At 49.6% G+C, this 286,052-nt stretch overlaps 4 protein-coding genes across 9 annotated transcripts; 2 read left to right on the top strand and 2 right to left on the bottom strand.

Annotated features, from left to right (window-relative positions):
• Positions 1-68,448: 68,448 nt before the first annotated feature.
• Positions 68,449-103,043, bottom strand: BANF2 (BANF family member 2). Its single transcript, XM_059039130.2, has 3 exons — positions 102,983-103,043; positions 79,025-79,153; positions 68,449-70,588 (listed from the first exon to the last, which is right to left on the bottom strand). Exons 2-3 carry the CDS (start codon positions 79,148-79,150, stop codon positions 70,442-70,444), a joined length of 273 nt encoding a protein of 90 aa, XP_058895113.1. The 5' UTR covers positions 79,151-79,153; positions 102,983-103,043; the 3' UTR covers positions 68,449-70,441.
• A 16,488-nt stretch (positions 103,044-119,531) lies between these two features.
• RRBP1 (ribosome binding protein 1) lies at positions 119,532-178,216 on the top strand. 2 transcript variants are annotated; one of them, XM_059039123.2, is made up of 24 exons: positions 119,532-119,814; positions 140,815-142,843; positions 154,468-154,616; positions 155,916-156,038; positions 160,408-160,560; positions 161,251-161,369; positions 163,322-163,475; positions 165,043-165,181; positions 166,941-167,110; positions 167,226-167,260; positions 169,715-169,805; positions 170,367-170,459; positions 172,171-172,263; positions 172,347-172,427; positions 172,540-172,629; positions 173,065-173,157; positions 173,514-173,585; positions 174,031-174,126; positions 174,578-174,661; positions 176,026-176,133; positions 176,663-176,746; positions 176,904-177,002; positions 177,317-177,460; positions 177,644-178,216. In XM_059039123.2, exons 2-24 carry the CDS (start codon positions 140,836-140,838, stop codon positions 177,683-177,685), a joined length of 4,320 nt encoding a protein of 1,439 aa, XP_058895106.1. In that variant the 5' UTR covers positions 119,532-119,814; positions 140,815-140,835; the 3' UTR covers positions 177,686-178,216. The 2 variants fall into 2 exon arrangements, with proteins under 2 accessions (XP_058895106.1, XP_066870287.1); XM_067014186.1 differs by lacking the exon at positions 176,026-176,133 and having other exon boundaries at positions 119,550-119,814.
• A 3,696-nt stretch (positions 178,217-181,912) lies between these two features.
• On the bottom strand, positions 181,913-219,611 carry DSTN (destrin, actin depolymerizing factor). Of its 2 annotated transcripts, XR_010836668.1 has the most exons (6): positions 219,333-219,611; positions 218,679-219,022; positions 187,689-187,996; positions 185,081-185,157; positions 182,911-183,078; positions 181,913-182,106 (listed from the first exon to the last, which is right to left on the bottom strand). XR_010836668.1 is itself a non-coding variant. In XM_059039129.2 (5 exons), exons 2-5 carry the CDS (start codon positions 218,679-218,681, stop codon positions 182,969-182,971), a joined length of 498 nt encoding a protein of 165 aa, XP_058895112.1. In that variant the 5' UTR covers positions 218,682-219,022; positions 219,333-219,611; the 3' UTR covers positions 181,913-182,968. The 2 variants fall into 2 exon arrangements, 1 of the variants encoding a protein (XP_058895112.1); XM_059039129.2 differs by having other exon boundaries at positions 181,913-183,078.
• On the top strand, positions 218,919-285,478 carry BFSP1 (beaded filament structural protein 1). Of its 4 annotated transcripts, none has more exons than XM_067014183.1 (8): positions 218,919-219,122; positions 253,187-253,247; positions 264,501-264,596; positions 267,013-267,105; positions 270,659-270,766; positions 279,319-279,539; positions 282,051-282,136; positions 284,235-285,478. In XM_067014183.1, exons 2-8 carry the CDS (start codon positions 253,227-253,229, stop codon positions 285,320-285,322), a joined length of 1,713 nt encoding a protein of 570 aa, XP_066870284.1. In that variant the 5' UTR covers positions 218,919-219,122; positions 253,187-253,226; the 3' UTR covers positions 285,323-285,478. The 4 variants fall into 4 exon arrangements, with proteins under 4 accessions (XP_066870284.1, XP_058892349.1, XP_066870285.1 ...); XM_059036366.2 differs by lacking the exon at positions 218,919-219,122 and adding an exon at positions 247,776-248,241; XM_067014184.1 differs by lacking the exon at positions 218,919-219,122 and adding an exon at positions 249,089-249,113.
• The last annotated feature ends 574 nt before the right edge of the window (positions 285,479-286,052 follow it).

The following is a 286,052-nucleotide window of genomic DNA, read 5'->3' as shown; positions in this document are numbered from 1 at the left end:
AAAATTTCATTCTTTTTAATGGCTGGGTAATATTCCATTGTGTGTGTGTGTGTGTGTGTGTGTGTGTGTGTGTGTGTGTGTTTGTATAAACCATATCTTCTTCATCCATTCATATATTGATGGGCACTTAGGTTGCTTCCTTATTTTAGCTATTGTAAATAATGCTGCAATGAACATAGCGGTGCATATATCAAATATCTCAAATCAAATAATATTTCAAATTAGTATTTTGTTTTCTTTAGGTAAATAGCCAGCAGTGGAATTGCTGGATCATAGTGTAATTCTATTTTTGACTTTTTGAGGAACCTCCATATGTTTTCTAAAGTGGCTTCACCAACAATGCACGAGGGTTCCCTTTTCTCCACATCGTCACCAGCATTTGTTATTTGTGGTCTTTTTGATGCTTGCCGTTCTGACAGGTGCGAGGTGGCATCTCACTGCGGTTTTGATTTGCATTTCTCTGATGATTAGTGATGTTGAGCATCTTTTCATGTGTCTATTTTGGGGTGAGGAGTAAGCTGTGGATCCAGCTTTATTTTTCCTAGATGACCGCCCAGCTGTCCCAATGAATCAGGATCTTGTGAAGGATCCCTCTTTTCTCCATGGATATAAATTATGAAACTGCTTTCTTTGGCACGTATTTAGCGGGGAGGCTGAGGGGAGGTGGGCGGCAGGTGCTGCCTTAGTCTCAGCCCCATTTTCTTGAGTAGCTCTCCTCAGGATCCAAACTTGCAAATTCCACTCAGGGAGGCAGAAACCCTGCAGTTCATGAGGCTTCTCTCCTCTCCTTGGGGGGCGGCTTCTCAGCCCCACCTTCCCTGCCTTCCCCGTGGGGTCACTGAGTGCTCCTTCCACGTGCCCCTGCGCTTCCCGCCCTCTGCAGCCACAGCGGCTGGAGGGGCCCCAGGGATACGGTCTCCTCCATTGCTCGGTACTTCCGGTGCTGGCCAGGTCGGTCCCGCGGAGGCCGTCTGAGCCCAGCTCTGGGGGCTACCATGTCCACGTCTGCTCTGTGCTCATCCTCTGCTCTGAGGCTTGAGACGCTTCACCTCGCTTCATCTTCAGAGCATACCTCTTGGTGGATCCTCACCTGCCCGGTTTAGGGATGAAGGTGATGAGGCTTGGAGAAACTGAGCCACTTCAGGATCTGAACCTGAATCAGAATACCTAGGGTGCTGTCATCAGAAATCTGCCCACCCTGGGCCTCACAGGTGCTCCAGACAGCCCTGAGAGCCTGGGCTCAAGCTCAAGACCTGTCCCCAGCGCCCCCAGTTCTCCACACCGCGTTGGAGCTCAGGGTTCCCCACCGCAGGCGCTGCCCAGCCAGCCAGGACTCCCTGGGGGCCCGCTGCACCAGCAAAACGCTCTCTTCAGATGCTCACCAGGGCCAACTCACTGCTGGGCAACCGTGGACAGTAATGAGTTTTATTTCTCATTATCTCCAGTTTTACCGTAAACGCAGCGTGGTGGCCAGTCCACACTGGATGCGTGGTGAACCGACCAGCACCTGCAGGTGGAGGGAGGGGCGTCACTGGGTCCAATGGACCCAAGTCACCAGCCATTCCCCTGCCTCCCTCCTGCAGCCACAGTGCTGGGAGCTTCCATGGTCACACTCACTCTTTAAAGGCCACATGGGTAATTTTCTTTTGCTAAATCTGAGCTTATTCAAAGAAAAATGACTTGGGCTTGGCCTGTGAAAAAGGTCAGGTCATTACACTGTTGGAAATGCCTACATGCTTGAAAAGAACTGGGAAGTTTCTGAAGGTATAGCTTCCTCAGCCCCTTCACCGTGAGGTGTTTCACCTGTTTTGTGGAGTCAGCGTGTTTTTAAAAGGGCACATGGAAGCAGGAGCGTTTTAACTGGTTATGTTACTTGCAGAGGGGATAGGTCAGCTGGCTGCCACAGTCCAGGGGAGGGATTCGTGTTTGACTAAAATATGAAAAGTTCCAACATTCATTCTGAAATCTGCCAACACTCATTTTTTTTTCCTTTCACAGGCAATCGTTTAAAAAGTATTTTTATTTTATGTTAATTTTCCCCTGACTTTTCATTTGAAAAATTTTAAGCCACAGAAATCTGCAAGAATAATAACTGTTAAATTCACCAACAATCAACATTTTGCCACATTTGCTTTATCTCTCTATAGAAACATAGACATTGCCCCCCCCCAAATCAGTAATATTTGCTTCCTCCCTCCCTCCCTCCCTCCCTCCCTCCCTCCCTCCGTCCCTTCCTTCCTTCCTTCCTTCCTTCCCTCTGTGCCTCCCTCCTTCCTTCCTTTCTTTCTGCTGGACTATTTGAGACTAAGTTACAGATGTCCTGACATTTTGCTCAGATATGTCTGCATATCTATTCTGAGATGGTGAACATTCTCCTTCATAAGCACAAAACCATTATCTCACCCAATGAATTTTATATGGATACACATCAGGTCTCTCTCTATGGCCTATATGCAGATTTTGCCAGTTATCCTAATCCTGGCCTCTCCCTTTTGATCTAGGACCCAACCAAGGCCCATTGCCACCCCCCGCTGTTGGGTCTCCTCAACCTCCTCTCATCTGGAACCTTCTCCCACCTGCCTTGTCTTTCGAGACACTGATATTTTAAAGTGTTCAGGTTGTTCGTTTGGCAGAATTCTCCCCAATTTGGATTTGACGGATTGCTCCTTATGAAGAGATTCAGGTTACGATTTTTTATTTTGGCAGGATCGATCTTAATTTTTATTTTACTTTGGAATAGCTGATGTGCTCACATGAAATAAAATCCAGAAGATATAGGAGAATCCATACTCAACAATCTCCCTCCTTCCCCTGTCCCTTCCTGGAGGCAAACCACGTTCCAGATTTCTGTGTCTCCTCAGAGATAACACAGGGCAATGTCTGATGATGCCTCCCACACCTCTACCTGGGCAGTTCAGTGGGTGTCTGTCTGTCTGTCTGTCTGTGTTGCTCACTTGCCTAGAAATCTCGGAAGGCCCTCCAAGATGCTTACATGGCCCACGGGAGCTGGTGCCCTGGCCCTGCCCCTCTCTGCTCACCTCGCTCCACTCTCTTGCCTGGAGGGGCCCTGTCACAATGGCCTCCCTTCCAAGTGAGACAGGCTGGGACCTGGGACCCTCTACCTGATTGCTTGCATCCGGACAAACGTCTCCTCCAGTAACAGATACAAAGAACCTATAAGGGACAAAACTATAAGGGACTGTAAGTTTCTTAAACTACATAAGAGAATGTAAGGGACCACACATGTGCAGTCTGGGCAATTATAAGCAATAAGATACAAAAAGGCCACAGAGCAACTTCCACTTCTGAGGTGCCGGGAGCAAAGGCAGGGTCCTGGGTATGCCGCTTGCACACACGGCACCACGGGGGGGCGGGGCACCTAAGCCACGCCTCCGGCCTGACCCACCAAGCCGCCCACACCCTCATCCCATGTAAGGAACTAGACCCCCTCCTCGGGGACGAGCAAAGGCAACTGTTACTTGTTTCTCTCCCTCGTGGTGCAGCACGAGTCCCAGTAAAGCCTGCCTGAACTTCTGGTCTGGCCTCTTACCAGTTTCTAGCCGAGTCGGTCGCACAAGGAGACTCCCCTGCCTGCCACAGGCCCTGGGACCTGCTGTTCCTCCTCGGGGACACTGCTGGTCCTCTTCACCTACCCGCTTCTCGTCACCCTGCATGGCCTGTCCACCAGCCCTTCCTCCAGGCAGCCATCCCCAGTCCCGGGCAGGGTTACGTCCCAGTAAGGGCCCCTCGGGACACCCTGTTCTGTCTTTGCTCCAGGAGTGGGGAACCAGCTGTAACTCCGGACACCAGGAGCTGCATGTGCTGTAACAGGCTTTCAGGAAACGTTTGTGTGGAGTGGCTGTGCTGCAGGAGGCATCCGAGCCAGGGCTGGGGGCCAAGTGGAGGGACCCCCAGGTCCGGGTGCTTGAGAAGTTTCTCTGTGGTGCTTCAGCAGCAACAGGCCGTACCCAGGGCCCTGATAAAGAAGCCACGTGTCCCAGCGGTGGGCAGTGGTCGGCAATGGGTCCAGCGGAGGTGGGCCCGCAGGTCACCGGCTCCTGCGCCGCCGGACCTGAGGCTTGGCATTGGCCTTGGACCTGGCACTGGATCAGGAACCAGGGACCCCACCAAACAGGGAGGAAGACCTGGGGTCCTGGGGTCAAGAGAGGCCGGGGACTTGGGCTCGGCTGAGTGTTCTGGAGGATTATTAGACCGATACGAAGGGTCAGGAGGTGTCACGCGGGGTCCCAGCTCCTCACGGCTGGGAGCCATGGCAGACAGCGTGTGCCGGCCTCTCACAGAAGGGCAAGGCCAGTCCCAGCCAGGTAATGAAAGTCTCCCTCCAACGCCTGGAGCCCACTGAGGCCACAGGAGGCATAAAATGTGACCTTTGACCCCGAGTGTTCCTAGGAAAGGTTAAAGGAGGAGCTGAATTACCTCTGCAGATAAAGAGGGTTCACATGTTCAACTTGAGGCCAGAGGGAAGGTGAAGTTTACGAACAGCACCCCAACTCTCCCTACCCACTTCTCATTTGATGAGGAGCAGGATGGAAGCTGGCAAACCTCGGATGCACGACTCCTTGGGAAAATAGGTTCATAGAGAAAAGAAAATCCTAACGGGGTAATAGTGCATGGAGGTGGTTTTTTTTGTTTTGCTTTTTTAGGTTTTTCTGTGACTTTCAATTTTTTCCTACAATAATGCCAGCTATTTTATAGTTTTTCAATAAAAACCACAAGCCTTTTCAAAGATTCTGTACACACTCCCTGAGAGTACTGGTTCGAACCCTTGATTGCACATTGGAATCTCTTAGGGAGCTTTAAAAATACTGATGCCGGGTCCCACCCCAAAGTGATTCAGATGTAATTATTTGGGGCTGTGGCCTGCCCAGGTGGTTATAAAGTACAGCCAAGTTGAGAGCCACTGCCCTGAAAGGAGTATACACTGGAGAGGTCAAATGAAACACATATTTATCAAGCATCCATATCCAGGGAGTCCATGTTTAGTTGTGTGAGCTGTGCACTGAGTAACTCCAGGGGTACCGTATACACAGCCTATAGTGTAAATGGGGCCTCCCTGGAGTTATGCAAGGTGGCAGCCTTGCAGATATGGCTGTGTAATGTATATATTCATAGATATATAATTTAAACACTGATTGCATTTATTAACTACAACCCTCCAGGGGGGGGGCAAAGTGACTTCCACTAAAATGTACAAAGCATTTTCTAGAAGACTTAGTTTGTGTCATCTGGGACTTTAAAATCTGAAGGCCAGGATACCAGTAAAAAATCAAGAACCAAGGGGATCGCATCAGTCTGGGACCATGGGTTGGCACTGCACTCAGAAGACTGAAAGGACAGGCCCGAAAGGGCTGGGACTGTGCAGAAACACAAGCGCAGGTGGGAAGTCGCCAAAAGACAGTCCGTCAAGGTGTGGCCGGTGGGAGCACTGCTGGGGCGAGGGGAACGGGCACGTGAGGGTCTTCAGCCATGAAGCTTTTTTGTCTCCACCCGTTGGGATGACCACGATTCTTGGCCACTTCCTCACACTCAGAGATGAGATCTAATTCCCTGCTCTTAAGTTTGGGCTGGGCTTTGACTTCTTTGCGTAAATAGAACACAGTGTGAGTGATGATATGCAAGTACCAAGGCTGCAGAGACCTGTAGCTTTTGCCTTTGCTTCCTGAATTGTTCCTTCTTGGAACCTAATCACCATTCTGTGAGGAAGCTCATGCAGCTGATTGGAGAGACACACACCACACACACACACACACACACACACACACACACACACCACACACCACACACACCACACACAAACATACACAACATGCACACATACCATACACCACACACACACCACACACACAAACATATCGCACACATACACTAAACACACAGATACACACACACACCACACACACAAATATACACCACATGCACACATACCATACACACCACACACACACACACACCACACACACACACACACCATACACCATACACACACCACATACATACACACACCACACACACACACCACACAAACATACACCATACACACACCACATACATACACACACCACACACACACACCACACAAACATACACCATACACACACCACATGCACACACACACATACACACACACACACACACACACACACACACACACACAAACGGAGGGACAGAGGCTTCTGGTCAGCAGCTCCCCTGAGCTCCCAGCCAGAACCACCTGGTCAATTCACAGAATCGTGAGAAATAATACATTTTTATTGTTTTGAGTCACCACATTTTGGTTTTGTTGTGACACAGAATTGGGTGGTAGAAGCAGGGCCGTTTCTGCTCTGCAGGTGGGAGTGAGCCAGCCTCTGGAGGGATACAGGGTTTGACTGGCTCTGGGGCCTTGTAGGGATAGAGATAAGGGCAGATAAAAAGCAAGGTTTTTATATTTCATTTTTATTATTTACTTATTTGGCTGCACTGCACGGCATGTGGGATCTTAGTTCCCCGACCAGGGATCGAACCCTTGCTCCCTGCAGTGGAAGCATGGAGTCTTAACCACTGGACCACCAGGGAAGTCCCCCCCGACAAAAAAGGCAAGGTTTCTAAAAATATATTTATATTTATCAAAGCAATGTATTATGTGGCAATGACTCAGATATGTCAGAAATGCTTAAAACGAAAGCAGCTGCATCTCATCTGTCGTACTTGCCCACCTGTCCCAGTCCCCAGAGACAGCATCTTTTGGAAGTTCCAGTTTATGTTTTTCCTCCAGACTCCAGATCACAAACTTATACCTCCCTTCCTCAATTACCATTGTTAGACAATAGCTATTCACCCCACGATAGTTAAGATGGGGATTCAGCTCCCTACCCCCAATGTGTCAACTTTCGATGACTATTGTTGGTTTCACCTCCTATTCCAACACCAGTTGCCGATGTAGCTCTCGATTTCCAACTTTGTAGGATAAGGATATTGGCACCCTCTCCTGTTCTTCTGCTCTTCACCTCCCTTCTGTAGCTCATATTTGGGCTCTACTTGGACCACTCCATAGCACCGCATTGTTTAACTGAGGGTGCAGTGACTTCCTGGAGGAACATCCATGAATTCCTCAAAATTAGGTGCAGAATGGTGTGTGAGTTCATTCCATTTCCCCGGGGAGAGTTCAGAACTTCCATCAAATTCTTGAAGGGATAAAATCCAAAGGTGGAGTATTGGGTCCTACACTGGTTGTCTCCCATCTGCCCCCAGACCCACCCTCACCTTCCCCCACCTCCCCACCCCCTCCCCCGTGCCCTAGGGGCTGACACAGAGCATCAGTAGTTCTCACGCACTTGACGTCTGTCTGGGTTCAGCCAGTGGGAGCCCTGGCAGGGGTCAGAGGGGCAGGGGGAGCAAGGAGGTCACAGCTCCCTCTCAGCAGGGCCATCTTGGGCTGGCTGTGTCTCGCTGAAGGACGCTGCACCACACGGCCACTCTCTCCCGGGGCGTCCCGCATACGGGTGATAGCAGCCTGATTGCTCCCAGCCCCTGGTCACTGCCTTGCCCCTCTGGTGCCACCCCACCCCACCCACGCTGCTGTATATTGTCCCTTTGGAACCTGCCTTGAATTTTCCTAACCTGACGGTGGCATTTATTTCCTGTTGGGACTCTGTTCTTGATCAGTTTCCTCAGACACAAACCTTGAGTCTGTGGTCCTGTGCTCTTGGCAAAGGGAGAAGTCGAACTGTGATGCTGTCTCCAGGGGGGTCTGAGCTGACCCTATGGGAGATCTGAATCTGGGAGGCCTTTATTGTTATCCCAAACCCAGGCAAGGGGCCAGGCCTTTACCCACACCCCCAAATGACCAGCCATTAGATGCCGGGAGGGGGTGCAACCTTAGGCCAAGTGGATGCCTTCAAGTGAGGGCAATTCCCGGAAAGGGCCTGCCAGCAATGGGTACCAGCCCTCCCTGGGGCAATGAGAACCTGTTGTCCAAAGGGGATGGGGGAGCGCACGGTGGACCCCACTGCACACCTGACCCTGGTCTGGCCTTCTAGACTGGGGCGTTTGTCCCCTGCGGCCCCGTTGCTAGCCCTGTCTGGCTAATAGTAGTTGCTCAGTAAATGCTTGTTGAATGAGAGAGTTGAGTAACAAGCTTCTTTGATATTTTAAAATTCATAACTGCAGAGCTCCTGTGTACCACTATTGTTTTTCTTCTTAACTATTTGTTTTGAAATACTTCCACAGAAAACTTATAAAAACAGAGCCAAAAAGTCATCAGATTGCCTAATTGTTAACATTTTGCACTGTCCTCTCTCCATATACATAAAAAACATATATAGTATATATGTGTCATATACATGTGCACATATAACACTCATGCTGCTATTAACTTCTTTTGTGTTATTTATTTATTTAAATTTTATTATTTATTTATTTATTTTTGGCTGCGTTGGGTCTTCGTTGCTGCACGCGGGCTTTCTTTAGTGGCGGCGAGCCGGGGCTACTCTTCGTTGCGGTGCGCGGGCTTCTCACTGCGGTGGCTTCTCTTGTTGTGGAGCACCGGCTCTAGGCACGTGGGCTTCAGTAGCTGTGGCACGTGGGTCTAGAGCGCAGGCTCAGTAGTTGTGGTGCACAGGCTTAGTTGCTCCATGGCGTGTGGAATCTTCCCAGGCCAGGGCTCGAACCTGTGTCCCCTGCATTGGCAGGAGGATTCTTAACCACTGCACCACCAGGGAAGTCCCGCTGTTATTAATTTCTGAAACATTTGAAAATGTTGGAGAGTCCTGCTGCTTTACTCATAAATACTTCAGTGTGTATCTCCCAAGCACAAGGGCATCTTCCTACACATGTTCAGTACAGTTTATCAAATTCACGAGCTATGATCTACTGTGTGATCCACGGACGTGTCCTCCCCAGCTGTGGCGAGAATGTCCTTTATAGCAACGCCCCTATCCTTGAGTTAGGGTCCAATCCCAGATCACACTGCCTTCAGCCTGTATGTCTCTCTAGAGCCCTATGTCCTTTATGATGCTTTTGAGGACCACAGAGCGATTGTTCTGGGGAGCGTGCTTCTGCTTGGGTCTGTTTCCTCAGGGATGAGATTTGGTTGTACCTTTTGCCAGGAAGCTGACCCTGCCTCTAATTCCTCGGCCCCGGACGTAGCAGGTTCAAAGTTCACGGCACCTCTCATCCCACAGGGAGGAGCGCCCATTCCCAGTTTCTACTCTAAGTCAAGGTCCAAGGGTTAAAGAATTCATCGAGGTCACACACTTACTGAGTGACTGAGCTGAGGTGACATCGGTGCCTTTAGCTGCAGCTCAGAATCTTCCCCATCAGAGGCAATGAAATGAGTGACAGTGACAAATACGTTTTTCCCTCGGACTTGGCTGGCCTTCCTCACCCAGCCTTGGTTGTGTTCCCTGGGTAATGGCTGGGGAGGCATCCAGAAGATGCTGGAGGCCCCGAGAGGCTAAACTGATTTTCTTAAGAAAGCATTTAGAGCTACTCTCAGAGGGGGAGTCTCCTGGAGAAGGGAGGTAGGAGAGAGCAAGTGGGGAGGAGGGGGTGAGGCAGGCAAAGAGGGCTGCAGAGCCTGCAGGGGAGAGGCGAGAGCTCGCCTATGCTGTGGAACTCGGGAGAAGGAGTGGTGCGCCACGGGTTTGGAATATTCCCTCTCTTCCCCCCCACCCCCCACCCCTTCTTCTCCTGTGTTTGCCTCTTCCAGATACTTTAGAAAAAAAAAAAACGCTTTCAAGGCTTTGGGAGAGGACCGTGTTTCATGTGAATTCAACCCTGTTTGCCTGGCCCCGAGGAGGCCGGGTTGTACTCTGGTTACACACCAATGGAGGTGGTTCCGTTTGGGTCACCGTAAGGGCTGCTCCTACGCAGTAAACATGGGTAAAACATGTTGTCCTGAGGGGTTGCCAAGGGCTTCTTCAGATCCAGCATCGTCAGGGTTGTTGAGTTGAAGACGACTATAGAAAGCTTTCTCTATCCCTTCTGATTATTTCACGGGTGCGAGTTTTCTGTCCCCAAACGGGCTGGACACCCCAAGGCCAAGCTCTGGGCAGGGAGGGGCCTTTGGCCTCCTGCATCCTGCCTGCCAGAGTCTCTCACCTCTTTGGGCCTCAGCTCCTCCACCTGTTAAGTGGGGCTATAAATACCGACTCTCAGATGGGATGTGTATGACGATTAAAGGGGACAAGGCGTCATAGCGTAAGGGACACACGGGTCTTTGGTGGCTCTTCATGTCCACCCTCATTTAGGATGACACCAGGCTAGATGGAGCATGACAGGGCTGAGGGGTGGCCCACCAGCTTGACCAGGGCCCAGGCGTCTCATGCGCAAAACACACTCTTGGCTTTCCCTGTCCTGCCTTCCCTTTGTCACTGTGGGGACAGGTGACCAAGAGGGGCTTGAGGCCTTGGAGGGTCCATGAAGGATGCTGGGCCTCGTGCAGGGAGGCCTTGGAGAAGCCCCATCCCCAAATTCTCCCCTACAGCTGCCACTGGAGAGCACCTCATTCTTTGTGCGGAAGATGGAACTGTTTTCAGGAATTGGCCATTAGCTTTTCTCATTTCTCTGGGAGAGTGACTCCTCAGAGCAGACTAACAAGTGACTGCAAATCCCCAGCTGTAACCTTGGAGCCTAGGGTACCACGGCCCTTGGCCGTGTGCCCCTCGTGTGAAAGCCGAGCTGGCTGTGCAGCTGGGGCTGCTCCTTCCCCTCCTGCTGCCGGCCAGGCTCCCCCTGCACCCGGGCTGCCTCCACCTGCTCTACTGCCTTGGACCCTGTACTTTAGTGGACTCTGCTCTGGCCCTTCCCTGCTCTGCCCCTTCCCAGGGGGTAAGGAGGCTTGGGGCTGGGGGACATGCCTACCCAGAGCCTGTGAGGCCTCCAGGACCACGCCCCGTGTATCTGGGACCCTGGATCTCTTGCCCCAGCGACATGAGGCCTCTTCCCAGGGCCCACGCGGCTCTCCCCCCTGACCCTAACCACATCCCCAAAGGCAACCCAGGACTGGAGCAGGTGCAGGGGTGGCCAAGAGGCAGCTCTCTGTGGAAGCGTTGATGGAACTTGGACTCGGGGCTGGGAGGTCGTGTGCATGTGTAGGAGGCCTTTGCAGGACAAGACAGAGTGGTTGGGGGCAGGCCAGGGGCCAGGCCTTGGCCTGGGTCAGCTCTCCCCACCTGGCCACATCCTGCAGTGGATCTCCATGGAGCCCCGGAATGCTGAATTCAAACCTGGCCTCCTAGCCCTTTAGAAAGAATACAGTCAATGTAGGAACATGGAGCATATTTTACTGAACGGCTCATTAGCTTGAGTCATAACATTTAGATATTCAGACACTTGGTACGGGGGCCTCCATTTGGCCCCCGTGGCTCAGGCCTGTGAGTGCAAGGGACAGACCAGCAGGCACAACTGACAGTGGCCGAGCCACGGCTAAGGCCCAGGGCTGACTGAAGCCAGGACAGCCACACGACCTCCCTCTGAGCTTATCGCCCAGAGAAGAGTACAGGTGGAGATGGACATGCTAAGAGAGAAGCAAAATGATCATGCTTTCAGGAGCGCGGCTAATAGCATGGGACCATCTCAAACTCATTCCCAGCTTGGACTAAATGCAGGTGGTGCTGAGCCAGGCAAACTGCGAGGATGCTGGATTCATGGAATCCAGTTGCTGGAGGAGCAGGTGGTGGGAACTTCTAGGAGGGAAAGGAAGTGCCTTCAGGGCCCCGCCCTGACCCCTTAACCAGAGCTAATGATGAGGCCGAGACTAGTGGACAGCCAGCCCTGTTTGTGGGCACAGCTCTGGAACCTCCTCCCCCACTGGGCCAGCTGCAGCTTCAATTCCACATGTAGGGGGTCTGTTTGCCCCGTTGCCAGCTAACAAGGGGCCTGGATGGCTGGGGCCCAGGCCAGAGGTGGGGGTAGGGCTGGGGTGCTGGTCAGGAGGCCTGTGTTTCTTGGCCAAAGGAAAAATTCAGGAAAGGTTTGATTATGATTTAAAGAAAGAATCAAAGGGAGACAGGAGCTCGGGACATGGGAAATTCTTTCCAAAGTCAGCTTTGGGGAGAGGGGGTATGCATTTGGAGCCCCAGCTTTTTCCAGCCTTCTGGGGAGCCACGTGGCAGTGACACTTGTCCTCTCTGTGTCCAGAGGTGGACTCCAGATCGTGTTCTCCTCTCTCAGTAGGACATTCTGAGCACATGAGGTAAAGCGTGTGGAGCGGGGTTGCCAGGGCACCAGCTCCGCCAGGGACCTCATGGGAGGAGCCTCTGTCCTTGCTGATGCGGTCTCTTCTTTGCAGAGTGGAGAGGGAGGCGTTCTTGAGAGGCTCCGAGTTCATTCTTCTTGATTTTCTGGTCACTGTGACGTGGTGGCTGAGCCCCTCCTAATTCAGGTGCCTGGGTCTGAATGAGCACACGTAGACCCATCCCACTTGGCTGAGCTGCAGAGACCCTAATTCATGCCCCCGAGGGGGAAGGGGGCAGAGACTGGACGAGTCGGCGGGGAGACAGCTGTTAGCGGCATCCAAGAACAGCTGGAGTGAATCTCCTCCCTCCCATTTCTCAGCCACAGAGAGAAGCCTCCACTGGACCCAAACCAGCAAAGGCAGGGCCAGGCGTCGAGGGAGGAGCCACCAGGCGGCAGGCCCTGTTCCCTGCGGGGTGGGGGATGGTGGCTGCAGTGTCCCTGGCAGACGGCACTCGGCTTCCGTTCGGGTCGGTGGGCTAACAGAGCTGGACCCTCACCCTCCTGCGACGTGCAGGGACTCTGAGGGGGATGCCACTCCTTTTCCTGTGGGGGCTGTGGAGCCCACCCAGAGAATGTGGCCTGCAAATTCCAGCTCTGGCCTCCTGGGGGCCCGGAGTTGTCTCCCAGCCAGCTCTCCAAGAGCCACGGGGTCAAGTGACTTGAGGTGGGTGGGATGAGGGCGTCTAGTCCAGGAGACACCACCTCGCTGTAGCTGGGGAGGCTGGCTTAGGTCTGAGACGCACAGACATAGGTCAAAGCTTTTGCTCTGCTACTCATCACGTTCAAAAGCATCTTCCCCTTCTCCCTTTATTTTTCGGCCAACATTCATGGAGGGTGTATTAGTTTCCCGGGGCTGCTATAGCAAATTGTCAGAAAACTACACACACACACACACACACACACACACACACACACACACACACACACACGTATATTTTTTACTGTAGAAAAATATACATAACATAAAGTTTATCATTTTCCTGGTTATTTTTCCATTTTTAGGTGGCATTAAGTACACTCATTGTTGTACAACCATCAGAGATGGACCGGGAAGGCTCATTCTCAGGCCCCTGGGCCTCAGGGCATCATTCACGGTGGGGGAGAGTCTTGTAGGAGGTGCCTTCACCTCGCCTTCCTCCATTCACGTTTCCTTACGGAGCTCTGAGGAACAGGACCCCAGAGGGGGAGGCGGGCAGGACTGAGAACCCGGTGAACCCAAAGTAACAGCCCAGAACCGCCATGACCTTGTGACCTCGAAGAGGATGACCACCCAGCTGCCCCCCCTGCAGGCTCCACCCTGTCATGTTGCCATGACATCCACCCATGTGCTCCTTTCCCTCTAGACCAGTGGTTCTCAGAGTCTGGCCCCTGGGCCAGCAGGACTTGTTAGAAATGCGAATTCTTAGCCTTCACTCTGGATCCAGTGGACCAGAGATGAGAAGGTGGGACGCAGCACCTGTGTTTTAACAAGCCCTACAGGTGATTCTGATCCACACTAAAACGTGATCACTAAAGTGCTCTGGGTTTTCAGAGAAATCCTGTTCTGAGAGAACTTACTACCCCCTCTTCAAAGCTACCATTTATCTACCAAAAGTTCCATGAATCAGTAAAACAAGGAATCTGACAGATCCAGCAAGATCCGGTGAGTCTGATTGCAAATGAGCTGCCTAAGGGTACTTCTACACTTGGATTTGTTTGGCCTGCACCTATTTTAAAAAATTAGTTGCCGTCATTAAAGAAATAGAAGAATTCACATAGAAATCTGTATTTCAATATTTCTTGAAAAATATTGGTGTGTCTGGCACTCCGGGTGCTCCATGTTCCCACGTGAGAGTGGATTGGGGCAAAGCATGGGCTCCCTAGTTAGCCACAGTCCCCACTCCTCCTCAAGATCGGGAGGAAGCCCCACCTGACTAGTTCCCTCATTTAGTCACTGCACTGGCTGCTGCAGGGAGGGTTTTGAGACCCTCTACGTGAATGGAAGCCACAAACTGTAGCCCACTGAAATGGTTAATTGTATGTGTCAACTTGGCTAGGCCATGGAGGTTGCAAAGCAAATGAGCAGTCCTATAATATTATTACTAATTCATAAGTAATAAGAACAACAATGATGTTATTAACAATAACAATATTTGTTGGGTGTTTATTATATGCCAGACACCATGCTATAGGCTTTCTTCTAATTAAATATCATTCACCTGATACAAGCATTGTTACTCCAGCTTTCTTTTTATTTCCATTTGCATGGAATATCTTTTTCCATCCCTTCACTTTCAGTCTGTATGTGTCCCTAGGTCTGAAGTTGGTCTCTTATAGACAGATCTTGTTTTTCTATCCATTCAGCCAGTCTATGTCTTTTGGTTGGGGCATTTAATCCATTTACATTCAAGGTTATTGTTGATATGTATGTCCCTATTACCATTTTCTTAATTGTTTTGGGTTTGTTTTTGTGAGTCTTTTTCTTCCCTTGTGTTTCCCGCCTAGAGAAGTTTCTTTAGCAGTTGTTGTAGAGCTGGTTTGGTGGTGCTGAATTCTCTTCGCTTTTGCTTGTCTGAAAAGCTTTTGATTTCTCCCTCGAATTTGAATGAGATCCTTGTAGAGTACTCTTGGTTGTAGGTTTTTCTCTTTCATCACTTTAAGTGTATCCTGCCACTCCCTTCTGGCCTACAGAATTTTTGCTGAAAAATCAGCTGATAGCCTTATGGGGATTCCTTTGTATGTTATTTCTTGTTTTTCCCTTGCTGCTTTTAATATTTTTGCTTTGAATTTAATTTTTGTTAGTTTCATTAATATGTGTCTTGCTGTGTTTCTCTTAGGGTTCATTCTGTATGGGACTCTCTGTGTCCTGCACTTGGGTGACTAGACATTTCACCAGAGAAAACAAACAGATGCCCAAGAAGCACATGAAAAGATGCTCAACATCACTAATTATTAGAGAAATGCAAAACAAAACTACAATGAGGTATCACCTCATACTGCTCAGAATGGCCATTATCAAAAAAATCCAGAAACAATAAATGCTGGTAAAAAAGGAACCCTTCTGCACTGTTGGTGGGAATGTAAATGGATACAATCACTATGGAAAACAGTATGGAGGTTCCTTAAAAAACTAAAACTAGAACTACCCTATGACCCAGCAATCCCACTACTGGGCATATACCGTGAGAAAACCATAATTCAAAAAGAGACACGTACCACAATGTTCATTACAGCACTATTTACAATAGCCAGGTCATGGAAGCAACCTAAATGTCCATTGACAGATGAATGGATAAAGAAGATGTGGCACATATATACAATGGGATATCACTCAGCCATAAAAAGAAACGAAATCAAGTTATTTGTAGTGAGGTGGATGGGCCTAGAGTCTTTCATACAGAGTGAAGTAAGTCAGAAAGACAAAAACAAATACCATATGCTAACACATATATATGGAATCTAAAAAAAAAAAGGTACTGATGAACCTAGTGTCAGGGCAGGAATAAAGACGCAGACATAGATAATGGACCTGAGGACACAGAGCGGGAGGGGGAAGCTGGGGCAAAGTGAGAGTAGCATCGACTTATATACACTAACAAATGTAAAATAGTTAGCTAGTGGGAAGCAGCAGCATAGCACAGGGAGATCAGCTCGGTGCTTTGTGATGACCTAGATACGTGGGATAGGGAGGGTGGGAGGGAGGTTTAAGAGGGAGGGGATATGGCGATATATGTATGCATATGACTGATTCACTTTATTGTACAACAGAAACTAACACAGTATTGTGAAGCAATTATACTCCAGTAAAGATCTATTAAAAAATGTCATTCAATCTTTGAAATAGGCTTATAGGACAGGTACTACCAACATCACATCTTTGACTGACGGAACAGTCACAGTGAAAAGTAACTCGTTCAAGTTTACCTAGCTCATGAGTGTCAAGAACAAGGTTTGAACCAGGAGTCAGATTTCAAAGCTCATGAGTATAACCACTATACCATACTGCTATGCCAGAGCATGAGCCTCACCTTGAGTTTCCAAATAATATTCTGCAGTAGACTCCCCTGGGGTAAAGAAATCAGAGGCCCTGGATTGTAATTCAGGTAGTGCTTGGATCACAGTTTGCCACATCCAGTTGCACAGGTCGTGCACTGTACAACTGTACTCAGTGCACCAACCCCAAAAGTGCTGAAGGCAATGGAGAGGGAAATGCTGATGCTTCCCATCTCTCCTAGAGGTAGAGAGAAGTGGTGGTATATTTATACAATGAAACACTCTACAGCAATGCAAAGGAACAAATAATACCTGCAACAATATGGTTGAATCTCAAAAACTTGTTATTGTATTGAGAAAAAAAAGCCAGGCACCCAAGAGTATATCTTATACAACTTCATTCATAGCAGAGAAACCTGGTAGACACAGTGTTAGTCTAGTGATCAAGGTTAACATCACCAGTATTAGGACATATTGGCATCATGAACCCTTTGACATTATGACACAAGATCATTTTAATGGAATTCTTGCCAAAATTGCATAATCTCACTCCAACTATGAGACAACATTGAACAAACCAAAGTTGAAGGACATTCTACAAAATAACTGACCGGTACTCTTAAGTGTCAAGGCCCTTGGTGACCAGGAAACACGGAGTATCTGTCCCAGACTAGAGGAGGCTAAGAAGAAACAACCACTGAATGAAATGTGGGATCGTGGATGAAATTCTGCACCAGAAGGACATTATTGGAGGAAAGGTGAAATTTAGTACCGTCTGCAGCTCAGTTACCAGATGTTAACTTGAATCACCGATGCTAATTTTCTGTCCTTAACAACCATGCTGGGTGATGTGAGGCGCTAACATGGGAAGAGGCGGAATGAGGAACATACGGGAAATCTCTGTATTATTTTTTGCAACTTTCCTCTAAGTCTAAAATTAGTTCAAAATTCAAAGCTAAAACCAAAAACAGCCCAATAATCTAGGCAGTGAGCTGTCCGTGCCATTGACCCAGCTCCTCCCACAGGCCACTCTGGAAGCAGGGACGCAGACAGTCTGGAAAAGTCCGTGGGTGACCAGACATAACAATGCAGCTCTGCAGCGAGAGGAAACCCTGGGTTCACTGAACGCTTTTGCAGAAACACCAAAATGTAGCCGACGAGGACAGTTTCATTTTATTAAAAAAAAATTTTATTGGGCTAGAGTTGATTTACAATGTTGTGTTAGTTTCTGCCGTACAGCAAAGTGAATCAGTTATACATATACCTATATCCACTCTTTTTTAGATTCTTTTCCCATATAGGCCATTACAGAGTACTGAGGAGCATTCCCTGTGCTATACAGTAGGTCCTTATTAGTTATCTATTTCATATATAGAGGACAGTTTTAGGCTCTCACTTCTCTGTCAGATGACAGCTGCTCTCGAGCTATGGATGCACCTGGTGAGGAGGACTTTCTGCCAATTGCCAGCCTGCTGTGCCCTGGGGTGCAGGCATTGGGGGGGTGTTCTGACCCCACCCAGCAAGGGGGTCATCTCTCTGTGGAGAGGAGACAGGGCGAGGGCAGCCCGCTGGCCCCCCTGCACAGGGACCAGGGCAGGACGTGGCCTCCTTCCTTTCCGTGACACCCCTGACTCTGGGGCTACACTGTCCAGCATTTGGCACCTGTCCCTTCTGGTTTCCAGTGACTGCTGTGCCCACGGAGGCTCGTGAGGGTCTCCCCTAACCTGGCTGACTGGACCTGGCTCGGTGGGCTGGGCCTCTGCTAGGGATCTGGGCCCCTCATGGGGAGGGTGTTTAAACTGAGCCTCCAGGGCAGACGCATGGGCCCTTTTCTACTTTCAACCCCCTGGAGTGTCTAGAAGGATAGATTTGAATCTTGGGGATCCCCTTGAGCCATGGGAATCCCAGATGATCTGCTCCTTCGCTGAGAAATTGCTCAGAACTTCTCTGTGGGTTCTCACCTCCCCCTTCCATCTTAATCACACATTCCTCTCTTGATTCTAGAACTTTCTGGTGCTGCTCTTGAACCGTTTGGGGATTTGGTCTCTGCCTTCGGTTGGGTTCTCCAGGAGCAGACCCTGAAACAAATGTTTCGAGGGCAAATCGTTTATTTGGGAGGTGATCCCAGGACAGCGGTAGGGATGTGTGCGGGGAGACAGGGTGGGAGGTGACGGGGGGGGCGGGGTTGGTCAGTGACCATGGTGGGCAGCTGAGCTCAGGCATGCTGGGGCATCTGGGACGGGTCCACGGAGCTACACCACCACCCCCAGCCCAGGGGGCGAGGGTGCGGGGTATTTGCATGACTGTACACGGTTGAACAACATTTGTACACTTCTGATGGCCACGCCTGAGTGTGGGTGGAACGGGCTTAGCCAGAGACATCGCTCAGCTCAGCTGGGCTGGTGCTGGCAGCTGGGTGTGGCTGGAGCTCCCAGGGGTGGCACAGCTTGAGGACGCCGACAGCACCTACACGTCCCGAGGGAGGAACAGACCACATCTGAGATCAGGATTAGAAATCAAGATTCCCAAGCTCCCTCAGGAGAAGGTTGGAGAAGCAGAGCTGGATCCATCCTACTGTCCAGGAGAGCCCCAGCGTGTCCGGGTACCGCTGAGAACCTGGGGCCCCAGGGAGGATCCGGGGCGTCCGGAGGCCATCTTGGCCCCTGAGCTGTCGGGTGGCTCAGCGTCCTCACTGCTTGGAGCCGCCCTTTCTCTTTCCATCCTGTGAATAGCACTAAACCATTTTGAAAACAGATTCTTTAAAATATTTCTGTTAAAAAAACCCAAAAGCACTACCTCCTTATTGGTTATTTTTTTAAGAGCTGTCACCCCATGAGCAGAAGCCTCTTTCGGCTTCGGGGCCTGAAGCTTTCAGGGGACGCCAACCTCACCGCCCAGGGCTCTGCTCGCTCATCCCCCACGTATGCCAGACACGAGGTGGCACTTCTGTAGATTTTTGTTTTCAAATAGAGAAGGTGTTGTTGCAGAAATGAGAGCACAAATCGCCACCAGAATCCTTCCCCGTCTAGGGCTGTCCTCTGGGGTCCCGCTGAGCCACTAGGACGGCTCTGAATAATGGAATCTTCTGGGATGGTGGCAGGGTTGCACCTGTGCTGTCCACGATGGCCGCCACATGTGGCTACTAAACATTTGACATGCGCTCAGTGCAACCAAGGAACAGAATTTTTTTTATTTCATTTAAATCGAAATAAATAGTTTACATTTAAATAGCTACATGTGGTTACAAAATTGGACAGTGCGGATCTTGAGCAAAGGAAATCCTGAACTCTGGCGGTCTCCCCGGCCTCATAGGTAGAGTCAAATGTGTGCACACACGTGCAGGGCTGGAGCCCAGAAAGAAAGCATCTTCTTCCCAGCTCATGTCTTCTGGAAGAGCCAGTTCAAGTCGAAGAAGTTATCATGTCCTGCCCTTTGCCTGGGGTAAGAACCTTGACCTCAATCAACTAGCATCTCCGAGCCCACCTGTGTCAGGAGTTTGCTCTCCATGACTCCCTGCTAAGGAGCTGGGGTCACACTACCCCCATTGTCTTGGAGGGGGAAACTGAGGCTTGGCAAGCTCCACTGCTCTGCCTGAAATTCACAGCAAAAAAGTGGTCAAGTCAAGGTTTGGACCCCAGTCCATGGAGGCCTGTGATCCGTGGGCATTTGAGTTTTTCCCTAGAAGGAGGTGGTGTTGCCCTGAACTTTCTAGCGCACTCTTTCTCAGATCTCCTGACAGGCATTCACTGGGGAGGTCCAGCAGACGCCCTGGGGTTGAGATGGTCAGCGCAGGAAGCTCTCTGCTCCCTCAGGCCTCACAGTCGTGGACTCCCGACCACTGGTGGCATCTCTGCCCTGACCCCCCCTTCCCCCAACCCATGAACCTCATGGTAAAAATACCACAGAATAACCAGAACTGGAGCTCTGCAGTCAGAGGGACAGCATGTGTTTTCCATTTTCGTCTTTCTCTTCCCTGATTCTCTAGACACGGATTAAATATAAAACTGAACTTCCTCTTCTCAATACACTGTAATGACCTATATGGGAAAAGAATCTAAAAAAGAGTGGATGTATGTGTATGTATAACTCGTTCACTTTGCTGTACACCTGACACTAACACAACATCGTATATCAACTAGACTCCACTAAAAATTTAAGGAAAAAGAAAAAAAGAGAACCTCCTGACTGAAAGGCTGGTAGACACTGTGAAGGGTTGTCCAAAGGAGAGATTAGTCTCTAGAGAATTTCTGTAAAGCCACTTCTTATTTTAAATAAACCCAAACCCCCCAAACTCTCAATGATAAAATTCACACGTGTTCCTTACAGAAAACTTGGAAAACAGACAAATACAAAGAAATAATATGTACTGTCTCTCTGCTCCAAGAATTTTCACTAACCATTTGTTATATTCCTTTTCAGCTCTTTCTTTCCTTGCATGATTTGTTTTGTTTGTTGTAGTTGTGGCTGCAGATTTTAGGGGGAATTAGAGATTATGGTTCGGTAAAGATTAAGGAGGATTCGGATCCTACCTGAAGTCAAAGGAATAATTTAGATCACTGCTTTTCAAAACTTCTGGGGTGAAGGACCAGTTTTTAAACATTCCAACCCATCACCCGCCTCTGGCCACAGGTGGTCCTCCCTCTCGGGGCCAGAAGCAGCCTGTGCCACGTGAGCTCACCAGCGTGTTCACCATCACCCCACCGGCTGCTCAGAGCCCTCCACACCATGCTTGGATGTCACAGCAATGCCAAACTGCTCTGAAAGTTTCTAAACTCCTGCTCTCAACATCTGCATGTAATTCTTCATAGTAGCTCTGGTCTCGAGCTGGGGTCTGCAAACTACGAGCCTTGGGCTAAGTGCTGTCCACCACTTCATTTGTGCTCAGGGAGATTTTTATTTTTGAAGTGGTTGGGAAAAAAATTTTTTTAAAAAATTCATGACATCTAGAAATTCTATGAGATTCAAATTTCAGGGTCCATAAAGTTTACACAGCTATGCCACCCATTTCTGCATCATCTGTGGCTGCTTTTGTGGGACCACCCTTCAGACTGAGTAGTTAAGACAGAGACCCATTGGCCTGTGAGACCTAAAATATTCACAATCTGGCTTTTGACAGAGGAAGTTTGGTGATCCCTGCTCTGGATCAATGATTCCTGAGTTTGCTGCCTCTCAGAATCACTGGGAGGTTAAAAAAAATACACAGTTTGCCAGGCCTTCCCCAGCTCTGTGGACTCGGGGTCTCCAGGGTGGAGCCTGGGACTGTAGTTTTGGAAGGTGCCCAACCCCCAGGTGGTTCTGGTGATTCTTGGATCTGGACGCTCCAGCCAGGTGTGCCTTGGAGATGTGCTTCTCGAGCCCCCAGGCTGAGTCACTGGGACGGTCCAACAGCTTGACTCAGAGACTCCTTAGGGACAAAATCTCTTCTGTCCTGAGCTGCCTGAGATGTGGGCTCTGCAACCACGTTCTGGCAGGTCCAGCCCTTCCCAGGACACAGCTCGGATTCACACGTCCTGGCAGGGCCTGGTGTGGAGCCCCTCCTTCCATGGTGCAGCCCTCTGCACCAGGGCCCTCGGCTGTCCTGATGTCCCCTTAGCTCCTCCTGGTCTTGGGAGACTAGAATTCTTGGCTTACCTCAGGGGCGGCTGGAGAAGAGCCCCACGACCTTGCATCCTCTGTGCTGGGTGCCCGGCCCGCCTCCTCTGGGCTCCCGCCTCTCTCACTCTCTGGTTTATGTTTCTGGCACCAGAACTGGGGGCCCGAGCCAACTGCACTCATGGCCTGAGCCAGTTCTGTGGGGGAGTTGAGAGGCGTGAGCTGGAAGGGAGACTGACCACGCAGCAGGCCTCTCTCCTGCCGGCTCTTCTCTCTCCCCAAACGTCCTCATGACCGTCTTTATACAGTCATCCCTTGATATCTGAGGGACAGTGGTTCCAGGACCCCTGTGGATACCTAAATCTGCAGATGCTCAAGTCCCTCATATAAAACAGTGTAGGACAGCTGGCCTCTGTATCCGCGGGTTCCACGTCCACGGACCCACCAGCCTTGAATTCCACGGTTGGCTGAATCTTGGAAGCAGAGCCTGCGGATATGGAAACCCGCCTATATTTCCCGCTCTTTCTGGTTTTAGCCTCAGCTTTGCTCTCTCACTCTCTCCTTCTTGTCCCTCATCTTCTCTCCGTTTTTCCCTCTTCCCCCGAAATATGCTTTTCCTCACTCCCTGGTTCTTCCCCTCCTGCCTTGAGTTTTCTAGCCAGACCCACTGCTTTCAGGCAGAGCTGAGCCTCTGCCTTGGAGGGCTGGTGCCTCCTCCAGAACGAGACGATGTCGGATCGGCTCTTTGCTGGCAGTGGCTCAGGCCTTCGGGCTGGACATGTTCACAGAGTTTATTCTGGGGAAATGTATTCAGGCCCTGCCCTCAGGGAGTTCACAGTTTATGGGCAAGCTGGAGAAGCCACAGGCAATTTTAACAGTGTCCTAAAGGGTGATCTGAGGATCAGGATGGGGCACTGGGTAGGACAGCACTCAGCAAGACATTGCAGAGTCAAGGAGAGTGTCTGAAGGAGCTCACCAGCTCTGAATGGTGGGAACTGGAGCTGGATTAGGTTCAGAGTGGGGAGTATCCCAGGAAGAGGGATGGCATGTATTCACAGAAGTCCGTGGTCATGCCCCAACTGAACCACACAGAAGGATCTCAGGTGAGGGAGGGCCATGAGCTGATGTGCACTTCAGACACCTCACCGGCATCTAGAGAGAAAGGGGTGGTTTAAAAGCAGGAAGGCCACTGGAGAAGAACTCTAGTGCAGAGAGGTGCGGCCTGGCCTAGGGCAGAAGGGTTGGAGAGGCTGGGAGGGCTTGGAGGAGCATTTAGGGCTTGGGGACTGGAAGTGAGTCATGAGAGACAAGCAGGAGAGAAGGATGACATTCAGGTTTCCTGCACAGCTGTCTGAATGGATGGTGTATGAGTCAGCCATTTCTGTGATGATGCTGCATAACAAACAACCCCACAATCTCAGTGGTTTACATCAACAAGCTTTTAACTTCATACTCATGAGACAGTAGTTTGGCTGCAGTTGGTTAATCTTTAGTGGGTTTGGCTGGGCTTGGTTGGGCTGAGCTTCTGGTTGAGTTCAGGATGCTCCATTTGACTTCATTGTGGATCCCAACCCAAACAGCGAACTCTTATCACGGAAAGTCACAGTAATACAATCATGCAAGCATCTTTAAAAATCTCCATGAGTAGAACATTAAGTTCAAAGGCAAATTCAAGGCCACCAGGAGAGACAGGAGATAAGGCTTCTGGGGACTAAGGGCTGAGGCTGATTTTCTCCAGAAAACCTAGCTCCTGCTCTCCCTGGGCCAAAAAAAAAGTCACTCTTGTGATACGTTTCTCAAGTCCTTAAAAGGATGCCAGGAAACAGAGGTGTGGTGACCAGAAATGGACACAATTGATGTCTACAGAAGTCTTTGTCCCTCTAAGAAATATAAATTGCACATCCACTCTATGTCAGACCCACCTTTCCCCCTGTGGTGTACACATGCCTGCTGGAATCAAGACCTTACTGCAAAGACTCTGTTGCCCTAGGATGGAATATAGACTTTTGGTGTCCTAAGATTTAGTTGTACCATCAAATTGTAACTTCAATTAGAATTTAACAATCAGTTATGTAAACTTTATAAACTTGAAATTGCAGTTGACTGTAACAGAGATCTAAAAAATAATGACTTAAATCCCCAAGCATTTGTTCTTTCACTTAATAAGAAGTTTAGAAGTAGGCAACCCAGGGCAGAACCCAAGCTTGTTACATATTTCTGCTCCATTGTCTGTAGTAAGTAGCTTCTGCCCTCAGAGTGTCTTCGTGGTCCAATATGGCTGCTGGTGCTCCAGCCATTGTATGAAATGTAGTCTGGAAGAAAGACAAAAGGCAAAAGAGGTAGTTCTCTTAATTGAGACAGGTGTCTTTGAAGCAGGTTTCCTGGAAGCCCCGCCAACACCCACGCTTACATCTCACTTAGTCACACGTCCACACCTAGCTACAAGAGAGATGGGGAAATGTGAGTTTGTCTGGATACATTCTTTCCCTGAATATAATCAATGTTTTGCTATTGTGCCAGAAAGGGAGAACAGATATTGAATGGCAACCAGCACTTTCTACCACACCCTCCAAATGTTATTTATGTTTGTTTTTTCCAAAACAGAGAAGCAGTGTAGCATAGTGGGAAAAGGCCCTGGCTTGGACTCAAGGCCAATCCCTCTACTTACCGGCTATGCCATCTGGTCAAAGTCACGTAATCTCTCAGAGCCTTTGGCTCCCTCATCTGCAAAATGGACTGTTGATCGTATTTCCCTTCCAGAAGTATCAGGAGGGACCCAGTGGGATCTAGAACTCTATGAATTAGAACACACTATATAAAAATTAATAATACTGGTAGTAAAATTAAAAGTAGACCAAATACATCTTTGGATCACAAGGGAACACCTGTTGATTAGCTTCTCCCTGGACAGAAGTGATTCCCCTCTGTTCTCTGTGTTGCCCTTGTCCCAGCAGTCTGTGGGAGTGGGCAGGATTCAGGGTGTGGATGGGGCTGGGGCCCTGTAGATGCAGACTGTCCTCATGCCCTGGGGACAGTAGGTATCTTAGGAGAGTGTCTACCTGTGGATGGCGCCCCTTGATTCTGTGGTTCTCAGTGGTTCCATCTGACCATTCCTGTTTGGCAGACGATATCCCCAAACCTACTGGCTTCAAATAATGATTCATTCTCTCTCATGCTTCTACAGATGGACCAGGAGGCTCAGCAGGGCGCTTTCACTTTCGTCTTGTCAATGTCAGCAGGGACTGCAGGCATCTGAAGGCTTGACTGGGCTGGACCCCCCAGAGGGTTGCCCCACGTGGGTGGCAGCTGATGATTAGCTGTCTTCTTGACAGCTCCCCCCCCCCACCACCATGTGGTTTCTCTGTGTGGCTTGGGCATCTCACAACATGGCAGCCGGCTTCTGAGTGGGAACCGTCATAAGAGCAAACATTCCAGGGGGAAGAAAGCAGAAACTGCCACTTCCCTGGTAAGCTAGACCTGCAGTGGCATGCATCACTCCCGCCAGGTTCAGGGGGTGGAGGACCACACTGCCCCTCCCTGTGGGGGAGCTGTGTGTATGATAGAAAGGGTGGGGACTGATCGCAGTGTCTTAGAAACCAGGCACCACAGAGACCTTGGCTGTACGTTGAAATTGCTCAGGTGGTAAAGTGCTGCGCCCTGAGTGCACACCCAGACACTGCTGGGTCTGGGAGTCTGCAGTGTGGGTATCACGATACAGAAGAGCTCCCGAGATGATGTTAATTATGCAATCAATGTTGAGAACCATTGGCTTAATCCAACCCTGAAAAAAACCCCAAAGACCCTCAGGGAGGGAAAGACCCTAAGGCTTTGTCCACAGGGATTGGCATCAGACTTTAGGCGGCTCTGCTCGCCACACTGGTTTGGTTCCCATGAGACTTTCTGCTCATATTGTGAGAGACAGAGGAGCAGCCTGAAAGCCACGGTGGAAAGAGTTGTTTTTTACTGGGGAGGGGCGTAGGGTGGGCAGTAGAGTTTATAAAACTACCTGGAAGCCACTTGATCCAGATTTTTGATCTGAAATCAGTAGTTTGGCCAGTTTTTTTCCACTGCATTTGCCAGGAGTTAACTTGTGTCAGAAAGTGGTACAAGTTCTAATGAAAATGTCAGAAATCCTGTTTATAGAGCATTTTTGGTCAATCAGCCTACGAATAGTTAATATCTTTCCCCCAAATGGGAGGTACCTAACCATTCATTCCAACACATTCAAATGAATGAATTCCAACACATTCATTTCAGGATGGAGGGGCAGGGAGATTGCTCATGAATATTCATAGTTCTGCCCACTGGCCTCACACGTTAAAAAATACTATTTATTCCTAAGGCTAATGAGCTCTTAAATTTCTTTTGTGCAGGACAAAAAGGTTTTATTTTTCTGCATAATTTATTTTGGGGCCTGTCCAATTTTTGGAAGGGATCTTTCCTTTAAGACCCTGGGCGCATTTCAAGAGCAGAGTGCAGTTTTAAATAAGCCCCGCACACAGAGAAGCCCGTCAGCCTAGCGATGACATTGGTGAAGGCAGCACTGGGAGACAGGTAGGCAGTAGGATGAGAAGTTCACTGTGAGCTCAGTTCCCAGGGAGATCGGTGTCTACTGGGAGCCAAATAATCACCCCCCACACCCCGTGAAATGCATAAAACCTTGCCATGGAAGACAGCCATGGAAATGTGAATGTGGACAATACATAATTAGAATTTGAGACTCTAATGCATTGAAGGGACCTTATAGGACATCTTGTCCAATGACCTGTGAGATGTTGGAATGCCTGTTACACAGTACAGAAGAGGAGGGTTGTCCTTTCTCTCTCTCTCTCTCTCTCTCTCTCTCTCTCTCTCGTCCAGTTCTGCCATTACACAGCATTCCGTACATCCACCCACACATCCGCTCTACACCTTCCACCCTGCTCTGTGAACCACATGTTGTTCCATGTCCAAGGAGCTGGAATTCTGCAAGTGCCATTTCCCAGGCTCTCTTACCAGCGGGCTTCTGCTGAGTTTCCTCCAAGGGGAGGCATGGACAGATACTGAAAAGCAGCCAAAGAGGAAGCTAATCTTATTCTTTCTGTTGCATGCTGAGCCTCCAGCAGAAGCAGCAGTAATGCCGGTTCCTGCTCAGGCGGCTCCGGGGGCTCTGGGTTATCCCATTTTCCCTGTTTCTCCTCCAGCCCCAAAGGTGATCATGGCTTCCTGCAGGTATTATTCTCTGGGTATCCTGATCTCTCCCTGTTTGCACCTTCAGCCCTTCCAATATCTTTGTAACAAATTCCCTGTATTAAATCTCTCTTGTTGGAAATACCTAAAGAGGTTCCTGATTCTCTGTCTGGACACTGAGTATTGAGACCGGAAGAGGACAATATAGCCAGGCTCAAATACGTGTTGTCACCGGGAAGAGGCACACTTCTTTGTATAGTTCCAGTACCTGCACTAATACAGTGTTCTCTTCACCATGCCCTCCAGCAGATGCCTCTTCTCCCGTGATGCAGCATCCAGGTCTGTCTTCATCCTCGCCATTCTCCTCTGAGTCCTAGTACTAATAAAGTACTAATAAAGTATTGACCAATTGACTAGATAGTTGATAAATTCCAACTTAGCTCTGAACAGTCCTGGAAATTAAAGGACATTGTTTTCCTCCAGTGCCCATTAGTAGAAGCTGGGGCAAGGGGCACAGGGTAATGCAGAACAGCTTGGCTTTTGTCAGGAAACGAAATCCTTCTAGGTGAAACTGTGAGTAACGAGTCAAATCCATTTCACCTGCCTTCGCTAAGCAAGGTCTTTCTAAAACTTTCATATCCCCCAAACGGCATGGAGCCTAAACAATAAGATGTTTGCAAGAGTTGTTTTTTAGAAACTTGGGGTCAGCTGTGTCTAGTTCTAGCTGAGCTGGTTAAGAATGGAGAGGACTGGGCTTCCCGGGTGGCGCAGTGGTTGAGAGTCCGCCTGCCGATGCAGGAGACATGGGTTCGTGCCCTGGTCCGGGAAGATCCCACATGCCGCGGAGCAACTAAGCCCGTGAGCCATGGCCGCTGAGCCTGTGCGTCCAGAGCCTGTGCTCCGCAACGGGAGAGGCCACAACAGTGAGAGGCCCGCATACCGCAAAAAAAAAAAAAAAAAAGAATGGAGAGGACCACCACCGTCCAACCAGGCATGCATGAGTGTCCGGCTAAGTGACATTTTGACATTGGAGGGCCGAAAACTCCACCCTCAGAATGTACATAAGCCTGTAGCTTAGTTACGCCTGTGGAAAATGACAATTACTGCACCTTTTCCCAGTCGCCTTTCCCCATGCTCCCCATGCCTCAGCCCACCTTGCTTCCTTATTCGTTATCCCATAAATACCCCGAGCCCCTTCCCTTCAGGAAGGCAGATTTGAGATTTGTTCTCCTGTCTCCTCGTTGGGCTGCCTTGTGAATAAACATTCTCTTTGCTGCAAACCTCAGCATTTCAGCGTTTTGGCTCACTGTGCATCGGTCAAGGCGAACCTGGTTTGGTAACACAAGTAGGCACAGCTAAAAAATGTTTCCCTCTTGTCCAAAACCTTTTGGTTGTAAGTGACAGAAATCCAACTCAAATTAAGCAAAAAGGGGACTATGTTTGTTCTAGTAACCACAAGGTCCAAAGACAATATGGTTTCAGGTACAGCTGGATCCAGTGGCTCTGGTGATATGGCCCGTCTCTCATATCTCAACTTGACTCATTTATCCTCATTCTGCACACAAGCTCTCTTCTCATGGCAGGTGGAATCCCAGGCATCCCCAACTCCAGGGGTACCTTCTCAGTTTACAATTCTGATTTCCAAGTCTCTATCCAGTCTCTCCCAGGATCCCATATTAACCTCAGGGAGGATTCTGATTGGACTGGCCTGGGCTAATCAGAATGTCCAAGAGGATGAAATATTCTGATTGGCTACCCTGGGTCACATGCCCACTGCAGTGGCTGAGGAGCGGGGGTGGGGTGGGGGTGGGGTGAAGGGATTATCAGCCCCACCAGGACCATGAGATGAGAGGGAGCTCCCAGAATAACCATCAGATGGGGGCTAGGAAAGCATGCTGGACAGCAAATGCCATGACTGCTACTGGCCACTTCAGCTTCCTGATCTTCACTGACTCTGATAGTGCAACATGGGATTTACCACGTGCTCCCCACAGCTGCCCACAGGGCTTAATCCTCTCATCCCCTTCCTGGTGTCAGGGTGGGGTCGGGGGCACACACATTCTCATGCCAGCCTAAGGATAAATGCGTCCCCGAGACAAGGATTTGGGTATAGGTAGTGAATTTGAGAGATGACCCCAGGACACAAGGGGAGGAAGGGAATAAATGGGACAGAAGAGAAGAGAACCAATGAAGGGTGTGTTCATGCCAGAAGGAAACAGGGCTCAAGCACCCTTGGGGACCTTCTGAGAGACTGTATAAAATTTCACACACCAGACGATTCCACAGAGTTGCCCACTGAGCGGCGAGGACGCCGGGGTCCTGTCTGTCATTCCTCGTTGCTTGGGGGCTGCACCTGAGGGCAGTCTCTCCCTGGCTCTTCTGGCTGCACGTGCTGGGGCAGGGCAGGGGAAGCTGTGGGTGCTGGAGGGAGGAAGCCTTGTCCACCAAGGCCATGAGTGACTCTCAGAGTGGCCCGGGGGTGTGGGCTGATGCCACAGCCTGTTGTATCTTTGACCACTGTAATGGCCACGGGGCTAGTATTACTCCATTTACCAGCCAAGTCCACTGAGGCCCAAACAATTTCAAAGCTTTGATACCAAATGTGCAGTAACAGCAGCCAATCCGCTTTTTAAATAAAATAACCTCGTTGACAGAGTTCGGGGTTGTAAAAGTTTCTTCCAAAAGTTCGACCTGCATCCTGTTTTGAGTTCGTTACTGCAGTTGCTTACTAGCTGGGCATTAATAAAGACCCTGTCTGTTATTATCTGCTACTCATAACCGTTTAGAATCTCAGGAAATAGACCTACGGGTGAGAAATACCAGAGCTTGATGTTTCAGAATGTTGATGTGGGCTCGAGATCAGCCTCAGCCCAGCAGGGATCACAAGATAGTGGTCCACAACGCTTGTGAAATATTTCCTGCCAAGAAGGGAAACCACCGCTTATCATGGGGGCCACTTCACGCCCCACTATGAACAAGGACCCGGCAGGCAGTGCTCCATGGGAGTGGCTTTCAGTGTTTCAAACATCACAAATTTGATGTTTTGATGGATGTGAAAGCCCCCAGAACATCAATTCTCACAAATCAAGGACTAGCTGGGGCCTGGGCTCTGTCACTTAGCTCTCAAGAGGCCAGGCTAGGAAACTTGATAGGGAGGGGCCTCGGGGAATTCTTTGGTTTAGACGTGAAGTTGAGACAATGGGATAAACGTAACTTGCCATTCTGCTGCAGAGTAAAATGAAGAAACCGGCTGATAAGCAACTCCCTTGGACTTCCCTGGTGGCGCAGTGGTTAAGAATCTGCCTGCCAATGCAGGGGACGCGAGTTTGAGCCCTGGTCCAGCAAGATTCCCACATGCCGTGGAGCAACTAAGCCCGTGCACCACAACTACTGAGCCTGCACTCTAGAGCCCACGAGCCACAATTACTGAGCCCATGTGCCACAGCTACTGAAGCCCACGTGCCTAGAGCCCGTGTTCTGCAACGAGAGAAGCCACTGCAATGAGAAGCCCGTGCACCACAACGAAGAGTAGCCCCTGCTTGCTGCAACTAGAGAAAGCCTGCATGCAGCAACGAAGACCCAACACAACCAAATAAATAAATGAATTTTTTAAAAAAAGTAAGCAACTCCCTTGGGTTTAGCTGTGCAGCCTTGAGCAAGTCACTTGACCTCTCTGGGTCTAGCTATTCACATATAAAATGCAGGAGTTTAGTTAATCAAGTGGTCAATACAAGGCACTGGGGCTGCCACTGCCTCCTCCCCGCCCATGGCATAGGATGCTATTCAATTATGACCCTTTACCTCTGAGCTGAGTGTTGGCCTCAGAATCCTTCTCAACACAAGTGTGCCAGGAGCCACTACTGAGAATCAGAGTCAGTAGGTGGGCTGAAGCCCATCTGCCATCCCTGGACTGAATGACTAAGTTCCTTCTAATTTTAACTTGTTGGATTCTGTGAACATGTAAACCACGGGCTGGCAAACTGCCCGCAGACCAAATCAGCCTGTTGGCTGTTTGCGTAATTAGTAGAACCCAGCCAGGCCCACTTATTTACATATTGTCTGTGGCTGCTTTTGTGCTACAGCGAGCGGCAAAGTTGGCTGGTTGTGGTAGACTCTAGGGCCTGTGAAGCCTAAAATAGTTCCCATCGGTCCTTTGCAAAAAAAGATTCGCCACCTTCTGATTTAAACCCACCTCCTTCCCTCCAGCCTTTTCTTCCAGATCATGAGCCAAACCCCTCATTGTCCCTGAGGGTCGTTTGTGGCTGAGCTCGCTCCAGGTGCCTGGCGGCTTCAGCATCCCTAAGTTGGAAGGAGAGAAGGAGAGAAGCCAGAGGGAAGATACAGGGGATGGAAACCTCCCAGGGGGCAGGGCTGGGGGTGGGGGTAGGGGCGGGTGGTGAATAGAGGTTGGGGGGTGGGGAGCTGGGTTTAGTGAAAGAAAAGATAAAGGTGCCTCCAGACACGAGAGCAGAGGTTTCCCTTTTGTGCTGTCACTGAAGGGCCACCCTTGTCAGCTTGGCCAGACATCCAGGTGGAGCCACCTTCTGAGGCTCTGGGCTCTGAGAACCCTGATGTGGCCGGCTGCCCACTGGCTTCCATGAGTAGTTTGGCATGAAAAGTGCAGCTTGGGTCCTTGTATTGTTTCCTGGAGGAAACAACCACCTTTCCTGGTCTGTGGACAAGCCCCGTCGTCTGCCTGGCCGTTGGCAGGAGTATTCATGGCACCCCTGATGGCCGCCCGGGAGCGGGGACCTCGGTGGTGCTCCTACAGCTACCCAGCATGGGCTGCATGTCCACTTTCAGTCTGTGGGGTCTGAGTACATCACCGAGGCAAGTCTTCCGCAATTCTCGGTGGGTGAAGTAAACTCTACAGCCGCATCTCTTCTCCCCCTCCCTGGCCTTGGGATCCCTTTCCAACACCTGTGTGCTTTGCTGCTAATGCTCATATCTGCGGCTTCAGGCGCCTGCCCTTGGGCACTGCGGCCACACCTCCCCGGCTTAGAGCCTGGAGTGCCTGGGGGTCTAAGTCTCCGTGCTGGGCAGCTCCCCTCCCTTCAGGTGTAATTCTTGCCCAGCCCCCTGCGGGTCTGCTGAGGCTGGGCCTGGGTCAGGCTCTCAAACACACAGGCCGGGCCAGCACCAAGCCCTCAGGGACTGGGTTAATGAATACACAACCACCCACTTTTAGATTCGACAGTTTATTACATACACAGACAGTGAGAAGAGAAGCCAAAGGTGTTAGCCTCCCAGGCCCTTGTCCCACACACCAGAAAAGGAGGAAATCAACACCAGAGGCCGGCTGACCGCGATGCGACTTGCTGAGGAGCCAGTCCTAGGCTGCAGAGCCAGGACCTCAGGAGGACTGGCCTTAGGACAGCCTCCTCCCAGGCCCCCCGCCCTCTCCTGCTCTGAGGATCAAGGCGTTCCCTAGGCTCAGGGTTAGATTCCCGTTGCTGTTCTCACAAATTATCGCAGACTCGGTGGGTTAAGACAAATTTATTACCGCACAGCTCTGGAGGCCAGAAGTCTGCCGTGGGTTCCTCTGGGCTAAAATCGAGGTGTTGCAGGGCCGCACTCCTTCTAAAGTCTCAGGGGGAGGATCCTTCTCCTGGCCTTTTCCCACATCTGGAGGCCACCTGCGTTCCCCCAGCCTACGGCCCATGGCAATCAGGCCACTGCAACCTGTCTTCATAGTGGAAACTTCCTCCTTCTCACAAGGACCCTTGTATCACGTTGGGCCACCCAGATAATCCAGGATGTCTTCCCGTCTCAGAATCTTTATCTAATCCCACCTGAAAAGTGCTTTTTGCTGTAGAAGGTAGCATATCCACAGGTTCCATGGATTGGGATGTGGACATCTTTGGGGGCGTTATTCTGCCTTCCCACCACATTCAGATCAGCTGTGGTTCAAACCTCTGCCTCCACGGCGCTTGGATACGTGCGAGGTCATCAGGGTGCCTCAAGGAAGACCCCGCACACCCAGATGACGTCGAGCTGACGTCCATCTCTGCCACCTCCTCCCCTTCCCCGTCCTACTCCTCACGCCTGACCAGTTTTCCCTGGGAATGCTTCCCTATTAAATCACTTGTCCCACATCTTTGGCACAGGGGAAGCTGCCCTCAGACAGTGGGTCTCTCCGTGGGTGGAAAGGAGTACTTAGCAGGGTAGCAGAACTGGTGTCCTTTTGCTCCTGTGTAGCATTATAACTAGGGGATCCCCTTATATTAAGATCAGTTAACGAAGGCAAAGGCTGGCTGAAGTTCCCCAGGGTTTATGTAAGTCCAACCCCAAGAGAGGGAAGGCAGGGTGGGCGTGTCCTAGATGCCGTGCATCCCTGGAAGGTTCAACAAGGCCTTCAGCGAGCCCTGGTGCCAACATGGCCTGCAAGAGGGTCCCATGTGCCCCAGGAATGGGCTGGCGGCAGCCCTCGGGAGGCAGTGACTCTGCACAACGAATGGCGGTGGCTTCAGAGCCCACATCTGAGGCCCCCTCAGTTGTGCAGAGGTCTCGAGGCTTCTGCAGAAGGGCACGGCCAACGGACATAGGGTTTGAACTTAGTTCAGGTGCCCTGGGACACCTCTTGGGAGGATTTTAAGCAAGGGGAGTGACACAGCTTGGCTGACATTTATGGGACAATCACTGGAACTGCTGAGTGGAGAAGGGATGGTGGTGGGGCAGAGAGGAGGCAGGGAGGCCGGGGGGAGGCCAGTGGGGAGGCTGTGCCCTGTCTGGGGAAGATGCTGGTGGCTGACTCAGCCCACTCCAGGCCTCAGGGACACCTGGGAGCGAGGGCGGAGGACACCTGGGCTCACTCACTGCCTCATGGCAGCAAAGTCATCCGCCTCCTCTAATCTGTCTTCTCAAATCCTGTGGGGTCTGTGCTCACTGCCCCGCCAACCCCCTCCCCTGTCCTCTGCCTCCCGCCGGCCCCTCGCCTCCCCAGGCCCCTCCATGTCCCTGGTCCCTGCCCCTCTGCTCCCAGCTCTGCCCTAAGAAGACACTTACTCCCTGTCCTGAGGGTCCCCCACCCCCTGCCCCTGCCGTGAGAAGCGCAGGTCCTAGGGCCCCACTGCAGGCCCGCCGGGAGCCCAGAAGCCTGTGTTCTAACAAGTCCGCCAGGTGATCCTGATGCTCGGGAACCACTGCGGCCGCACACTGGGCTCACCTGAGGAATTCGGAAAGCCCAGCCAGCCCAGACCCACCGAATCAGGATCCCCGGGGATGACCCGGCTTCAGTGCCTTGTTAAGCTCCTCAGGTGTTTCCACCGTGTAGCCGAGAGAGAGGGCTGCTGTGTGTGATGTGGGCCGTGTGTGTTGTGCTGTGTGCGTGCATGTGTGTGTGAGCGTGCGTGTGTGTTGTGTGTATGGTGAGCGTGCAATTCAGTCAACAGACTTTTGCTGAGCCCTGCTTGTGTTAACATATCCCGGCTGTCGGAACCCTCCGGGTTTCTGGAGGCGGATTACAGGGCAGTCCCTCGGTCTGAGTCACGCACTTCCGGACAAACGTGAGTAAACGGAACCCTGGAGCAGGCAGAGTGCAGCCCGGGTTCCTCCTCCAGTGATGTCTGTGCACAGGGAAGGTGCGGGGCAGAAAGCCTTGGGTGTCTGGAACTGGAGACCGTGATTTCATGGAAGCTCAGTTGCCCGTGTGTTCTTGGGAAAGGAAGCGCCTTGAGGTGGAGTTCTTGTCTTGAGTTTTGGCAATATCAGGATGAACTGGGTGGTTTGCTTTCTTTTGTGATGTGCTCGGAGCAGAGGTAAGAGGCCCCTCCTGGCCTCCAGGTCAGGTATCGTGTCAGCGGGGCGGTGGCCTGGGCCTGGAGTGCCTGCACTGAGGCCCCTGTTATGAATGCTGATGGGAGTCTTTGTTGGGTTCCTTGAAAGCAGAGCTGAGCTTGGACTTGGTGCAGGTGGTTTATCTGGTGGGGATCCCATACACAGATGGTCACTCAGTGTATGATTCCATTTATATGAAACATCCAGGGGCTGGGGGCGGAGGGGGAATAGGGGACAAATGCTTAATGGGTACGGGGTTTCTTTTTGGGGTGATGAAAATGTTTTGGAATCAGAGGTGGTGGTTACTAAATGCTACTGAATTGTTTGCTTGAAAATGGTTAATTTTGTGCTATGTGAATTTTGCCTCAATTTAAAAAAAAAAAAATTGGGCTTCCCTGGTGGCGCAGTGGTTGAGAGTCCGCCTGCCGATGCAGGGAACAGGGGTTCGTGCCCCGGTCCAGGAGGATCCCACATGCCGCGGAGCGGCTGGACCCGTGGGCCATGGCCGCTGAGCCTGCGCGTCCAGAGCCTGTGCTCTGCAATGGGAGAGGCCGCAGCGGTGAGAGGCCCACGTACCGCAAAAAAAAAAAAATTAAATAAGAGGGAGCACAAAGGTAGATGCTAGTACCCCAGCCAGGGAGCACGCCAGCCAGGTGTGGTGTGACCTGCCCGGGAGCTGTCAATATTTCCGTCCCCATAACTGGAGCCGTCGTGGTCCCCACGCCTTGTTCTTGGCCCCGGGACCATTCCCATGTGCCCTATGGGGCCCCAGGAAGAAACCTCTAGCTGGTGTCTGCTCATCTGCTCAGTCTTAGGTGACAAAATGTCCTCTGGCCCCTTTTCAGATGGAAGAATTGACTCATTTTAACACCTGATAGGCCCAGTGCAGTGTAATCACCCAAACTCTGCATGTGGTGGTCCCGCCCAGCTCAGGTGGGCACTGCCCTCGGTGGGCGAGCAGGTAGGGGCAGCTCTTTCGCTATTTCTCAGACCTGAGCTCCCATCCTCCTCACCACTCACCCGGCTGTCCCTGGAGCTTCCATGTGGAAAGTCCAGAGGGGAGAGGTGAAGGCCAGGGAGGGGCCGGGTCCCGACAGGAGCTGAAGTGGCTCTGGTCCCAGCCTCTCACCCTCACAGTGGGCCAATGGCCACAGCCTCCTGCCTCCAGATTCCCAGGCGTGAGGCGAGGTGGCTGCATCCCCACTAATTCCCAGGGCAGCAGGCCTCCCACCCTCTGGCCACTTTTTTCAGAGGACTCTCCGCCCCTCTGGCCTCTTGAGATTCAACCCTTCGTGACTTTGAGGTGGTTGGGAGACAGGATCGTGCACCCAGTTTCTGTGCATCTGGTCCGGGGCCTCTTGCTTTGCTGGCATCTTACCACCTATTTGGTCGGCCTTGGCTTTTGGGCCTCAGTCAAAATGAAGATGGAAAGAGTCCCTTTAAAAAAATCCTGTTACATTATTATGTTTCAGTTTGTATTAGTCTCCTGGGGCTGCCGTGACAAACTACCACAAACCAGTGACTTCAAACATTGGAAGTTTAAAAATAGAGTTGCCATATGATCCAGCAATCCCACTCCTGGGCATATATCCAGACAAAACTCTGATTCAAAAAGATACATGCACCCCTATGTTCTCAGCAGCACTATTCACAATAGCCAAGACATGGAAGCAACCTAAATGTCCATCAACAGATGAATGGATAAAGAAGATGTGAGATATATATATACACATATACACACAATGGAATACTACTCAGCCATAAAAAAGAATGAAATAATGCTATTTGCAGCAACATGGATGGACCTAGAGATTATCATACTAAGTGAAGTAAGTCAGAAAGAGAAAGACAAATACTACATGATATCACTTACAGGTGGAATCTAAAAATGACACAAATGAACTTATCTACAAAACAGACTCACAGACAGAGAAAACAGGCTTGTGGTTGCAAATGGGGAGAGGGAGTGGGAAAGGGAAGGGTTAGGAGGTTGGGATTAGCAGATGCAAACTAGTATATATAGGATGGATAAACAACAAGGTCCTGCTGTACAGCACAGGGAACTATATTCAATATCCCGGGATAAACCATAATGGAAAAGAATATGACAAAGACTATATATATGTATAACTGAGTCACTTGGTTGAACAGCAGAAATTTACACAACACTGTAAATCAACTATACTTGAATAAAATATAATTTTTAAAAATCAGAGGTTTATCATCTCACAGATCCTCAGACTAGAAATCCAAAACCAAGGTGTTGCCAGGCCTTGCTCCCTCTGGAGGCTCTGGGGAGAAGCCCCCCTGCTTCATACGGCTTTGGGCAGCTCCCTGCGCTCCTTGACTGGTGGCTGCATGACTCCATCCTTGCCTTGTCCTTGTGTGGTCCTTCCTGTGTGTCGTCCTCTTCTGTCTAATTTCCCTCTGCCTCATTCTTATGGGGTCACCTGCTGTTGGATTTAGGACCCACCCCGTTAATCCAGGATGATCTTAAGAGCCATAAGTTAATTTCCTCTGCAAAGATTTTTTTTTTGCCAAATAAGGTTATGGTCATAGGTTCCTGGCATTAGTCATGTTGAATGGAGCCACCATTCAACATAGAATTTCTTATTTATTTTATTTTAGCCCAATTCCCTATTCCTGTATTCCTTCCCCACCACACAGAACGGGAGAGGTTTAAAAACATGACCACAAACTCTGACACTCCTCCCATGAAGGAGCAGGGTCTATGTCCTTCTCCCTGAATCTGCGTGGGCTCGTGTCTGCTTCCACCAGTGGAGTGTGATAAAAGGGATGCTCTGTGACTTCCCCCAGCCTCCTCCTGGTTGGCTGGACCTCTGAGCCTCTGTGTGGCAAGTCCAGCTGCTCTGAGACCACCGTGCTAGAGGGGCTCCCTGTGGATGCTCTGGTTGACGGCCTCAGCTGAGCCCCCGTCAAAATGCTAGATGTGTCAGCGAGCGCCTTGAGCTACAGACCTGCCCAGCTTTCTGCACACGCTGCCTGGTGCCCTCAGTCAATGCTGCCCGGAGCTGCTCCTGCTATGTGCCCAGCACTGTGTTAGGTAACAGGCCACCAGAGGAAGGCCTGTCCCTGCTTTTAAGAAGTTTCTTGGGGGAGGAAGAAGCTCAAACAGAAGAGTATTCACACAATGTGCTTAGTGCAGCCAAGGAAACAAGCCAAGGGCATTGGATGGACAGGCAAGAGAGTGAGAGTCTGCGGGGAGCAGGGTGGGTCAGGGAGCCTGTGAGGGGCAGGGCTCAGAGGCCCTGGAAACAGGTGGAGAGTCGTGTTGCAGGGCAGGAGGAGGGCCACAGGGGGCGAGCTGTCAGGGAGGCCAAGGCCAGGGGACACCCTGGTGTCCCCCGAGTCATCCCTTGGTCCACCACTGACCGTGGCTGCGGCGTGGACGCTTCCCGTGCACGCAGGTGGGTTCCCCCCACAAGCACACGCTGCGGCTCTCCATCCTCCTGCCCTGGAGAAGTAACAGTGGGGGCACAGCTCATATCCCAGCTTTTGTCCTTTGCAGAGGTCACCCTAGGGCACATCCTGCACGTTGCTTGGAGGGGTGCAGGGGGAAGGAGCCCCAGGTGCCCAAGAACATGTGCTCCTTCTTTGCTCCCACATCTCCCTCCTGCCTCCTGGGCCTCCTCCCACATGAACTACCTGGCCCCAGTTCCGGTCCTGGGCTCTGCCTTGGCTGAACCCCAACTAAGACCCCAGTGGGGTAGAGCGTTTAAGTGAAAGAGGTCAAAGGTTGTCCAAGCGGCAGAATGAGCTTGGTGAGCTGCGTTCTGGGGAATGGCCCTTGGATCTGCAACGACGAGGTGACCTCCTGGACATCAATTAGGAGGAGTGGGGGGCAGGGGTTCCCGAGGTCCGGGGTACAGGGGGGAGAACGCAGGCGGGAGGTGGTGGCTCTGAGAAGCTTGGAGAGGCAGGGAGGACAGGGTGCCTTCACTGTGTCCCCCCCACTTCCTACTGCACTCTGCCCCCTCCACAGAGGTCTCTGGTCCCCTTTGGGAGATGGCATTGCTTTGGAACAGTTTTTCTGGAATTTTCCATGATGAACGTTCTAGCACCCCAGGGGCTGCATCCCTGGAGGGGGGTCTGGACCCCTCTCTCAGTGATATGGACCCTCAGCCCATACGCCCAGTTCTGTGCGTGGAACTATTGTCTGCTTCTCGAGGCCACCCCAGACATGCCCCCAGTGTCCCCAGCAGTGAGGTAAGCTCAGCTGACGGTGGAAAAAGAGACACAGACAAAACACAGCCACCTGTCCAAGGTCAGCCAGGAAGCCGGCGACAGCCTCAGGTCTGGGACGCAGAAACCAGATCTCCTGGCCCAGCCGCAGCCTGAGAAGCTGAGCCCACACACTTGCAGAGGGCCAGGGGAGGAAAAGGGAGTCCTCGTTCCTTTCCGTCCGCGGGGAAATGCCAGTGGTGCTGGCAGCGTCTGTGGGGCCACCTGCAAGGAGCGGGGCGGCTGCTCCTTCACGAGAGGTGTGGGCGTCTGCCGGCCAACCCGGGCCACCATCCAGGGCGGACCCTTCCAGCCTGTGTCTTGAGCCGCAGGCCGCGCGAGCACTCACCAGTGGGCTGACAGGCCTGGCTTGCTAGCCCCCCAGCCCCCCAGGGCCCAAGTTCAAGTCCGGGGCCTGGGGTTTGGAAGGAATAGAGAAAAGTGTCTCCCCAAGGTTAGGAAAATAAAATTTTATACTTTCGAGCGTGTGAGGAAGCAAGAAGCAGACCTACATTAAGGCATAGAATGTAAAATTGTGAATTTAAAAATGACAAGAGGAGATTTCAAGGAAAGCTCTCCTAAGATGCTGAGCTCCCAGGCCTCTGGGGTGTGACAAGCTCTCCTCTGCACCAGGAGACTTTAGCAAGAGTGTAAGAAGCACCCATCTAGTCCAGTGTGTGCTGGTAAATATTTAACAACCAGCTCTCAAAAAAAAAAGGCCTGATTTGCAGCAGTTTGCCGACATCCATGGTGTACACGGTCCCTCAATGGCCCATTTCATCCCACCCATGTGACGTCACTGCCCATGGAGCTGGGGAGAGATGTGCATGGTCTGTTGTCACAGGCAGGTGTGAGCAGCGCTAGCAAACACCACTCCCCATTCCAGCCAACTCCCTTGTTTCACAGCAAGAAGGACGGAGGCCCAGAGAGAAATGACCGTCAGGGTCACACGGGAAGTTAGTGGCAAAGCTGGACTCCTAACCATATGCTTTACCCTTTATTCCATGTTATCACTTATTATTTGTTTTATTTGCCTTACCCTGGAATAAGCGAGGATTGTTCTGTGTGTGTGTGTGTGTGTGTGTGTGTGTGTGTGTGTGTGTGTGTGTGTGTGTGTGTGTGTTGGCCATCACCTCTGTCAGGGACACAGCTCCTCACCTGCCCAAAGCTGGCATGTTTTCATCCTTCAGGTCTCAGTGCAGAGGGGCTTCCTGACCCCGACACCACAGCCTGTCCCCGCCGACACACAGCCCCACTCATTTTCTTCAATGCACTTCGTGTCTAAAATCATCTTGTTGCGATCTCCTCCCGCAGAGCAGTGTCTGTGTGCTCACTGTGAGGCCAGCTCCTAGCACGGGCCTGGAATCTGTTCCTTTATTTGCTGTATATTTATTGAGCAGCTACTATCTGCCAGGCACCACTCTGGCACCTGGCGTTCAGACAGGAGCTGGGTCCTTCTGCTCTAGCCAGTGGCGCGTGTAGAGGTTCTTTCTTGGCTGTGTCTGGAGTTTTGCACCCAGGGAACCCCTAATAGGACTAGAAAAGTGGATAGCTCTAGGCTACCTCTTCCCCCTTTTCCAGCCCTTATTTTTATGTTTTTACTTTTCACTTTGTTTACTTCTTTATCGGCATATAACTCATAGAGGGTGAAATGCAGAAATTGTAAGCGGGCAGACATTCCAGGTGTGCCCGGCTGTATGGCCCAGACCGAGATGCAGGGCAGCCCTGGCTCCCAGCAGCATCCCTCATGCCCCCTTCAAGTCAGTCACCCCCGCATTAGCCACACTCTGACCTGTCTGTCACCATCCTTGACCTTCACGTAAATGGAATCGTACAGGACGTGCTTCCTTTGCTCAGTGAGACGTCTGAGGTTCGTCCCTGTTGCTGTGTGTCGTGTGGTTGCTTCTTTTTCTTGCTGTGTCGTATTCCATCCTGTGAACACACGCACATCTTCCGTGTATCCTGCGGATGGGGGGCTGGGCTGGTTCCAGTCTGGGGCCACCGTGAACAGTGCTGCCTGACTGTCCCCACGCATGCACAAGTGCTCACATGCAGCAATGTGGGCACCGCCGACCCCAGCAGGCTTCCAGGCTGCACTTCAGGCGGAAGTCCCCTTCCGCCTCCCTCCACCCCCTCATCCCCATCCCGAAAGGGAAGGTTTTGGGGCGACAGGACTCCATTACGTTGCATGTGCTCCCACAGATGGGTGGTCGCCCCGATACCAGGGTGCTTGCCTGTCTGGTGAGCCCAGATGCTCCGCCAGTTGGACAAAGCGAGACAGGTTTTCTTACCCCATGAATCTCCAAGGGACCCCTACGCCCTCTTTCTCTCAGTGGATTGTTTTGCAGGACAAGTGATCTGAAGAACCCATGCTGGGAAAGTCTGTGTAGAGGAAGATTTAGGATGAAGTATCCTTGGAATATTTATTTTTGTTTTGGGCCCTGGGGCCTGTTTTCTCCAAATCGGGCCCCACCTCTCCCTCTCTCCCTCCCTCTCTCTCTCTCTCTCTCTCTCTCTCCCTCCCTCCCTCTCTCTCTCCCTCTCTCCCTCTCTCCCTCTAGCACAGCAGCCCTCCATCGGCCCCTGCTCCTGCTTTGGCTCCACCCAGCTCTGAGCACTGGGTTGACTTGCCCAAATCCATACAAAGCAGTGGGGATGGAGCCAGGCCTCCCGGGCGTTCCAGGAGCTCCAGGGCACACAGACCCTTACCCAAAGGGGGGAGGGGCTTGGTCCCCTGTGGAGCTCTGTGGGGTCTTCTTGCACCCACTGGTCCCTCTGGCTTCCCCCCGCCTGTGTCTCAGAGTCCAGCCCCCACCTTCTCAGGCCTTGCCCTCTCAGTGGGGACTCCCTGCCCCGCTAAAATAGCAACCCCCCGCTTCTGGTCCACTTTCCTGCTGTTCCCCCTCCCCCGCTTAGCCCTAGTCACTACTTACCACACTGCCTCTGTCACTATTTAACTTCTCCGTCGTCTGTCTCCCCTCCTTCCCGGCTAGAGTGCCAGCCCCGGGAGGGCAGGGGTTTTTATGTCTTGTTCTGCTGTGTCTCCAGAGCCTGGGACACTGCCTGGCACCCGGCAGGTGCTCAGCAAATGGGTCCAGAATGAATGAAGCAGCGTCTGCCTTGTCCCTGTTAGAACCCTTTCTTCTGGTTGTTGTTTCTGCCTGGAGGAGGCGAAGGTGGCAGGTCTGATTCCGAGGGGGCCACACATGGGCCACCCTGGCCTTATCAAGACACTGGGGGCTGTTTGCTCTGAGTCAGTGCTGGGCGGGCAGATCCGGGATCCTGAAACCCATCTTGGGACACACACCATGCTTAGTGTATTCAGACTAGAAGACAGCCTTCTTTTTGTTTTTAGTGCTATTGCATTAATATATGTGTGTGTGTGTGTGTATTTTTTTAAATATATACATTATAAAATATACAAAGTGAAGTTTCTTTCTCACCTCGACCCGCTGTGTTCCACTTCTCCCCACCAGCAACCCCTGATTTCAGTGTTTATCTTTCCAGAGCTGTTTCATGCAGTGAAGAGCATTTTTTCCCTTTTTTCACAAGCAGTCTTCCGCCTGCTCCTCTTCCACTTAATAATTCGTCATCGTGGAGGTACTTCCAGCTCAGAGCATGACACTCTCCCTATGACAAGGCGTCGAATATTCCATTAGGTGGAGAGAGCATAGGAATTAATCCTTCCACTACCTGGATGCAAAGATCGGTTTTAGTTGTTACCTGTTACAAGCGATGGCATCATGTGTAGACTTCGTGCTGAGAGAGAGAGAGAGAGAAAGCCACCCATATGGCTTCAGAATTTATTTCACAAATATTTATTGGTGTATATTTTAAGTGCCAGGCCTCTTGTTAAACTCTACAAAGCCCTTGGAGCCAGCCTCACAATGAATCTCAACATCCTGCCATTTTTCTTCCCCGAGAAATTCCTCCCAGGGAGGGTGGGCGCAGAGGAGGGTGCAGCGCTTTGAACCGCAGCCTCTGCCCGGCGGCATTCTAGGCGCCACTTGACCACAGGCTCAGGGGTGACTGACACACATCTGGGCTGCGGAGGGTTGTGAGTTTGTCAGATATATTTAGAAATGAGCCCTTCAGTGCTGCCCAGGCTGGAGAGTAAACAGCTGCTTGCAGGGCCTTTCAAGCGAGTGTAGAAAGAGGCTGGACTCTTCCCCGGCAGAGCCGGGGAAGGCTGTACTCGAGCTTCTCTGAAATGACAGGCTGTTGGCCCAATATTTTCCCACATGCAGAGGCCTCTTGGAGGTCTGTGTGGCGGCTCTTGCGCAAGGATGGGTCACAGCCGGCTCCGCAGGAATCTGCCCGGCCGGGCCCAGAAGCCATCACTGGGAAGACTGGGCTGAGTGAGGGTTGGCATGAAATCTCCTAGATGCAGATGGTACTGCCTGCCAGTAGAGGATTTGAGGATTTGGAGGGGATTCCTGGAAGCAGGAATAGGGGAGTGGGAAGGAGTAGGGATGGGAAGGAGGTGGGCAGAGTGTAAATAGGCAGCGCTGGGGCCCAGGGAACCTGCCTGGCCCATACTTCAGAGTTGCCCACCCCAGGGCAAGGATGCTGGGACTTTATTCCACCAACATCCTGTCACTGGTTGAAGACTCCCTGGGAGGAAGTGAGGCCCCACCTTCACTGCTGGAGGCTGGGTAGAGAAGCTGCTGGGTGGTCCCCAAGGGATTTTTACACAAAACCTCCTAATTGATTAGTGTCTGCAAATGACCCCCCCCCCCCCATTTTCTAAATGCAACAAGAGCCAAACAGAACAAGCTGAAGCCCTGAGATGCAGCATGCGGACTCCAGATCGCTGGGTGGAGGACAAGACCCGGCTGCCCTCCCTCTAAGGGGCTGCCTCCCAAGTGTCCAGGAGGGGAGGCCTCTCAACAGCGTGAGGGGTCTGCAGAGCAAGAGAGCTCAGAGCAGCAGCCGGTGCTTCCCCCTGGCTCCACCCACAGGTAAAAAATCCTAATGAATCCATCTGATCCAGATCTATATACTTGAAACTTAGGGGAATGGAACAAAATTGGAACATTCTTTGAATTGAACTCAGATATCCTTTTGCGCGAGAATCTGATGGAGGGTAGTAACAAGAATGGCCTTGAGAGCGGTGCGGGGATGGGGGGGACTGGCTGTGTACAGGTGGAGGTTCATAGCCCACCAATAGCAGCGCCCTCCGAGGCCTCCCCTCCCCCACCACCCCGCTGGGGAAATAATGCTCTGGGCGCCACCATCCCTGCATCATTGGCCTAGTTACAAATTCCACTAAGTGAAGGCAGACAATTTAGCCCTCTCAGTTACTTACACCCCCTTTTAAATGAGTTTTCCAGGTTAAAACGGTATTGCTTTTGACTGAACTCTTTCTAGGTAAAATGATAGGTTGTTTGGGATTTGTTTCAAAGCAACGCTGGAGGTGGAGAATGGGTCCGGGGAGATGCAACAAGATCGGTCACAAATTCATCATAATTCAAGTTGGGTCACGATGCTCATGTACGATTTTTGTGCATGTTTAGCATTTTCCATAGTGAAATTTTGTGGGAAGATTTACAAAGGTATTACTTTTGTCAGTGAACTAGGGAATTAAATGTGACCATCCCAGAGAAGAGCGGAACCCAGTGACTGAAGGACCCAGTGCCCAGAGGAGGCTTTGCAGACAGATGGTCAGCTAAGGCCTCTCCCTGCATGTTTCATTCTAGAACCTAAAGTAACATTAACTGCCATTTTGGAAGTAGCTCTAAGTTCCAGAAGAGAATTTAGGTTTCTGTCCTGGATTGTAAGCAAGTGTGACTGTTGGTGAATCTTAGCCTCAAAGAAAAATCTGATGTGTTCCTCGAATCACATGGGAAGCATGATGTACTCCAAGACTGGGGTGCTGGAGCCTCTCTCATCAGCTCTGGAGGGCAGATCGTGTGCATCTTTTCCCAACTCTGTTTTCAGCAACATCAGGCTGGAAGCTTGAAATCGGCTACAGTGGGAGGATTTACAACATGGAAGTTGGCAAATGCTACCGACTGGGACTTTTCCTCTACCCTTCTAGGTCCTTCTGGCTGGACTATGAATCAAATTAACGTGAGACAAATTAACAGGAGAAAAATCAAGCAAAAGTTTAATGACATGTATACGTGAGAGAGACCTGGGAAAACTGAGTAACTCACCAAAATGGCCAAAGCGCTCACCTTAAATACCATCCTCAGCTAAAGGCAAACCTCTTTTGCCTTTGTTGAAGGTGGGGCTAGTCAGTTCGGAGAGGTTCCCAGGAGAGGCACAGTGAACAGGGGTATGGGCATTATGTGGATTTAAGTCGGTGTCTCCTCCATTGATAAGAGTTTCTAGACGTTTGGTCATCCTCCTACCCCTGGTACAGTTAGGGAGATACCCTTACAAACAGAGATTTTTGTTTCTTACAAAAGGGTAACTCCTACTTGGTTTTCAGTTTTTCCCATGCCTGCTGATTCTTAGAAAATAACCAGCTTAAAATAATATGCCAGAGAGACACATTTTGGGGTGGCAAATTTGGGCCACTGCTGTAGGGTCTCTGTCTTGGGGTGGCCTCAAGAACATGGACCTTCCATCTTAAATGTCTGTGGATGCACTCTGGAAACAGATTGCTCTCAGCACTTCTCAGAGCTTAGGCAGAGGGAAGGGGAACAGCGGCAGATGGCCTTCATTAAAACCTGATTGTTCAAATGTGCCCAGTGCAGGGGTTGCCCATGGGAGATACCTAGTCCATGTCAACAACACTTCTGCTGAGCAGTACTGGGGAAGCGGGCAGGTTCTAGGGGGAGGTGGTGTGTTGGAAAAGGGTGACGATTAGTCTCATCTGGAGTGCTGTGTTGAGGATTCTGAGCCTAAGATATTGTTGAGCACCTGGAGCCTGCTATTCCTGAAGCCAAACCCCAAGACCTCTCAGGTGCATAATCCAATGAATTTGTTGTGTTGCTGTTCAACCCAGTTGGAATTGGATTTCTGTTCCTACCTTAAATAGTCCTGGTGATATGCTGTGTTGACACTCCCAGAGGACCCAACCACACGTGGGCAGCCCTCACCCCCACCTAGTGAGTAATAAAGGTGGCTCATTTCCAATTAGACTGCTGAGTAGGTGGTTGGCCAATTTTGACTGGTCCCTACAGGAAACACACATGTGGTTGGGTTTCCAGATATGTTTTTTAGGGATGGAGGAGGCGTGTCATGCCCCACACTCCATGCTGGGAGGCATGGATGCGGCGACCACCAATGCTGCCCAAAGGTGCCAGGTGGGTGAGCTGGGGACGCCTGTGCCCCCTGTCCCCCACTGCAGCGGGCAGCTTGGGGTGGAGTGTGAACAAGGCTTGAGAAACTGCTGGCTGTTTGCTACTGGGGTCCCAACCCCAGAGAAAACCTAGGGAGCAGTCCAGGAGATGGGATGTTTGGGGAGCTGAGCTGGGGCCATAAACAAATATGCAAAACAACTGGATTTCAAGTGACTTCCCGGCTGGGAGGGAGGGCAGTTGTTTGCTTGTCCCCAGCAGGCCTGTTTTTTCTCTGAGGCTTCCTGTGCCAGCTTTGTTAGCCCTTGGGGCTGCAGAACCACAGTTCAACGGGCTTTGGAGAGGGGATGGGGCCCTGAGCCCAGGAGAGGCCCCGGAGGTAGACTGCTGGGCTAAGTGAACCCCGGGCGGCAGGGATGGTTCTGTGCTCCGTCGCCGGGCTTAGGCGAGTCGGCTCGCTGCGTCCTTCTCATTGAAGTGGGATGACGTTGCTTCATTCCCGCTGCTACCAGCCTTACCTGCGGCTCTGTCTCTGCTCACCTGGACCACTCCATCACTTCCTCAACTGGTCTCCTCGCCTCCACTCAGACCCTCACAGCTCTCCTCCACAAAGCGGCAGACTTGGTCTTTCATCCACAGAGATCAGGTCACGCCAGGCCCTCATCAAACTCTCAGATCACTTTGGAAAACCCGTTGGCAGGATTTAGACCCAGCAGTTCCACGCCTGAATCTCCACCCAACAGAGAGGGGCACCCACGACCCCTGAAGACTTAGCCAAGAACATTCACAGCTGCTTCCTTCATAATAGCCCAAGTGTCCAACCATAGGAGAATGGATAAACATTTTATGGTAAATTTACACAAAAGCATAAATACTACACAGCAGTGAAAAAGTATGACCTGCTCCTACATGTGGCGAAAGAGGTGAATCTCCCAGATGGAACGTTGAGAGGGGGAAACCAGACATAAATGGCCATACGGTTCCATCATGAAGGTCAAAGCCAGGCAGAGCAAATCTTTGGTGATATAAAGGGGAGGGGCACGAGGGAGGCCTCTAGGGCTTGAGAATGTTCTCTGTCTTGCGCTGGTGGTAGTTTCTGGGTGTATGCATATGTAAAATTTATCGACCCCTACACTTAAAACTGGTGCAATTTACTGTGTGTCAGTAACACAGATACGACACAAAAGAAAGAAAAACCCCTCCACTGGGTCCCCACAGCCCTAAGAGTAAAACACTCATCTCTCTAAGAAATGCCCAGTCCCTCTGCTCCAGCCATGCTGGCCCTCTTTCTGTGAACTCCATCCTGCCTCAGGGCTTTGGCGCCGCTGTTCCCTCCTCCTGTGATGCTGTTCCCTCCTCCTGTGATGCTGTTCCCTCCTCCTGTGATGCTGTTCCCTCCTCCTGTGATGCTGTTCCCTCCTCCTGTGATGCTGTTTCCTCCTCCTGTGATGCTGTTCCCTCATCCTGTGATGCTGTTTCCCTCTTCCTGCGATGCTGTTCGCCCCACTTCCCTTGTCTCTGGGTCTGTTCTCCCGCGGGTGGATCACAGCACAGGTGTGTGCACCTGTGAAGAGGTAGGGAGGAAGGGGGGTGTGCACTGGGGTTGCTCACACCTATGAGGGCCCTTCAGCAGCAGGAAGAGCACAGTGTAGGGAGAGAAGCAGGGTGGGCTCTAGGCCAGTGACCTCCATGTGAGCTCTTGTCTGGGGCTCACAGATATCAGGGGACGGTCTGCTGTCCACTGTCCTGTTGAATCGATCGTCTTGTTTATTTTCTTGTTTGCTCTTCATGTGCTGGTGCTGTGTGGACAGGGGTGGATTGCCAGCATCTAGCACAGTGTCTGGCCAACAAGAGGTTCTCAAGACACACGTGCTGACTGTATCGAGGAAAGCTGCCCCCTGACCCTCTGGCCTCTGGAGAGGCTGTGAGGAACACGGGTGGCCACAGGGGGCTGAGCTGACCCAGCTGAAGTGTGTCATTGGCCTTGGAGCCCAACAGCCCTGCAGGCAGGTGACAGCGGCCCTGTCTCAGCTCTGCTTCAAAGGGCTCAGACCCTCTTCCCTGGAGAGGTGGGCTTGCCCCCGCCCCCCAGCATCTACTGGCCTACACTGGGCTCCGGCTAGACTGGAGTCCCAGGAGCAAGAATGGTGTCGCGGTCCATGTGGCCGGCCTCGCTTAGCTACTCTGGGGTGGGACAGGTCGGGGAGGTGGGGCAGCTTGGAGGGATCTCCCCTCAAAGGGGAGCGTTCAGGGGCCTAGGGGCACCCTCACCACTCCCCACGCCTCCTCACGGCTCATCAAGTCCGAGAGGACGGTCAGGAGGGGGGATAGCTGCTTTTTGCTCTTGACTCATTTAAATGTAACAGATACATAGAAACGTGCATGTGTGGGAATTCCCTGGTGGCCTAGTGGTTAGGATTTGGGGCTTTCACTGCCGAGGACCTGGGTTCAATCCCTGGTCGGGGAACTGAGATCCCACAAGCCGTGTGGCATGACCAAAAAAATAAATAAAATGTGCATGGGCATAAGTGTACAGCTTGCCATGTTGTCACAGATGGAAGAGGCCCAGATCAAGAACCACTATAACACCAGCCCCAGAGCCCCACGCTCCCTCCAGCCTGTACCCTGCGAGGCAGCTGCTGGGGGTGGACAGCAGAGCCTCACATGCATGGAATCATCTAGCATGTGCTCCGTGTCCAGCTTCTTTTGTTCAGTGTGATGTTCTGTGTATATAGTTATAGATTGTTTATCTCGTTGCTGTAGGCTATTCCATTGGATGGCATTCATTTATCCATTTATTTATTCATTATGATTATTACTGGTTATTATTGATTCCGTTTATCCACTTTACTGTTGATGGACATTTGGGTGGTTTCCAGTTTGGGGGATTGTGATCCATGCTGCCGTGGACCTTCTTTTGCTTTTCCCTTCAGCGTACATCTGGGAGGGAACTGTGGGATGTGGGGTGAGGGGGTGAAGGGGTAGGTCAACCTCCGTTAATTCATAGAACAGGGCTTGTTTTCTTGGAGGCAGGAGCAGCATACGGCTTTCTGAGGCATTTGGTCCTTCTCACGAGGATGCAGGTTTCTCTACTTGGCTGGGAAATATTCTGACTTTCATTTTAAAGGAAGCTGCTGCCTGCCCCGACACCTTGACCTCCAAAGAAACTGCCAGAGCCCCTCCTAACTGAGCCCCAAGCAGCAACACCTGCCCAGAGAGAGAGAGAGAGAGACAGAGTCAGAGACAGAGAGACCACCAGCTGCAAAGCAAAAAGGAGTGAAACCTGGGGACTGTGAAGTGAAACCGAACAGCTCTGGGGAAAATTCTGTAGCTTCAAACAGGTGATTGTGTTTTTCTACCAAACTGTTGTGAAATGTGGCTTCAGTTTGGAAGGTTCATAGGACCCAACTCAGAATGATTCCAGGGTAGTGAGATAAGCTGGGTCCCTGGACTGGCTTCAGAGGCGGCAGGAGCCTTGGCCGGAGATCGGCGGCCTCCTGGGGGCAAATGGGGACCCTCCCACCACCTGCCCTTGGCCCCGTTCCTCGGACAGCCAGCCTCCCCGTCCTGTGGGCCTGGTGGGAAGAGACTGGAGTTCTTCTCTGGGACACAATGATAAGATCCCTCCCTTCCTCTCCTCTCCTCTCTGCCCCAGCCTCACTCAGGTTGGGGTGCCTCCCCCGGGGCCAGGCTCGTGGAGGGAGGAATCTTGAATGGAAGGCGAGGCCAGGGCTGAGGCTTCAGTGAAGCAAGGAGGCGCTTGCCTGGGGCACCACGTTTAAGGGGCCCCCAAGAGACTCAGGAATCAGGATAAATAACACCTTAACATGATTTTTTTAAAAATCAAAAGTAATACAAAAAATGCAGGATGACAAAGTGTCAAAAGTTTAACTAAAGGCAAGATCCAGTCCTGCCCTTGCCTGACCCTGCGTTTCCTCTCTCTGCTCACGGCCCTGGTGCCCATAAAACCTAATTCACAGAAGCAGGCAGCTGGTCTGCAGACTGGAGCTGGGCAAGCTGGCATCTAAAACTCCTGGGGGAGGTTGACCATCTTTCATGAAGCCTGTTGGGTCTCTGGGAGCAGCAGAGACAAGTGTTCCAGGTGTTATGGACATTGGGATTGGCAGACAGGAAACAGAGGACAATGAGGGACTCATCTGTAGGCGGCTGGCACACGGGCAGGAGGAGGGATGGCAAGGTGGCCAGCAGTCCACAAAAAATGCATGCTCCTCCTTCCCTAGTGTAAACTGGTGGCTGGGAAGGAGCTGTCGAGCCAGTAACTACATTTCCCATCAGCCCTTGCATCCCAGAAGGGTCACATGACCAATTCCCACCAATGGGAATGCGAATAGAAGTGATGGATGTGTCTTCCCCATCCCATCTCTCCCCATCTTCCTGGCTGAATGCAGAGGACTCTGAGGCTGGGGGTGGAAGGAGAACTTAGATCCCTGCATGTGGAAGACCACCTCAACTTCAAACACACACATGGGCCTCTTAAGTGAACTAGAAGAAAACTTGTACTGTGTGGCCCACTGTGATGCAGGGGCTTATTTGTTACAGCAGCTAGCTTTGCTCTGACTCACAGAGGAAGTCATCAGGAGTTAGAGAAACCCCAGGAAGGCTGGCCTGAATGGTCTGTCATGCTTGGATGGGGTTTGGACTGGAGTGGAGCAGAACTTCCAGACTGAGTGTGAGAAGAACAAAGAAGGCGTGGCTTTGTGTGCCTTCCAGCTGTCTCATCTGGACCTCTGAAGCTAGCGGTAAACTTGGCGGGGACATCTATGGTTGGGTCTACAAGGCTGCCTACCATGAGGAACTGTCCCCTCCAACTGCCAATCCCTGTGGCCCTGGCCACCACGATGTGGATCATTGCCCTCCCCCAGAACTTTAAAACCTGCAACCGAAGACTAGGCCCCCTGTTTCTGGGTGCTGTGGATGTGAGGCCCCAGAGCTGGTGGTGACTGTGTTCTCTGCCTTGGGAAGTTGCAGTCTGTTGTTGAAGAGAATAAAGCAGCCAGGCAGAGAGAGAGGCAGAGAGAGGGTAGTGACAAGGTTGGATTAAGGATTCCAGCCACCTGAGACCCAGGCTGGCTCCTGCCCTTCCCCTACTAACTGGCGGTATCTCAGAAACGGCTCCTTCCACCAAACTCCTGCTCTGGGCCCTGCAAGCTCTAAGTGGGTTTCTGCCATGTGCACACCAAGGATTCCAATGAAACCCAATCCATCAACCCCAAATATTTTTGGAGCACTTACTATGTGCTACACAGTGTGGTCAGGTTTTGTGCTTTTGAGAAGGGCTGTGGGAGAGGACGCCTCAGGAAGACAGAAGAGATGGGACCCCGACAACTGGGTCAGGAGCCTCTGCTTGGATCTGAAGAGGGGGATCGAGGCGGAGAGAGAGAGGAGGCGTCCCATCCATGGCTCTCTGTTTAAGGGCACCACAGAGTTGGGCTGCTCCTGCTTCTGTCCCTGGCCTCCACACTGATCATCCACTGGGTGATGTAGACCCATGATGATCTCCGGAACCCTAGAGCAGCAATGCCCTGACTGTGGAGGCATCAGCTGGTGGAAGGTGGGGAGCTTGCAAATGTGGAGCCTTGTGGGGAACACAGCTATCAGAACTAGATATGTTGTTTTGCTTTCCAAAAGACAAAGCTCAGATATGAACAGACATTTAGCCAAAGAGCATATACAGATGACAAATATAAACACATGAAAGATGCTCAGTATTTTTAGCCAGTGGGGAAATTCAAATTAAGACCACAACGAGGTTATCATTATACACCTATCAGAAGGGTTAAAATAAAAAATAGTGACAACCAAATACTGGTGGGGAGTCAAAGAAACTGGATCACTCATTCATGACCAATGGGATGTGAAGTGGTACAGCCGTGCTGGAAAAGAGTTTGGCAGTTTCTTTAAAAAACTAAACATGGGGCTTCCCTGGTGGCGCAGTGGTTGAGAATCTGCCTGCCGATGCAGGGGACACGGGTTCGTGCCCCGGTCCAGGAAGATCCCACATGCCGCGGAGTGGCTGGGCCCGTGAGCCATGGCCGCTGAGCCTGCGCGTCCAGAGCCTGTGCTCTGCAACGGGAGAGGCCACAACAGTGAGAGGCCCGTGTACCACAAAAAAAAAAAAAAAAAAAAAAAACTAAACATGCAACTACCATACAAATCAGAAACTGTATGCCTAGGCATTTATTCCAGAAAATGAAGGCTTATGTCCACACAAAAATCTGTATACAAATGTTCATAACAGCTTTATTTGTAATAGACAAAAGCTGGAATCAGCCCAGCTGTTCTTCAACAGGTGACTGGTTAAAAAACCCTGGAGTAAGGAATGCCATGGAGTAAAAGAATGAACTATTGATACATGCAACTTGGACGAATCTCGAGGATATTATGTTAAGCAAAACTGAAACAAAACAAAACAGAAAACCAATCCCCTAAAAGTTACATACTCTACGATTCCATTTATATTAATATTTTTGAAATGACAAAAGTTTAGAAATGGACAACAGTGGTGATGGAGTTAAGGAAGGGGTGGAGATGGTAGGGCAGTGGGTGTGGCTATCCAAGGACAGCAAGGGGGATCCTTGAGGTGGTGAAATGTTCTGTATCTTGATTATATCAATGTCGACATCCTGATTGTGATATTGTACTACAGTTTTGCAAGATATTACCAATGGGGGAAACTGAGTAAAAGGGTCTGTATTATTTCTTACCAATGAATTATCTCAAAATTAAAAGTTTAATTTACAAACTAAAAAACTGCCTGAATGCACTGGAGAGTGAACAAAAGCAGGCAGAAACTGGAAGGGCTCTGCACTTGGCCATAAAGGAGTGGCACAGGAAGAGTTTCCCATTCTTTATTTTTCTGGCTTTTAGCCCAAGGGCAGTTCCCAGACTAAACTATGCAGAGCAGCTAAAACTCCAATAGAAAACCTGCAGTCTTCTTGGCTTGAAGAACTGGAAGATAGAGTCTGGGCAACCACAGCTATTGGAAAGTGAGAGGAGAACCTCAGAAAGGTGAGGCCTAGAGAAGGAAATCCCCCTATCCTGTGTATTGACTCTGTCCAAATCTCCAGTTGACTGTGCACCATGCACATGTGGGGAAGATGTCCAACAGCCCAGCTGAGGCTAAGAGAACTGAACTGAGGTTTGAACTGCTGCCCAAAAGGCAGAATCTGCAGTTTGAGTCTAGCCAAGTTTATCGCTTCATAAAACAAGTAAACAAACAGACAAACAAGCATCAATACTCTTCAGAGGAATATAACAGAATCCAGAGGCTCTACAAAATAGCATTGACAATGCCTAGAATACAATCCAAAATTATTTGACATAGGGAAACCTAGGAGTAATCCTTGAGTCTTCCGTCTCTCTTTCTTTCTACAGTGAATCCATTCATGAGAGCTGTTAGCCCAGCTCAGAAACAAAGTCTCACTCCATCTGCTTCTGGTCATCTCCACCATGACCTCCTTGTTCCCCACACCAGCTCAGACCTGGATTATACACAAGGTTCCTCCCTGGAATCCCTGCTTCCTCCCTTTTTCCTTGCAATTCATTCCCTGCATAGCAGCCAGAGCCATCTTTTTAATGTCCAGACCATGTCACTTGCCATTGCTCTTAGGATACAATCCAGCCTCCTCGCCATGACCCACACAGCCCTGTGGGAGTGACTGGCCTGCCACTTTGGCCTTGTCTCCTCCAATCCTGCCCTTCCTCACCACCTTCCACCCTCATTGGCTGGTCTGCTCCTCCAACATCCTCAGCCCCTGGGTGCTTGTTGTTCTCCTGTTATCATTCAGGTTTCAGCACAAATATCACCTCCTCAGATAGATCTTTCCTGACCCTACCACCACCTCAGATAGCCTGACAGTCCCTATCACATTCTCTGGTTTTATTTTTCTGAATCATTGAGTCACTGCCTGAGCGTTTGTTTGCACTATCTGTCTTCTCCAGATGGAGTGTTAGGCCCCCATGGGATAAGACTTGGCCTATCTTGCTTATTGCTTATCTGCAGTGCCTGGAATAGCACCGAGTACATAGCAGGTTCCAATACACAGTAGCATAATCTCAGCTATTGTGCATAATGGCCTCCCCAAACATAGAGACATAGAACAACCACCATTTGATTACGCCCACAGGTTTGGACAGGGCCCAGCAGGGTGGCTTGTTTCTGTTTCACACTGTCTGGGGCCTCAGCTGGTAAGACTGAGTGGTTGGGGGTGACTCAAAGCACTGGCTGGGGCTGGTGGGTCCACGTCCAACAGGTCTTCCTCATTCCCAGGTCTGGTGCCTAGGCTGGAATGGCTGGATGCAGGGCTCAGCCTGGTCACCTCGGGGTCATCAGATTGTTTATATGGCAGATTAGCCTTTCAGTGAATTAGACCAGAGCTGCACAGCCTCTGAAGTTACAAAGAAGAGCTTCCACTCTATTCTGTTGGAAAAGTAGTTATTAGGAAATCTACACCCCAATTCTTGATGAGAGGAATATAAAATAATTTGTGGCCATTAAAAAATCTGCAGTAGTTCTCAGCAAATATTTGTTGGTTGGATGGATGAATGGATGAATGTATATTAAGGTGTCCCTAAGTGATTGGTCTCAGGTATTAGTTACTGGAGTCAAAACTAATCCTGAAGAGTGTCTCCAAAGGATGGCCCTTAGATAAATGTGCTTTTCCTCCAGGCCAGCTGGACTGGAGGGTCCTTCTTGCTGTCTGCCCTGCTGCTTGCCCCCCTGGCTGCAGACATGAACCAGTGAGTGGAGACATTGAATTTTCTAACACCTTGGCTTCCTGCTCAAGCCACTGACAGCAGACGCTGGATCACCTGTGAGTGGTGCAGCTTATGGGGGCCTACCCAGGCCAGGCGAGGGGTGTCCCAGCGATCTCGGTAACACAGCCCACAATGGACGGACCACCAGTGGCTCCTCTGCCCCCAGCAAGTGGGTATTGATTATCAGCAGGCACGTGCTGTTCTAGATTCCATCACATGAAGTAAAAAGCTGGCAGAGATTGTCCCCTGCCCACCCACCCTCCCAGGAGCGTTTAAAACTCCAGCCTATGGGCTTCCCTGGTGGCGCAGTGGTTGAGAGTCCACCTGCCAATGCAGGGGATATGGGTTCGTGACCCGGTCCGCGAAGATCCCACATGCCGTGGAGCGGCTGGGCCCGTGAGCCGTGGCCGCTGAGCCTGCGTGTCTGGAGCCTGTGCTCCGCAACGGGAGAGGCCACAGCAGTGAGAGGCCCGCGTACCGAAAAAAAATAAAAAATAAAACTCCAGCCTAAAATCTGATGGAGCGATGGTTAGGCCCTCTGACAAGGGCATGCAAACCCTCCCAGACTCCTCTCGGGGTGGTCGTGAGTTCTAAGGAGTCTCTGCACAGAGAGGGAAGGGAGGCCGTCTCCCTGCTTCTCTCTCTGGCTCCAGCTCATCCTGTTGCCACTTCCCCCAGCCTGACTCTTCCTCACCACACCCTCCCCTGGAGCAGCCCTTGAAAGGTGAAAGGTCATCACCGGCTGCCTTTGCTGCCCAGGGCCTGTGAGCCCATCACACGTGGCACCGACCTGAAAGCTGAGAGGCCTCCAGCTTCACAGGTCGCCCAGGGGCCTTGGGTGAGGCATCATTTCTGCACTCACTGTCCCCCAGCCCCTGCCTCCTGTTCACTCCCCAGCGCACCCCAGTCTGCTCTGTCTCCACTGCAGGATCCTCACTAAGGCTGCATCCTTGCTGCCATAGCTCATGGGCACTTTGGGATCATTTTATTGTGGTTGGGATAAAATTTAAAGATCCAAGAATCACACACAAGGTGTTGACAGACCTGGCCCCACCCACCTAGTAGCAAGGCTCCAACTGAGTGCAGATTCTCTACACACTGGCTGTGTGACTTTAGGCAAATAGCTTAACCTCTCTGTGTCTCGTTTTCTCCATAAATAAGCAAACAGTAATTCCAACTTTTGAAGATGCAATGAAAACTGCACACAAGTGTGTAATACTGGGTCTGGCATATAGTGGACTCTCGCCCTTATGGACAATCTAGGGTCTCTCTCCCCATCCCCACATGTACCCTGCTCTCCAGACACACACACCCCCAAAGCTCCAAGGCTCTGTTTTTTGTTTGTTTGTTTGTTTGTTGTGTGGTACGCGGGTCTCTCACTGCTGTGGCCTCTCCCATTGCAGAGCACAGGCTCCGGACGCGCAGGCTGAGTGGCCCTGGCTCACGGGCCCAGCCGTTCCGCAGCATGTGGGATCTTCCCGGACCGGGACACGAACCCGTGTCCCCTGCATCGGCAGGCGGACTCTCAACCACTGCGCCACCAGGGAAACCCAAAGGCTCCATTTTTATTCACGTGTGGCCCAGCCCATCACCTCTCCCTTTGCCTCACCTCCTCTTCCTCTTCTTTCTCACCTTCGTCCCCTTGCTGTCTCCTTAAGACCCCACTCAGGGATCCCACCTTCAGAAAGCTTTCTCCCCTTCCTGCAACCTCTGGGCTGGGTCCCTGGGCTCCCTGGACACATCGTTTAGCTCTCCAGGGCCAGCAAACTGCTGGCTGGAAGGCAGACTACAGTCACTGAAGTGCTTTGCTCTTTACTGTATTTTTCAAACTTCTGGCATTTGTTATAACATTAAAAAGTTGAGAGCCTTCACGTGACAACCTGGATTTCTGTAACTCTTGAATACCTGAAGGAATTAGCAATATGGCTGAGTGTCAGTTGCTCCCTTTCAGGGATGTGGACACTGCAGTTTGCCACACTCCCCGCTGCTCCCTATTGTATGACACCCAGCTGCTCTCACTGTCCTAGTTCCTCCCAAACTGGGCTCTGAGATGAGAACTTGGATGCAGGTAGTTCATTTGGGAGGGGAATCCAAGCAGCACAGGGAGTGGCTGGAGGAGTGAGGTGGGGAAAAAGGAAGCCAATAAGGGGTATGTCGATGGCCGGGTTGCCTGTGGATAAATGGGCTCTGTCCCACTGGGCTGCTCTGGGAAACACTGTAGAACTTGCCTCAGGATGGTCCCTCAAGGGTGGGGAAGCTGGGATATTTACCCACCAACTGTTGTGCTCCCCAGTTGCAGGCCACCCTCAGCTTGCAGGCTCAGCTTGTAAGCGCTCAAGCAGCACAAGCGCTGACAGAAGCAGTGGCCCGCGGCGTGCCTGGGGGGTGGGTGGGGGTGGTCCAATGCACCTGCCGGTGACCCCGAGGCAGGCCGAGGGCATCCGGGCAAAGCATCTCACAGTATCTTTGCACTGTGAGATGTTTGCAACCTCTGAACCAATAGCATTGCACTTGTCTGGTTCCCTCTCTTCCCCACCTGAATTGTAAGCTTCTCGAGGACAGGGCCTGTGAACTTTAGCTCCTAACTCCAGTGCCCAGCTCTGCACCTGGCACACAGGTACTCAGAGATGTCTCATTAAATGTTGCCTGTTGCTTCGGCTTCCCAGTTATCAGAGGGGGCAGTTCCAGCTCTGTGACAGACACGGCACTGTCCGCAGGAGGGGAGTGGTGCCCCAGAGTCACAGACTTGCTGCCCAAACACGTGAGCAGGGACAGCTCACCTCCCAGGGGTGGCCAAGGCCCAGGGGGAAAGACCAATGTACGCGCCTGTTTGCCCTTATGGGCCCCTGAGTGAGGCAGCCTGCGAGCAGTGGTGGGGATGCCACCACGGGTTTTGTGAGGTCGTGAGATGAGGGAACCCAGAAGACCACGCCTGCTGCTGGAATTGTGTTCCGCTTCACTCAGCAGGTATGCGTGGAAGTGCTGTGATGCACCACTTGACATATTGGTGCTGGGAGCCAGGCATTCAGGGTAAAGGACCATCTCTCTAGAGGAAACAAGCACTAGGAAGAAAATAAACAGGGTGATGTGACAGGGAGTAACAGAGAGGAGAAGACTTTAGGGTAAGTGATCAGGGAATGCCTTTCTGAAGAGGTGACTTTGAGCTCAGTGCAAATATCAGTGGGCAAGGTATAGCAGGAGGCGGGAACAGAATGTGCAAAGACCCTGAGGCCGGAGCTTACTGGTCTAACTTAAGGAACAGAAGCGTTTGGACGAGGACACAGGGAGGGAAGTACAAAGTCCCAGCGGGAAACAGGAGCAGGTCACATGGGGCGGGGGGGCAGTCTGGGGGTGTCTGGTTGTTTTTTAATTGCAGTGAAAGGGCACTGCAACTTTAAGGAGGTGCAGCCATAACTAGTTTGTTTGTTTTTTTAATACATCTTTATTGGCATTTAATTGCTTTACAATGCTGTGTTAGTTTCTGTTGTACAACAGAGTGAATCAGCTATAGGCATATATATGTCCCCATATCCCCTCCCTCTTGAGCCTCCCCCCACCCTCCCTATCCCACCCCCTAAGTTGTGGCAAAGCACCGAGCCGATCTCCCTGTGCTATGTGGCCGCTTCCCACTAGCTATCTATTTTACATTTGGTAGTGTATATATGTCGATGCTACTCTCACTTCTTCCCAGTTTCCCACCACCACCCCTGTGTCCTCAAGTCCATTCTCTACATCTGCATCTTTATTCCTGCCCTGCCACTAGGTTCATCAGTACCATGTTTTTTAGATTCCATAGATATGCATTAGCATATGGTATTTGTTTTTCTCTTTCTGACTTACTTCACTCTGTATGACAGACTCTAGGTCCATCCACCTCACTACAAATAACTCAATTTCGTTTCTTTTTATGGCTGAGTAATATTCCATTGTATATATGTGCCACATCTTCTTTATCCATTCATCTGTCAATGGACATTTAGGTTGCTTCCATGACCTGGCTATTGTAAATAGTGATGTAATGAACATTGTGGTACATGACTCGTTTTGGATTATGGTTTTCTCACGGTATATGCCCAGTAGTGGGATTGCTGGGTCGTATAGTAGTTCTAGTTTTAGTTTTTTAAGGAACCTCCATACTGTTCTCCGTAGTGGTTGTATCAATTTACATTCCCACCAACAGTGCAGGAGGGTTCCCTTTTCACCACACCCTCTCCAGAATTTATTGTTTCTAGATTTTTTGATAATGGCCTTTCTGACCGGTGTGACTCATTGTAGTTTTGATTTGCATTTCTTTAGTAATTAGTGATGTAGACCATCTTTTCATGTGCTGCTTGGCCATCTGTATGTCTTCTTTGGTGAAATGTCTATTTAGGTCTTCTACCCATTTTTTAATTGGGTTGTTTGTTTTTTTGATATTGAGCTCCATGAGCTGTTTGTATATTTTGGAGATTAGTCCTTTGTCCGTTGTTTCACTTGCAAATATTTTCTCCCATCTGAGCACTGTCTTTTATTCTTGTTTCTGGTTTCTTTTGCTGTGCAAAAGCTTTTAAGTTTAATTAGGTCCCATTTGTTTATTTTTGTTTTTATGTTCATTACTCTAGGAGGTGGGTCAAAAAGGATCTTGCTGTGATTTATGTCATAAAATGTTCTGCCTATGTTTTCCTCTAAGAGTTTTATAGTGTCTGGTCTTACATTTAGGTCTTTAAACTTGTTTTTAAATGATCTTTTTGGGCAGAGAATGAGCCACAGGGGGCAGATGTGGAAGCAGGAGGCTCAGGGAGGAAGGGATTGTCATCTTCCAGAGAAGAGCAGTACCGCGTGGTGCGGAGCTAAGGAACTGGGCAGGTCATGCATGCATTTTGAAGTTGGGGTTGACAGCACCAAGTGATGAACTGGACGGGGGTGTGAGGAAGGGGAGACCACTCCTTTGGGGTCCAGCAGTGGTGATCGCATCTGGGCTGAGCCGTTGGCAATGCCCCTAAAAGGGGCTGTCCCTTGTCACCCTCTCCAGCCTGCCTGGGATGTTATGACAGCAGCTCACACCCTCTGGAGGAAGGACTCACCCCCACCCCTCACTCCCCACCATCAGACAGACTTTCTCAACCAGGGGTCAGGGTTCCCTGGATGGGCTCTCAGGAATCTCGGGGTTTAGAGAGAGAGAGGGAGTTTGAAACTATTTGTAGGGGTCCTGAAATGCCAGCATGAGAGGTACTCATCCTCCTCCCAAGGTCTCAGCCCCTTGAGAAACACTTAAATTACTTTATCCCACATCAAAATGTTTTGTAGTATCTGGGAAAGCTAAATATACATATACCTATGAGCCAGCAATTCTGCTCTGAGGTATATGTCCAAGATAAATGATAATACATTCACCAAAAGACAAGTACAAGAATGTTCTCTGCAGCACTATTTGTCAAGAAACAACTTAGTCCAATTGTTTAACAGAATAGTATACAGTCACAAAAAAGAAAGAACTGTGCCTGTGATATCATGCATGAATCCTACAAACATAATGGAAAGAGACAGACACAGAAGTATGCACATTGCATGCTACCGTTATATCAAGTTCAAGAACAGGATATGCTACGTCTGCTGCTAGATGTCAGGATAGCCTTGGGGAGGTGGACCTGTCTGAAGGGGCTTTAGGGACCTCCTGGCTGCTGGTAGTGCCCTGTTCTCCACCTGGGCCGGTATTCCATTCCTGAAAACTCACCAAGCTGCTTATTTATGATTTGTGTACCTTTCTGTGTGTGTATTACACATCAATAAAAAATTTTTAAAAGACCATGTTCCATAACTCGATCACCCATCATATTCATAAGACTTTAAGTAACTTTACTTTTCCCAAAATTCAAATGGACCTTCAAAAACACAGATTTAACATATTGAGAATATTTAAGAGAACATTTTAAGTGTTAATAGTCATTCTGAAGGCAGAATTCCAGAAACGTTCCCAGCTAAGATTGGGTGTCTCCCCCAACAGTGGCTGGGTCCCAGGGGTCTGGGTGCGCATTGGATTCATGGGGCAGATCAGGAGGGAAGCCCTTTGGTCCTTGAGGTGGCCCAGCCTGCTGGTGGAGGTGACCTGGGGGCAGCTCTGGGATTGGGGCCATTGCTGATCCTCCGCCCACCCTGGAAGTCCCTGGAGCCTGGCCAGAAGTAGCCTAAAATGGGAGGCTCCTAGGGAGGCCCTGCTGCTTTGCCAGCCTGGCCGAGAGGGGAGTCCCAGCTTCCTGCAGGAGCTTCCTCTCCCCCCTCACTGTGCTGTGCCCGGTGCCTATGCAGGAGACCGCCTGCTCTGCAGAGACCAGGGGCTGCCATCTGTGTCCAGGCTGGGAGCCTGCTCCCTGGAGGAGCTCCAGGGCTGGGGGCTGGGTGGGTCACTGGTGGGCTTGCTCTGTGTGGGCCCCAGGAAGATTTGGGCTCCTTCCCCAAGCATGCCTTTGTGCTCTCCAGTCACGGGGGCTAGTCTGTCGGGGTCCACCCCTTCCAGTTTCACTACCAGGCAGAACCAACAGCCCTCAAGCCAGCCGCCTGTCCACCTGGCTCCCAAGTTGAATCAAGGAAGAACACTGACTAGGACTTGAGGGGAGACCAGAGCCTGCACTCACATCCAGAGGAGGAGGTCGGGGTCCCCAAGTTTATAGGGAGACCCTCCGTGCTGGCCGCCAACTCAATTCAACATTTGGTTATTGAGCACCTCCCCCATGCCAGGCCCTGGGCCAGGCCCTAATTGTTCATTTTAGGGGGTTGAAACAATAAACAAAATAAGCAAATTATACAGTATATTATAAGGTGATAAATGCTCTGGGGAAACATAAGAATAAAGCTGGGAGAGGAGATGCTGGGGGTGACGTTTCTAACAGGAGGGCCTTGCTTAGAAAGGGTCTCGAAAGCAGAGCCTTGAAGGGTAGCAGCGAGCCGGGCAGGGACTGGGGAAGGGGCTCCGGGCTCAGGGAACAGCCGTGCAGAGGTCCCTGCCAGCAAGAGAGTGTGATGTGTTTCAGGATCAACAGAGAGGCTGGCCTGGCTGGGCGGTGAGAGCCAGTGAGGCAGAGACAGAGGGATGAGGGAGGGACAGGCCAGACTGCAGGGCATTCTGGGCCACATAAGGAATCTGGTTTTGCCTTGAGTGAAACGGAGTGAGATGTGGTCAGACCCACTCAAAGCCACATTCAGCAGATTGGGTCGACCTTTGCAGAAAAGCAGTTGCAGTGAGAATCAGAAGCTTTGAAGGTGTCTGTTTTTCCACTGTAGATCCATTTCTAGGCATCTTCCTAAAGGAAAGATCGGGAATGCTGCAAAGATTTATATTTAAGCCTCCATTCATTCATTCATTCAATAAAACATGGTTACCTGCTCACAGAAACCACCTAAAAGTCCCAAACTAGGGGCACTATTAAATACACGATTGCACGTAAATTTGATGAATTGTTATATAACCAGTAGAGACTATTCTTCAAAGATTTCATAATGAAGGAAAATGTTTAAAACGTATAAGTGAAGGAAACAGGATAACTGATGTTTGATAGAATCTCCATCTGTTGATTTAAATGGACACGTGCACTTACTCTCCTATGATGATCCTTGAAAAAGTTATGCTCAGTGAAAGGAGCCAGTCAGAAAAGCCCGCAGAGTGTACAATTCTATTTTTATGAAATGTCCAGAATAGGCAAATCCATAGAGACAGAAGGTAGATTAGTGGTTTCCAGGGGCTGGACTGGGGGGTGGGGGGTGATCGCTAATGGAGCTGCTAATGGGGATTCTTTTGGGGTTGATGAAAATTCCCGAAATTAAATAGCAGTGGTGGCTGCACAACTCTGTGAATACACTAAAAAAACCACTGAGCTGTATACTTTGGGAAGGTGAGTTTTATGATGTGTGAAATATATTTCAATAAAGCTGTTATTAACAAATGTATACCTATGCAAGTGAAGAAAGAGTAGAAAGGAATACAATAAAATATTGGATGGTATTGATAGTTTTTTGGGGAGAGTTATGAATTTTCTTCCATAAATTCTCCTATATTTGAGTAATGGTGGTAAATTTTCAAAAAAAACAAAGAAAAGGGACATATATGGCATGGAACAGAGCCTTCCCGGGGACTTTCTGTGAATCTCACCCCCTCCCCAGAAAGACTCCGTGGCAGTGAATTGAGATGTTTGCCCCAATTTTCCACGCTCCCCACTGCCGGCAGACAGCACTGCCTGGTCCCCTTGGGCACTGGGTGAAACTATATGACGTGTTCTGGCCAATGATTTGTTTGTGAAAGTGACCTGTCAGCTCCGAGCCAGCCCATGTAATTGCCGGTGTGAGACACCCCCAGGGCTCTCTTTCTGCTGCAGCAGCCTTCAAATGTTCTACAAGGAACTGCTCCATCAGCCCGGGTCCTGGAGGGAGGGCCATCCAGAACCGTCCCCAGCAGACCTGAAATGGGCCTGTGATGTGGCTGAGATACAAGGCTTGATTGTTTTCAGCCGCTGAGCTCTTTCTTGTTTGTTGTTGCTGTTGTCACAGTACAACCTAGCAGGTAACGACCAATGTGCATAAACAAGGAGAGCTGAGCTGTCGCTGCCACCAGCCTGCAGCTGCTGCCACAATAAAATAATGCCGTGGCTACACACTGCACTGCTGGAGGGCACCCCAGCTCCTTTTCCACTTCAGATGGCTTTCTGTCTATTTTTGCATTCTCTTTAAAGCAAAGCTGAGAGATAGGAGAGTCAGATATTTTCCTCATTTCACAGACAAGTCAAGGGGTTTGGCTGCGGTCTCAGACCCACTTGTGGCATTATCCAGGTCTTCTGAATCTCTGCCCAGTGTCCTGGCCACAAGCAGACCCTCAGTCTGGTCCAAGAAGATCCAGTCACTGGACTAGGCCAAGCAATCAAAGAGCATAGTTTGCGCAGGAAGGTTTGTCTTTAAAATAAACCAGAGGGGAAAACAATGCATAGCTATGGAGAATCTGGTAGAAATGGATCCAGAAAGACAACTACCCTCTTCCAGTTCTCCAAGGTAACCTTGACCTTAGGAAGTTAAGTGGGAACTAGAGAATAGGGGGAGTGAGTGAAAAAGAAGGTCCCAAAGTCTCCAAGTTGGAGAATTCTAAGTGGAGCTTTCTCTCTGCCTAGAAGGATGGAGTTCGGGATGTGAGACCAGCCATATGGGAGAATCCAGGGGAAGGACGGGGTGTTGGATGCACAGCATGGCTGTCCCAAGGGCCTCGTCCACCTGTCTCTAGAGCTCTCGTTCTTTGTGTTCCAAAATGGAATGTCTTCTATTGTTTTTTTTCTGATCACAAAAGTAATACTGATAAAAAGCTCAAGTGATTATCTGTCTATCTATCTGATCTCCTATCCATCTATCTATCTACATTTTGTACACAAATGAATCCCTCTATAAAACCCACCCATCCTTCCATGGTCCTAGACAACTAACTCCACCCCTTGTTCCTATTGCACTGAGAAAAGAGAGGCTGTGGGAAGAGATATTCCATATCTCCCACCTCCCTGCGTCAGGCCCCTGCTCTTCCTCCCCTCCTGTGGTCCTCTGCGGAGGAGCCTGTGTGCTCCCAGCCAAGGCCAGTCCTTCCTCCTGTGCCCTGGATTCCACCGGCACCTGCTCAAGGACGCAGTGACAGCAACTCTTCTCTCTCTCTCCCGCATCCCCAGGGCTCCCGTTTCTGGGGTCTTCTGCACAGCGTGCAAAAATTCTCTCCAGCCCTGATTCCCAGTCCTCACCCACCTGACCTGTCGGCAGCATCTGACACAGGTGCCCCACCCTCCTTCCCGGAAACACCGCCTTCCAGCAGCATCGGGAACCTCCAACCTCTCGCGTGATCCTGCCCCATCTCTTCGTAGCGCTCTCTCATCCCTCTGCTTTCTCAGCCCTTGATCCACTCCCGTTTTCTATCGAAGCTCACCCCCATCGGCTCTACCTTCAGGATAGATCTGGTGACCCACCATCACCTCCCACCTGGGTCCCCGCACAGCTTCCTAACTGGCCCCTTGAGACTCTTTCAAACACAGCAGGGTGATCTTCTCAATTGTGTGTCCGATCACATGGTTCTCCAGTGGGGTCCCATCTCTATCCCAGTTAAAGCCAAAGTCCTGTTGATGACCTACAAGGCCCACACAATCTGACCTCATTTCCTGCTGCCCCCGACCTGGCTTGCCTCCTCTCCCTGAAGTCAGCAGGCGCACCCCACCTCAGGGCCTTTGCACCGGCTCTTCCCTCTGCTGGAGTATCTCCTGCCAGGCTTCCCACAGCTCTCAGCTCATCCCTTCCAGGCTTTTTACCTGGCCTGGCTGCCCTGTTTAAAATCTCCCGTCTCCCTAACAGTCTTGACCCCCTTTCCCTGCTTTCTTTTCTTTCTGTTTTTTCATTTTTAAGATTTTTTTTGATGTGGACCATTTCTAAAGTCTTTATTGAATTTGTTACAATATTGCTTCTATTTTATGTTTTGGTTTTTTTGGCCACGAGGCATGTGGGACCTTAGCTCCCTGACCAGGGATAGAACCCACACCCCCTGCATTGGAAGGCAAATTCTTAAGCACTGGACCGCCAGGGAAGTCCCCCTTGCTTTCTTTTCTTCACTCATCCTGCAACTAATTTATAAGGCTGAACCACATAAAATTGTCCATATTCAACCACTTATGACCCCTACCATGTCAATTTCATACCACCCAAATTAATATATATTTTACTTATTCACCTTTGTTTCCCGCCTTCTCCCATTAGAATGCCAGCTTCTGAGGGAAGATAGTCTCATCTGCTATGTTTTCTCCTGTACCAAGAACCACCTGGCACAGAGTATGTGCCCAGCAAACATCTGTTGAGTGATTCTTTCTCAGTGACCTGTTTCCCCCACTATCTCACGGTCATCTTTGCATGGCCATTCGAACAGGTCTCCCTCACTCCTTCCAATGCCTGTCTGTACCTGGTAGATGCCACCTTTGAGTCCCTGAGAGCACTTTGAAATCACCAGATACACTCCCTCTCCCACCCCCAAGGCGGCTCTGCAGGCAGCAGGCACAGCTTCAGACAGACCCGGATTGAAACCACCCGTCAGTCAGTGTGACGGGCTTACTTAACCTCTTTGCTGTTCAGAGTCCCCACCTGTAAGACAGAGAAAATGCCACCTTCTCGCCCCAGGAGGACTTGGGGAACGCGAGTGAAGGGCTGGTGTGGTGTGCGCTGAATCAACCCCTTGTATTCCTACTTGTAAAGATTTAGAACAGCTATCGGTTAAAATTTATATATATTTCCAGAAACACTTGCTTAAAGGTTTGTCTCAAGCTTCCTTTCAGAGCTTTCCAGGAATCAGTCACCCCAGACCACCCACAGCTGGTCACACAATGGACACTCCGGTCTCGCCCTGAGATTGTCACAGCTTTGTCCCACCTCCTCCCACCCCAAGACACACTTAAAAAAAAATATTTTGTTCTCCTGCTCCACCCCCATCACAGTCGCTTGGATTCTGTGTGTGACCCGTGGTGACCCCTCTCCTTATCTCCACCCACCAGGATGCCATCAGGAGGCTTTCTAAAATATAGGTAAAGTAGGAGGTTCTCAGTTTATACCCAGAGATACTCCACACTCCCAGGCCTCACGTGGGAATTTATCAGTTAGCTACAGCTGCCCTACCAACTGCCCCCAAAACACAGTGGCTTAAAACAGTGCGATGTATTTGTACACGTCTTTGGGGTAGTTGGGTGGTTTTTCTCATCTGGGCCAAGCACTTCTGACCTCAGCTGGACTCACTCACGGGTCTGAGGTCAGCTGATGGGTGGGCTGGTCCAGGAAGGCCTCACCTGCATGTCTGGAGGTTGGCTGGCCGTTGGCCGAGGCGGTGGCCACCTGTCTCTTGTCCTCCAGTGAGCGAACCCAGGCTCGTTTGTGTGGTGGTCACAGGGGGTTCACACCTGTCACGGTGTCACCTCTGCCATATGCCTTTGGCCAAAGCAAGTCACAGGGTCAGTCCAGATGCAGCAGGAAGGGAGATGGACTCTTGACAGGCGGAGCTGCAGAGTCTTTGTGAAGGGTGTGGGTACCAGGAGGAGAGGAGGGTTATGGGTATTTTTCACATCAGTTGCTACAGCGTCTTTCTTAGGGGTGGGAGCAGGGCCCACTATCCTGGGTTACCAGCCCAGTTGTGTCCCGGTCCTGCCAACTGCTGAGAGCACTAGCCTTCCTCAAGATGGAGGCTTCTGAAATGGGGCCAGCTAGCCTCTCACACTCAGCCTCTGTCTGGGGGAAACGGTAGGGGCAGGGGCGGGAGAGCCTCGCACTTGGCAGCCCACAGCCCCACCCCTTACCTCTCCTGCAGGGTCCTCAGCTCACTCTCTCTGTGCCAGTTGGGCTTGTCTTTCCCCTCATAGCTCCTTCTCTCCCCACCTCCCGGTCCCCCAGCTTCCTCCCCTCCTTCTTCTCCATCCTCAGCTCACTCAACCCTGACCTCCCCTTTTAACACCTCCTCCTAGCAGCCTTCCCTGGCCACACTCATCCGTACCCACCTCCCCTTTCTTTCAATAATGATACACAGTCAGTGCTGCACATTTTAAAACTTAGGTTTTTAGAGCTACCACACAGGAAGCTCTTACCAGGTGCAGGAATTTGCGTCTGTTCTCAAAGCCAGGGCTACTCCAGACCCCACCTGTGGCAGAGCTGTCAGCGTCCTGCCCCGCCATGTGCCCTGCCGTCACTGCCTGGGTGCCCGTGCCTGCCCTTCTGGGCCTGAACACCTTCTCAGTGGGGTTCATTTTCACCACGCGGCTGGCTTGGGAGCTGAGTGATTAACTTCCCGGGGGAGTAGCCCTCAACAAACGACAGAGAAGGTGTGATGGACACCCCAGGGTGGGGTGAATTAACACGTGTCTACACCGATTCCTGAGTCCCCAGCAGGGTTGAGGTCAGCTGCCCACAGTGATAAAGCGTGACCCGCACCTGACACAGAGACCCCTTTACTGGCTGTTTGCCCCCTGGCCACACTCCCTACCCCCACCTGCACCTCCCCCACCACCTCTGGGCTGTTCTGCCCTCCCCTCTCCCATCACTTCTCGGCTGTAAGCTCCTTGAAACCACAGAAACTCATATTTCTTTCCCTTGCTTTTCCCACAGTGTCTAACCATGCTCAGAACCTTAGACACTCCATAAATACTCATTGAAATTATGTATTAAGTCATGGATGCCCCCAAACTACAGATATTGGGCCAAGAGTCAGTATCGACCCCTCTTCCTCACAGTCGTTTCAGCTCCTGAGCTCTCCTGATGACATATACTGGACATGTACCATGAGAGAGAAATCAACCTTGGTTGGCTAAATCACTGAGATTTGGGGGTTTGTTTGTTATAGCAGCATTCTGTGGCCTATTCTGACTGATACAGTGATCCAACTCGACGAACAAAGAGATGTGTCAAAATAAAGAATTCAGGAATGACAAAGCTATGATTTTTAACATAATGATACAAAGATTAATGATAAGCTCTTAAATATGCAACTAAAACTAAGTAACTGCAGGGGGTATGCTTATGGGAAGAACGCATACACTATCTAAACCTTCACAAATTAAAAGTAACAATAAAACCAACTAAAAATTGAGAGGGAAGAAGTAAAAGTGTTAATTTCTTTTTACTTTTATTTCTTTGTTTGGTAGGAATTTATACCATCTAATATTGAAAAACAAAGTTTAAAATAAACCTAATGATACTAACTTCTCTCTAACCGCTTTCTCCACGTTATTCTTTAAACTCAGAAGAAATTGATTTAGAAATTACTATATCTAGTGATAAAAAAATTCAGTGAAGTTCAGCAATTCTTTCAGTTCAGTTCCACTTTTTTTCTTCTGTTAAAATAAAATTAAATCTTAACACTGTTGTCTTAGGTTAGGTTCTTCTGGAAGCAGACTCTAAAATTTGAGTATTTCATTGTGTATAGAGGGTGGTCCCAGGAAGCCCTGGTAGGGGAGTGGGAAATCAAGGCAGGGAGGGGAAGGAAGCAAGGCCGGGTGTTAAAGAGCAGGGGCCACTCTTTATGGGGAGCTCGGCTTAGCCCCCGTAGAGAGCTGGGGAAAACTGCGTCAGAGCTGTCCCACCCATAGGGAGAGGACCTAGGGCATTTGGCCATCAACTTCCACCCATGATTAACGGCTCCCCTGAGTGTTAACTCCCAGGTACTTCTTCTCTGCCCTGTGCATGGGCTGACCCCACTCCTGCAGCCAGAGAACCCCTCAGGCTGAGGAGATTCAGGTGCTTTTGAGGGAAGTAACGGACTCTCCTAGAACAGTGAATGCCACCAGGATATGGGCTGGACACCAACAACACCTGCTACGTTTCTTAAGTTTAAGAGGACTGTATCATGGATTCATCCCAACTGAATTATACCAACTGAAAGAAAACAATGTACCTCAAAGAGCTACATGTTGTGTGATTCCATTTATACAGTTTTCTGGAAAAGTCCAAAGTCTAAGGACAGAAAACAGACCCTTGGTTGCCAAGGGCTGGGGAGGAGTGAGGGATGACTACAGGGAGGCTCCAGGGAACTCGCTGGGGTGATGAAGATGATGTTTATCTCCATGATGGTGGTGGTTACAGGACAATGCATTTGTCAAAGTTCATAGAACTATGCACCTAAAAAGGGCAAGTTTTACCATAGGTAGATTATATCTCAAAAATCTGTCTGTGATGCTCTTAAAAATGTTTGCATACTATTTGCTATTTCAAGAAAGTTTAATTCTCCCTTGAGGATGTAGGCACTTGGTTCTAAAACTAGAACAAGGCAGAAGTGATGTTGTGTGAATCAGAGTCTAGGTCATGAAAGACTGCAGCTTCCTACTCTCTTATTCCCTCCTGGGTCACCCTCTCTGGGGGAAGCTAGATGCCAGTCATCATAGCCCGAGGGAGGCCCACTCAGAGACCACCTGTGGCCTGGGGCCACCAGCCGAGGAGCCTTCTTGGAAGTGGGTCCCCTAGCCCCCACCAACCTGCTCCCAGGCCCACAGTTTGTAACCACACAGGGAACCCTGAGACAGATCCACCCAGCTAAGCATCTCTCAGTTCCTGACCCTCAGAAACTGAGCGAGACAAAATGATTGTGTGCGTGAAGCGGCTATGTTTTGGGTTCATTTGTTATGCAGCAATAGATAACTGCTACGCTGACTTAAAATTTAATTTCCATTTTTAAATAAAATTATCCATTCCTTTAGATAAATTTATGCTAAGAGACAGTTGGCATGATATTGGTGAATGATGGCCGTTTCTGGGTGGTAGAATCTGGGGGTCATTTTTCTTGTGTTTGTCCTTCTTTACACTCTTGAACTACTTTTTATAACAAATGTGTGTCAATAAAGTGGAAAAGAAAAATAACGACTTGGAGCCCAGAGTCAGTGCAGAGGTACCATTTCCTAGCAGCAGTGCGGGGGGAAGGTCTACAGGAAGCAGGAGCACCACTCCTTCAGGCAGTTTGAGCTCTCCTGGGCCTCATACTTGGTGGCACCGCAGCAGCAAATGAGCCACTTCTGAAACTCGGCTTCGTTCTTGTGCATCAGAAGGAACTGTCCCAACAGCATGTAGGCCTGCATGGAGGAACACGGGAAACGTACTCAGCTGTGCTCTCCCTCCCCTGGCAAATCAAAGGAGGGGGCACAGGTCATATTCAAGGGAGAAGGGCTGTCCCTGAAACCCTGACCCTGGCGAAGCAGATTTGGACACTGGCCTGGGTGAGATGTGAGGTCAAGTTAAATGTCCATCTTTACAGGTGGCTTTGGGGGCCGTCTAGCCTGGAAGGAACCTGAACATGTCCTTGAGGTCTTGTTAAAAAGGCAGGATCTGACTCAGTAAGTCTGGGGTGAGGCCTGAAACTCTGCATTTCTAATGCTGGTCCCAGAACAATGTTTTGAGTAGTAAGAGCCTCGTGTACCTCTGATGCTCCCTTCAGGCCTCGGATCTAATATTTCTCTCTTTGAAACACACACAGAAATTAGAGGTGCTCCCCACCCTGCCACTTTCTCAATTGTTCAAGCACAGGGTTTCTAACTCTTGACACCGTTGCATTTGGGATAATTCTGTGTTCAGGTGCATTGTAGGAAGTTTAGCAGCATCCCTCGCCTGTACCCACTAGATGCCAGCAGTACACCCCCTACCTTGAATTGTGACAATCATGACCATCTCCAGACATTGCCAGGTGTCCCCCAGGGGACAGAATCTCCCGCAACTGAGAACCACTGCACCTGGGACTGGCAGGTGAAGGGCACCTTAGTATCAGTTTGTTTTTGCAAACCCGCTGCATGACTCCAGGCAACTCACTTAACCTGAAGTGAGAACCTGCAGAGCCTGGGGTTCAGTTTCTGCATCTTCCGAAGGCCCTTCATCTGCCCCGCCCCACCCTGCAAATTGGATTAAGTGAATTCAGTGTGAGACCAGTGGAGAAATGCAAATTCCTTTCTTGTCCTGGAAGATGCAGCCCTGTGGGAGGAGCAGACAAGGTATCAAGCATGCTGAACCTTGTCCCTTTTCCCCTTCTGAAGGGTCTCTGGATGAAAAACACATGTAAAGATTAAGTGCTCCACAAGTTGTGTGGTGTTCTCTGGTTTTCTGAGTCCTGGTCCCACAGCTTTTCATTCCTCTTGTGCTGTTTCATCACTGATAGTCATGAGGGGCAAGGGCCACAAGGAGAAAGAGATATCCAAGGCCACAGACTGGCCGGGACATGAACGGGGAAGGCCACGTTCAGTGCCCGGCTCTCCGGCCTGGAGTGAATGGGAACCAGTGTCCAGGCCTTGAGTCCTGGGCCCCCTCCAGGAAAACCCACTGGCATCTATGTATTTTACATCTATATATGTATATATGTATACATATACATATATCTATATATGTATTATAAAACATATATCTATATCTATATCTATACATATATCTATATATGTATCTATGTATGTATTATAAAACCAAGCAAACTTCATCTTAACCAAAATGAATGCATTTTTAAAAAGACAAATTAAATAGAAGCTGAATTCCAGTCATAAAATATACCCAAGCATTGGAGTTTGGGGTTAAAAAAAACTTTTTTAGTCCAGATCCAGTTGATGAAAAGAGACAAAAGCTAGGATTTCATGGTTATTTTATTATTTATTTATTTATTTTTAAAATAAATTTTTATTTATTTAATTTTTGGCTGTGTTGGGTCTTTGTTTCTGTGCGAGGGCTTTCTCTAGTTGCAGTGAGTGGGGGCCACTCTTCATCGCTCGCGGTGCACGGGCCTCTCACTGTCGCGGCCTCTCTTGTTGCGGAGCACAAACTCCAGACGCTCAGGCTCAGGAGTTGTGGCACATGGGCTTAGTTGCTCCGCGGCATGTGGGATGTTCCCAGACCAGGGCCTGAACCCGTGTCCCTGCATTGGCAGGCAGATTCTCAACCACTGCGTCACCAGAGAAGCCCGGTCATTTTAAATTGCTACTTTAATCATCTTTTTGAAAAAGTGGTGTAATTGATTAGAATGATCTCATTTTACTTTGTCAGCATCCTCGTCTTTTCAGGGGTGATTTTACTGAGGTTTTTTTTTTTTTTTTTTTAAGTTTATTTATTTATTTATTTATGGCTGTGCTGGATCTTCGTTGCTGCACGTGGGCTTTCTCTAGTTGTAGTGAGTTGGGGCTACTCTTCGTTGCAGTGCGCGGGCTTCTCATTGCAGTGGCTTTTCTTGTTGTGGAGCATGGGCTGTCGGCGCGCAAGCTTCAGTAGTTGTGGAATGTGGGCTCAGTAGTTGTGGCATATGGGCGTATTTGCTCCGCGATATATGGGATCATCCCGGACCAGGGCTCAAACCCATGTCCCCTGCATTGGCAGGCAGATTCTTAACCACTGCACCACCAGGGAAGTCCCTGAGATGTTTTTTAATTCAACGTTTTAAAAAATGAACATTTACTGAATGTTGATTGAGCCCATTGCTGCAATAAGTATGGGAGGTGCAGAGCTTTGTCCCAGGAGAGAGAACATTGGTGATAATAGTAGTAAGTGACGCTTTTGAGCCCCATGGGCAGGCTCAGACCCCTGATATGTTTGCCTGCTTCGGATCCTGACGTGCACCCCGTCCATTCTCCAGATGGGTCACTGAGAACCCTGGAGGTAAGACTCCTGTCCTCGGCCTCATTCCAGCACACCCCACCCATCCGCAGCCTGGCCTGGCACCTCCGCCATCCTGAGGCCTGGCTTCGGCTGCTCGGGTAACCAGAGCTTCCATGTCCCTCCATGCCCAGTAGCCAGGATGCCAGGGACCTCGTGGCTCGCAGGACCAGAGGCAAACTTTCCAGGAAAGCCACAGGCAAGAAGGCCTCATCTTTTGGCCTCCAGACACAAGTGGCAACTTGATGCTCCCTTCTGCCCTTTCTCTTGGGAAGTCAGCCTGCTTCTCCCTGCTCCCCAGAGAAGCAGGAGTCGTAGGCTCCCATCATGGCCCTGATGAAAGGAAGCCCTCTGGGTTTCTCTGCGGGCTCTAGAGAGCGAGCCCCTAACCAGGGGGAAGAGGAGCCACCCTCTGCCTCCTTGGGCCAAAGCTCAGAAAAACTTGGCTGCAGGGAGAGTGATGCAGATACTCTGACAGATGTCCCCACCTCCCGCCACCCTGGCCAGGGATGTTCATTCCTTCCTGAGGCAGCCTTTGCCCATGTGGCAGGTTGGCAGCTCAAGAGAAGACTTCCGTCACCTCCACATCCCAATCGTGAGCAGGTCTGGACAAGCCTCCAGCGTGCCGTGCCTGTTCCTTGCGAAACAGCAGCGATATTTGAGTCCGGGGTCCATGGTGAGTGAACCCATGCCGTCACACAGTCCCTGTGTTCAGAGCCCCACTTGGTTTGCTGCTGTGCTGCCACCATCTTGAAATTCCTGATGAATTTCAACAGGGGGCCGCCCATCTTCATCTTGCACTGGGTCGGCAGATTAGGTCCTGGTCCACGCTCATTAAAAGTTTCAGGGACTTCCCTGGCGGTCCAGTGGTTAAGACTTCGTGCTTCCACTGCAGGCGACGCAGGTTCGATCCCTGGTCAGGGAACTAAGATCCCCCATGGCGCGTGGAGCAGCCAAAAAAATAATTTTTCATCTCCACTATGACACCCGGCCTTTCAAACAGAGACACGTAGTCTCGGCCCCTCACTGTCAAGCTTACCCCCTGCCAGTTCCCATCCCCTCAGCACCCGTGGTAAATGGACTTTACAGCACCACCAGGCTTTGTTGTGTGATGAACAACTTTCTTTTTCTCTAGCTGGGCGTTGGCTCTTCAGCCTTCAGGGCCACCGAGTGCCAAAGACAACCTCGCAAATCCAGCCTCTGTCAGTCATTCCAGGGTAAAACTCCTTGTCTGAAGCGTGAATGTTCAATCCACTGTGCTTTCTTCCTCCTGCCTGCCTCCCTAGGACACACTTACACTAACACATTGTTTAACTGAAACTCAAATTCAATTTGAGCGTGCTGTATTTTACCTGGCAACCCTGCAGAGGGTAACCCCAAGCTTCTGTGACTGACTCCTTGTAGGGTCCGGGCATCAGGCAGAGCTGGCGGGGTGGGGGGGTCCCTTGCCCTACTACCCACCCCAGAGCCTGTCTGCCAGATTCAGATTTCGTCTCTCTAACCTTGAGTGACTTTGAGTGATGCACTTGGCTGCTTTGTGCCTGTTTTCTCATCGGTAAAATAGAGACGAAATAGTATACTTTACGGGATTTTTTTGGTAATGAAATGAAATAAGTATATGTAATGCACTCAGATCAGTGCCTGACATGGAGCAAACATCAGGTGCTGGTTCTATCAGGTGAGAGAGGCTCGGGGAGCAGGTGGGCATCCAGGACATTTGCTGCTCCCTCATCTTCCAAGTATGTTTCAGAAGGAAGATTTAGGCTCATGGTTATGATTTTGTAGGGTCTTCAAAGGGTACTGAGCCAAACCAGATTCTGTGGGATGTGAAACTTACTTCCACGCTGTTGGAGTAACCGCATAGGGCACTGCCCATGACTCTGAATCTACCGAGCGCCTGGCAATTCACCCCCCTCCCATTGGGTTTTCATAGGGAGAGGAGGAGTACAAGAAATCCAGAATAATCCTTTCTTCAGAGAAGATATGGGAGGACGCCAAAGGGAGCTGTGCCTTGAACAGGACATGTGGAAAAAACAATCGATAGTTTGGATGTGACAGCAAGGGGTCCACTGGGTACTCAGTGTTTAGAAACAGCAGCGTGTCTGGCCAGGGCGGGGGTGGGGGGTGGGAGGAGGGCTTGCTTCCGGAGGGGGTGGGCCATGAAGGAGACTAAAGTTCATTTTAAGAGGGGCCTTGGGTCCGCGGGAGGGTGGTCCCCATGTATTTGTGGTTCATGAACAGTCTGGTGGAGCATGGGGCTGAGGGTGGGGGGGGCAGAAGAATATAAGGCGGAGCTAGACCCGGCGCGGACACCTTGAACATCTTGAGCACGACATATTTTCCCTCTTCTGGTCATTCCTTTCACCTTTGCAGCCCTTTCGCCGTTAAATCTAGGCCAACGCTGTCCAGTAGAAACCTAATGTAGGCCAGCACACGTGTAATTTTTAATTTTCTAGAAGCCACAGCAAAAGGGGGAAAGAACAGGTGAAATGAATTCTAATAATTTGTATTTTTTCCCATATTTCTAAATTATGATCATTTCAACATGTAATCAATTTTAAAATTATTGATGAGATGCTTTCCATTTTGTTTGTTTGGCACTGAGTCTTTAACGTGGCTGTGTGTATTTTATATTTATAGTACAACTCAATTCAGACGGTACTCAACAGGTACAAGTGGTCCACGGCCGCCGTGCTGGATGGCCAAGATGTAGAACATCAGCCCCGGGGAAGGAAGGGCAGGCACGAAACAACCCAGAGAAAATGCAAACACATTTTTGACTTTTGAGACTTGGGTGAATCCATAGTTTTGAAAGTCAGGACTCCAACTGAGCAGGAGAACCGTTCAAGCCACAGACAAAGCTCTGGGAAAGTGCAGAGAGATATAGGGGCAACCCCGCCGAGCACTTCATGCCTCTGTAGAAGAAATGAAAGTTTGACTTGTGTGGGGCAGGCATCGAGGAGAAATTACTCAATTTAGAGGCTGGGGGGAGCTTGAGAAGGTGTCTCCATGCCTGCCCCTGTCCAGGGCCACAGCCCTAGAGGGATGATCAACACCCCCAGATGCACCCTGGGCTCCCAGGGTGGGGCTGGTGTCCCATCTCCTTGGGTTCCAGCATCTGGTGTCTCGGGAGTGGTGAGTGAGGGGCCCAGGCAAGCAGGGCTGAGGGCAGCCTCACACATCTGCATCCCAGCAGGTCCTCAGAAAGGCCCAGCACCCATGGGACAGGCCAAGGAAGCCACCATGAGCAGGGGTGGAGCCTGAGGGGATCTCTGCTCACAGCCAAGAAACCCCAGGGACCCCAGCCTGGGGAGGGGCCTGCCATGCCCAGGCCTTCTGCAGGCGGGGCGTGAAAACCCAGGAGCTCAGAGGATTGTGGGGCAGAGAAGCGATCTGTAGGACATCACCATGATGGATACCTGTCATCACTTGTTTGTCTAAACCCACAGGATGCGCTACACCAAGTGTGAGCCCTAATGTCAACTTTGGGCCTCGGGGAGATAACGTTGTCAGTGTAGGTTGTCCCGAACGAAACCTACCACTCCGGTGGGGATGCTGGTAATGCGGAGGCTGTGTATGGGGGCAGGGGTATAGGGAACCTCTCAGCACTTTCTTCTCAGTTTTGCTGTAAACCTAAAACTGCTCTAAAAAATAAAGCCTATGGAAAGCACTACAGGAACCTGCAGCTTTTTTGCTACATCTGAGCCGGCCGCCCTGCTGGGATCTGCCTGCCTCTTACTGCTGGCCCCGCCCACAGCCCCAGCCCCCCCAGAAGCACCTGATCCTCTTGTAGGTGCGACACTGGGGTCTCCTCCTGGATCCTCTTATAGGCCCAGCCAGGCTCCAGCACTTGATTCAGGGTCTCATCACCAAATCTCAGTGTAAGCCCCCTCCCTGCCAGGGTGACCTCCTGGTCCTGATCTTCTTGGATGGTTTGTGAACATATAATCCATGGCCGTTCTTGTCCTCACTCAGGACCTTGATCAAGGCACTCACTTTCCAGAGCCTCTGTCTCCTCGTTTGTAAAGTGGAGACAGCGACCTCTCATCTCATTCACAGGTGGGTGAGGGGCTCAAAGCAAAGGAAGAAGGTGAACCCCTGGCATCAGTGCCTGGAATTAGTGGCCCTTGGAATGAGTAGAGTCTAAAAGGGGAGGGCTGGTCATAGCTAGCCAGGAGGTGGGAAACACAGAGGAGCAGATCTCCAGGGACCTGGCCAGTTCCTCCTTCCCTATAGCCCTGACCCTGTGTAGGAAGTTCTTGGATGCCTGAAAATTTCTCATTATTCATTCATTCCTTTATCTTTAATATGCCTCTCATCCTACCTATAGTCACTTGAAACAAATTGGAAAAAGCAAAACTCTAGGGACAGAAAACAAATCAGTAGTTGCCAGGGGCTGAAGGTGGGAAATGTGAAGGGTAAGGGGAACATTTTGGCATGATGGGGTTGTTCTAGGCCTTGATTGTGGTAGTGGCTACATGACTACATGCATTTGTCAAAACTTGCAGAACTGTGTACTAAAAAAAGGTGAAATTTACCGTATGTAAATTAAAATATTTGTTGAACAATGAGTATGACTGAACAACAACAAAATCTCACAACTATGGAGACATTAAACCAATGGTGGTAGAAGCCAGAATGGCAGTGACTTCTGGGAGTGGGGGGGTGGAGTTGACTGGCAAGAGACACAGGGGAACCTTCTGGAATTCTCGAGGATCCTGATCACCGGATCCGGGTGGTGGATCTGTGCATGTATATCTATGTAAAAACTCACTGAGCTGAACCCATAACATCAGTGTGGATATGTTACACCACAATAGAAAAGTAAAAGGGACGATCATTTCTTCTAAAAAATAATTTTTAATTTAAAATGTCTTCCCTAATCAGGCTTGCCTGCTCTACTCTCTGCTTGGGAATGGTCCTCTCTGCTTTATCTGGGAGGAAAGAAGCAAATCTACCTCAATCTGTCTTCCTGACAATCCCACCTATTGCGTATTAGATTGTGGTAGATTCAGGTGATATTCAGAATGTTTAACAAGTGGTGCAGGGCAGCGTGCCACAGGCCCAGTCGTCCAGCTGCCCCCTGGACACAGCCGTGCGCTGGGCCGATGCAAACCAATCTCACCGTCAGCTGCGCGCTCAGCAGTTCCCCGCCTCCCTGGGCGTCTCTGCAGCCTCTTCTCACGCAGGGGTGAGGGCTGACTTTAAAGCTGAAGGGAACAAGCAGCAGCACCTCTGCTGGTGGTGCCTCTCTCAACCGAGTGTGCAAGGCTCCTGTGAATTCCCACCCGCTCACTTTCTCTGGGTTCTCTTTGGGAATATCTCCCATCCTCTCCTAAGGTTCATGCAGCCTTATATAATAGCACCATAGAAACAGTTGCATAGAAGAGAACGTTCTGATTCCATTGGCCATCATTGAGCCTTTTCTCGGACTGCTAGTGACATCTTAGAATAACTCACTTCCTCGTACTCTGGTGTAGACACCAGGCTGCTATGACTCCACCTGCCATGGCCTGATAGGACAAGAGACCCCCATGTCTCTTCATGGGGCCGGGGAGTGCACCCAAATCATCCATCCTGACAGCTCGGCCCCAGACTCGGGCGGCCGGCTCACTTCTGTCGACCCCTGGGTGTTTGAACACCAAGTGAATCATGCACAGCCCAGCTGCTCTGAGCCACAGTGATTCGATTTGCCCATTATCTGTGGACCCTGGCAGCTGCCCAAGCATGCGGGGTCAGTAGGCTCCAGCCAAGCATGTGGCACCCGGCCAAGTGGCAGCTTTGCTCTCTGACAGCCACTGGCAGGGCCACGTGGCACTGGCTGCCATCTGGCAGGATTAGGGGAATACAGGTTGAAAGAGAAGTTGGAGAAACAAGAAAAGAGGAATTACCTTGTTGAAACCGTTGGTGCACAGATTGATTGCAAGCTCACAGCCGACCCCGTCTACCCAGGCAACATCCTTTTCTCCAATGGGTTCAGAGAGGAAGGCTCTCAGCCTGGGAGACATGTGGTCCATGTTCTGCAACAGCCATGGGGAGGGAGACGGTTACGAAGCTGGGGAACCCCCTCGGCCTTCCGGGGGCGGGGGGCTGGGGCCAACAGACGGCGAGTATCCTGCCACCGCCCAACGTTTATTGGGAACTTTTAGATGCCAGGTGCAACGCACTGCTCTGAAACTTTAACATACGCATCCCCACCTGCACGGGTTAGGTGGGGATGTTAGTGATGGTCTCAGATAAGCCCAATAAATAAACCCCCATGAAAAGGGTGGGATTGATGCTAAGAGCTCTGATGGGTTCCTTGCCAACCTTCCCACCCTAAATGCTTAAAGAAACAGCCTGCTTCTCTTAGCCAGTGAACCTACCTTCTCCAGCGTTTTTTTTCATATTTTTATTTTAGCTTTTATCTCATTCTGTAATAGCTGGTTGTTTGGTTGCAAGTACAGAAAACTCTAACTGGCTCAAATATTAAAGAAGACACGATATAAGTCAGAAGCCTGAGAGTGAGGGTGGGTCTGGTACCATCAGGGTTGCAGATCCTTTTCTCTGATTCTTTCAACTTTTCTTCCCTGTGTTGGTTACGGTTGGGGTTGGTTCCCCTCATGGTGATGAAATGTCTGTTCCAGCACTCATGCCCCCCCCACAACATCTCAACCCCAAAAGAAGAAGTTTCTAAAGAGAGAGAAACTGTTTCTGAGGATTTCCAAGCAGAGCCTCATCCAGCTGTATGTCCAGTCCTGGATCTGGGAGTGGAGTCAGCTTTCTCTAAGCTGTACAAGCTGTGAGTTCAAGTACAGTTACCTGCACAAAATCAGGATGATTATCCAGAGAGCAGCGGGTGGGTGTGAAGGCAGTAACCATAACGTCCCACTATGGTCCACCCCTTTGATGAACTGACATTGGTACACTCTCCTGCCCTTATGTAACCATCAGAAATACCCACAGTTGTCTGAAATAGACTCACCCCTCCCCCAAAGGGTGGAGCTCTATGATTCATCCAGTTACTGGATTCAGACTCAAGTTCATATTTTCTGTGAGATGCGTCATACTCCCCATCATGTCTGGAAGTAGCTACTCAAGGGATGATGGTAACCTATGAACTAAATTCTGAAGTTCATCATCATCAACATAGCCAGCAACGATGGGAAAAACCAGGATATCTGCAGTAAGAATTTCCAGAAGGGGAATTCTCCATTTGGAGAAGGAGAAGGTGGGAAACACGAGAAGGTGGGAAACACACTCGTTTGCCATTGGTCAATAGCACATACGGTATTGAGGAAATATTGAGGATTCCTTGCCCTTGTGGTAAAGCCAGCTCCTCCAGCAGACAAGATGGTGGCCCCCAGTTCTGGGTTTGGGTGGGTCCCCATCCACCGCCCTGTTAACATCTGAGGGGCTTGGTGTTGATGCCTCCCCAAAAGATTCACTGTTGTAGCACCCCACTTCTTGTGGACACAGGCTCAGGGACCTCCCTGAGGGATGGGCAATCTCAGGCCACTCCTTGGCCAGTTTCCTTGGCATCTCAGCCCCCTTCAGAATGTACTGGGTTTCTTCTGTTCAAGTCCATGGGCTGGTGGTTGAGTGGAGATCTTCACAGGTCTGTAACCTTGATCTGTGCCCTGCTTGCTGCCCTGCATCTAACTACATCTCCGAGGTGGGGAGTTGCCCCAGATCTGCTCCTTGCCCCACTGCATCCCAGGTGCATCTTCACAGTAAGGCAATTGTCCCCTTTATCAAGCGTGACATCCTTCAGACAAGAGGCTCGGGAGACACCTGGGAACTGGGGCAGTGTTCTTCCGGGGCCCTAATCCTTTCTCTTGTTAAGTCACCTGACTGGTCGCCTGTGTTCTAAATTCAGCCAGAAAAGTCAGCTTTTCCAACCCAGCAGGACTTGCTCAAGCCACAGGCAGAAATGCCCTCTCTTAGCAAAGCTGTATTTTCAACCCTCTCACCCCGCCAATGGGCCACCTTCCCCCTGGATGTGAGTCTCCTAGGGCCTTAATGAGGATGCAGAGGTACACAGCGTCCCGAATATCCCATCAGACCTCCAGATGTAGAGTCTCCATACACATAATGTCTGTGTCCCCGGGTGAAGCGGGCCCACCAGAACCAGCCATTTCCCTACATGAGGGTCACTATCCTCTTCGTTTGTGTGAAGACACCCTCACTCCTCTCTGCCTGGATGCCTCCTCTCAGCCAGTCCCCACTGGAGGTTTGCTCCTTAGTTTATGATGCAAGCAACAGAAAATCCAGTTCCAGCTGGCTTACACTTAACGGAGGTTTACTAGCATGTGCCACCTAAATGTCCCGAGGTGGGTCACATGTGGTCTGATCAAGGCTCCCGCTTGATCTCCCCGTGACTCTCGTCTCTGCCTCCCTTTGTTCATTGGTTCAACCCTCAGCTCCACTCCTATTTGGAAATAATCGGGCTGCAGCAGGGCCTGCAAGCCACGGCCCCTCCCCCAAAGGAAAACACTGCTTTTCCTCCAGAAGCTGTGAATGTGTGCCTTCTCCAGTCAAATCATCGTACGCCAGGCCTAAGACATTGACTACGGCCTGATACATGTGTCTTCCCTCTGGTTCAGAAAGCAGGTTAGCGACCTGCAAAGCACACAGGTTGCAGGGGCGGGGATGGGACACAAAATCAGGGTAGTCGATGTGTTCCTGGGGGCACTTACCTGGGGAAATGACAACCATACGGGCTGAGGGTAGGAGAGCAACTCAGCACCCTCCACGTACTCCCCAGTAGGTTGTGAGGCCCCCAAGGCCCGCAGCGCCTCCCAAACGGCCTTTGCTCTGCACCCCAGCGCCAGTGCTGCGTACTGCACTGGCACACGGGAAACACTTGACCTCAACCCCAGAAGCATCTGTGGCTTTCACAGCACTGGTCCCCCAACCCGTCCCCATGCTCCCAACTCTCCTCCAGACCTTCCTGTAAAGCCCAGCTCCCCTTGTAAGCCTTCCTGCCCCAGGGAATATTTTGGATGAAACTAAACTCTCCAAGGAGTGATGAATCCAAATGCACTGATTTTCAGGGCCACGGGGCTCCTAAGGAAAGTGGTCGCGGTGTGTTGACTGATTCTTGTCCAGGAGCCACCGACTCTGCGAGTCTCAAATCCACGGATGTGTGAGCTGCGAATACAACATTACGTGGAGGACACAGATCTCTCTCTTCAGCAGTTAAATATGACCATCTCTCAATCTGTGAAAACGCGATACTGCGTGAATCTGCAGCACCCATCACCTCGTGGGACAGTGAGTCGGGGTTGGTGGCCCAGTTCAGGGCCTGGCGGTGAGAGATCAGGATTTCTGAGCGGGAGGAAGAGCCTGCGAGAGTGCTGGCCGGGTCACCAACTTTGCCCAGGGAAAATTCCACTCCCTATCCGCACTGGCCATCTGTTAAGTTAAACATCTCTGCCTATTCAAAGAATAAATGGAAAGTACAACATTGTTATCAAAGCACCAGCAGCATCAAAGACAGCCAGTCATTAGCAACACCTTGTGTGTTTGCTTTTCTCACACACTTGGATCCTTGAGACATTCTGGAGCATAGATGGAGATTTTTACCCTCCTCACGGACCACCGAGGAAAGGTCTTTGCATTCATGAGGGTGCCTTTGCGACAGTGGTCCTCAACTGGGGGCCAATTGTCACCCCCTCCAAACATGGGGCAATGTATCTGGAGACACGATGTCACAACTGGGGGGGCAAGAGTGCCACTGGCGTCTGATGGGCAGAGATCAGGGTTGCTGCCACACATCCTGTAATGCACACAGCAGCCCTTCCACAACAAAGAATTATCCTGTCTCAAACATCCAGAGCGTCAAGGCTGAGGAACCCTGGGCTACAAGGAATGGAGAACTCTGACTCAAACGGTCTTAAACAATAAATACATTTCTAATCTCACATAATCAGAAATCCATTGGTGAGGTGGACCCAGGATTTTGTCAGTCAGTGGCTCTGTTTTTCAAGTACCAGTCTAGCTGCCCCCAAGGTCCCGAGATGCCTATAGAATTTGCTCGGGTCTCATCCTGACATGAGAACTTCAAAAGGAAGGAGAGGTCATTTCTGCTTTGGCAGCAGAACCTCTACAGCAGAACTTCCCTTCCTTCTACTGGCCAAAACCAGGCCACATGCCCAGCCCTACACAAGTCACTGGCCATGGGAGTAAGACCACGGGGTGTGTGTGGGGGTGTATGAGGTCATCCTCCCAAGCACATGGCTGCTTGGAGAACGCTGGGGTCTCCAGGAAGTAGGAAGGGAGGAGGTGGGTGCTGGGTGGACAAATGACATTGTCTGCTCCATCTTCTAAACCCTGGACTAATATTCGGTCCATCGCAACTAGCGCTTCTCAAAGACTAATGTACACACCAACCACACGGGGGGTCTTGTTGAAAAATGCAGGTTCAGGGACTTCCATGGTGGCGCAGTGGTTAAGAATCCACCTGCCAATGCAGGGGACACAGGTTCAAGCCCTGATCCAGGAAGATCCCACATGCCACAGAGCAACTAAGCCCGTGCGCCACAACGACTGAACCCATGTGCCCCAAGTACTGAAGCCCGCATGCCTAGAGCCCGTGCTCCACAGCAAGAGAAGCCCCCACTCGTGCAGCAACAAAGATTCAACATAGCAAAAAATAAATTAATTAAATAAATAAATTTTAAAAAATAAATAAAATTCCCACTGTGATAGTGGAACTGTCTTTCTAAAAAAAAAAAAAAGAAAGAAAGAAAGAAAGAAAAAGAAAAATGCAGGTTCAGATGCAGCAGGTCTGGAGTGGACCTGAGACGCTGCATTTCTAACGAGTTCCTGGAAGGTGTTGACGCTCCCCGCCTGTGGATCGCACTTTGAGTAGCAAGGCATTACGTGATGCCACTTATTCTTTTCGTGTTATTTTATATTTCATCGTGATAAAATACATGCAGCGTAAAATTTACCACCTTAACCATTTTTAATTGTACAGTAGTGTTAAGTATATTCACATTATTGTGCGACTGATCTCCAGAAGTCTCTCATCTTGCAAAACTGAAACCCTTAAACCCATTAAACAAGTCCTCATTCCACACCTCACCCTGCTCCACCCTCAGCTCCTGGCAACCACCATTCTGCTTTCCGTCTCTATGAACGGGACTGCAGGGACCCCATATAAGCGGAATCATACAGTATTTGTCCTTTTGCGACTGGCTTCTTTCACTTAGGGTAATGTCCTTCAGGTTTAACCATGCTGTATCACGTGTTAGAATTTCTTCCTTTTTAAGGAAGCTCACCTTGTACATATATATCACATCTTGTTTATCCATTCATCCATTGATGGGCACTTGGGTTGTTTCCACCTTTTGGCTATTGTGAGTAATGCTGCTATGAATATGGGTATACAAACATCTCTTCGAGACCATGCTTTTAGTTCTTTTGGGTATGTACCCAGAAGTGGGATTCCTGGATCACATGGTAACTCTATGTCTACTCTTTTGAAGAACCACCATACTGTGTCCCATAGTGGCTGTACCAGTGCCACTTATTCTTAAACTTGACAGCACATTAGACTCACATTGGGAAACTTACAAATTACTGATGTTTAGGTCCCTCCTCCAGAGTTTGCTTTAATTAACGTGGAGTATGCCCTGAACGTTGGAATTTTTAAAAACTCCCCAGGTGATTCCAATATGCTGCAAAGTTTGAGAACCATTGCTTCCTTGTCATTTGCTTCTTTCTCATAAAATTATGAGCTGGTTTTCTAGGATGATGGGGTTCCAGCGAAGTGGGACTTTACAGTGGAGTCTCCACGGTCTGTGTTGCCAGATGGCATAAGCTCACCAACCTTCAGGCATTGTCTACACTCCCGCCCCAATCACCAGGCACATCATATCCTCATTAGACATCAACAGGAAGATTTAACTATGACCCTGATGGCTTTGAGGTCAGACAACTTCAGAGCAGGCAGACCTCAATAACGGCCTATCCCCCTGTTTTGAAAATTTTTTAAAAAGGGATCTTTACTTCAAAGGAAATTTTACCTAGGATCCGTTTATATAAAGTAGATCAAAGCAGAATTACTCTGTTGACTTGGGAACTAGGTGAGAACACCAACCCCTGCCCCAAACACGGGGCTGTCGGGTGGTCCCCGGTGCTTCCCCAGCCCCTCTCTGAACCAGCCTAAACCCCTCATGTCACGCATGAGAACACGGAAGCCCCAAAGTTTACATGACCTGCTCAAGACCATGCAGCTAGAAAAGCACGGCCGGCTCTGCTTCCCAGAAGGGCACCCCCTTCTAAGTCAGTGACATCTCCCAGTGGGGGGTGGCTTCAGGATAGGGGGCTGCAGTAGGGTCAGATTAAGCTCTTGCTCGAGGGCCATACGACAAAACAACTGCAAACGCTTTAACGTAGTGTCGTCCCACCAAAGCCGCCTGTGTTACAGGGTGTTCTTGTCAATGACATCGTTTTCAACCTCAAAGTAGTGTTTGGGGAAGACACATGACAGGAAATGACCTCGGTCAAGTCTGGGTTTAGATGCTTAGAGGAGTCACCTGTTTAAATAAAGAATACAAGTCAAGGGAATTTGAGCACGATTCTCAAAGGAATGACCTTCTAGTTGCGTATGTTTGACGACATTTAAAGATCATTTAAAAAATCTACACGAGGGCTTCCCTGGTGGCGCAGTGGTTGAGAGTCCGCCTGCCGATGCAGGGGACACGGGTTTGTGTCCCGGTCTGGGAAGATCCCACATGCCGCGGAGCGGCTGGGCCCGTGAGCCATGGCCGCTGAGCCTGCGCATCTGGAGCCTGTGCTCCGCAGCGGGAGAGGCCCGCGTACCGCAAAAAAAAAAAAAAAAAAAAAAATCTACACTATCGGTCTTTGTGAGGAGGTGATCACAAATTTATCCGCCTCGTTACATAAGTGGGGTGAGGGTGCGGGACTCTGATACCAGACAAATGGGCATATGGGGCTTGGGATGCCGTTTCCAGCGGGGACATGATATGTGAATTCGAAAGGTGATGCTGCTCAACACCCATTAGCGGGAAACAAAGTCATTATTCTCTGAAAACCGTGGGAGATGACACGAAATGTAACCCCAGTGAGGAAGACACTGAAGTGGACCGTACAGGAATATAATTAGACTACTATTGTTTTTCTGAAATGGAAACGGAAACGTGATATATTTTTAAATATACCATTTTATATCATATATGACTTTAAATGTGTGTAATTAAATTATAAAATCAAATAGTATATGTAGACTATTTTATCTAGATCCCTGAGAGTTTATATATTCAAAGAGCCAAAAAACATTTTGAGCAAATGAAAGATTATCTTATTTTCGTGTTTGCTTTCTATTCAGGCATTTATGGTATTGCCTTCCCCAGGAAACTACGGTATATTTAATACGTAGACTTTGTGTTTTGCCCTCACCCTTTATTGGCGTAGTAACAGGGGCTACAGGGGAGCGTTCTGCTGCTTACATCTTGTTCTATAAAATGTCCCACAAGATACATCTTTCGGAATTTAATGTGAAGAAAAAAGTATACCTTTCAAAATTGGCATATTTCTACCTTTACGACAGAAAGGACTTGCAAACATCCTATTTCCCTTTTTACTAGGAATCTTTGAGCTAAATTTGACAACCGTATAGAGAAACTAGCGTGGATTAAAACCTCCCTCTCTTCCTAGTTATCATGTTTGCTTCTTTAACTCAATGTCTTCATTTTCTCTTTCTCCCTTTATTTTATTTATTTTTTTTTTTGTGGTACGCGGGCCTCTCACTGTTGTGGCCTCTCGCGTTGCAGAGAGGACTCTCCCGTTGTCTACCCCTGCTTCTTCCCGGACCAAGGCACGAACCCGCGTCCCCTGCATCCGCAGGCAGACTCCCAACCACTGCGCCACCAGGGAAGCCCTCTCCCTTTATTTTAAAACTTAAATTCATGTGTTCAAAGTCCTCACACCCTTGATTTAAAAGTTGCCCAGGGCTTCCCTGGTGGCGCAGTGGTTGAGAATCCACCTGCCGATGCAGGGGACACGGATTCGTGCCTTGGTCCGGGAAGATCCCACACGTGGCGGAGCGGCTGGGCCCTTGAGCCATGGCCGCTGAGCCTGCGCGTCCGGAGCCTGTGCTCCGCAACGGGAGAGGCCACAACAGTGAGAGGCCCGCGTACCACAGAAAAAAAAAAAAAAAAAAAAAAGTTGCCCAGTGCCTGAAAGCTATGGAGAATATAAATAGCTCCTAAACTAAGCAGATTTATGGGAAAATTCAGGATCCTTCTCTGTGTCCTCAAAACACAGCAGCTGTGTAGCACCAAGAGAGCGAGGGTGAGAGTGACCTCAGGATGGTCTCCACAGAGGCCCTGGGCCTCCAGTGAGAGGATGGCTGGACGTTTGCACTCAAGTGCACTCAACTCAATTCTGATGGACTTGGACCAGGAGGGAGTGAGAATACTACCCACTTCTCACCCATCAGGATCCAAGGATACCTTGTCTGTCAAATACCACCCCAGGCTCTTGGTAACTCTGCCCCACTCCTCAGAGCAAGTCTTCTCCCTTCAGATGACGGGGTCTGGCCCTTCCGCCTCGGAAGGGTGGTGATGTTCCTGTGGCGTTGAGGTCTCACTCCTTCCCCTTTAATCCGCTGAGGGTCCGAGGAGCCACTGTAAGTTCGCCTCCCTTTTAGGATGGAAGTTCATGGGCTCAAGACCAGGGCTCCATTTTGTTCAGCCAATTCAAGAATTACTCTTCAGGCCACACCATACTCATCACAATGGCCTGGGGCTGGCTGGCGTGGGACCTCCCCCTCACCTTCTCAGGCCACATCCTGGCGCACCCATGAATGCCCCTCTGTGAGGAGTGCTCGGCTGGGGGGACCCAAGCCTGCGGGCGGCCATCTGTGCCACCCCCGGGGTGAGGGGCAAGCATCACGGGGAAAAGCAGATCTGAGAGATGGCAGGCCCAGCAACACAGATGGGCCCAAGAAGTGCCCAAGCTAGGGAGTCAGAAATAAGAGGGTGGGATTATCTGCCCCTTCGCTTACTAGCTAGGAGAGCTCGAGAGGATTCCTGAACCGAAGACTTAGTCTCCTCATCTGTAAAGTGGGCATAATGCGTGTCCCCAGGGTGACTGTTCAGATCAAACAAGAATGTTGACTCCTAGTGCACAGTCGGGAATAGAGTAAGCCCCACTCCAGGTGAGCTGACTCATTGGGGTTGTGTTTAATCATTATTCTTCAAGCCGACTCTGTGGGTATAGGATCAGGTTGGTGTCTGTTGTTTCTAAGCACTATCATCTTCTAAAACATGAGCTTGCTGCATCCTTCACATGCCATGGGAAGACGCTTTGGCATCCAGCTCTGGAAGAGACGTCAGCTGTCTACCCCTGCTCAGTGCCTGCTCCTTCTGATTCTGGGACCATCACCTCCCCTTCGCTTTGGTGACCTCTCTTCCCCAAGCCTCAGTCTTTGTCTTCCCAATACCCTGGCTCCAGGGGGCAACCATACGCAGACCTGGCCAATGAAACTAGCGGATCACTTTGGTCTCAGTGATTGGTTCATTCCCTAGCCCAGGCCAAGTCTAGGATGCCTTTCTCTGCAAGGATTACTCAGCTGGTAGAATGTAAGACCAGAACTGCTGTAACCATCTTTGCCATCACCTGCTCCCAAGAGCCTGCCTAAGACAGAAAACAACATATAGGAAAGCCAGATCTGAGATAAGGAAAGAGAGAGGTTCCCCAGTAATCATTTGCAGGCCTGGATCCAGCCATGCCTGAAGGCATCTACCCCTAGACTTTTCAATTACGTCAGGTAATATTTTCTACTTCTGTTTAATCAGTTTAAGTTGAGATTGTGCTATTTATAACAAAGAGTCCTAACTAATACACCCCCAATGTTCATTCCTTCACTCACTCATTCAGCGTTTGAGGTGGTGCACCTACTACGTGCTAGGTACTATTCTAGGCACAAAAGCATCTTCACTCTGCCCAGAGACCCGGGGCAGGATCAGTCCCATGGCTTAGGCATCAGGGATGGAAAAATCAACTTTCAATGACCATTAATGTTCATCATTCAAAAATAAAGGTAATATTTGCCTTCCTTGCCCTTAGTTCCAGTTCTACAATGGCAAACAAGATCTTTGGTGTCTGTCTTACACATGGCCTTTTATTTTTATTTATTTATTTATTTAAAATGTATTAATTTTATGTATTTATTTTTGGCTGCATTGGGTCTTCTTTGCTGTGCGCAGGCTTTCTCTAGTTGCGGCGAGTGGGGGCTACTCTTCGTTGCGGTGTACGGGCTCTAGGCACGCGGCTTCAGTAGTTGCGGCACGTGGGCTCAGTAGTTGTGGCTCGCAGGCTCTAGAGCGCAGGCTCAGTAGCTGTGGCGCACGGGCTTAGTTGCTCCGCGTCATGTGGGATCTTCCTGGACCAGGGCTCGAACCCGTGTCCCCTGCATTGGCAGGTGGATTCTTAACCCCTGTGCCACAAGGGAAGTCCCCACATGGCCTTTTAATTATAGCTGTTTCTCTAGATGGGTCTACAAGTGATGAATACCCAAATAAATTAAACGATTCTGCAGATCTTTACTGAGCACCATCTATATGCAAGGCATTGGGTTATCTATGAACCTGTAGGACAAGTCCTTCTGTGGGTGCCTTGCCCAGAGAAAATTTAACAAGGTGAACTCAGCTATGCAGGAGGACATGCCTAGAGTCAAGAGGTCCCCGCTTCAGGGAACTAGAAAGGAGAGGGAGGGTTGGCATGATGGATTCCAGACTCCACTCAAAGCGCAATCTGGGTGTGAAGGCCTCAGCTAGACCCCACTGGGTGTGCTGGGTGTGGGCGTAGGAGACCTGAGTCTGATCCCAGCTCGGCCCACGACCAGGAGTGTGACCTTGGGCGAGAAGCTTTTGTTTCATATTTATAAAATCAGAACGTTGGGTTCACTGGATCTCATCATTCTGGTCCCTCCCAACATCATGTGTCTTTGTTAATTTATAGTCTGTAGATGGTGGAGACTTCACACACATCCCCAATCCCTATTTTGCCGTTTTCAAATCCAAAATCCAAAAAGCTCTGGAAACCAGAAGATTTTTTTTTTTTAAACTTCTTTGGCAGCAAAACCTGGTCTGAACTGACATGAGGCTATTTATAGTCTTTATTATCCCACTTAGTGTGAATATTTATACATTTTACCACAGGCATATTAATGGCTTTGTTTACAGGGTGCCGAGCCAGACTCTGCTGGGAATGGTCTCGGATGCACAGAATAGGTACCACATTGCTTTTCTAAAATCCAAAAAAATCTGAGTCCCCCAAAACTTGTGGCCCCAGCGGTTCTGAGTAAGGCTTTATAGACCTGAGCTAAGATCGCAGCCTGCAGCTGAGACCACCTGCAACGGTCCCCTGAAGAAGCCACAGCTTCTCCAGCTGTCACCTCTCCTGTCTCATGATTCTCAGTCTCCTAACCCCCTTTCCCTAAATATAATTGCCCTGTCTCTAAAATCCTGTCTCTGCTGGATAGCCTTTGTCTGGGTGGTGGTTCTAGCTGGGACTGTTCCTGGCTGCATTTTTCTTTCATGAAAGTATTTCCTCTTCTTTGGGGCCCTGTTCTCTGCAAAGGATCCAGGGCTGATCTAATAAAATACGTCACCTAAGGAACGGATGAGTGTATTAGATACCCTCCATGGACATCTGCTTTTGTAACAGATATTTTTTCCCTCACTTTTTATTTTCAATTGTGGTAAAAATATACGTAATGTAAAATTTACCATCTTAGCCATTTTAAAAGTGTACAGGTCAGTAGTGTTAAGTATATTCACATTGTTGTGTGACCCATTCCCAGAACTTTTTCATACTGGAATTAAACAACAGCTCCCCTGGCCCCTGGCAACCACCATGCTACTTTCTGTCTCTACAAATGTGACTCCTCTAGGGACCTCATATAAGTGGAATCGTACAGTATTTGTCTATTTGTGACTGGCTTATTTCACTTAGCCTACTGTCCTTAAGGTTAATCTAGATTGCATCATGTGTTCGAATTTTAAGGCTGAATAATAATATCCCATTTTACGCACAGACCACATTTTATCATTATTCACCCATCGATGGACATTTGGGTTACTTCCACCTTTTAGCTATTGTGGATAATTCTGCTATGAACATGGGTGTGCTATAACAGATCGATTTTGTTAACCTCTTGATTTATACCCCCTTTTGGGTAGACCTTTAGATTCCTCCTCTCTCTGCCATTATAGTCCCAGAGATAAGGAGAAGGAGCTTCCCCAGAAGAAAGAAAGAAGGAGAATCTACCTTTTCTGCCAGCAGATTCTAGAAAGAGGAAGGAGAAAGCTCACCGCATTACCCACAAGAGAGAACAGGTTGTTTGTGAAGCAGGCAATAGGGGCAGGGAGCTCCCTCTCTGGGATAAAAATCCCGTAGTGGGCAGACACGTAAGATTCCAGAGGGAAAGTTCTGGCACCCTGGCCAGGCCCTGGGAATGGGGCATGAGACGACCCAGTGGCCTGCTTCACTGGGCTTATCAAGAGATGACAAGAACAGGCTGCTTCCAAGGTGTTTGGGTCAGTCGTGCAGTGGCCGTGAGCAACTGCTGGATACATGAGCCTGAGCACCCAATAGAAGATGCTCTGAGGCGGGCTTCCCTGGTGGCGCGGTGGTTGAGAGTCTGCCTGACGATGCAGGGGACATGGGTTCGTGCCCCGGTCTGGGAAGATCCCACATGCCGCGGAGCGGCTGGGCCCGTGAGCCATGGCCGCTGAGCCTGCGCGTCCGGAGCCTGTGCTCCGCAACGGGAGAGGCCACAACAGTGAGAGGCCCGCGTACCACACATACACACACACAAAAACAAACAAACAAACAAAAAAAACAAAACAGAAGATGCTCTGAGGGCTGATGGATGAGCCAGAGTCTGGCATCTGGATGAAGCGGTCCCGGGAAGGGGGACCTTACAACCAGGGCAATGGCCGAGCTATAGACTCCAGCACCGGGTGCCAAAATATCCCTACAAGACCAGAAGGGGCTGATGACCCCCAGAGCAGCCACTGCCTCAGGGGTCAGGCCATCATCCTGCAGACACCACGAGTTCTCAAAGCCCTGCAGCCCCCCTCCTTAAAGACGCATAAGCATCGCTGACCAGACCCACAGCCACAGAACTCCTTAGGGAGGCTGGGGAGGGGGAGAGCAGTTGCTAAGGAGACCATCTCCCAAAAGACACTCTTTAAATCGGCCTGGATAGCTGACTGCTCACACTGAAAGGACACAGCGTGAAACTGAAGACAGAGCGAGTACTAGGTGCGGTTGGCGCACGCCCAGATCCCCTGGACCAGCCGGAGCACCTATGGCCCAGCTGCTAAAAGTGTGGCCACCCACACTCCCACACTCAGCAGCGGCTCTCCCGGCCCTGCAATAGAAGCGGCCATCCCTGGAGACGCCTGTGACCCTGACACTGAGTACAAAGTCCGGTCCCCTCATCTGGGGCGGGACCCGCCTTCTGGCACCATTGCTGTTCCCAGGCTCCTGTGAGATCCAGCGGGAGGGGCCCCCAGCGGCAACAGCTTTGCTCGCTCCTCCCCCTCCTGCTCCCCTCCCCCTCTCTGGGCCACGTGCACCTGCATCTTGGTCTCAGGTCTGCTTCCAGGAACTGACCCGCTAGCCTATGTTTGCCTGGACCCCACTGTGTAAGAACAAAGAAGTGCATTTTCTTTTCTCACGTGGGTGCAGCGCAAGTGCATTTGTGACCGACTCCACTGCACCGTTAACGATGCTTTACGGTGACAGCGATTCAATTGAGGGGGTGGGTTACAGGCCCTGGGGTGAAGCCCCCGGAGGCCCAGTCCGGGGTCGGGTGACCCTTCTCCGCGCCTCTTGGCCTGCAGGGCCGGCTGGATGGTCGCTGGGCTGATTTCTAACCCAAACCTCCTGTGAGGGTTTGTTCTTCCAGACTAGGGTGGCCAGGTTAAGGAAATAAAAATACAAGATGCCCAGTTAGATTTGTATTTCAGATAAACAAATAACTTGTTAATGTAAGTCTGACCCAAGTATTTCACAAGGCATACTTATTCTAAAGAAGTTATTTGTAGTTTATCTGAAATTCAATTTCTGCTGGGCATCCTGCATTTCTCCCGGCAGCTCTCTCCCCACCTCTGACTCAGCAGAAGCCCCTAGGTGCGCCCACACTCTGGACCCTGGGCTGCCCGGTGAGCTGCAGGGCCAGAAATTCTTCCTGTTGAGATTTCTCTCCTGGCTTGGCCCCTTTCAGGCCAGCCCCGCTGCCTCCCTCTCTGGATATGAAAGCCAGAGAGACCCACGGAGATAGAGAGGGGAAACAGCCTGATAATACACAGCCCGGGAGATAATTGCTGTAGAACAGCGCATCACTCACAAGTCGCCTCGGAGGCAAACACTAGTTTGGATTCAGCGTGTCCTGCTCCTCTGGACGGACGTCTTTGCCGGCTGGGCTCACCCTGGGGCGAGAACAGAACGTCCACTGCGGGGAAGTGAGGGAAAAGCAATCAAGGGCCTCACGTTTGCAGGGCACCGACCGCCTCTCCCTGTCCGTGGCTGTGGTCACACTTAATTCTCAGAATTAACTGGGCAACAGTGGGGAATTGTTCTCATTCTGAGTGATGGGGAAACCGAGGCCCGGAGAGGCAGAGAGGGTCACGCAGCCATTAAAGGGCAGGGATGGATGTGAGCTGAGGTCTGCGTGGCTCCTGCCTCTCCCAGGTCGGAATTCGAAGAATCAGAACAATGAGGGCTGTTTTCTCAGAGGCTGTCCCTGCCCCGCCCACGTCCCCTCGGGGCGGGGCTTGCAGTTCCCCCTCCCGCAGGGACCTGCAGGTGGATAAACACCCAGTCCCCGCACAGCTCGGGTGGGGACCCGCAGGTGGATGGCCCCAGGCGTCGACCTGCTCTGAGCACCGCACCGCCGTCCCTTCTCTGCCTCCCTTCCCCCCGCCCCCTGGTGTGACCCGGATCCCCTCGCAAATTACTTCTTGCGCTCAAATCAGTTTCTCAGGGTCGGTGACTGGGAAATCCAGCCCGAGAGAGCAGTTAGTGCTGGTCTGGCTTCCAGGGTCATGGGAAGCTCTTCTTGTGTATCATCGCATTTAATCTCCCCGGCAGTGCGAGGGAGCGGGGTCTACGATGGTCCCCTTTACAGATATGACACATTAACTGGCCTGGGGCATCACCAGGCCTCAAACCTGACTGTGCTCAGACTAACATCTGGTTCCCAAACACTGAGTCATCAAGAAAGTCTTCTGCTGGATTTCTGGACAATCACGTTCTCTCCTTCCAGCTCTGGACTGAATTCCTCTGCTCTGGTGCAGATATGAGCAAGGGCTGCAGCTGGCGGCCATTGTACAGGAGGAAACCTGCCATCGTGCCACATTTTAAGCCATATATTCAGTCCATTCTAAGACATGCAAGGCCCATATGTATGTGTCTTCTACTTGCTCTTTGGCAAGATTCCAAGATTCTAGTCCAAGTTCTAGTCCACGACTCCACTTTCCTTTATCCCTTTGCTCTCACACTTGTGTGCCTGCCCTTGTCTGGGTCCTCAGCGCAGCAGGTCCAGTACCTTCCAAGGGTTGTGAGAGTAGGCACCTATGCACCTGTGAGTCTCAGCTCAGAAAGCAGCTCTGAGTGACTTGCCCCATCTTCCCAAATGCAAAGTCCTACTTAAGACTCAGAGTCTTGTTAGCTCTAGCTTCAGAGAGGAAGTCTCACCCAGAGTTCTGTTCTCTTTCTGATTTGTCCGCTTTCAAAAGCCAGGTTCTCGAGACCATAAAGAAAGTTTTCCCCAAAGATTGCCATTGGTTTCACTCATTACATTATCATCTAAGCAGAACACAAACTATTGTTTTGTAAAGAGGACCCTTGCAGAGAGTATACAAAGGAGTTTCAGCTATTTCTGGAGACCTTTGGGTGTTCTGTAGCCATCAACGAGATAAGCCTGCCCATTTGTAAACACGCTCCTGGACCCAGAGCATAACTACATTCCTTCCAGGGAAGAGATTCTGCATTCCCTGGTGTTGGCAGGGCTGCGATCTGCCCCTACTAAGCACCAGTCTCCACCCTGGATTGTCAGGGAAGAGTTTAGGATGGAAGGGATCTCAGTTTCAGTGGCCTTTGTTGAAAACACACCATTTTGAGCCTCTGTTCAAAGTTCAGATTAGGGGTTACATATGCAAAAGCCAGAGGATCCAGGCAAGTGAACAAAATAAATCCGTGAGGAAAAACAGTGTAAGGGCAATGGTTAGTGTGGACTAGCATTTGGGATTCATCAAGGAGGCCACAGGTGGTGCAGATGTGGCCGTCTGGGTCCCCACACCCCACCTTAATGAGGTAGCCCCTCTCAGGGGTGTGGGTCCCAGGTGGCCAGATCTTGTGAGTTATTTCGAGAGCCACCAACATTTTTTATTTTTATTTTTTTAACTTTTTTAAAAAATTAATTTATTCATTTGGTTGTGCCAGGTGTTAGTTGCAGCAGGTGGGCTCCTTAGTTGCAGCTCACCAGCTCCTTAGTTGTGGCACATGTGCTCCTTAGTTGTGGCATGCGAACTCTTAGTTGCGGTGTGCGTGTGGGATCTAGTTCCTTGACCAGGGATCGAACCTGGGCTCTCCTGCATTGGGAGCGCAGAGTCTTAACCACTGCACCACCAGGGAAGCCATGCAAAAGTTTTGATTTTTATATGGAAGTTCCCAATTTTTAAATGTTGGGCAAAAATTCAAATACCTGAAACACAGTGTGGACCCAACAAAACCAAGCCACGCCACCAGTTTGCCTCTCTTGCTATAGACTCTCCTTCCAGAAGAACGTCCCACCTGCACATATAAATAAAATTTGACATCTGTTTTCGGGGGTTGTGGACCAGCGCCCCAGATTAGGAACCTCTGCTGCCACTATCAACTCTTACGAGAGTGGTTCTCATCTTCAACCTCGGACACAGTTTCCTGGGGACGTGGTTTGACCTTCCCCACAAAGCGTATCTACAAGCAGGTAACCACCGTTCCCGCCTCTGCTCCCATCCCCCACTCAGTGGCCAGACAGTCCCAGCATCTCCCCTTCAGTCCGCACTGGGACTTTCAACTGTCAAAGTATCTGCTGGTGAAGGCTTGACTTCCTGTGTGTGCAAAATGCCAAGGTGTGGACTCCAGTCCCTTCCCTCTGGGTGGCCTTGAGTGCTGATGGCCGAAGTCCACCAAGCCACGCTTGGCGTTGGCTCTGCTCTCAGGGCTTAGGTACACACACCCAACTCTGCTCACGACATCTGCTTCTCCGCCTGGCCTTTGGATAGAGTCACCTCGAACTGACCAGGGACACATATGCCACACACCTCCTGCCTCGTATGGAGAAGCCCTTTGCACCTCTCTGGGCTCCGAGCCACCGCTGTCTGCTTGCAGATGCTGCTTCTCTCTGAGTGGCAGTTTAGGGGCTGGAGGGAGCCGTGCAGAGGCTCCTTAGCAGCCGGGAACCTGGCCCTGATGCCACCTCTCCATTCCTGCTGCCACTTCAGGAGCCCTTGCTACAGGCTTATTTAATCCTCCTAACAGAGCCATGAGGCAGGAATGCGTTTTAGCTCTATTTAACAGATGAAGAAACTGAGGCTTAGAGAGTTTAATAACAGAGCCAAGATGGTTACCTCAGCAAGGAGAAGAGCCTGAATCCTCTGTGTGTAGCTAATACTTGTGAGTCCCACCGACTAACCAACAGCTGCTTTCTCTTTATAAATGTGGGTCCTGGAGTGGCTGAGAAGTGCCCAGACCAGGTCCTCAAACACGATATTGTTATAGCCGTCACGCACGTCAGCTCTCTGCGGCCCTGACGCACAACCTCTGTCTGGATTTAGAGTGCATGCTTGGTTCCAGGAACACGACCTTCCTTCTGGCCCCTCCTGCCTGATGGGCTTGGCACCCCTGGCTGTTGCTGACTCTTCCATGTCTCTGCAGGCATCGAGCCTCTTCAACCTCGCAATGCGGGCACCTTGCCCGTCAGGAGGCCGCGATTTCCTAAGTGCAGACCCACGCGCTTCCTGCACTTTCCGTAGTCCCTTCAGGTCTGGGCAGCCCTCTGGGCGCCGGCAGCCCCTCACAGGGCCTTTGTGCGGGAATGTCTAAGAGAAGAGAGAACACCCTCCAGAGGAAGGAAAACCACCAGGGCTGGGACAGGGCCCCCTGAGGCACAAGGTGATGCTTCTATGCAGTGTCAGATAGGTCACCGTAGCAGCAGGTGGGACTCAGCCTGAAACTAAAGAGCTCCATGAACTTGTCAAAGTCACTTCCCTTTCTTGGTTGCTTTGTCCATAAAATGAGTGGGGTGGAGTTAGGTTAATAATTTCCCAAAGTGCACTCAACAGAACAATAGCCTCTAATTTTCCCCCCAATTCCTGTCAATTCACAGTGTCCGCCAGCTTATTCAAGGCCCTGACAAGTCCTGCGCAGAGAGGGAACTGCTGATGTGGTCTAACCCACTATCTCCTGACCTTCCTGGACCACATGGCCTTTGAAATAACATCAGTTCACATCACTGGGCCAGGGTTCTGTGGAACATGCCTTGACTAATTTTCAGGTCTCCTCTGGTGCTAAAGTTCTTCTTTAGCTCATCAGTCCCTCTGAGTCTGTGCTGGGAGACAGGAGGCCCAGGTAGCCCCCTGGAACTGATAGGGCCCCTGCCCTCTGCTTCCCCCACCATAATAGAGCACCTGTCTCATGTCGATCATGCTAGTTTCCTGACTTCTCAGCAATTCTTCCTCCTGTCCAGTTTTCCATGGAGAATCCCACATTTCCTGCCCTCGTTCCATGTGACTCAGGGGGGCTGGCCTCACCACCTGGCTCCCAGGGCCTACACAGAACCCAGGCTTAGCCGTGAGGTAAGACATCCTCCTGGCCACAGCGATTGCTTTACTGTGGGCAGGGGACCCCATGAGGCCAACCAGAGAGAACTCTGGCACATTTGCTGGAAAGTGCAAAGCAGAGGGGCGTCTCTTCCTCACCCTGGAGAGTCTGCCAGCAAGACCCCAGGAGAAAGCAGAGCTGAGGATGGTGACAAATACTTTTCTGGAATCACTGAGGCCCTGGATCCAGCCATTCCTGAAGTCCTTGCACGCTCCCATCAATCCTTTTCCCTTAAACTAGTTTGAGTTTGGTTCTAATCCTGTAACTGAAAGAGCCCCAACCAGTTTTGCCAGGGGCATGGGCAGCATCAAATGTTAAATGGGAGGAGGAAGGGTGAAGTGCAGGGGGTTGTTCAGGACGTGGAGTGGGATGGCTCCCCATGACAGTGTGGGTGCAAGCCCGGGTGCCAGGAGAAGGGACAGATCACACGGACCCCAGCAATAGGGCACAAGGCTCAACCCAGTGGAGTGATGCGGTTGTGGTGTTATTTGGGGCTCTGTGAGGCTGAACCTAAACAGAGGGCCAGTGCTGATGGACTGTGCTCTAAGAGAGCCTTGCACCAGCACGTGTAGGTGGGGACCCGCAGCCTTGGTGTCTCCTGGGAGCTTGTTTGGAGTGTGGAGGCTCAGGCCACATCCCACACTGGATCAGGATCTGCACTTTTTTTTTTTTTTTTGGCCACGTGGTGTGGCATGTGGGATCTTAGTTCCCCGACCAGGGATTGAACCTGTGCCCCCTGCGTTGGGAGCGTAGGGACCGCCACTGGACCATGAGGGAAGTCCCAGGATCTGCATTTTAACAAGACCCCAGGTGGTCTGGTGCATATTCCAGCCTGAGAAACACCTTGTGGTGACTGTGGCCACATCAGCTGGTCCTCCTTGCGTGTACTGCTGCCTCGGCCATCAGCGGTGGACAGTTTCCCCTCCCCTTTTCTTTTGTCTGGGCTGCCCCCTGACTTGCTTGGGCCCAGGAGTGTGCTGGAAGTGGTGCTTCCGTGCCCTGCTTGGCCCTCAAGTGGCCTGGAGGCTCTGCTTCTTCCCGCAGAAGCCAGCTGCCATATAACAAGTCCGACCCTAGGCTAACCCTGCGGGGATGCCGCCTGAGGACCTGTGAGCTCCGGACGAGTGAGGAGGGCCTTCCTTCTCGGGCCGCCTCATCCAGCGCAGCCCCCGGATGAATGCAGCTGAGCACGTGACCCTCGCTGATATCACAGGGAGCTGAGCCCTGCCCAAGTATCTCACCCACAGAATCAGGAGAAATAACTCATCATTGGTGTTTGAAGCCACTAAGTTTGGAGTCATTTTGTTATTTAGCTGAGGAATGGCTACCGGCCCATCTGCAGGGTGTTTACTCGCTCCAGACCCTGTGCTGAGCACTTGCCACCTGCCAGGCGCTGTTCCAAATGATGTTCCAGGCACGAGTGGAGGTGCAAGCATAGACAGCACCCCTGCTCTCGCAGGACTGATGTTCTTGTCCAGGCAGACAGCAATAGACGGGAGACCACGCAGCCACAATGCAGTGGCCTGGATGTTTGTGTCCCCCCAGATTCACAGGTGGAAATCCTAACCCCTGGGGTGATGGTGTTAGGAGGTGGAGCCTTTGAGGGGTGATTAGGGTGGAGCCTTTGTGAATGGTGTGAGTACCCACATCAAGGGGACTCCAGAGAGCTCTCTCCCTCTCTTTCCACCACGCGAGGATCGGTGGAAAAGTGGCCATCTGCCACCCGACCCTGCCGGCACCCTGGTCTCAGACGTCCAGCCTCCAGAACGGGGAGCAATACACTTGTGTTGTTTAGAAGGCACCCAGTCGATGGTATTTAGTTACGGCAGCCTGAACTAAGACACACGATGACTTCAGAGGGATAAGGACCGATTTGGAGTGGGGGTGGGGAAGGTCCCTCGGAGGAGACACAGTTGACCTGAGGTCCTGATGTTGAGCCAGAGGAAAGGGGGTGCAGCCAAGGGACGGGGGACACGTTTGCCTACTTGAGGCACAGGCGGCGGGTCTGTGGGATGGGGATGAAGTCACAGAAGTTGGCAGGGCTACAGAGCCACCGTCCCGTTCAGCGGCCACTGGCCACACAAGTTTATCTTACTTTAAACTTAAACTTACATGAAGGTTAAGTACAATTGAAAATGCTTTCTCAGTTTCTCAGTCCCACGAGCCACATTTCAAGAGCTCAACAGCCACACGTAGCTCGTGGCTACCATATGGGGCAGCACCGAAGGGAACGTTTCTGTCAATGCAGAAAGTCCTGTTGGCTGGCGCTGGCTATAGAACAAATCAGAAGTAAGCCCGGGTTCAAGGTCAGACTGTGCTCTTGGGCTTGGTACTTCATTACATCCCTTGAGGTTCTGGTTTTCCCCAGGATTCAGTGAGGCTTTTCCAGCCCAAGAGCGGGTCCCTATAATCCCCAGCGAGATGCCAAGTGCACAGAGAGCGGAGCTGGGGTCTTGCCCAGAGACCATGTTCAAGGCCTCATTCACAGTAACTGGCAGCAAAGAGGCTGTTTAGTTGCCTTCTTTGCAACCTCATTTAAGCTGCCAATTTGGGGCTCCCTGATGTGAAAAAGAACAGAGCGTGGCTACTATTTCAGGGCAACTCGCAGAAGGGAAATTGCTACAATTAGCTGAAGCTGATTTCGATTAGCATATTTTCTTCCTTGGCACATAACATCTGTCGGTGTCCTGTCAGAGCGAGACGCGCAGGCAGAGAACCAGGAGGGTCCACGGGGAGCCCGATGTCAGCCAGGCCAAGGTCTGGGGGGGGGTGCTACGACAGCCCCTGAGGGACCAGTGAAGTCATGGGTAGTTTGTGTTAGGAAGGTGAGGAAGAGCAGTGCTTCCTTGCTCAAGCCGGGAGGCCGATGGTGGAGACGCATGCCCTTCCTGGAGTTAGCGGGACCGCGTTGTTGTTTAGCGTTTGTGACACTTCTGCAAGTTCACCAACCTCTGGGGCAGGTACCTGATCACCCTCATCTGAGAAGTGGGGGCGAGGACACCCACCTGATGGGTTAGGGGAGGACGGCATGAAATAATCTCTACGAACACTTGGCGTACAGCGGGTGCTCAGTATGTGTTAGCCGAAGCATACTTTGATCGGGAAGAGTCTTAGGAAAGGAGGAGAGATGGGTGAAGGGATGTCTGATTCACATCCAGGCTGGTTCCAACCCCGGCGCTGTCACTCCTTCATTCATTCATTCAACAAACATTCATTCTGCCGATTGGCTGTGGCCTTGGACCACACCCTTTTCCAGCCTGGACCCCTGTTTCCTACCTGGAGCCTCGCAGGTCCACAGAGCTTATCTCTGTGGTTCCTTCAGCTCTCCCCTCCTGACAAAGTTTGCAGCCGCCCTGGGAGGCCTGACCCAGTTGGACTCAAACGTGGAAGATTAGCAAGGTGCTGAGAACCAGATCCTGCAATCTGGGATCCAGAGCAGCCTTTAAAGATCGTTTGGTCCATCTCCCGACTGATCACAAGGGTCGCGTCCCAGCCCTGCTGGCGGAGGCACCTGGCTCGCCTGGACGCTTCCAAAGGTGCACCCTGGCTGCCTGGCAAAGCAGCTCGTTCTATTTTCAGAGTGCTCTCATGTTGGAGAGCCAGTCTGAACACAGAGTATATATAAATTCTAGGTTAATGCCCCTCTTGAAACACAGTTCTTGGCTTCTGTGTCTATAAGCTTCACCTTCCTGGTGGCAGGAATTAAGAGCAATGGCATAGGTAACAGGTCTGACACACAGTAGGTGCTTCCCATGTGTTCCCTCCCACCTCTCCAAATGGGGGCTGGCACAGGGCCCCTCTATCTCTGGCCCCTAGACTGTTCTTCTCGGTCAGTGGACCTGGGTGGAGCCAGTGTTCTCAGCGGACTTGGAGACCACCGACACCAGGGACTCGCGTGTGAGGAGTCGGGGTAGGGGTCAGCCATCCCAAGAAGACGAAGGAGTGATGGTGAAGCCTCAGGGTAAAAGGTTTCTCTGCGCACCCATCTCGCTTACTGCCTGACACACTCGGATAAAGCCAGGAGCTGCTCAAAACCGTGGACCCCAGAACAACACCCTGAGGGCGAGGCATGCTGTGGGGACCTGCAGGTGCCCCATCACAGACGGTGAGTGGCCCGTCTGGACGCCTGAAGCTGATGGACGGACAGGCTGGAGGAGAGCGCAAGGGGGCTGCGGGGAGGCCGGCCCCGCCTCCTGGTGCCCTTGCGTGGGTCCCCCCCACTCGTTGGCCGCAGACCACCCTTGGCCGACTGCTGGCGGCCCGGCTGGGAAGAGCCAGCGTCCTCTCGAGAGGTGGCTTCCGTCCCTGCCTCACCCCCACCGCCTTCCTCCGTGTTGCCTGCTCTCTTGGGGTCCTGATCCATCCACCCACTTCCCACCAGCAGCTCAAATTTCCCTCATTGTCCCCAAAGGGGAGGAAGAGTCCTGACACACCTGAGGGCCATGGGAGTTGATTTAAAAACCGCCAGAGAAGCAGCGTGCACAGAGAGGAAGGGTCCTGGGGTGCGTCTCCGGAGGGGCGGTGGTTTCAGCATCCCTCGCACCACCAAGGCTCCACCTGCTCACACGGCTGTGAGTGTGTCCTGGGCCCGAGGACGGCCTACAACCTCCCTGGGATCTGTCATCTGAGAGCCTCGCCAACCTCCCCCCCCCCCCGGGCCTCTAGCAAGCACACCGCTGACCTTTGCCCAAGGGAGTGGGGCCAGGTGGCAAAGCAGGCCTTGGAGGTGATTAGAATATCACTTCCTGCAGCCAGTAACCCCACAGGCAGGGGCTGGAAAAGGGATGCCTGGGTGGCCTGAGCTGGCTTCCCCAGGAAGGGCCCTGGGCTGGTCCTGGTACAGTCCTGGCCCCCAGACTGGATAATCCTGTTCTGAGTATGAGACCCGAAGGGCTCAGCCCGCCCACCACGGGCTGTCTCTGTGTCCACAGCTCTCGGGAAGCCTGAGTACTCACCAAGGGTGCCTGGAAGGTCGGCGCCGAAGGTCGGCGTGTCTCGGTTGCCTGGCCCCGCAAGTGCAGGCCAGCCCTGGGGGCTCAGCTTATATCTGGGCACAGGGGCAAGTCAGTCCCTAGATCCTGAATGGACTGCATTGTGATGTCACACCCTGGGGCGGCCCACACACAGCCTGCTGTCCCTGCTGGTGTCAGGGGACGCCCCCCCACCAAGAACTGAACCCCTCTGGGTGCTGTTCTGGGCTGGCACTGCTGGAGAGGCAGTGAGGTGTCTGTCCTGCAAGCCTGAGAGCAGCTTTGAAACCCTCCGATGCTGGGTGTCCCTGCCCCTGCCTGGCCGGGGTCAACGCAGTTAAAACAAACCCGTCTTTTATACAGCTTTCCTTCACAAACTGACTTCCGGGGGTACCTCCAACCCTCTGGGTTCAAACAACCCGCTCCGTTGAGGATCTGTCCCTTGCGGATGCTGAGTCGTGCTGGCGAGGCACGGCCGATGCTGTCTGTGCCCTGGCTGCCAGCAGCCTCCTGGCTGTACCCCTTCGGTGCACTAGGGAGCTGACAGAGCTGCCAGCACCTGTGTCTCTTTGCTGGGTGGCTTTTTCCAGCTGCTGGAGCCCACCCTGCCTGGAGGCGGTGCAGCCGCAAGGTCAGGGATTAAAGTCTCCCCACCTGGTCACCCTCCTGCTCAGGTGTGGTCATTTGGAGGAGGTCTCTGTACCAGCTCCCAGAGGTGCCCTGGGACCGAGCCTCAGTTGCCCGCAGTGGTCACTGCCTTGGTTACACATCCTGTCTTGCTGCCTCTCTCCTGACTCACTTCCCACCCCCCACAAGAATTTCCTGGGATCAGCCCCCAAGTAAAGGACTTTCCCTTGAATCCTTGTTTCAGGGTCTGCTTTGAGGGGAACCCAAACTAGGACATGGTGAATAAGGAATGGTTTTTGTCCTCGATAAGCTCACATTGAGGGGAGGAAAGTCAAAGTGGCTTAGTACAATCGGGAATTGCTGGGAATTGCTGGTGAGTGTCGGGTCTCAGAGCAGAGGGAGGCATTCTGCTGGTGACGCTCTGGAGCGTCACCAAGGACACCTTGAGGAAACGCAGGAGCTCAGCTGACACTCTCAGGAGGAGGCCAGCTGGAAGAAGGGGCCTCGGAAAGCTGGCCCCAAGGCCTTTTCTTCCGCGCAGGAGGCCTGAATGTGGTACCCGCAGGGGACTGATTTGCCATGCAAATTCCTCCTGGTTTCCACCTCCCTGGACGATTCTTCCTGAAATAAGAATTTGGAGGGGGACCAGACACCATATAAAATATATGGCTCTTATTAGGTTTGGGCGGCTGTGGGATGGTTGGAGAGGGGTTGATAAGGGTGTCTGCTGGCCAATGAGATGAATATGCTTTCCAGGGTGCCCAGCCTCACGCCTGCACTAGGCAGGATCAACCCACTGCTTTGCAGGGGGCCATAGCCCCCCACTCCTTCCACACGCTCCCCTCCATCATCAGCAGTTCTCCCGAGGCCGCCAACAAATAAATACACAGCCCAGATGAAAACACTGGGCATGGCATCAAAATACCCTTCAAGGCAAGTTCCCACCCCCTTCAGTCGGACGCTTTACGTACAGAAATTCTGGAACTGCTACTGAGGGGCCCAAGGCTGCTTGGCTGGGCACCTGCGTAGATCATTCTTAGAGGACAAGGCACCTGAGTTCTTCTTGCCCCACATTTCAACATGGCTGGAGGGAGAGCGAAGCCCATTGTACTGGAGCCTGGTGTCAATAACAGCATCACCCAGGACTCAAAACGTATTTGGCTGCAAAGCCATCATTAGCTCTGCCTCTCGACAAAACGCTCACATTCGTGAAACGGGTCCCCTTCCGATACCCCAGCACAGAACCTGAGATGGGAACGGGGGCTCAGCTTGTGCCTTTGAAGACAATGGTCTCAATGTTCACCTCATATTTTACCCTCCCGAAGCCACAAAAATGCCTTGTACCTGATCATTTTATTCTGTCATTAATTTTTTTTTTTTTTTCGGTACGCGGGCTTCTCACTGCCGTGGCCTCTCCCATTGCAGAGCACAGGCTCCAGACGCGCAGGCTCAGTGGCCATGGCTCACGGGCCCAGCCGCTCCGTGGCACGAACCCGCGTCCCCTGCATCGGCAGGCAGACTCTCAACCACCGCGCCACCAGGGGAGCCCTCTGTCATTAATTTAAAGGAAATAATCTAAAATATGGGGGAAATCTATGCACTCACATGTTAATTTCAGTGTTATTTAGAAACGTGAGAAATTGGAAATCATATAAATGTCTAATAGAGGAATTATTAAATAAATTGTATAGAATTCCCTCATTGGACTATTAGAAGCCATTAATATAGTGGTCATGAAGACTACAAGGTAACAGAGAAGAATGGTAATATTAAGTATAAATTTTAAAAGCAATGAATACAAAGAATTACAACTATGAAAACACATGCCTGTGAAACAATGCTCAACATCATTAGTGATCAGGGAAATGCGAATTAAAACCACCACACACTCACAAGGATAGCTAAAATCAAAAAAAGGAGCAAAATGGGACTTCCCTGGTGGCGCAGTGGTTAAGAATCCACCTGCCAATGCAGGGGACACGGGTTTGATCCCTGCTCTGGGAAGATCCCATATGCTTCGGAGCAAATGCACGCGTAAGGCACAACTAATGAGCCCACGAGCCACAACTGGAGCCCACGCACCACAACTACCAAAGCCCAAGCGCCTAGAGCCTGTGCTCCGCAACAAGAGAAGCCACGGCAACGAGGAGCCTGCGCACTGCAATGAAGAGTAGCCCCCGCTCGCCACAACTAGAGAAAGCCCACGTGCAGCAACAAAGACCCAATGCAGCCAAAAATAAATAAGTAAATTCTTAAAAACGCTTAAAAAAAAAAGAGCAGCAATACTAAGTGCTGACGAGGATGTGGAGCAATTGAATTCTGTACATTGTAAATGCTACACAACTTTGGAAAATTGTTTGGTAGTTTTCCATAGAGTGAGACCTACCCAATGACCCAGTAATTCCACTTCCAGGTGTTTACCAAAGAGGACTGAAAACATCACAAAAAGACTGGTACAGGAATTTCATAGATGCTTTATTCACAATATCCCCAAACCAGAAACCAGAAACAACCCAAATGTCCATTAACAGGTGACTGAATAAACAAATTTTTGTATATTCTTATAATAGAATGTTAATCAGATATAAAAAGGAATAAACCACTGGTACATACAAGCTAACATGATAAACCTCAAAAATACCCTGAGCAACAGAGGGCAGAGACAAGAGAGTACACACTTGATTGCATTTATGTGAAGTTTTGGAACAGGCAAAACTAGTCCAAGGCTACAGACGTGAGTCAGTGATTGCCTGAAGGAAGGGCCTGGGGCACATGGGGTAAAGGGATGAGGGATCTTCTGGGGAAAAGAAAATGTTCTAATCTTTAGTATAGTGGTGGTTACTCATGTGCATACATTTGTCAAAACTTGTCAACCATCACACTTAAAATGTGTGAAGTTTAAAGAATGTAAATTATACTGCAATAAAGGTGAGAATGTGTGTGTGTTTGTATTTGCGGTGTGTGTATATATGATGTGTATTACATATATATATGTTCAGATACATATATGTATGTATGTATGTATAAATACACACACACACACACACACACACACACACACACACACATATTGCTTCCCTGGGGAAAAAACAAGAAGGAACTACACTAAAATGTGAAAAGCAGTTGTGTTTCATGAATGGGATTATAGATGATCTTTTTTCCCTTCTCAGATTTGCCAAAATTTTACCTGTATGATCTTATTTTTTATATGATAGAATAATAAACGTTCATTTAAAAAAAATTCTGCAGCCAATGGAGGCAAGCACTTATGGTGGTCAACGACTCACCAGGTTTTTTTTGTTTGTTTTTTTTGTTTGTTTGTTTGTTTTGTGGTACGCGGGCCTCTCACTGTTGTGGTCTCTCCCGTTGCGGAGCACAGGCTCCGGATGCACAGGCTCAGCGGCCATGGCTCACGGGCCCAGCCGCTCCGCGGCATGTGGGATCTTCCCGGACTGGGGCACGAACCCGTATCCCCTGCATCAGCAGGCGGATTCTCAACCACTGCACCACCAGGGAAGTCCCTCACCAGGTTTTAATTGCATGTCTGTGTCATGAAGTCCTATGATTTTCTTCCTGTATGCCCACCAATCTAAGTCTTCAAACTGGGCGCAAATCTCACAGCCCCTACCGAATTATCCATAATGTCTTTGCTGGAAACAAATATTGTTATCATCCACCATCTTTTTTTATATTGTTTCTCTTTAACCACATCATGTGCTCACCAAGGGCTGAAATAATATTTTTATTCTTTGTGTTTCCAATAGCCCCAGCACAGAAATAAAACACAGAAATTTGGAGAAAATAGACCTCAGCTGGCACAGGGTCACTATGTACAGTGGCACAGGCCATGCACTGCACAAACTCCAAGCAATGATACAAATATCTTCCCCTGCCACGTGGATGGAGCCCTCTGGAGTTGTGCAAACAGACTCCTTGGTCAGAGTCCTGTCCCATCACTTCCTAGTTTTGTGACCTTGAGGAAGTTACCTCCTGAGCCTCAGTTTCTTCATCTATTGGGTAAGGAATATTGTTAAGGAAAATGATTGAATTGAGATAGTGTGTGTTCAAAGCCCTCTGCAAACTGTAACACACTCTACAACGTTAGATGTGATGATTCCTGTAATAAACCTGGTCTCTGCCTTTCTTTATGCCTTGCTCATTACCACCCCTTTCTCATCAGCTTCCACTCAGTTCCCTGAAATTGTCAAACAACATTACCCCCTCAGGGCCTTTGCACGTGTTGTTCCCACTGCCTAGAAGACTGTTGTGCCCACATCTTGCCTCCGCTAGATCCTTCAGGTGATGCAGATTTCAGCAACAACGTCACTGGAGGCTTCTCCTGAGCGTCCTAAGATAGCCTCCTCCCCACTACTATGTTCCACCTCATCATCTGGGGTTATTAGTACCTGAAGTTATTTTGTTTATTAAATGCTGATTGTCCCCCTCCCATCCCAAACCTCCTTGGGTAGAGGGTCTCTGTCTGTTTTGTTCACTGCTATGTCTCCAGCCCCTGGGGCAAAGTTGGTGCTCAAAAATCATGTACTGAGAGTGAACAGATACTTATTGATAACTAGGCAACATGTTGTATTTATTCAGTCCGCCAACTGTTTTCCAAAAACCAGAGACTGTGAAGCAAACACGGCTTTTTCCTCCTCTGCTGAGACCGGGCACCCACCCCAGTGGCTGAAGAAATCTGCCCGAGACGTGCTGGCGGCCACAGTCTGAACGTGTGCCGGGGAAGGCTCTACGTCAGCCCGTGTGGTGAGGACCAGGGAATAAGGAGGGCATTGTGCTGCTGGTTCCGAGAACAGCTCGGGGAAGAGGGGGAAGCATCTCCCTCAACCAGGCGCACCTCTCCAGCCAGGTGCTTTGTTCCTCTCCCCTTTCTCTTCCTGACTGTGAGCAAGGAAATCAGGTCAGCCAGCCTTACCTTTGTTCCTCGTAGCTCTCAGTGTGGGGTTTCTTTAAAGTTCTGGTGTTGGCATGAGCCCTGCCAAGGCCACGGTGGAATTTTCTAATCCGTGCCAAAGATGGAGCTCATTAATTTTCCTGCCTGAAAGAAAGAAAACACTTCTTTAGGAATGGGCGTGTTTCTCTTTCTGCTGGAGGAGAGTGAGGCCTCTCTGCAAGGAAGATGAATCTAGGTTTGTAGGTGGGTCATTCAGGGAAGACCCAGTGCACCGACAGCGCTCGCAGACCTGCCAGGCCCTGGAGTTATCCATGCCAGAGGCTGCCCGCTGCCATGGGCTGAGGGCCAGACAGGGCCTGGGAGACTTGGGCAGAGGCTGGGATGCACGCCCCCGCTCCCTAAAGTGCCCACCCAGCACATTTCCAGAAAGTTCTTCTGCCCTCTCTCTCTTCCTCTTTTGAAATGTGCATGATTCCTGGAGGGGTCACTTCTGAGGTCAGACGAGCCATCCTCACTGCCTGGACCTGACACTATCAGGTAAATTGCCAGTATCTTTTTACACAGTAGTAAATAATTTAAAACTTTATATTATATACATCTTAAATATATATTATATTGTAATGTTAAATATTTAATATATATTAAAACAAACTGTATTTATTAATAGAAAATAGTATAGAAGGGAAAAGTAAAAAGTGTCACATGGCAGGGGTTGGGACTTCAGGTGATTTTCCACATTTTTCTTGATAGCTTTTCCTGTATTATCCACATTATGTATTCATATACGTTACTCTCGTGTCATAAAAATAACAATAAAATGATTTCCATTTTTAGAAAAACTGCCTTTGTGGATATATTGTAGAGACGAATGCAAAAATCACATGGATCTTTAGTATAAACCTTAATGCCTTCCTGGTACAGATGGTTTAGAGGCTGGAGCCCCATCCTCAATGGTTGCCTTCACCCTCCCCTGCCTTTAGAGGCATTGCATGGTAAGCCAGTAATACTTTAGTGTGAATTAGCCAGAGTTCATCTCCCCCCACCCAGCACACACATGCACACAGACACCTCCCCCCACAGGTGGCCCAGAACTCTGTGAGAGTCTGTGGACTCACAATGGAAGAAGGAATAAAAGTTGCCTAAATTAAACCAGCTAACTAAATTCTGCCCAGGCCTGGATTTTTCTGACTGCAGTGGCCAGCAGCAATCTAAAGAAGGTGTCAGTGGGGCCACAGGCTATGTTCTTATCCCACCAAATCTAATTTGTCTGCAGCGCACGTTCAGATTGGAGGCTGGACACTTGTGTCGAACTGAGACAGTCTGCTTGATCTGTTAGCTGGTTGAAGGGGCTGCCAGGCCAAAGGCAGAGAGCTGAGCTCAATCGCCCTTGCAGGCCCTTTCTGGATTTTATTTTGTTTTTTGCTTCTGGTTTAAAGACCTTCTTCAAAACTCTCACTAATGATTTTTTTTTAAAAAAGCTGATTAACAGAGTTGAGAAGAGCCACATGATGATTAAGTGGTTCGGGAAAAGATGTGGACAAAAGGTTTAAGTTGTTGCAGTTTGGAGAAAAGAACCCAGAAGAGGGGATAGAATAATGATTTTTAAGTGCCAGGCACTTAATCAGCTGAGACGCACTCCGTGAACATTGAATGGACATCGCGTGAGGATGCCTTATCTGCGCCCTAAAGCCAAGAAGAATAAGACTTTAAGAAAGAAGTACAAAGGAGGTAGGAGGGATTTAAGATATTCACAAGAAAGGACTTTCCAAAAGCTGAAAGCATCTCATTGCAGAACCAGAAATCACAGTGGATTCAGAAGGAAAAACATACAAATCAGGTCTTTTATAAGTTTCAACGTTGGTTGAAGGGTTCTAATTCCTGTTCACAGAATCTGTCAGCAAACTAGTGCCCGGTTGTGTTGGGGCAGCTTCTGCATGGAGCCAGCGATGGGGGGAAAATGCGTTCAGAGATTTTGTGGAGGAAGCAGTTCTGAGAGCTCTTCAAGGGCAGAGAGAAACCAAGTTCGATGCAGCTCTGCACCACAACAAAAAGCGGGGCCCTGGCGAACATAGTGCCCGATTCCAGGATGAATGAGCAAAGGCAGTCCTTGAGAGCTGGGGCAGGAGGGGACGACAAGAGGCTGGGGAGACCGTGCTTTGGGCCGAGGCACCGCATGGGCACGGGCAGGAATGGGTAGAGCTTGGCGAATGTCGGGGGCACCAGGCGACGGGAGTCCACACAAGTCAGGCAGAGAAAGATTTGACGTAGAGGGGACCATCTGAGGCTCCTGAAGTGGGGACAAGACAAGATGGAAGTGCCGGTTTTGGAAGGTTGAGTTTGCTAAAAGCGAGTGGATGGATTGGAAAGAGCGAGAGAAGAAAGACAGTTGGGTCTTTCACAGCTCTGTACACCACTTCATTCTATTTACACTGGAGCATTTACCACAAGCTGAACGTTAGGCTGATGAATTATTGATTGCCTGTGCCCATCGCTACTACACCACAAGCTCCCCGAGCACAGGGTCCTGTTTTTCTTGTTTTCCACTGAGTTCTTAGCACCTAGCATAGACCCTAGTGTGTAGCAGGGCTCCAGATACATTCATTGAATGAACAAATAAAGTAAGTAAACCGAGCAGGAGGGACAAAGTTCAGGAGTCCTCAGTTCTTCATTGCTGGTAATCTTTAAAAAGAGTCAAGACGTCTAACTAGCTAGACTAGTAAAGGAGGCTTTCTGCTCAGGGAAAGCCTTTTAACTTGATGGCCCTCAGATTTTGAATCTGAATGTCTAGTGTGAGGCATCTAACCAAGCCAGGCTGACCACATTCAGTTCAATTAAAATATTTCTGACAGCTTACCAAGTGCTCACTGTTATCTGAGGAGCAGGCTGAAGGGGAAACACATGGAGTCCTGGAAGGACAGTAGAAAGGAGAAAGGTTTCATTAACTCATGTAGGGTCTGTTATACCTGCTCATTTCCCCACTGTTTTTTTCCCTGGCAAATGCAGAGGGTTGTATCATGGAAAGATGCCATTTTTGGAGTCTCTAGACTTATTTAACTTTGTCATTTATAAGTGTGGGTTCTTGAACAAGCTACTGCACTTCTCTGAACACCAGCTGCCTCACCTGTAAACTGAGGTAATGATAATAATACTTCCCTTTCACGGTTCTAGTAAGGATCACTTGCAAAGCACTTTAGAAATAGGAAAGTACCAGGCAAACATCATCCATCTATTTTTTTTTCCCCGTATTTTCTCTGGGAACCCAGCCAGCTCCAGGTCAGTCCTCAATTGTGCAAAAGCTCCTATCTCTAAGTTCACTTCCAACATCACCCACACAACAAACCAAACATTTTTGGCCAAGGTATATTTTACTACCACTAGCAACCATAGAAATTTGTAATTTGGGATCTCTCTTACCATCTATTTTCTTTGTGTAAGTTTTATTTTTCTTTTGATGTTAGTATAGTCTATCTACAGAGATATTTTATTAAGTGTATAAAAACATTACTCTGATTTTGAGTAACACTGCTGCAGAACTTAAATCGTCTGGGATGTCATAGGTCCCCTGCTCTAGATTTTGCAAAAGTATAAGATAAATGTGCTGACTGTGGAGTGGAAGGATCTGCATTCTGTTTCAAAGCTTTTAAACCCTAAATTTGTGTTTATAGAAGCTCATAGGGCCCTACATTCATTAGTTTGTTCATTCATTGAAGAAATATTTATCAGTTTTGGATCAGCCCAGTTGGTGCCCTGTTCACATCCCCTCTGCCATTCCTGGGCATCTCCAAAGCTGCTGACTGCAAACACCAGCACACTTCCTCAGGTCTTTCTCTGGGGTGTGGGCTGGAAATGCCAGGAGCAGCCTTCAACCAGTGATGGGTAGGTGTTGGTGAGTAAGTACTCTGGCTTCCTCGGTTCTCAGGGTGGTACCTCTGAGGCATACACCCCCGCATCCCAGGGTTCCTCAGTGGGATTAAGCTTCAACTGCTCACGGTGGAAACTTGCTGGTGATGCACTGTTTACTGGCTGTCTTCCTTCCCTGGCTCACTTCTTCACTCCCTTCCTGGTGACTCCTGGGATCACCTTCCATATAAAATGCTTTCACTCAAATCTTTTTCTCAAGGTCTTCCTCTGAGGAGAGCCAACCTAAGGTGAGTTTTTACCAGAATCAAGGCATTGGGTAGGTCTTCAGGGAACAGAATGATGTATCAGTTCCAGCCACTTCCCCCAACGAGTCCACAGCTCAGACATGGTGTGAGATGTGTGCAGAAATGTCAACATGAGCATGAACAGGATTTCATTTTCTAACATTTTCAAATCTGTTGAGTCTCTTTCACACACACACACACACACACACACACACACACACACACACACACACACTCACTCACCCTCCACTCCAGTAGTCCAGGTGACTGTTATATTCATTGCTGTGAAGGAACCAGCCACCTCATAACAGCTGATTGGTGCATTTTCAGGAATTTTTCAAGCAGTTCATTAAACGCAGCCATTATTAAACATTTTATGATATAAACTTACAATGACGTAGATTATAGTAAAAACAAAAGTAATAAATACTCATCCTCATCACTTCCTAATTATTTGACTGCATTTTACTATTATATCTACCTTTGAGATTATTCATGAGGTTACCTGTACAGTTTATACTGGTATGTTACCGCGAATTTCTTCCCATCCTTGTGTTTGGTTACTTGAAATCAGCTCCAATGGGAGTATTCACACCCCAGAAATTGGCAAATTAGGAATGCTTCCCTGCCCCCACCTTCAGTAGCCGATAGTTAAATATTTACCAGCACATCAACCATATTTTTGCCTGGAATCTTACAAAAGCCTCCTACCTGGTCCTGGGATCCTCCATTCCACATCTTAATGATTCTGCCCACCACTGCTAAGGTGAACTTTTGGGATTGACATGTATACACTGATGTGTATAAAACTGATGACTAATAAGAACCTGCTGTATAAAAAAATAAATTAAATAAATTTATAAGTTAAAAAAAAATGCAGATCAGACGGCACTACTCTCCCACTTAAGGCTCCCGCTCCCCTGGCTTCCAATACATCCTAAGGCCCCTCTCCTGTCTGCACCTTCCTGCCTCACGGCCTTTGCCTTCTCTTCCTTCCTCCTTGAGCTCCAGTCACACAGCCCTCCTTCTGTTCCCTGAACCAGCTGCTAAGTTCCTCCCCACCCCAGGGCTTTTTCACTTATTCCTCCTTCTTTTCACAAGATCAGCTTCTTCTCATCCTTTAAGTGTCAGCTCAACCATCACCTCCCCAGAGGGGTTTTCTCTGACCGGCCTCTTTTTTTAAAAAGATTTTTGTTTTAATTAATTTATTTATTTTTGGCTGTGTTGGTTCTTCATTTCTGAGCGAGGGCTTTCTCTAGTTGTGGCAAGCGGGGGCCACTCTTCATCGAGGTACTCGGGCCTCTCACTATCACGGCCTCTCTTGTTGCGGAGCACAGGCTCCAGATGTGCAGGCTCAGTAGTTGTGGCTCACGGGCCCAGTTGCTCCGTGGCATGTGGGATCTTGCCAGACCAGGGCTAGAACCCATGTCCCCTGCATTAGCAGGCAGATTCTCAACCACTGCGCCTCCAGGGAAGCCCCTGACTGGATTCTTACATCCTCTGCACCCCCCATTCCTGAAGCCCACCTCTCTCCTTCACAGGAGCCTCTTCTCGCTCCTTGTAGCCTTTGGCACCATTTTGACTCACCTTGCTTATTTATTGGTTGACTTGGCTACCGTCTTTTCCCCACTAGAATGTGAACTCCATGAAAGGAACCCTCTGCCTTGTTCAAGGCTGTCTCCTCACCTCCTAGAACAGTGACTGACATGTGATAGGTCCTGAGTCGGATTCATCTGTTGGATGAATGGATGCACGTTGCTTCTACCTGCCCCCCACCCCGGCTCCATTCACTTCTCAGCCCTCCACAACTCGGTGGCCAACTTTTCACCCAACCCTTCCTCTAAAACTGTCCTGAAGGTCCCTTTTGATTCCTGAGTTGCCACGTTTAACACACATTTCAGTCTTCATCTTGCTGAATTTCCAGTCTGCATTTAATCATTCTTTACTTCTTGAAACTCTGTCCCTTCCATGTGTATTTCTGCTTGTTTTCTTTTGCTTCAACCATCGCCATGAGAAGTGAATGCCCTCTCTAGTTTCTGATTCCCAAAGAAAGGAATGAGCCTTGTGGAGCAGCATCGAGATGCTCCAGTCAAGCCCAGACTAGAAGTGAACCCCCAGCCCACCCATGCATGACTTATGCGTGAGCCAGCCAAGATCAGCCAAGCCTCAGCTGCCATAGATGTGTGAGCTCTAGTAGGAAACCAGAATTGTGATAAGCCACTGAGTTTTGGAGTGATTTATTATGCAGCAAAAGCAGATTGATACAGACTCTTTCTTGGGTTTTCCTTTCTCTGTGCAGGACTCAAGCTCTGGTTTCTCCTGTCCCCATCCACATGCAGCTCCCAGCTTCACATGCTGGGTGTGATCATCTCTGTCCTTAAGGTCTGAACCTCCTTTCATGCTCAGGTTTCCAACTGTAATAGCCACACTGGCCTCCACCCCTGAGCTTCAGACCCAATGAAACACTATCTCCCCCTGGACTTCCCCAAGACTCCTCAAATTCTACGTGTCAAGACAACAGGCAACATTCTCCCCACTTCCTCTCCTCCACCTATTCATTCTCCTGCATGCCCTGCCCTTGCAGTGACACCACCATGCTCTCTGTCATTCGGGCCAAGAATAGGGGCTCACAGGTGGCTCAATCCTGTCCCTCACTCCCGTGTTCACGAAGCTTCACCTACTTCACCTCCTAAACACCCTCATGAAGGACCCTTACACCTCCCAAGGCTGCCACTGCCCTGTTCAAGCCCTCACCACCAGAACTATTGCAATGGCCTCCAACCCAGTGGGTCCCCAACCTAGCTGAGCATCATAGTCAGCAGAAATAGGGGGCCACGGGAGCGATCTTGGCTGTCACTGACCACAAACCCTTCCCTGAACCATCACTGCCACCCACACAGGTACAGCACACCTTCTGGGATCTGGCACTGAATGCAGTGGTTATGCTCATGGACCCTGGCGCCCACCCCCCTCCTCTGACCAGCCCTGTGACAAAGGGCAGGGTACTCAACCTCTCTGTGCCTCCATTTCCTTACCTCTAAAGTGGAGATAATAACTGTGCCTCCTTTACTGGGTTGTTCTGAGGGTTAAATAATTTTACTTATTTGTAAGGCATCTCCAATAGTGCCTGGCACGTGATAAGACCTAAAAATGTTACATCTTTTTTTACACATGATATTTTTCTTCTGTTTGTCATTTATCATCCTTTTTTAGTTGTTGATAAAGTAAAACCTGTTGTTGTTGGGTTTTTTTGCAGTACGCGGGCCTCTCACTGTTGTGGCCTCTCCCGTTGCGGAGCACCGGCTCAGCGGCCATGGTTCACAGGCCCAGCCGCTCCGTGACATGTGCGATCTTCCCGGACTGGGGCACAAACCCGTGTCCCCTGCATCGGCAGGCAGATTCTCAACCACTGCACCACCAGGGAAGCCCAGTAAAACCTCTTTTCACACTGTAAGGTATCTTCTCTCTCTGCCTACTCTTTAAAAATAATATTTGCAAGTTAGTAATAGAAAGCAAAGCCCTGTCACGAGTTAATGGGCTGTTCTAGGTAATTATTCTTGTATGTTTAGTTTTTCCCAATAAGAATGCTTTATTTGTTTTTAATATACAACTAAAACCCGAAAAGGACATATCCTTTTTTTTTTCTTGAGTCAGGTTGATTGAAGAATAATTTGCTTACAAACCAAATTCGCCCTTTTCAAGAACGCATAATTTGATCGTGTAACTGTCACTATCACCAAGGTGTGGAGTGTTTACATCACTTCTAAATGGTTCCCTCGTGCCCGTGAAGCTCACCTTTTGAAACTCAGCTCTTCTTACCCTCTCCTTCACCTTTCAAGCTTTGGCAAAACACCACAAATCGGCAGGCCACTCGTGCACCATGCTAACTAGATCCCAGGCCTCCACACCCGCCCTGTCTCTCACCTTCTGGCCTGGCTAATCCCCCCTCTCTTTCAAGCTTCTGCTCTCACCCCTCTGCTCTCCGCAGTCTGAGCTCGCCTCGGCCTCTCTGGCCTGTTTTCATGTGACAGCCCTCACTGGCCTGTCATCCACGGGGCGGCAGGGACCTGATTCCCAGGCTCCAGCCTGTGTCTGGCACTGAGCAGATAGGACCTGGAGGCTGTACTGGGTGGGCTGATGGTTACAGGCCTGTGACAGGGCCAGAGGCTCTGAGCCTGGGGGAAGCCCCTTGCTCCCCCACAGGCACCCCCTGTCCATCTAGTCCTGGGGGTGGTTCCCATTTTTCCCAGACACGAGAGACCAAGGCTGAGACATGCTCAGAAGGCAGAGCAGGGCGGAGGGGGGCAGTCTGCAGGCACAGCAGTGGCTGTGAGTCAGGCCGGCTAGGAGGTGGGGGTGGGGTGAGGCAGGGGCTGACCTCCTCATGGAGGCTGGACAAGGGGCAGAGACTGAGCAAAGGCAAAGGCTCAGGCCAGGCCACTCGTCCATACTGATCCCTATGTTGTGTTGAGGCCACACGAAACGTCAATCATGGGAGGGAGCAGACAGAGAGACCCTTTTTTGTAAACACCCTTCACTCGTAGGGACTTTGTAATCCTATGATTCGTTTAACAACATTTATAGAATGTGCATTGACGGAGCCCCTACCCTGTGCAGGTGTGGGGTCGGTAGAAGATGCTATCGTGGCCCCCAGACGCCCCAGGCACTCAGCCTTCTGCCAAGGGTTTCTTGCTGCAAACAGCTGCTTCTCTCTGCTGGAAGGCTTTCTCTGGCTGGCAGAGCATTGGGGTGAGTTAAAGCCCCCCAGAGGAAGCCCTCCATCACGAGGACTGGGAGTCTGGCACCACAGGTGGGACACCTCTGGGGTGGGCTCCACATGGCTCCCTAGTGCCCAGCGATGCTGAGCCTTGGCTGCCCGCAGAGGCCACTTGCTTGACATTGTGCTCTTCACCAGCCTCTTCCCATCCCACTTTCTTACCAGTGTTTCCTGTGATCATCCCTCAAATGAGTCACTTGCACCCAAACCCTCCTGGTCAGGATCTGCTTCTGGGAAAACCAGTGTGAATAAGATGAAGGAGGTCTGTGCCCACAGCAAGGCCTCTGAGGGCAGTTGGGTCTTTATTGGGTCTGAGTATCACTCTAGGCTGCTTGTCCAGCCTGTAGTGATTTCCAGGCACTCGACAGACACCAATGAATGAATGGATGGGTGGATGGATGGGATGGATGGGTGAATGGATGGGTGAATGGATGGGTGGATGGATGGGATGGATGGGTGGATGGATGGGATGGATGGGTGAATGGATGGGTGGATGGATGGGATGGATGGATGGATGGGATGGATGGGATGGATGGGTGGATGGATGGGATGGATGGGTGGATGGATGGGTGGATGGATGGATGGGATGGATGGGTGGATGGAAGAATGACTCTCCAAAACCCAGAGAGGGGAGCGATTGTCCTAAAAGAGTACATCCATGTTCAGAGAGGCTAACCGGTTTACCCACGGCCAATTAGAACTAGTTGGTAGCATATGCCAGCCAGAAGCTGGGATTCTTGACTTTTACGTCAAGCCGGGGCTCACCACTGGAAAAAGACTGAGTGTGGAAAGCTAATCCAGGTTAATTCCCACGGATTAATCATTAATATGCTAGGGAACTGCTGAGATTAAAAATATGAATGAACAGTTTAGTTTCAACCCAGCCCCTTTTTAGTCCCTCACGATGGCTTGTATTTCCACATCTAACAACTCGTACGGTACCAGTGACAAAGAGGGAGGGGGTATGCAAGACTGTCCAAGAAACAGCTATTAGGAACAGGATTCTGCAGCCACAGGGGTGGGGGAAGTGGTACAGGGCAGATCAGCCTGCAGCAGCCCTTTTGGCCTCCCAGAAACCTTAATTTCAAAGAAACTGGCTGTGACTCAAGTTCAAAGAGTTACCTTTAAGAGACACTGATATAATGGTTAAAAACCAGGCCTAAAATTATCTTAATTGAAAGACTTATTTGGTTATGAAGAGAGTGCTGGGTTATATGGGGGTGGTGGAGCAGGGGTTGGGAAGGAAGTCCTGTCATGAAGCACTGTTTGCTCAGTTTTCTGGAAAGTGGGTGAGTTTATGTGGGTCGGACCCTCCCCATTGCAGAGTAAAACGCTGGAAGGTCAACTGCAGTCATTGTCCTGCTGCCAGTTGAGGTTTGGACTGTGCCTCAGTTGTAACTTCCCTAAAAATGGGTGCAAATGACATCCACCCTCCATTCCTCCTGCACCGTCTGGCCTTTCCGCCCCAGTTTACTCAAGAAAATTCTTTCTGGTGCTGATTGCAATCTCTTTGAAGATAGTGACATGCCCTCTCTGGACTGACCCCCAGCATAACTTGTCCTCACATCTAGGACCCGGAGGGGGCGCTGCTGCAGGGGAAGTCAGTTGGTTTTAAACGAAGCATTTCTCCCTACTGTTCGCATGTTGCGCAACCCTGCTCAGGGTGACACCCACCGCCATCTCAGCCCGGAGGGGCCAGGGGCGCAGGCGCGGCGCCGCTGGGATTCGAACCTTCGCGGCCCGCCAGGCCACAGCCTTCCCGGAATCAGCGCCGGCAAGCAGGGTCGCGGGCCCGGGGTGGGCGGGGCCGGCCGGCGCCCCCTCCCTCGTTCGGCCGCGCGTTCCGGCCCCGCCCCGCCCCCGCGCAGGGCCGAGGGCCGCGCCGCGCGGCTCCGCCCCTCCCCGGCCCCGCCCCCGAGGCTCCCCGCAGCTCCTCCCCTCTCCCATTGGCCGAAGCGGAGACCCGCCTCTCCGCCCAATGGCCGCCGCCGCGGCTCGGCCGCCCGCGCTCTGACTGGTCAGCGGCCAGCGGAGTGGCGGGGCACGGGCCAATGGGGAGAGGCGGCTCGATGAATGGCTGGCCCGGGTGGGGAAGGCAGGAGGCGGCGATCCCGGCGGAGGGGGCCGTTTGCCAGCTCCGAGGCAGAAAGTGCCACGACTCCACACGCGCGCACGCAGCCAGCGAGCGGCCGGAGCGGACGGCGGACGGGGCGAGTGGCGTCGGGGTTGCGGCGCCTGCAGTTGCTCGGGGGCGGCTTCTCGGCGGAGGCTCGGCCGGCTCCTCTTTCCCGGTTCCGCGGCGGCGGCGGCGGCGGCGGCTCCTGCCCTCTCGCTCTCCCTCCCGCGTCTCCGGCTGCAGGTAAGAAACTTGGTCGGGCCCTGCAGCGACGGCGGCGCCGCGCGGGCCGGGCCGTCGGGGCGCCGGGGCCGGGCCGGACGGGCCGCGCCGGGAATGACACGTCTCCCTGGTGGCCCCTCCCCCGGCGGCGCCCCCGGCCGTCGCTGCGGCCGGGGACCCTGGGAGTCCGGGCGGGCCCCGGGGGCGTGTGCGGGGCCGAACCCGGTGCAGGGGCGTTGGCCGAGCGTGCCTGAGATGTGGACCCCACGCCCTCGCCATCTGCGGGACCTGCGGCGGCCCCGCGGCGCGACGTGGCCGCCCCCCCATCTCTCCGCCCTTCCCAGCCGGGCCGTCGGGCCGACCGGCGCGCTCCTAAGTTGGGCGAAGAAAGTTGGCGGCGGGGCGGGGCGGTGCACAGCTGGCGGAGGAAGGGGTTAAGCTTCGGGAAGCGGCTGGATGACGTTGTCGGGCTGGAGTCCGGGCTGGGGGGGTGGAGGCGGGCGGAAGGCGGCGGGGGCCAGCGGGGGAGGGGGCGGGATTGAATGGGGGCCTTGGCCGAGCGCGCCCGGCTCGGGCTGCGGCCGGGGGCGCTGCGGAGCCGGGCGGCGCCGACGGGGCGGGCCGGGCTCGGCGCCGCGGGGGCCGCCGTGCGGGGACCCGGACCGTCCGGGTCCGGACGCCCGGCGGCCGCGGTGGCAACTTCCCGGAGTGCGGGAGGCTGCTCCCTGCTCCCCCTGGCGGCGGGGCCGGGGGCGCTGTTTGCCCGGCCGCGCGGACCCAGTGCGAGGGTGCCCGACTGGGGGACGATGAATGGGCCGGCGGTGCCAGGCCCGGCGGAAGTGGCACCTCCGGCCCGGCCGTCAAGCGTGCTGGCACCCTGCCTGGCTCCCGCCCCGGGTCCCGGGCTCCCGGCCTGGCGGCGGACAGGGGAGGGCGGGCTGGGGTCCGCGCTACCCGGGCAGCATCTGGGAAGCCTCGGGGAACTCTCCCCACATTGCAGATCACAAACGGTAGCTCGGGTGGTGTCATGGCTAAGGGGTGGGTTTCCGAAAGCCGGCACTGTGGGGAATCGGCCAGGCTGTTTCACTCCGGGGTCCGCTTCCACGTCGGAACAGCCGGGCTGCCGGAGAGAGAACCGTGAAGACCCAGCACGTGTAGGGAGTAGTCCACAGGTGTTGACTGTTATTGTTTTTGCATGAGTTTCTGTGGTGTTCGGGCCGGGAGGGAGGTGGGGTCTGGGTTTGGCTCTGGCCCGCCCGCTGCGGACGCAGCCTTGCCACGTCCTGTCATCTGGTTCCCACCCCTGCCACGCTGCAGACCCTCTGCTCAGGATGTTTAACCTCTCTGAACCCGGGTTTCCTTATCTGTAGCCTGGAGATAGAACCACCCACTCATTGTAGGGTCGGGCAGCCTCCCAGGTAAGTGCTGGGAAACCCTGGGACCTTGTGCAAGCAGAAGGAAGTTTGGCAGTAACTCCTGGAGGTCGGAGGTCAGCAGAGTCTAGGAAGCATCTAGAAAATGAAACTTTGCAGGCTCTTGGGAGCCTCGCGGGTCACTGTTTGCCTGGTGTGCTGGAACCTTCAGAGCGGGGGCATTTGCGTGGCGTTTTCTGGACTTTGGGGAAGGAGGTCTCTTCAGAGCTTTGGCTGTTCCCGCGGGGCTGGGAAGCACTCTGCCTCCCCCTATGCTTTCCTCTGTGCTTGGCTGTCTTGACTTCCCCCTGATCCAACCCCAGAGAAGGCTCGGTGATCCCGCAGCACGCTGTGGTGACGTCTCTGTTACTTTTATGAACTCTCCAAAGGTTAGGCCCACTGTGGGCTGCCAACTTGTTTCCCTTACAGAAAGAAGCTTCCAGTTCTGAGGGCCTGGAGATGCCACTTCCCTCTCTGATGAAGCGAAGGAGGAAAGCTGGAGGCAGGAGGCGGAGCAGGGCTTGCACTTTCAGGGCTTCTGGACACATTGAGTTGCAGGGTGGCGGGGTGGGTGGCCAGATAGGGAGAGAAAGGTGTCTCGGGGACTGGAAACAGCCGGCAGGGAGTCGAGCTGCAGGCACTGTGCTGGATCAGAACTCTTCACTTTCACAGTTAGGAGTCGGCCTCTGAACATCTCTACAGAGATTAAGAAGTTAGTTTGGTACCTTGGTGCATGAATAGTTTTTGGTGATGGGAGAATTTTAAATAAATCCCAAGCCACTGAGTCACATTTGAGCAATTATGCTCTTTGCTGAAACGACCCCTAAGTCAGTAGACTGTAGTCATGATACAGTACCAAATTCCATGTAAGTGGCTGAATGCAAACAATTTGATTGGCATACTGGTTTATTATGTAGCAGGGATGCCTTTTAAAAATGTCAGGACCCCAGACTTTTCTTACTTGTTCTTTTATCCCAAGGAGTTTTAACGAGGAGATGAGTGACATATAGGCAGGGAGTCAACAATTCTTTCGAGAATCCAGAGTTTTCTGTGCTAAAATCGTGTTTTGGGAGAAAAAATATGGTCAGTGAGAATGATGGCAGTGGAGGCAGCGCTGTCCATCTGTACGTCCTGGCCCAGCGATGGTTAAGCCTTGGCCCCTAACACAATAATTGCGGATGAAATGAGGTAGACCGGCACACCTATTAAATTTTCTCCAGCTATCTCATTGGACAACTGAAACTCAGCCCAACTTGATTTTTAAGGTTTACTGTTTAGAGTCAGATTCACAGCTTTGGTGTACATCTCGGCCTCACAGCAGCCCGTTTCCATAGTGTAGATGTGGTTGTTCCCATCCTGTGGATGAGAACGTAGAGGCCCAGCAGGTCAGTTCCTGTTGCCCAGCTGCTGGGCGATGTGGGCACAGCCTTCTGAATGTTCACCAACACCTACAGGCCGTATAATTCCACACTCATTGGGATAGTAAGTACCCCAGGGAGCACCTGGAATTGGAAGATGGAAACGAAGGCGAGGAGTCAGTGTGGAGTGTGGCAGTACCAAGACAGTGCTTTCATTTCATGTCTTTGTCAAGCGTCTCCTGTGTGCCAGGCCTTCAGACACCACAAACGAACCTCATTTGAGTCTGAAGACACTCCATCTAGAACTGTGTTGTCCAGTACAGTAGCCACACAGAGGTATTTCAACTTAATTAAAGTTAAATAAAATTAAACTAGTGGCAGTTCATGCGCTTCCACCTAATAAGATGTCACCTTTAGAAAGCAGTTGTTCCTGATTCTTGGTGTGTATTATAAACTGCATGTTAAGAGAAAGAAGGCAGGGGAGCAGGGGCGCAGCACAGACAGTGCTCCTGCCCTGGAGAGCTTCTTACCTAACACCAAGGGCATCAAAGTGGTCAAATGTAACAGACATGGAAAATAGGTATTGGGCAGAAAACATATGGCTTGTAGGGAAAGTAAATATTTAATTCTAAGTGAGAGAGCCTGGGCAAGAGGGCCACTTAGCATTATGGAAAATTAACCTGGGGACTTCCTAGGAGGCTGTTTTCTTAGTCACACAAGTTCTGATGAGTCTCCTGAAACAGGTAGGCCGACTCCCACGACTGAAGGCCAGACACATGTAGCGTGTTTCCTTTAAGAGCCGTAAGTGACATGCATCTCCCACCTGCCTAGCAACACAGGGTAACTTTAATTTATAAAGAAAGTTCTGTAATTTCTACGTTTGATTATTTTGGCAAGGCTGGAACAGCTGCCGGTCTCCTAACCTTAACACGGTCCAGGGTACAGGCGTTTTCCTGTTTGGCTGGCAGCAGTTGTTTCCTGGCTATTTGCAGGGCTTTGTTATATTCCATAGAACTTTGAAAGGATCACTGGATAGTATTGGGGGAGAATTTCTGAATTCTTCGCTGTACTAGTGGCCTCATCTTAGTACATTGTGTAGAGTAACGTCAAACCAGTTAAGAAAGAACCCAGAGTGATAGACAGCTACTTTCTTGTTGGTCAGACAGGAGGCCCCTAAGGTTGTGCCGGAAGTGATCAGCTATTTATAGTGATAGTGAATATCATCTGCTGGCTCCAAAGTTGGAAGAGAAGACCATCTTAGACCCAAAGCTTTAATTCTGTGCCCTGACCCTGGTTGAGGTGTGAGTGAACCAGGTGTGCTTCAGGCTGTCTTGAGACTGGTTCCCAGCTGGAGCCCTGCGTGCGTGGAACTTGGCTGGCATGTGAGGTTTGTTCAGGCCCGGGTTGCTAAACAACTAAGCCACCTTTTAAAATTGGAGAAGTTGTTGTTGTTAAAATCTAGATTTGGGGGTTCTCTTGGGGAAAGTGGGAATTTCTGGGCACACCGGTTCTGCTTTCTCGGGTGGCAGCAATGGACTGTGGTTGTCTTCCCTGGTCAGGGGCTGTGCTCTCCTCCCAGCCTCACCCACAGTACGTGCTTGGGTGCCGGCGGTCCCCGAGGGACACTGTCTACCCCAGCGTCTGAGAGCAAAGAGGAGTTGGAGGGCATCCGCATGTGACCTGAGTAGTCACCAGCGTCCCCCACTGGCTGCAGCTTGGGGCAGTGGGGGGAGCACTGGTCTGGGTTCTAGTCCCCAGAGTAAGTGGTGTGACCTTGGATGTGACTGTTCTTCTCCCTTGGCTTCAGTTTCCTCCTCGTGTAATATGAAACCAGGCCAGTTGGCTCCATCTTTCAGGCCACACATCGTGGTTTATCCTTCACTCCATGCCTTCTCACACTTGTATCCTTTACGATGGCAAACCTATCAGCTCTGTCCACTCTCACCGCATCCCCTGGTGCCAGTCTGGTGCAGACCCCTCATCCCCCAGGTTATTTCACTAGGTCTGAAGTTGTCTGCCTGCTTTTGCCCTCACCCCCTGCCTTCTGGTCTGTTCCCAGAGCAGATGGTGTCACCCTGTGTTCAGGACCCTCCTTGGCCGGAGTCTGTCCAGTGGCCTCCAAGGTCCCGCTTTTCCCTCTGGCTTCACTGCTGCCACCCCCACCCCCTGCTCTGGTCACACTGGCCTCCCTCTGTTTCCCGGGCAGGCCCTTCTGCCGCAGGGCCTTTGCAGATGCTCTTGCTCTCCCTGGGGAGCTTTTTCCCAGACGGCCACGTGGCTTGCTCCCCCACCATACTCAGGTCTGTGCATTGTGACCTCCCTGACTACCCTATTTAAAGTGACAGGCCTGGTGACCCCTGTCCCACTTCTCTGCGTGGCTTTGTTTTCATTATTACCACCCGATATGTCACATATGTGACTGACTTTATCATTTCTGACACTGGAGTATAAGCTCTCCCAGTGCAGGGATGTGGCTGCCCTGTTTCCCCGAGGTGTCCCTAGTGTCTGGACAGTGGCATACAGTAGGTGCCCATCCTTGCCGAGCTAACAGGTGATTTTCTAGTGCTTGTGTTCTGTGAGTACATTATCATTTAGCCTCAAGTAGCCTGGATTCCTAGAGTATCAAATATAAACACAAAAAACATATTCTAAAGCCAAGTGACTTTTGGATTCCCCCCAGCCTGGCTCCAGTTGGGAGACTGACCGTTACACTCATGGCAGTGCTGCCACACGTGGCCCATCCTGCTCTGCCAGCAGAAGCCAAGACTCTGAAGTGATCCTTGGCAGAAGGCTTGGGCGTTCGCTCTCTCCCAGGTGCCCTGCACCCGCAGGCTGGTGAGATTGGTCTCAGCGCTGCCTGTTCTCCACTGTCCGTCACCCACGCGGAGGCCTCACCAGACTGGGCCCTGCCCAGGTGCCTGTGCTGGTTCCAGGAGGAGAATTCGCAGCGAGCATCCTTTATTTCCCGGCGGAGCTGATGAGCTAGATGGGTTTGCAGAGCAGCCGAGCGTATTGGTGACGACGCCCTCACCAGGAAACAAAACGTTATTTTTGGTTTGAACAGTGCACTGCCTCTGAAAAGAGGTGGGTTTTGTGTTTCGTGAGCAAGAGTGTTCCTTCATGGTAGGAGGGGAAATTCTTTTCTGGTAGTTGGCATTCCATTCTCCCTTCTTTTAGTCTGACTTTGTTGGACTAAGAGGGCTGGATGAGATGAACCTCCCGCCTCCCAGATGGCATTTCCTCGAGGACCGGGCGAGGACGCTGGGCAGGTGTGGAATACTGGAGCCAGGCGGGCTGGCTGGTCACAGCCCCTTCCAGGCCGAGCCCACACTCCTCGTTGCCTCCTCTCTGCCTGCCTTTGCTTTTAGGCAAAGAAACGGAAAAGTAGATCACAGATTCCTGGCCCCTCCTGACGGGAGGATCTGGCCTACGCATTTCACGCAGAGCCGTGAGAGACTGGGTTCTGGCCCTAAGCCCAGACAGTATGTTCTGTTGGAACTTTTCATTCAGTGGTTAAAATGTACAACTCAGCTGTAGCAAAAACTATTTCCTTCTTAATTAAGGCTCATCCTGCATAGGAATTAGATGCAGCTTTATTTCTGTTGAACACGTTTTCATTTCTTGGTGAGTTCTAGATCATCGTAGTTGGGGAATTTCGTAGTAACTGCAGTGACTCAGGGAAGGAGTCAGTGCGCAAGAGTGAGCGGCGATGACACTGTCAACAGTGGCCTCGTTAGTGACATGTCGTTAGGGGCGTGGACGAGGCTTTAGCCACGGCCGAGCCGGCCACTGCAGCCTGTGTTGTCGCCTCCAACCTCAGAGGGAAGCCCTGAGGTTTGTTCTGAACAGTCTGGTTTCGGAAGCTGCGGGGACAGCGAGGTCAGTGGGGCTTGGAGGCGGGAGGCGGTACCCACCGTGACCTTGGTCCCCACTTCCCCTCTCTTGGGAGCTGCGTGGTGAGCGCTTGTGAGGGGCCTGGGGGTGGTAGGAGTGTATGTGCCGTGACAGAGCCGCCTGGCATCAGAGATGCTCCTCCTTTGAGAGCTGTGTGGATTCATTTTCCTACCAAAGTTGGCATGTGTGTATATACATATTTTAACTCTTTACTAAAATAGAACAAATATAGAAAAATGCACTGTCCCGTCTACAGCTCATGGAGCAGTGCCCCATGTGACCAGCTGGCCAACAAACATTGTCCCCCAGCAGCTCATTTCGTGCCCCTCGGGTTGCTGCCCGTGCCCAGGGGTAACCACACCCCTGACCTGTAGCTCACAGGTCCCTCCCGCCTGCGCGTGAACTCGGGGCAAGTGGACACACGGCCTGTGCTCATCGTGGCCTCCCACTCGACGTTGCGTGTGAGCATGAGGTCTATCCGTGGTCTTGGGCTATTGTAGTTCATCCCCCTATTGTATATACTATGCACATCACTGTTCAGGGGCACTTGGATAGTTTCCACTTTGGGGCTTCTGTTTTGATGTACTCTAAATTACATGATACTGTAAAATACAGTCTTGCCCCTGACTTTGGCGACCGCATGTCCACTTTTCCACTGGGTTGTTCCCAGGCGTGGGGCTGCAGCCGCGGCAGGCATATGCTCAGCTGTGAACAGCAGTGCGGTCTCCCCAGAGTGCTGGTCCTCATTTGTACTCCCATCAGCAGCATAGGAGCTCGGAACATGACTTCAACAAACAACCAGGGTGAAGTTGAGTTACCGCTGCTACTGATAAGAAGCACCCCCTCGTGCTGCCCTCCCCATGTCCTGGAGATGGTTCATCAAAGATGAGCCTTTGCATAGGGCTTGCGGAAAAGGGTCAGGTTTTACTGCCGGTGAGCAGATGCTGTCCAAGCAGAAAGGCAGCCCCTCGCAGTACATGAGGGAGGGCTCGCAGAGCTTTGATCTGCGGGGAGATTCTTCATCAGACCCCCCACCTCACCCCGGTTCCAACAAGGTAGATGTAGTGACTGTTGAGTGTTAAGTGGATTTCTTCAAAACAAAGGAGCCGGCCATTGGGTACCAGAGGTCATTCTGCCTGAGCCTCTGCCCACCTGCCAGGACCCTGTGCAGAGCCCAGGGCCGGGAGGCAAGGGCACCAGGCAGGCTCCCCTCCTCCTGGGACAGATGTGCATCCAGGCTTGGATCTGGGAGTCACCTACACAGCAGCCCTTCGGTCACATCGCAGGGATGACCTCTTTCCTTTTAAGAGCTTGCCTGGCTGGGGTTTGGTTTGGCCATGAGTGGCAGCAGTGCCAAATGTCAGTAGCTTGAAGAAGTAAGGGCGGGCTGTGTTCCCGTGACAGGGTGGACTGGTGGGCTGGACCAGTCTTCTCACTCGGGTGGGGCAAGTGCTACAGAACAGATGAAAACAACACCTGTGGAAAGCACTGAATGGCTTGGAAGATCCTGAGGAAGGTAGTGAGGAGACCAGAGTCTCAGTGCAAAGAATAACCCTGGATGGTGAGCACAGTCCTGAGGGCATTCGGTGAACTGGGCAAACTGTGAGTTCTGATGGCAGCTCTGGGCGCAGGGGGAAGAGACCAAGGTGGGCAGGATGATGGAAGCTGTGCCCACCGAGGACTCCTGCACCTCCAGGGTGAAGGTGAGTCAGAAGTAAGCCCGTCCCCTCCTGAGATGTTGTCCTTCATGCAGGTCCTGTGACCTCAGTGGTAGGACATTTTCAACCCAATTCTGATTCTTTGTAGAGAGTGCTCCACGGCCAGTCCACAAGCAAGCAGGTCTTTGAAGGACTGCGCCTTTATCCTCGGCTCAGGGAATCCCCACGTGTAATTTTCAAGGCAGACGAGCATCCCTGGTTGAGAATAACCAAACACAGAATGCCAGGCGTTCAGTGAATGAGGACTGGCAGGAACGTCTGAGAAAACAGAGACAGTGAGTGGTTGACACAGTGTTTAAAAGCCCTTCTTACTGTGCTTAAAGTAACAGACAAGGTGGAAAATACCTACAAAGAAAGGAAACTGTTAAGTGACCTAACAAATTTGATAAAGGAATCAGGTGCAGTTTGTAGCCATGGGCAGCTCAACCACTATAGTTAAAAACCCAACAGATTGAAGTGTGTGATTGAATTGGAAGATAGAGCAGAATGTACAGATTTCACTTTAGAACCAAATAGCACAGTACCTTGTAAGACCAACTGAGAATCAGGGAGAAGAGGTGGTGTGCCAGAGCCCATGTTGGACGAAATAATGACTGAGAATTGTACAGAATGGAGGAGACACCCATCCAAACAAGGGAAAAACACCCACATGTAGAAAGTGTAGTGATACAGCAACCAAAGGAAAAAATTCCAGAGTGAGGGTGAAACGAAGGTAACTTTTAAGGCAAAAACCAAGACCATTAATTAGTGACATCTTGGCTAAAGGAAACTCTCCAGGATGTTTTTGGAAGGAAAATAGTGCCAAACGGAAAGAAGAATGAAGAAGGTGGGAACATTTGGGCAACTCTAAACAAATGTGAAAGAATAATAATAATGTTTGGGGGGGCACTGGAAAAAGGATATGGTTAATAACACCTAAGTTAGAGGGGTGTTAGAGTTATTGGAGGGAGTAAAGGTTTTTTTTTTGTGGTACGCAGGCCTCTCACTGTTGTGGCCTCTCCCGTTGCGGAGCACAGGCTCCGGACGCACAGGCTCAGCTGCCATGGCTCACGGGCCCAGCCGCTCCACGGCATGTGGGATCTTCCCAGACCGGGGCACGAACCCGTGTCCCCTGCATCGGCAGGCAGACTCTCAACCACTGCGCCACCAGGGAAGCCCGGGAGTAAAGTTTTGTTTAACTTTGAACTTTGTGAACCTCACATAGTGTTTTAAAGGTAGTCACTGAAGAATAGAAACTGTATTCTGCAATAGTAGAGGGGAAAAAAATGGAGTGATTTAAAAACAATCCAAAAAGAGATAAAAAAGGAGACAAAAAGAACTCCAGGACAGGTGGGGAAATAACACAAAATAAGATTATAGAGTTAAACTCAACTATATCAGCATTTAAAATGTAAATTGGGGACTTCCGTCATGGCGCAGTGGTTAAGAGTACGTGCTCCCAATGCAGGGGGCCCGGGTTCAATCCCTGGTCAGTGAACTAGATCCCACATGCATGCTGCAACTAAGAGTTCGCAGGCCGCAACTAAGGATCCCACCTGCCGCAACTAAGACCCAGTGCAACCAAATAAATTTTTTAAAAAACTTTTTAAAATTGTAAATTGACAAAATACTCCAGTTAAAACATAAAGATATCTTACTGGATTTTAAAAATCCAACTCTTATTTACAAGGGACAGGGTGAAAATGAAAGAATATATAAAACAAAAATTGCCAGAACTACAGGAAATGGGCAAAACTATAGCATAGTAGAGAATTTTAGCATATCCTCTCAGTAATTGACAGCTAAGCAGACAAAAATCACTAAGGATTAGAACTTTGAAAAAATTAGGAAAGTGGGGCTTCCCTGGTGGCGCAGTGGTTGAGAACCCGCCTGCCGATACAGGGGACACGGGTTTGTGCCCCGGTCTGGAAGGATGCCACATGCCACGGAGCGGCTAGGCCCGTGAGCCATGGCCACTGAGCCTGTGCGTCCAGAGCCTGTGCTCCGCAACGGGAGAGGCCACAACAGTGAGAGGCCTGCGTACCGCCAAAAAAAAAAAAAAATTAGTAATGTGATCTATGACTCTATATAAATAAAACAAAACACTGTAGCCAGCTAATACATATTTGACTTCAGAATTTTCAAAGATTGGCTGTATCCAGGGCCTTAAAGTCAATCTCAACAGATGAAAGGATTGAAATTATGTAGAGCAGGTAGTCTGACCAGAGGTCAGTTAAACTAGAAATATGAATAAAAAGATAAATAAAGAATCTCCATGTATGTGTATATTAAAATAAAACACCTCTAGCATGTATTTGTAGATCAGAAAAAAAAGGAAAATAGAAAATGTTTTGAAATGAATGATGAAGATGCTACACATCAAAACTTGTAGGATGGGGCTTCCCTGGTGGCGCAGTGGTTGAGAGTCCGCCTGCCAATGCAGGGGACACGGGTTCGTGCCCCGGTCCGGGAAGATCCCACATGCCGCGGAGCGGTTGGGCCCGTGAGCCATGGACGCTGAGCCTGCGCGTCCGGAGCCTGTGCTCCGCAACGGGAGGGGCCCGCGTACCGAAAAAATAAAAAACAACAAAAACCTGTAGGATGTAGCTAAAATATTATTTATAGGGAAATTGACAACTTTAAATACATATATTAAGAAAGAAGATGAAAATTAATGAGCTACGTAAGCGTCTGTCTCCAGAAGTGACAAAATCAGAATAAACCACTCAGAAGGAAGTGACAATGAGAAGGGATTAATGAAACAGAAAACAAGTAAATATACAGTGGAGAAGTTCATTCTTACAAAAGATGAATAATGTTGACAAATATCAAGCAAAATTGGTCAAGAAAAAGGCACAACTAATATCAAGAGTGTAAGATGGGACTTCACTACAGATGTGGTGACATTAAAAAGATGAGTGGTTATCATGAACAACTTGTGCTAATAAATAAAAGCAAAGCAGTGTCATAGGTGTTTATTAACCACCAGAGGAGGGGGCTCTACCACACATTGTATTTATAAGCCTTCTTTTTTCATCTCAACATGGTGATAATTTTGCAAGTTTTAACAACATCAGTGAATTTCTGGGAACATATAACTTACCAACACTAAGCTAAGAAGAGAACCAAGAACCTGATGAAGGGACACCTACAGGAAAGTCTACAGCAAACATCACACTGCATAGCAAGCCACCCAGAAGTTTTGCTTTGAGATCAAGAAGAACAGGATGCCAGCTAACACGCCTTCTCTTGAGCACGGTGTTGGTGGTCCTGCCCTGTGCAGAAATTCAAGAGAAGTGAAGCGGAAGATAGAAAGATTGGGAAGAAAGTGTTAGTAGAATTAGGCAAGGTTGCTGTGGGTCGGGGGAAACCACCCTACGGAAATCTATTACATGTCAGTATTACCAGCAACAAACAGAAAATGAAACTTAAGAGAGACCCCATTTGCAATAGTGGAAAAACTGAAAAACCAAGAAGATAGTAACTCTTTCCCAAAGCGTGTGAGACCCCATAGTGTGTGTTCTCTTCCTCCACCAGGATGCCTGTGCTTTTCTGCTTCAAGGTGGTTCTCATAACCATGTGACTGTGTAAATGAGTGGCCCCTGCCTGATTGGTATTTAGTGGAGCCTTCACACAGCAGACGCTTGGAGTGTGGATGTGCTGAGGTTTGATTGGACACGGTGGGGAGACCGCTGCTTCCTGGGAGCTTCGTGTCCACTGCAGGAAGAACTCTGCACATCTGAACTGCTCGAGGGCTATTTGAGGACTCAGGGTTCCTGATCCCTACCTCAGGGGCACGTGTAGTGAGCCCTGTAGGCTCCTCTTAAGCGCTCAGAAGATTTAGGTCCATTCAAGTACCTACTTTTCCAAAGACTGTTTTATTGGAGAAACACAAAAACATGTCAATGCTTTGTTTTTTTTCCTTAGCAAACAAATTGAATCTGAAATGGCCGATGAATAAGCCAAGGCTTAGAATAGAATACATTTCTATTTTTAGTGTTTTGTCTCTCTTTAAAATGAATAGCATTGTTTCTTTGATGTAGGAAGTCAGTTATTTCCATCCTCTTAAAACATGAGATAAATTATTTCCGAATACTATATCTTTTAGTTACCAGATTTTCTCTTAGTTTTAGGTTAAAAGAAAAAAGAAAAGAAAAAGAAGAATTAGAGGTCACACTTAAAATTTTAGTTGAGATGACCTGAAAACTCCCTTCTCTATAAACATTTAGAAATGTTAGATGGAGCTAGTAAGCATTCTCTAAAAAGCATAGCTGAGTTTACAAGGTAGTAAAAGAGATTACTGAATCCCGTAAGCCAAGGGCAGAGACTGTCTGGGTCCAGAAGTAAGCTGACCCTGCAGTGTGGGTGTCCTTAGTCCTCCAAAGTCTGGGTCCTGGGTCTTTGGTTTTTATGTCCAGGTGGGAGCTGGGTGGGGGGAGTGGGAACCCCACTCACACTCCCATGTAAAACCTGCACTGAAGGGACAGAGTAGTGGCCAGGGGAGCTTATCTGTTTTGTCCTGAGGCGGGGGAGGCAGAGTCTCCTGGGAATATTTAACAGGAGCTTCTGCATCTAAAAATGTGTCCTTACCTGCTGCCTTCTCTGAAGGCCTCGTTGAAGCAAAGATAAAATAGCTCTTTAGAAACAAGCCTGAAATTCAGCCCAGAGAGGGTTGCAACTTAATAAAGTTCTGCCAGAATCACTATCAGAGGTATAAAGTAGGTAGTGGAAAACATTAATGGGAAAAAATAACACCAGGGATAAAACAAGGCGAACTTGAAAGAAAAATAGAATAACTCAAAGGGCTGATTATAGAGCTGGTTAGATTCAGCCGAAGAGACGATTGGCGAAGAGGAACATGTCCGAGTGGTAGCACAGAGAGATTAAGGTCTAGTTAGGACTTCTACCACAAAGAAACAGGAGCAAGGAAATCTCAGAAGAACTAAGTGGCCAAGGGCTTTCCAGAACTGGTGAAAAACATGAGAAAGCACGGTGAGCCTAAGATAATAAAAATAAATACACATCTAAAGGCATTGGTAAAGGCTTAGAACCCCAAAGATGGATCTGAAAAGTGAGGAGGTATTCTTAAAAGGTATTACAAAGGAATGACAGCTCAACAACATGTTTTTCCATAGTAAGCACACACCGTGCCACGGCTGCCAACCAAAAAAGCCAGAAGACAGATAAAATAATATCTTCAAAGTGGTGAGAGAAAATAACTGTCCGCACGGAATTCTGTACCCAGTTAATCCATTCATGAAGAGCGAGGGTGAAGGAAAGAAATCCTTCCAGGGCTGTGAGGCCTGAGGATGTTTATCAGGAGGAGATTCTTGCTGAAACAAGTAGTCGAGGATGTACTTTGGGGAGACTCAAAAGAAGGCCTGAGGTGCAGGAAGCAGTGGCCAGCAACAGGTTGGGAACCATTTGGGTAATTTAACACGAGTGTCTGGAACTCCAAGCACCTGCAGGATGTCCAGGTGTGTGTGAGGGAGAAACGGGTGGAGCACCAAGGCTCCTGGGAAGTGTCAGGTGTGTATGTTAGGAGAACGTAAGGGGAAAAGACTTTTTTGTTGTTGTTTTGTGTTACGCGGGCCTCTCACTGTTGTGGCCTCTCCCGTTGCGGAGCACAGGCTCCGGACGCGCAGGCTCAGCGGCCACGGCTCACGGGCCCAGCCGCTCCGCGGCACGTGGGATCTTCCCGGACCGGGGCACGAACCCGTGTCCCCTGCATCGGCAGGTGGACTCTCAACCACCGCGCCACCAGGGAAGCCCGGAAAAGACATTTTAATTACAGTTTTTTTAAAAGAGCGCTTGTACACAGACACACACAAGAACAGAGAAGTGTAACTTTCAAACACAGAGGAAAAGATGTCCAGTGGAATGCAAATAAATAAAGGGGGAATAAGCAAAGTAAAAGTATTGTAAATAAGAGTAACAAAACAAGGGTATAAATGAGTCCAGATACATAGGCTATCACAGTAGATGTTGGTGAACTAACCGTACCAGTTAAAAAGACAAATTGCCTTGCTGGTCTGAAAATAAAATCCAGCTATATGCTATTTTTAAGAGCTCCACTTAAAACATATGAATCCCGAAAGGTTGCAAGTGGAGAACAGAAAATTATTCTAGGCCAATATTAACCCCCCAAAAGTTGGCGTAACTTTTTTTTTTTTAAGCTGGAGTACAATTGCCTTACAGCGTTGTGTTAGTTTCTGCTGTACAACGAAGTGAATCAGCTATATATATATATCTATATATCTCTATATATATATCCCCCATCCCATCCATCAAGGTGATCACAGAGCACCAAGCTGAGCTCCCTGTGCTATGCAGCAGGTTCCCACTAGCTGTCTATTTTACACATGGTAGTGTATTCATGTCAAATCAGACATACAATCAGAATGAAGTGGGAAAAAAAAAGATCATTATTAGGGATAAAGAGGATCACTTTATAATAAAGGAAAAAATAGTAGGAACTTTATCAGAAAGATGTAACAATTCTGATCTTATATTCACCTAATTAGATGCCCTCCAAATAAAGCACAAATCGACAGATTCCCAGGAGAAACTGATAAATCCATGATCATGGAGTGTTCATGTCAAGAAGTTAGAACAGTATAAACCAGTGGAAGTTGGAGGAAGGAATAATAAAAATTAATTATATAGATTGGATCACAAACCCAAAAGCTGGTTCTGGAATCATCATTGAAATTGAAATTGAAATAGCAATTAAAAATCAGCTCTCTGCCAAAGGGAACCTTCATACACTGTTGGTGGGAATGTAAATTGGTGCAGCCACTGTGGAAAACAGAGCGGTGTGGAGGTTCCTCAAAAAACTAAAAATAGAACTACCATATGACCCAGCACTCCTACTCTTGAGTATGTATCTGAAAAAAACAAAAACACTAATTCAGAAATATACATGCACCCCAGTGTTCATAGCAGCACTATTTACAATAGCCAAGACATGGAAACAACCTAAATTGTCCATCGACAGATGAATGGATAAAAGAAAATGTGATATATATATATCGCATATATATTTTTATATATATATGTATATGATGGAATACTACTCAGCCATAAAAAAGAATGGAATTTTGCCGTTTGTGACAACATGGGTGAACCTAGAAGTTATTGTGCTAAGTGAAATAAGTCAGAGAAAGAAAAATACCGTATGATGTCACTTATATGTGGAATCTAAAAAATACAACAAACTAGTGAATATTAAAAAAAGAAGCAGATTCACAGTATAGAGAACAAACTAGTGGTTGCCAGTGGGGAGAGGGAAGCGGGGAGGGGCAAGAGAGACCAAGAGGTCTAGTGGTCTCACTAGACCAAATCTAGTGAGGGATTAGAAAAGAAAAGACCTACCGTCAAGAAGTGTTTACACCATCAGAACAATCTGTGAGTTAACATTAGAATATATTCTTTTAATTCAATCCAATTCAGATTAAATGTCAAGTGGTAAAGAGAAAGCATTTGCTAAAATACCCTATTAAAAAAGGAAAGGTAACTAGGAATATAAGATAGCTTAACCTGATCAAAGGTTTCTACCAAAAGCCTACAGTCAACACAGCATCTAACAGTGAAGGATCAGAAGTGGAGACTCGGCCGTGAGAGCAGCGAGACTGGAGCCGGCTCTGTGAGACGAGAGAGAAGCGATGTTGTGGCTTAGAAAGCAAGAAGTTACTCTTTTCAAAGGTGATTTTTCTTGAAGAGAATCCACAAACTCCTGGATTTGACGAGAGTTTAGCATAATATTTGGGTAAACGACACACATGCAAAAATGAATAACTTTGCTGGTTGTAGCTAGAAAAAGAAAAAGAAATCTTTTTCTAGTACATTTAAAAATAGCAATAACCTTAACAACAACAAAAAAGATGTGTAAAACTTCTATAGAGAAGATCATAAAAGCTCCCTGCAAGTATAAAAGAACGTTGAAATAAGTGGAGTGCTACACACTCCATTCACCGACCGCTCCCATAGTATACAGCATCGGCTCTCCCCATGTTCACCTTTAAATTCAGTGTGTTTCAAATAAAAGTTCCAGTAGAATTTTTGGAAGGGATGCATAGGCCAAAATGTAGTATTGATGCAGGGCGTAAATAACATGTAGATGGAACAAAGTGAGTCCCGTGAGGGATCCACGTGTACTGTAAACCAGAGGGGACAGAGGCGGCTGTGAAAGTTGGAGGGTAAGGGGGATGGACCAGTCCAGAAGGGGCGCTGGGTAACTTAAGCCGTGCGGGAAGCTGACCCTATTTCCTGTCCTATGCCAGAGTAGATCCCAGTAGATCCCAGGTGATTAGAAACCCAACTATGAAAAGTGTTCTGAAGTTTGTAGAAGAAAATAAACAGTGAAAGGACTTCTCTCCCAGTGATTGGAACCTGGGTGGCTGAGAGTCAGGGGTGTAAGGGAGGTTTTCACTCTGTATCAATCCCTTTGTTCCTTTTGCGTTTTGACCCCTAGGAATGCGTTGCCTTTCTCCAACACAACTGAATAATTATTTAGATTTAAAGCATAGCAACAGATTTTTCCTTAAAAAAAGAAAAAGAAAACAGGTTTTCTTTGACTCTGGGGTGGTAGCAATAAAACAAGAAAACACTGTGTAAAACAAAACAGTGAAACAATTTTTCAAACAAAATTGGTTGAAAAAGAAACCACAGACTTTGGATACAAATGGTTAATATCCAAATGTGTAAAGGACACCTACAAATGAGAGAAAAAGACAACCCTTTAGAAAATGGGCCAAGGGTATGAACAGACAATGTTGTGGAAGCAGCGGTGAAGGGCTGGCTCACCATGGGAGGCACGTGGGGACATAGCTGGGTGTGAGCGCAGGAGGAGATGGTGCGGGACGCAGAGGGCGGGGCTCGCGGCACTGCCCTGGGGGAGCAGCCCTGGGCCCTGTGGTGTGTCCTAGAGGATGAAATGCTGCCCGGTGATGCCCGCAGTGGTGTCTCACGCAGCCCTCACTGTAGCGGTGCTGGACATGTGTAAGCACACACGCACACATGTGGAAGTGGTGGCATTCTGAGTGTTGGTTCTCTCTGGAGAGAAGGATGAGATACTACATATGTATATCTCAAGTAAATGGGGAAAGATGTTTGGATTTGCTAAACCTGGGTGGTAGGTAAATGGACGTTCACGATATTTCTCTTAATCTTCCATATATTTGAAATATTTCATAATATTTACAAAAACAAGGCGACAGTGATCCTGATGCAGCCGTATCTGCTAGTGTCTCCATTTTATCGTCGTTGTGTTTTAGATTGTGCCTTCCTGGTAAGTCACCTAACGCCCAGGAAATGGGGCTTGGGCTCAGTCGGGAGGCTTCGTCTCGCACCCCTGCCGTGGCTTCTCCAAGTGCCCACACGTGGCCCCCGAGGAGCAGCTGGAGAGGGATGAGACCCCGCCCCAGGGGTGCGGTTGAGGGGCCTTTTCGCAAAACGTCCTCAAATCCCCATTGCCACGTTAGACTGAACTGGCCAGACTGGACAAGCCAGGTCGGGCCACACGAATCAGCAAATGTAGTCCGTGCCTGGGGCATCCACTTAACTTCTGTTCCCGAGTCCTTACTCCCAGGAGCACAGGAAAGCCGTTCTCTGAGGAGCCCTGAGGTGGCCCAGGGCGTGTCAGCCGGCCAAGCCTGGGAGTGGTCCCCGAGCCTCTGGGCAGTGTCCTGCTCCCTACCCTGGCAGGCCTTCACCTTTCTGCTTTGCGTTCTAGGCGGACTGGCCATAGTAAATAAGAGCGCACATTTCATAGAAGTTTCCGGGATTGACAGAGTGCAGGTTCTCTGTGGTCAGCCCACACAGGATGCAGCGGCACGGTTGGCCGGATTCTTTGCCTTCCTGGGCACGGCCCTTGGGAAAACCCTGCGGGAGATTCCTGCTGGGGGCCTTTTACCACGGTGGGGATTTCAGAAGCGAAGCGCAGGAAGGCTGACCTTGAGAGCGTCCTTGGAGGCATCGCTGGCTTTGCTGTGCCTGTGAGCACGGGTGGTACTCCTGCCCCTCGAGCAGGAGCCGACCCTGCGGGACAACGGGAACGCGGCTTCCACCTCAACTTCTTGGCTGTCCGTGGTGATGCTGATGTGTCCTGAGCCTTCACTGTTTCACTGAGTTACCACAACTCTAGGGCTTTTCATTTGCCTGTGAAAGCGTCCTTTCAGAGAAACCCTTACTCAGGAGTTAGTGGTGGGGATGCAGTTTCTTTCTGGAGCAGCGGTCCTGCAGGGTTGGGAAGACACATCTGTGATGGACTCAGATATCCGTCTGTCCACTGCGGAGGGAAATGCTCTCCCAGCTGGCTTCTCTCCACTCTGCCCCTAACAGAATATATTTTTGTATCCCGTGTTTGCCTAACTTGAGAGTCAAAGCTGACTTTTCAACCGTGGCTTTTCTAACCAAACCACACATCTGCAGAGCCCACGGTGGGGGGCAGGCGCCCATCATGGGGGCTGGTGGCCCTGGGGCTCCAGGGGACTCGCCCTCCAGGGCTTGTTGGGGATGCCACCTGGGGCTTACGGACTCTCAGCCGGGGTGACCCGGGCTTCTGGTGTGGTGCTGCCTCTGGAGAAGGGGTGTTTCAAAGAATTTTTATATCCATTCTTTTTCGGATTCTTTTCCCATGTAGGTCATTACAGAGCATTGAGTAGAGTTCTCTGTGCTGTACAGAAGGTCATCTGAATAGGATGGATATAGTGATTATGGTGTTGCTTTGTACCTGAAACGTGTCCATGTTGGCGAAGTTCTGAGGGGTGCTTGTGAGGACCTGGAGTTGCAGTTGGTGGACGCCCTCCAAGCAGCGGGGTTAGAACGGGGCCTGGAACGTTCCAGCTTTTTGTCCCTGTCCTCCCGCCCGCGGGACCCCCCTCCAGGCCTTTTGCACACTTGGCTGCGAGGATCCCGAAGGGCTCGTGTCGGGTGGCCTCTCCTGACTGTCATGTGTGAGGGGCCCTGGCTGTGCATTTCGCTGCCAGAACCCATGGCCCGGGGTCAGAATCCGCTGCCCCCGGAGTCCACCTCGGGCCTGAGGAGTGGAATGTGGAGCTTGACCTGGAGCTGCAGGCCCGGCGACAATCTGGGTGAAGTAAGTGTCACAGCCGCAGCTGAGGGACTTACCACTGTGGAGAGCAGAGCGCGTTCCACCCTCTTCCCGCGGGGTTTTGTAGAAAGACGGCGAAACTGTGCTCTGGGGACCCGGGGGCCATTCAGCTCTCCCCCTTTCTGCCTTCCTCCCCCACCTGTCACCATTGCGTTCCCTTCTCAGGTCCACTGCTAGTCCTCCTGGGGGAGCTGTTTCTCACTCCCCAGTTCAGGGGACTGGAATGTGATTGTAGTAGCATGAAAATTAGTTGATAGGGCTTCCCTGGTGGCGCAGTGGTTGAGAGTCCACCTGCCGATGCAGGGGATACGGGTTCATGCCGCGGAGCGACTGGGCCCGTGAGCCATGGCCGCTGAGCCTGTGCATCCGGAGCCTGTGCTCCGCATCGGGAGAGGCCACAACAGTGAGAGGCCCACGTACCACAAACAAAAAACAAAAAACAACAACAACAACAAAAAATTAGTTGATGAAAGTTGAATGTATCCAAGAAATGAACCTGTTGGAGTTTCTCACTGAAGTCAGATTTAGCCCCGCTGACAGCTGATGGGTGTGGACCTGGCCACCTCTGACCCTATGGACTTTGGTCCCCGGCCAGCAAGAAGGGGTGGTTCATCCTTTTGGTTGGGAGTTTGTCATCAGGCAAACGGTCTCCTCCCTCTTTGCAGCCTCTGGATGTAAAATTCCAAACCTGGAGTCTTACTTGGTCGGCTTCCCAAGACTGATGTTTCCTGTTTCCTAATGTGCAAGTTTGCAGGTTGCATAGCTCTTTGGAGCTATCACTGGTTAAAGGCCACTTTTCCTCAACAAATTATGATCAACTTTCTGGATTGTAATGCATAGTTTCTCATCTTTGGTCCTGAGTAGTTGTGTTTATCAGCACTGGAGGAAATGGAGGCAGCAGAGTCAGATGGCTCACGAGGGCCTGCTGGCCTGGACGCTGTGGCTGAGAGCCGGCAGCCGTGTTTGGTTTGACTCACATGGTATTTTTAAAATCAGTCAACTTCACGTTAAGCAAAAAAAAAATTTCTGTGAGAAATTTTCTGTGAGAAAATTAATGTGAGAAAGCAAAAGATCTCTCAACATGGTGCCCGCATGTGTACAGTAATCAGCTGTGGCTGGGCGTCACCTGGCCCTAATGTAGTGGGGCAGTTTGCCACAGTCCTCACTACTCCCAGTTGTCTCACACTTGGCCGGTGCTTGTGCTCATGTGCATCTTTGACCCCTGCAGTGGGGAACGTCGTGAACTGGGATCACGGCATCTTGAGTCTCCTGGGTGTTATGTGCCCTGGTTATAGAGCTCCTTGCTGCCATCTCTCCATGGCTTCGTATGTCCCGGCACTAATGGAATATCTTATGTAAGAGTTGCTCACTTCTGAAGGGACCGGGGAGAATGGGTGACGTCGGAGATGGCCTGAGTTTGTTTCTTCCTTCACTTTATCAGTCTGAAGAATTAGTGAAACCATTAAGTCAGGTGTTGGGGGTGGGGGTGGCGCTTGTTGAATACCTCAGTTTCTACAAAAAGTGATTGACATGTATGTATTTGGCAGGTGAAAGGAAAGCAAGCCAGGATGGATATTTACGACACCCAGACCTTGGGGGTTGTGGTCTTTGGTGGATTCATGGTTGTTTCCGCCATTGGCATCTTCTTGGTGTCGACGTTCTCCATGAAGGAGACGTCGTATGAAGAAGCTCTAGCCAACCAGCGCAAGGAGATGGCGAAGACTCACCATCAGAAAGTGGAGAAAAAAAAGAAGGAGAAAACAGTGGAGAAGAAAGGAAAGACCAAGAAAAAGGAAGAGAAACCCAACGGGAAGATACCTGACCATGAGCCAGGCCCCAACGTGACCATCCTCCCCAAGGACCCAGTGCGGGCGCCTGCAGTGGCGGTGGCTCCAACCCCAGTCCAGTCCCCCATGGTCATTCCCCCTGTAGCCACGGTACCAGCCATGCCCCAGGAGAAGCCGGCTTCTTCCCCTAAGGACAAAAAGAAGAAGGAGAAAAAAGTGGCAAAGGTGGAACCAGCAGTCAGTTCTGTAGTAAATTCCATCCAGGTTCTTGCCTCAAAGGCTGCCATTTTGGAAGCCGCTCCCAAAGAGGTCCCTATGGTGGCTGTGTCCCCAGTGGGTGCCAAGGGCAGTGCCTCTGCCACCAGTGCTATGCAGGGCAAGAAGGCAGAGGGGGCCCAGAACCAGGGCAAGAAGGCAGAGGGGGGCCAGAACCAGGGTAAGAAGGGAGAGGGGGCCCCCAACCAGGGCAAGAAGGCAGAGGGGGCCCCCAACCAGGGCAAGAAGGCAGAGGGGTCCCAGAACCAGGGCAAGAAGGGAGAGGGGGCCCAGAACCAGGGCAAGAAGGCAGAAGGGGCCCAGAACCAGGGCAAGAAGGCAGAGGGGGCCCCCAACCAGGGAAGGAAGGCAGAGGAGGCCCCCAACCAGAGCAAGAAGGCAGAGGGGGTACAGAACCAGGGCAAGAAGGCAGAGGGGGTACAGAACCAGGGCAAGAAGGCAGAGGGGACCCCCAACCAGGGCAAGAAGACGGAGGGGGCCCAGAATCAGGGCAAGAAGGTAGAGGGGGCCCAGAATCAGGGAAAGAAGGCAGAAGGGACCCAGAATCAGGGCAAGAAGGCAGAAGGGAACCCCAACCAAGGCAAGAAGACACAGGGGGCCCAGAACCAGGGCAAGAAGGCAGAAGGGGCCTCCAACCAGGGCAAGAAGGCAGAGGCGGCCCAGAACCAGGGCAAGAAAGCAGAGGGGACCCCCAACCAGGGCAAGAAGGCAGAGGGGGCCCAGAACCAGGGCAAGAAGTCAGAGGGGACCGCCAACCAGGGCAAGAAGGCAGAAGGGGCCTCCAACCAGGGCAAGAAGGCAGAAGGGGCCTCCAACCAGGGAAAGAAGGCAGAGGGGCCCCAGAACCAGGGCAAGAAGGCAGAGGGGGCCCAGAATCAGGGCAAAAAAGAGGAAGGTACTCCAAACCAGGGCAAAAAGGTAGAGGGGAGCCCCAATCAGGGCAAAAAGGTAGAAGTGGTTCAGAACCAGAGTAAAAAGGCAGAGGGAACCCCCAACCAGGGCAAGAAGGCAGAGGGGACCCCCAACCAGGGCAAGAAGGCAGAAGGGGCCGCCAACCAGGGAAGGAAGGCAGAGGGAACCCCCAACCAGGGGAAGAAGGCAGAGGGGACTCCCAACCAGGGGAAGAAGGCAGAAGGGGCCTCCAACCAGGGCAAGAAGGCAGAGGGGACCCCCAACCAGGGCAGGAAAGTGGAGGGGGGCCAGAATCAGGGCAAAAAGGCAGATTCGGTTGCTAATCAGGGCACAAAGGCGGAGGGTGTTGTGAACCAGGGGAAAAAAGCAGAAGGGGCCCCCAATCAAGGCAAAAAGGCAGAGGGAACCTTGAACCAGGGCAGAAAGTCAGAAGGGTCCCCCAACCAGGGCAAAAAGGTGGATACATCTGCCAATCAGGGTAAAAAGGCAGAGTCAGCTCCTATCCAGGGCAAAAACGCAGATATGGTCCAGAGCCAGGAGGCACCAAAGCAAGAAGCTCCTGCGAAGAAGAAGTCTGGGTCTAAGAAGAAAGGTGAGCCTGGTGAGTAGCTTTGATTTCTTTATGAATTTGGAGGGAAAAGCTGTTTTTAAATGGCTTATGGATTCCCTTTGGGGAAGCTGTCTGTATCAGTCAGCTATCGCCACATGGCTGCATAACAAACATCCCAGAGTTCAGGGTCTTACAGTGTCAGTCGTTTATTCCTGCTCATGTTTCTGTTGACTTGGCTGGAGGTTGACTGGTCGGGGTTATCTCGACTGGTGGCTCTGCTTCATGTTGCAGTTTAATTGGTTCAGCTCCTGCTGCAGGTTGAACATAGGTCTCTCTATGTGTTTCTTCTGGGGCCCTGGCCGAGGCATCAGTGACTCTCGAGGGCAGAGGCCCTCCCACGGTTGTGGCAGAGCTGCGAAAGGGTACTGCTCAAACCAGCATCCTGTTGGCTAGAGCAGGCCATGAGACTGAGCCTGCGTCAAGGGGCAGGAAGTCTACTGTCCCTAGTGGGAGGGACTGCGGAGTGACCTGGGAAAAGGTGTGAGTTGAGGAGAGGTGAGGAATTAGGAGCAGTGACTCCATCCACCACCCAGTCTAGGACAGTTCGATGTCTTGCAGTCTTTCTCAAACGTCTGGCTGCGTTCTGTCAGCCTGTTCTGCGTTCTTACCTCACCTGGTGCTTTAGCATAGCTTTGTTCTTTTCTAGATGTTTGTTGCATGATAGCAGTAGGATGACGTTTCTGAGAAACAATGGCATCCACACCCCTGCCTCCCAGTTTTCCCTCTTCACTACCCCCCACCCCCGTTATGTAATGGAGCATTAATAGAACATTAAAATAGATATTATGTATCAGATACATATATTAGATAATGTAGAACATGAATTTCCGTTATCTTTTTAGTATGGATTACTGTAGAAATTGGGCCCGTGAGTTCCTGTTTCATATTCATCACTCACTTGATACAGTAGTCTGATGTTTTCTTCCTCCCTCCCTCCCTTTCTCTCTCTCTGTCTTCTTCTCTTTCTCTCTAGATTTCTTTCTTTCTTAGATTAGCCATTAGTTGATTTGGCAAATTAATTGCATTTGTCTTGTTGAGGTACATTAGGGGCTTTGAAACGTTTGGACCTGTGCCAGGTAGGCAGGGCCCTACGTTTCTTCCCTCTGTGAAGCTGTATCTGCTTTGCTGTTTCCTCCGCCCCAGCTCCTGGGGGGACATTTACTCAGGCAACACTCATCCCATGTGAGGGTCAGGGACCAGCCCACCTTGCCCCACAGTCCACGTCAGCCTCTCAGGCCCTTTGAAAACCCAGGCACTCAGCCTCAGCCCTGACTCCGTGGCGGAGGGAGAGCACACTGCCCTGTCTTCATGGTGATGCTCCACTTGGCCCTGGGAGGAGGGCATTCGAGGCAGAAGATGGGGATGCAGGTGAGAGCCACCTGTTCTCTGGCTTCTCGTGCATCAGGTGTGTTCAGGCTAGAGCTTCCTGTGGTCATCGTTACTGTGTATGGCTTTGGCCACTGAAGTAAGGTATGAAACAGAAACATGATAATATTAGAAAGGAAGGCAAAATTGTCCTAATTTGCAGGTAATAAAGAACATTGTTGGGAGGAAGACCTAACTTAATGACCTGTGTGAACCCACAGAGCAGCTCGCCTGAGGTGGTATAAGAGGAAATTTGAACAGAAAAAATACCATGGTTCAGGAAAAGAAAGATTAAATATTGCAGATAAAATGATAGTCACTCCCAAGTTAACTTAGTAGTTTACTGTTCTTCCTGCCAAAATTTCAGTGGGCTTAAAAGTCCCCTCTGGAGGGAAAAATAAGTAAGAATACTGAATAGATTTTTAAGTGGCTATTGGGAGGCCGGTTCTGTCTGATGTGTGAACACATCCTGGACCGAGGCCAGCAGGTCAGGGAAGAGTGGTCCTAACTAGACTGCATCTCACCTGTGCTTCAGGGCGGGGAGGGGACAGGTCAAGGCAGTGATCCTGGGCAGGATATTTAAGGTTTGGAAGGGTCTGCTTAGCTCCTGTGAAAATGTCAGGTGTGTATCAATTGGAGTTAACGTAAAAAGAAATCAAACCTTAGAAAATAGGAAAGATGGCTGAAATTAGTACTGATCAACTCAGGTGGCAGGGGGCCGTGACTCTGAGGTTGCAGGGAGGAAATCACGAAGGGTGGGGCTCTGGGCCACACAGCCAGCCGCGTAGCACGCGGACAGGCCCCAAAGAGAGCACAGCCACACCGGGTGGCCTGTGGGTGATGTGACACCTGAGCGGTGAATTGCTTCAGTCTTCAACTCTGAAGAGTTGGAAATGGGGGGGACACACTTGCGGATTTTCATTTTCCTGGATGTGCCCCGTGTGCTTTCCCCCGTTTCCCCACGGTTGGTGGGCCCTCGAAGTGGATGCAGGCCCCTGTCCGCCGCTGCCCTCCCCGACCCACCCACCAACCGTCTCCGTGGAGATCCCCCCAGGGCAGGGCTTCTCAGGCTTTGACGTGCAAGATCTTGTTAAGATAAAGACTCAGTGGTTCCCAGCGGGGCCGAGGTGCTGCGTTTCTAAGCAGCTCCCCGGAGATGCTGGTGCTGTTGCGGCGATGGTCAGGGCCCCGAGTCTGCTGGGGGTGGGGGCAGGAAAGGGAGGTGGGCTCTTTCTGTAAGGGCTTGGCTTCGAGCAGCTTTGCAGCTGCGCCTGTGAAGGACCGCTTCCCAAGGGCAGAGTGAGCCTGTCGCTCTGACTTGCCCCGCATTCCCCACTGAGCCACGTCCACCACAGCCATGGTGGTTGAGGGTATGAGGACGGGTGTGGACGGGCGGCTCAGCTTTTCCCGTGGCTCATGGAACCGGCTCACACTGCCCTTGCGGTCACAGCTTGTTTGTGGAGCTCGGGGTCCAATTCATTTGACTCACATCGAGCTTTTGGCCCCTGTGGCCGCGTTGCCCAGTGAGAAGCAGGCCGTGTTCCCTTCACTTAGTTACACGTCGTATTCCGTGCTCCTCCCTTGACCTGAAAGGCTGAGGTCACCCCTGGCTGCCTGCCCTTGACCTCCTTGACCACCAGCTGGGATTCTGTCAGTTTGGGGCCCGCCCACCCCATTTCTTCAGGGCCATGGGTACCCCCTCGAGGGAACTGTGGACAGATCCCCGCTGGCTGGCTGGCCCTGGGCATCCAGAAACTCGGGGGCCTGAGGTGTGCATGCCTTGGGGGGTGAGGTGTCCTGATGAACATGCCGTGGGGATGAGGGAGATGGTTGGGGGGGGGGGTCTGCGTTGCTGGTGCGGAGCAGGCTGGGGAGGGAGCTTGGGGGAGGCGACCCGGGCTTGGGCAGGGAGGGTCCAGGGCCACGAGGTTTAACCGTTGGCACCAGAGAGCTAGGTTCTGGGGCTGCGCTGACCAGTTCAGGAGCTGCTGGTCATGTGGGGCCAGTTAACATTCAAATCAGTCAAAAGTCAGAGTGAAAACTGCACTCAACGTCTCAGTAGTTCCACAGGGCCAGTGGCTACCCGTTTGGACAGTGCAGATGAAGACCATCTCCATCAGCACAGAAGGTTCTACTGGACGAAGCTTTTCTAAACAAGAGCCATCGGGAATGAGGGGACCTCTTGGGTCACCTTGCAGGAGGCCCTGTGAAAATGGACTTGTCTTTGCAGTCCTGTGGTGGCGTCAGGAGTTCCTCCGTCTTTGTTCTGTCTGTGTCCTGAGTGGGGTGGGAGTGAGCTCCCCGTCGTCCCGCACATCACGGAAGCCGTGAGTGAGCTCCCAGAGCCTGTGGTTGGCCCACACACGTGGCACGTCAGCAGCAAGACCAGCCCTGGAGCTGGGGTGGCTCCCTCAGTTGTCCCGGTCTTACCTGACACCCAGTTGTCCCTGCAGGGCCTCCGCTGACAGGAGCCCCAGAGGAGAGCGGGCACAGGACACGCTTCTGCAGGCCCGAGTTGGAGCTATTCTGGAACTTCTGACCTGATCTTCCTACAGGAGCAAATCGAGGCTGTGTGACAGGTTTTCACCCCTTGTCCCTGACCAGACTTGACAGTGGACACCCACCTTCCTAATCCTTTTTAAAATTTATCGTGTAAATGCGTGCTTCCAGCAAACAAAATTCAAGCAGTATGGAAGTGTGGAAGGTAAGAATTGAGAGTCTTCCTCTCCACTCCATCACAGCCACCACCGACCTCCTGGGGGGCCCCTGGAGATGCCCCGATCATCACACGGCACACGCAGCCAGCCTGTGTTGCAGAGACGGACTTGCCTCCTTTGTTCCTCAGCACACCCCGGGGCTGCCGCTTTCAGCTGCATCGTAGCCCACGACGTGACCATAACGTCATTTATTTAAATGCCATGAAGCAGTGTTCCGTTCTTTTGCTGCTGAAATTAATGCTGCAGTGGCGTACATGTATCACTGGGTGAGTACCTCTGTAACATAAATTCCTATATAGGTAACTGCTAAGTCAAAAGGCAGGTGCATTTTTAATTTAGGAAGACAAGCTCTATCTGCCTTACCCTCTGGAGGCCTGGCGCAGCGCACGGTTCCCGCGGTGATGGGCCCACGCGAGCGCCCCCGCCCCCAACCTGACCTCGGTGCTCACATGGCTCTGTGGAGACGGGGGCGATTTCAGGGCCGTCAGGAGCCCAGGTGTGGACTACAAGAAAACACTTGGTTATGAAACAGAAGCATGGACTCTTTTCCCAGTGTCTGGAGAAGAGGGGATTCGTGGAATCATAACGAAGTGGAAACTTCCAGAACTGAAGCTTCTGAGTCAGCGGCACCGTCCAGGCCTCTGCTGGTTTGTTCTCCGAGAGCCACCGCGACGAGTATTCGTGTTCATCAGGAAAGCACGCTTGCCCAGGAAGCAAGCGGACGTGGGGGTGGTTTGGGGCCCCCTCGGCAGGGCCGTTCCTCAGCTCCTGGAAGGGAGTCCACGCAAACACAGTGCGGGCCGGGCCTGGGGAACTGGATGCCCAGACTTAGGCCAGACAGGAGGCACCTTCTGGAAACGGAGTTGGGCCCAAGCCCTGGGACTCGTGCTGCCACGGGGGCTAGGTTTGCGGGCATCACTGCCGAGCGAGGTTGAGGACAGGGGGCCCTCCTCTTGGACTGTGTGCCTGGCATCATGCCAGACCCTGGCCCTTAATGCGAACGCGGGCCATCTACCGGGGGCCAGGGGCCATCACGTCAGGGCCCAGCCAGCCTCCAGGAGGTGGAGGTACCCTCAGACCGGCCCGCTTAACCCCACGACGGCTGAGTCCGATGCACTCACAAGTCCACTGGGCAGAAAGGCCATCTTTGCGGGGAGGACTGTGGGTGAATTTTATTTTCTTCCCTTCACCCTTCTGCATTTTCCAGTTTTTCTGTAACACGTATTCTTGTTAATGGAAGAGAAACCAAAACTCCATTATTTGTCTGTGAGTTGAAGAAACAGGCCCTCCTCGTACCAAAGTGGAGGTCCCACCCCTTCAGGCGCCAGGGTGGAGCCCCACCCTGACCTCAGGGCCCCGAGCGTCCTCTGAGCCGCAGAGAGAACTCCTGCTCCTTCGGGGGTGCAGGTTGAGGAAGGGAAGTGGCCAGTGCTTCTTGGGCTGCCCTAGCCCCTGGGCACCCAGCAGATGGTGGTGACTGAGGTCAGGTGAGAAATAAAGGTAGTTCCTGCATCTGGGATGTGGCAGCATCCTAGGGGTGTCAGCTTCGTGCTGTGAGAGGCCTCCTGCCGCTGCTGGACCCCGGGAGATGCAGGAATAGGGTCGTGTCCTGTAACGTAACAGGGCAGGGGCCAGACCCACCAGGAGACCTTCAGTCGGGGTGTCTGTAGCCCCCAGGGCTTCATCTTGAGCCGTGTGTCTGGGCAGTGGCTGTAACCCTGCCTCCTGCTCTCCCGTCCGTGTCCCCCCCGCCCCGCCGCCGCCCGCATCCTTTGTGCCCTGCAGGCTGCTGTGCCTGAGGCCGGGTTCCCCGGGAACGGGCCCCACTGCGCTCCAGCCTGGTGTGTGTGGAGGGGCTCTTTCTGTGCATTTGTCCCCCAACTTCCTTAAAGGTGGGTTTGTATTTTTACCTGTTTTAGGACAGCAGAAACCAAAGCTCAGCTCTGTTTCAAGACTTCCCAGAAGGGAGAGTTGGGACCCCGGGCCTGGGTCTCCGTCTGTGCCTGCCCAGGCTCGGCCACCAGCAGCTGCCCCTCCCGCGCAGGCTGAGGCACAGAAGGGGGGGTCGTGGAGATTACGTTTGAGACTCTCTTTTGAACTTAACTCAGTTTCTCAGGGTCTGAAACTCTGAAGAAAACTGCAGAGCTCCTGAGCTTTTTTCACTTTCTGTGTAAGTTCTTCAAACTCAACTTTTCCCTTTCTTCTTTTTGAAAGAACAAAACATCCCTGGGGAAGCGAGTCTGGTGTCATGTCTCAGAGAAGCTGCTGGAAGTCTTTCTTCCAGGGCTCTCCATTCAGTCCTCTTAAACGGGGTGGCGCTGTGGCTCCCGTCACTGCCAGGGCAGGAGGCCGAGGTTGTACGTCCCCCGTCCTTCCTGCAGGCAGTAGGTCAGACCTCCTGGTTCCCTCAGGCCCAAGGAAGGAGCTTGCACAAAGGCCCTCCAGGGGTTGTATTTCTTTAAGAAATACTGTGATGTGTTTTAGTTCTTTTTTTCAGATTTAAAATTGATTTTCTTAAAATTTGGGGGGAAAAACAAAAGTATAAAGAGAAAAATACAGTCATTCAATTTATAGGATTTTTTTAAAACTCCATTAGACGTCATTATGTGTATAATCTCCCAGTTTGTCAAGAGATTACTTTTTTCTCCAACCAAATGAAAAGGCCTGATTCAAAGGCCCCAAGTAGGGTTGCTCTTGACATTATCGGTCCTTTGCTCCAGTGCACTTAAAATGCCATTGCCAGGGTCCAGTGCAGCCGCTGATCTGAGGCCTGCACCCTGTCGGGAGGCAGAAGCCCTGGGCAGTGCTGGGCTTCAGCCTGAGCCGGGCTTGGGGTCGGCTGCGTGCGTGCTGCCCTTGACCGCCGTGGTGCAGACCAGCAGCTGTGAGGGCAGCAGGAGCTGCAGCTGCGTCTCTTGACGCATTTGGAGGACCTTCCATCGAGGGCCTCGAAGGGTCGCTTTCCCGAAGGCTCAGGAGGACCCTTCACGGCCACTGTCCGTGAATGTGCAGCTGGGAGGGTGGCCCAGGTTCCTCGTTTCTGGACATGGTGGCCGCCCTCTGGACTTGGGGTCAGCGGGAGTCGGGGGCTTGGCTCTGTTTCTGAATCTGACGATTGCTTAGGCAGTGCTGGGCTTCCAGGAGGCGCAAGGGCCCTTCCTGGGGCCCTGGCCTTTGACCTGAGTTTGGCTCAGGTGATTGGGGATGTCCTGGGGGGCTTCCCGAGGCTGGGGTCTGGCTTCCTGTTGGGGGGAGCGTGCAGGTCCCCCACCCACACTGTTGGAGTGACACCCCTGCAGGGTCCAGAGCCAGCAGCTGCCATTCGGCCTGCACCTGTGTGTGTGAGCAGAGGCCTTCAGAACCGGTCTGGACGTTCCCTGGGACGTGAGCGTCTTTGCCGTTGGAGTTCTCCTCCGGCGTCCAGGACCCCACCCGTGTCTGCTGTCAGAGCCCTGCGTTGTCACCGCCACCCCGCTTCCTGAGTGCGCTCAGCCCCGGCCCTGGGCTCCTCCCTGACCTGCCTCCAGCCTTGGCCCCCAGGTGTCCTCAAGTGCAAACATTGCTCACTCCGAGGCACTGCCGCTTTGCCCACGAGGTGAAGCCTGGATCCCTGGGACCCATGCCAGTGCCACCTGCCTCTGCTCCACCAGCCTTGGGTCATCCCTGCCACTCCCTCCCCTTCCTGCTCTCCGCCGGTAGTGTTTGGCGCAAGCATCTCCTGCGCTGCCATGGCTGCTTCCCCAGGTGCCCTGTGGCTCTGCTGCCTGATTCCGTGTCCGGGGTCTCCTCCCCTCTCCTACCTGGGAGTCCCACAGGCCCTTCCAGGATTTTGCAGACTGCAGGGTACACAGTAGGTGCATAGTTCATGTCTGGAGACCATCTGCACAGGGCTGCCGGGCACCTACAGCAGCAGCTGGAGTGGAGCTGGAGCTCTTGATGCCCGTGCCAGGGCCTGGCAGTAACTCCCTCGATCACAGCTGTGTGTGCAGTTCCTGCAGCTGTTCTGACGCCTCCTGGTCGCTTGGCTGAGCCGGGCACGAGCAGGCAGGGCTTCCGGGGCCCATACCTGGAGGGGCTGCTGCTGAAACAGCACCAAGTCCCTGGTGGCTGAGACCCCACGGTCGACGATGAGAGGGGAGACTCCTAAGCCCTTTTTGCAGGACAGGTCTAATTTTAGGTGATTAAGCCTCCCGGCATGGTCACGAAAGGGAGCGTAGTTTTGGAATTTGAGGCACGTTATCCCAAGCGCTGAGTGCTTCTCAGCTCAGAGCCCAGGGAGACAGAGGGCCCCTGGTTTCCCTAAATGAGCTGCCCGCTTGACCTCGTGTGCAAAGACAGTGGTGCGAGCAGGGGCCGTGGGCCCCAGCGCTCCGTCCACAGGGGCATGGGCGCCAGCTGGGGGGCAGAGGAAGGCAGAGTTGCTTCACCCCCTGCGTCCCAAACCAAGTTCCTCACTGGGGTGCTGTCTGCCCAAGGAGGGGTCAGGGTGTGGGGTGCTCCTGGCCCTGTTGATCGCTTGCCCAAGGATGCACACGTGGGAGGGAGCTGAGCCGGGATTCAGGCCCAGCCCACCTGCCTCCAGGGGCCTTGCTCTGACCAGGGTGCCCACAGCCCAAGGGCAGGGATGACCTGCAGACCAGAATTGGCCCGTGGATGTGTTCAGCTCCGTGGTGGTTTTATTTATTTTTCACTGAGTTAGCTGTCAGCACTGCAGGTCAGGAGATGGCACACAGCAATCTCATTTCTAGCTCTCCTCGATGCGTCCGCAGCTCTGCGGGTTCTGGCCTGGACCCCGTGGGAGCTGTCGCCTGGAGGGAAATGACCATGGCCAAGGCCACCCGCTCAGGGGAGGCTGCCCCATCCCTGCAGGGCACAGCGCTTGGGGTGCTCGCTGTGTTCCCGGCCAGGCAGGAGCCTGGGGTACTCCAGAGCAGTGAGACGCCGGCCCTCCCCGACCACTGTGCCCTTCTGCCGCCTGGCTCCTCCCCCAGGCCTCCGGGCGCGTCCGTACCTGGAATTTCAGACTCACCAACGTGGGCGAATCCTTGGATGCTCCCGTCTCATGGGAGTTCACTGCCACGTGGTCCTTGTGAAGCCTGTGGCTTCGCAGAATAGGTGTTGAGTCTCTGGCAAATTTCTTTTAGGGCCTTAAGATTTCACAACCCCAAGGATTATCTCTAGCCTTTGAGCCTTTGCCAGAGGACACGTTAGGCCTTTGTGTATGGGTCAGCATGCCCACCTCGTGGGCCTTGAAACCCAGAAATAAATGCCACTCACGTGAGGCCCAGAGTTCTGGTTCCCAGTACTTTCCTTTCTTTCAGTTTTACGTTCCCCGATTTGGGGTGAATAAAGATGGCACCGTTCTTACCTTAATGAAAAAAAGTAAAGTCATATCTCTCTAAAAATAATTCTGAAGTGTTTGTATGAGGATGGAGAAGGCCGTGGAAGTTTCTGTGGGGGGTGGGCGAGGAGAGTTAAGTTCTGCTGTTACATAGCTTTGGGGTGTTCCATTTGTTACAAGTTTTCGTGACTCTGTTCACTAGAACATCTAATACAATTTAGTATCATTGCATGAGAAAGTTTTAACAAATGTGTGTTAGAATGACACTCCTAAAATACTCTCAGGAACGTTCTGTGCACAGGGCCCTCCTAGAGGGAATGCATCTTTGAGACCACTGGGATAGTGGCCGTGAAGGATACGGCGTTCCATAGGGAAGCGTAGCTGTGTCATCCAGGTCTGTGTCCCTTCCCCCAGGTGGGCGGGGGGCAGTGCAGCAGGGGACCTGGGGCCTCTGCAGAGACTGGGCTGCCAGGGCTTCAGCAGGCAGTGCTTTGGGGACCCAGGGCTGGAAAGGAGTAGCCAGCCTGACCCACAGAAATACACTGTGAGCCACACTAAAAGAGACAAATGAGAGACACATGGAATTCATTTTAATATATTTCATTTAACCTAGTTACCCAAAATGCTATCATTTCAATATGCAATGAATATAAAAAAATGATTGTAGATATTTTACATTCTTTTGTTTTTCCACACGAAGTTTTCAGAATCTGGTGTGTGCTCCCCTGGGAGCCACCCCAGTTCCCACCACCAGCCACGTGGCAGGTGCCTGGCAGCCGGCATGGCTGGGGCCAGCGCAGGAGCAGGCCTCTCTGAGTCCGCAGAGGAAAACATCTGAGTGGCCAGCTTCAGAGAGGCCATCCTGCCCAGTCTGACTCCAGCCGACCTCCCTCTTCTGAAAAACCCTGGCAGAAACGTTGGTCTGCAGGCCGACGGGGCGGAGCAGGAAGCCCAGAGACCAAAATGCTGACCGTGAGGTTTTCATCCGAGTGATTCCTTCTCTTTTGGCTTAGCTGTACTTGAATTTTCTCTAGGGTGCAGAAGTTTACCATTAAAATTATTTTACGTACATATTTCATTGAAAAGAATGAAGGCTGAAGGGGGGCCTCCCCCCACCTCCCAGTTTTCATGACACCCTCAAGCTCCTAGGCCTTTAATGTCAACATGGTTATTTTTACTCCCGAGCTTCACGGGGTAAAAAGTTCTAAAGTGAAGGTTCTCGTAGCAACCAGCTCGCCACGCGCCATGTCCCCTTTATTAGGGGATCCTGCTAAGTGCTTTGACTTGTAATGACAATATTGTGACTAGGGAGTGAAAATGTTGTGACAGGCCAGAGAATTTCAGGTTGCCATGGAAACCTTCCCCTGTCTGTCGTCAGTGAGGTGGGCTTGGCTGCAGGTACTGCTGCAGGCGGCCGCTTGGCTTGTTTCAGCTCGTTTGGGGCCCTGTCGTTCCACAGTTCGTGGGCAGTTTGGGGCCTCGGCGTGAGGAGCTGCCAGACTGGGGGCGTCTCTGTTCGCCCTTTCATGTCTTTGGGGCTGTATGAGGGGCTGAGTGAGAGTGAAGCTTTCGCGGGAGCGTCGGGCGTCCAGGAGTGACAAGCTGGCTGTTGGCACATGGCTCTGTGTCCTCCAGCAGGTCACACGCTAATGGACTGGCGAGTGGGCAGCCCTGTTCTGGACGAACCCAGCCATCCCTGTCCTGAAACCTGCCTTAAGCTTCGTCCAGGGAGAGCTGGAAACAGAGGGTCTGAACCAGGACGTCGGGGAGGCGGCCTCCTGCTCCCCGACGGTGGGGCTCGGTCTTGGCAGGGGCGAGAGCCTTGCTGGGTGGTGCACGGCCAGAGCTGGCCCAGGCAGTTTGCTGGGAAAACAAGGAAGGAAAAAAGCACCTATGGGAAAGTATGCCTTGCCCAAGTCTGCTCACTTTGATGATGAAAAAGTAGGGGGACATCTCCTCCAACCCAGGAATACTCAGCCTTTCTTTCCTGGGGACCTTCCCCGCTGCTGTTTTTGAGCAGGACCTGAGTTGAGTCCAGTTGAGACCCCAGGGCGGGCTCGCTGCACTCGGCCCGCGGACCCTGGGCAGCCGGACAGAGGCCTCAGCTCTGTCTGGCCTCTGCTGCTCTGGGGTGTGACGGGCTTGGTGGCTGGTGCCCAAGTGTGAGTCCCTGCCCCTTCCCTTCTGTGCAGGGCCGCCGGACACTGACAGCCCACTCTGCCTCCCCTACAAGACGCTGGTCTCCACGGTCGGAAGCATGGTGTTCAGCGAGGGCGAGGCCCAGCGGCTCATCGAGATCCTGTCCGAGAAAGCAGGTGTTGTCCAGGATACGTGGCATAAGGTACGCCTTCCCCCCACCCCAGGGGCCAGTGCGTGGCAGTGGTTTCCTGGTCTTGGGCCCCGGCCTTCCCTGGGTGGTGCCCCGCAGGCCGGCCGCACCCGACTTGACAAGCTGCACGGAGTGTTCCTGGAACACCTCCGCTTGCCTCTCGGCAGAACTCTGTCCCCCTCCCCATGTCGGGCTGCGTGAATCACCCGCAGATGCGTCTGCTTCAGCTGCAGCCCAGCCACTGCAGCAGGAGGGCTGTTAAGGGCCGGGGCGGGGCGTCTGGGGGGCCAGGAGCTGGGACCCGCTGGTTTGTGGCCAGGGCTCGGGCTCAGGAGGGGAGGGTGTTTGTCTCTCTGGTTTCTCTCTGTCTGGTGCTTGTGGCCACGAGCTGCCCCAGGAGGTGCCGCGGGGCGTGTTTGTTCCTTAAACAGCTGGAATTATAGGTAATTTTGCTGGAGGATTTTGTGGCACCTCAGTGGTGAGAGATGTTGGGAGTGTCCTGAGGCCACTGGGTCGCCACCACCCCCACCCCGCCTCAGCCCTTGCTGAGTGGTGACAGGTCCTGCTGTCACAGGAGCTCCTCGCTCAGTGAGCGTTGGGCCGTCTCCTGGGCCTGAAGTGGCTGGAGGTCAAGGTGGCTACTCCCCTCCAACAAGAGAGGCCTGGGGCTTCCCTGGTGGCGCAGTGGTTGAGAGTCCACCTGCCGATGCAGGGGACACGGGTTCGTGCCCCGGTCTGGGAAGATCCCACGTGCCGCGGAGCGGCTGGGCCCATGAGCCATGGCCGCTGAGCCTGCGCGTCTGGAGCCTGTGCTCCGCAAAGGGAGAGGCCACAACAGCGAGAGGCCTGCGTACCGCCCCCCCCCAAAAAAAAAAAAAAAAAAGAGGCCTGAACTCAGCTCAGGCCACTGTCCCCAAGAACCTACCCCCCACCCCCACCCTGTGCCCGGGCCTCCACGCTTCAGCTGGCAGCCTGCAGGCCGCCCCCAGCAGCTGAGGGATGGGCACCAAGCCAGGGATGACGGCCGATGGCCCCCAGCAGGCCGGGAAGAAGCCCTGGCCACCATCGACCTGGGTTAGGGAAGCACCATGCTCACACAGCTATCCCAGAGGTCCAGAGCTTTGGGCCCAAGGCCTGGCCAACTGGACGGCAGAGGCAGGGGCCGCCCCCAGAAGTGTGTGCTGTCGGGATGGTACTGCTCCCGCGCCATCAGGCCACCACTCTGCTTTTGGGTCGGGGTCTGATGGTCAGGGTGAGTCTCAAACCAGGCGTCTGCCCACCCCATTAACGCGGCTCTGTGGGCATCTCTAGGCCACTCAGAAGGGTGACCCCGTGGCGATTCTGAAACGCCAGCTGGAAGAGAAGGAGAAGCTGCTGGCCACAGAGCAGGAGGACGCGGCCGCCGCCAAGAGCAAACTGAGGGAGCTCAATAAGGTAGGGCCAGCGCCGGGTCGGCCCGGGGGCTGTGGCTGCGTGAGGCCCCTGCACAGCGGGGCCCCTCTCAGTCGGACTGGGAACGCACGAGTGGGAGGGGGACAGTCGGCCCCGCGGTTGTGGCCCTGTCTTTTTAGGGTGATGCCCTGAGAGGAGGGTGGGCCCAGTGGGTCCCAGGGTCTTTTCTTGAGAACTGGAGCAGAAAGTCGTGGGGAGGGCTTAGCGGGGCTGCTGCCCCTTCTCCGCTCTCTGGAGAGCGGTCCGCTGGTAGTTCAGCACGTGACATGTATGTACCCAGTGAACATTGGTCTCGAGGGCCCGTGCTGCCCCGACGGGCTGTGGGCCTCGTTCAGGAGGGGTCAGCACGCGGCCGCTCCTTGTGAGGAGGAGCTCCAGGTCCCCTGCAGCGGGGCTGGTCCCTCCCCGTTTAAGCTGTCCTTCCCAGCATCGTGCCCTGCGTGGCCCTCGCCCTGTCCCTGCCTCCTCCGCGGGCCAGTGGGCGCAGGGAGGCGGCCAGGGCCTCGGAACGTCCCAGACGTCTGGGCGCCTACGTCGCTCGCTCACGAGGCATCAGAGTTTGTCCTGAGCGACGGCTGCAGCTCCAGGCCCGACGGGAAGGTTTGTTCAGTGGGGGACGGATGGGCGGCGGGAGCAGAAGACGAGGCTTTGCCGTGGTTGCTCCTGGCCATGCTCTGCCCGGGAGGCTGAAGGGGAAGGCCGGTCTCCGAGGCCTCCCCTAGTGCAGCCTCCTGCCCGGTGGCCTTTGTCCTCTCTCTCGGGAGTGTCCCCCGCGGCCTCGGGTTGCTGGTTGGATGCAGGGTGGCTGGAGCCACTCACCCTGCTCCCAGGAGCCAGCTGCACTTCCCTTCCTGCCTGGCTGCTGGCGTGTCCCAGGCCAGGAGCCTCTGCACTGTGGAAGTGGGCCGTGAGTCACAGGCCACCTGTCCCAAGGGCCCACGGCCAGCAGCCGCTGTGAAGTCTGTGGTTCTGGGGGTCGTTCTCCCATATCCTCTTGCTGGACAACCTGAGAAGATGTGTTCACCCCCCCAAATAAAGCTCGCGTGAGACGAAAGGGGCGTGGCTGTTCTTGCGGCTGGTGGCTGTGTGGCTCCCCGGCCAGTTCCTCACACCGGCCCCTGAGGTTAGGGTGGGCTGGATGTGTCGTGAGTGAGCAGGTGCAGCCTCTGACGGTGATGGTGGCTATTGCTGGGGTCTCCGGTCACCTCGGGCCAGGCAGCAGGTGTGGGGTGGGGGATGCACCCTGCAACAGGAGGCCCCTTAGGTGCTGCTACCCATGTAGGACACTTGGTGCTCCCCTCTGGGGCGGCCACTTGAGTTTCCAAACCCTAGCGCAGGTGACCCACAGACCCCCTCCCCCGCCCCTCCCCGACGCATTTCCAGCCCTGCCCAGGCACGGTCTCCCTGCCGTGAGGCTCCAGGCCTTGGCTCTGAGGCAAGACATCCGACTATGCGTCCAGCCGGGGCCCTGCCTCCCCCACGGCATCCTCCTCCCTGAGCTGCAGGGGGTCTTCACGGGCTCTCAGCGCTTACGCGGTCCTAGGAGGGCTGCCTCTTCAAGTGCAGGTGGCTCCCAATCTTCAGACCCGAGTCTGCTCCCCGACGTGCCTGCTGCTCACTGCCTCCTGGGGCCTCTCGTGCTCCTGCATTAGCCTCGAGTGCCCTTCACCGCTTGGCTCACTGGAAAGAGCCCCCTCCTTCAGGAAGCCCTCCAGGGTAGGGCTCCCATTTTCCTGTCTCAGCTCAGAGGTCACCTTGCCTGGCAGGGGCCACTGAGGCCCAGGCATCGCTATCTGTTCTTCTGTGCCCTGGAGTCCATGGATGCTGAGTCCCTGCATCTCTCTGTTGAGAGTTTCAAGCAGAGCGGAGGGGATTCCACTGCTGTGCCACGTCTCCCAGCCCAGCACCCTTGAGTAAAGTTACATGAGAAACTTCCAAGAATGTAGAAGTTCCGATTAACTTGATCTTCCCAGGAGCTGCGGGGTGGATAGGATCCGCGTTTCATGTTTAGTTCCCATCACGATTTCTTTGTCCTCGTAGAGAAATTTTTATGGTTGCAAAAGAGGGTTTTGGTGAATTCCTTTTCTCGTGACCTGTGGCTAAAGGACACAGAGGCCGTGTGGACCATCTGCCAGATCAAGTGGGCACCTTGCAAGTGGGTGAAGTCAACAGAGTTGGGTTCAAAGACCATTCCGGGCACCAGTTCACGGGCTCGGGCGTCCTGAGACCTCCGTCCTGGTTTCTGAGCGTCTTTGGGGACGTGTTCAGGGATTTGAGGAACCACACGTGGGTCCGGAGCCGTCCTTCTGGAAAACCGTCTTTCCAGCTGTCATCTGCTTGGGCACCGGGGCCTCTGTCCCGAGGTGACCCTCTGGACTGGACCCCATCCTGTCCTCACTCGGGCCCGAGAGGCTGGGCGCCGAATCCTCGGTGGACGAGGAGACCCTCAGGGCGGGGGTGCTCCAGTCCACGCCTCAGCCACCTCGGGAGACTCACGGTGCGGGGCCCACAGTGGTGCCCTGACGGTGCCTCCCCTCTCAGTCAGAGGGAACGGGGCTCCAGCCCCCAGCAGTGGGTGTGCCTTTCAAGAAAATAAGTCTGACTATTGCAACTGAATTAAGAATTTGACAGACAGGAGGAGTCCTGGAATTCTGAGCTCCTAGAAGAAAGAGAAGCCGTGGAGGATGAAACAGATGCCCCGAGGAAAATCTGGCCTTTCTTTGCCTTTAAAAATTTCCAGGAGCAAAAGGAAGGGAAATCCCATTGAATCCTGGTGGCCTTGGGACCCTGTCCCAGGAGACTGGGACCTTTACACCCTGAGCCAGGTGGATGCCCAGAACTGCCCAAGGCCTGCTCAGGGTGGGGAAGGCTGTCCCCAGACCTACGCTCAGCCTCCGGGCGTCCGGCATGGTGGGCGGAGGGCCACTTCTGTGGCTGTAATTCTTCATCAGGGGCTAGACTGTGTACTTAGGGGCCTCCGTTCTGCTTGGGGTGGGGTGGCAGGCATGGGTCAGAGGAAGCCTGCCGGAGCCCTGAATCCCCGCCGAGCGGCCAGCTCAGCCAGAGGAGGGGCGCCTCGTATACCATCCCTTCTGGGACCCTCGTGGGCCCGCAAGTCCCCAGGTTCCTGCCCATCCTGTCGCTTAGGGCTGCTCTCGGCCTTCGAAAGCGTGTCCTCCCCAAGGCTCTGTGAGCTCAGCGTCAAACCAGAGATGGGGAGCCTCGCCTTACAGAGAGGATCGAAGGAACGAGACACATGCCTGTCCCAGAGTGGCCTCTGCCCCTGTGGGCCCTCTCCCTGGGCACAGCCAGGAAGAGGGTTTTCTTTGAAGAGCGGGGCCAGGGGGCCCGGATGGTCCCAGGGAACTCCAGACATGCAGAGCTGCCCTGGCACCCAGCGGCCACCCGCTCAGCCCGGCCCTTCCTTGGCCTCCGGTTCTGCCCCATCTCAAACGGGAGGGACCCTTTGGCCCTTTGGGATGGATCTCCCTAGCATCCTGGCCTGGAGAAGAGGAGGCTCTCCCGCTTCTCTGGTCCACTGCCCAGGACGGGGAGGGACCTTGAATCTCGTGGCACTTGTGCCCCAGTCTGGCTAGAGGCCCCCTCGACAGAGAGCACCCCTGTCTGGGGGCCGGTGCACGGACCCCTCCTCACACTGTCACTTCCTGCTCCCCCATGGTTTCCGTCCACTGCCATTCCTTCTGCGATGATGGAGACCCCGTCCTTCGGCCAGCCCTTCCCACCCTGCATTCTGCCCCTGCCTGAGGCTCTGGGTCCCCAGGCCCTGCGTCCCGTGTTCATTGTGGGCATCTGGCACTGACCGGAGCAGACATTCCAGGGATAGGGCGGTGGACCGAGCGGCTGTCCATGGGGACCTAGGCCCTCCAGGAGTGGGCTGACCCCTCGGCTGTCAAGGCTTGCTGCCTTGTCGGTCCTGACAGAGATACTCAAGTAGACGAGTGTGTTCCACGGCTTGGCTGTTGGGGACTGAGCCAAACCAGGGTGTTGTAATCCCAGCAGTGTTCAGCCAGTGCCCCTGGAGAGCCCAGGGACAGGATGCCACGTTCCCCAGCTCCTACCTGTATCCACTGCACCCACTGTGTTCAAGGCCTGATGGACAGCCCTCCACCAGTCAGGCCGGCAGTGATTCCGGGGGTCCCTGCTCATCCCCTGCTCGTTCTCTGCTGTGGCTGCTCGGGTCTGTCTGAGAGCTCAGGACGGGGGTCTTGTGGCTCTGCTGTCAGGCTTCTCCTGGCCCCAGGTCATGCTCTGGGTCTTGATGGTCTTGGTTTCATCTGATAAGCTGCCCCCGCCCGCCTCACCGGCCTCTTTGCCCTCTGCTTTCTCCCAGGAGCTGGCAGCGGAAAAGACCAAGGCAGCAGCCGGGGAGGCCAAAGTGAAAAAGCAGCTGGTGGCCCGGGAGCAGGAGATCACGGCCGTGCAGGCGCGCATGCAGGCCAGCTACCGGGAACATGTGCAGGAGGTGCAGCAGCTGCAGGGCAAGGTGGGCAGCAGGGCGGGCACGGATGCCCGCGGAGGGGGCCCTCACCATCGGGTTTGTTTGGGGGAGGGTGGTTTTACCTGGCCAGCTGGTGTGTGTGTTTAACGTTAATAACCAGGAAGATGTATGTACATTTTTAAAGAGCATTTTCTGAAAGCACTCCGGTCCCAAGTGGTCAGCACTGCATCCTTTTCCCTGGGGGCCCATGGGTCAAGTTCGCAGCCTCTCCATGACCCTGGAGTCATGCCGGCTCCACCTCCTTCAGTTGAGGTTGGGAGAACGCCGTAAAACAAGAGACCCGAAAAGCCGCACAGCCCCAGCGGAGGGCCGGGCCAACCCTGGGCTGCATGGTCAGAGCCCTGCACTCCGCTCCCAGCGGGCCGCGCCATGGGGGGCGTCAGAGGGCAGGAAACGGGCATCTTCAGGGTAACTGTAGGCTGTGGCTTGTGGCCCTTTGCTGGGTCTCAGAGCCTCGGTCGGGGCAGAGCGCGCCAGCACCATCTGGGGCTTTGGGCTGAGTGCTCGGCTCTGCACTTTTCCGGCCCCTGTTCTGAGGGGGCCTCCCCACCTTGGGTGGAGAAGGCGGAGCCCTCTGGGCTTCTATCTGCGGGCTGGGATCTTGCCGACCTTGCTCTGAGGTGGCTCTCTTTGTCAGGCCAAGCGGCCTCTGATGCCCCTTGGATGACCTTTCAGATCAGGACGCTCCAGGAGCAGCTGGAGAACGGCCCCAACACGCAGCTGGCCCGCCTGCAGCAGGAGAACTCCATCCTGAGGGACGCCTTGAACCAGGCCACGAGCCAGGTGGAGAGCAAGTAAGCCCTGCGCCCCCGGCCGGACCCTGGCACCTCCCCGAGGGCCCGGAGTGGGCAGGGTCCCTCTGTGAGCCTTCAACACGTGGCCGGCGACCTCTCGCGTGGTCAGGCCCTGGGAGGGTGAGTGAGCTCCAGCCCGTGCCCAGCATCCGTGTCACCAGATCCCCTCAGGTCCTGGCTTTGCTGGGAGAATAGATACTTTTTCATGTCTATTTTCACAGTGTCCCTGCTTCTGGCCCAGAGTGTCAGAGCCAGGCTGACCATCCAAGATGAGGGTCTGGCGTGTGGGCCTTGCTGTGGGCCTGAGTGCCCTGATCCCCCTGGTCGGGTCTCCTGTGCAGGAGGGGACGTCTGCCGCTCAGGAGCTAAAGCCGGGAGGCCTCCGTGAGCCGGCAGAGGCCACTCCCCAGGGGGCAGGGCTCAGCCTCACCCTGTTAGGGACACTGTCTTCTGTGTCCCTGGTTTGAGCATCACCATCTTGGCAGGCTGGCCAGGAGGAAGCCCCACTGCATTTTCTCCTGGTTCCCGTTTCTTTGCCTTCTCTCGTCCGGGGTGTCCTGTAGGGATTTCTGGGGTGCTTGTTACCCCCACAGCATCCCCTCTCCCCCAGAGGAGGCTGACGGGAGCAGAGAGAGCAGGCGCCCGTAGCGGGAAGGCAGGTGGGAAGAGCGTCGCCCGCGAGGCGCACCGGGAGCGAAGCCTGTGCTCACAGGGCTGCTTTTCCTGGCGGCCCTGCTGACTCGGACTGAGGTTGACAGCCACCCTCCTCGCCGGTCCCTTCTCTCAGGGGTCCCTGTCTTCACCTCCATCCTGACCTGCTGGCAGGTTGATGGTCTGGGGCTGCGGTTTCCTCAGCACTCACAGCAGCAGGTGACCGTGGGGACGGAGGGACACTGGCTTCCTTCTCATGTAGGGTCCACTACTGGCTCCATCCTGGGGACAGCTCTAAAGCCTGGCCCTGAGTTGCGGCTGCTGACTCCATCAGCTTGCGGACACTCTGCCGTGTGGGACGGGTGTCCCCACGTCCCTCCCAGAGCTTCATGTCGGTCCCAAGGGGCCACCCAGCTGGCCTCCCACCCCCATCCCCATCCCTGGTGCTGGAGTCCAGCCTCGCATGGGCTCCCCAGTCTCGAATCTTGGCCCTGGAAAGCGTGCACTGAGGGCCCCACAGAGGGCTTTGGGGCGGCCTCCCCCATGCAGACGGGGAGCCCACATCTCCCCTCCCCAGGCAGCAGGGCAGAGCTGGTCTTGGCCAGGTTTCCTGCCTCCCAGGGCTGTGGACCGTCTCCTCTGTTGCCTTTGCCTGGTCTGGTACTGTCCCTTGGCTGGACGGTCAGTCCTGCCGTGAAGAGGTGTCTTTTGTGCTTTGAAGGAAGCTGCACGCTGACAACCTCCTCATGCTGGGAAAGGCGGGTCTGGAGCTGCCCCTTTTGCTGTCAGTCACATCTCCTTCCGTCACACCTGAACTTCCTTGCCGGTCCTGAGACCCAGCTCTTGTGCAGCGTTGAGGGGTCTCGTGTAAAATGCTGCAGCCTCTTTCCCTGCCTGGCTGTGGTCCAGTCGGCCAGTGAATCCAGCGTGTGGACGCGAGCGGGCCGCTGGCCCCGGCCCTGCATGGCAGCATCCCAGGGCTCACTTGGGCCCAGATCAGCCACTTCTGTCAGGGGCTCCGTGGGCTGCTTTAGTGCACATTTTGCCCTTGGCTTTTGCCAGTCCCTCCACCGTACTTGTAAAACAGCATCTTCAACAAAACACGTCACACCCACGTGGCTGATTATATAGAGGGCCTCAGAGGGGCTCCAAGACTTGGGCAGCTACTTAAGAAAGAGCAGGTGCCCCAGAGGAAGGGCTCAGACCTCCGGTCCCATCTCCCCGGGCGGCTCTCGGGGCTGGCGAGAGCTGACTTGAGCCCTCTCCTTTCCGTCATGCGGGGCCTCCTGACTGTCTTGCAGGCAGAATGCAGAGCTGGCCAAGCTCCGGCAGGAGCTGGGCAAGGTCAGCAAGGAGCTGATGGAGAAGTCGGAGGCCACACGGCAGGAGGAGCAACGGCGGAAGGCCCTGGAGGCCAAGGCAGCCGCCTTTGAGAAGCAGGTCCTGCAGCTGCAGGTGAGTTGGGGTGCAGCTGCCTCAGTGCCCGTGCATCCTGCCCGCCATGGGTCCTCCCTTCTCAGCTGTGACTGTGACCGTGGTGGGCCCAGGCAGGGCTGGGGCCGGAACCCTCAACCTTGGCCTTGTTAGTAGTGATACCTGGTCAGCATCGAGTGGGTGCTTTCTGTATGCTAAGCATTGTTCTGAACATTTACAAGCTTAACTCAGGTAATTCTCGTTGTAACCTTATGGTGTAGATATTGTTATTATCTGTGATTTACCCAGAAGGAAATTGGAGGCACAAAGTTAAGCCACTCCACCAGTTCACCCACAGCCAGGGTTTGAGCCCCAGGGCAGCCCCAGAGCAGTCACCGTCCCACACTTGCCACACCTGTGGTGTCACAGCTCCGGCTGCAGCCAGGCCGGTGGGTGCAGCCTCTGGCTTCAAGGCCTGGTGGGTGTTCTTTCTTCTCAGCCTCTGGATGTGGCCCGGAAGCTTGTATTTTCCCAGGGGGATGCCTGTTGTCCGGAGGGAGGAAGACTGTCCCTTCCCTGCCCCATAGGCGCTGGGCAGCAACCAGTGGGGCCCCTCAGTCTTGGGGCCTCCCTGCTCATTGGCCCGACGAGTGCTGCATCCCCCAACTGGCCTGTTTTGGGGCAGGGTGACCGGGCGTGGGGCAGTTGTCATACCTCTGTGCGTGTAACTTCTCTGGAGGACAAGGAAACCCTGGAGACCCACACAGCTTTGCACCTGTTTCTGCTCAGTCACTGCAGCTCTCAGCTGTAGCACGTGGGGCAGTGGGGCGGTTTTATGGAAGGGACTAGAACAACAGACAGGAAATTGAAAGACTGATGTGTGTGTGCCTAAGAACAGGCACAGATAAACAAAGTTTGGATTGTTTGGGTGGAATTGAGATGGATAATTTGGTGTAAAGTAGGTCCACCCTGAGCAGTGAGATCGGAGCCCCTGGGGAGGGCCTGGTGGTTATGTTCTGAAGGCTGTCGGGTGGTCCTGGTGCTTCCGGGGCTGGAGCCTTCACTCTGGCGCCCGGGTTGTCACCATTACTGTAGCCAGGAAGCCCCAGGCCGCAAGCGTCTCCTCCCTCTGAGGTCACAGAGTCCCCCTGGTATTGACAGTGAGGCCTTGGATTTCAGAGCCGCGGTTTCCCCACCTGTAATGTGGGTGTGGTGGTGGTACCTGTGTCTTGGGGTGGCTGGGGATTAACCACACTGACACATACGGATGCCTTGCCCAGAACTGCTTAACAACTGTATGACCTTTACCAGGCCCCCTCGGGAAATCTCCAGCTCAGGCCGGACGTTTAGCTTGTAGGAAGCCTCTCCCTGTGCCACACTCAGGTGAAAATGGGCCTTTGCCTTTCTGGGACTGTCCTGCCTTCACCTGAGGCCTCTTCCCCAGGAGCCCGATCTTCAGGGGCCAGGGTGGCCTCTTGGCCTTTCCTAGCAGGTGAACTGACCTGGAAACCCAGGAGGCTTAATGTAAGCCATCGGCACAGGATGGCAGGGTGTGAGGAGCTCTAGGGCAGAGGCGGCTCAGGGCCCTCCTGCCTCTGCCGGCCCCCAGGCGTCTCACAAGGAGAGCGAGGAGGCCCTGCAGAAGCGCCTGGATGAGGTCAGCCGGGAGCTGTGCCGCTCGCAGACCAGCCACGCCAGCCTCCGGGCGGACGCCGAGAAGGCCCGGGAGCAGCAGCAGCAGATGGCCGGTGAGGGAGGCGTGGGGGCTGGCTCCGTGGGGACGGCGAGGGTAGCCGGGGGTGCTCGGGGTTGGGCCTGGGCTGTGGAGGACTGGACGGACGTGGGGGGCGGGGCCTGTAGGGGGTGGGGCCCGTGGGGGTGTGGCCTGTGGGGTGGGATACGCAAGTGGGCTCGAGGTGGAAGATGCTGCCACTTCGGCCTCACCTGCTGTGGGGCCCACCTGGAGCCGTGGTACTCCTGGGGCTGCTGCCGGCCTTCTCTTCCAACCCAGTCAGGCCTGGAGGCCAGATTTGGGAGGTGGGTTTATGGTCCCCCTGTGCTCATAAGTCACCTTCTCACATGGGAGGTGGTGACGAAACCCAGGGCACCAAGGGCCCCTGGAGAAGCAGGGCAGACCGTGCCGGTGAGGGCTCACCAGTACTTCAGGAGCCACTGCTGGGGGCTGAGCACTCCTGTGGGTGCCCGGGGCTTGGCCGGGAGTGAAGCAGCGGGCTTGGGGCCGTGTTCCGGCAGGAGAGACGGGCACAGTAGATGGATACATGTCGACAGACTTCAAGTAGACAGCGTGACCTAGAGCAGGTCCTAGAAACGGCAAGCTGTGTCTGTGAAGGGCCAGGCAGTAAATACTTTTGGCTCTGTAGGCCAAACGGTGTTTGTCACAACTGCTCAGCTCTGCTGCCACAGTGCAAAAGCCACCCTAGACAGACAGGCCTGGCTGCGTGCCAAAAAAGCTTTATTTTCAAGAACAGGTGGTGGGCTGGGTTGGCCCAAGGGCCTAGTTTGCTGACCCCTGCTGTGATGGGCCGGGTGTGGCTTTGAGTGGTCAGGGGAGGCCTCTCTGGGGAGAAGGGGATGTTTAAGCCCAAGGTCTGGATGTTGGGAAGAGGCCAGCCTCACAGAAACCGCGAAGGGGACCCTGAGAATGGGAGTGAACTTCAACTTGGCCTGTACCAGAAACAGATGCAGGTCAGCAAGCGAGACTGGAAAGAAGGAAGTGGCTAGTGTGGGGTAGATGGGCAGGGCCGGGTGACCCTCCTTTGAAGAGTTCAGGGGCCGTGTGGAGTGATGAGGGGGCTGGGAGCGTGGGTAGGGCTGGCGGGGGATCCCATCTGCACTTCTGGATGCTCTGGCTACAGGTGGGGACCAGGGATGGGGCCTTGCAGTCATCGGACCAAAGGCACCTGGGCTGGGCCCAGGCAGCCACGGAGGCGCTGGTGGATTCGGCAGGCAGTGGACGTTGGATCCACAGGCCTGGTAGATGAGTGAGAGGTGGGGGCACAGGAAAGCAAAACAGCCGCAGCGAGGGGACCAGGAGGCCTGAGCAGAGCTGCGTGTGGACGTGGCCGGTGTCTGAGCCCGGGCTCGGTGAGGAGACCAGGGCCGGGCTGCCGTTTGGTGTCAGACACACGTGGAGGACTTTCAGAGCCGTGGTGGGGCTTAGCGGAGGTCACCGAGGGAGGAGATGCTGAGGCGCTCCCCCTCCCCCTGGTCTCAGCGACATGAGCCCATCTCCCAGAGAGCAAGGTTTTAGAAACGGCAACAGGAGCCCATTCAGTTTTCCATCTTTTCCTGAGTGATCGGGGGGCGTTCTGTTCTGCCCTAGCGAGTCCTTGAGAAGGAAGCCAGGCTGTGACTTTCTCCACCAGCTAACGGGACACCCAGGGGTCAGGGGAGTGCCTGGAAGCCTGTGGGCGTGCACTGGGCAGCATGGGGCATCCGTGCCGGCCTTCCCCGCACCCCGCAACCCGCCGGCCTACCCCCCCACAGAGCTGCACGGCCAGCTGCAGTCCTCCGAGGCTGAGGTGAGGCGCAAGTGTGAGGAGCTGAGCAGTGTCCACGGGCAGCTGGATGAGGCCAAGGCGCAAACCTCGCAGCTCACGGAGAGGATCCGCTCCATCGAGGCCCTGCTGGAGGCGAGCCAGGCCCGGGACACCCAGGTCAGCTGCACCTCCTCCCGGGAGCGTCCCCACCCACCCCACAGGGGCCCTGCCCTGATGACTTGTCGTGCGAGGTGGTCTCGTGGTGACTGCAGGGCTCTGTCTCTCATTCCAGGCCAGCCGAGAGGAGGCCGACCAGCAGCAGGCCCGGTAAGAGGAGGCAGGGGCCGTGGCCTGGGTGCGGGGGTCCCAGGGAGGAGCCCTCTGAGAGGTCTTGCCTTTCCCCATCCCTCCAGTGACCTCGAGGACCAGGACAGGCTGGGCAGGGGAGAGGGCACCTTACAGGGAGCTCCTGCCTCGAGGAGCGAGGCTGTGGGGAGAGTGGCTGTGCCTCGGCAGGGGGGTGGGCCTCTTGCTATCCATCCGTCCATCCATGCATTCATCCATCCTTCTCTCCCCGGGAAGGACCAGCGGGTCAGGGTGTTCTCTCCATGTCCACGGGGTGAGGGAATTTAGGGGCTGAAGTCGCAACCCAAATGGGAAAGTGGTTATGTGCCCAGAGTGGAGAACCCGGGAGGCTGCCCAGGCTTTGGCACAGATCTGGGATGCGGTGCGGTTCACAGCTGACCAGGTCACAGGGTTGATGCCGGGTAACTTCAGTGGCCCAGCCCCAGGCCTGCTCGGACTGTGTGTTTGCTGTTGCTAAGACCTGGTGGGCTCCTCAAGCCAGGGGGCTGGAAGTCCTAGGACCGTTGGCTCCGGGTGTGTGTCCCTCAGCAGATGCCCATGAGCTCAGGGGGTGGTCCTGGCTGCTGTGGCTGGGGGTCCCCAGGGCCGCCACGTGGGGTGACATGTGCAGGTGGTTGGTCATGTCCCGGGTCGTCCACTGACCAACCTTCCTTGTTGCGGCTGTTGCTGCCAGTGAGTCCCCTCCCCAGTGCCTCCCCAGGCCACGGACCATGTTCCGTGGCCTTGGGCTCAGGTTTGGCGGCTGGGGAAGGAAGCCGGCCTCACGGAGGCCCCAAAACACCTTGCTGGAGACTCAGAAGCAAACCCTCTCCGTGCACCTTTCGAGAAAGCTTTGGGCAAACTTTGTTTCTCATGGTACTTGCCGGGGTAGAGAGGTTGTGTCTGTTTAGCATTTTGCTTCTTGTATTTTAAGATCAGATTCTCGGACTGCACAGCTAAGTACTAGTTACCTAAGTCATGTTGCAAGCAGGGTTGATTCTAGCTTTTTGCATCATGTAGATGTTTGGCAGAATTAGGATTTTTTTAAATTTCCTTCTCAGACTGTTTATTTGGAAGTTGTGTCTAGGCCAGGCCATCGTGTTCTGGGGTGGAGATGAGTGATCCGGCCCCAGATGTTCTGGAACTCAGGGAGTAGCTACCAAGGGGGTGACTGTCAGCATGTCCTTGCCACCGGCCTGCAGTGCCTTCTTCCTCGGGGCCTCGTGCTTTGGGGGATGCTCTTGCAGGGGTGTGGGGGGGGGGCAGCACTGGTGCAGAGGGCCAGCAGCTTGAGGAGAAGCTGCGAGGGGTCCCAGTGGAGCTTTGAGGGTGGGGTCAGGTTCTGTGGCCTGAAACCAACATCCAAGAAGTCGACAGCCGTCTTCAAGGCCATGTGCAAACGGTACTTACAATGAAAATGAGATGGTGCTTGGGGGCGTCAGGGCGGGCAGCATGCACAGCCTCCCTGAGGTTGTTTGGCCCTCATGCTCCTCCTTAGCGTGGCGTACTGCCCTGCCGGCCCACGGTGAGAAATAAGAACGTGTCCCCCACCACGGGCATCCTCAGACGAGCTTCCTCCTGCTCCCAGAGGGGCCCTGCTTGTGCTGCTTCAAGTTGGCATTGGCGGCTTCTAGATGTCAGCTTTTGTGCAACCCCGGGGCTTCCCTGTCCTAAATCTTAACGCAGAAGGTGACGTATTAAGTGTCCATTGGAAGCGTCTTCCTCAGAACAGCCAGAGCAGTTCTAGAGCGTCCACCCCTCGCTTTCCGGGTGATGGGGTGGACGGAGCCGCAGGGCCTAGAGTCCAGAGAGAAGTGTGAAAAGATGACTCCCCCCCCCCCCAACCTGCCAGCCGCACGCATCCGGGGTCGTCTTGGGCTGATTCCCTGGAGCCCGGGCGCAGGACTGAGGGGGAGCCTTCGGGTCTCAGCAGAGTTACGTTTTGGACACAGGACGGTCCCAGCGCTGAGAGCAGGGATGCACTTGATGGGTGTGCAGGCCACAGTGCCACCCAAGCCTCCGGCCCCGGCATCCTCCGAGGAGGCTGAGGGCAACCGTGGCTGCAGGGAAGGGCCAGCCGACGCGTGCTGCGGGACAGAGTGGGACCAGGCTCAGTTCACCAGAAGAAAGAGCATCTGAAAACCTGGCTCTCCGGGGCATGTCCCCACGCTGGCCGTTGTGGCAGCTCTGACCACTGCCATCCCCGCAGCCAGTGTCCCCAAGTGGGACTCCGCTGGCCTCTGGGCCCCCAGCCCTCAGAGGAGGGGCTACGGTGGCTGCTGAGGCTCCCCTGAAGCCTGTGCCGGCTTGGGGAGGGGACTGACCGCAGCCCCAGGCCCCACGGGTGTTCCAGGGCAGAGGAAGGGGCCCCGAGATGGGGCCTATGGGAGCCGTGGGCCCTTGGAGCCCGGCAGTGATGCCGCCATCCCCCCTCAGCCTCATGGAGCTGGAGTCGCAGGTGTGGTGTCTGGAGAAGGAGGCCACGGAGCTCAAGGAGGCAGTTGAGCAGCAGAAAGTGAAGAACAATGTGAGTGTTGAGGGGCCGCCTGCCGTGTGGATGGGGAGGGGGCTCGGGGCCTCTCCTTGTCCCGTCCGGCTGCTCCCTGTAGGGGGGCTTGGGGGTCCTGACTCCTGTAGGGGGGCTTGGGGGTCCTGACTCCCACTGGGTCGGCTTGGTCACGTGGTCACCTCGGTCATGTGGTCACCTGGCGTGAGGAGGGGGCTGTAGGGCGCCTGCTCTGCGGTGGGCGCTTGGGAGCCTCGGCTGCGTCCCCCCGACCTGGGCTGTCCCCCCGGACCCCCAACCACCACACACACACACACACATACACACGCCGTGCCTCCCTGGGCCTGGCTGGGCCATAGCTGGCCATTTTGTGGCTGACACTCTTCCCAGTGAAGAGCCAGCAGATCCCCGCCGCCTGCAGACGAGTCTCCCTGAAAGGCCCCCGCAGGCCCCGGCCACCCGAGAGCAGCCTGGCGCCAGTGCTGCCCGGGGTGGCCTGTGAGGTCCAGAGACGGGTCGGAGAGGGCTCGCCTGCCCGGCGGAGACCAGCCTGGCTGTTGACCGTCTCCCCTCTCCTCCCAGGACCTCCGAGAGAAGAACTGGAAGGCGATGGAGGCTCTGGCCTCGGCCGAGAGGGGCTGTGAGGAGAAGCTGCGGTCCCTGACCCAGGCCAAGGTCAGCGTCAGCCTAGCAGCTCAGCAGATCACATAGACTGCATGCAGGGAAGCCCCAGCCTCAGGGCATCTCAGAAGTCCACCCAGGGCCCGGCCACTGCATATTCCTGCCCGCCCTCCTGCCCTCCTGCCGCGCACTTCTCCCCGAGATGTGGGGAGCAGTGAGCCCTTGTCTCCTGCTTCTCAGCTCGGCCTTTTGCCCTCGGAGGCCATGGGGGCCCCGAGATGGGTCTGTTCATGGACTTCGCTTGTGTTATTCTCCCCTGATGTTTGTCTGCTTTCTCAGGCCCCCTGCGGTCCTGGCCCAGGGGTCCGTGATTGAGCTTTGGGAGAAGGACAGTCTTTAGTAGCAAGCCCTCGGGCCCAGGTCGGGGGAGCATGGGTGGGTCGGTGTCCAGGGCCCTCGCCGGGACATGGTCTGCAGCTGCAGCAGGAGCAGGCGGGGCCTCACCACCGACTTTGGCCAGGCCTGCCCTCACTCTCCCTCCCCCCGCCAGTGCAGAATTAATGTCTGTTCTGTTATCATGAGCTTTGCAGCAACTTTCACAAGCCTCCTGGGAAGCCTGAGGGTGGGTCAGATGAGGCCTCCGCGAGGCAGAGCTGGGGAGCCCTGTGGAGCTACACTTAGACTCCCCAGAAGTGACCTGGGCGCCTGTCTGGCCTTTCTGTGGCAAATGCAGAAGCTGTGACCAGAGATGTCACCTGACTTGTTGGTGGTCACACAACCAGATAAAGACAGGGAGCTGGCCTCTGGGTCCTCGGCCCTTGCTTGGACTCCCACGACCCGGGCACCTGAATGGTGGTCACGAGGTCTGGGGCCCACAGCCAGCCACGGATCAGCGGGTGAGCGAGAAGGGTCGGCTTCTGAGACTCAATCCAGGCATGTGGTGCTGTGGTCAGGCTGGGCATCCATCTGCCAGCCACACCCCCCCCACCCCACCTCGGCCCCAAATCCCATACAGAGCCTCACTCCCGGCTCTAGTCCAGGAGCTCCTAATGCTGCTCCAGGTCTCGGGCCCTGAGGGGCAGGCAGCAGGCTTAGCCTGCTGGGAAAGGGTGACCAGGTGGGACTTGCAGCCAGAAATCTCCTGCACCGCCCCCCTGCCCTCAGGGCACGGGGAGGGGTTATCTGTCCCCAGGGACAGTGCAGTCCTTCTCGGCTTTGCTTATGGCTCCTTCCCTCTTTCTTGGGCTCCTTTTTCTTGTGTTGAAGGGGAGCATCGGGAGGATGGAGGGGTCTCTGGCCAGCACGGCTGCAGTAGGGGTCCCAGGAGCTTCTGGAGAGCTGAGACCCTGACCTGCTGGGAGCCCTGATCCTCCCGCCCACAGGGTTGCAAGAGCTCCTGACCCTGGTGGCCGCACCTCTTCTCTGCGCTCCCCGCCCCCAATATGCCCACGCTCAGAAAGAAAACCTGAGCCTGAGTGTCTGCTGGGAGGTGTCCGCGAACCTGCACGTCCCGTAGGGGGTGCTGCCATCCCCCTTCCTTAGAGCTGAGTTTGTTTAAAGTTGGCCAGGCCTGGGGTGGGGTGGCCAGAACTTGATTGCTGAGGTTAGACACACCCCTGCCCAGCTGGCCCCACGGAGCCACCATTGGTCTCCGATCCTTGTCCCTCCCCTGAAGGGCTGAGGACATGTTCCTGGGGTGAAACCCCAGTGGCTGCCCTAAGCTCTGTGGCCGACCACCCTCACGCCCCACGCGCCCCGCCTGCAGGAGGAGTCCGAGAAGCAGCTCAGCCTGACGGAGGCCCAGACCAGGGAGGCCCTGCTGGCCCTGCTCCCGGGCCTCTCTGCCCCCGCCCACCAGGTAGGAGGGGAGGCAGCTCCTGGGGGACCCTTGTGGGGGTGGGGGGGGCACGTCCCGCCTGACCTTGAATGTTTTTGTCACAGAATTATGTCGAGTGGCTGCAGGAGCTCAAAGAGAAAGGCCCAGAGCTGCTGAAGCAGCCACCAGCGAACACGGAGCCCCCGGTGAGCGCAGCCGCTGTCACTCACGCCCTGCCCTGTCCACGGGATGGAGGGTGCCTGGAGCCAGCCATTGGGTTTTGGCTCAGCAGGCCCCTGTCCTGCCCTCCGCTCTCAGGACCTGGCTGCCAAGCTGAGGGAGGCGGAGGAAACGCAGAGCAGCCTCCAGGCCGAGTGCGACCAGTACCGCAGCATCCTGGCCGAGACGGTGAGGCCTGGGCTCTGTGACCTTGGGCGAGTCACTGCCTCTCTCTGGGCCCAGTTTCTTTGGCTGAATGGTGAAGGGGGTGAGCTCCAGTTGAAGGTCTGGGGCACAGTCTGGGAAGGCATAGGGCAGCGTTCAACTTGAATCCGCTTTCCCGTGACTCCAGGGGCCACGCTCGCTCAGCCTCCCTCTGCAATGGCCGGTCCTGGGTTCCCTGTCCCGGGCCGCTGAGGCCCACCTGGTGCAAACCCACCGGAGACGAGAGTCCTGACAACCTTGTTCACACACCAGCTGGGGTCCCCCCTCCAGAACTGTACCCCCTCCTCCCGCACAGCCAGCCGCACTGGGATCCGAGCTGGGTGGTTGAGGGGGATTGGGAGCAGCCACGGGTGTGTGTGTGGGGGGGCCTCCAGGCCCTGCTCAGTGCCGTCCCCGCAGGAGGCCATGCTCAAAGCCCTGCAGAAGAGCGTGGAGGAGGAGGAGCAGGTGTGGAATGCCCGGGTGAGCGCCACGGAGGAGGAGCTCCAGAAGGTACGGGACGGCCCCCAGTCTCCCCAGGGCCCACCTTCCCTCAGAACCCAAACTCCACTCCCTCAGAATGCCATACAATCTGGGGGGAACGCCCACGGGGTTATCTGGGTCACTTGGGAGTCACGTTTGCTGGGTTTTGGTGATGCCACATAAAGTGTCATTGCGGAATGACCACCAACTGAGTCCTGGTCTCAAGGAGACCCCCCCCCCAGCCCCACCCCCAGGAAGGAGGCTGCTGGTCATACCTGGGGGTGGGGGGGGCGAGGGCACCACAGGGCTTCCCGGGAGGTGGGGTGCATCCCAGGACGGACCCCCGGGGCTCGTGCTTGACGGCGCTCCCCCTTCTTGCTTTGTAGTCGCGGGTCACAGTGAAGCATCTCGAAGAGACTGTTGGGAAGCTGAAAGGGGAACTTGAAAGTGCTGATCAGGTGCGTGTGGCCGCTGTCCGGAGGGCTGCCATCCTGCTACAGAGGCTCCTCTAGCAGCTTTCCTTCCCCGACCGTGCGTCCCTGCTTGTCCTTAATGAGCCGTTACGACCTCGGGGTGGCTGGGCCCTGGTGCACCATGGCTTCTGCTGTGGCCTCATGAACCATGGGAGGGTTGCCGGGTGGCCCCGCCACACTCCGCACCCTCCTTGCAAGTAAATCTAAAAGTTGCTGAGGTCTGAGAACACGTGCGGCCCCAGGGTGCCTCTTCAGGAGGTGTTTGGCCTGGGGGGCACACCCCTGCATGGCCTCAGTTGGCTCGTAGCCATTAGGCCACGGGGGCCCCTCTCAGCCCTTGTCCCAGGGCCTGGTGGCTCCAGCGCCCTGTCCCCGTGGCCCGTGCCCTCCCGCTGGCCGGCTCGAGGCTCCTGATGTGTGTCATGTCCAGGTGAGGGAGCACACGTCACATCTGGAGGCCGAGCTGGAGAAGCACATGGCGGCCGCGAGCGCTGAGTGCCAGAACTACGCCACGGAGGTGGCAGGGGTGAGTGTCCCAGTGCGGGTGGGCTGGTGGGGGCCCCACGGCCAGGTCAGGGGGCAGCCAGGTTAGCCTGGCAGCGAGAGGATCTCTCTACCCGCTGTGGAGACACCATCTCTGCGGAGAAGGCATTTAAATCTGACAGTGTTTTCTGATTCGGGTAGCAGAGAGCACAAGCCTGGCACCCCCGATCCTGGTTCGATCTCTGACTTCTGGCCTCCCTTTGCAAAAGCCAATCCACAAACATTTATGAAGGCGTGTACGGAACACGATCCTTCCTCCGTCTTCAAAAAAGAGCATAAGTTCCCGGGGGGCCTGCACCCACCCCTCCCCCACGCCCCGCAGGCCCTCTGGGTGGCATTTGTGGATGTGCTTGGTTGGGTGTGAGGTGCTGACTCACCGGAACTGACTCTCTCTCTCCTTTTCTCCCACCACTCGGGTCTGTTTTCTGTCTAAGTTGAGGCAGCTTTTATTAGAATCTCAGTCTCAGCTGGATGCAGCCAAGAGTGAAGCCCAGAAACAAAGCGACGAGCTTGCCCTGGTGAGCGAACTGGTGTGGCCGGCATGTGCCCTGGGGTCGGGTGTGTGTTTCTGCGTCTTATCAAAGGGGACATGCGCCGGTCTGTGGTTGGGCCCGGTGTGGACAGCCCCTCACGTTTGCTCCATGCTGCACACTGGGCCTGTGGCTGCTGGGACCACGGGGCTCCAGGTCTGTGCTGGGGGCTTTGGGGGGGGGGTCTGCCCCGTGGCCTTCTGTGGGACTAGGGTCCTCCCTCACCCAGCGGTGGCTCAGGTCAGTTCAGTCAGATCTGCGGTGTGCAGGGCGGCCTGCTCCACGCTGGGTGGTACCAGGTGGCCCGTCCGCAGCCGCGCGGAGCTCCCAGCCACACAAGGGCCTCTGGTTCTTCCGGTTTTCAGCCTTGATGTGTGACTCTGGTCCCCGCTCCTTGGCCATGTCAGCCTGGCCTTGTAGTGGGGGGGGGGGGGGCGCCACTGGTTCCAGTACCAGGCCTGTGAGGGGCTGGCGTTCCCAAAACAGCATCCACCAAGCAGCCCCCTCGCTGGGTGCATGCTCTGGCTCCCCGGGTGCCCCGTCCGGTCTGGGCCTGACCGGGGACCATCGCCCCCGAGGGCAGGTGCTGAGTCTGAGGGCCACTCTCCAAAGCCATGTCCAAGCCAGGCCGGCCTGGGCCACATGCAGAGGACACGCCCCAAGTTTCTCCTCGTCACTGGCCTCTGCGGTCTGCTGTCGACCTTTGGGGCTGTTGGCAGGAGGAAAGGACTTGGAGGGTCAGGCCCCACACACTTGGGGTGGCTCTGTCAGGGGCCCCCCCAGAGCCCCGCTGGGAAGCTTCACCCGAGCTTTGTGGGTGACACTGCTGCCCCTTCAGATTTGAGGCTCAGTGGTCTGGGGCTTAGGGCCTCTGGCAGTGGAGCTCAGGGGTGAGGGGACCTTATGAGGTAAGAGTGTCAGCTCGTCGGGGACCCCACAAAAGGCCCTGACTGGGGACCACATCCAGGAGAAGCGGGAGGCAGGCAGCAGTGTCTGCACCGAGCCCACCGGCCAGCTGCCGTTCTTGATTCTATAGCCCCGCGCATACCGCGTCCTTTGGGGGGTGGGGGGTCACCTGGCTCCTGGCGTGGGGGGCTCCGTGCCGCTGGCCTTGCCATGGAGCATGCGCGTGGGGTCAGCCCGGGCCCATTGCGGGCTCCTCGGCCACAGGTTGGCTCGGGTGAGGGCTCGTGGTGCTGGCTGTCCTGCCCCAGGGAACCTGCATGGGAGCCAACACAGGCTGCAGTTGTCAGAGCAGGCCCCCGTGGGCTTTGGCTACTGAGAGCACCTGCCGTCCTCCTGTGGGCGTGCATCCAGCTATGTCAGGCACAAACCCACCCTCCCTGTTCCAGGTCAGGCAGCAGTTGAGTGAGATGAAGAGCCACGTAGAGGATGGTGATGTAGCCGGGTCCCCGGCTGTCCCCCCAGAGGCCCCCTCAGCGGAGCAGGACCCCATCGAGGTTAGGGTGGTGAGCCCGTCCCCAGGTGTCCGTCACTGACCGCCAGGGACGGCAGCCTCTGCTCTGGGTAAACTCCGGTCACTCGGAGCTCCCGGCCCTACTGCCCAGATGCCCGACTCAGGATACCAGAGAGGGAGGCGGGTGGGGGGCTGGGGCATCACTGGTGGGGTCCTTGCCCTCCGGTCCCGATCCGGACGGCGGCTACCCAGAGCCTTGCCGGGGTGGGAATGCCAACAGGGCTTGTGCGGGAGCCTAGGCTTCTCTGTCCTGGGGTCTCAGCAGAGGGGCTGTGTCCGCGTCTCTTCTCAGCCATACCAGCTTCCGTCCCCAGGGGTTGGGGCCCTGCCTCCCCCAGGGGGGGCTTCAGGCACATGGGCCTCCCCGCTCGGTCGTCCCAGGCAGGGCAGGGTCGAGGGGGCCCTGGGCACAGCCATAAGATGTGGCCCCATGCCTGAGGCTGCCCGGAGCCCTGGGCGCCCAGGAGGGTCCCCCCCCCAGGTTCCGAGCATGTTTGCTTGTTTGCACGCAGCTGAAGATGCAGCTGGAGCGGACGGAAGCCATCCTGGAGGACGAACAGACACAGCGGCAGAAGCTTGCGGCCGAGTTCGAGGAGGTCAGGCTGCCCGGCTTCGACAGAGCTTCTCTGGGTCAGGGTCAGGGTGGCGGGTCTGGGGGGGTCGAGCTGCGTCCCGCCCCAGGGGGTATCGCTGCGCCATCGTCACCCACCTCCTGTCCACGTGGGGCCTGACCTGCCGCCCCGCTCTATCCAGGCTCAGCTCGTGTCGAGTCGTCTACAGGGGGAGTTGGAGAAGCTCCGCTGCACCAGTGCCCTTGGGTCCTCAGAGGCGGAGGAGGCCACACGGCTCAAGGTACAAGGTTCCCCGGAGGCCCCTTGGGCAGCGTCCAGCCTAATTTGGAGGTTGGCGAGGTCGGGGGGATCCCTAAGTCTCCAGTGTCACAGCTGGAGGCCACCAGTGTGACGATTTAAATCAAGTAGAACTGAAACTGAGCTCCGTCACCCTGGCCACAGGGCAGGTGCTCAGCAGCCAGTGCCCGACCCTGAAGCACAGCACTGTGACCCAGAGGCCGCGTCCTCAAACCCTCGGCCCCACAGGCGCAGCCAGGTGGCCTTCCTGCTGTGCGTCACATGAAGGCTGATCCCCTTCAATCCTTTGACCCACAGGAGAGACTAGAAAAGGAGAAGAAATTAACCAGTGACCTGGGATGCGCTGCCACCAAACTACAGGAGCTTTTGAAGACGACCCAGGAGCAGCTGGCAAAGGAGAAAGACACGGTGAAGAAGCTGCAGGAGCAGCTGGACGGACCAGTGAGTGCCACCGGCCACCCCCTTCGGGGTTGGGCAGGGCTGGGTGCCCCGGAATGCCTGAAAGCTGCCCACGGGCGGCTCCTCCAGCCCCAGGGGCCTCTCAAGGTGGTAGGTGGTAGGTAGGGTGGTGTAGGGACGAGGCCCCTAGGCCCAGCCTGCCCCTCCCCTGCCCTCTGTTCACAGGAGGCCGGCAGCAGCAGCTCCAAGGAGGGAACCTCTGTCTGAGCTTCCTGCAGAAAAAGAAGTCACTGTTCAACTTACCAAAATGCCTTACACATTCCTGACCAATAAACAAACCAACACAGCGTTATCTGGGCCCAACTTGGGTAGCTCTGAGAAGCCATAGAGACGGGAGTCTCTTAGCACCAGAAGTAGCTCTTCCAGACCCCAGTTTGTAAAAGAATCTTTGTCACATTCGAGAAACACTATTCCCTAGGACCAGCCCTGGACCACCGGCCAGCAGACGCCAAAGCCCTCAGCAGCTGTGACAGACCCGGGTGTGTGCTAGGGGGCCGGGACCTTGGGGTGTGTATGTCAATCGATCAGTGCAATTGTTGTCTTTTGTGGGGTTGGCGGTCGGGCCGTGGGCAGTCCGGGTGGTGAGTCCTGGAGGCTGCAGCGCAGACTAGGGTCACAGCCCAGCGAGGCAGCAGTTCTCACCCCTGGAAGAAGTTGCCACCACAACTGACTGACGTGTGACCTCCTGGGTGTTGATGCCATTAAAACCCGCGTGTCGCCCGGCACTTTGGGAGAGAATGAGTGTGGTTTCTGGTCCCCCCGCGCTTTCCCCACCCGGGCCCCAGCTCCCACCGGGCAGGATGAGGGAGCAGGGCCTGTGACACCTGGTGGCCAGATGCCCTGTGGGCCCCCACCCTGAGGAACTGAGGCGGTTCCCTAGCAGGGCTGTGGGCAGCCTAGGCTGTCATGTGAAGTGAGTTCCAGGGATGAGCACAGACCTGGGCAAACATCCACGCTGCAAGAGGACTGGCCCAGGGCCGGGGTGGGCAGCCAGCTGAACTTGGGGTGATCCTCGGACCCACTGTGTTCTGAGGGGCCCACAGAATCTTTGGTCAGGAGGTGTGTCAGGAGCTTTGTAAGGAACCTGGGGCTTAAGCGAAAATAAATGGATTTACAGGGCAGGGTGACAGGAGAGCATTTGCATCCACCTAGGAACAGAAGGTGAATCAGAGCAACCCCGGGGGTCTTGCTGGTACTTTCAGCTCAATTCCAGGACCCATAATCCTGGGAGAGGGGTCTGATGGGCTGAACTTAGACTGCAGTTACAACCAAATGGAAGGGAGGGTGGTGCTTCCAGGGAAAGCAGCTGAGTACTGGGGTCTCACCACCTGCTTGAGAAGCTCTGCATCCCACGCATTGCAGTGCTGGGTTTGACTCCTCTCTCCGGTGGCTGTCACAGGAGCCTCGGGACCTTGGGGAGGGAAAAATCAGGGTGCTGCCCCAGGCCCCACGCAAGCCACTGCCAGAGGGCAGGCAGTGCTGATCTCAGTCTGCACAACCAAGACCTGGGCCTGGCTTTCAGGGCACTTGGTACGCGGGCCACCTGGCCCTGCTATGTGGCACTTGTATGTTGCAACTGTGTTGGGATAAGGGTGCTGGAAACTCTGGGATGGTTCCCCAGAGATGTGAGCGGAAAAGCCGGAGTTCAGCATAGAGGTGCTGTCAGGAAGGAGGAGGGGTCAAGGCCAAGGGGACAGTGGTGCAGAGGCACACAGGGTGAGTGTCTGGGAGGGCCCTGTGTAGCCAGGTCATGAAGTCAAGGGGTTAGACGGGGGCACTGGGAGCCACTGAGGGGGACAGTCATGCCCCTCCCTGAACCCTGCAGGGGGCTAAGGTGGAGAGGGAGCCCACGGGACGTAGGACACAGTTTCTGGCCAGGAGCCCAAGCAGAAGTGACTGATGACACCTGACCCGGCCACAGGCCTGCCCACAGGCTCAGCTCTCACGTGACATCTTTAAGTGCCCGTGGGAGGGGATCCTCCCCTATCCTGCAAAGAACCCTGCAGAAGTGAGAGTGGCTCACCTGGTGAAAGGCTGAGCAGGCTTCAGGCCCGCCTCTAACACCAGCCAAGGTCAGGAGGCCTGGGGAGGTTTGTGAGCATGGAGCCCACGGCCGGCTCACGACTCACCCTCTGGCACCCAGGGACCTTCACGCAAAGGTGGGGGTTTGGGGCCGTTTTCTGGTGGGAAACAGGCCGGCCTCATGCTCCAAACCAGGTCTCTGGCATCAAGAGCGGCCACCGTGAGCCCAGGAGCCTGCGTTTCCACTAAGCTCCCCTCCCTCACCACACCAGCTGCAGAACTGATGACCCTGTCGCTGGGCAGAAGCCCCCTGAAGGCACAGGAATGGGTCACTTCCGGGAAGGAAGCCACAGGAGACCCTGGGGATGCCGAGCTGCTGCCTTTGGGCTCTGTCCTCAGACCGCCTGGTGGGGCCCAACATCCACCTGTGGAGATGAGGCAGCTCAGGGCAGGGTGAGCCCCCCACCCCCACCCCTGCCCTGAGGCTCAGCAGCAGCTCCCGGCTGGCCAGCAGGGGGAGCCCACGGGCCTCACCATCCCTGGGCCAGGTCCCACCCTCGGGCTGGGGGGGGCGGGGAGAAGCTGCCCTCACAGACCTGGCCAGTGTCTCAGGCCCCGACAGGAGAGCTGGGCACTCTGACAGCATCTGGTCCAAAGTTCCCCTGCAGAGGCTCCCGGGTTGACCTGAAGCTCAGGGTCACGAGGCCCATCAACATCCCCTCCAGACCCAGAAGCCCCGTCACGGTGGTGGCAGCTTTCTGGACTAGCTTCCTCCAGTCACCTCTGCATGAGGGTCAATAAAATGCACAAACACCGGGATGCCTGGCCTGCAGGCAGCAAAGACACAAGATCCTAGAAGCCACCAGACACTCCACAAACGCCTTCTCTTTGAGCTTCCTGCAGGTTTGGGGCCAAAAGGACTCAAAACCCAAAAGAAGAGTTGTTTTCCTTCCCGCCCTAAATCGAACAAAATCTCAGAACTCCAGATTTTAGAAGTGAAGAACTCGCCAGGGGCGTGATGGGAATAGCTTAGGACCATAAAACGAGACCTGAGCTGTCCAGCTGTGCCGCCCATGAGCTGTGTGACCTTAGACAAATTACTTTACCTCTCTGGACTGGCTACTACAGACTAAGTCCCCTCCTGCTGTCCCTCCAGCCAACCATGCAGTGACCCTTCTTCCAGCTGCAGCCCGGCTGGAACTTGGTCTAAAGACTGTTTGCACATTTCAGAAGTGCCCCCAAGTCATGACAAAGTGATGAGTCTGCCCTTGGGCATATCCAGGCTCTGACAGTCCAAAGGGCACGAACTGGTGAAGAAACAGAAGCTGCACTTCTGTGTGTGGACCAGCCAGCACTCTGAGGAGTTCTAAAAAAAGGAAACCACTCGACTAAGCCTAATCTTATTGAGTCACTGTGTTCACTATTTTCTTAGAGATTAATATTCTCTGAGTAACAAACTTTACAGTCAAGCTCTGAACTAATGTTAGCAGTGGCTTTATTTGCTTCTTCCTTGGGACAAAAGAGTAATGATTAAATGAACCCTAACTCAGCTTTCCACACACACTTCTGCAATGTGTTAACACTTATAAAAGTGTAAATGTGTTGAAAGCAGAGAATACCTGTGGTTTTATTCCTCACCAATGTCAGCTGAGGTCTCAAAACTCTAATTTTGCAGCAGAATTACCCGGAGTGCTGGTTAGCAGGATTCTTGGGCCCCAACCTCAGGAATCCAAAAGTTCCCCTAGGCAGAGATATAAGTGACTATTAGCATTTCCCAATTCCTGGAGTCAAGTGGAGCGCTGGGAGCTGTTTACATCACATCACATCCCTGTGCTCGAAACCCTCCCCACGGCAGACCCCCCGCCCCGACATACCTGCACGGAGGAGTGGTGGTACTCATACAGGTGGGGCCACATGTCACAAGGTGAAGCCACAGAAAAGACCTTCTTCTCCGTCTAGACTCCTGGTTCTACCTACAAAGCTGATTCTTGAAAAGGGCAGTCTTGGGCCTGCAGCGCTTCTCGGAGGCCTGTTAATGTACACTCAACTAAAAGCACTGCTTTGCAGAAGAGAAAACAAATTCAGGATGAAAGAATGACAAGCAGCTTATTGGTAAGCCAGTAGCCAGCACTATTTTCTAGATAATTTTAAAAGAAGTACTTTGATCAAAGTGTATCCTATTTTGGCTCCCAAATAAATCAGAGAGGAGACAAAAGCCTGGCATTTGGATAAACATTTGGAATAAGAGAAAGACTCCCAACTTTTATACCAACTTTTTCATTCAATCAGAGGAGGAGGGAGCTGTGGCCTTAACACTAATTGTCCAAAATACCCAAACCTCCACACCTAACCCCACACATGGAAGGCAAAATCCTTTATCCCCAATTCAGCCATGAATAATTACACGAGAGAGAAATTAAAAATGCTTCCTTTATTACATAAAGCCAGTACTACTACTTCTAAATTCCACTGTTTGTGCATCTCTGTGTTGTTCAGTGTTACGCCTGTGACGTGAAAGGCAGTCACTTCCAGGTGTCCTCAGCGTGGCTTCCCGTGGCTGTCGGCCGTCACACCTGCTCCCCGCTTCAGACAGTCGGCAAACTACTCTAGGAAATGAAGAAGCTTGCCCAGACCCCAGAGTAAACATAATGTTCTTCCAAACCTTATTGTACCAGAAGCAACACAGTTCTGAAGGAGACACAATTAAAGACATCCCGGTATCCCAGTCTGTCAATACACCACCACCTCACCATTTTCATCAACAAAGTGGATTTACACTGGAGCCCAAATTTGCATTATAATTCACTGTTACAAGACACTGCACATTTTCCAGATTTCCAAGATGCAAGGTCACTCTCGGAACAGCCTCCCGACTAGACCAGCGAGCAGCTGCAGGTGTGCCAACTACGTGCATAAAGTAGTGCTGCTGTGCAAGATCAGTGCTGGTTCTAAGCAGTCTCCACCACACGTCTGATAGAATCTTACGTAGTTAGTAAGTACGTTAGTGCTGTTACATGTCGTGAGGAGAATTATTTTCCATTATTCAGTTTAGCTCAACAGAGAAAAAAGAATTTGGGCCAAAATTATAACCAGATTACGACCAATTCTCTAAGCAAAAGAAACAAAGTTAACTGCTGAGGTTAATGAAGATGCAGTAATTCTCTTCATGTGGCCTTGGACTGTTCTGTGAACTGCACTATTAAAAATCATGAGCTTAACAAAAATCTTTACAAGTCAACTAATCAAAACAGGCATTTGGCCAGTAAGAATTTAATTTCACACCAATACAACTTTAGAATTTAGATTTATTTAGGGCCATTTGCACATGTTCATAGAATAGTTTACCCTAGCAAATGACAAGACAGCTCCCCTCAGCGAGTCCCTGGCCTAAATGTATCAGCTTTACTTACATAGCAAAAGGATAACATTAAACGCGGAAGCTTTCAGTTTGTGGCACCGAGTGATGGTCTACACAGGGCATCCTTCAAAAGCTACAATTAAGGATCCACCTAGCTTTTCAGCAATACAAGCCCGATTGAGGTCTTCTGGCCCGTTTGCTTGACATTCATGTTTTATGCCTAGGGATGAAAAACAACAATTCTATTTAGAATTATGGCAGTAGCTTACGAACTTCTCTAAGATATCAAACTGTTTTAAAAGACCAGTTAAAACGTGGGTGGGAAAGCCGTGTCATATACAAACCACGGAATACCACACAGTGACAAGTAATCTGTAACCACATGCATCATCACAAATAACTCTCACAGACTAATGCTGACAACAAGAAGCCAGACTTAATAGCGTATGTTCTAGACAGTTCCACTCGTATAACACAAAATCAGCCAGAGCTACCTTATGCTGTTAGGAGCCAGGGGACTGGTGTCCCTGGGGGCAAGAAGTAGGGGCAGTGGTGTGAGGAGGGGCACCAGGAAGGCTTCAGGGCAGTCATTAAACCAGGAAACCATAATTCACGTACGCTTTTCTACAGATGCATTGTATTTCAACAAAAAGCAGGTTGAGGAATAATTTTTCTTGGTTTTTGAAATATACATAAACATATCAATTTGATGTTTTGATTGTACAGTTGATTTAGTCAACTGAATTGAGGAGTAAGAGCACTTACAAATGGGATCACTTCTGCTCTAGAAAACAGGTCTCCAGTGGCACCACACAATACATCTAAGAAATCTATCACAATGAAGACTATGTAAAATGTTTTACAGATCGCCTTCTCATAAAAATTACACCACCACACTGCACAAAAGGAGCTCAATTATGGAATCATATACAGTAGCTTCTCTGTAATCAGCTGCTCTCTTTTAAACAGCTGCATTTTCTGATTTTCCATAATTTTAAGACCATTTCTTAAGCTCCAGTCAGCTTCTGGACCACTCAGGACTGACTGGAGAAAGCCAGCGATGGTTTCACCAGGAAAAAAGCCACCAGGGAGATGGTCCTTCACATCAGCAGATCAAGTCCACGGAGCAGCTCCTTTACTGGAATGCACCGCAGAGCGAGGAGGAGGAATCCACTCCAATGCCCTCTGGGGTGCCCTGTGCCAGTGCTGAAGCTAAGGGGTCAGGTCAAAACACCAGTTCCGCGGCCAGTGCACACACTTCTAGGGGGCAGCCCGACACCAAACCAAGCACACGAGGAGCCTGACAAGGACTGCATGATGCAGGACAGGAAGCGAGAATTTTGTTTTCCCAAGTAAAACAAGCTAGAGCAAACCTGATCTACTACAAGAATATAAAAATCAGTCACAGTAAAACAAACAAAATGAAAATGACCCTAGGCCAAGCCCTTGTGACCGCGGCTCTCCCAGCTGTCTGAAGCAGCCACAGCAGGAAGGCAGGGGGCCACCTCTTCTACTGTGCACCTCCTGTTCACAGCTGGGAGAGCCCAGCCCGTGGAGGTCACACAGCAGTCAGATGACAAGCTTAGCCCTCAGCGGCCTAAGGGCACTTACTTGCCCCATGCTCTGTCCATCATACCAACATCTCCTCCTGGCTGGAGACAGTAAGTGAGTCCAGGCCATCTCATCAGGATCCCAATCACCCAGCAGCAAGTCAAATATAACTGGCCAGCCCAAGGACTGAGGCCACTTTCCCTTGGACACAGATGAGCCTATAACCTAAAATCACACCATTCCAAATAAAAGCCAGTGGCAAGAGCAGCCCTTCCCATTTATGAACATTTCCTTTGTGCAACTTTGTTCTGTCAACTACATTCAGAGGCAACAGCAAATTTATTACTTAGTATGACCAGTTAGTCCCCACCTGCTACATAAGAAACTTGACAGCATCTCAAACTAGTTTCACACCAGACTGAACAGGAGTATGCACACAGCATCGAGGGAACAGAATATCGAACACAGGCCTTTCGGCCCAGGGTGGCCTGCGCAAGGCAGAGACGTGCAGAGAGCCGGGTCGGCCTCCAGGGTTTTCCTCTAAACAAGCAGTGATGCCCTCCCTCTGTGGCTGGGGCCCTCCAAGGAGAGTAAGGTGCTTCTTAGAAAAGGTGGTCCCCATGCCAGGGCTCACGACACCGCCGAATACCTGGAAGTCAACTAGACCTTACCTTGAAATTTCTTTTTGATCGCATCCTTGGAGCTCGCATAGATCATTTTACTTTTCAGAGGTGCTAGTTCTGGAGCCCTGGATACAGAAGCGTCAAAGAAGAAAAACAGTGGTTTAGAGAAAGTTCAATTTACATCTTGTCAAACATCTGCAGCAGTGGGCAGGGAGGGTCCTCAGAATCTTCTGAGAGAGCTTCTCTAACTACACAATTTTTCCATTTCCACTCCTCGGACCGTGGTGGCTGAGCATATACAGAATAACTCAGGTTGACCAAGGTGGGGAAAAAAGTTGAGGACCAATGATTAGAAATCAGTTAATGGCGCTAGAATAAAAGAAACAACATTGGATAATTCACTGTATGACCCAACTGTTTTCTTGAAAATAATTGTTTTTCATTTGTATCAAGAAACGCTTGAGTTCAGGCTAATAACTACCATCTTTGTATGAGGTTTTTAATACTTTCTGGTGGAAAAGTTTCAAAATACTGAAAAGTACAGAGAATAATCTGTAAGTCAAGTATCTGCCACCCAGAATTAAGAAATGCTAGCAATTTTTGCTTCAGGTTGTTTTCTGGAAAAGAATGTATATAAAGTCCAAGTCCCCTAACTGCCCCTGCCCACCCGGTCCCTTCATTCACATCTGTTCCAGCAGCAAATTCTGACCTCAGGCACTCGTTTTCCATCTCAGTCTAACATAATAAAACATGTCACAAGGATTTCTTTTTCTAAGCTTAATGGCAATTCAGCAATCATTATGTCTTAATTGTTAATACAACTATTATCTTATAATTTACCAAATTTTTAGTGCCTCCCCCTCTTGAATGAATACTGGAAGCACAGCATACGCTTTACCATGTTCTTTACCAGCAACGTTGAAAGTAAGAGAAATACTAACAATGCACAGAAAAATCTCATCTACTCAAACTGCACATCTACGAATGCATTGTCTCTCACTATACACCAAACCTCAGGCCTGCCTGCACTCCACACCACCACGATTCCATTTAGCTGCCATATTTCCAGGACATTCCACAGTCATGAACACTGTGGCCCGGTGGGGCCCTCACCTAGTCTCTGCCGCCCACACAGCGGGCTGAGTCTATTCTTGGGCACAAGGCAAAGGGCAGTTTCTCGGTCTCTCAGCACATATTCCTCACAACTCTGAGGTCCAAAGAGGGAGGCAAAGCCACAACAAGGACCTCAGATGCACCAGCTACAAAATTAAGTGGGTGCTTTTCTTATGCAAAATAGGTCAGGGACAAAAAAAGCTTTAGCTGTTCTGATTTTACTCTAACCAGAAGTAAGAGCCGTTCCCTGGGCCCTAAACAGAGCCTGTTATGGAAAACTCCTATAAGGTTTTATCTTTCTTTTAAAAAGTAGTAATGCAAAAATAAAACACTGCACTAACACTGAATCTTCTCTTCTTCATTCTACTTTTATTTTCCAAATGTTCTTTAATAAGGATGTATCATTTTCATAGTGGAAAAAAAGGATAAAAATCCAGGATAAAAAATAGTGCAAATGAAGGAAATATTAACCAATTTAAAAGCTTAAACCTTTACCTGCCATATCTGCCACTCAAGAGTAAATCCCAGAGGAGCCAGGGCTTTAGCTGTTTTTTTCACAGCTATTTTCCCAGCCCTAACACAATGCCTGGCATGTAGCAGAAATAAAAGTTTAAAGGATGCACCTTCATTCAACATGCTCGGTTTTAAGTCTCACTACTATCTTTATGCACTTGTGTCTGTGGCTGCCAGGCTCCTTCCACAGTGAGCGCCCAATACGCGCATCTGACCTCACCAGGTGCAGCCAGGTCTGCAAGGGACTGAGCCGTGGCCTAGGGTTACATTCCCTGAGACCTGAACTCTTTTGACTTCCCAGCCCCATGGTCCCACGTTGTTGGTGGCACACAGCTGAAGAGTTAAGCCCCTCCTTGCCTTGCCCGGCTCAGGCCAAAGTCCAGAGGACACTCACTCCCCCCAAATCAGAGGCTGTTACCACTTCCCCCTTCTGCTTGGAAGCCAGAGAAGATTCTCACTGTGTAAGAATTCCATATCAAGGAATGTACTACATACAATACAATTAAATGAGGAATATAGGGTGACTTTTAAGTCAAGCTTAATCTCAGATATGAACTTATTTGAAAAGACCAGAATAACTAATTTAAACAGCCTCTTAAGGCCATGTAAATCACTTTATAGCACAGTTTCACTATTTACAACAACACTGTCCAGTAAATAGAGCTTTCTGCAGCTAAGGAAATGTTCTGTATTGGTGCTGTGCTACCTAAAAAGGTAGCCACTAGTCACATGTGGCTACTGAGCATTTGAAATGTGGTGATTCAACTGAGAAACTGAACTTCAGACTTTAATTTCAACAGCCCCAAGAGGCTAGTAGCTACCCTACTGGACAGTGTGAATGCAGAGCAAATTCCAGCTGGAGGCCACGCCAGCACCAACTTCAAAGGCAGCAAGCCACAGAGGCACAAGTGAAGCAGGAGGCTGGTTCCTGGCAGGGCGTGTTGGAGAAGAATCTGGTGAGGTGTTAAGCTAACAATAAGAGATTAAACTCTGAGATTTACAAAGGTTCAATATTTCTAACAATGCTTACCACAAAAAAAACATCAGCTCCTCTTTCCTGGATTCTTTTGTTTCGAAGCTTGCATCATACAAAGCATAGCGACAATCTTTTTCAGGAAGCATTCCCACAAAATGCTTGAAAGGATCAGTTATGGTTACACCAATATCTCCAACCAAGATCTCTTTGCCTTCTTCTACAATGATGCACTTTTTGTCTGCACTGAGACAAAAAATGACAGCTTTCTTTCTTTTCTTGATTTCTTCTGGTGTGGAGCACTTCCGAACTTTCATGTCATAAAAAATGCGACATACTTCATCAGCAACTTGCACTCCTGAGGCCTAGAATGAGAAGGGGAAAAAAGTCATAAGGAGGCTTACAGTTTTTATCATGCCAAATACAAAACACTACGTAACTTTTGGTTTATAGACTGGCATACACTTAAATTTTTTAAGGTATATTTACCATCTAATAGGAAGACTAGAAAATCTGAGCTGCAAACACTAATTTCAGTCATTAAACTTTTAAAAAGATTACATATCTAAGCCATGCATCACTATTATGCGGGAGGAGTAAGGGAAGATTCAGCTACAGCAGCTCCTCCAACCCTGAAACCTGGAAAACAGTGCTTCCTGGGGGTCTGAATTAGTTTCTTCTTATACAGGTTGCTCAGAGCCCTGACTGGGGCAGTCATCTCCCCAGTTTTGGTGTTAATAATACCTGAAATTCTTTTCATAACGAATAATAGATGGTCAGAGTGGCTGGGTTGGGAAAATTCCACTCCTACGGCACATCCTTCACTAATAAAAGAACTGAAAGCTCTTTGTTCTACTCACATGTCAGAATTATATGATTAATATCCAGTAACATATCAGTCACATACCTGTAAAATTTCATTTATAAAATTTCCAAGTTTTCAATTAAAATTAGAATAAATGAGATTGCTAGGAGACTAGATCTTAATCGTTCCCACCACAAGAAAAGCAATGATAATTATGTGATGTGATAGAACTGTTAGCTAACCTACGGTGGTAATCATATTGCAATATATAAATGAATCAAAAATCAATACCTTGTAAAACCCTAAGCTTACATAATGTTATATGTCCATTATATCTCGATTAAATATAAATAAATATTTACTGCTATAACAAAGAGGACAGCTTAATTTAGGATTATACTGACTATAGAAAATAACCTTTTACCATGTTATACTTGCTATTCCAAAACGAAGAAGTGGTTACATAAGCTCTTGATAACCAAAGATCTAAAATCACTTTATGATCTTTTCATCTTCTTTAAAGAATGTGTCATTTCCATTAACTTTATAATTTTTTATGCTTCATTAACTACTTTGGTTTGCATGTTAGCTTCTCTAAAGCAAGAATTATAAACTTAATAGAATTTAAATACTAAACAATGCCAAAATGTTAATGATACCCAAAATTAATATCACATCATTTGATTAAATATAAATGCATGTGAGATGAAAAAATAACCTGCACACTAGGAAAAAATATTTGCAAATCGTATATCCAGTAAGAAACTTGTATCCAGAATATATAAAGAAACCTATAACAACAATAAAAAAGACAACCCAATTTAAAAATGTGCAAGCAATTTGAATAGACATTTTATCCAAAGAAGATTTTTAAAAAACGGTAAAGAAGCACTTGGAAAAAATGCTCAACACCATTAGTCATTAGGTAAGTGCACATCAACGCCACAATGAAAAACTACTTCACACCCACTGGGATGGCTGTCGACAGAAACAAATGTTGGTGAGGCTGTTGAGAAACTAGGGCCCTTAAATGTTGCTGAAAGAACTGCAACAACGGTGCAGCAGCTTCAGGAAACCATCTTGCAGCTCCTCAAAACATTAAACATGGAGTTAACACACAGCAACACCACTCCTCGGTATAGACACAGGAGAAATGAAAACGTATGTCCATACAAAAACCTGTGCGTGAAAGTTCATAGCAGCATTATTTCTAACCGCCAAAAAGTAGAAAGAACCCAATGTTTATCAACTGATGAATAAACAAAATATGTCATATCCATACAATGGAATATTATTCAGCCATAACAGAATGAGGTGTTGATACCCGCTACACGACACATGAACCTTGAAAAGCACCATGCTAAGTAAAGGACCAGACATACGAGGCCACACTGCTCACAAGTCTATTCCCTGAAATGTTCAGAACAGTCAAATCCATGGACAGGAAGCAGGTTAGTGGTTTCCAGTGGCGAAGGGGAGAGGGAATGCAAAGTGATTACTAATGGGACGGGCATCTTTTTGGAGTGATGGAATGTTCTGGAATTTGACAGTGGTGATGGATGCACAACTCTGGAAACTTACTGAAAATCAGCGAACTGTACTTTCTGATATGTGAATTATATCTCAATAGAGTTGTTACTTAAAAATGCATGTCAGAATTCTGGGGGTTAAAATACACAAAGATCCTAGCAGTTACTTAGTATTAGGGTAACTGGACCACTTAATCATCTCATTCATTAAAAGAGCTCACCTCAATCCCATCTAATCTAATCTACATCTAATCATAACCCACTTCAATCCTACCTAATCTAATCCTAAATGAACATTTTACTCTAACAAAGAGGAATATATAGAAAATTAAGGCTAGAAAACTACCTCCAAAGTTACACAATCTTACCGCTTTCCTGTTTTAAAAAAATACTACCTTAAACCTTCTTTTACTGCTTTAGGGGTAGTATTGTTCTGATCTTCACAGTTCATCTATGGAAAACAAGTTAAGAATCTTTATTTTGATTTTTTGAATAAAGATGAATAAAATGTTCAAAGTGACAAAAATTAACAAGGAATTAGAAACAGACCCTAATTCCTCTAACTCCCTAGTCCATAATGGTGATCTGTAAATCACATTTGACTAACCCATCTTTAAAAGCATGTAGGAAACATTTGAAGCCTTGAATCCAACCAATTAATATTTGAATGTATCTGTCAATATCTAAGTGAAGTATTTCAAACAACACTCAATTCCGACTTGGAAATTAAATTAATTACATATCAGTAATTGAAAACAGAAAGTAAATGTGTATCCTGCAATCATAATACAACTAACCTCAGCCAAATCTGGCTGTAACAGGCACCTTAAAAGCCTCAGTAAGGAGGAATTCTGGCTTTTTTCTATCTGAAATGAGGAATATGGAGGTTTCTGATGAGGGGAATACTACAGACATTTATGCTTGAGGAAACTTAACACCAAAGACTGTGAAGGAGAAACTGGCAAAGACACTGGAAGCAGGAAGACCACTTCTGAGGCAACTGCCAATTTCCAGAGAAAGCTCTGAACTACAGCAGTGCTGCTGAAAACAAAAACAAATCAAGGACATTTCAAAGCAGAGCCAATACAGCTGAGTGAAACAGGAAGGAAGAGCATCAAAGACGACCCTGGATGGATTCTCCAGACTGGTGACTAGAAAGACTGATGGATAAACAGAAGGGGGAGGATGGGCACAGTTTAACACGTTAATCTTGAAGAATGTGCAAGACATCTAGGTGGAGATGACCAGTTAGTAACTGGAAACAGCACAAATTTTATAGTTAGTCTCCACTTAATTGGTATTTTGGACCAAAGTCAATACCACGGAGGCATATCAACATTAAGTAGCAAAAGAGAAACAAGTCAATGGAATTAAGAAGAAATTATCAGAAGGCTAAGAAGAAAAAGTAAAAAGGGGGAAAAGACCATCCTGGAAGCCAAGGGAAAATATTTCCAGAAGGGAGGTCAGCAATACCAGAAACTGTAAAGTTCAAGAATGACTGGAAACGGACTACTGGCCTTGACGACTGGGCCTCTGAGCATTTCAGGAGACAGAGGGATGGGCAGGAGGCCAGGGCAGTGGGCTGGGGATGCACAGGGAACTGAGGTACAGCAGACAGGATGGCTGATGGCGAAGGGAAGGGGAGGACTGAACGCTGACTTCCAATGCATGGAAGTTGTCTTCCACTGGGGAGATGCGGCCACACTAACAGTTTAAGAGCTTGAAGGAACAAGAGAAAGAAAGCCAAACACTAAAGAAAAAGAAAATACTGAGTATTTCCATTGTCACACACTTCTAAATCATCATTCTATGAGCTAGCTACTATTACTGTTTGCATCCTACAGATGGGGAAATTGAGGCATAGAACGATTAACTTGGCCAGGGTCACACAGAAACTGACAGAAGAACTGAGGTTTGAACTCAGGCAATTTGGCTCCAGAGGATACTTAACCACTCGAACAACACAGTCAGAATGCTAACGAGACTGATGAGATGCAGGGCACAGATGGAGGAGTCAGTCTTAGGAAAGACTAAGCCTTTATTCCTCTAAAATAGGAAGGGGGAGGGCAAAGATTTAGAGTAGCTATGATGGGGAGTTCCAAAGGGAATCCCCTAAGGACCAGCAAAGGGATCCGAGGACCCCACAGGTTCAGTGGGTCAGAGAGGCAACAGTTGAGCAATCTGGCAGAAAGCAGATGCTGATGGCAGTGGTGGTGGAAAGGAAGGACTCTGCATTCTCCCGAGGTATCCACGCTTGAGGTTTCCATCACCTAATCCAAATGACTCGCACATTGTTCAGACTTCTGCCTTTCTGAGCTCACAGCCTTTACACCCAATTGCCTAACATCTGCAGCTGGATGTTTCAAAGGGATCTGATGCTCAGCATGTCCAAAATCAGATACAGGTTGGTCTCCTTCTCATCAGTCTTCCTTTCCCAGTACACACCACCATCCCAGTTTCATATAAGTCCCAAACCTAAGAGACATCCTCAACAATCCTCTACCCTCACCTCACTTAGCCCTTTGAATTTCCAAGTTTTTCTCCAAGATATTCATTTCTCCCCATTTCTGTTGCCATTCTCCCAGCCCAAGCTACCACTGCCTATTACCGGAACTGTGCCAGTAACCTCTCAGGTCACTGCAGGGGAGGGAGACAAGGACACGCGTGCACCCAGGAAGACCACATTCTCCAGCCTTCCTCGCAAGCTCAGCTGGGGCCACAAGACTGAGCCCTGCTAGATGAGAGGTGGGCACCATGATAGAAAGTACTGCCAGGTGTGGCCCTTTAAAGCTGATCTTCAAGCTCTGCCTTCCCCTGCAAAGATGACCGTGGCAGACACACCTCAAGATAGAAGAGGCCTGCCCAACCCCACTGCACTGCACAATAGAGATAAACCTTTACTCTATCATTAGGCCACTGATATTTGGTGTTTAATTTGTCACCCCAAACAAAACAGACTGCTCACGCCCCCTGTGATCCCCTCCACTCTCTGCACTGCAGCCACAGATCTGGAAAAGGAATCCCATCACCGTGCGTAAAACACTTCAGTGGCGGCTTTCCACTGATCTGCGGGTGAAATGGCAGTAACTCTTTGGCAGGCGTGATCCGGCCCCACCCACCTCTGCAGCCCTACCTTACAGCACCTGTGCTTGGAAGTTCAGGAAGCTCACTACCGGCCTTCTGTCAGCTGTCTGCATTCAGGCTCCCTCCTGGCTCGGGGTCTCTGCGCACTGTGCCTCATTCACTCTTTACACCTCAGATCAATTCTCACTTGGAAAACAAGTTGTTTGGGTCAAAACCACTATCACGTGCTTCCATGAGAGCATATGCCTCTAGCCCACAGCACTTACTACAGTCTTGATGTCCTACCTTCAAGATTACTTGACTGTCTCCCCAAAGGGGCAGTAAGCTCCTTAAGACTATATGTCTGTCTTGTTCACTTTTGTGTTCCCTTGAGGAAACCAAGGATAAATGAGACCCTCAAGGAAGTGTACTGATTAGTGGAGAAGATAAAGAGCACATATAGTGCTTCAATACTTGGTAAAACATTCATTATTCCTTGATAAACTCCAACAGAAGGGTGTTTAAAGGAGGTAGAGATCAAACTGGGGGCAGGGAGGGGACGCGGGTAAATCAAGGAGAGTTTGTATGGAAGGTGACTTAAAGCACTCCAAAATAAGGGGGCTGAAAGGATGAAAAGACAGTTCCTGACAAACAGAACGTAGTTTGCCCAGTATGAGAGGAGGAAACCAGGATGTGGACTGGGTTCAGGGGAGAGGCCACCAACGGCAGGCCCAGGAGTCTGGAGGCACTGGGTATTTTTTGGAAAATACACAAAGCCATGCATGAGAGAGCCAGGACAGGAGGAGACTGGGGCAAGGAGACCACCTAAAGGCCACTGCGGTCAGCAAGGCTGGGGCCATGAGGCCTCCACCAGCGTGGCAGGCACAGCACAAGGAAGAGGTGGTGAGGACATCCCCTGTGCTCCACAGCCGCTGGCTGGGAAGGGAAAACAGGGAGGAAGCAGACAGTGACCAGGAGGCGGATTGACATCACCAAATGATCATTTTCTCTCATCTTCCCACTGTGGTGGCTTTAGGGGCTTCGATGTTAGACAAGTACGATTTCTTTACGAGCAGTAACACTGTAATACTAACTTTTGCCCTTGAAAGTAATCTAAAACATGCACGAGGCAACACGTACATTAGATTCAATTGTAATGAATAAAATATGCTTGAATTTGTCAGACCTTGATTTACTTAGTATATACTTGGAATACACTTGATATGGAAGATTAAACAACTGGTGCCTAGACTCTTGATAATGATTTTTATAAAGCTGGACTAAGATAAAACCGCGAGGGCAGACTGGGAAGGCAGGGGACACTGCTCCTCCAGCCAGGCGCCTCTGCCACTGCCCCTCCACCGGCTCACAGGCACCAGCAGGGCTCTTCTTCCACCTTTGACTTGGGGGCAGTGGGGGGGGGGGGGCTGTGAACGGGAAAGCCTGGGATACGGACTAGTGGGGTGGAAAAAAGATAAACTAACCCTTAAGTAACTACAGTTTATTAACTTTTTAGAGGCCAAAAGCAGATAACTTGAAATTAAAGCACCAGAATTATGAGAGCAACAGCTCCACCCAAGCCTCCCCACTAACCAGCTGTGTTACCTCGGGCGTGTCATTTAACATCTCCTGAGTGAATGAGTTCCTTCAACTGATTTGCTTAGGGGCATGCACCAGGTCAGAAGGATCACCTGGGGATCCTGTTAAAATGCAGATTTTGCAGATACTGATTCAGAATATCTGGGGTAGAGTCTGAGATTCTGCATTTCCAATCAGCTCCAGGTGACAATCACTAAACTGTTGCTCTAAAATTTCCAGAAACATTAAAATCTTAGCTCATTGCTATTTTACTTCTTTGCCTACAAGTTTAAAACTTTTATAATGAAGCAGTAGTGATAGAGTACATTATAAAAACTAATAGGCCCAAAGTCAAAGCATTTTTTGGGCCACAGACTCCTGGTAAAGCCTATGTATGGGTCCTTTCTCAACATGGTATTTCAATCAAAATAAAAGATTCAGCATTAAAAAAGAAGCCAATTATATTGAAATACAATTCATCTATCATGATGGTTAAGAATTCCTGTGAGTATTAAATTCTGTGGATTTGTTATCACAGAGACATTTCAATGAATCTCTTAAAATATTCAGAATCATTTGTTCACTGTGATTTTTACCTAATAGAAAAGATCCTCTCCCATAAGTCTCAGTTTTCAGTATTTCTCTAAAATGTTAATTAACATTTTAACTGCTCAGCTGTCAAGAAATCCAAAGTTTATTTTTTTAAAGCAAAACCAAATTCAGTTGCAATTTTAAATTTATTTCTAAAGCGTTATTTATATTCAACTGCAAAGTTTTAACAATAAAGGCCATTAAAGGATACTCTGAAGTAGGACCAAAATCTGCTGCACTGTTGGGAAAGAAAATCTTGAGAGCAAAAATAGATTGCTATTACAAAAGCCTTGTGATTACCTTAAAAAGATATGTTATCCACGACTTCAGTTTCTCTCTGTTCTGTACCAGTGACCACTGGAGAATAACAGTTGCTTTTAGAACTCCACCCCCATGTTAAAATAGTTGCTGTTAAATGATTCTTCACTGTATTTTATCTCACGTGACTACCAGTTTTAACTTGTTCCTGAAGCATAATGGATCTCAAACCTGAGTCTCCTCTGGCAGAGCTTGTGTAAAACACTGATTCAGAGATTAAATGCATACTGTACACGGAGGCACTGTCTTTATATTCAACATTCACCCACTGTACGCTTCTTTAAATAAAGTTACTACTCACAAACAGAGAGGGAAGTAAAAGCTACAAAGACTATGAAACACTGGGTATTTTAAAGTTAAAACAACAACTCTCTCCACTTCTAGAGTAAGGGTGGTAATCTTTGAAAGAAGCTCAAGTTTTCGGATTCAATTATTGTAGACAACGGAACCAGGCCAAAAACGAAATGTGATGGCTTACAGCAGCCTGCCTTTCAACAAAACTTCAGAAACGGTGGTCTATGTCTATACTACCAAACTCAAGTAGGACGCCTGACTGGCTCCATAACTGATGCCAACTACACTTAACCCAATCCTCATTGGAGAAAACAGGAATGAAAGCTATTGTTTTGCCTCAGAAAATTATTAATTTAAAAAAATTATTTTTCTAAGCTGAGAGTCTGAAACATTTGAAAGTAGAATACTGCATAACAGACAAATACAGTTTCCAATTTACAAACACCTGGCAGAAAAATATGGCATTAATTAGGTCCTTTCTCAACCTACCAACTCTTAAAACACCCACCATAACTGCTAATCAAAGGAATTGAGGAGTTTAAAAATGGGTTCACAATTATCCTTTATTTACACCATGCCTTGCACAAGGGCCAAGAGAATCAGAAAATTACTGACTACAGGATATTTAGGCTTTTGGCTACTACAGCTGGTGCCTCTGAGCAATAATGTTCACACAACAAATAAAAAGAGTGACAAGTACTTCAGGGACATTTTTACATGTAAGGTTTAAGAACCTCACAGATCCTGTGTCAAGATGGGAGGCAGAATACATACATTTAATTTATCTCCCTACCAAAACGCCACTGAGAGTTCAAATAAGAATGAATGAAATTAGTCTGAGAAGCATTTAGGTCCCTAGATCCCCTCCTGAACTCCACTCTGCTGCCACCCCACTCCCTGGAATTCTGGAGGTTATTCTCTGGAGGAGGTAAATCATACTGAAAATAGGAAAATAGGTGGCCATATGCAAATGATGCTAAGACACTCCACCTCCAACACCACCTTGAAGCCACGCTGAGCAACAGAACTTTCTGTGATGATACAAATGTTCTCTGTCTGCACTGTCCAATATGGCAGCCACTACCACACATGGCTGAGCACATGAAATATGGCTAATGCAACTGAGGATTTTAAATAGTTTAACATAAAATAACACATAAAATTAACTCAGTATATACCCAAATAGTACATATTGGGTAAACAAATCTATAAAACATTAGTTTTCTGCCTTGGAAAAACACTACACTATTTAGCTTTATGGATGCCTCCTGTCCTCGGAAACCACAGTTACTATACTATGCAGTAAATTAATGCCCCCAAGGGCAAGGATTTCAACTCCAGTTTACTGTAATAATTATGGCCAACTATTTCTCGAGGTAAGGAAGCAATCTTGGGGGGATAAGAGACTTATAATAGTCTCTTTTTTGGCGTGGGGATATTCTGAGTGTTAATTTGGAAGAGTCAAAACAACCAGACAGCTTAAAACTTTTATTTGAAACAGTAATTTCTCCCTGTTCTCTGACGACCACAACTACAGATTTAAAAACCATACTGACATTTGATGTACCTCTCTCCTTTCTTCCCGTGACTATTAAATGGATGAACAGCAAAGACATGAAGAACATAAAGGATGAGAACGGTCTTCTTTAACAGTCAAGATTGAGTCACACCACCTCTTACCATTATCCTCCGCACAACTATCAGCTACAGGTGTGAAGCAAAGTTCACAATGATGAAAACTGGGGCCTGCTGCAGGGCGAGCTAACAGGCTCTGCCTTAAAATCTGTCCCTGCCCAGTAAGTAAAGATCAGTCAGGCAAGCACACAGCAAATCCTCCATCCCTTGATAAGCCCAAAATGTCCAGAGCTGTTGAGTACAGTTTTCTAGACTGTGCCTGGCCAAGGCAGCCAGAAAGAGCTAAATTAAGCCCCTGCTCCACTAGCAAAGAGAGGTGCCTCTTCAGGGCTGCAAAGCTGGCAGCAGCGCCATCTGCCTCCCTCCTGGGGCCGCGCCACCGAGGGAAGCGCCGTTCTGTCGTTTGCGCAAAGTCACTACACAGGCCAGCAGTGAGCCAGAAAATGTTCCAAGTTAACCCTCTGCCCTAATACACTGGCTCATCCCCCAAAGCCAGGGTGACTAAACTGTTACATTTACAGCCAATTTCCACTTGTAGAAGTCCTTCATTCGCTTCACAGCAAAGTATAGACAATGTCCTTGAGACAGCCTATGCAGACCAAACAGCAACTCTCTACTAGCTGTTATGTTTAGAGTTCCACAAAAACAATTTTATGGTTACACCTTACTTAGTAGGGAAAATAACTCATTCAATAACCTAAATTCTAGGAACCACCACCCATACCGCCACCAAAAGAAAAAAAACTTACAGAAAAATCATCTCAACAACCAAAGTAGATTAGATATAATAAAGGCCCAGTTGCTAAACATCATCTCTCTCACTCAGATTGTATGAAATCTTATTTACAGACCATCTTACTAGGTGTACAGTTTCCCCACCGGCTGGGAGGCTGAGAGGCAGGGAGTCAGAAAGGGAGGGCAGGAACAATAAGGAGTTTCATAAACCTGACGGAGAAAGTAACAGCCCCCATTTCTCCCCCAACCCACCCCAAATCTAGATAGAAAAATGGGAGGGGGTAAGAGCAACCAAGGGATAGTAAGCACACTGGCAAATAGTCCTAGGTCTTTCCTGTTTTCTTTCAAGTGCCCAATTTCCTTCAGGATAAAATCCATGCCAAGCCCTTTATGCCCTATCTTTCCAGCTTCCTTTCCCACTTCTCCCTGACGTGTACCCCATAATTCCAGTCATGCACGACCTCTGGGATTCCCTGAATACACCACATTCTCTAGTGATGCTTCACCTTCCTCCTCTCCCCCCAGCCAAGTCCTTCAGGGCTCAGCTCAGGCCTCCTCTCTGGGAAGGAAATGCTTACTTGGGCTCTCAACCACCATATGCTAACACAGAGGACGATTATTTCCATCACAGCATTATCAACGACTGTGATGAACTTTCTATTGGGTGCCTGATTCTCTAGACTGTGCTCCTTAAGGGCAAGAACTAACAGTATCATTTTTTCTCCAACCCTATTCTACCTAAGAAATATCACCTACTTTATCAGGTTTTGAAAAATGATTATCCCTTAAAATTTTTATGAAATGTTGTATTTTTCCCCCATTCTTTATGGTACAATTCTTCAGTTTACACCAAGGAAAATACTACATCTCAAAACTTTAGGGTTTTCTGAAAGAAACAAAGTGAAAAGCTTCTACGCAATTTTTATTGATCTCCACAGAATATTTTGGTCCTGATCAGATCTGCTATTATTTTCTTTTTCCGAAAGATACAGAACTTCAGACCTCTGACATACTGTTTGCATACATTGATAATGTTTATTTTTTAGATTCCTCATAACTGATTGACAAAAACAACTTGTAAAGAAGGAAAATTTTTACATCATTTGATTTTTTTTTTTTTTTGCGGTACACAGGCCTCTCACTATTGTGGCCTCTCCCGTTGAGGAGCACAGGCTCTGGACGCAGAGGCTCAGCGGCCATGGCTCACGGGCCTAGCCGCTCCGCGGCATGTGGGATCTTCCCAGACCAGGACACGAACCCATGTCCCCTGCATCAGCAGGTGGACTCTCAACCACTGTGCCACCAGGGAAGCCCATCATTTGATTTTATAATGACAACTCATTGCATATCACATCATGGAACCATGAATGTACTTGAGATGATGATGAAACTGAAAGACATTTTTTTTGAGCTATAACTGACACAGCATTGTTATGTCACAACAATATACCTGTTGTTTCAACTGTACAACATGATTCAGTATTTGCATATACTGTGAGATGATCACCATAATAAGTTTAGTTAACATGCATCACCACACGTTGTTACAATTTTCCTTCTGGTGATGAGAACTTTTAATATCTACTTTTAGCAACTTTCAAATATGCAATAAAAGTACTATTATAATATTATAGTCACCATGCTGTACATCACATCCCCAGGGCTTATTTATTTTATAACTGGAAGTTTGTACACCTTTTGACCACCTTCATTCATTTTGCCCACCACCCTGCCTCTGGCAACCACCAATTTGTTCTCTTTATCTGAGTTTGGGGTTTTTTTCTTTAGATTCCACATATAGTTGAGATCATAAGGTATTTGTCTTCCTCTGTTTGACTTATTTCACTTAGCTTAATGCCTTCAAGCTCCATCCATGTTGTTGCAAGTGGCAAAATCTCCTTTTTTATGGCTAAATAATATTCTATTTATGTCTTTATATATGTGTGCACATTTTCTTTATTCACTTATCCATCAATGAACACTTAAGGTTGCTTCTATGCCTTGGTTATTGTAAATAATGCTGCAATGAACAAGGGGTTGCATCTTTACATCTTTTATTCCTTCAGATAAATACCCAGAAGTGGAGTTGATGGATCATATGGTAGTTCTTTAATTTTTAATTAAATTTAAAAATCAGTATGAGGAATCTTCATACTGATTTCCGTAATGGCTGAACCAATTTACATTCCCCCCAATAGTGCACAAGGGTTCCCTCTTCTTCACATCCTCACCAACACTTGCTATTTCTATCTTTTTGATAATTGACATTCTAATGCATATATGGTCAATTAATTTATGTCAAATGAGCAAAGAATAAAAATTTGAACCTTGAACACCTTGGGGGTTAGGGGTGTTGACCCTCTGCACAATTGAAAATCTGCATATAATTTTATAGTCAGCCCTCCAAATCCATGGTTCCACATTGGTGGATTCAACCAACCACGGATCGTGTAGTACTATAACATATATTTACTGAAAAAAATCCACCTCTAAGTGGACCTGTGCAGTTCAAACCCATGCTATTCAAGGGTCAACTGTACAATGGGAAAGGAAAATCTATTTTAATAAATGGTTTTGGGAAGTGGACAGCCACATACAGAAGAATGACACTGGACCACTATCTTACAGCATAAGGAAATTTAAAAACGGATTAAAGACTTGAATGGAAGATATGAAGTCGCAAATCTCCTAAAAGAAAACATAGATGGTAAGCTCTTCGACATAGGTCTTGGTGATGATTTTTTGGATCTGACTGCAAAAAAACAAAAGCAAAAATAAGTAAGTGGAACTATATCAAATGAAAACACTTCTGCACAGCAAAGGAAACCATCAACAAAATGAAAAGGCAATCTACTGAATGGGAGAAAATGTTTGCAAATCAGGTATCTGATAAGGTACATATCCAAAATATGTAGAGAACTCACTCACATACAACTCAGTAACAACAAAAAAAATTCAATAAAAAAATGAGCAGAGGCTCTGAATACACATTTTTCCAAAGACATACAGATGGCCAAGAAGTATGTGAAAAGGTGCTCAATATCACTAATCATCAGGGAAACAATCAAAACCACCATGAGACATCACCTCAACTCTTGGTATCTTTATCAATGCCCTCTGCCTAACACATACACACAATCCCCCATCTACCCAGAACTGAAGCTGTTTAATAAATGTCTACTTAATCAATGTTAGGTTTTCTACTTAATATTCTGTTCTAAAGGTCACAAATACATACTTTTTATTTCTAAAACTGTCTGATATGTAAGCATCACTTAATTTCAGAATAAATGCTAGATAAGAGACATTAATGTATACAGTATTCAATATGTAAAGAGCATGACCTTTAAGAAGTCAATATCCCATAAAACAAACTGACATATTTCAAAATTTCTGCAATCCCCTCCCTTGTTAAATAGCCATTTGATTCTGCAGTTGAAAAAATTTTAAAAGCACTACTTAATAATAAGATATATCTATAAGTGGTTTTATCCAAGGTGGAGAGAATGACTGTTTCAAGCACTTATTAATATTAGGGGGAAGAAAGATCTCCACAATATTTTGCCTCATCTTTCACTAAGATAGGAAACAAAGAATATATTCCTAAACTGGGGAATGGAATACTGTTTGCAACAAAAGGAACAAACTGCTGATGCACAAACACCTTATCTTAAGTGAAAAGAACTCAGACTCAAAGGTTATGACTGCACAATTCCATTTATATGCTATTCGTGCAAAGGTGAAAGAAACTACAGGGACAAAGAACAGATCAGTGAGTCAGCTCTCCACACCACCAGTCCCTCCCATCAGGAAACTTGCACAAGCCTCTTAGATAGCCTCATCCACCAGAGGGCAGACAGCAGAAGCAAGAACTCACTCCTGCAGCCTGTGGAACAAAAACCACATTTCCAGAAAGAGAGACAAGATGAAAAGGCAGAGGGCTATGTACCAGATGAAGGAACAAGATAAAACCCCAGAAAAACAACTAAATGAAGTAGAGATAGGCAACCTTCCAGAAAAAGAATTCAGAATAATGATAGTGAAGATGATCCAGAACCTCGGAAAAAGAATGGAGGCAAAGATCGAGAAGATGCAAGACATGTTTAACAAACCTAGAAGAATTAAAGAACAAACAAACAGAGATGAACAATACAATAACTGAAATGAAAACTACACTAGAAGGAATCAATAGCAGAATAACTGAGGCAGAAGAATGGATAAGTGGCCTGGAAGACAGAATGGTGGAATTCACTGCTGCAGAATAGAATAAAGAAAAAAGAATGAAAAGAAATGAAGACAGCCTAAGAGACCTCTAGGACAACATTAAACTCAACAACATTCGCATTATAGGGGTCCCAGAAGGAGAAGAGAGAGAGAAAGGACCAGAGAAAATATTTCAAGAGATTAAAGTCGAAAACTTCCATACAGGATAAACCCAAGGAGAAACACGCCAAGACACATAGTAATCAAATTGGCAAAAATTAAAGACAAAGAAAAAGTATTGAAAGCACCAAAGGAAAAATGACAAATAACATACAAGGGAATTCCCATAAGGGTAAAAGCTGATTTCTCAAGCCAGAAGGGAGTGGCATGATATACTTAAAGTGATGAAAGGGAAGAACCTACAACCAAGATTACTCCACCTGGCAAGGATCTCATTCAGATTCAATGGAGAAATCAAAAGCTTTACAGACAAGCAAAAGCTAAGAGAATTCAGCACCACCAAACCAGCTCTACAACAAATGCTAAAGGAACTTCTCTAACTGGGAAACACAAGAGAAGAAAAGACCTACAAAAACAAACCCAAAACAATTAAGAAAATGGTCATAGGAACATACATATCGATAATTACCTTAAACATGAATGGATTAAATGCTCCAACCAAAAGACACAGGCTTGCTGAATGGATACAAAAACAAGACCCATATATATGCTGTCTACAAGAGGCCCACTTCAGACGTAGGAACACATTCAGACTGAAAGTGAGGGGCTGGAAAAAGATATTCCATGCAAATGGAAATCAAAAGAAAGCTGGAGTAGCAATACTCGTATCAGATAAAATAGACTTTAAAATAAAGAATGTTACAAGAGACAAGGAAAGACACTACATAATGATCAAGGGATCAATCCAAGAAGAAGATATAACAATTATAAATATATATGCACCCAACATAGGAGCACCTGAATACATAAGGCAACTGCTAACAGTTATAAAAGAGGAAATCGACAGTAACACAATAATAGTGGGGGACTTTTAACACCTCACTTACACCAATGGACAGATCATCCAAAATGAAAATAAATAAGGAAAGAGAAGCTTTAAATGACACAACAGGCCAGACAGATTTAATTGATATTTATAGGACATTCCATCCAAAAACAGCAGATTACACTTTCTTCTCAAGTGCACATGGAACATTCTCCAGGAATGCTGGAGTCTTGGTCCACATCTTGGGTCACAAATCAAGCATCAGTAAATTTAAGAAAACTGGAATCATATCAAGCCTCTTTTCTGACCACATGCTATGAGATTAGATATAAATTACAGGGAAAAAAACATCACAAACACATGAAGGCTAAACAATATGTTACTAAATAACCAAGAGATCACTGAAGAAATCAGAGGAAATCAAAAAATACCTAGAGACAAATGACAATGAAAACATGATGATCCAAAACAGCAAAAGCAGTTCTAAGAGGGAAGTTTATAGCTATACAAGCCTACCTCAAGAAACAAGAAAAATCTCAAATAAACAATCTAACCTTACACCTAAAGGAACTAGAGAAAGAAGAACAAACAAAACCCAAGGTTAGCAGAAGGAAAGAAATCATAAAGATCAGAGCAGAAATAAATGAAATAGAAACAAAGAAAACAACAGCAAAAATCAATAAAACTAAAAGCTGGTTCTTTGAGAAGATAGACAAAATTGATAAACCATTAGCCAGACTCATCAAGAAAAAGAGGGAGAGGACTCAAATCAATAAAATTAGAAATGAAACAGGAGAAGTTACAACAGACACCACAGAAATACAAAGCATCCTAAGAAATTACTACAAGCAACTCTATGCCAATAAAATGGACAACCTGGAAGAAATGGACAAATGTTTGGAAAGGTATAACGTTCCAAGACTGAACCAGGAAGAAATAGAAAATATGAACAAACCAATCACAAGTAATGAAATTGAAACTGTGATTAACAATCTTCCAACAAACAAAAGTCCAGGACCAGATGGCTTCACAGGTGAATTCTATCGAACATTTAGAGAAGAGCTAACTCTCATCCTTCTCAAACTCTTCCAAAAAATTGCAGAGGAAGGAACACACCCAAACTCATTCTATGAGGCCACCATCACCCTGATACCAAAACGAGACAAAGACACTACAAAAAAAGAAAATTACAGACCAAATCACTGATGAATATAGATGCAAAAATCCTCAACAAAATACTAGCAAACAGAATCCAACAACACATTGAAAGGATCATACACCATGATCAAGTGGGATTTATCCCAGGGATGCAAGGATTATTCAATATATGCAAATCAATCAATGTGATATACCATATTAACAAAGTGAAGAATAAAAACCGTATGATCATCTCAATAGATGGCAGAGAAAACTTTTGACAAAATTCAACACCCATTTATGGTAAAAACTCTCCAGAAAGTTGGCATAGAGGGAACCTACCTCAACATAACAAAGGCCATATATGACAAACCCACAGCAAACATCATTCTCAATGGTGAAAAACTGAAAGCATTTCCTCTAAGATCAGGAACAAGACAAGGATATCCACTCTCACCACTATTATTCAACATAGTTTTGGAAGTCCTAGCCACGGCAATAAGACAAAGAAATAAAAGGCATACAAATTGGAAAAGAAGTAAAACTGTCACTGTCTGCAAATGACATGATACTATACGCAGAGAATCCTAAAGATGCCACCAGAAAACTACTAGAGCTAATCAATGAATTTGGTAAAGTTGCAGGATACAAAATTAACGCACAGAAATCTCTTGCATTCCTATACACTACTGATGAAAAATCTGAAAGAGAAATTAAGGAAACAATCCCATTCACCACTGCAACAAAAAGAATAAAATACCTAGGAATAAACCTACCTAGGGAGACAAAAGACCTGTATGCAGAAAACTACAGGACACTGATGAAAGAAATTAAAGATGATACCAACAGATGGAGAGATATACCATGTTCTTGGATTGGAAGAATCAATACTGTGAAAATGACTACAGTACCCAAAGCAATCTACAGAGTAAATGCAATCCCTATCAAATTACCAATGGCATTTTTTACAGAACTAGAACAAAAAACGTTAAAATTTGTATGGACACACAAAAGACCCCGAATAGCCAAAGCAGTCTTGACGGAAAAAAACAGAGCTGGAGGAATCAGACTCCCTGACTTCAGACTATACTATAAAGCTACAGTAATCAAGACAATATGGTACTGGCACAAAAACAGAAACATAGATCAATGGAACAAGATAGAACGCCCACAGACAAACCCACACACCTATGGATCAACTAATCTATGACAAAGAAGGCAAGGATATACAATGGAGAAAAGACAGTCTCTTCAATAAGTGGTGCTGGGAAAACTGGACAGCTACATGTAAAAGAATGAAATTAGAACACTCCCTAACACCATACACCAAAATAAACTCAACCTAAATGTAAGACCGGACACTATAAAACTCTTAGAGGAAAACATAGGAAGAACACTCTGACATAAATCACAGCAAGATCTTTTTTGATCCACCTCCTAGAGTAATGGAAATAAAAACAAAAATAAACAAATGGGACCTAATGAAACTTAAAAGCTTTTGCACGGCAAAGGAAACCATACATAAGACAAAAAAACAACCCTCAGAATGGGAGAAAATATTTGCAAATGAATCAACGGACAAAGGATTAATCTCCAAAATATATAAACAGCTCATGCAGCTCAATATTAAAAAAACAAAGAACACAATCCAAAAATGGCCAGAAGACCTAAATAGACATTTCTTCAAAGAAGACATACAGATGGCCAAGAAGCACATGAAAAGCTGCTCAACATCACTAATTATTAGAGAAATGCAAATCAAAACTACAATGAGGTATCATCTCACACCAGTTAGAATGGGCATCATCAGAATATCTACAAACAACAAATGCTGGAGAGGGTGTGGAGAAAAGGGAACCCTCTTGTACTGTTGGTGGGAATGTAAATTGATACAGCCACTATGGAGAACAGTATGGAGGTTCCTTAAAAAACTAAAAGTAGACTTACCATGTGATCCAGCAATCCCACTACTGGGCATATACCCAGAGAAAACCATCATTCAAAAAGACACATGCACCCCAATGTTCATTGCACCACTATTTACAATAGCCAGGTCATGGAAGCAACCTAAATGCCCATCAACAGACGAATGGATAAAGAAGATGTGGTACATATATACGGTGAAATATTACTTGGCCATGAAAAGGAACGAAATTGGGTCATTTGTAGAGACGTGGGTGGATCTGGAGACTGTCATACAGAGTGAATTAAGTCAGAAAGAGAAAAACAAATATCGTATATTAATGCATATATGTGGAACCTAGAAAAATGGTACAGATGAACTGGTTTGCAGGGCAGAAAATGAGACACAGATGTAGAGAACAAACATATGGACACCAAGGTGGGAAAGCAGTGGGGGGTGGTGGTGTGTGTGCTGCATTGGGCGATTGGGATTGACATGTATACACTGATGTGTATAAAATTGATGACTAATAAGAACCTGCTGTATAAAAAAATAAATTAAATTAAATTTAAAAAAATTTTTTTAAAAACATCAGTGGTTGTTGGGGATTGGAGGAGGTATTAATATGGGCACTTTTTTGGAGTGAAGGAACTATTCTATATTTTGATTGTGGTGGTAGTTACACAACTGTATATGGCCAAAATCTGAAGAACTTACATTAAAAATGGTGAATTTTACTTTAGGTAAATTATCCTAAATGGAAAAAGTATACATTACTTTTAGTTTTACTTCAAGAGCAACAATGTAAAAAATACTCTAGTCCCTTTTGAGAAAGATAATACTGAACACACCATAAGCTAATGGTAAATGATGTTGTCTTAGCTTAACAACTTGGCTTCTCTGGAGGATGAGCTAGCATGTCAGTGAACCGAAGACAGGAAGCAGACTTGATGCTGTTGGTTAATTGATCTACCTTTGTTCCATGGTCACACTCAGTTTCTAAGCCCTACCAATTCCTCCTTAAATGTGTATTTCAAATCTATTCATTCTCATCTACTCTTCAAATCTTCTATCACACCCAAGATTAAAAATCTTCACCAATTCCCAAGCACCCACAAAAGTCCAAATTCATTAACACAGCATAAGAGGCCCTTTATTATCTGAACCAACCTACCCTTCCAGATTTATCTTCCACCACAGGCAACGATATTACTCACTGTTACCTTTCAGGAAGCAATTTGGCCGTTTATACCAACAGCCTTAAAACAATCTAAACTCTTTGACCCTTTAACCTAGTATTCCTACTTCAAGGAATTTATTCTGGGGAAATAATCTTCATAATACTAAAAATGAGACAGTCCAAATAAAAACAGGAGAATTACTAAGAAAATCATAATATACCCACAGGATAGCTTGTGATACAGCTGTTAAAATTATGTTTACAGTAAGCTTTTAATGACATGGGGGAAATATTTATGATTTGGTTTAAGTGAAAAAATAAGCTGGATATAAAGCTTTATGTACAGTAAAATACATAGAGGAAAAAGAAATTTCATCTCTAAAAGTGGGAATATAAGTGACTTATCTACTCCCTAGTTTCCTCTTATTTTCCAAGTTTTCTATGATGAGCAAATTCTAAAAATCAGAAATATATACACACAAACACAAAACTTTTGACTCAGTAATTGCATACCTAGGACTCTATTTTAAACAAACAATGCCAATGAAGGCAAAGATTTATGCTCAAGGATGACTGAGCACTACTTACAATACGGATTTAAATCTAACAGGAAGATGATTTAATAACATCACTGTATATGCATAATACCATTACACAGTTTAAATAGTTTTTACAGATATATTTAACATATCATAAAATTGACCCATTTAAAGTGTAAATTCAGTGGGCTTTAGTATATTCACATTTGTGCATCCATCACAGTCTAGTTTTAGAACATTCTGAACACCTCAAAAAGAAACCCAGTATTCATGAACAATCACTCCTCTTTCCCATTCTTACCCACCCCAAACCTAGCCAACCACAAATTTACTTCCTGTCTCTATGTATCTGTCAATCCTGGATATTCTATATATATGGAATCATACAACATGAAGTCTTTTTCTGACTGGTTTCTTTCACTTTACATGTGTTAAGGTTCATCCATGTCATAGCATGTATCAGTACATCATTTATTTTACTGACAAATAATACTCCACTATATAGATATACTATATTTTACCTATCCAATCATCAGTCGATGGACATCTGGGCTGTTTCCACTTTGAGGCTATTATGAATAACACTGTGAACATTCATGTACAAGTGTTTATGTGGACATGTGTTTTCATTTCACTTGGGTATATAACTAGGAGTGAAACTGCAGGGTCATACGGTAACGCCTAAGTTTAACTTCTTAAGGAAATGTCAAACCATTTTCCAAAATGGCTGCACCATTTTACATTCCCACCAGCAACATATGTGGGAGGGTTCCAACTTCCCCATGCCCTTGCCAACATTTGTCAATTTTTTTACAGCCATCCTAGTGGGTATGAAATAGGACCTATGTTTTGGGTTTTTTTGCGGTACACGGGCCTCTCACTGTTGTGGCCTCTCCCGCTGCGGAACACAGGCTCCGGACGCCAAGGCTCAGCGGCCATGGCTCATGGGCCTAGCCGCTCCACGGCATGTGGGATCTTCCCGGACTGGGGCACGAACCCATGTCCCCTGCATCGGCAGGCGGACTCTCAACCACTGCGCCACCAGGGAAGCCCTCACTATGTTTTGATCTGCATTTCCTAGTGGCTAATGATTTTGAGCATATTTTCATGAGCTTATTGACCATCTGTGTATCTTTCTTTAGAAAAATGTCTATTCAAAGCCTTTGCCCATATAATTCAGTTGTCATTTTATTGTTGAGTTGTAAGAGTCCTTCATATATTGGGCAAGTTCCTTGTCAAACATATGATTTGCAAATATTTTCTCCCATTCTCTGGATTGTCTTTTCCACTTTCTCAATGGTGTTCTTTGATGCAAAAGTTTTCAATTCTAATAAAGTCCAATTTATCTATTTTTCTCTTGGCACGTGTGCTTTTGGTGTCACTGCCTAAAAATACCAAGAAAATTGTCAAAAAAACACTGCCTAATCCAAGTTCACAAAGATTGATGGCTATGTTTTCTTCTAGGAGTTTTTTAGCTTCAGCTCTTATATTTAGGTCTACGACCCATTTTGAGTTAAATATTGTATTATAGTGTGAAGCAGGGATCCAAATTCATTCATGTGGACATCAGTTGTCCCAGCATCATTTGTTGAAGACGCTATTCGTTTCCCCATTAAATTAGCTTGACACCCTTGTCACATTGAGATGTGAGAAATAAAGGACATAAAACTGTTACAGATGAACTCAACTGTTTGAGAAAAAATCTACATTGACATTCTCCAGATATTCACTATCTCCCTTATTTCCATTATAGTACTTATTACAGTCATCAATTATTTATTTACTGATTTCTTACCTGTCTCCCCCATGAGAATGTATATTCCATAGGAAAAGGGACTTTGTCTTTTATACTGTTGAATCTCTAGAACCTACAACAGTACTTGATTCTCAGAAGGTACCTAACATTTATTGAAAGAATGAGCATATGTTTAAAATGGCCTGAAAGAAAGTGCACCAAATGCACTTTGGATAGGACTGTCATTACAACTCAATTTTCCTTAATGGTCTATGATGAACATACATTATTACTACAATCAGATGTGAAGATATTTTAAAGATCTGTAATACTTCTGGATCAATTTGTTGTTCCTCAAAGTTCCAAGAACCTCAACTTTTGCCAAACTATTTTAGCTTCTTTTATATAGAACCCCAGCACAATGACACCACAAACTACCTAGTGGCTCAGGTCTAAATCTTCGGAATTATCCTTGATGTCTTTCTTTCCCCTATGCCACACACCCAAATGATAAGTAAGTCCTGTCAGCTCTTCCCCCAAATATACAATATCCAATCACTTCTCACTATCCCAGTACTAACAATCCTAATCTAAGCTACCACTGACTGATTGAATAAGAGCAACAATCAATCAGTTTTGTCCCCATTTGTACATCTAAATCCTATCTCATTCCACAACTTAACATCCTAACACCTCCCTACCACCAGACACCCAACAGTTTCCTGGTGCAATCACCTTGGCTCACCCAGTTCTAGCTCCTGCCTACAATCCATTTCCTACTTTTCTCCCTGCTTTTCACTGAATTCCAACTACACAAACCTTTTTTGTCCCTGGCATGTCAAGCACATTCTCTTCTCAAGGCCTTTCTACTTACAGAGTTCCTTCTACCTGAAATGCTCTTAACATGGCTAGCTAGCTCCTTCTTGCCATGCAAGTCTTAAGCTCAAATGTCACCCCAAGAGGACTTCCCTAAGAATCTACCCCAAGGTAGCCAACTTTTCTAGTACTCCCTATTGATCACCCTATTTTTTTCACACCAGTTGCCATTACCTGACATGATCTTGTCATTTTTTGGCTGTCCCTCCCACCCACCCACACCCATTAGAATATAACTTCTACAAGGAATGGACTTTGTTTTTCTGTACTGTATGCCAAGTACCTGGGTCAGTTCTTGGCATATAGTAACTTCTCAAATATTTATTGAATAGATGATTGCTATTCTAAACCTTGAGGGCTATGAACAACTGTGTTTCATTCTCCATTAATTACTTCAGGAAAAATATAACTATAAGTGGAAGACAAGATATTTTTACATCAAGGATCAAAATCACCTAAAAAGTCAAATTAAAAAGTTGATCATAAAAAAAGATCATATGTAATGACTCCAAGTAAAATAAAATTAGTTTAAAGAAATAATAAACAATTAGAAACATGTTTTTATGCACTCCTTCACGGTTTTCATTTTATCTACAATTACTGAAGTATACACTGGTGTACTCAGAATATAAAGAAAAGAGACTGTTAAACTTGGATCTAAGGTTGTTTAATATTATTATTTTAGCCAGTGCTGATAAGCACTTTACTATGTGTCAGGCATTGCTTTACTTACATGCATAGACAAAATGTTGTGATGGTTAAGTACTATTATCATTCCCACTTGGAGAAATGATGAAATTGAGGCACAGAACAGTCAGTAATGTGTCTAAGGTTATACAGTCAGTAAGTGGCAGAGCCAAGATTCAAAAAACCTAGGCAGCCAGACTCTGGGCTCAAGCTCTTAACCACTTCTCAGTATAGTTTAACAGTAATGATAACAATACCTACCTCACTGGGTTGCTGTAAGGATTGAGTGAGATAGGTTAACACAATGCCTGACACACAGTAAATACTTATAAGTTATCTAAGATAGCATTACTTCTTGTTCTTTCATTTGTTACACTTTCAAGTGCTTTTCTATGGTTCAGGATGCCTCAATGAGCATCAAATACCATTGTTTCACTTTTAAGAAAGAAAGGGAATTGGTATTACTGAGCAGTTTTTGCATGTCAGAATTAGTTGAAAGGTGCTACTCTAATAATACTTGCCTTATCTATCTCAAAGGATCTTCACTGTTAAGACTAGAACTAAATTATAATGAAATATACAAAGGGGAGGTACTATTCAATTAGTTCAGTACTTAAAACTCAATTCCCATTGTATTAAAAAAAAGGTATGTGGAAATAGGAAGTATAAAACTTAAAGTAATCCATCTCCATGGGACCCAGACCCATCATAATGAAGAATGCGCTCTCATTCACTCACTCCTGTTAATTCGGTAATATCTGTTGTGGGCCTACTAGGAGAGGTACTGTGCTATTGAAATATACAAATCCTAGCCAATGGAGCTCAACAGTCTAGTCCCACAAAACATCTTAATAAGTTCCATAAAAGGGATTCACAGGCTATCTCAGCACTGTTAGTCATATGCAGACATGCCGAGAATTAACAAAAGTGTTGGTACCCACACTAACTTCCCCTTACAAATTAAACAGGCCAATCCACAAAGTCTGAGGCTGGTCCATTAAGGTGGCCACTAATCACATGTGGTTTAGAGAGTCCATTAAACATGGCCAGTGCTGCCAAGGAACTGCATTTTTAATTTTATTTCACTTTAATTAACTTAAATTTTTAAACTGATTATCAATTCCATTACTGGAAAACTAAGTATGCTTGGAGCAACTTAACTATATGATTCTGCTTTTTCAACTATAAATTTTATGTCTAAATATATACCAAATATTTCCAATGAAAATTGAGCATCTGAATTGAGCTGTGCTGAGTATAAAATATACACTGGATTTCAAACAATCTGTATGAGAAAAGAATGTAAAATGTCTCATTTTTTAATTGATTAAATGCTAATACAATATTTCAGATATATTGGGTTAAACAAATTTCATCTTTTCTTTTTGCCTTTTTAATGGGGCTACTAGAAAATTAAAAAATACATATGTAACTCACATTTTATTTCTATTTGACAACATTGGTCAAAAGATGACTTACAACGTTTTTAAAACAAGGCCTCAGTGATTTGAGAATTCCTCAGAGCTTCCATAACTGACTTAAAAGATAGCTCCAGAGTAAGCTGGAGAAGTTTTACCTGTATCTGCTCATACTTTAGTTTTAGCTCTATTCCTTAAGAAAAAAAAAAAAAAAAAAAAAACCCAACTACCACTAACAAATATGTGCTTTGTGAAAGAATTTAAAAATTTACAAGTTGGCAATCTTCTGAAAACAAGCCAAGATAGGAATATAGGTCGAAAATTCATCCTTCTTTTCTGTGATAAGGCAAAGAGGAGGAACAACCTATAAAGTTACACAAAAATGTTGAAAGTAGTAAACAGTCTTCCTCTAATGTGATCCAAAAGCACAAACACACAGATAAATCAGGGGTTTTTTTGGTTTTTGTTTGTTTGTTTGTTTATTTTTGCCTGTGTTGGGTCTTTGTTTCTGTGCGAGGGCTTTCTCCAGTTGCTGAGAGCAGGGGCCACTCTTCATCGCGGTGCGCGGGCCTCTCACTGTCCCGGCCTCTCCCATTGCAGAGCACAGTCTCCAGACGCGCAGGCTCAGTAGTTGCGGCTCACGGGCTTAGCTGCTCCGCGGCATGTGGGATCTTCCCAGACCAGGGCTTGAACCTGTGTCCCCTGCATTGGCAGGCAGATTCTTAACCACTGCGCCACCAGGGAAGCCCGATAAATCAATTTTAAATGTAGGTTTCCTGCTACAGTATGCACTGAAGTTTCTACCTTTCAAGTGCTCGTCCTAAAGTCTTGTTGCAACAGAATAAGAGTTCTTTGACGGTCCCTTGTCATGTCAAAAAAATAAAGCCAAAATCTCCACCATTTCACACTACAGATTAAAATATGAATTTTAAGAATTTTGACTGCATTTTTCCTGAAGTGAGCTACTTTTAAAAGATCTACCAAAAATTGATTCTTTAACACAAACAAATCATGAAATAGGGTAAACAGCACACAAGCATTACAATGTCAGCTACTAGAAGACAATCTTACAAGAGTTAAGGATCACTCAAGACTATGTACTCAACTCTATGGGGGCCCTTGTACAGAAGATTCCTTGTATGTGAATTCCAAGATTCCATGAATTAAGTAACAAGTTTGTCAAAGCATTACTGAGATGAACCAATCTGATGTTTATTTTTCTATGCTTCTCCCAATGTAAAATTTTAAGCATAATGAACAGGAGACAGCTTTTAGCAGCAGGACAACTCCAAGTGAAAACTCATTTCTAACATCAAGGCAAGGAGGCAGGGACAGAAGAAAAACTGATTAAAATATTTCTGAGTGTTACATATAAATCTTTGGGTATGTCTTTCATGGAAAATCTAGAGAGGAATATTAGGCTATGTGGAAAGGTAGTTCAAGATGCTTAAGTAACAAGCATCATGTTTATGGTTTATTATTTTCTGTGGTTTAGGTAGGCAAATAGCAAAGAGTATGACAGAGACCAGGCCTAGTTATTCAGACTAGAGCATTACTCTGTAGATTTTTTAAAAAGTACATGTTAAAACAACAGTTTTTAAAGAGTTTCAATTTTTTTTTCAAATTTCAAATGTGGTGTTCGGCTCAAAGTATCTTAATTATTACTGAAAGAAAGTATAAGTTACATTAGCACAAATAAAAACACAAATGTTTAGAATCTTCCTGTATACAATAAACACCATTTTGATTTAAAACAATTCTGTTTATGAAGAAGATTATGGTTATTTGTTTTATTTTTTTAATAGCCTTTATTTTTTAGAGACATTTTAGGTTCACAGCAAAATTGAGCAGAAAGTACAGTTTTCCCGCATATCCCACGTGTTTGTTTTTAACATTTTGGTTAGAGGTACAGACTAAGAAAAAGAAAGAAAAGGATAAGTATAGAACAGAGGATGTTAATCTCCACGGCCTGTGGCAAAGATGGAACTCTTCTGGATCACTGTGCATTCTACCACGAACAGGGAGGGCCTCACAAGGGCAGGTGGCTAGAATTAAGAGTACTGAACTTCTGTTACTTAGCAGCTTGAGAGGCACGCAGGTGCCAGAGGCAAAGTATATTAGTCTTCATTATGCAGGTCTGGCTTTGACAAGCACATTCTAGCTGATTTTCTTTTAAGGTTAGATTTACTTTATGGCTCCACAAATGAGTTTACATGAAGACGTGAGGAGTATTTACACAATGTCAGGTTCACTGAAAGCGCATACATGTAAAAGCATAAGCTGCAACAAGAATGAAAAGATACTCAACTACTTACTGCTAATCAGAGAAATGCAAATTAAAAGAATGAGAAACCATTTCACACCTATCAGATTGGTTTTCAAAGTCTCATAATGCCAAGTAGTGAAAATAGAGAAACAGGCTCGTCAAAGTAGCTGATGGGAGGCAAACTAGAACTAAACCTCACCAAGTTCTTTGTTTCAAAGTTGCAAAAGGATACACGAAGCATGATAACATTTATACAAAAATCTTAAAATACATCAAGGCAACATATATTATTACAGATTCATACACGTACAACCGAAAGTATGGAAACATCAATGAAATGTGTTAGTTTCAGGTGACTATGTTGAACTTTACCTGAGCCCTGAGCTCCTGAAAAGCAGTGAAGATTAAGAAATTCACTCCCATCATTTTGTGTTCAGGGCAACAAAAGGATCCTGCCCTTGCTTACTTCCAGATTAAGACCTGTCCCCAGGATTCCTCAAGACTCCTCAGTTTACCAGCCCCAGGTCTCTGCCCTTTTTTTTGGTTTTGTTTTTGAGATGTTCCTCATTTTAATTAATGTTCTCTCAAATGCAATAACCTGCAAAAATCATCGCCTTAATTGGCCAGTACATTACGTCTTTGACACAGGAGTGGTTACCTCTGGAGAGAGAAGGAAATAGGATGAGGAAAAAGATGCGTATTTACCTGTAATGGTAACATAAAAACCTGAAATATGACAAAAAGTTAACCTTTTCTTTTTTTGTACAAAGGAACTTATTATTCTGTGTACCTTCCTGCTTAAACTGTTTCAAAATAAATTTTTAAATTATTTTAAAACCTGATGTGGAGTCAGAAAAGGCCACAAGTCAATTAAACCTTTACAGACTGTTTTCTAATATGTTAAATGGGCACAGGAACACATGCCCAACCTCTTCCACTAGATTGCTGTAAGTCAAAGTGTTTTTGCTAATCATCAAGTGGAAGAACACACGTGTAATTCAGTCTGAGCTAACAGCTCAGTTTGTTAGAGCCGAATTCTGATTAGGGTAAGGTTAAGGGTTTGATTATCATGCAGACCTTTACTGTTTCAGGGACAAGACTACACTCTGACTTCCCAGAGAGCCACTGGTTACAAGAGGAGCTAGGCCAGTCTCCTGTGATGTCTCAATCCATACCCAACAGGAAGAACTACTCAGCAGATAACCCTAGGAATTTGATGGTAGGCTGGTAAATAATCTTCGTATGAGGAAGCTGGCACACCCAGTACACACGCACACCAAAATTTTGTTTGGAGTGTGTAGATGTGGTTCCTGTAGAGGGTAGGCTTTTTTTTTTTTTTTTTTTTGGCACTGTAAAGTGAGACTTTAAAAACATGAAATCTCATCTTAAAGTGCTCAGGGTGATCTTCTGAGTTGGTTTCAAATTGCTTTGTTCCCAAGTGCTTCGAGAAGACTTGGTGAGTACCAGGAAGTGATTTTGTTAATTTAGAACAAATCCATCAACAGTTAAAATTTAATCTGAAAAAAAAATCTTAGAAACTTGGAACCAAGTATCCAACCAACATATCTAAACAGTTTCAAATACAGAGGTAAAGTGCTAAAATCAGGGAATAAACGTACATCTTCGTAATATTCTCTAACAGCTGGAATGAAGGGAGAAGCTCTGTGCTCATAAGGCTAAATACAAGAGTAAGCTTTAAAAATGGTCATCTGCACAAATGAACTGATCTACGAAACAGACACAGACTCACAAACAAAGAGAACAGACTTGTGGTTGCCAAGGGGGAGGGGGTTGGGGAAGGACAGACTGAGGTTGGGGTTAGCAGATGTAAGCTTTCATATACAGATCCTACTGTACAGCACAGAAAACTATATTCAACATCCTATGATAAACCATACTGGAAAACAATATTTAAAAAAGAATGTATATATGTGTATGACTGAAGCACTCTGCTGTACAGCAGAAATGAACACAACATTGTAAGTCAACTGTGTCAATTAAAAAAATAAAATAAAAATAGTCACCTGTATTCTAAACTCTTTCTTTGCAAGCATTCTAACAAGAGTAGTTCATAAGTTCTTCCGACCTCCCTAAGTTTGAAACGTACTAGGTAGGAATCACCCATCTTGATTAATTTTTATTTCTCCTCCTCCTTCCAAACCATAAATATTTAAAACAGACTCTTCATTTTATTTGAATGCATAGAAATAAGAAAGTTAAGCTTTAAAGTTTAAGCATTTAGCTAAAGTAAAAAGGTTTGGTCCTATTTTCAAACAGAAAATAAAGTTATGTCAAATCAGAAGGCACTAAAGCCGACTCCAGCCTGATTCAAAGCACTTTCGTCTGAGTGGATGGTCTTAAATTTATGAAAACTCAAAGCCCTTAGATTAAGTCTTTTAGCATAAAGTAGTATATAAAGTAGTACAATCTTAAAGAAGTTAGAAAGTTGTAAGGTGCCGATCCTTCTTTGTAGCTTACAAAATCAACCCAAAGAACCAAAAACTGAACAACATCAAATTCGTACTACATATCCTCAGTCATCCAGAAACTACTGTTTAATCTCTAATTTTCTTCCACCACTGAGCGCCAGTCTGCATAGCCCTGAAAAGTGCAATACCTTAAGAAAACCCAAATTGTCATTCAGTGAAAAAACATTGTGTAGGAAGATAAACTGGTACCAACTGTTTCCAGGCAGACAGATGCAATAACAGTGTAATATTTCCAGCAAAGTCTGGTAAGCCTTTGCCTGCAAATCATTGACCAAAAATGGTAACAGTATGCGCAGACTACAGAAAATGACAAAATGTTCTACTTGACCGTCCACTTAAGAGCACGGTTCTACAGCAAACGAGAGTGACAGTTTAGAGGGGAAAATACGTGAATTAAGCAGACTCCAACACCTAGAATATGGGGAACATCTGCTTACTTTTTAGCGACTCGGTAGCTTAATGGACTTTTAAAAGCTTTTGCATTTGCTTTTATTAGCATCCCAACATCATGCCCACCCCCTACACGCTAAATGCTGGCAGAGCCAACCTGTTTCCAGGTAAAAGAAAATCTGTAACCGTACATGGAGGCCGGACAGGCCACCGCCCGGCCGGACGCGCAGGACGAGGAGCTGAGGGACGCGGACCACCGGGGGCGGCAGTAAAGGACCGCAGACCCGGTTCGGAATCGCGGGGGTCACGCTCAGTGGTCATTCCGCCCCTCAGGTGGCTCAATAAAGGCCTCGTTCCCTCCTCGAGACGCACAGACCTCAGGGGCCGAAACCGCCCGAGTCGCAGACCGCCCGCGCCCGGCCTTGGCGAAACGTGCGCCAAAGAGGCCCCCACCCGGGAGCGCGGGCGGACCCCGGGCGGCGTCGCCGGGGCGGAGGGTTGACCCTGGCTGAGCTACCGAGGCCAGCCAGAGGCCTCGCGCCGGCGGAGATAATGCAGCGGCCGGGGAGCCGCCCCAGAGCGGGGCCCAGCGGGTCCGCGGCGGCCGAAGCCCGGGTCCCCCCGCGCCACCGCCGCCCCGACCCCGCGGCGCCCCGGGCCCCCAGCTCACCATCTTTGCCGCGGCGGTCGCAGAGCGCGGAGAGAGAGTCGGCGAGCACCAAGTCTGTGGAGCGTCCTCCTCACAGCAGCCCCGCTTGCTTCCCAGGGACTGGCGGGCGCCTCGGGCCCAGACGCGGCGGCGCACGTCACGCGCTGCCCAACGTTGCTACGCAACCGGCCGGCCTGGCAACGCCCCGCCCCGGCGGCCCCCCAACCCCGACTCCGCAGGGGCGGGGTCTTCCTCGCCTTCCGGAGAAGGGGCACCGGGTACCCCTCACCAGCTCTGGCCTGTGGGGCGGGGGCGAAGTCCTCCCCCAACAGCTCCGGACGAGGGGGCGGAGCTTCAGCTGGCACCTGCGGGCGAGGGGCGGCGGCCCTTCACCGGGGCAGGGCCACGTGGCGCCCCGCCCACTGCGCCGCCGTTGCCCTTACATGGAAGTAGCCACCTGGCCAGGTGTGCGCCGCCGCGAGGGGCGGGGCCTGGGAGGGGGAGGGGTGAGAGGGGCTGGGCCCGCGGAGGAGGAGACAGGGAGGGAGGACGAAAGGGAGGGAGGGAGGACGGAAGGGAGGGAGGGAGGACGGAAGGGAGGGACAAAGGAAGGACCAGCGGGAGCCCGGGCGCGGGCGGTCGCGGGGGCCGCGCGTCCCGCATTTTTTTACCTACTTTGGTGCGATTCCCGCCAACCTCGCCTGATTGGCCCAGCTCGGCACGTCGGGCCCTCGGGCGAGAGGAAAAATCTGCACATTTTTCCTCTTTGCCGAGGCGACTGTGGCGATTCAGAGCGCTCTGAGTCACCGCTAATTTCAGGTCTGGAAAAAACAAGGAGTGATTTATTTGTCTTTGGGAACAGCCCGGGAAAGGAGCACTGCAGTCCGCAGCAGTGTGGCTGGGAAACGGTAGAGATGCCTCAGGATGGTGGCTCCAGCCCCGCTGCTCCGTTTTGGGGGTTTTTAATTTGAGATTGCGTTTTTTTTAATGGGCGGTTGCATCAGAAACACAATTTTCAGAGGGCCAGAAGGAATCCCAGCGCTTTTTCTGAGGGTGTTTTTCTGGGTAATAAAGGCAACAAAGAATTTACAACCGTGATGATTAAGTTTTACTTAACATAGGCTACCTAGAACTTAACAGGCCTCTACCAGAACTATTTTAATTCTCCAAATGTGAAGCTTTTGGACAAGATGGTCAATATGTTTTTTGCTTTTCCTGGGCACTATATAAAATCTAGGTTATATGTGGCTTTTATTCTGGCCCCTAGACATAGAGACTCATTTCTCGTTACTCTCCTGTTTTGTGTTTGTTTTCTTTTTAAGAAGGAAAGTTGTGGCAATTCTAAGACTTACCACCTACTACAAGATTTTTGGCAGGCTAGAGCAGTGGTTTGCAATGTGAAAGAGAACTTATTCCAAGTCAGATTTGTGTGCCCCCTCCCCAGAGTTTCTGACAATGTATCTCAGGTGAGACCCAAGAATTTGCATTTCTAACAATTCCCTGGTGATGCTGATGTGGCTGGTGGGTATCGGCACTTTGAGAAGAAAGAACCCACCTGTATCCAGCTGCAGCTGGAGCCCTGTGTTTCCCTGTCGGCCGGGACTCAGTGCCACCCTCCATCTCTGAGTCCTCAAAGACTTCCTTTCTGTTCAAAACGGAATCGTCCTCATGTGAGGACGCAAGTTGGGCCTGCTCCAGCCTCTTATGTGTTTCGTCCTCCTCCTCCTGCAACCAGAGTTCTGGCCAAACAGAGGAATCTGATCCTGTCACTTTACTGCTTAAAATTTCCTGTGGCTTCCTCCAGAAATCTCAGCAGTTCAGTCTGGCCCTTCTGCCTCTGGCCTCAGCCTGCCTTTTTTGTCCTGTCTCCCACACTTTCCAAAGTTCCCAATTTCTTTCCAGACTAAACTTCTCATTCCAGAATCCTTCTTGCTCTAACTGCCATCATCACGGGCCTGTTGGTCTCTCATTCAGGAATGTTCCCAAGAGTCTGGAGACTTCTGACCACTTCCCAAGGGATCAAGAGTGGGTCCTTCTATAGTCCCACAGTTCATCACTTCTCAAACCTTGATAAGCATCCAGACCACCTGAGGATCTTGTTAAAATGCAAATTCAAGGGTTTCAAAGTGGGTCTCAGTTGCCCCAGGAGATTCAGATGCTGTGGGTCCTCAGACCACACTTCCATAGTGAGGTCTTAATGTTTTTTCCCTACTGTTAGTATAGCTGTAATTTATACATGCATTTGCTGCCACCATCACTACTTTATATTGAGAGTTCCTTGAGGTCAAGCAGTGTTTAGGATGCATTTTTTAAAAATTTATTTATTTTTGGCTGCGTGCAGGCTTTCTCTAGTTGCGGCAGGTGGGGGCTACTCTTAATTTCAGTGCGCGGGCTTCTTATTGCTGTGGCTTCTCTTGTTGCAGAACACTGGCTCTAGGCACGTGGACTTCAGTAGTTGTGGCACACGGGCTCAGTAACTGTGGTGCACGGGCTTAGTTGCTCTGAGACATGTGGATCTTCCCGGATCAGGGATCGAACCTGTGTCCCCTGCATTGGCAGGAGGATCCTTAAACACTGTGCCACCAGGGAAGTCCCTAGGATGCATCTTACATGGACTGGCATAGCCCCTGATGTATAGTAGGTTTTTAATACACGTTTGTTTCGGTCAGTGAAGTATCTGAAGATGTTTTACAATCTATCAGGCAAACCTATATCAGTTCATTTTAACCTAAAATGAGCCCCCATTTTTCTTAAGACCCCATTGAACTTTAACCTCTTCCTTTACATATTAGTTTCCTAGATATTTTCATTCCTTCTCATCCCACAGAGGGAAAAAGTTTTAACATAAGGTCTCCCCTTGAATATGAGACTGAGTGTGTTCCATTTCTAATTTAGAAAACATTTTGCATAAGTAACCATCTGTGAACGTATAGGTGCTTTCATTTAAAACCATAAATATGAGTGGCAGGGGAAAATATAATTTAATGAGGCACTTGAAGAGAGATGTGTTCATCAATGATCAGGAAAAGCCTGAGAAGGGGACACAACCCTGCCAGTATATATTGGAGAAAAACTATTTTTAGCTTCTTTCCTGCCTCTTCACAAATTCACCTATTATCTCTCCCCTACCCTTATTTATGTCTGTGGTCTTTTCTAAAAATAATTTTAATTATGTAAGTAAGATATGAGTGTGTTCTCATTATGAAAGATTCCAAGATACAATAGGAAAAGCCCCCAGAGCACTTTTGCTCTCCATCCCCACGGCGTCAGCTTCCTCCTCAGAGGTAACCACTGCTATCAATTTGGTGAATGGCCTTATGGAGAAATAAGCCATGTGCAGGTGTTTCGTGTTGTAGTTTGCTTTTTTTTTTGGTGGTACGCGGGCCTCTCACTGTTGTGGCCTTTCCCGTTGCGGAGCACAGGCTCCGGATGCGCAGGCTCAGCGGCCATGGCTCACTGGCCTAGCTGCTCCGCGGCATGTGGGATCTTCCCGGACCGGGGCACGAACCCGGGGCACGAACCCGTGTCACCTGCATGAGCAGGCGGATTCTCAACCACTGCGCCACCAGGGAAGCCCCGTGGTTTGCTTTTGTCGATACTTTGTGTCATGGTTTTGTGCTGGTTGTGTGGTGTCCCGTAGCTTGCTTTCTGATTTTCTTGATTTCCTGCCTCCTGGATCCGTCCATGTCTGATTGAGCAGTGTTGAAGTCTCCAACTGTGATAATGGATTCACCCATTCCTCCTCGCAGTTCTGTCAGGTCTTGCCTCACTTAGGTTGACACTGTTGTTGGGAACATACACATAAAGAATTATGTCTTAGAGGAGAACTGACCCCTTAACATTATGTAACCCCCTTGTTTATTCCCAAGAACTTTGCTGATTCTGAAGTCGACTCTGTCTGAAATTAATGTAGCTACTCCTGCTTTGTTTTGATTAGTGTTAACAGGGTATATTTTTCTCAATTTACTTTTAATTTGTATGTGTCTATATTTAAAGTGAGCTTCTGGTAGACAACATAGAGTTGGCTCTTTTGATTTTTGCTGCACTCTAACAATCTCTGTGTTTTGATTGGTGCATTTAGACCATTGATATTCAAAATTATTATTGATATAGCTGGATGAATATCTGTAATATTTACTACTGTTTTCTATTTGTTGCCTTTGTTCTTTGGTCTTATGTTTGCCTTCCACTCTTTTTCTGTCATTTGTGGTTTTAACTAAGCATTTTAGATTATTTCATTTTCTGTTCTTTCCTAGCATATCAGTTATAGTTTTCTCACTTTTTTTAGTGGTTGCCCTGGAGTTTGCGGTATATGTTTACAACTAATCCATGTCTGCTTTCAAATAACGCTTCACCACTTGACAGATAGTGTGAGTACCTTACAGTAACAAAATAATCCTAATACCCTCCTCCTATTATATTATTCCTGTGGTTCATTTCATTTATATCTCAGCATAGATAGGCATATATGACATATACAAAAGCATATATAATTGAATACATTGTTGCTGTTATTTCAAAAAAACTGTTATCCATTAATCCATCAATTAAGAATAAGAAAAGTAAAAGTTTTTTTTTTTTCTTTTTGGCCATTCCCTGCAGCTTGTGGGATTTTAGTTCCCTGACCAGGGATTGAGCCCGGGCCCTCAGCATTGAAAGCACCGAGCCCTAACCACTGGACTGCCAGGGAAGTCCCTCTCCTTCACTTTTGAAGGATAATTTTGCACGGTACAGAATTCGAGGTTGGTGGGTTTTTTCTCTCAACATTTTGTGTTTCCCTTCACTCTCTTCTTACTTGAATGGTTTTTGAGGAAATGTCAGTAATTCTTATCTTTGTTCCTCTATAGGTAAGATGTTTTTTCCCCTTCTTTCAGGATTTTTTTTCTTTATCTTTGATGTTCTGTAATTTGAAATGATAGGTCTAGGTGTCATTTTTTGGTATTCATATCCTGCTTGGTGTTCTCCTAGCTTTCTGGGTCTGTGGTTTGGTGTCTGACAATACTTTGGGGAAATTCTCAGTCACTATTGTTTCAAATATTTCTTCTGTTCCTTTCTCTTTTTCTTCTTCTGGTATTCCCATTACATGTATGTTACCCCTTTTGTAGCTGTCCCACAGTTCTTGGATTTTCTGTTCTGTATTTTTCAGTCTCAGTTCTCCTTGCTTTTTGATTTTGAGGATTTTACTGATATGTCCTCTAGCTCAGAGATTCTTTCCTCAGCTGTGTCCAGTCTACTAATAAAACCATCACATCAAAGGCATTCTTTATTTCTTTGTGGGTTCTTGTTTATTTTTTGCCTTTTGGTATGCCTTGTCATTTTTTCTTGGTAGCTGGACATGATGTCCTAGGTAAAAGGAACTGTGGTGAATAGGCCTTTAGTAACATGGTGGTGTGGTGTGAGGGGAGGGGAAGTGTTCTATATTCGTGTGCTTTGGTCTCAGTCTTTTACTGAGCCTGTGCCTCTGTGGATGGCACAAGTGCTTCTCAGCCACTCCTACCCCCACCCCCAAGTTGTCTAGAGTGGGCTGGAGGTGGGTATTTCCCTTACCCAGATGAGTTAGGCTCTGATCAAATCCTGACTGGTTTAGGCTCCGGTTAACTATTTTCCTCTTGAGGGTAGGCTTTGTTAAGAAGAACAAAGTGCTCTGGAGGATTTCCCAATGGTTCCTGTCGCTGTGCCCTGCAGGAAGCAGGAGGGGATTTTTCTCTGTTATTTACTGTGGGAACATGGTAAGCTTCAGGAGGCAAAACATAGGGTCCCCCTGTGACTGAGTCTCTCGGGAGTTTTTAACCCTCAGACTTGTCCACACTGAGCCTCCCCTAACTTGTCCATCACAGTTCAGATTTTCCCACCTGGCACTGGTTCCCTGGTGGTTTCCCCTCGTAAGACTGCTCTGGTTAACCACAGCTCCCTGGATTCTCCTGTCTGTCTCCACTGTGGGGGCGGCGGTTTGCCCTGTGTTCTCTTCTCTCTTATGGATCCAAGAACAGTTGTCTGTCCAGCTTCTTGTTGTTAGGACAGAGCTGCAAACTCCTTAAATGTGGAAGTAGAAATGTGACATCTGCCTGTTCCCTTTTAAAGAAACTTCTCAGAAGTTCCAGGCAAGGCTTCTCCTTTCATCTCACTGACCAGAACTTGGTCATAAGGCTGCAAGGGGGGCTGGGAAGTGTGGTCTCTTCTCTGAGTAGCAACGTGCTCAGCTAAGAAATTGGGGTTCCTTTACCAAGGAAGAGGGGAAATGGATATTGGGAGATAACTAGTGGTGATGGCCATAGGTTGATATTACAATTAGTCCCATTCTACAGATGAAGTTAGGGGGAGAGATGTTCCTTAGGAACCCAGAGGAGTAAGCCATCTGCTTATTATTATTCTCACAGTGATGCTGAATAAGAGAACTAGGGACCCCTTGTTGCTTCCTTAACACCACGGGGTGTGGGCGGTTATACAAAAGGAGGCAAATGGAAGCCATGGGAAATACATTCTGGACATTCCTTTACTGTAGCCTAGTCCTGCTGGATCAGGCAGCCCCAGGGGCCTGGGCATCTATTTTAGGAAAGGGCTAAATATATTTAAGTACATTCATGGGAACAATGTAGTACCACATGGTAACACTATTGATTTCTCTATTAATTCTTAAAGTCATACACCACTATTTTATAATGTTAAAAATTGAACAACTATGACATGTTTTTCAGATAATAGTGCACTATTGATACTTGAGAAAATGGAGTGGGTAGTCTCACAATAACCCCGACCAGTGGTTATTCATCCCTCTTGGGCCAAACGTTCCCTTCGAGAGTCTGATGAAAAGTAAAAAGTGGTGTATTTGTAGTTATATTATTTTCACTTATGTTAGTCTGAACATAGAAAATGGGCAACAGTAAACCCAACTATCTTTGACTTACAAAAACAGGACTTTCTTATGGTTCAATCTAATACACACTAACCAAGTAGGAGTCCTAGCAGCCTGGACTTTTTAAAGGATGTTTGTGTCATCCCGTCTATTTTTACCAACTGAATTTCTCATACGAAAAAGAGGAGGTAAATGTTAAAAAAAAAAAATGAAAGTCTGTGTTTGGAGGCGAAACATTGCGTTCACAGTGGGATGCCACTTTGCAAGATTTTTTTCAGTTAGATTTGACAGCTGGGTCCCTACTGTGTGCCAGCTGTGGCTGTGTTCGCCACCAGGAACACAAAGATGAATAAGTCATGGGCCCTGCCACAAGGAGATCACGAGTGCAAACAGATCAATGCCAAGAACAACTCCGCCCAGGATCCCTTGGGAATTCTCAGACTCCTACTGGAGGGGCAGATCATAGCAGGGAGATGTTACTGGAGCTTAATGGGTGAGGTATCAGGAGAGGAAGTTCCCCACATGATTTCTCACTGAGGCTGGTGAACACAAGTACGGAAAGGTGGTGAGAGGGGCTCACTCAGAGACTGATGGTTGGAAGGAAAGAACACCAAATGTTTCTACCTAAAAACTAGACTCTGTGGACTAAGATACCTAAGTAGATATTGATGAATTTTGTTTGTTTGTTTTTGCTTTGAGGGGCTGCTCTGCTGTGCTTCCTACCTTTCCTCTTTTCCCTTCTTCTGGGGGTGGGAGGAGGGGTGTCAAATGATGGTCCAGACAAAGACACCCAGCTCTGCCCAGTGAGGAATTCAAAGCAGGCTCAAAGACAGCTAGACCAGAAACAGCCAAGGGACAGAGGTTGTGATGTGAAATCCGGGGCCTTTTGCTATAACTGTTTTGCTTTTGCCTCTAAGACGCCAGTATTTCCATCATCAGTCTTCCAATGCGGTGTTTGATACCGCTGTCACCAGTTCCAGCTTTGACTGGCCATGTAACCTCTTGTACGACATAACTCTCTGGGCCTCCTTGTCCTCACCTGCAGACTGAAGGTGTTGATGAGTTTAACCCCTTTAGCTCAAAAATGCACTAAAGAGAAGATTTATTTAGTAGACAGCACAGTATTGGCAATTTGTAGGGTATCCTATTCTAGGAATACTAAGGCAGACCCTCGAATTTTGATATATAAACTCTAGGCCTTGGGCTCTTGACACAGGGCCTATTTTTACAGCAAAATCAGTTAAGTTGCTGTAATTGTTCAGGCGGTGACCTGATGGGGTTCTCTCAGCCACCCACACCTGGGGGAGGGGAGCTGATTGATACAAAGGGAGAAAATAGCATTCATGTCACATACTCTTCATCCGTGTCACTCAGTGAGAGGCTAACATATCACGTCTTACAGTCATTTGTTTATTTTTATTTTTTGGTCAGTAAATTCAGGCTCAGTCATTAAGAGGTGGTTCACTTGCAAGATTTTCCACGCTGGAGTTGGAAGGAATCACTTGATCCTTTATGTTTCTCACTCCTGTGGGAAACCTTCCTTCCCACCCCATGAGCCAGTGAGTCACTTCCTGGCTTCAGACCTCTCCAGCTTCCTTTGTTTCCCAGCCCCGGCCTGGCCCTCTGGAGAGAGGTCTGGGCTGGGGGGTAGGAAGGGATCAGACACCAGGCTGCACACCTTCAGTGGCTTTCAAGTCTCAGAGAAGGACCCTTGATGCAGGAGAAAGTATGCATGTGGTCTGATAAATGCTGTGTTGGATTCCAGATTCAGCATTTTTTTCTTTTTATCTTAAACAACTCTAGGAAAGAAGTGCCCATAGAAGGTAGAGCGGGGTTCAGGTTTATTTTATGACTCATGGAAATTTCTAAAATGATAAATATTGGCTTGGCAGGAGCCTGACATAAGAAACACTCAGCTAAACCAGACTCTATGGTTACAAGAAACAAGAACAGTGTAGTCAACAAATAAACTGGGACTCCACTCCCAAGCTTTCAGAGAAAAAAGAGCAGAAAGCACTTCCTGGATGTTGCGCGGTGGCCTTCCCGGCCAGCCGCGATCTCATTTGTTTTTCCTGAGTCCAGAAACTGAGATGGTTGCCGGATCTTCCTGGCTGGGAAGCCATTTCAAATGCCTTTGGTTTTATACTTTATTTAGTCCAGACTCTTTTCAGCTAATATAATGAAAATACTTCATGAGGGTACAGTTAGAAATATTTTCCCCTTAGGAAAAAAAAATTTTCCTTCTTGAGTAAAAATTCCTCCACCTCTCTGTGTAGAAGAAACTAGGCATTCTGGAGAGAATATTGGGAATCCAGAATATCAGCTTGTTTCAGAGAAAACTTAGAAAGTCTGAGCCATAAATAACGGTTGGGCTCCTCCTGAGTAGAGTTTTTATTTCTCATGAAACAAAGTCAACATTACCTTAACTTCCATCAGCTAATTTTATTTTCTAAAAAAAAAAAAAAAATATATATATATATATATATATATATATATATGAATATTCATACCCAATGGAAAGGCTGGTGTAACAATTTAGCAAAACCTAGTAATGAGTAGCTTAAATCTTCCTTGCTGCTGCTTTATCCTGTGCAACCATTGTAAGTTTATTAACAGAGCAGCTTTACTTACTAGTAGTGTTCTTTAAGATTGGCTTTCCCAACACACACACACACACACACACACATTTTACAGTCTGGAGTCATAGTAAATCCATGGTGAGGAGGACCAATAAAGAAATAAAGTGAAGCTGCATGCCATGCCCCCGCCACTCCCCCACCCCGCAAAAAGGAAATAAAGTGAGAAAGGCCCAGACCACAGTTCCATGCCTCAAATTAAATGGATTAAGGGACTGTGAAGCCTGTGAGGGGCCCAAGCCAGGCACCCGGGAAGAGGCATCAAGTCTGAAAAGATACTTCTGTCAGTCTGCCAGGTCGGGCCGATGACCCTCCTACAACCAGTCTCAGGGGACGAAGGCGTCCATCCTTTGGAAGAGGAGGCCATGTTGGGATAGGTGCAGACCCCCAGGGCCGAGACTCTGGAACACGTTGCAGGGGAGGTCGGAGGGCAGAGAAATGGCTAAAGTTGCTCCCCGTGCTCTTGTAAAGAAGCCACCGCCCAGCTGGCCTGGAACACAAGAGCAACCAAACACTGCATCTGACTGCCCTTTGCCCCAGCTGCTGGGAAGCTTATCTCCAGCTTCCCGGAGAGAGAAACTGGGAGATTAACCAGGGGGTGTGCCAGGGGCCCCGTGTGGGTGCCAAGGACCTGAGACTTTGCCTTTGGAAGGCTTGGCCCTCTGTACTTTTCCTCCCTTTGCTTCTTCTCTCATCTTATATTATTAAGCATTGCAGCCTGCTGGGGGGCTCTCCCCACCCCAAGAGGCCGTGGCAGGAGTGCGTCTGCAGGTGGCCACGGTGATGCTGGCAGAACAGAGGCAGCAGTCATGGGGGTGGCTCCAGCAAGAACACCCCGCCACCAGCCAAGGGAGAGGGAGCCCCCTGGCCACGAGCCATGACACAGGTGGGCCCTGGGTCATGTGCTGGTTGACTCAAAAAGCAGTAAAAATAGTTACAGGATAGAAATCACCTTGTTGCATTATTTTCCTGGTTTTTAAAAAATGCAGGGGTTTTTTTTATTCTGAAAATGTATAAGAAAGAAAATAAGTATTCCCCCCTTCATTGCCCATTGCCTTTTAATCCAGTCATTTTAAAAGATGACTTGAAAAATTTTTAATTACACAAATTACCTGGGAGTGCTTTCTCTTATTTAAAAACAACAAAACAAAACATAGAAAACTTCAACTTCACTCCCCTGCGGTTCTTTACCCCTCACCAAAATGAAACCCTATCATTGGTTTGAAATGTGTCCTTCCAGAGTTCGTACATTTACACTCCACCCCCCCCCACACACACACGATTGATCTATCAATAGATATAGTTTTGTATTGCTGTGATTTTTAAAACCATGGCTAGCATCGTATTCCGTCATCAGCATGCTCCGCTGTGCCAGGAAGCCATCCAGATCCTTGTCCCATCACTTCTCTTGGTTCTCTGCTCAGAAGTCACCTCCTCTGTGAAGCCTCTCCTGACCACCCTGTCTAAAGTTACCACACACACCCCAGCCTTCCGATTCCCTCTGCTTTTTAATTTTTTTCCATCTTAATATTATTTAATTCTATGGAAAAAAATTTTTATGACATTCCGTTTTTAAAATGGGGGAATACTGTACAAGCAAGCATGATCAAACATCTGTGAGAGCTGGTTAATACCCATCTTATTGTCTCGAGGTCTCTCTAGTAGTGTTCAAGAAATTATGTTTATGGTCCCTCTGAAGGGCAAAAGCACTGGAGAGGCAAGAAAGGACTCAGGTAAAAAGCTTCAGAGGATTGCAGGGGGTGTTGTAAGGGGGATTGCAGGGGGATTGTAGGAGGATTGCAGGGGGATTGCAGGGTGGATTGTAGGGGGAATTGCAGGAGGGATTGCAGGGGGATTGCAGGGGGATGTAACTTGCTGCTTAAAAAAACTATGTTGAGCTCTGGAGCATCTCCATTCCCTAACACACCTCCAAACCGTTCATTGGGAGTAGTTTTACCCATGCTTAGAGGCTCATATTATATGCAGTTTGGGGGCTTTTATAAATTCAGAAATAAATATAAAGAGTAGAGAGTATGGAAGGCTTCTGAGTAGGACTATAAGAGACTCAATACTGCTAAATAAGTCCCCAAACAAAAACGTTTGGTCCACCCCACCCCAAAACCTATGTGTAATAGGAGAAAATGCACAGCAAGAAGCAACGGTTCCCTCTGCTTTATTCTTCTCCATAGCACCCATCACCCAATCGGACACAGGGCATTTTTCACTTGTTTATCTTATTTACTTTCAGTTTTCCCCCATCTGACTACAAGCTCCACAAGAACAAGGATTTTTATATATATTTTTTCACTTCTGTATACTCAGTGCAGAAGAGTGTGGGCACATAGTAGGTTGTGAATAGGTATCTGTTGAATAAATGAATGACTCAGATTCCAAGCAGTTGGTGGGGAGACCCTGGCAGCAGGCATCTCGTGAGCAGGGGCACCAGAGCCACAAACCAAGGTCGGCAAGATGAGAGTGGGGAGGAATCAGGGTCCATCAACCAGCCCTGACCTGCCTATCTCTAGACCCCATCATATTTGGTTAAGCTATTGGCGGGTGCCTGCTATGTGCCTCTGAATGTGATTGTAGGTGGCCCAGAGGGTGGAAAGAGGAGAGGGCTTAGGACAGAGCCTGCGGACTCCCACTAATTCAAGGATGTGAATTTGAAGAGGATTCCTTCAAGAGGCTAAAAAGGAGTAAAGAAATGGAAAACCCGGAAGCAAGTGGAATCTTGGGGCTAAGAAAAATGCTTCAAGAAAGGGCATGTGTGACATAGAAGCAACCTAAGTGTCCATTGACGAATGAATGAATAAAGAAGATGTGGTACACATATACAATGGAATATTACTCAGCCATAAAAAAGAATGAAATAATGCCATTTGCAGCTGCATGGGTGGACCTAGAGTAAGTCAGACAGAGAAAGACAAAAATCATATGATATTGCTTATATGTGGAATCTAAAAAAAGGCTACAAATGAACTTATCTACAGATGTAGAAAACAAACTTCTGATTACCAGGGGGTTAAGGGGAAGAAGGGATCAATTGGGAGATCAGGATTGACACAAACACACCACTATATATAAAATCAATAACTAATAATGACCTACTGTATAGCACAGGAAACTCTACTCAATACTCTGTAATGGGCTATATGGGAAAAGAATCTAAAAAAGAGTGAATATATGTATACATATAACTGAATCACTTTGCTGTATACTTGAAACTAACACAACATTGTAAATCAACTATTCTCCAAAAAAATTTTTAAAGAAAAAAAAAAAAAAGAAAGAAAGAAAGGGCATGTGGTAAACAGACTCAGGGGCTTCCCCGGTGGCACAGTGGTTGAGAATCCGCCTGCTGATGCAGGGGACACGGGTTCGTGCCCTGGTCCGGGAAGATCCCACATGCCACGGAGCGGCTGGGCCCGTGAGCCATGGCCACTAAGCCTGTGCATCCGGAGCCTGTGCTCCGCAACGGGAGAGGCCACAACAGTGAGAGGCCCCCGTACCGCAAAACAAACAAACAAACAAACAAAAAAACAGACTCAAATGTTGGTGAGGAGACCCGGGAAGGGAAAAGGGGTGTTGGACTAGGAACTCCAGATGGAAGTTCAGAGTGTCTTTTGATGATTCCTGTTTTCTCTGTAAAGCAGCAGGCATGACCATCTGTGGTGGTTAATTTTATAGGTCAACGTGGCTCGGCTGCGGTGCCCAGTGTCTTGGTCAAGCACTCCTTGAGGAGTTGATTGCTCTCCCTAATGTGGATGGGCTGTGTCCAATCAACTAAAGGCTGTAACATCAAAAACTGAGGTTTCCTGGAGAGGGATTTCGCCTCAAGGCTGTAACAGTAGAAATCCTGCCTGAATTGCCAGCCTGCTGACCTGCCCTGATCGATTTCAGACTCAAGGCTGCAAATCAACTCTTACCTAAATACCAGCCTGCTCTATGGATTTCAGGCTTACCAGCCCCAACAATGGCATAAGCCAGTTCCTTAATCTCAATTCATCTCTCTCTCTCTCGCTCTCGCTCTCTCGATCTCAATATATATATAAAATATTAGTTCTGTTTCTCTGGAAAGCCCAAACTGATACAGCATCCATTGAGAACATGTTCAGACATTTGTCCAATTATTTTCTTAGGCTGAATTCCTGTAAGTAAAGTTGCTAGGTCGAAATTCCTGAGCTATCCAAAGAAATATGCAGTATGTTGTCAGTTTGCCTTCTAGAAATGTTACATTCCTAGGAATAGTGTATGGCTGTCCAGGTCCTGGACCCCACATCAATGGCAGGTAGGTACTTAATGATCTTTTTAACCTTCACCAATTAGCTGGGAGGTACCACTTTATCATTTTACATTTGCAGTATTTGATGAATGATGAGCTTGAACATCTTTTCATGTTTTTTGACCATGCACCTTCCTCCTTAACATTTCATATCAAACTCTAAAGTATAATTATTTGCTTTAGAAACCTGGGCTGCTTATATACGGCTTTTTCTTTTCATTTGAAAATATCGCACATGGTCAGACTCTGTAACAGATAAAATTCTCAGCTGCTTTTGTTGTTTGTCTGCTTTTCTATAGGATATTTGTCCTTTTGGATTGATTTGTGATCTTTATGTAGTACTTTGTCTTTTATCCAATATGCAAGCTTTCCTTCTGTTTTTGATTAGCATTAACATTGTTTGGGGGTTGTTGTTCCTGTTAGGTTTTTTTGTTTTGGGGGCTTTTTTTTGGTAGCACAAAAAAGTCCATATAATATGTGGTCAAATCATTCACTCTTTTTCTCTGAGGCAGTTATTTATTTTGGAAATGTTGGCTATATATGCGGACTTTCCTCTTTTCACATGAAAAAGACACAAATGATCAGATTAACAGGTAAATTTCTCAATTTAGGAATGGAGTTTATAGGTGTTAATTACCACTTTAGTATCTGAACCTTTGATTAGATGCATGGGAAAGTCTTCACACGTTATTTTTCCTAAAAACTTGAGTGGTTTCAGTTACTGGGGAGGCATGTTATTGCAGCTGTTAAAGCTTGGTGATTTTTGGAAAAAGAGGGATTTTTTTTCCTTTTTCGAGAAAACTTAGCTATTGCACAGCACTATGAAAAACATTAGATACATTTCTAGCTTCAGGTGGTAGATACTGAGGAAGAAGTAAGTGATTCAAAGCAGAATTAAGGTTTAAACTCCACGTATTATTCCCAGTGCTGTGTTGATTTGAGGGAAACTTACAAATTTTTTTTGTTACATAATTTATTTCTTCTCTTAGTACCTCTATTAAAACCAGCATAGAATGAATACAGTTTTTTTGTTTTGTTTTGTTGCATTATTATCACTGTAGGGTTGACCTGTTAAATATGTAGAGGAACTTCAGCTCATGTAATGATCAGAAAACAACAATGCAGGTTCTAGAAGCTCTACCAGTGCCCCTCCAGTGTCCCCTGAACACGTTCCTCTAACCCTGAAGGCTGCCCTCGGAGCTACCTTCAACCAGAGATGGACAGGGAGTTGGTGGATAAGAACCCAGCTTCCTCGCCCCAAGTGGGATGTCTCTGTGGGGCATCCTGCTCTGTCTCCGAGAGGCCCCAGATGCAGTGAGCCCCAGTTGCCCATGATTCACCGCCTTCCCTTCCCGCTCTGCATCTCCACCCATCTACTGGTGTCTTGGATCCTCTCCCCAATACACTGCAGTCATCCCTCAGTATACATGGGGTATTGGCTCCAGGACCCCTCCCCAAGTGCTCAAGTCCCTTCTATAAAATTGTGTCGTGTTTGCATGTAAGCTACGCACATCCTCCCTTACACTTTCAATCATCCCCAGATTACTTATAATACCGAATAGAATGCTGTGTAAATAGTGGTAAGTACATGTAAATTGTTGCCTGAGCATGGGCAAATTTAAGTTTTGCTTTTTGGAACTTTCTGGAATTTTTTTCCTTTTTTTTTTGTCCACACTGTGGGGCTTGTGCAATCTTAGTTCCCGGACCAGGGATCAGACCTGCACCCTCAGCAGTGAAAACATGGAGTCCTAACCACTGGACTGCCAGGGAATACCCCCAGTTTTTTTCCCCCAAATATTTTTTTATATTATTATTATTTTCTTTTTTATAAATTTATTTTGGCTGTGTTGGGTCTTTGTTGCAGTGCGTGGGCTTCTCATTCCAGTGGCTTCTCTTGTTGTGGAGCAGGGGCTCTAGGCGCATGGGCTTCAATATGGCACATGGGCTTCAGTAGTTGCAGCACATGGGCTCGGTAGTTGCAGTGCTTGCGCTTAGTTGCTCTGTGGCATGTGGGATCTTCCTGGACCAGGGCTCGAACCCATGTCCCCTGCACTGGCAGGTGGATTCTTAACCACTCTGCCACCAGGGAAGCCTTTTTTATTTTTTATAAATTTATTTTTAAAAATTTTTTAATTATTATTTTTAAAAAATATTTATTTCTTTACTTGGCTGTGCTGGGTCTTAGTTGCAGCACACAGGATCTTCGTTGACGAGTGTGGGCTCTTAGCTGCGGCATGCAGGATCTAGCTCCCTGACCAGGGATCAAACCGGGGCCTCCTGCATTGGGAGTACACAGCCTTACCACTGGACCAACAGGGAAGTCCCCCCAATTTTTTCCCCAAAATATTTTTAATCTGCGGTTGCTGGAGCTCGCGGATACAGAGCGCCAATGATACTTGTAACTGAACCCTTGCGTCAGGGTCTGCTTCTGGGGACTCCAAGTCAACACAAGTGCTTAAAGTGAATCAAGCTACAGGCAAAAAATAATGGCTGATATTTATTAAGCACTGACCATCGTAAGCACATAATTTAACCCTAACAACATGTTTTGGGAACTAATATCATCTCTAGCTTACAGATGAAGCATGTGAGGCTGAGAGAGATCATCTCTTTGCTGAGATCACATAGCTAATGGATCATGAAGGATTTAAACCTGGACTATTTAACTCAAGCATCCATGGTTTTAATCTATATGTCCTATGACACAGTGTATCAAGTTACTTCAGATAACTTCACTGGTACATATTCAATCAGCTTTGGGAGGGCATTTTGCTGATAACTGAGCTGATATACTTTTTTTTTTTTTTTTTTTTAACAAACTATCAGCAGTAATGTTGCCTAAATTGGATCGTCTGCACTCATCCAACTGAAATCCGAGTCACTGCAAGCAGCTTTTCTTTTTTACCAACCACATCAAGAAGTGTTCTCCTGGTTCTTCTAAAACATGTCTGCTTTTGCAGCTAACCACTGTTCCTGCTGTTTTTGTCAAAACTAGCTGCCGAGCTATTTGTTGTATGATAAAGGTCTCCATTTATGCCCTAATAACCAACTGAATGGATCCAGGATTATAGCTGGTTGTGTAAGGCGCTTTCATTACTGGTTTGAAAGACAACATTTCACGGGCTTTAGATGACCTTTATGTGAACTGAAATATTCTTCCAACCAGTGATGTTATTAACTTTTTTTCTGTTTCAAGGCAAAATATTATGCTCTCCTCCTAGTCCACTGCTGGTCTTCAGAAAGAGTAAAACAAATGTTTTGTGTTTTCTACAAAATGTTATCAAATTGTTTCCCAGGTTAGGTCATTGCAGCTGCAAAATTCTTGTTTGTAGAAAACTTAGCCAAAAACAACAGAGCCAATGGTCAGCTATTATTTCAGGGGGGAAAATAAATCTTGAGATTAGCTAAGGATTGCTATCTCCCTTTCCACTAAAATAAAGACCAATTCCTCCAGCTGGGTCTCAACTATTGTTGAGATAAATCTCTTTCTTCCTTTACAGAGCTACACTTTAATTTACTGGCTGACTTCCCCAGTTTTTAAAATGGCCCCATAACATTTTGGGAGCTATGTTAATTTTATAAGGCAATTTATCATAAATTAATTTTCAGAAACTTCTTGCGCCAACTTGACATCAAAACAAGCCATTTTCTCAGGCTATATACTCTGATTCTAGTCTATTTTTTTTTTAAGCTGAGCATTTAAATTTAGGGTACCATTTTACATAACATACTTGGGAAGCCTGATTCTCTTCTTTGAGCTTGCAGAATCTGAAGAAAAGACAGCAAAAGTTTATCTCCATCAACATCTGCCACTGGAGAGATGGATCTGTATTATTTCACAGATAATGCGATGGCAGTAGATGTTGAACACCTGACTTTCAAGGGGCAAATGTCCTGAACTGTTTTATGGTGTTTGTCAATTCCTGTGGTGTAAATATTCCCACCTGGCTGATATCAAGCTACCAGTGCGGTGTCAACCAGCTCCCCAAATTCCTGAAAATTTAACAACTGGGTCTTATAAGGTCCTAAGAGGCAGCTGCAGAACAGCACTGCAAGTGACTCAGCAAACTAGTGCCCCAAATGTAGCCTTGGGAACACCGGTTTGTTAGCTCTGAGATGGCCTGGAATTGTTCTTAGCGTCACACGGACATCATGTAGAAATCCTGGCAAAGCAGCATCTTCAGATCCAGTGTGTGTGTTACCCCCAAACTCAGGTTGCCTTGAAAAAATAATGTGGACTTCCCTGGTGATGCAGTGGTTAGGAATCCGCCTTCCAAAGCAGGGGACACGGGTTTGAACCCTGGTCTGGGAAGATGCCACATGCCGCTGAGCAACTAAGCCCGTGCGCCACAACTGCTGAGCCCGTGTACCACAACTACTGAAGCCCGCATGCCTAGAGCCCGTGCTCTGCAACAAGAGAAGCCACCACAATGAGAAGCCCGCGCACTGCAACGAAGACCTAACGCAGCCAAAAATCAATAAATTTACTTTAAAAAAAATTGTATGTCCATGAAGAACAAGGCATAAGTCTCTGGGTGTTAAGTCAAGCTCTGGGCAACATCTCTCAACTCAAAGCAGCTAGATCATATCATTAAGGGTGGCCCCCTTGCCTTCGAGCTGTAGCTGCTACTTGTGACATACTTCAAGAAGCTGAGAAATATACCCTGGGGCAACCTACCACTGTGTGTGTCCCTCACTCTTTCCTTTCTTTACTGGAACAAAAAGGGGGCTATTGGCTGACCTCTGGGAGAATGGGAAAGTACCAAGCCATTCTCTTAGACAATCCCAACGTAAGACTCCAGGTCACTTCAGCCCTAAATCCAGCCACGTTGCTCCTGACTGAAGCCACACAATCCTCAGAGCGCGACTGCCTGAACATCATGGAGCTAGTGTGCTCTAGCAGACCAAGGCTTGGCCAGCCAGATTTGGAACTGTTCACTGATGGGGACCAGCTTCACGCACCAGGTAGGCGATGCTCTGGGTACGCAGTAATAACCCCAGAGAAGACTACTGAGAGGAGAGCCTTGCCCCCAGGGAGCTCAGCCCAAAAGGCAGAAATCTTTGCTCTGACAAGAACTCTCTTTATTGCTGAAGGAATGTGGTGAACATATACACAGACTCCCGCTCTGTATTCTCCATGGTGCACGCTCATGGGGCAATCTGGAAAGAGAGGGGCCTCCTTACTTCAAATAATAAGGACATAAAACACACTTCTGAAATCCTGTCACTGTTAGAAGCAGTCCATAAGCCCTCACAAGAGGCCGTAATGCACCGCCCAGGCCACCAAAGAGGCGAAACTCATATAATAAAAGGAAACCAATTAGCTGACCAAGCTGCAAAGAAGGCGATTATCAAGCCGTGAGAGGGTCACTTCTTCCTCAGCTCCATCTGTCAAAATACCAGCCAGTGTATTCAGAAGAGGACAAAGAAAGGGCTAAAGAGTGGGGATCCACTCTTGATCACACCTCGCCCGGCTGGAAATGTAGTGCATGAGGAATTGTTTTGATCCCAGAGGCTTGGAACCCGTCCTGAGGCACATTCATAATAGTACCCATTACGGGAGAGATGCCACCTTACAATGGATTCAGAAATATAAAATGGGGCCTAACCTACAAAGGGCCATCCAAAGGGTCACTCAGAACTGCATGATTTGTGCTAAAAATAATGCAAAGACTGCTGCTAAACACAGCACCCCCCCATGGGAACTCAGTACTGTATACAGAAACCTGCCCCACGGAGAACCTACTGGCAGGTAGGTGAGCTGCAGGAAACTTAAGATACTTGTTAGTGTCTGTGGACACTTTTTCAGGATGGGTGGGAGCATATTCCACCCAGACAATAAAAACCTCTGAGGTAGTGAAAGCTCTCCTTACGGTAATTATCCCCTGATTTGCATGGCCCAACACCCTTCAAAGTGACAATGGGCCTGCTTTTCTCTGCACTATAACCCGACAGGTATCTAAAGCTCTGCATATTGATTGGAAACTACATTCATCCTGGAGACCACAATCAACAGGAAAAACTGAGAAAATGAATCATACATTTAAAAAGAACATTGCTGGGAATTTCCTGGCCGTTCAGTGGTTAAAACTCCACGCTTCCACTGCAGTGGGCACGGGTTCCATCCCTGGTCGGGGAACTAAGATCCCGTGAGCCATGTGGTGCAGCCAAAAAAAAAACCAGTAAAAAGAACATTGCTAAAATATGTCAAGAGACTAATTTAACTTGGGATAAAGCCTTGACAGTTGCCCTGCGATGGATCAGAGTGGCTCCCATAGACAAGCTTAAATTAAGCCCTTTTGAAATATTGCATGCTAGGCCATTCCAGGTGTCTGCCTGTGTGGGAGAATCTGTAGGACATCTTAAAGGACCTGGCAGTTGCCAATCATGTTAAGACTCTAGCAGGATACTTAACTTCTGTTCAAAAGTTTGCTTCCAATAGTTCTGCCTACCCAACTGAGGTGCTCCTGCATCCCTTCTAGCACAGAAATGAGTCCTCCTCAAAACCTGGAGAGAACAAGGACCCGAACATCAACTTGCAGCTAAGTAGACAGGACCATATGAGGTCCTGCTAAACACTCCCTCCTCTGTTAGGTTAGCAAGGATGTAAGGCCATGGATTCACCAGACCTGAGGAAAATTCACTCCTCCAGAAACTGGACAGAAGAAAGAAAATGGGACTTGGTCTTGTGAGCCATTAGAAGATCTTAAGTTGCTGTTTCGAGCCAAGCCTCCTACCAGATAAGTAATGATGGCTTTTGGTCTTCTCTTTTGTTTCACTACACTGGAGACAGCCACTCATTGGAAAGGACCAATGGACAGCACAGACCAGAGCATCCTGGGTATCCTTATACCAAGTGCTGGAATTTGTGTTTATGTTCAAGTGCTTGTCTGAGTGTTGTGACAGGGCCATAAAAAGGGGATCCATGGTTGCCCAAACCTGGCAATACTTCCTGTCCCAAGTTGATCAGTTCCATTCCACAATCACCCCGACATCACCCCCGTTCAGCAGAGCGGTTGACATCCCTTTCCCCGCAAAATGGTGGAATGGACGTTGACAGTGGGGAATTGTACCAGAGAGGAACAAACCTGACTCCATATTGAATCTATTCCTTTAGCTCTAAGCTTTGTGCTCTGTTGCCGGGGCTTAGTCATGCAGGCTTTGCACCTTTTGTAAAAGAATGTTGCCTATAGCCTGAAATATACAGGAGAGCCCATTCTCAAGGCTCTGACCTTTAAAGGTATTAACACTTTTCCATTAGTATAGAATTTAAAAAGTTGCAGAAAAGAAAATAATTGTCTTGTTGGAGGTTTATAGGAACATTGTGACCAGACCTGTCTGGACAGCTGCAAGAACAAATGATTCTGGCACCAAGAAGTGGGCAACAACCAGCCACATCCCCTCCCCTTTTAGTATAAAAGAAGGCTGAACTCTAACTGGGGTATATGGTTCTTTGGGACACAAGTCCACCATCTTCTCTGGCTGCTGGCTTTCTGAATAAAGTCGCTATTCCTTGCCGTAACGGCTCATCTGTCAATTTATTGGCTGTTGTGCGGCAAGCAGTATGTGCTTGGACTCAGTAACACTATATGCCTTCCAAACAATGGCAATCTTCTGCAAACCGGCTATTATTAGAACTTTCATTAGAAAACTTTATGTGGAATTTAGGTCTGAGAGTTGAAAGTTAGGGCTTAAAATGTAGAGTCTTAGTATCCCTGAGTGCAGAATCTGAAAATAGATGATAAAATAGCTTGGGATATCATCTGTCCCAACTTCAGGTCAAAGCTGAGAAGTTGGTAAACTTCAGAAGATAGAACATCTTCTCTTGTGACATAGTTCAACTAGTTCCTCTTGATAGCAATAAGGAAGTAGATAAGGACCCATAAAAACAGTGGGTATACCAGACGTAGGTTTAAATCTGTGACTGTGTAGTTATATTAGAAATGCCTTCATGGATGTTTGTGCCTAATTCCTTGTGATCCACTTCCTACTGGTACAAATTGGGGTCTGGAACATCTTCCTTTTAGGGCAAAATGAGCATGCCAGTTGGCCAACTGTGGCTCGATGATACATCAAACCACTTGACAATCTATTTCCAAAAGAAAAGTGGGTAGTTCAGATGTAGGCTGACCCAACTTGAGCATGGCAGTAGGTCTGTTTAATGATATCTTCAAGAGAAGCACAGAGCAGAAATATGAATAGCATGGCTAGAGTGAAAGCCACAAGAAATTATAACTGTGAAAGAGACTTCTCCAAACTTGGTCCTGAGGATGGCGCCTGCTGGGGTCATGACTCATTGCTGCATCCCTGAGGTCACAGGCATGGCCACTTTTCATGCATAACCAGAGTGCGGATGAATGAGTAGGTGTGACAGTGTCTCAACGACATTCCAAGGCTGTGCCCCATTGTCTGGTGCTCAGGGGAGGTGAGTCCAGATACATCTCAAAACCCCTTCATCACCAGTGTGTTAAACTCCTGCCTTGGTCATCAGTGAAATCTTCGTTGCCAAGACCATGATACCATCTGGTGAATCAAAGGAGCATTTTTGCATTTTCTTGCTCTCATTAAGAAGCATCTACTCTCAGCACAAATTTTCCAGAGGTGTTTGGGATTTCGGAGGGTAGCTTTTTCTTTTGTTATAATTTCAAACTTACAGAAAAGTTTCAGGAATAGCATAGGGTACTCCCATTATACCCTTTACCTAAATCCACCAATTATTTGCAATTTTTCTACTTGCTTTATTATTCCATGTTTTATTTATTATTCACATTGATTTATATATGTGTCTATCACATATGCATATATATTATTTATTTTATGAACCACTGCAAGTAAGTTGGATATTGCGTCTAATCATCCCTTAAACCATCATGTATTTCCTGAGAACAAGGTCATCTTCTCATATGCCATTGAACAATTATCAAAATTAGGCATTTTAACACATAATATTGCTATCTATTCAAATTTCATCAATCATCACAATAATGTTCCAGGATAGCTTATTTTGTTTGTTTTTTTCTGGTCTAGAATCCTATTCAGGATCATGCACTGCATTTAGTTGTTATGCCTTTTGTTGGTCCCATCAGTCAAAAACCACAAGGAATACGTCTGTCATCAAATTTGAAATTTGCTTCAGTTACTGTATTGGGCCCTGAGAAAAGCAGGTGGATACTCAGTGCCCTCCTGGCTTTGATAGTGAGTGAATCTATGGCTTCACTTTCCAGAAGGCCTTCAGCATCCCCAACGTGTGTGCAGTTGGAGAGAGAGCCTTGCTTTTGAGTGTGTTTCTTACTTTGTGTCGACGCATCACTTACAGAGCAGCCAAGCCTGCTTTACAGCTGATGGGGAGGCCACTCTAAGGGAGCCAGCATTGGGGGTGGTCAGTGGTTTGCCCTTTCACTCCGGGGTTGCTGGCCACCTTACTCAACACGAGCCTTTCCAGAGTGACTCGCGTTTTGAGTTGATCCAGTTTGGTGGCAAGGCTTCAAGCTGTGCATCTGTGCACCCAGCTGCCCCCTCTGCTGTCTGCAGTGGCCCTGGGGGCCAGGAGGCAGTCTTAGGGCAGCATGGCCCTCTTGTGGCGGACATGTGTGTGTCCTGGGAAAGGATGGACCGTAATAGGAGACCGTGCAGGATCAGAATGCTCGGGCAGTCTACTAGATTGCTAGGGCTGCCACAACAAAGTTCCACAGACTGGTGGCTCAAGCGATAGAAGTCTATTTTCTCACAATTCTGGAGGCTAGAAGTCCGAGATCAAGGTGTCGTCAGGGTGGTTTCTTCTGAGGCCCCTCTCCTTGGCTTGTAGACAGCTGTCTTCCTTGTGTCTTCGCGTGGTTTTCCCGCCTGCTTCTATCTGTGTCCTAATCTCTTCTTTTTTTTTTTTTTTGGTGGTATGCGGGCCTCCCACTGCTGTGGCCTCTCCCGTTGCAGAGCACAGGCCCTGGACGCACAGGCCCAGCGGCCATGGCTCACGGGCCCAGCCACTCCGAGGCATGTGGGATCTTCCCGGACCGGGGCACGAACCCGTGTCCCCTGCATCCGCAGGCGGATTCTCAACCACTGCGCCACCAGGGAAGCCCCTAATCTCTTCTTATAAGGACACCAGTCATATTTCATTAGGACCAAACCACATGACTTCATTTTATCTTAGTTACCTCTTCAAACACCCTGTCTCCAAAATACTGTCACATTCTGAGGAATTGGGGGGTGAGGACTGCAACATATGAATTTTAGAGGACACAATTCAGCCCATAATGAGCAGCAAGATGGTAGACATTCCTTAGCTTAATTCCATCTTTTCAGAAAACGGGTTAACTGAATTGTTCAAGGCCTCACAGCTAGTAGATGGCAGGGACCCCTCCACTATCCTTTATGGCTATAAAAAGCCCAGAGCGAACTTAGAACGTATCTGAACTGAAAGGGAAGGCTTAAACCTCTAGCATATGAAATTGACTAAAAGGCAAACCATCTATGCCTATTTTTTCAGTGGACAAAAATGTTAATTAAAAAATTTTAAAGTGTCATGTATTGAAACAACTTGAAATAGAAATAAAAAGATGTGATGAACATAAAACCTGGCATATTACACTAATTTCTAATTATATGTATGTTTTTATATGACTATAATCACTATGCATCTGTTTTTTTGTTTTATCTTCTCCCCTTCATGTTTGTTATAAACTTTTTCACTTATGTCATCACATATTCCACATGATTAAAATTGGTTAATGGTTATAGACCATTTTCTCCTATTGTTTTTGCACAGTTGACTAAACCATTTCCCCTCTGTCCCTCTCCCTCTTTTTGCTTTTATGTAGCTAGTCGGCTATAAAGTAAAGCAAGTAATAGTTCTTAGATGTCTACACCGCAAAGCGCTTAATGTATAAGGTGATCACACTTTTCACAAATGTTTTTGAAAATAATCTCAAACTATGTAAGAATGGTACAACAACACCTGCATACCTTTTACCCAGATTCACCTATTGTTATTATTATGCCCCATTTTCCTTCTCTTTCTCTTTCCATACATTTTAATGTTTCTGTATATATTTATACATGTAATTTAAAAAAATCATTTGAGGGTAAGTTACATACATCATGCATTTTACCCCTAAATAGTTCAAAGGATATTTTCTTTTTTAATATTTATTTATTTATTTGGCTGCATCAGGTCTTAGTTGCGGCATGCAGGATCTTTTGTTGCGGCACGCGGGCTTCTCTCTAGTTGTGGCACATGGGCTCCAGAGTGTGCAGGCTCAGTAGTTGTGGCGCGCAGGGCTTAGCTGTCCTGCGGCACGTGGGATCTTAGTTTCCTGACCAGGGATCGAACCTGAGTCCCCTTCATTGGAAGGTAGATTCTTAACCACTGGACCACCAGGGAAGTCCCCAGAGGCTATTTTCTAAGAATAACGATATTATTTTACTTAACAGTGGCGTAGTCATAAACTTCAGTAAATTTAACACTGATACAGGTGTAATCTATTGTCCATCTTCCGATTTTGCCAAAGGATCTAGTGATGATCTTACAGCATGTTTTCTCCTCCAGCACAGGATCCAGTCTAGGATCAGTACTGCATTTGGACGTCACATCTTTAATCTGGAACCTTTCCACATCTCTCTTTGTCTTTTATGATATTAACATTTTAAAGAACATTGTTCCCATCTATTTTTATTAATAATGTCCTTATTTGGGGTTTGTCTGGATGTTTCCTTATATGGTTAGATTCAGGCTATGCATCCAGGGCCAGGATGAGATGTTTGTTGTGTCCTTCTCAGACAAACCACGCAATATTCTTGAGAGTGGGTGCCACCTACACTTACACTGAGATAAAGGGTGTAAACGTGGATGGTCTCAGGTAAACTGGGAGGTATGGTGACCCTTGTTCTGTAAGTGATTATCCCCCTTCTACCAGTGCCCATACTGGGACCAGATGGACTTGCTGGCCCACCTCCCACTGCTTGCAGCTGCCTCTCTTTCCCACCGGCTTCAACTGGCCATCATTCTACCCTTGGCTGCACCTGGCAACTTGGTCTTGTTCAATTTCACTGGAGAATAACTTCTAGTCTCCTGTCATGATGGGGGTTGGGTGGTTGCCTGGCTGTGCAGGGTGGGGTAGGAGATCTGAAATTCTAACTGCTCCTATGCAGACTCTCAGGCAACCCTCTTGTGTTTCAGCTCTACTGTAACAGAGAACAAACTTGACTCCATATTGAATCTATTCCTTTAGCTCTAACCTTTGTGCTCTGTTGCGGGGGCTTAGTCATGCAGGCTCTGCACCTTTTGTAAAAGAATGTTGCCTATAGCCTGAAATACACAGGAGAGCCTATTCTCAAGGCTCTGACCTTTAAAGATATAACACATTTCCATTCATACAGAGATAAAAAGTTGCAGGCAGAGAATAATACTTGTTGAAGGTTTATAGGAGCGTTGTGACCAGACCTACCTGGACAGCTGCAAGAACAAAGGATTCCTGCACCAAGAGGATTGCAACAACCAGCCACCCCCCCTCCCCTTTTACTATAAAAGAAGCCTGAATTCTAACTCGGAAGATGGTTCTTTGGGACACGAGTCCACCATCTTCTCGGGCTGCTGGCTTTCTGAATAAAGTTGCTATTCATTCCCCCAACAACTCTCCTCTCCATTTATTGGCCTGTCATGTGGTGAGCAGTACAAGCTTGGACTCGGTAACGCTACCCTTCACCTCCATCTTCTGCCATATCTGGTACATCCAATTCCTAAGATTTCTGAGATTCTCTTGCATGAGCCAGCTGTTTTCCTCTCCCATCCCCCCAAGACACTTAGGTTTCTTAGCTTTCTCCACTGTGCTAAGTCAGTCTCCTGAAAATTTGTTGACATATCTTGTCTACTGTATTCTTTTCTTCCTTATTTTTGTGGAGTTTTAATCTAAAAACATTCTTTGCTGCCATTTTTGGTGGGGCTTGGAGGAGGGAGTAGAGATCATGCCCATGTTCAATCCACTACCACTAATGGGAGGCCTTCGAACTTACCCTTGTGGGACCGTTCTTGCCATGCCCGCCTCGATTTGGCCTCACCACATTCGGGGAGCACAGGGCTCACACCTCATTCATGCTGTTCTGCCTGGAATTCCAACTTCCCTACCTGCCCACACACTGCTCACTGCTGCTGACTTGATACAACCACAGCGTTTTATTACCATCTCTATTTTAGAACTTATCCCAGATTTCCTTGTGTCTTCATTTGTTGAGTAGGAATTTGTCTCCTGCCCCTTAAAGGTAGGGACTTGACCTTGTTCAATATTTAACTCTTCCAGATGATGCTTTGTGAGTAGATATTTTCTAAGTGTTTGTTCCACTGGATTAAAAGGAAATAATATTTTTTCTTTTGTTATGTTCCTGGAAGTTTATATTTTTCTCAGACAGGATTTCCATGAGTGGTAGACTGGGTTGCTGGTCCCAATGCTTCACTACATTGTGACAGAGTTCCACACCCACACCCTTGCCATGGCCTTCGGTGAGCCATGCCTCTTCCCTGCCTCTTGACTGAGGCTGTGGCTGTGGGCTTTGCTTTGACTAATGGGATGTTAGTGGACGTGATGCCAACAAGGGCTTGGAACGATCTTGTGTGCCTGGGCTTGCTCTCGTCCTTCTGTCACTGCTAGCTCTAGGAGGATGACAGACATTTGGAGCAGAGCTGCACCAGCTGATCAGAAGACCTGCAGCTTGCCGGAGAGCTATCCAGCTGAGCTGCAGACCTGGGACAGAGTGATAAAGACTTCTTGTCTGCTACTTAGTTTGGGGGTCATTTTGTTCTGTAGCAATAGCTGACTGATACATGATGTCAAAGGGAATGAATGATTTTTAAAAATAAATTATTCTTGTCCTACGTTGGTTTTGCTCTCTAGGAAGCCTGAAACCAATTTACCATGCAATCAGCATGGTATTTGTGTGCCATACCATAGAAAATACTCATTGGTGCTCCTTGATTTGATCATAAAATCTATTTTTAAATGGCTTAAGACAGCAAAATAGAATAATAACCACACCGCCAGCACAACTTTGGCCCTTACATAGATTCATTCCATTATCATAGTCCTTTTGGAGAAAAAAATAAATTCTGAGAAACCAACAAAGATCTGTGTAATTTTCTTGATCTTTGATAACTATGACTTTAATTTGTAGTATACCATGTGCAATCCATACAGTTAATTATATGGCACTGCTAATCCTTATATTTATGAAAACAGGCTTTGATAATGATTTTTAAAACTGGAGATAGGAGGCTTCCCTGGTGGCGCAGTGGTTGAGAATCCGCCTGCCGATGCAGGGGACATGCGTTCGTACTCCGGTCCAGGAAGATCCCACATGCTGCGGAGCAGCTGGAGCCGTGGCCGCGGAGCCTGTGCTCCACAATGGGAGAGGCCACAACGTTGAGAAACCCACGTACCACACAAAAAAAAAACAACAAACTGGAGATAGGACAAAATATTTATATTTAGGAACATTCTCATCAGATGCTATTCATTTCTTTCAACACCCACAATTTACTTTTACATTTTTCAAAGCCTAGCTTTGTTATTTCCATAATACAAATTAAAATGAAACAAAGTGGCAAAAAAATATTCCGTCATATTATGTAATTGAGAATTGGCCAATTTATCAAATCTTTAAGATTTTTTTCTTTGGTTCAAATAATCTATTATGCCAATGTCCTGATGGAGCTCTGCTTGTATCTCCTACTCTGGAAAGGTTTTCAGAATCCATGAGAGTCAGGATAATATTATAATAAGGACAACTTTTCTGAGTTATTGTACAAAGAAGAGATTGGTTACAAATATGCACAAGTATCGGTAAGAACTTACTTGCAAACACCTCACAATTTACCCAGAGGTGCCATTTGATTTTGCATCCACGGTTAAGAACCCCTAATATAAGGAGGGGTCCTGAATGTCATGTTGCAATTACGAAAAAGAATTGCTTAAGTAATCAGAAAAGAAAATGGTATTGTTAAAAAGTTCTGGCATTGAGAGTTTGACTGAAAGAGAGAGAAGAGACAAAGCCAGGAGTCCTTGGGCTCTCCGACTAGTCCAAGTTTAACAAGCTCCCTTGGGCTTCCTTCACAATTCCCAGTGGTAGCAGTCAAAAGAAAGCCATGCCTCTCCTGTCCTCCTGACCCTCCATTTACTCATAAAACAACGGGCTTTAACAATCACGGAACAAAAACCACATTGCCCAATGTAACCTTCCAACCTCCAGAGCTGTATGGGCCGCTAATCCAGCCCACAAAAGCAGGCCGACCGCTCTTTTGTTCTGCCCGAGGCTGGGCGCAGCGCTGAGCAACAGCTGGTCGGCTCTGGAACGTCCCAGCGGCGTGCCAGGGGCCTCCGATGTTTATTTAGCGCGCTGCTGTCTCGACGAGGGGCCTCCGGTAGCCGGCTGCACGCTCGCCCGCAGAGGAGTCATGTACCGGCGCAGCTACGTCTTCCAGGCCCGCAAGGAGCAGTATGAGCGCGCCGAGGAGGCGCCGCGCGCCGCCGAGCCGGACAGCCTGGTGGAGGGCCGGGCGGCCGCGCCGAGCCTGGCGCAGCTGCAGGGGCTCGGCGAGCGCGTGGCCGCCCACGTCCAGCGGGCCCGGGCGCTCGAGCAGCGCCACGCTGTCCTGCGGAGGCAGCTGGACGCCTTCCAGCGCCTGGACGAGCTGGCCGGCCCCGAAGATGCCCTCGCCCGTCACATCGAGGGCAACCGCCAGCGCGCCCGGGATTTGGCGACCGAGCGCACCCGGTTGGAGCGCCAGGGCGCAGAGGCGCAGCGCGCCCTCTGCGAGTTCCGAAGCAAGTAAGCGCAGCCATGGGAGTAACGAGGCAGCGTGGGCCGGGAGAGCGCTGCCGCCGGAGGTGGGAGGGCCGTCTCCGGGCCCAGGCTACCGGTGACTTCATCCCGGCAGAGGCACGCACGTGTTGCATCTCCCTAGATAGGACTAGCTTCCATTTTGGTGGCACGTCATGGTTTGCATGAAATGGTGTAATTTTCTGTTAATGTCTTTTAGAGTCTAGATATAAGTTACATGCAATGAAATGCACAGATTTTGAGTGTATAGCTCAATGAGTTTGACGAATGTGTTAATAGATACCCATGTAACTACTGAAACAAGCAAGATATTCCTCTACCCCGGAAAGTTACCTTCTGCCCTTTCCCAGCCTTTGGTTCCCTCTCCCCAGTCCCCCCAAGCAGAGGCACCCAGCGTTCTGATTTCTGTCACTATAGATTACTATTGCCTGTTCTGGAATCTTCTAGACATATTCTTATGTGTCTGGCGCCTTCTGCCCTTCTGCTCAGCACAGTGTTTGTGAGATGTGTCAATGTTATTTAATCCTCACAGCCTCATCCTGTTATAGACGGTACTGCGCCCAGTTAACAGATGAGGAGACTGAGGTTCAGACAATGTAGAGATTGGGGGCAAGGTCACTCAGCTGGTGGATCGCTGCACTGGGACTGGAATTCAAGTCTTGAGCATGCTAAGTCTAACGGCCTTCACTGCATCGCAGCGGACACGTGGACATTGCTTCAGCGTGTGCCTGCTAGTGTCTGGTCCCTCAAAGTGTGATCCATGGACCAGCAGCATTGCCATCACCCAGGATCTTGTTAAAAATGGAGACTCTTGGGCCCACCCCAGAGCTCCTGAATCAGACTCTGAAAAAGACCCCCAGGTGATTCGTCGTTTAAGTTAACGACCTTGAAGTTTCAGAGGTCCTGCTCCTGGGCAATGTCCCCCTTTTTGACAGACTGAATAATGTGTTAAAATCACCCAAAAAGCTATTCAAAGAAACAAGATGCTCAGCAACTTGTCAGCATCTTTCCAGGTGATAAATGGGTGTGCGCTTTGATTCAGCTGGGCACTTCAGGGAATTTACCCTCTGATGCTCACTCCAGGAGGTGTCAAAGGGCATGTCCACCAGGATATTCACTCCAGTGTGATCTGCAATAGCAAAGGCCTGGGACCAACCTGAAGGCCTGTTAATAGGAGTCAGGTTATAAAATTGTGCTTCATTTATGTAATGGAATACTGTGCAATTGTGAAAAAAAAATAGTGTGTTATTATCATCTATTTTAAAAAGACAGGGGTCAGAGTAGAGATTTTTTGCTTGCATAAGAAAAAAGAAGACACAAGCACACACACAAAAACCTAATAACACTGGTTACCTACGGGGATAAGGAAGTAGGAGCAGAGGTGAGAGGGAGACTTTTACCTTTTTCTGTCATTTAAAAAAGTCTCTAACCATGTAAGAGATGTATCTGTTTAAAAATTATGTAAATTAATTTAAAAATACAGATGTGCAGGCCCCATCCTGGACCTCAAGTGGGGCCCAGGTTTTTTATATTTAATGAACGCCACTGGTGATTGCAGTGAACAGCCAGGTTTGAGGACCTCTGGTCTAGGGTAGCCAGAGGGTTTTCTTCAAACGTGCTTTGTGTTTGGGTTCCACATTCTCAACCCCAGCTGTGGGCAGGGTATTCAGCATTGGGTACTGAGCATATTTATCAGATCATAAGCATCGATTCCATTCCCATCAGTCCTTCTGTTTCTGGTTTTTGTTTTTTTGGCCAAATGGCACATGTGGGATCTTATTTCCCCGACCAGGGATCGAACTCCTGCCCCCTGCAGTGGAAGCATGGAGTCTTAACCACTGGACCGCCAGGGAAATCCCTGTTTCTGGTTTTGATCCACAGAAGTAGGTTTGCAGCTGGAAGAAGGTACCTGAAAATCCCTGTGGCCCTTCAAGGGAAAACTGAGGCTTGCAGAGGGCCTGTGGGTGGCAGGACTTGAACTTGGGTTTTTCACCCTAGGCCCATGCCCTTTCCAGAACACTGTGTCTTAGAGAGAAACTGTTCTTGGACTCCTGTGGAGTGAGGCCCAAAGGTAAGACTTCATTCATACTAAGGTCATGTTCCCTAAAGAAAAGGGAAGTGAATGCTGGTTGACACCCAGGGCAGTTCCATGGGTCATCAGAGTACCTCAGATCCCCAAATGGCCTTTACCTGGTCCTTGGGCCACAGTCAGCTGTGATTTGGCTGGGCGAGCATGACTCCCAGAAGCCCTCGTTGGAGGAGTGGCCATGTTGAGTCTTCCTGATTTCACCTGGTTCTGAGTCGTGTGTCCATCGTGGAGCCGACCCTTCAGGCTCTGTGATTTATTTGATAGTTCTGGTTAATTTATTCCCTCCCATTGCCCCCTGGGAGAAGTTTTGATGTTTTGAGTAGTGGGACTTGAAAATCATTATAAAAATCATGCCCATCTACATGCATGGGTACACACACCTAGTTTGGTTTAATTCCAGAGGTGAGGTGATGATTAGCCAGAGCCAGGTGAAATTAATGCAGAAATAGGAAGGTATATGCAGCCTTGTTAGGCATGTTCTTTACCTGGATAGTTGAATAATTTCAAAATCAGGTCTTCAGCACATCAAACAAAGGCTAAATAAAATAAAAACTAAATACAAAGAAAAACAAAACTACCAAAATACAATGATGAATAGAGTCAATTATCCAAATTGCTGAAAACCAAAAATAATCCTGTAAAACAATCAGGTAGTTGAAGCCAAAGTGTTTTTATCCACTTTATGAATTCACTTTTATATTCACTTCTATGAATATATGAATATATCATGAATTCTTACAATGAATTCTTTATAATGAAATCACTTGTCTGTAATAAAATATCTAGGCATGAAAATCACATTAATATGTTGTTTATTAAATATGTTTTTAAGCTACAGAAATTCTTGGATGTTTCTAACAGGAAAAAGCAATGAGAAAATTAGATTTTGTTAGCAGTTTTATTCTTAAAGCTAATTAACATTAAAAAACGTCATTTCTGGCTCCATTAGAGCCACACAGAAAAGAAACTGTTAAATGTGACATCCTGGTGTGAAAAGTAAAACTGATGCAAATATATTTTGCTTACTGGTTATAGCTGAGCTGCTTAGGTGACTCTAGAACTGGGAACACTTAGAACAGTGTTCCTATACCTCATGTTCTTCCCTGAGGTCAAGACTTCAAATTCTGAGGCATGGTTTCCCAGCACCTGTCACAGTATAAAGTCCTTGACTTGAACCTGTGGCATGGGTGTACAAGGACACAGAAAGCGACGCTTTGTGGGTTGGGCTGAGTGCTAATTAGGATTAGTTTCAACTACAAGTAAACTCCAAATTGACATTGGTTTATCCAAACAGAAGTGTGTTTCTTTCTTGTGTAAGGTCTGGACTAACAGTTTAGTATGGCACCCTACAGTATTCAAGGCCCAGAAGGCTCTGTGTGGTCTTCAAGAAGGCGGCATCCATGTTTCAGGTGCAGGAGGAAGGGATGCAGAAGGACACACCTACACCATCTCTTACTGCAGACGCCTGGAAGGGGCCACAGACATGCTTGCATCCCATTGGTCAGGACCACACTGAGCTGCAAGGAAGGCTGGGAAATGCAGTCTCCCTTCTAGGCAGCCCTGTGGCCACCAAACATGACGGGCTCTAAGTCCTATTAGAATGGATATTGGGGGCAGCTTGCATGGAACGAGGTCGGGGGTCATTTGGGAAGGGGCTTTCTCTTTCTCTGCAGGGGGTGAAATTCCCCCTAGAAGGAAACTCCTTCTGACCAGAATGATTTCTGGGGTCTCTCAGCTTCCTTGATCTTTACCATTCTTTAGAAGTCCAGGGAAGAAGTCGACTAGGAAAAAAAAAATACACCTGCTCCTAGTATCTGCTGCTTTATTAATCTTGTGTATGTTTAACTTTGAGGGTGTCCCTGCTCTACCCAGGCAGCATGGTGTGGCTGTCAGGACACAGTTTTGTTGTCAGACTCACATCTGAGTCCTGCACCCCTCTCTTAGTTTGGAATCCTTGAAGCCCAGCCTGAGAAAGTTGCTTATTTGGGAGGTGGCATCAGGCAGCACCAGTTGCTGAGTGAGGAGGTTAGGCAGGAAGGGAAGGAGCCAACACTGAGTGCGTCATCCGGCAAGTTACCTGCAGGGCCACTGGAGGCCACCTGCGGGGTGGAGAGCACACCTCAGTGATCCCAGCTGAGGGCCAGGGAGCCAGGGTGTGTACGTACCCACTCGCCCTGTCAGAGCTTGCAGGCTGCTCCCAGGAGCACTGACTCACTGACCCGTCCAGCCTGCCCTGGCTGCCACCCCACAGGAGGCCCTTGGTGTGCAGGGCAAGGCCGTACAGATGCGGGTGAAGTGCCAGGAGCACCTGCGGAGACCTCGGGACAGTTTCTCAACCTCGGTTTCCTCATCTTTCACGAGGGGCTAACAGAAACTGCTGTATGCTAGGGTTTTGTGAGGATTAAATGGCGTAATCCAGAAAAGCTGACTCATGATGATAAATACAATAGTATAGGGTAGCCGGACCAGGTCAGGATAGTGGTGTTTGATGTAATAGATTGTTAGTACAGCCTCCCAGTCTCTGTGCTGCCGCTGCAGTTGGGGTACAGGTGTGCTGGGATCTGAGTCCTGCATCTTCGGGTGGCGGGGAAGGGGCACTGGGGGGTTGGGGCTGGGACTTCGGGCTGGGAGACTCCTGCTCCACCTGTGGTGCCACTGGCGGCACTTCCTGCGTGTGCCTTGATGTGTAGAAGGTTGGGAAGGAGTGGGCTCCAAAATGCAGCATCAGCTCCTGCTTCCCTTAATGAGAGGGGTAGGACTCGGGTTAGTTGAATGCTGATTGTGTGACCACACGTACTAGATCACGGAAGCTGCCCAACTCTCCCTTCTGTGTCCCATCTGCAGGTATGAAAATGAGTGTGAGTGTCAGCTGCTGCTGAAAGACATGCTCAAACGGCTAAACAAGGTGAGCTGAGACCATCCTTGGGTTTGAGTAGATTCACTACAAGATTGAGCTAAATGGCTGAACAATTGTTTCACACACTGCCTCTTTGTGTTCTTTCAGGATTCCCCTATTTCTTTTTCTGTCATTCTCCTTCTTTCTTAAAAAATTTATTTTCATGAGGTATAGTTGATTTATAATATTGTGTTAATTTCTGCTGTACAACAAAGTGATTCAGTTATGCACATATATACATTCTTTTTCATATTCTTTTCCATTATGGTTTATCACAGGATATTGAATACAGTTCCTGGTGCTCTACAGTAGAACCTTGTCGTTTATCCATCCTATATACACTAGTTTGCATCTGGTAACCCCAAACTCCCAATCCCTCCCTCCCCTACCACCCTCCCCCTTGGCAACCACAAGTCTGGTCTCTATGTCTGTGTGTCACTCTCCTTTTTGACTTTGTAATTTCAGCTAAATCTTTGTGAGTGAATGCACACACCCACACACACTCCTCTACCACAAGCTAAATGAGCTCGTGAGAGATCCCTAGATGGTTAAGCTCATTGGTTTGATAACTTGGCTCTCAAAATGGGCCAACGTTACAGAGACTGGCTGTTGTTTGCAGCAAACTTAGGAGGGAACTTTCTCCGGGCAGTGGTTATTTGGATGCAATGCTACCTTATCCTGTTGGCTAAGAGTCTTTTTTTTTTTTTTTTTTTCTGTATGCGGGCCTCTCACTGTTGTGGCCTCTCCCGTTGCGGAGCACAGGCTCCGGACGCGCAGGCTCAGCGGCCATGGCTCACGGGCCCAGCCGCTCCGCGGCCTGTGGGATCTTCCCGGACCGGGGCACGAACCCGTGTCCCCCGCATCGGCAGGCGGACTCCCAAACACTGCGCCACCAGGGAAGCCCTTGGCTAAGAGTCTTGAGATTACTCCTCCCCAGGGAAAGTCTCAAGAGAATAGAGGACGAAATTTCCTTTTACCCTCAAGCTGCTCACTCTTGAAGCATGAACAGTCACCATGTGCAAGGCACCAGGATTCTGAGCTTCTTGCTGGAGACCGTCCTGCAGAGGTTGGGTGGAGTTGTTCTTTGCAGGGGCAGTTTCCTTCTTTGGATCCTCCATCACCCTCCTAACTGATTAGATTTTCTGCTGTAGCCCAGAGAACTTGACTACCAGATAGCAGAATAACTGTGGACCACAGAGGTTGGACAAAACCAGGGATGGCAAAGAGCTGTAAGCATTATCCTTTACTGATTATTTCAGAGCTCAGATGTCAGAGGGGAAGGACCTATGGGAACTGGTTATTTGAAAGGTTGCTTGTTCAGGGTACCTGGCTGCCTTCCCCCTTCCCCGTTCCCCACCCCTAACCTCATTGCTGATAAAATCCATCACCCTTCCCTTATGCGCCCAGATGTGGCCTTAAGATTCTTCTCCACCTGGTTGCCATATGATCCAGCAATCCCACTCCTGGGCATACATCCGGACAAAACTCTAATTCAAAAAGATACATGTACCCCAGTGTTCATAGCAGCACTATTTACAATAACCAAGACATGGAAACAACCTAAGTGTCCATTGACAGATGAATGGATAAAGAAGATGTGGTATTTATATACAACAGAATACTACACAGCTATAAAAAAGAATGAAATAATGCCATTTGCAGCAACATGGATGGACCTAGAGATTATCATACTCAGTGAAGTAAGTCAGAAAGAGAAAGACAAATATTGTATGATATTGCTTATATGTGGAATCTAAAATATGACACAAATGAACCTATCTATGAAACAGAAACAGACTCACAGACATAGAGAACTGACTTGTGGTTGCCAAGGGGGAGGGGGGTGGTGGTGGAGGGATGGATTGGGAGTTTGGGGTTAGCAGATGCAAACTAGTATATATATATATATATATATATAGGATGGATAAACAACAAGGTCCTACTGTAGAGCACAGGGAACTGTATTCAATATCCTGTGATAAACCATGAAAGAATGTGAAAAAGAATGTATATATGTGTATAACTGAATCACTTTGCTGTACAGCAGAAATTAACACCACATTGTAAATGAACTATATTTCAATAAAATAAATTTTTAAAAAATAAGATGCTTCTCCACATGGAACCCCAGGCAACTTCAGACGGTCAGGGTTAGCTCAGGGTTAGCTCGGATTGTTTGCCACTAATTTCCTGGCTTTGTCCAACGTCTGTTGTCTAGGATTATTCCACTAGTTGGTGGGAAAGTCAGAACTACACTCTAGGGACACTGACTTTTGCTTTGTGTATGTTACTGACTGTATGATATTTCTGTGACCATCTCTGTGTGAGCATCTAATGTATTGTCCAACTTGGGACACTGTGTGAAGGAGATGCTGTCAGTAATTATGCAGGTCGATTGTTAGAAGCTGGACTGTCTCAGGCCAGTGGAACAGATGGGCACACAGAAGTGAGCACAGAGATGGCGGGGAGGGTGTCCTGCAGGGGAGCCCTAAGCACACAGCTCATGATTGGCCGTGTGCTGAGCTGGGTTGCAAGGACCCAAGGCCTGCTGCAAGTCTGAGTAGATTGGGGCCTTATTAGCATTTGACCTCACTCAGCTTTCAGCTGACACTTGTAGCTCACCCCCATTTGTGTTTTTGGTGGTGATTCCAGGCTGTCAGGTGGGGCCGCCGTCTTGTCCATCAGCCGAGGCCTTCAGGAACAGGGACACCTGACACCCTTCGCCTTTAGGTACCAGTTCAGCCCCTCCGCAGCACCACCTCGTTTTGCTTTGTGACTATTTGGCCTCCCTGCAAGCAGGGCTCTCTCTGGACTGGGCCCTAAGGTTGTTGCTCACATGGTGCCATCCTGGGCATTCCTTGAAGAAGAGAGAGAAAGAACTTAGTCCTTCTTTTTACCTTTGGTGGCAAGTGACACTGGATTTAAAAACAAGCTCAAATCTTCTGTTTTTTTTTTTCTCTCTCTTATTACAAAAGCAATGCCTATTCCCAGTAGAAAAATAAGGCAGTAGAAAGAAAATGAAAAATAAAGGAAAGGCATTCCACCATTTCCCCCCGTCATACTGTGATGTACCATGTGGACAATTGGGGTATGAGTCCCGTGAGAATGTTACGAAGGTTCTGGGGAAAGATAGGACCAAGTGTGCGGGCAGGCAGGGGCCGCATAGGCATCGGCGTGGCTGTTTCCGCGTCCAGGGAAAGACACTTCTCCTCACAAGAACTGTGCCATCCAGAACAGGAGGGTAGCCTGCTAGCAGGACACTTATCTGTGAGGCTTCATCTCTCTGAGACTCACCTTCTTTGTCTGGAAAATGGGAGCAATGCTAGTTCCCACCACCATAGGAGCAGGTGTCCTTCTGCATGCCTGGTGAGAGTTAAATGACATCATAATGCACGTGACCTGCCTGTTACAGTTGTTATTACAGGTCACGTGATGTGATGGACACCAGCTTAGTTTTCTCAGGAAGTGGCTGCATGCCCCTGGTGGAGTGGGAGTGCATGGAGGAACAGCTTTTTAGCAGCTGTGAGTTTATTTTTATGACTACCTTTTCTCTATAGCAGGTGACATTTAAAAAAAGTTTCTTTTTAAATACACGTCAATAAACATGAATCAATTTGAAAAAAATACAGGGTGAGTCATAGTAGAAGATTTTGGATGTAGCAGAAATCACAGACACAGGATGCAAATACAGTGAATCAGGAGGTCCCTGCACTAGCTCATGGGAGCCTCGGAACAGCCTTTTGGATTTTGTTTATTTTACCCTCAGATAACCCAGTCTGATTGCCCCTCTGTCAGGGGGGAACTCGCCCTTGCTGAGGCTAAATGACTTCAGAGACCCCCAGCCCAGCCGCGGCAGGTGTGGGCAAGAGCGAAGTGCTCTGTGTCCACAGCTCATTCTTTCCCTCCCAAGGACAGTCAGGGAATCGCTGTCTCTCAGGAGACAGACACAGAGCCAGAGTCTCTGGGTGAAGGTGGCCACTTCCCACTAGATGTTGGTGCCCTGTCCATCCCCCCAGGCCGCCTTCAATGTCACATAGAGATGCTAAGCCCGCTGGCAGCTTCCTGCATCTGTCTGGCTTGGGAACATCTGCAGTCGCAGGGGGCACAGTCCAGAAGTGTGGGCATTATCACCCCAGGGGCAACCCTCAGCCACTGGGGGCAGGAGGGTGTGGCTGAGTCCCTGGCTGGCCCACCCCTCGTCCCGACAGTTCAGAGGTGAGTTTCCCAGTCTCCTGGGGGGTCCCCAGCAGGACTGAGCCCATTGCCCACAGTGGGAACCCACTCATTCCACACCTTTATTGGCTTTGCTCTTTTCCCTGTGTCACTACCCCACCCCTTCCAGTGCTCCTGGGATTATCTCTCAAATAAGGGACCCCTTCCCAGTCCTTGCCTTGGGGTCTGCTTCTGAAAACTCAAATTAAGACAACCCCTCAAGGGTCAGCCAGCTGGACCTTCAGGTTCTCTGTCCACTGAGATGGTCACTGGAGAAGAAGGAGGTGAAATGGTACAGTAGAATTCATATCTTGTTGGCTGTCGGTGATATCATTGATTTTAGTTGACAAAGCTTTGAATATCTACAGACATCACATCAACTGGGTTTTTACTGACAATGCAGCCTAATGTCTGTTTCCTTTGGTCTCTTTGGAAGGGATTGATCCCTGGGTGTGGCTATGTGAAATGGGGTACACTAGGAATCTCTGACCCAGTCTTTGAATCTGGCTTGGAAAATATCACAATGTATGGGCAGGACTGCGTGCCACCATGTTCATAAAGCTGCCATCTGTGTATATTGCCCAGGTAATTAAGTGCCTGTTTTTTTTTTTTTTTTTTTTTTTGGTACACGGGCCTCTCACTGCTGTGGCCTCTCGCGTTGCGGAGCACAGGCTCCGGACGCGCAGGCTCAGCAGCCACGGCTGACGGGCCCAGCCGCTCCGCAGCATGTGGGATCTTCTCAGACCGGGGCACGAACTCGTGTCCCCTGCATCGGCAGGCGGACTCTCAACCACTGCACCACCAGGGAAGCCCAAAGTTGTGTATCTTAAACGTGTCTGGAAAGGAGCAAGAGGCAGGGGAGTTCAGGGGGGTGAAAGGACAGGGCACGAAGCTTTTGATTCCAGGGCTACAAGCCTTCATATGTCCAGGAATTCCTCTGAGGCTGGAAATGAACTTCTGGAGAAGAGGACAGCCATCTGGGGAAGAAGAGTTTAGGAGGAGGCTGGCGGTGGGCAGCTGGAAGAACAGAAGGCGGAGGAAGTGTGAGGAAGGATGCAGGGGGTGAGAGTGGAGTGGAGAAGGCGAGGTGGTGGGAAGAGGGTGGCGAGCGGCAGGGCGTGCCCAGCTCCTCCAGGTCAGTGTGAGCCCTGGAAGGAAAGCAGCTCTAACATTTTTGGAAAGGTTTTTGACGTCCAGGCTTGAAGTAGCTGTTTTTTTAAATCAAACCCTAATTAACTAGAAATCTTAGTGACTTTGAATACCCATTCTTTAGCAGTTGGTTTTTTTGGTTTTTGTTTATTTTTTTAGTTGGGCTGGATTTGGGGCTGCGTGTGGATACAGACAGTTGGGTTTTTAATGGATTTCCAGCATCACTGTGATTGGGTTGGCAAGGCTGATTTTTCAAGGGTGTATAGGACTCTAGTTATTTCTTCAGTTACTTTCTCAAAAATCGTCTAGGCCAGCGGTTCTGAAACTTCCTGTGCATCAGCGTCACCTGGAGGGCATGTTAAAACACAGACTCCTGGGCCTCTACCCCAGAAATTCTGATCCGGTAGGTCTGGGATCCACCAGATTTTTTATGTTTCTAATCATTTCCAGATGGTGTGGTCCAGGGACCACACTTTGAGAACCACTGGCCTAGATGAAAACATACACAGTATCAGGGCTGGAGTGTTTTCTAAAATTAGAATATTGGCCCAGAGTCTCGATTTGGAAAAATCTAGACGCTTTGGCTGGTGGATCTTTTGAAAATGCAGCTGACAGCATCCAAAAGCATAATAAAAACACAAGCGTCTACACATTTCTGAGTTCTGGTGCAAACAAAAGAAAACACTTCTAAACGAATTCTTCTCCCTGTATCAGCAACTGCACATTCCAGCGGCAGCTACTCACCTTTGGGAGTTTTCCCGGGCAATTTATCAGATGATTGTCTTCAAACCAAGAGAATGTGCTTGCAGAGCATCTGGTTACTCTCTCTCTTAAGGACGAATGTGGGCTGGCCTTTTACTATCACTCTTTTAAAGGTTGGCTGATGGGACCTAAGAGTGGTTGTTTGGCTTGACCCTGAGAGGGAAGTAGGGAACGGACAGCACCTTGCAGGACAGGGTCAGGACTCAGCCCTCAACTCCTGACTAGTAGAGTGAAGATCGCATTCCCATTATCTCCAGGTAACCTCTGTTAACTAGCTGAACGGCCCACTGGTGCGATATCTCCCGTCCGTATCCCGTCCGTAAGGTGAGACTCCAGTTTCTGAGCTGCGCTTGTCAGACTCCTCGGGTTCCATGGATTTGCTGAAGGGCCTCTGAGGGAGGAGTGTTGCCAGCTGATCGGGGTTCCCTTCATGTCCTTCAAGAAGCACATCTCTGCTTTCCTTCTGTTTGTTGGCTTCCCTGGGATATTTTGTTTGAAGGATGACACATGTGGCTTTAAAAAGTTTGAGGACCAATGACCTTTAGGGTCCCTTCTATTTTTTTTTAAATTAATTAATTTGGTTGCACCGGGTCTTAGTTGTGGCTCGAGGGCTTCTTAGTTGTGGCATGTGAACTCTTAGTTGCGGCATGCACGTGGGATCTAGTTCCCTGACCACAGATTGAACCCGGGCCTCCTGCATTGGGAGCTTGGAGTCTTAACCACTGCACAACCAGGAAAGTCCAGGGTCCCTTCTATTTCTAAAATCTTGAGTGTTCGATCCCTTTATAACACAAAAGGTCCTTGAAACCTCATTTTCAGTTCTTCAGCTCCGGTAATTATGTATCAATTGTGGATGAATTTTTGGTAAAAATTAAGATCCTTTGAGAATTCCCTGCCCCATTCCATCCTCAGCAGTCTTGAGGGGCCGAGGATGGGGAGGGTAGAAAAGCAACCCGAAGGTGAAGGTGAAGCTCAGTTCTCCACCCAGCACTGCCTCATCTCTGCCCCGGATTTAGCCACACCCACTCAGCAGTGTCCCATCCCCAGAGCTGAGAATCACTTTCACAAGGAACCACCATGACTCAAGGGGGTGGGGCTGATTTTCCTTCCCGTCAGTGTGGTCCTAGTAGGATTGTTGGCAAGATGACAGTCATGTGACCATGTGGGCCAATCGCAGCTCTCTCAGAGATGTGACTCCTGGGGGCCGAGATGAATGCCTTTAGAGCTGGGTCATCCCAAGGGCAGTGCCGCGGACCCCAGCTGCTTAGATTGCTGGGACTGCCCTGGTTTCTGTCCTTCCCAAGGCCTGTAAATTACCCAGGATCTATCTGGCTCCTCAGCCCTTTCCCACTGCTGGAAAGACACCCAGGCTTTCTTTCCTTCACCATGTCTCTCATGAAGGGGCTTCCCCAGGCTTATGTGACAGTCCTGAGTAATTCAGAAAGCCATTCACTAGGACCTCCAAGGGGCCCCCCACCTTCCCTGGGGCGTTTGCACAAGAGCATCAGTAATGCTCTGCTCTCCCTGGGGGCTGGGGGCGGGGAGTCGGGCAGCACAGGTCTTGAAACAAGGACAATACTGTTATGTTTTCATTGCACTCTGTGTGACCATCCCTGTGACACGGGATTTGAGGACCCATCATTAAGCCCCCAGGATGGTAAACTCCTGAAGGCAGAGCGTATCAAAAGTCAGCGACTGGTTAACTCATTTATCAAAGGAATGAGCCCAGAAGCTAAAACACCCAAAGACGGATTTCACATTATTTTAGTTCAGAGCCCTGTACCTGGAGACATGTATCCCTTTTAATAATTTGGTTCATTCTTTTACTTCTGATTTAAAAATAATACTTCAAACCATGGGTGGGTCCCTTAAAGGGTGTGATTTTCGCACATGCTGTTGCTTCTCTCGATGGGCAGCGGAGTCTGGACAGCGGAGGCTCAGCTCCAGGGCTGAGAAGTGGGCGGCACCTCAGGGAAAGCATGCAGGAGAGTCCAGGGGCTGCGGGTGAGGAACCGGCTCTGGGTCTTGGAGTCCTTCCCTTCTTCCCTCCCCACCTGTTTGCCCAGTGATGGCATCCCTGGTATCCATGAAGGGATTTCAGAGTCTTCATGGGAAAGGATTTGGTAACCGGAAATTAGAGGCTGAAAGGGCTGTGGGATTCACCCTAGAGCAGGAGACACTGAGGAAGACAAGATGGTCCACATGTCTAAAATCAGTCCTCTAGACCTTCCGTGTCCAGCGCAGGGGCCACTAGCCATGTGATGCTGGGGAGGGGTCAAAATGCAGAGAGTTCAAATCGATGTGATGTGTTGTGAGTGTGAAATACACACCAGGTTTCAAAGACCTAGCCTGGAAAAAAGGAAAATATCTCATCAATAGCTTTCAAAATGTTGATGACATGATAAAATGATAAGATTTGGGGTGAAATAAAATACATTGTTAAAATTAATTTCACCCATTTCTTTTATTTGATGGGGCTACTAAGACATTTAAAATTATGCCTGAGGGTTGGACAAGCCTGTATTAGAATAACATTTAATTAAAAAATTTTTTAATTATTATTATTTTTTTGGCTGCATTGGGTCTTTGTTGCTGCGCGCGGGCTTTCTCTAGTTGTGGCGAGCGGGGGCTACTCTTCATTGTAGTGCACGAGCTTCTCATTGCGGTGGCTTCTCTTGTTGTGGAGCATGGGCTCTAGGTGCGCGGGCTTCAGTAGTTGTGGCTCATGGGCTCAGTGGTTGTGGCTCACGGGCTTAGTTGCTCCGCAGCATATGGGATCTTCCCAGACCAGGGATCGAACCTGTGTTCCCTGCATTGTCAAGCAGATTTTTAACCACTGCACCACCAGGGAAGTCCCAACTTATTTAATTTTTGCTTGCATAAACCCACACAAAAGGCATGTGTGAAGGTACATTGCTAACGAATGCAAACTGACTAATCTGATCTAGCACAACTCTTAAGTTCTTTAAGATAAACTCTGAAGTTCTCTTGGGTAAATAAAATAGTTTCAGAGGTTTGAGTTGGGTGAGGGTTAGCCGATACCTGACAATCTTGCTGAAGTTTCAGACCAAATTCACGTGAATGGATATTTTTAAAATAAGCCTTTTTTCTGATGCAGTCCCCTAAGGTTCATACAACCTCTTCTCCAGGCTCCATGAAGTCCCAGATCTCTGCCGTTTTAGGTGCTAAGGCAACACTTTGCATGAAAAGCTCATTCAAGGTAGGTGATACAATAGGGTCAGGATTCTGGTATCCTTGCTGTCAGCATCAGACAATCATATCTCCCTACACCAGCGGTCTTTTACAGGAATGATTATAAGGAATCAAGTGCCTTTCCTAAGAGTACAGGCCTAATGCCTCCCTGGAACCTAAACGCTATTAGTACCAGGATGGCGCGTGTCTCAAAGTATCTTGGCCTGTCCACATGCCTTGACTGTCTTAACTCTCTTCACACAGTGGTAGGAATTATCTTAAATATTTTAGCAAACCACATTTCTACCTTTGTTAGTGAGAGTGCATTGCTAACATTCATCATGCTTTTTAACAAGTCATTAGGAAGTCAGTAAAAATTCACTTAGCAAGCCTTCAGGTATTGGCAGGTGGGCATGGCAGAGGGGGCAAGGAACTTGGACCTGTAACATCTTGCTGAATTGTTGAAGTATTTAAGTCAGTTCCAGACATCACAGCACTATCTTATGAATAGCACAAATACTTACTCATACCTATTTGATTGATCCAAACAAGATCAATAAGATATGGGCTTCCCTGGTGGCGCAGTGGTTAAGAATCCACCCGCCAATGCAGGGGACATGGGTTTGAGCCCTGGTCTGGGAAGATCCCACATGCTGCGGAGCAGCTAAGCCCGTGCACCACAACTACTGAGCCCGTGCTCTAGAGCCCGTGTGCCACAACTACTGAAGCCCATGCGCCTAGAGCCCGTGCTCCGCAACAAGAGAAGCCCGTGTGCAGCAACGAAAACTCAACGCAGCCAAAAATAATAAATAAATTTATTGAAAAAAAAGATCAATGAGATAAAAAAGTTGGTGAATTATCAAAAAGTTTGGTGAGAACATTCAATCTTCTGTCCTAAGTGTTATTTCCAACTTGAAAGGAACAAACACTATTCACCACAGCAATCATGCTAAAACATGAATTTTATGTTGAAGATGTATGGCCTCGAGGTGTCAACAGTCCTTGGGAGAAAACTATTAAAATTAAGGTTTCCTATCCGATAGGCTGTCTTTTCACTTCGTTGATGGTCTCTGTGCACAGCTTTTCTGAGTTTGATCTGGTCTCACTTGTTAATTTTTGATTTAGCTGCTTGTGCTTTAGGTGTCATGTTCAAAAAAATCATTGCCAACACCCATGTCAGGGAGCTTTTTTCCTGTTTTCTTCTTGGAGTTTTTGTTTCAGTATTAAATTATTTAAATCTTTAATCCATTTAGAATTCATTTTTGTGAATGGTAAGATAGGGGTCTAGCTTCATTCTATTTTATTTGTTTATTTTTAACCTTTATTGTAGTATGGTTGATTTACAGTGTTGTGTTAGTCTAGCTTCATTCTGAAATAAAGGTTTCAGTGTTAAGGGAAAACTGTTTCTTAGTCTTAGAAACTCAACTCACTGATGATAGGATATAGAACAAATATAGATGTAACTTAAATTTTAAGGTTATCGGTATATAAATATACACTTTCTCCCTGATCTTTCTAGATCAAAGCTTATCAATCCTGGCACTATTGACACTTCAGACTGGAGAATTCTTTGTTGTGTAGGGTTGTCCTAAGTATTGTAGGATATTTAGCAGCATTGGTGGCTGCTACCCACTAGACACCGGTAGTAACACCCCCCGCTCGCCGCCCCCCCCGCCCCTCCCCCAAGTGGTGACAATTTAAAAAGCCTCGAGATTGTGCCAAATGTCCCCTTGGGGGCAAAATCACTCTCCGCTGAGAACTACTCTTCTAGACCAGGTCCAATGGCCTAACCCAGTGCTTGGCTAGAAATGCAGAATCTCTGACGCCCTGCCAGACCCACCAAACAAGTCTGCATTTTGGTAAGGCCCTGGCCGATGTCACACCCACGCCTGTGCTCTCCGCCCCCAGCCCCCCGCGGCCCCTCAGAGTCGATGCCTCTCATTGCAGGAGGCAGATGAAACCCTGCTGAGTAATCTGCGACTTCAGATCGAAGCCCAGTTTCTGCAGGATGACATCAGTGCGGCCAAGGACAGGTACAAAAAGGTAACCATGACCCTTCTGTAGCCCTTCCCCCCAGAAAACCAGTTCAGGGCACTTGTGGCTGAAAAAATGGGGTGGCTGGAGTGGGCTGCCCTGTGTGCGGTGCCCCGAACCAAGCGGGGCTGGGCTGGTTGCTGGATGGAACCTAGTGAGCCAGACCTGCAGGGCTATGGGAGGGGTGGCAGTGTGTGTGTGTGTGTGTGTGTGTGTGTGTGCGCGCGCGCACGTGGGGGGGGTATGTGTGTGGGGTGTGTGGGGGGGTTATGGGTCAGGGGGAGCCAATATCTGTGCAGGACGTTACAGTCCACAGAGTAATTGCACACAGATCTGTCTTGATTAAGCTGTAGCCTATTGACTGGTTCAGCTCAGAAAATGGAGAAAACGCAAAAATCGTAATTTTTTAGCACTATCTCTGAGGGAACACATGGCATGCAGGGGCCTCCTCGCATGTAGCGCTGTGCTCTGCCCCCACCCCCACCAGCTTCTCACAGGCCTCACGATGGGGGGGCCTTGGTGTTCTGGAAAAGTCCAGTCCTGGAGCTGTGTAACCAAGGGCCAGTGGCCTAACCTCTCTGAGCTTCTTCATCTTCGAAATGCAAACGCCAGACTCTCCTTCCTGCACAGCCGTATTATCTGAGCATAGACACCTGTGGGCCTGGCCATGAGCCTCAACCCCTGGGGCTGACCTCTCCAGGGGGCCTGGCCTCCCTCCAGCTGCAGTATCTGTGTCTCTGCCTCAGGACGGATGTGCACCAGTCAGCGGAGGGCAGGTCTGCCTCACAGGAAATGTTGGGGAGTTAATGCCCCAGGAGCAGCCTCAGCCAGGGACGAATGGAGTTGGTGGATACGTACCCCAGCTCCCTCTGCACCGGCTCCCAGAGAGCCCTGCTAGGACTGGTGCCCACAGGGGTAATTCACCTGATAACACAGTGTCTCACCTCCCTGCTCCACTGCTCATGTTTCCTGCCATCTTTGCCCAAGCAAACTATTTGCACCTAGATCCTTCCCCCAGGGTCTGTATCTTACTCAACTGGGGCTGCTATAACAAAGTACCACGGACTGGGTGGCTTATGAGCAACAGAAATTCATTCCTCTCAGTTCTGGAGCCTGGAGCACCGAGATCAGCATGCCGGCAGGGTTGGGTTCTGGTGAGGACCCTCTTCCTGGCTTGCAGACGGCTGCCTTTTTGCCATGCACTCACCTGGCCTTTCCTAGATCCGTATCCATAGAGAGAGTGACTGCCTTTCTTATCAGGGCACTAATCCCGCCTTGGGGGCCCCACCTTCATGCCCTCATCTAAATCTAATTGTTCCCCAAAGGTCGCACCTCCAAATACTATCCTGCTGGGGGTTAGGGCTTCAGCACGTGAATTTTGGAGGGACACAACTTTCGATCTATAACTTTCTGCTTCTGGGGAAACCCACACTGAGGCAACGTGAGGTAATATGGGTGAAGCACCTGGTACAACCTAGAACTTGGCAAGTGCTCAGGCAGCATCAGAGTCCCTTCCTGCCTCTGTGGGTGCCTGCTGCATTGTCTCACTGAATCCCAAAAAATAGCCTCAAGAGACAGTGTCCTAGGTTCCCTGTCAGCAGAGCCTGAGGTGCATATAGGTGGGACGGGGGGCAGGAAGGCGCAGGGGAAGAGACTGAGCTGGAGTCCAGGCTCAGCCTGATCCCACGGGGGCTCTGGAGCATGAATCGCACCACAAGCTTGGTCCCACCTTGAGGCAAGAGCGTTGGTCTTGTGTCCTGGGCCAGGAGTCATTGGTCCGGGTGGGGGATGGTGTGGCATTGGGGGCAGTCGCATAGCTTCCTGGCAGGATGACCACTGTGTGGCCGAGGGCAGTTCTGCAGAGGGGGCAGCTGTGCTACGTTGTCAGGTCAGCTCTCATGCAGGGAGCAGGCCCAGGTGATCCGCTGGTGAAAGGGACCAGGCATTGCCTTCAGGTTGTTAATCCCTCTTTTGTAGAAGAACCGGGAGGTTTAGGAGGTTTGAATACCTTGCCTGAGGCCACATGCAGCTAGTGAGTGAGGCAGTCCGGGCTGGACTGGCCACAGCCTGTCCTCTGAAGCACCGCCTGTGCTGCAGTCAGCAAGGTCCTTTGTGCCCTCCAGGGACTCTTTGTCCCCCATCCCTGCTTTTCTGATAAACCTGCATCCAGGGCGCTATGGAGACAGCCGCAAGGCAGCCACGGGACTGAAGGGACGGTGACATGAACTAAGCCTCGGTTTATTCATCGAGCCCAGTGTTCTCATGCAGATTAAAGGAGGCATAAAGCGTCCTCTGCACCCATCATGGTCTGTCCAATTTGTGGCGGTGGGACACGTGAAGGCATTCATCCTGTGGGTCAGCTGGTACTGGAGGGGAAAATGTGGGGAGCTCAAGTTTTCATGAGAACGCTTTCCTCCCCCAACAGAATCTTCTGGAGATTCAGACCTATGTCAGCATCCTGCAGCAGATCATCCAGACCACCCCGCAAGCAGCTTCCATAACGAGTGGCATGAGGGAGGTAAGAACGGGAGCCCAGGCGGCTGGGAAACCACACGTGGGGATTTGTCCTGCAGCCCCGGGAGCCCAGAGACCCAGGGAGAGGCGTCAGGTCACCCCCACTGCGGGTTCACATTCGAAGTTCACTTTTCTGCTCTTTCACTCGGACGGTGAATGCGGGTATTTAGACATCTGAGGACATAAACTGTGCCCCTGACCATCTTCTTAGGTATTTCCTCTTGAGGAGTACGGGCTGTCCTTCCTTGTCTAGTTTATTAGAAACTTCCAGACTGTTTCCCAAGCACTGTAGCACTGCTGCATCCCCACTGGCAACGGATGGGGTTTCTGTTGCTTTGCTTCCTTGTCAACGCTGGGTATGTAGGGTTTTTATTTTGGTTTTGCCTTTGCTACTGTAATAGGTATGTTGTGTATCTCGCTGTGCTTTTAACTTGCATCCCCTCACGCCTTAGCCTTAATGATGGTGAGCATCTTTGCATGTGCTTATTTGCCATTTGTATAGCTTCTTTGTTGGACTGTCTGCCCAAGACTTTTGCCCGTATTTTTTTATTGGGTTGTTTGTTTTCTTATTTCCCTTATTTCCCTTATTTGACCATAATTTTGAATACAGAGAACCTCAGACAATTAGTGACTCTATTTTCAAGGTCAGGCTCTGCTAGTCTGGGGCATGAAAACTCTTGGGAAAGGACAGAGGTGATTGAAGCCGATTTTTAAAAAACTGGGATTTGGATGTAAAACCTTATTCCCAATATAATGTTCCAAATCCCTTCCTCACTTAGCTCTCTAGCAGGGCAACAGGATATTGTTGTATTTTTTCCCCTAATGTGGTTTATGGGATTTTGTCATGCATGATATGATATTGTAAAAATAAACTGAAAAGGATGCAGATTAAAACAAAAATGTCATGTGTCCTTTCTTCAGAAGAGTGTAACGCTGGGACAGGGTTTTGTAGACTGTTCAACTGAGAAGACTGGGTTTTTCTGCAAGGATGACTCAGGACAAAAGTCTACCCAGGCCCACACCCTGGAGAACCAGTGGGCTGGGGTAGCTGACTGCTTGATGTTTGTTTGAACCTAATTTTTTATATCAAAGCTAAAGAAATCCCCAAATTTGCTTTCAGAGACACTTTTGAACCCTGCCAAGTAACATCTAAGAGGCAGGAGAGTTACTTTTTTTGGCCTTGATGGGGATATTCTTGTCCACATTGCCCACCAATGACCCCAACTGAATTGGGGTTGCCGCTAAGGCCTAGAAAACAGCTTCTCCTAAAGTATAATTTTCTTTGTCAGAGACTTCTTTCCAGACACTTTATTTCTGCTTTGCAGACATTTTCCCATTAATTCATAGGTGTTTTACATCAGACCACACTTTTAAAATCACATCATCTGTTCCCTTGTAACCCTGTTCTTCTGAGTTGTACTAATGTAGAGCCATCTAGACCTAGTTTGATAGTGTCAATGATCATCAGAGACCCTCAGCATCGTTGCCTGGGAGCTTGAGACAAATGCAGCATCTGCAGCCCGACCCCCAGCAGACCCACTGTGTCAGAATCTGCATTTTAGCAAGATACTCAGGGATTCGTGTGCAGGTAAAAAGCAGATTTAGAAAGAATCACATTCTTTATTAATCTCAGCTGAAAAATTCTACATACGAGCTAGGTGGTTGCTTTCAGGTTTGCTCCTTTGACTCTTGTTACTGTCCTAGAAAATGCCAGTTGAGTTTGCACAAAGGATATAATTAGCATTGCTTCCTAGGAGCGCGGGGTTAATGTGTCCATAAAGCATAAAGTCAGTGTCCTGTAGCCAGAGGTCCCTGGGGCCACCCCTGTGGTCAAATCAAGCTGGGTTTATTATTCCCCACAGGAGGGGAGGGTGTATGCCGTGGGTGGGGGCCTGCCCTGGCCTGGGTGCTCTCGGGGGGTGGGGGTCTGGTCTTATGGCTGAATATCCCCCTAGTTTGTACCTTGGAGGCTGAGGTATGGGGTGAGGCTAAGGCCGTGCTTAGTAACTAAGCATCATCACTTGAGTTAGTGGTCTTTTCTGTGGTTACACGGTGATCGCTTGGTCTGAGCTCAGACACAGTTGCAGAGCCGGTCTTGTTTCTGTCTTGTTCCCCTGGGATCCCAGAGTGACATCTTTGGGTGTTGAGGTGGCATCGTCTGTAAGTTTAAAAGGAGGGAGCATCATGCTGGGGGGGTTGGTCAGTGCCGGCCTCCGGCTGCCAGCTGCCAGCTGTCTTCCTTCTTCTTCAGTAAGTATCCAAGGGCCTCCTGTGTGCGAGGCACTGTGGGGGCACCTGTGGGTGGACGTGGGGAGGATGTAGTATAAGTAGGAGCTGGGCGGTGAGGAGAGGCGGGGCCAGACGAGCAGGTCGGGCCCTGGCGGGGAGGTGGGTGAGGGGTTTGCACTGTGTCTGCGTCCATGCTGAGGCTGCAGGTCTCAGTTGGCATGTTTGCACATTCTCCATGTAGTGGTACCCGGGACGTGAGTCCCCTGTGCTCCCAGCTGTCCCCACGTCTGTGTCTTTGGGGCAGGGAGGCGGGAGCCGAGGCACAGAGAAGCAGGGAGGACAGAGACAGAGAGAGAAACAGACTGACAGACACAGGGAGAGAGACACACACAGAGAGACTGAGAGAATGCATGTCTCCACTGAGAGACTCAGAAATAAACACACCATCCTTTGGCAGCTCTGTCCCCAGGCCTGCGCCTCCTCCCTCGCTCTCACTTTCTCTGTGTCTCGTTGCTCCGGCCACTTTGCAGGCGGCTGCAGAGCAGGGGCACCTTCAGCGGGTGGCCGAGAACATGCTGGGCTGTGACTCTGCCTGGCATGGGGCGGGGGTGGGTCTCCGTATCAGAAGGTGCTGCTCTAGAGAGACCAGGCTCTCAGGAAGGGGTTTAGATGTTTCTGAATAATGTGGAACGGCTGGTGGGAAAAGGGCAGCTGCTCTGCTGAGTGTGGAGAGGTTGAGGGTGGACCTCCTTCCAGAACATTCCGGGAACACAGACAGGGCTTCCTCTGTCACCGTGGCCCCTTCTGTGTGCAGTGGGGATGGCTCAGCACAGTTGGTGGCTCTGGCTCAGGGCTCAGACTTAGAAAACAAAGCAAAAAGGCAGTGAGTGGCCACAGTGGGCCCGCCTGAGTCAGCTTGGCTGCTGTGACAAAATACTGTAGACCAGGTGGTTCAACCAACAGACACTTATTGCTTACAGTTCTGGAGGCTGGAAGTCCAAGGTCAGGGGGCTGGCAGATTTGGTCCCTTGGGAGAACCCCATCCCAGTTGGTAGACGCCACCCTCTCCCTGTCCTTTCCTTGCTGCCCACATGGAGGAGGGGGCCCTGGTGTCTCGTCCTCTTCTAATAAGGACACTAATCCCATCGTGGGGGCCCCACCCTCATGACATCATCTAAACCAACCCTCCTGCCAAAGTTCCCACCTCCAGATGCCATGCATTAGGGGTTAGGGCCGCGGCCTGAGAACTTGGGGGGACGTAAACATGCAGAACACAGCGGCCCCTCTCCTCCGAGTGTGAGCGTGCTGAGTCTGGCTTCTTTGTGCAGGCGAAGCTCTTGACGGAAAGGGAGGTGGCCGCCCTGCAGAGCCAGCTGGAGGACGGCCAAGAGGTGCTCTGCCTCCTGCAGGCCCAGAGAGCCGAGCTGCAGGCCCAGGTATGTCCGCCCCTCCTGTCTGCTCCTCTCATTCAGGTGTCACGTGCCTGCAGAGGTGTGCACTCGTGCATCTAGTGCTGCGAATTCTACAAACTCAACACACCTGTGTCCTCAGCCCTCAGAGCTGCAAACAGCATCCCCAGTGGGGTGACCAGCCGTCCACTTCCCAGGACGCCTTGCTGCCCAGACTGGAAAAGCCCTGGGCCAACGGGGGCAGTGGGTCCCACTAATTCGTGGCCCCTGGAGGTCCCCCACAGGCCCCCTTTGAGTCGCCGCCCCTCCCCCACCGAGGGTAAGCTATCCCCACTTCTGCATAACCTATCTGTTTTGCCCAGTTTAGTCTTGTTTTTGAAAATAAGAAATGGACATACGTTGGGTTTTTTACCCTACGCTCGCGCGAATCTGTGCTTCCTGTTTCTCTTCTCATGACTAAACCCTCTCCTTTGGAATTTGACTGCAACCCTGGAGAGAGTGGTTGTGTTGGGATTTGCTCCTGCTCTGAATTTGTCAGCGGAAACTTTGCATTTCCACCCCACCCCTTTTCTTTTTTCAGTGAAGCTTAGTTTGCAAATGAGCAGAAAAGCTTTTTGCAAGCTTTGCAGGAAAGCTCAGTCCTGTCTCTGTGGCCTTCCTTCTCGGTTAACAAGCTTCATGAGTCACCCCACCCCCGCCACCCCTGTGATTCCTCCAGTTTTCTTTCTCTCCTTGCTGTACACTGGGCCATTCTGTTGGGGACGTTGGGTTAGAATATGCTTCTTACTCTGTGTAACCACATTTCCCAAATCCAAAAGTAAATTGACGTTCTGTTTGACAAGTACACATAAGGGACAAGGGAACAAAAATTTTAAAATCTGCCCCTCTAGAAAACCTAGACCAGGGTTTCCCTGGTGGCGCAATGGTTGGGAGTCCGCCTGCCGATGCAGGGGGCGTGGGTTTGTGCCCCGGGCCGGGAGGATCCCGCGTGCCGCGGAGTGGCTAGGCCGGTGAGCCGTGGCCGCTGAGCCTGAGCGTCTGGAGCCTGTGCTCCGCAGCGGGAGAGGCCACAGCAGTGGGAGGCCCGCGTACCACACACACACACAAAAAAACCCTAGACCATTAAAGGCTATATGTTACTTTGTCTCTATCCCACCAATGCCTGACAAGATCAAACCCTGCTGAAGCCACATGAGGTGTGGTGCTTTTGGTGGGTACGCGGTGTCCTCCAGATCTCAGGACTTGAGTCCAGAATCCTGATTCCTGCCCCACCCACCACCCGGCCCCTCCCTGTGCAGCAACTCAGGGGCCACGGAGAGCAAATGGGGGCCTGGGGATGGTCCCCCAAGGCAAAGACCCCAGCTCAGGAAAGCGAGTACTGCCCTTAAAACGCGTCCTGCTCTTGTTGACAAACTACAGCTTCGGGACCAGATGCACCGTTTTGGTGACTTGGTGAGTGTGTGGTTTTCTCTGAGGCCCTGAGAGGATGGAGGGAGGGTCAGGGTGTGTGTGTGTGTGTGTGTGTGTGTGTGTGTGTGTGTGTGTGATGTGTGTGCACGTTTTTATATGTGTGCATGTGTGTATATGTATATGTGTGTATATGTCTGTATGTAAGTGTGTATGTATATGGTATATGTGTATATATTTGTGTGTTCGTGTATGTATATATGTGTGTATGTGAGTGTATGCATGTGTGTAAAATGTGTGTATGTAACTGTATGTGTGTACGTGTGTATAATGTGTGTGCATGTTTTTATGTGTGTGCATGTAAGTTTATGTGTGTATGTGTATATGTGTGTATGTAAGTGTATGCATGTATGTGTGTGTGTGTGTGAATGAGTGTTTGGAGAAGTGGATGCACACCCAGCCACGGTTCTAGACACCAGTGTTTTCCAAACCACCAGTTACAACTCCTTACTGGGCTGTAAAATGAACTCAGCAGAATCGACTGGTTGAGAAAAGAAAGAATTCACAACACTAGCCTAAGACCCACCGAAGAGGAAATGACAGGGTGCATGGCAAGTAGAGGCAGGATTTATTTTGTGAAACCTTTGTTTTAAGTATATCTGTATGTGTGTTTAAGTATATAGATTTGTGCAAATACACACATGTACTTATATCTTTGTATGATGTCTATGGTTTGTGATGTAAAATGTGGCTCTTCCAGTGGCCACAGTGATGAGGCTGAAAACCTCTGTCCGAGAGACTGAGAAGGAGCCCAGCCTCCTCCTCAGGAGATGAGGGAGCCCAGCCTGATGTGGTGGGCTCATCACCGGTGACGTCTGGTTCCAGGGCGAAAAGAATGCTTGTCTCTCTGTGGACACATATGCATTTATTGACTATAAAAGTAAGACGTTTCATAAAGGATTAGCCTAGTTTCTGAGAATATGAGATAAAGGTCTCTGCTTGGCCGCCTGTCCCCACCCGTAGCTGCTGCAGAAAGACTGGCTTGTCTAACTCTGAGGTCGTTATCTCTCTAACTGGGGGGGCTTCACTGTCTCTTCTGTGCCATCCCCCCGCCAATCCTCTGCCCAGCAGTCTGGTGAAGCCCCTGGACCCTTTCTGAGAAAAATGTTAAAGGCATATAGCTTCTGTCAGAGGTTTAGGACTATGGGAGGCTTAAGCTAAAGAGGCTTCTTTATTGTACTTTGGTTCTGCCCTTGTTTTTTTGAAGGTTCTCATTTATACCTGGGGTATCAGAAGAAACATTTCAACAAAGTGTCTTGTTGGAAATTACCAGCCCCAGCCATCATCTGATGACTTTATTTCTTATCCCATTCATAATTAAAAGTTACTAATTTGAAATTTTATATGTTTATTACATTCAAACTCTTTGGTAAAGTCACATATTAAGGATGACTGAAATAATTCCAGAGGAGCTCTGTTGGAGTAGTTGTAGAGAAATGCATTTGAACTAATGTGGTATAAAACTTCAATAAAACGGAAATTTCATGTATTTGCCAAAATTCTGAGTTTGTAAAATTACCTTCATTTCTTTGACATCACATACTTACATTAATAATAGTAAAATAAGATATTGACATTTTCCATAAATGAAAAATGTTAAAGGCATAAAATAAAGTACATAGAATTAAAAGGAAACCAATTATATTGAAACAAAATATTATCTGCTAAATTAGTTATCAAAATATTGCCAAAGCATTTCCTCTATAATAATATATGTGCTTATAATAAATAAAACCTAGCAGGGGTCTGATGAAACATGAGTCATATTAGTTTTCTCTTGCGGCCATAATAAATTTTCATAAAGGTCAGGGCCTAAAACAGCACTTCCTTGTGATCTTATGGTTCTGCAGGTTAGAAGTCAAGGCAGGTTTGGCTGGTTTCTCTGCTCTGGGGCTCACAGCCCTGAAATGAAGGTGTCAGCTGGCCTGGGTCCCCCGTATATGGAAGTTCTTCTTGGGGGGGTGGGCTGAATCTGCTTCCTGTCCCATTCCTGTCATTGGCAGAATTCCTTTCTGTGTGTCGCTGGGACCAAGGACCCTATTTCTTTGCTGGCTGTCGGCCAGGATTCACTCCAGACGCCGTCCACGTCCACCTTCCTTGGCATGTGGCCCCTCCATCTTCAAGGACAGCAATGGTGCTTCGAATCTTTCTCGTGCATCTAATCTCCCTGATATCTGCTCTTAAGGGCCCGTGGAATTAGGAATAATCTACAATAATCTCCCTGTTTTTTAAGGTCAGCTGAGTAAGAAGTCCCTTTGCCGAGCAACATAATATATTCATGGGCATACAGCTAAGGCGCAAAGGTCATGGGGGCCGAAAGTCTGCCTAATTAGCTTGAATCAAAACACGCACGTGGCAGGACCCACCTGAGAGCTGCTGACTCAGTGGGTCTGGGGCGTGGCCCAAGAATTTTTCTTTCTAAATTCCACATGCTGCTGCTGGTCCAGGAGCCACACTTTGAGAACATTGATGTAGGGGTGGGTCCCACGTTGGGCCACAATATTCTACATCTCGGGCACCTGGGTTCCTGGCTCAGGCCCTCCACAGCCTTATTCCCGAGATGTTCACGGCTGGCTTTTTGCTGATTTTAAAAGGCTGTCGTGACTTCCCAGTGGAGTAGCTGAGCTGAGCGTTCCAGGGGAAACTCGTCAACCTAGCCCCTCAGCAGGGCCAGGGCCATGACTGGGGACATGATGGGGGCCAGGGGAGGGGGAGCTCCTTGCAGCCTGAGGGCTCCAGCCGGCAGGGCTGTGGCAGCTGGTTCTGCCTGTGGTTAGGGCATCTGATGCTTCTGGAACCCTCCGTCGCAGGGTCCTCAGGGGGAGGTCCCTGAACGAGCAGCATCACCTAGGGGCTTGTCAGAAATGCTCGTTCACGGGCCTGTCCCAGACTTACGGAACCAGGAACTCCAGAGCGGGCCCAGCATCTCGTTTAACAAGCCCTCCAGGTGGCTCCGCAGGCTCAAGTTTGAGAACGTTGATCCACAGGTTGCCCAGGACCGCACCCACGATTGGAGCTGAATGTGGACCACACACGAGACCCCTGGGGATGGCACTTCTTCCAGGCGGACGAGAAAGGACAGGCGTTCTGGTTCTCTAAATTGCATCTGCTGAGAGCTTCTGTGACAGGAAAGTGAAAAAAGTGAGATTATTGGGAAAGTATACTCCTCCCAGGCGTCATTTCTCATTAAAGTCCCTTAGCACCACCTGGTGGTAGGTTTTGGTAAGACAGCATGTAATCGGTGAAGGACACTTGATTTCTTTTTCCTTTTTGAAATGACCTTGGATCCAAAGGAGTCTGGGTGCCTAAAGGGACTGAGGCAGGAGGTCACCTCTCCAGATGGGCTCACTGTGAGGCATTGGCCCGGGTCCCTGAGGACCATGCTGTGCAGAGGCAAGCCCTGCAGCTGTGCTGAAACACAGCTTTCAGCCGTTTCTGGCCAGCCCCACGCGAGGTCCGAGGAACACTGAGCAGAACCTGGCCTGGCTCCTGCTCTGGCCGCCCAGGCCCGGTGGGGGAGATGGCTGTCAGCCGGATCTAAGCGGTCCAAGCGGAAACACAGTCACCTAGCTCAAGATGAAGTTCCGGCTGCCTAGAGGCCCACACCTTCCACCTGCCTCTTTCCACCCGCCTCTTTCCACCCGCCAGGGCTGTCTGTGGGCTGCTCTCTCCCCCTCTCCTCTCTGGACCCCTCCTGCGGACCCTGGCACCGGCGCCCCTGCTCCCCACTTCTCTCTCTGCGAGAGGCTTTGCTTCTGCAGCACCTGGACCGGCCCCACCTCCTTCTGGAAGACTTCCGTGATGTCCCCAGCACCCTGGGCCTCTCTGTGGGTTCTGTGACACCTTGGGCTTGTTCCTGTGACCGAGCTGCCTCCCCCTCTGGGCTGTGGCTCCTGGAACGAGGGATTCTTTCTCCCACAGTCAGGCTGGGGCTGGACGGCATCTGAAGCCTGTGCTGAGATCACTCTCACCAGAGACGTTGCATTAGCCACCTTTGAGCTGCTGAAAGTGGGGTTTTTATTGGTTTTCCTCAACACCCCACCCTCTGATGAATGGTTTAAATTATTGAGCTATAACACCGGGTGCTGAGGGCACAGCCCTTTCTTGCTCATGTGGGAGAAAGCTAAACTTTGATGCAAGGCAGTTGTGATCAGCTTTCATGCCCTCCTGTTGCCCAGTTGACACTGGGATCGCTGGACCCCAGCCAGGCCAGCCTGTGACCCGCAGGCTTCGTTCTCAGGACTGCTCCGTGGAAATGGAGAGTCTTACGTGGGGATTCATCCACTCCGGATGGCTTCTTGTCTCTGAGATTTGAGCCTCAAAGGGGTCCTTTGAATTCCTTACTTCATGGAAGCATTTCCTAGAGTGTGTGAACCACCGGTGTGGGTAAGAGCCTGTGGCCATGCCAAGAATCAGAGGCTGTGCCTCAGTATCTGACATCCCAGGAGACTGTTTGAATGGAGATAATTTTTAATGAGGAACAGAAACCTGGTCAAACTCGCTTGGTTTATTTTGAAATAATTTTAGACTTCTAAGAAGCTGCAAAAATAGCCCAGAGGTTTCCCGTACTCTCCACCCAGTTCCCTCAAAGTCAACCTCTTAATAGCACAGCACCAAGGTTGGAACCAGGACATTGTCGAGCACGCCATCCTGGTAACAGATTTGTCTGAGATCTCACCTGTTACCCCGCTCGCATGTTTTCTGGTCCTGGATCCTGCTTGCATTCAGCTGTCCTGTCTCCTCAGCCTCCTCCAATCTGGGACAGTTCCTGCCCATCTCTGTTTCTCATGACTTTGATGGCCAGTCCTCCTGTGGGACGTCCCCCCATCTGGGCTTCCCTGATGCTTTCTCGGGGCTGAGCTGAGAAGCTGTGTCTGCGGCAGGAACACGACAGAAGTGATGGGTCCTCGGTGCCTCTCACCAGGATCACCATGTGGCTGTGTCTTTGCGCTGGGGGTGTGACTTGGGTCACCTGGGGTGGTGTCTCCAGCTTTCTCGGCTGTAAAGATATTTCCCCCCAAAGGAGCAAGATATAAAGGGGCTGATGACGTTTGGGAACAGGGCGGGCGGCGGAAGCTTCTCACTCTCCCCAATTCCCTCTTTGCTCTCTTTTGCCAGCTCTCTCATCTCTGTTGCCTTTGCCTTTTGGCTTCATGTCTCTGTCTTTCTGAAGAATTGCCTTTCTCAGTCTCTCCACGCAGTTTATGAAAGATTGTTGCTCCAGGGTGGTGGCCTCAGACCCCAGGCTTACGTGTCCCAGTGAGTCTAGAACCTGCCACCAAGTCACTGCTATTCCTGAGATCCCTTCCCAGATGCCTGGGGAGGAAGCATGTGACAGGCCAGCCTGAGTCCTGGTTCTGCGGCTCTGGTCAGGGGAGTGTGGTCACACTGCTTCCTGGACACTTCCTACGTGTGACATGGGACAGTCATCAGACATGGGACAACACAGGCCAGTGGACGGCTTCCCAGAGTGTCTAGTGCATGTACCTCTCCCTCTGTTCCTTCCTTCCTCCCTACCTCCCTACCTCTGTCCCCTCTTCCTCCCTCCTTCCCTTCCTTCCCCCATTCCTGATGCAACAGATCCATTCCTGACGACCTTTGTCAGCTGAGTCTGCCGGTGTCCTCACTAGGGACATCACTGTTCCATGGCCACATCTGTACGTAAAGTGAGGAATCAGGCTGTCGCCGGAATAATCACCCTCTACATGTCCAATGTGCTCGTTTAGCTGCACGTGTGAGGCGTCTTGTGGTGGACATACGTGAGGTTGGATTCAGATACCTGTCTAGTCCCCCGTGACTCAGAAAGTGTGGCCCGGAGACCAGAGCCATGGGCATCGAGTGGGAGCCGCTTAGAAATGCAGCCCCCCTGGGCTTCCCTGGTGGTGCAGTGGTTAAGAATCTTCCTGCCAATGCAGGGGACACGGGTTCGAGCCCTGGTCCAGGAAGATCCCACATGCCTCAGAGCAACTAAACCCATGTGCCACAACTACTGAGCCCGTGAGCCACAACTACTGAGCCCGTGTGCCTAGAGCCCGTGCTCCACAACAAGAGAAGCCACCGCAATGAGAAGCCTGCACACCGCAAGGAAGAGTAGTCCCCACTCACCGCAACTAGAGAAGGCCTGCGCGCAGCTATGAAGACCCAACGCAGCCAAAAAAAAAAAAAAAAAAAGAAGTAACTATCCTTTAAGAAAAATAAAAAAGAAAAGAAATGCAGCCCCTCCAGCCTCACCGGACCTGCTGAGTCAGAATCTGAGCTTAACAGTATCCTTGGGGGGTTCAGATGCACGATGAGCTTTGAGAAGCACTCCTCCAGGAGAAGTGGGTTTGGTTTGCTTGTTCTATTTTGCTTTTGAGAACTGGCCATGCCTGTTAGATGTCTTCTCTTTGGGACAATGAGGTTGTACTAAGCTTGTAAGTCAGTACGCTGTGGCCCTTTAGGGGTTGTCACAGCTCTTACAGCGAATATGAGGCCACCTCTTTGTATTTTCCTACCTTAATTTTTGATTTGTCCTGCATTAATATGTAAATAAGGTTTCCCCGAAGTTATTTTATTTATACACATGTGCGAGTGTGCACAAACGCACACACACCCTTTAGCTACCAAAACATATATGTAACTCTACAGATCAGAAATCAGGAGAAAATTAAAGTGCCATAGTGATTGGATAAGATCAAGGAAACGTCCTCCCTTAATTATTTCAGTAAAAATAGCATCATATCTATTTAGTACATGTTCTTCTCTTTACTAATTTTTCAGCTGTCAGATTTATGCTAACTCAGTAAATTATGAAGAATGTACTTTGTTTGAGTTGTACATTTTATTCCATTGACGGCAGTTTTCGTTTCAGTTTCTGGGGTTGTCACCTTCCCACTGCCTTTGCGGGGTGGATACTCTGCTAGGGCAGATTTCCGAGGGTGCTGATGCAAGCGTAAGGAGAAGGGGTTCACATCCCTCTGTGGCTTAAGGATTCCCTGCTGACAGAGAAACAGAGAAACAAACCCACAGAACAAATAAAACTGGATATGCCGCGTCCAGGGTCTCCCTGCTGGGTCTGTGTCTTAAGGGAGAGGGCGGGCTGGGTTTCCTTACAGCTGTGTCTTTGCCCACAGACGGCGGCCCTAGAACAAGCCATCAAAGATGCCCACGAGTGCTACGATGAAGAGATTCAGCTGTACAACGAGCAGATTGACACCCTGCGGAAGGAGATTGAGGAGACCGAGAGGAGCCTGGAGAGGTCATCCTACGACTGCCGACAGCTGGTGGTCGCCCAGCAGACCCTGAGGAACGAGCTGGACCGGTATCACCGGATCATCGAGAACGAAGGCAACAGGTGGGGTCAGGGGTGAGCAGAGCCCGCCGACCTCTCTGGATGGCCACTTACTTGTTCCACAGATCTTTGCTGAGTGTTTCCTGTGTTCCTGTTCTAGGCAGTGGGGATGTGGCCAGGAAGGGAACCCCCAAATCCGTGACCTCACAGAGCTTGAATATTAGTTGGGGAGACAGGATGAGTGGGTTTGTAGCAGAGGGCGTGTGGCCTGTAACCTGTGCTCTGGAGTGAATCGCAGCAGGGAGAGGGGAGAGGAGGCGGGGGTGATGGGGGAAGTGTTTGAATGTCAAGCAGGGGGTCAGATAGCCCCCACGGAGAAGGCTCCCTTCAGCTTACAGGCCTCTGGGGACATTGAGTGTCTTAAAAGAGAGGATGATCAGGCGTGGTTATTGAGATGCTGCAGGTGAGGGGCCTGCACGGTACCTGGAGCTCAACCAGTGCTCAGTGTTGGTGCTGTTACTGCTGCTGCCATCGTGACTCTGACCACGTGGTTGGGTCAGTAACGTGGCTGTGGACAGGCCGTCTGGTCTCCTCCAAGTGATGGAACTTTGACTTGAACTCCACTGTGAAGTAGATCTCTGTCTCCATCTCATCATCATTCATAGCTGCACCTTCATCATCTACTGTCCATTTTCTAGATGTATTAATATATCTATATCAGGACTTCCCTGGTGGCACAGCGGTTAAGAATCCGCCTGCCAAAGCAGGGGATATGGGTTCGATCCCTGGTCTGGGAAGATCCCACGTGCCGTGGAGCAACTAAGCCCGTGAGCCACAACTACTGAGCCCGTGTGCCACAACTACTGAAGCCTGCACGCCTAGAGCCTGTGCTCCACAACAAGAGAAGCCACCACAATGAGAAGCCCGCGCACCGCAACGAAGAGTAGCACTCGCTTGCCGCAACTAGAGAAAGGCCACACGCAGCAACAGAGACCCGACACAGCCAAAAATAAATAAATAAATGTATTAAAAAAATACATCTACATCACCTATGTCTATACCTGTACCTACACTTACATCTACATCTGTGTCCTCATTATCTGTATGTGTGTACATCTACACTGCATCTACATTATCTACCTCATCTGTAGCTATGCCTACAGTATCTTCATCTACACCTATACCTACACCTACCTCTATATCACCTACATTTATATCTATATCTACATTATCTGTATCTACATCTACATCATTTACATCTGTGTCACCTACACATACACTTGTATCTACATTATCTATAGCTACACCTACATATTTATCACCTAAATCTACACCTACACCTATACATCATCTATACCTAAGTCATCTGTATCTGCATCATCATGTACATGCACATCTACAATGATGTCTCCATTATTTATAGCCACACCTACACCTACATCTATGGCTACATCAATGTCTGTATCTGTAGATATTCAGAGAATGGATTGAGGCCAGCCCACTCCTATACAGACTCTGAATCTCTATTAAGTTGAGGTTCTTCAATTCAGTCTTGCTGATTTTGTGGGGGTTTAGATTGAGTTAAAAGAGAAGCACCCAGACACAGGAGCACTTCCCTCTCGCTGGGACTCTGTCTCGGCTGTGAGTGCTCTAATGTGTAGGAGGAAAAGCAAGACTTTCTTTTGTTTTCTCTAGTTCTGGTCAACATATTGTGCTGAACTCTATATTTATGTCACAGTGAATGCTTCATGCACACATATACAAAAATAAGTCTTGAACGGGTATTTAAGTGTCATTGTGAAAATTTTTGTTTTGGAGGCAGGGCTTCATCAAAAGGTAACTGGATACCCCTTTTGTTGGTTTATATATAACTCTTAATTTTGATATAATTTCAAATTGATAGAAATGTTGCAGGCACAGAACAAGGAAATTCTGAATCCTCTTAGATTCACCAGCTATTTATATTTTGTCTCAGTTGCTTTTTCTTTCTGCTGTCTCTGATTATATGTAACTTTTTTTTTTTTTTTTTTTGCGGTACGCGGGCCTCTCACAGTTTTGGCCTCTCCCGTCGCGGAGCACAGGCTCCGGACGCGCAGGCTCAGTGGCCATGGCTCACGGGCCCAACCGCTCCGCGGCATGTGGGATCTTCCCGGACGGGGGCACGAACCCGTGTCCCCTGCATCGGCAGGCGGACTCTCAACCACTGTGCCACCAGGGAAGCCCTATATATAACTAGTTTTTAAAAAAGACCAGCTGGAGATATTATACCCTGGTTGCCCTAAATACTTCAGCCTGGGCTGGCCATTCTCTTATTAAAAAAAAACTCCAAAACAAAAGAATTACAATTTTTTTATAAGGGTGTTTCACAGCTTTGACTTGAGCTCAAAGAGATGATTATTCCTTTCCGTTGTCCTCCAGTGTGTAGATGTGTTTGTGGTTCATGAGCGGTTGGATCTGGAGAAAGCCTTTTTCATTTTTGTTGCACATTAGAGCATCCCTCTTGCCCGCCCTCCCATCTGTTTGGCTCAGTGAATTAAAGCTGGAGACCACCCTCTTTCTGGTTCTTTTTGCCAGGCTGAGCTCCGCCTTCATTGAAGCTCCGATCACTCTGTACACCGTGAGCCACGGAGCCTCCCTCAGCCCTCGACACGGTGGGAAAGGTGAGTCCCCAACGCTGGCTTCTGCGACTTTCTGTCCTGGGAAAAAGGAAAAATCAAGCGGCTTTCTCCGTAAACTTAGCATTCATACTCCCCATCCATCTGGAAATTCAGTGCTTTTATGTGAGGTCCCGTCTCTCCTTCACTGATGTCCTCCAACAGGTGCTGAGTGACTGAGTCCAAAAGTTTACAAGGAGAAGATCAGATGGGGGTTAGGCCCCCTCAGGAACGTGGTCCATGAACACGAGGCATTTACCTGGGGAGAAAAAATGCAGCTCAACACTTACTTTGGCAAGAAGTGAATACTGAATTGTATCTATTCACTGCCCCGCCCCCACCCCCCCAGTGAAATGAACTCTTTTTTTTTTGGTCTTTTTAAAAAAAAATAGTAATCTTTAATTTATTTATTTTTATATTTATTTTTGACTGTGTTGGGTCTTCGTTTCTGTGCGAGGTCTTTCTCTAGTTGTGGTAAGCGGGGGCCACTCTTCATCACGGTGCGTGGGCCTCTCACCATCGTTGCCTCTCTTGTTGCGGAGCGCAGGCTCCAGACACGCAGGCTCAGTAGTTGTGGCTCACGGGCCTAGCTGCTCTGTGGCATGTGGGATCTTCCCAGAGCAGGGCTCGAACCCATGTCCCCTGCATTAGCAGGCAGATTCTCAACCACTGCACCACCAGGGAAGCCCTGAAATGAACCCTTTTATGCAGAGGTGCTTGATCTAGTGTCAGGAGCAGAGTAGATGCTCAATTTTTGTTCGTTCTCTCTCCCATTCAAATAGCTTGGTGGGCAAGCGCAGCTTCTGCCTTCAACATTTGGTCCTTTGGGGATGGTTTCACGCGCCTGTGAGATGTCAGCTCACAGCTCAGTCTCCCCAGTCCTGAAGGAACAGAACAGTGCCTGGGAGAAGAGAAGCCTGTGCTTATAGTGCCTTCAAATCCAGGGGTCTCAGAAAGCTCAGAGGGCTTTGCAGAGATGGGGTGCAAGAGTCAGAACGTTGCCGCCAGGGGCAGGGGTCCCCAGACCCACAGGGCCAGCTCCAGGGGCGGGTGGCTGTGTGCAGGGTGCTGGGCTTGATGCTGTACAGTCGCTCTCTGGACATTCTTCACAGTTTTGATTAGCGGGCCCTGAAATTCGGCAGCTGGTCCTGCAAGTAAGCCCTTCTCCACACCCGCTCCCAGCCACCTGCTTTGTCATGTCCCCCCTGCATCCCCCCCATCATGGCTTCACAGCCTGCTCACTCCGCTGTGTCACTGAGGGTCAGCCCCACGGGAGGCCCTTGCTCTGTGCAACTGAGTCCTCTGGTTAGCGAAGGGAGGGAGGGGCTGTAGAAGACTTCGGGATGAAAAAGTTAAAAAATCACTGTGAGCAAAGCTGGAAAGCCTCCTGGGTGAGGCAGGGTGAGATTTTGTGTTAAACTTTCAGTTTTTCCTCTTAGCTGATCTGAGGAAATGAATATGGCCTCGGCCAAAGGGATTCCTGTTCTGAGTTTGAGAGCATCACTTCCTCTTGTTGCCCAGGAAGAAGGGGTGGCTGTGTTCATGTGGCCTGGGTTGCGAGTGGGACAAGGGAGCTACTCCCCATGGCCGAGGCCATTCCAAACCTGTCAGAGGCCCAGGCAGCTGTGCGTTGCTCCTTTGGGGAAGCCTGAGGCGAGAGTGCCCTGTGGACTGGGTTTCCACTGTCTGCTCTGGGGATCCCAGTGTCCCCTGTGAACTCGGGGGGCAGGAGGCTGGGTGGGCACTGGAGCCCTGCTCCCATAGAGTGTTACTGCAGGAGGATCACGGATGTCCGTCGGTTGTACCCAGTGTGATGGGAACTGTGGGTGCCTCCCTCCCCTCTGCAAGCCCAGAGGGGCCGAGTGACTTGTCCAAAGTCACACAGCGGCCAGCGGAGCTGGATCCTCAGTGTGGGCCGTGGATGCTTCAGACCCAGGGATCTTTCCCTGTTGCTTTTTATCATACATAGTAAACCCCACCCCAGCACTAGGCAGGGGGCTCCAAGATAATTAGTGTATTTTTCAACAAATACATTTTCTTCCTCTTTCATTGGTGATGATACTTGCCTCATTGTCCTTTTTTTTTTTTTTTTTTTTTAAAAAAGATCTCACCAAGGCTGTGCAGGATATAACAATAGCAAAACCAAGACAAAAAGGCCTCCCCAAGAATTTTCCAAGGAAAAAGGAGATTATAGCGAAAGACAAAGCAGATGAAAGTCTGGAAGAGGCAGCACTGAGAGGTCCTGAAGACCCGAAGCCAGGGCAGGTGGTACTTAAAGAAGAGGGTGAATCTAAGTTTGAATCAGGGGATAGAGAAGCAAGTCCCCCAACCATGGACGGGGCTCCGGAGGATGTCCCAGACGGAGGGAAGATAAGCAAAGCCTTTGAAAAACTAGGCAAGATGGTCAAGGAGAGGGTGAAAGGCCCCAAAGAACCCGAGCCCCCTGCTGACCTGTACACCAAGGGGCGGTATGTGCTGGTCTCCGGAGATGCCAATTTCGTGGACCCAGCCTTCTGTTCCTTCTCCGTCCCAGCCAAAGGGGGCGTGGTGGTTTCCAAGGGGGACGACTCTGTGCGTCCTGATAGCCACGTGGAGCCCTCTCCCCAGCAGCCGGAGCCCCCTCTGGAGGACGGAGAGGAGCCTCCGCAGGGGAAAGATGGTCTAGAGGACGGACAGGGGCCTCCCCAGGGGAAAGAAGATGGTCTGGAGGACGGACAGGGGCCTCCCCAGGGGAAAGAAGATGGTCTGGAGGATGGACAGGGGCCTCCCCAGGGGAAAGAAGATGGACAACCCCCTACCCCGCACACTGTAGACAAGGGGGGTGAGGTGAATGCCGAAGAACTGAAGGGCCCCCAGGGGAAACAGGATGGCCAGAAGGAGGAGGACGGGGCCAGGGAGCCCTGTCCCGCAGTCACGCCTGGTCCAGAGGGGCCGTCTACACCCCAGTCTGAAGGGCCTCAGGTCATTCAGGGTGGGTCCGACGGGCCTGGAGCTCAGAGCAGCAGCCTGCCGGTGAGAAGCCCTCCCAGGACGCTGGCCTATGAGAAGGTGGAGGTGATGGAATCCATTGAGAAGTTTTCCACCGACAGCATCCAGACATACGAAGAGACTGCTGTAATCGTGGAGACCATGATCGAAAAGACCAAGGCAAACAAGAAGAAGGTGGAGGAGAAGTGCTCTTCCAATGCCTAGGCTCGAGGGGAGAAAGTGCCTTTGGGCCACTGTTGGGAAGTGCTTGGATATTTTAGGACAAACCATACAAGACTGAGGGTTCTTGTTTGGATTAGACCATAGTTGGCCTGTCTGGCTTGCCAGTGAAGCCTTAATTAAAGAGTTTTCTTTGCTTGCACATCCTTTGTCTAATTAACAGGGGCTTTGGGCTTTTAGGTGGGTCAGCCTCGCTCAGGACAGGGGTGCTCTGTTAACAGCCACCTAGCCATGCTCGTTTAGGAAAGAGACAAGCCCTTCATATGGGTCATTGAGAGACTCGTTAGAGGCTCAGAGTCTGGATTTCACACAGAAACGTGTTAGATGATGGATTGGCTGGTTTTCTCTGCATTTCAAGCACAAACATTTGATCACATGAGGAGTGTTTTGTTGGAAGTAAAACAATTAAAGGTGTCTGTCTTGGTTTGGGTTCCCCCAGAAGCTGATCTCACAGCAAGGATTTGATGTACTTTCTGGGGGGAGTGGTCTCAGGAAGTGCCAGGAGGGCAGGGAGACGGCGGCAGGGACAGCAAAGAGATGGGCTACCAGATGGGTCAGTCCTATGGGTGGCTGGCGCTTGGCCCCCACCCCCGGGGGCTCCGGGAGATGGGGTAGAACATGCGCCTCCAAGTTACCCTGCCTGAGGGTGAGGGAGCTGGTGTATTGACCCAACAACGCCAGTCAGTCAGAAGGGAGCGCTGCTCCCAGGGCGTTG

The sequence above is a fragment of the Kogia breviceps genome, chromosome 14 (assembly GCF_026419965.1).
Source record: "Kogia breviceps isolate mKogBre1 chromosome 14, mKogBre1 haplotype 1, whole genome shotgun sequence".
In the NCBI taxonomy this organism is placed as follows: domain Eukaryota; kingdom Metazoa; phylum Chordata; class Mammalia; order Artiodactyla; family Physeteridae; genus Kogia; species Kogia breviceps.
The sequence above is the reverse complement of the archived record's forward strand: the minus strand, read 5'-3'. Positions and strand labels throughout refer to the sequence as shown.

Bases quoted from the DNA above. Each gene is read 5' to 3' on its own strand.
- BANF2 (XM_059039130.2), bottom strand. From the start codon at position 79,150: ATGGACCACATGTCTCCCAGGCTGAGAGCCTTCCTCTCTGAACCCATT. The intron at 70,589-79,024 runs GTAATTCCTCTT...TCCTCCATGCAG, and splicing joins GCACCAACGGTTTCAACAAG to GCCTACATGCTGTTGGGACA.
- RRBP1 (XM_059039123.2), top strand. From the start codon at position 140,836: ATGGATATTTACGACACCCAGACCTTGGGGGTTGTGGTCTTTGGTGGA. The intron at 170,460-172,170 runs GTCAGCGTCAGC...CCCCGCCTGCAG, and splicing joins GGTCCCTGACCCAGGCCAAG to GAGGAGTCCGAGAAGCAGCT. The intron at 174,662-176,025 runs GTGAGCGAACTG...TCCCTGTTCCAG, and splicing joins AAAGCGACGAGCTTGCCCTG to GTCAGGCAGCAGTTGAGTGA.
- DSTN (XM_059039129.2), bottom strand. The intron at 185,158-187,688 runs GTAAGCATTGTT...TTCTGTATCCAG, and splicing joins GAGCTGATGTTTTTTTTGTG to GGCTCCAGAACTAGCACCTC. The intron at 183,079-185,080 runs GTAAGGTCTAGT...TTTCATCCCTAG, and splicing joins GATCAAAAAGAAATTTCAAG to GCATAAAACATGAATGTCAA.
- BFSP1 (XM_059036366.2), top strand. From the start codon at position 247,868: ATGTACCGGCGCAGCTACGTCTTCCAGGCCCGCAAGGAGCAGTATGAG. The intron at 267,106-270,658 runs GTAAGAACGGGA...TTCTTTGTGCAG, and splicing joins TAACGAGTGGCATGAGGGAG to GCGAAGCTCTTGACGGAAAG. The intron at 282,137-284,234 runs GTGAGTCCCCAA...TTTTTAAAAAAG, and splicing joins CCCTCGACACGGTGGGAAAG to ATCTCACCAAGGCTGTGCAG.